This window comes from Tripterygium wilfordii, chromosome 7, assembly GCF_013401445.1.
Source record: "Tripterygium wilfordii isolate XIE 37 chromosome 7, ASM1340144v1, whole genome shotgun sequence".
Classification (NCBI taxonomy): domain Eukaryota; kingdom Viridiplantae; phylum Streptophyta; class Magnoliopsida; order Celastrales; family Celastraceae; genus Tripterygium; species Tripterygium wilfordii.
The window spans coordinates 2,217,932-2,484,708 of NC_052238.1; the positions used below are offsets into that span (position 1 = coordinate 2,217,932).

At 37.8% G+C, this 266,777-nt stretch overlaps 41 protein-coding genes, 4 long non-coding RNA genes, 1 other non-coding gene and 2 pseudogenes across 97 annotated transcripts in view; 25 read left to right on the forward strand and 23 right to left on the reverse strand.

The window, feature by feature from the left end:
- The window catches only part of LOC120001940 (aspartic proteinase 39-like), an 8,087-nt gene extending 509 nt beyond the window's left edge, over positions 1 to 7,578 (forward strand). The window contains exons 1-10 of one of the 2 annotated variants that reach the window (XM_038850468.1): positions 1,932 to 2,555; positions 2,921 to 3,050; positions 3,138 to 3,388; positions 3,489 to 3,716; positions 4,932 to 5,094; positions 5,236 to 5,309; positions 5,409 to 5,505; positions 6,069 to 6,135; positions 6,666 to 6,737; positions 7,142 to 7,578. In XM_038850468.1, the coding sequence (XP_038706396.1) occupies positions 2,317 to 2,555; positions 2,921 to 3,050; positions 3,138 to 3,388; positions 3,489 to 3,716; positions 4,932 to 5,094; positions 5,236 to 5,309; positions 5,409 to 5,505; positions 6,069 to 6,135; positions 6,666 to 6,737; positions 7,142 to 7,317 (1,497 nt within the window). In that variant the 5' untranslated portion in view covers positions 1,932 to 2,316 and the 3' untranslated portion in view covers positions 7,318 to 7,578. Of the gene's footprint in view, positions 1 to 1,931; positions 2,556 to 2,920; positions 3,051 to 3,137; positions 3,389 to 3,488; positions 3,717 to 4,931; positions 5,095 to 5,235; positions 5,310 to 5,408; positions 5,506 to 6,068; positions 6,136 to 6,665; positions 6,738 to 7,141 lie in introns of those variants that run through there. The other variant, XM_038850469.1, reaches the window with a different exon arrangement.
- Positions 7,579 to 8,461: 883 nt separating this feature from the next.
- LOC120002368 (SRSF protein kinase 3-like) lies at positions 8,462 to 11,937 on the forward strand. Of its 2 annotated transcripts, XM_038851102.1 has the most exons (5): positions 8,462 to 8,895; positions 9,363 to 10,343; positions 10,900 to 10,947; positions 11,105 to 11,440; positions 11,573 to 11,937. In XM_038851102.1, exons 1-5 carry the CDS (start codon positions 8,692 to 8,694, stop codon positions 11,585 to 11,587), a joined length of 1,584 nt encoding a protein of 527 aa, XP_038707030.1. In that variant the 5' UTR covers positions 8,462 to 8,691; the 3' UTR covers positions 11,588 to 11,937. The 2 variants fall into 2 exon arrangements, with proteins under 2 accessions (XP_038707030.1, XP_038707029.1); XM_038851101.1 differs by having other exon boundaries at positions 11,105 to 11,937.
- LOC120002366 (putative phospholipid:diacylglycerol acyltransferase 2) lies at positions 11,714 to 16,140 on the reverse strand. Its single transcript, XM_038851100.1, has 6 exons — positions 14,895 to 16,140; positions 14,497 to 14,719; positions 14,030 to 14,313; positions 13,405 to 13,741; positions 13,030 to 13,295; positions 11,714 to 12,808 (listed from the first exon to the last, which is right to left on the reverse strand). Exons 1-6 carry the CDS (start codon positions 15,341 to 15,343, stop codon positions 12,319 to 12,321), a joined length of 2,049 nt encoding a protein of 682 aa, XP_038707028.1. The 5' UTR covers positions 15,344 to 16,140; the 3' UTR covers positions 11,714 to 12,318.
- A 2,789-nt stretch (positions 16,141 to 18,929) lies between these two features.
- Positions 18,930 to 22,493, forward strand: LOC120002369 (UDP-D-apiose/UDP-D-xylose synthase 2-like). The gene is made up of 9 exons (XM_038851104.1): positions 18,930 to 19,324; positions 19,543 to 19,635; positions 19,814 to 19,921; positions 20,992 to 21,106; positions 21,186 to 21,319; positions 21,412 to 21,513; positions 21,601 to 21,693; positions 21,801 to 21,936; positions 22,044 to 22,493. Exons 1-9 carry the CDS (start codon positions 19,055 to 19,057, stop codon positions 22,154 to 22,156), a joined length of 1,164 nt encoding a protein of 387 aa, XP_038707032.1. The 5' UTR covers positions 18,930 to 19,054; the 3' UTR covers positions 22,157 to 22,493.
- Positions 22,494 to 23,100: 607 nt separating this feature from the next.
- Positions 23,101 to 27,537, forward strand: LOC120002367 (annotated as a pseudogene).
- A 579-nt stretch (positions 27,538 to 28,116) lies between these two features.
- LOC120002440 (AP-2 complex subunit alpha-1-like) lies at positions 28,117 to 40,419 on the forward strand. Its single transcript, XM_038851223.1, has 27 exons — positions 28,117 to 28,554; positions 30,848 to 30,979; positions 31,446 to 31,571; positions 32,199 to 32,261; positions 32,357 to 32,454; positions 32,552 to 32,759; positions 33,040 to 33,111; positions 33,189 to 33,281; positions 33,483 to 33,584; positions 33,705 to 33,802; positions 33,926 to 34,007; positions 34,142 to 34,230; positions 34,673 to 34,778; positions 34,874 to 34,939; positions 35,530 to 35,636; positions 35,731 to 35,835; positions 35,939 to 36,059; positions 36,207 to 36,392; positions 36,504 to 36,737; positions 37,465 to 37,545; positions 37,703 to 37,867; positions 37,954 to 38,040; positions 38,128 to 38,253; positions 38,984 to 39,064; positions 39,145 to 39,216; positions 39,597 to 39,676; positions 39,758 to 40,419. Exons 1-27 carry the CDS (start codon positions 28,423 to 28,425, stop codon positions 39,909 to 39,911), a joined length of 3,066 nt encoding a protein of 1,021 aa, XP_038707151.1. The 5' UTR covers positions 28,117 to 28,422; the 3' UTR covers positions 39,912 to 40,419.
- Positions 40,420 to 43,040: 2,621 nt separating this feature from the next.
- On the reverse strand, positions 43,041 to 46,171 carry LOC120001646. 2 transcript variants are annotated; one of them, XM_038850060.1, is made up of 3 exons: positions 45,979 to 46,171; positions 43,498 to 44,165; positions 43,041 to 43,352 (listed from the first exon to the last, which is right to left on the reverse strand). In XM_038850060.1, exon 2 carries the CDS (start codon positions 44,114 to 44,116, stop codon positions 43,544 to 43,546), a length of 573 nt encoding a protein of 190 aa, XP_038705988.1. In that variant the 5' UTR covers positions 44,117 to 44,165; positions 45,979 to 46,171; the 3' UTR covers positions 43,041 to 43,352; positions 43,498 to 43,543. The 2 variants fall into 2 exon arrangements, with proteins under 2 accessions (XP_038705988.1, XP_038705989.1); XM_038850061.1 differs by having other exon boundaries at positions 43,498 to 44,181.
- A 372-nt stretch (positions 46,172 to 46,543) lies between these two features.
- On the reverse strand, positions 46,544 to 55,517 carry LOC120001948 (DDT domain-containing protein PTM-like). Its single transcript, XM_038850478.1, has 10 exons — positions 55,392 to 55,517; positions 54,303 to 55,250; positions 53,039 to 53,722; positions 51,603 to 52,848; positions 50,641 to 50,929; positions 50,397 to 50,521; positions 49,785 to 50,251; positions 49,661 to 49,689; positions 48,077 to 48,556; positions 46,544 to 47,975 (listed from the first exon to the last, which is right to left on the reverse strand). The coding sequence occupies exons 2-10, from the start codon at positions 55,127 to 55,129 to the stop codon at positions 47,071 to 47,073; spliced, it is 5,052 nt and encodes a 1,683-aa protein (XP_038706406.1). The 5' UTR covers positions 55,130 to 55,250; positions 55,392 to 55,517; the 3' UTR covers positions 46,544 to 47,070.
- Positions 55,518 to 60,011: 4,494 nt separating this feature from the next.
- Positions 60,012 to 67,682, forward strand: LOC120002341 (DNA repair protein RAD5A). 2 transcript variants are annotated; one of them, XM_038851064.1, is made up of 20 exons: positions 60,016 to 60,824; positions 60,968 to 61,101; positions 61,260 to 61,395; positions 61,546 to 61,599; positions 61,695 to 61,841; positions 61,929 to 62,080; positions 62,159 to 62,243; positions 62,325 to 62,597; positions 62,748 to 62,894; positions 62,979 to 63,134; positions 63,715 to 63,782; positions 63,929 to 64,051; positions 64,127 to 64,226; positions 64,304 to 64,416; positions 64,895 to 65,173; positions 65,339 to 65,539; positions 65,960 to 66,053; positions 66,195 to 66,266; positions 66,671 to 66,769; positions 67,095 to 67,682. In XM_038851064.1, the coding sequence occupies exons 1-20, from the start codon at positions 60,273 to 60,275 to the stop codon at positions 67,215 to 67,217; spliced, it is 3,108 nt and encodes a 1,035-aa protein (XP_038706992.1). In that variant the 5' UTR covers positions 60,016 to 60,272; the 3' UTR covers positions 67,218 to 67,682. The 2 variants fall into 2 exon arrangements, with proteins under 2 accessions (XP_038706993.1, XP_038706992.1); XM_038851065.1 differs by lacking the exons at positions 65,960 to 66,053; positions 66,195 to 66,266; positions 66,671 to 66,769; positions 67,095 to 67,682 and having other exon boundaries at positions 60,012 to 60,824; positions 64,895 to 65,169; positions 65,339 to 65,480.
- Positions 67,683 to 68,341: 659 nt separating this feature from the next.
- LOC120002342 lies at positions 68,342 to 70,452 on the forward strand. Its single transcript, XR_005469159.1, has 2 exons — positions 68,342 to 69,933; positions 70,072 to 70,452. It is a non-coding gene; the product is annotated as an uncharacterized LOC120002342 (long non-coding RNA).
- A 1,121-nt stretch (positions 70,453 to 71,573) lies between these two features.
- Positions 71,574 to 73,833, forward strand: LOC120003118 (AT-hook motif nuclear-localized protein 11-like). Its single transcript, XM_038852035.1, has 5 exons — positions 71,574 to 72,015; positions 72,243 to 72,310; positions 72,425 to 72,553; positions 72,639 to 72,800; positions 73,068 to 73,833. The coding sequence occupies exons 1-5, from the start codon at positions 71,700 to 71,702 to the stop codon at positions 73,401 to 73,403; spliced, it is 1,011 nt and encodes a 336-aa protein (XP_038707963.1). The 5' UTR covers positions 71,574 to 71,699; the 3' UTR covers positions 73,404 to 73,833.
- A 1,731-nt stretch (positions 73,834 to 75,564) lies between these two features.
- Positions 75,565 to 79,442, reverse strand: LOC120002853 (annotated as a pseudogene).
- Positions 79,443 to 81,173: 1,731 nt separating this feature from the next.
- On the reverse strand, positions 81,174 to 84,657 carry LOC120002188 (histone deacetylase HDT1-like). The gene is made up of 10 exons (XM_038850820.1): positions 84,475 to 84,657; positions 83,775 to 83,845; positions 83,466 to 83,680; positions 82,937 to 82,953; positions 82,804 to 82,857; positions 82,563 to 82,723; positions 82,125 to 82,190; positions 81,936 to 82,023; positions 81,641 to 81,776; positions 81,174 to 81,553 (listed from the first exon to the last, which is right to left on the reverse strand). The coding sequence occupies exons 1-10, from the start codon at positions 84,497 to 84,499 to the stop codon at positions 81,493 to 81,495; spliced, it is 894 nt and encodes a 297-aa protein (XP_038706748.1). The 5' UTR covers positions 84,500 to 84,657; the 3' UTR covers positions 81,174 to 81,492.
- A 565-nt stretch (positions 84,658 to 85,222) lies between these two features.
- LOC120002189 (uncharacterized protein At4g22758) lies at positions 85,223 to 86,568 on the reverse strand. Its single transcript, XM_038850822.1, has 2 exons — positions 85,818 to 86,568; positions 85,223 to 85,712 (listed from the first exon to the last, which is right to left on the reverse strand). Exons 1-2 carry the CDS (start codon positions 86,224 to 86,226, stop codon positions 85,540 to 85,542), a joined length of 582 nt encoding a protein of 193 aa, XP_038706750.1. The 5' UTR covers positions 86,227 to 86,568; the 3' UTR covers positions 85,223 to 85,539.
- Positions 86,569 to 91,706: 5,138 nt separating this feature from the next.
- LOC120002421 (transcriptional activator DEMETER-like) lies at positions 91,707 to 102,571 on the forward strand. Of its 2 annotated transcripts, none has more exons than XM_038851199.1 (23): positions 91,707 to 92,110; positions 92,264 to 92,344; positions 93,461 to 93,525; positions 93,910 to 94,129; positions 94,303 to 94,509; positions 94,690 to 95,697; positions 95,866 to 96,240; positions 96,626 to 96,716; positions 96,819 to 97,854; positions 97,941 to 98,020; positions 98,135 to 98,219; positions 98,302 to 98,393; positions 98,468 to 98,536; positions 98,659 to 98,695; positions 99,990 to 100,072; positions 100,292 to 100,804; positions 101,134 to 101,170; positions 101,257 to 101,314; positions 101,578 to 101,711; positions 101,803 to 101,868; positions 101,973 to 102,087; positions 102,169 to 102,207; positions 102,308 to 102,571. In XM_038851199.1, exons 4-23 carry the CDS (start codon positions 93,925 to 93,927, stop codon positions 102,445 to 102,447), a joined length of 4,470 nt encoding a protein of 1,489 aa, XP_038707127.1. In that variant the 5' UTR covers positions 91,707 to 92,110; positions 92,264 to 92,344; positions 93,461 to 93,525; positions 93,910 to 93,924; the 3' UTR covers positions 102,448 to 102,571. The 2 variants fall into 2 exon arrangements, with proteins under 2 accessions (XP_038707127.1, XP_038707128.1); XM_038851200.1 differs by having other exon boundaries at positions 91,707 to 92,086.
- A 4,570-nt stretch (positions 102,572 to 107,141) lies between these two features.
- Positions 107,142 to 107,857, reverse strand: LOC120001928 (putative phytosulfokines 6). Its single transcript, XM_038850449.1, has 3 exons — positions 107,703 to 107,857; positions 107,548 to 107,624; positions 107,142 to 107,464 (listed from the first exon to the last, which is right to left on the reverse strand). Exons 1-3 carry the CDS (start codon positions 107,797 to 107,799, stop codon positions 107,354 to 107,356), a joined length of 285 nt encoding a protein of 94 aa, XP_038706377.1. The 5' UTR covers positions 107,800 to 107,857; the 3' UTR covers positions 107,142 to 107,353.
- Positions 107,858 to 110,346: 2,489 nt separating this feature from the next.
- TRNAL-AAG lies at positions 110,347 to 110,427 on the forward strand. The gene has a single exon. It is a non-coding gene; the product is annotated as a tRNA-Leu (tRNA).
- A 5,222-nt stretch (positions 110,428 to 115,649) lies between these two features.
- On the reverse strand, positions 115,650 to 117,266 carry LOC120002433 (arogenate dehydratase/prephenate dehydratase 6, chloroplastic-like). The gene has a single exon (XM_038851213.1). The coding sequence runs from the start codon at positions 117,141 to 117,143 to the stop codon at positions 115,842 to 115,844; it is 1,302 nt and encodes a 433-aa protein (XP_038707141.1). The 5' UTR covers positions 117,144 to 117,266; the 3' UTR covers positions 115,650 to 115,841.
- Positions 117,267 to 121,653: 4,387 nt separating this feature from the next.
- On the reverse strand, positions 121,654 to 128,176 carry LOC120001317 (nucleobase-ascorbate transporter 12-like). Of its 2 annotated transcripts, XM_038849576.1 has the most exons (10): positions 127,454 to 128,176; positions 126,950 to 127,047; positions 126,650 to 126,820; positions 125,361 to 125,461; positions 124,748 to 124,883; positions 124,450 to 124,500; positions 124,056 to 124,343; positions 123,007 to 123,241; positions 122,627 to 122,913; positions 121,655 to 122,178 (listed from the first exon to the last, which is right to left on the reverse strand). In XM_038849576.1, the coding sequence occupies exons 1-10, from the start codon at positions 127,947 to 127,949 to the stop codon at positions 121,957 to 121,959; spliced, it is 2,085 nt and encodes a 694-aa protein (XP_038705504.1). In that variant the 5' UTR covers positions 127,950 to 128,176; the 3' UTR covers positions 121,655 to 121,956. The 2 variants fall into 2 exon arrangements, with proteins under 2 accessions (XP_038705505.1, XP_038705504.1); XM_038849577.1 differs by lacking the exon at positions 126,650 to 126,820 and having other exon boundaries at positions 121,654 to 122,178.
- Positions 128,177 to 129,904: 1,728 nt separating this feature from the next.
- Positions 129,905 to 133,234, forward strand: LOC120002959 (probable ribosome biogenesis protein RLP24). Its single transcript, XM_038851828.1, has 5 exons — positions 129,905 to 130,061; positions 131,519 to 131,629; positions 132,369 to 132,482; positions 132,601 to 132,737; positions 132,846 to 133,234. Exons 2-5 carry the CDS (start codon positions 131,549 to 131,551, stop codon positions 133,018 to 133,020), a joined length of 507 nt encoding a protein of 168 aa, XP_038707756.1. The 5' UTR covers positions 129,905 to 130,061; positions 131,519 to 131,548; the 3' UTR covers positions 133,021 to 133,234.
- Positions 133,235 to 133,388: 154 nt separating this feature from the next.
- LOC120002957 lies at positions 133,389 to 141,835 on the forward strand. Of its 4 annotated transcripts, none has more exons than XM_038851826.1 (4): positions 133,389 to 133,945; positions 134,108 to 134,296; positions 139,507 to 140,709; positions 141,476 to 141,835. In XM_038851826.1, coding segments are annotated over exons 3-4 (894 nt in total). In that variant the 5' UTR covers positions 133,389 to 133,945; positions 134,108 to 134,296; positions 139,507 to 139,817; the 3' UTR covers positions 141,478 to 141,835. The 4 variants fall into 4 exon arrangements, with proteins under 4 accessions (XP_038707754.1, XP_038707753.1, XP_038707752.1 ...); XM_038851825.1 differs by lacking the exon at positions 141,476 to 141,835 and having other exon boundaries at positions 133,389 to 133,762; positions 133,842 to 133,986; positions 139,507 to 140,950; XM_038851824.1 differs by lacking the exon at positions 141,476 to 141,835 and having other exon boundaries at positions 133,389 to 133,762; positions 133,842 to 133,945; positions 139,507 to 140,950.
- Positions 141,836 to 144,182: 2,347 nt separating this feature from the next.
- On the reverse strand, positions 144,183 to 145,193 carry LOC120001257 (dehydration-responsive element-binding protein 1F-like). The gene has a single exon (XM_038849494.1). The coding sequence runs from the start codon at positions 145,114 to 145,116 to the stop codon at positions 144,514 to 144,516; it is 603 nt and encodes a 200-aa protein (XP_038705422.1). The 5' UTR covers positions 145,117 to 145,193; the 3' UTR covers positions 144,183 to 144,513.
- Positions 145,194 to 145,804: 611 nt separating this feature from the next.
- Positions 145,805 to 147,919, forward strand: LOC120001256 (flavanone 7-O-glucoside 2''-O-beta-L-rhamnosyltransferase-like). Its single transcript, XM_038849493.1, has 2 exons — positions 145,805 to 146,462; positions 146,539 to 147,919. The coding sequence occupies exons 1-2, from the start codon at positions 145,894 to 145,896 to the stop codon at positions 147,302 to 147,304; spliced, it is 1,335 nt and encodes a 444-aa protein (XP_038705421.1). The 5' UTR covers positions 145,805 to 145,893; the 3' UTR covers positions 147,305 to 147,919.
- Positions 147,920 to 148,596: 677 nt separating this feature from the next.
- Positions 148,597 to 149,808, reverse strand: LOC120001258. The gene is made up of 4 exons (XM_038849495.1): positions 149,458 to 149,808; positions 149,174 to 149,284; positions 148,996 to 149,076; positions 148,597 to 148,897 (listed from the first exon to the last, which is right to left on the reverse strand). The coding sequence occupies exons 1-4, from the start codon at positions 149,710 to 149,712 to the stop codon at positions 148,823 to 148,825; spliced, it is 522 nt and encodes a 173-aa protein (XP_038705423.1). The 5' UTR covers positions 149,713 to 149,808; the 3' UTR covers positions 148,597 to 148,822.
- A 1,292-nt stretch (positions 149,809 to 151,100) lies between these two features.
- Positions 151,101 to 156,097, forward strand: LOC120001255. Of its 2 annotated transcripts, XM_038849491.1 has the most exons (4): positions 151,101 to 151,890; positions 151,972 to 153,166; positions 154,430 to 154,719; positions 155,342 to 156,097. In XM_038849491.1, the coding sequence occupies exons 1-4, from the start codon at positions 151,260 to 151,262 to the stop codon at positions 155,734 to 155,736; spliced, it is 2,511 nt and encodes an 836-aa protein (XP_038705419.1). In that variant the 5' UTR covers positions 151,101 to 151,259; the 3' UTR covers positions 155,737 to 156,097. The 2 variants fall into 2 exon arrangements, with proteins under 2 accessions (XP_038705419.1, XP_038705418.1); XM_038849490.1 differs by having other exon boundaries at positions 151,101 to 153,166.
- Positions 156,098 to 157,455: 1,358 nt separating this feature from the next.
- On the reverse strand, positions 157,456 to 160,834 carry LOC120001233. 9 transcript variants are annotated; one of them, XR_005468820.1, is made up of 7 exons: positions 160,486 to 160,815; positions 160,141 to 160,234; positions 159,795 to 159,934; positions 159,420 to 159,506; positions 159,115 to 159,250; positions 158,730 to 158,840; positions 157,456 to 157,820 (listed from the first exon to the last, which is right to left on the reverse strand). It is a non-coding gene; the product is annotated as an uncharacterized LOC120001233 (long non-coding RNA). The 9 variants fall into 9 exon arrangements; XR_005468818.1 differs by having other exon boundaries at positions 159,795 to 159,831; positions 160,486 to 160,759; XR_005468817.1 differs by having other exon boundaries at positions 159,795 to 160,234; positions 160,486 to 160,834.
- A 1,717-nt stretch (positions 160,835 to 162,551) lies between these two features.
- Positions 162,552 to 165,930, reverse strand: LOC120001231. 9 transcript variants are annotated; one of them, XR_005468799.1, is made up of 7 exons: positions 165,582 to 165,911; positions 165,237 to 165,330; positions 164,891 to 165,030; positions 164,516 to 164,602; positions 164,211 to 164,346; positions 163,826 to 163,936; positions 162,552 to 162,916 (listed from the first exon to the last, which is right to left on the reverse strand). It is a non-coding gene; the product is annotated as an uncharacterized LOC120001231 (long non-coding RNA). The 9 variants fall into 9 exon arrangements; XR_005468797.1 differs by having other exon boundaries at positions 164,891 to 164,927; positions 165,582 to 165,855; XR_005468796.1 differs by having other exon boundaries at positions 164,891 to 165,330; positions 165,582 to 165,930.
- Positions 165,931 to 167,647: 1,717 nt separating this feature from the next.
- On the reverse strand, positions 167,648 to 172,840 carry LOC120001232. 12 transcript variants are annotated; one of them, XR_005468811.1, is made up of 7 exons: positions 172,825 to 172,840; positions 170,333 to 170,426; positions 169,987 to 170,023; positions 169,612 to 169,698; positions 169,307 to 169,442; positions 168,922 to 169,032; positions 167,648 to 168,012 (listed from the first exon to the last, which is right to left on the reverse strand). It is a non-coding gene; the product is annotated as an uncharacterized LOC120001232 (long non-coding RNA). The 12 variants fall into 12 exon arrangements; XR_005468810.1 differs by having other exon boundaries at positions 169,987 to 170,126; positions 172,825 to 172,838; XR_005468809.1 differs by lacking the exon at positions 172,825 to 172,840 and adding an exon at positions 170,678 to 171,007 and having other exon boundaries at positions 169,987 to 170,126.
- Positions 172,841 to 173,437: 597 nt separating this feature from the next.
- LOC120001502 (histone deacetylase 9) lies at positions 173,438 to 178,700 on the forward strand. Of its 3 annotated transcripts, XM_038849867.1 has the most exons (14): positions 173,438 to 173,679; positions 174,052 to 174,164; positions 174,306 to 174,423; positions 174,847 to 174,921; positions 174,994 to 175,213; positions 175,431 to 175,494; positions 175,630 to 175,722; positions 175,821 to 175,929; positions 176,069 to 176,118; positions 176,195 to 176,285; positions 177,052 to 177,122; positions 177,733 to 177,831; positions 178,057 to 178,123; positions 178,258 to 178,700. In XM_038849867.1, exons 1-14 carry the CDS (start codon positions 173,643 to 173,645, stop codon positions 178,341 to 178,343), a joined length of 1,293 nt encoding a protein of 430 aa, XP_038705795.1. In that variant the 5' UTR covers positions 173,438 to 173,642; the 3' UTR covers positions 178,344 to 178,700. The 3 variants fall into 3 exon arrangements, with proteins under 3 accessions (XP_038705795.1, XP_038705796.1, XP_038705797.1); XM_038849868.1 differs by lacking the exons at positions 173,438 to 173,679; positions 174,052 to 174,164 and having other exon boundaries at positions 174,370 to 174,423; positions 175,007 to 175,213; XM_038849869.1 differs by lacking the exons at positions 173,438 to 173,679; positions 174,052 to 174,164; positions 174,306 to 174,423; ... (2 more) ...; positions 175,431 to 175,494; positions 175,630 to 175,722 and having other exon boundaries at positions 175,829 to 175,942.
- A 415-nt stretch (positions 178,701 to 179,115) lies between these two features.
- On the forward strand, positions 179,116 to 182,784 carry LOC120001980 (alkaline/neutral invertase E, chloroplastic-like). Its single transcript, XM_038850513.1, has 7 exons — positions 179,116 to 179,314; positions 179,644 to 180,367; positions 180,621 to 180,786; positions 180,901 to 181,112; positions 181,361 to 181,854; positions 181,940 to 181,988; positions 182,077 to 182,784. Exons 2-7 carry the CDS (start codon positions 179,729 to 179,731, stop codon positions 182,392 to 182,394), a joined length of 1,878 nt encoding a protein of 625 aa, XP_038706441.1. The 5' UTR covers positions 179,116 to 179,314; positions 179,644 to 179,728; the 3' UTR covers positions 182,395 to 182,784.
- A 118-nt stretch (positions 182,785 to 182,902) lies between these two features.
- On the reverse strand, positions 182,903 to 184,949 carry LOC120001981 (putative low molecular weight protein-tyrosine-phosphatase slr0328). The gene is made up of 5 exons (XM_038850514.1): positions 184,426 to 184,949; positions 184,131 to 184,266; positions 183,941 to 184,008; positions 183,783 to 183,869; positions 182,903 to 183,345 (listed from the first exon to the last, which is right to left on the reverse strand). The coding sequence occupies exons 1-5, from the start codon at positions 184,879 to 184,881 to the stop codon at positions 183,265 to 183,267; spliced, it is 828 nt and encodes a 275-aa protein (XP_038706442.1). The 5' UTR covers positions 184,882 to 184,949; the 3' UTR covers positions 182,903 to 183,264.
- Positions 184,950 to 185,128: 179 nt separating this feature from the next.
- On the reverse strand, positions 185,129 to 189,580 carry LOC120001979 (serine/threonine-protein kinase D6PKL1-like). Of its 2 annotated transcripts, none has more exons than XM_038850512.1 (4): positions 189,255 to 189,580; positions 188,644 to 188,732; positions 186,796 to 188,353; positions 185,129 to 186,258 (listed from the first exon to the last, which is right to left on the reverse strand). In XM_038850512.1, the coding sequence occupies exons 3-4, from the start codon at positions 188,295 to 188,297 to the stop codon at positions 185,403 to 185,405; spliced, it is 2,358 nt and encodes a 785-aa protein (XP_038706440.1). In that variant the 5' UTR covers positions 188,298 to 188,353; positions 188,644 to 188,732; positions 189,255 to 189,580; the 3' UTR covers positions 185,129 to 185,402. The 2 variants fall into 2 exon arrangements, with proteins under 2 accessions (XP_038706440.1, XP_038706438.1); XM_038850510.1 differs by having other exon boundaries at positions 186,796 to 188,540.
- Positions 189,581 to 191,442: 1,862 nt separating this feature from the next.
- On the forward strand, positions 191,443 to 195,486 carry LOC120001618 (serine/threonine-protein kinase D6PKL1-like). The gene is made up of 2 exons (XM_038850010.1): positions 191,443 to 192,345; positions 194,256 to 195,486. Exons 1-2 carry the CDS (start codon positions 191,831 to 191,833, stop codon positions 195,049 to 195,051), a joined length of 1,311 nt encoding a protein of 436 aa, XP_038705938.1. The 5' UTR covers positions 191,443 to 191,830; the 3' UTR covers positions 195,052 to 195,486.
- A 543-nt stretch (positions 195,487 to 196,029) lies between these two features.
- Positions 196,030 to 204,224, forward strand: LOC120002781 (peptidyl-prolyl cis-trans isomerase CYP71). Of its 2 annotated transcripts, XM_038851597.1 has the most exons (14): positions 196,030 to 196,229; positions 197,090 to 197,175; positions 197,652 to 197,740; positions 198,098 to 198,337; positions 198,478 to 198,599; positions 198,801 to 198,876; positions 199,035 to 199,142; positions 199,223 to 199,399; positions 199,519 to 199,736; positions 200,405 to 200,537; positions 201,520 to 201,743; positions 202,492 to 202,645; positions 202,935 to 203,096; positions 203,908 to 204,224. In XM_038851597.1, the coding sequence occupies exons 1-13, from the start codon at positions 196,078 to 196,080 to the stop codon at positions 203,016 to 203,018; spliced, it is 1,863 nt and encodes a 620-aa protein (XP_038707525.1). In that variant the 5' UTR covers positions 196,030 to 196,077; the 3' UTR covers positions 203,019 to 203,096; positions 203,908 to 204,224. The 2 variants fall into 2 exon arrangements, with proteins under 2 accessions (XP_038707525.1, XP_038707526.1); XM_038851598.1 differs by lacking the exon at positions 196,030 to 196,229 and having other exon boundaries at positions 197,123 to 197,175; positions 198,090 to 198,337.
- Positions 204,225 to 204,889: 665 nt separating this feature from the next.
- Positions 204,890 to 206,481, reverse strand: LOC120002784 (60S acidic ribosomal protein P2-like). Its single transcript, XM_038851601.1, has 4 exons — positions 206,326 to 206,481; positions 206,141 to 206,230; positions 205,321 to 205,547; positions 204,890 to 205,173 (listed from the first exon to the last, which is right to left on the reverse strand). The coding sequence occupies exons 2-4, from the start codon at positions 206,226 to 206,228 to the stop codon at positions 205,147 to 205,149; spliced, it is 342 nt and encodes a 113-aa protein (XP_038707529.1). The 5' UTR covers positions 206,229 to 206,230; positions 206,326 to 206,481; the 3' UTR covers positions 204,890 to 205,146.
- Positions 206,482 to 207,104: 623 nt separating this feature from the next.
- Positions 207,105 to 210,856, reverse strand: LOC120002783. 2 transcript variants are annotated; one of them, XM_038851599.1, is made up of 7 exons: positions 210,697 to 210,856; positions 210,413 to 210,483; positions 209,967 to 210,116; positions 209,164 to 209,237; positions 208,906 to 209,024; positions 208,106 to 208,189; positions 207,105 to 207,536 (listed from the first exon to the last, which is right to left on the reverse strand). In XM_038851599.1, exons 2-7 carry the CDS (start codon positions 210,417 to 210,419, stop codon positions 207,443 to 207,445), a joined length of 528 nt encoding a protein of 175 aa, XP_038707527.1. In that variant the 5' UTR covers positions 210,420 to 210,483; positions 210,697 to 210,856; the 3' UTR covers positions 207,105 to 207,442. The 2 variants fall into 2 exon arrangements, with proteins under 2 accessions (XP_038707527.1, XP_038707528.1); XM_038851600.1 differs by having other exon boundaries at positions 210,413 to 210,557; positions 210,697 to 210,849.
- Positions 210,857 to 212,207: 1,351 nt separating this feature from the next.
- LOC120002442 lies at positions 212,208 to 213,741 on the forward strand. Its single transcript, XM_038851224.1, has 2 exons — positions 212,208 to 212,844; positions 212,966 to 213,741. Exons 1-2 carry the CDS (start codon positions 212,208 to 212,210, stop codon positions 213,739 to 213,741), a joined length of 1,413 nt encoding a protein of 470 aa, XP_038707152.1.
- A 271-nt stretch (positions 213,742 to 214,012) lies between these two features.
- LOC120002443 (subtilisin-like protease SBT4.15) lies at positions 214,013 to 217,163 on the reverse strand. Its single transcript, XM_038851225.1, has 11 exons — positions 217,047 to 217,163; positions 216,866 to 216,954; positions 216,675 to 216,772; positions 216,446 to 216,589; positions 216,245 to 216,350; positions 215,640 to 216,147; positions 215,461 to 215,567; positions 215,163 to 215,384; positions 214,957 to 215,065; positions 214,657 to 214,870; positions 214,013 to 214,563 (listed from the first exon to the last, which is right to left on the reverse strand). Exons 1-11 carry the CDS (start codon positions 217,161 to 217,163, stop codon positions 214,013 to 214,015), a joined length of 2,265 nt encoding a protein of 754 aa, XP_038707153.1.
- A 4,410-nt stretch (positions 217,164 to 221,573) lies between these two features.
- On the forward strand, positions 221,574 to 223,303 carry LOC120001624 (cytochrome P450 94C1-like). Its single transcript, XM_038850018.1, has one exon. It carries the CDS (start codon positions 221,675 to 221,677, stop codon positions 223,181 to 223,183), a length of 1,509 nt encoding a protein of 502 aa, XP_038705946.1. The 5' UTR covers positions 221,574 to 221,674; the 3' UTR covers positions 223,184 to 223,303.
- Positions 223,304 to 223,849: 546 nt separating this feature from the next.
- LOC120001520 (proteinaceous RNase P 2-like) lies at positions 223,850 to 227,746 on the forward strand. Of its 2 annotated transcripts, XM_038849893.1 has the most exons (7): positions 223,850 to 224,878; positions 225,389 to 225,490; positions 225,614 to 225,789; positions 226,114 to 226,234; positions 226,727 to 226,795; positions 227,049 to 227,364; positions 227,454 to 227,746. In XM_038849893.1, exons 1-7 carry the CDS (start codon positions 223,952 to 223,954, stop codon positions 227,462 to 227,464), a joined length of 1,722 nt encoding a protein of 573 aa, XP_038705821.1. In that variant the 5' UTR covers positions 223,850 to 223,951; the 3' UTR covers positions 227,465 to 227,746. The 2 variants fall into 2 exon arrangements, with proteins under 2 accessions (XP_038705821.1, XP_038705820.1); XM_038849892.1 differs by having other exon boundaries at positions 227,049 to 227,746.
- Positions 227,747 to 227,807: 61 nt separating this feature from the next.
- LOC120001521 (fatty acyl-CoA reductase 1-like) lies at positions 227,808 to 230,901 on the reverse strand. Its single transcript, XM_038849894.1, has 10 exons — positions 230,767 to 230,901; positions 230,301 to 230,404; positions 230,002 to 230,207; positions 229,792 to 229,892; positions 229,497 to 229,689; positions 229,223 to 229,384; positions 229,033 to 229,114; positions 228,671 to 228,943; positions 228,405 to 228,532; positions 227,808 to 227,984 (listed from the first exon to the last, which is right to left on the reverse strand). Exons 1-10 carry the CDS (start codon positions 230,843 to 230,845, stop codon positions 227,831 to 227,833), a joined length of 1,482 nt encoding a protein of 493 aa, XP_038705822.1. The 5' UTR covers positions 230,846 to 230,901; the 3' UTR covers positions 227,808 to 227,830.
- Positions 230,902 to 232,731: 1,830 nt separating this feature from the next.
- On the reverse strand, positions 232,732 to 235,454 carry LOC120001516 (fatty acyl-CoA reductase 3-like). The gene is made up of 9 exons (XM_038849890.1): positions 235,293 to 235,454; positions 235,046 to 235,149; positions 234,742 to 234,944; positions 234,538 to 234,638; positions 234,241 to 234,433; positions 233,767 to 234,010; positions 233,390 to 233,662; positions 233,150 to 233,277; positions 232,732 to 233,057 (listed from the first exon to the last, which is right to left on the reverse strand). The coding sequence occupies exons 1-9, from the start codon at positions 235,372 to 235,374 to the stop codon at positions 232,898 to 232,900; spliced, it is 1,488 nt and encodes a 495-aa protein (XP_038705818.1). The 5' UTR covers positions 235,375 to 235,454; the 3' UTR covers positions 232,732 to 232,897.
- Positions 235,455 to 238,763: 3,309 nt separating this feature from the next.
- On the reverse strand, positions 238,764 to 246,985 carry LOC120001514 (protein HIRA-like). Of its 5 annotated transcripts, none has more exons than XM_038849883.1 (11): positions 246,902 to 246,985; positions 246,517 to 246,719; positions 244,055 to 244,330; positions 243,561 to 243,812; positions 243,085 to 243,482; positions 241,941 to 242,937; positions 240,934 to 241,138; positions 240,531 to 240,771; positions 240,113 to 240,235; positions 239,792 to 239,909; positions 238,764 to 239,547 (listed from the first exon to the last, which is right to left on the reverse strand). In XM_038849883.1, the coding sequence occupies exons 2-11, from the start codon at positions 246,622 to 246,624 to the stop codon at positions 239,116 to 239,118; spliced, it is 3,150 nt and encodes a 1,049-aa protein (XP_038705811.1). In that variant the 5' UTR covers positions 246,625 to 246,719; positions 246,902 to 246,985; the 3' UTR covers positions 238,764 to 239,115. The 5 variants fall into 5 exon arrangements, with proteins under 5 accessions (XP_038705811.1, XP_038705813.1, XP_038705814.1 ...); XM_038849885.1 differs by having other exon boundaries at positions 246,797 to 246,982; XM_038849886.1 differs by having other exon boundaries at positions 246,517 to 246,715; positions 246,902 to 246,969.
- Positions 246,986 to 247,023: 38 nt separating this feature from the next.
- Positions 247,024 to 252,136, forward strand: LOC120001515 (pentatricopeptide repeat-containing protein At2g27610). Its single transcript, XM_038849889.1, has one exon. The coding sequence runs from the start codon at positions 247,792 to 247,794 to the stop codon at positions 250,402 to 250,404; it is 2,613 nt and encodes an 870-aa protein (XP_038705817.1). The 5' UTR covers positions 247,024 to 247,791; the 3' UTR covers positions 250,405 to 252,136.
- Positions 251,946 to 255,810, reverse strand: LOC120001517 (protein SUPPRESSOR OF K(+) TRANSPORT GROWTH DEFECT 1-like). 2 transcript variants are annotated; one of them, XR_005468887.1, is made up of 8 exons: positions 255,084 to 255,810; positions 254,223 to 254,328; positions 253,872 to 254,070; positions 253,328 to 253,396; positions 253,171 to 253,245; positions 252,951 to 253,068; positions 252,679 to 252,834; positions 251,946 to 252,308 (listed from the first exon to the last, which is right to left on the reverse strand). XR_005468887.1 is itself a non-coding variant. In XM_038849891.1 (8 exons), exons 1-8 carry the CDS (start codon positions 255,553 to 255,555, stop codon positions 252,183 to 252,185), a joined length of 1,302 nt encoding a protein of 433 aa, XP_038705819.1. In that variant the 5' UTR covers positions 255,556 to 255,807; the 3' UTR covers positions 251,946 to 252,182. The 2 variants fall into 2 exon arrangements, 1 of the variants encoding a protein (XP_038705819.1); XM_038849891.1 differs by having other exon boundaries at positions 252,951 to 253,049; positions 255,084 to 255,807.
- A 397-nt stretch (positions 255,811 to 256,207) lies between these two features.
- On the forward strand, positions 256,208 to 258,582 carry LOC120002816. The gene is made up of 4 exons (XM_038851653.1): positions 256,208 to 256,499; positions 257,851 to 257,969; positions 258,089 to 258,359; positions 258,460 to 258,582. The coding sequence occupies exons 1-3, from the start codon at positions 256,263 to 256,265 to the stop codon at positions 258,285 to 258,287; spliced, it is 555 nt and encodes a 184-aa protein (XP_038707581.1). The 5' UTR covers positions 256,208 to 256,262; the 3' UTR covers positions 258,288 to 258,359; positions 258,460 to 258,582.
- A 678-nt stretch (positions 258,583 to 259,260) lies between these two features.
- Positions 259,261 to 260,568, forward strand: LOC120001416 (zinc finger A20 and AN1 domain-containing stress-associated protein 3-like). The gene is made up of 2 exons (XM_038849736.1): positions 259,261 to 259,586; positions 259,742 to 260,568. Exon 2 carries the CDS (start codon positions 259,760 to 259,762, stop codon positions 260,243 to 260,245), a length of 486 nt encoding a protein of 161 aa, XP_038705664.1. The 5' UTR covers positions 259,261 to 259,586; positions 259,742 to 259,759; the 3' UTR covers positions 260,246 to 260,568.
- A 2,211-nt stretch (positions 260,569 to 262,779) lies between these two features.
- The window catches only part of LOC120001738 (beta-1,6-galactosyltransferase GALT29A), a 4,825-nt gene continuing 827 nt past the window's right edge, over positions 262,780 to 266,777 (forward strand). Inside the window, exons 1-4 of one of the 4 annotated variants that reach the window (XR_005469034.1) lie at positions 262,780 to 264,297; positions 264,645 to 264,759; positions 265,363 to 265,641; positions 265,749 to 266,777. The exon at positions 265,749 to 266,777 is cut by the window's right edge and continues 827 nt beyond it. Coding sequence is in view for 2 of the 4 variants with exons in the window: in XM_038850185.1 (XP_038706113.1) it covers positions 263,146 to 264,297; positions 264,645 to 264,677 (1,185 nt within the window). In the remaining 2 variants the exon portion in view is untranslated. The other 3 variants (XR_005469033.1, XM_038850185.1, XM_038850186.1) reach the window with 3 other exon arrangements.

Genomic DNA, 266,777 nt, shown 5'->3' on the forward strand with positions numbered 1-266,777 from the left:
TTCGCTGTTTATCTCCATTAAGTTTGTTATTTTGTGTTTGTTGCTCTTTTATTAGCGATTAAGTGAAGTGTTTGTCCATCAATATTCAATAGTAGAATACGTATGGAAAGTAGTAGAATAAGAGCTTCAGCTTTATCTTGTTGGGAATTGTATTTTCCAGTGTCATTTTCTATACACTGCTCCTTTATAGCAAACTCCTTAGCACGATTTCCCTAGAGATGGGCCAGAGAGCTCACAGCTCAGTTATGGTAGGGAGCCATGGCAAACTATTCCTTGAAAATCTGGGCTTTATCTATAGTCTTGAATGAATATTTGTCCAGCTCTGAGAAGGCCCGGAGTGAGTTTTTTGTTTTGGGCTTCCCTAGACAAATTTAAATCTGCAATTGAGGGAAGGAAAGCCATACAATGGAAGCAATGATAGTGCTCATAAGTGCTCCCTCATCCGTTAGAATGGACTATGGAGCTCAAACTAGACCTGGTCGGAGCTCATACGTATACTTTGTTCCAATTTAATACTCAACCGTCAATTGTAATCTTATTATTAGTTATCAGCCTTCAAAATTCAACCATCCAACTAAATAATGCCCTGAAACTAGAACCAGATGAAAGCGATTTGACGGTCTGAACACAACAACGGGGAATCTTGGTGGGAGAACCCATTGTCACTGTCAAGCATAGGGTCTAAATTCTTTAGAGAAGGTGTTTCTGGTTCTTCTTTTTCTTAAATGGTATTTTTTTCTATTATTTATATTTTAAAATTTTGTTTCGCAAGTCAACACTCAACTACGACCATATCTGGCCCAACTCATCTGAGTTATGGCTTCGTTGGATTTAAAATTTCGTAGTAAACAGGATTTATAGAGAGTGCCCTCAAAAGTAGTTTTCACCGTTTCTATTGTCTTTTTCTTTTTTACTTTTAAATTCCGGAATATCTTATCTCTTCCATTTAAACTTTGCCGTATCAAGGGCAGTACTTAACCACTTCTCTCATGTCGGCCTCTTTACCAAAACTTAATGTCCAAGAAACTGAGAAGCCGAATTACTAAAATATCCTCCACAAATTTCTTGGAACAATACCTCCACTCTCAAAAGCATACCGGGTTAGATTAGTCACCCAAAAAAAGCACCCAAAGCTTTTGTTTTTAAAAAAAGTGGGGAAAAAATGAAGGGGCGTGGATTCTATGTAGCTTTTGAAAACCGACCAACTCACCTAACATAAAGTAAAATATGTGAAATAATGGTGTATTGGGTTGCGTTAAAGTAAATCCATTGTTTAGATATGACTTTGGTGATGTCAATATAAAAACCTCATTTATAAATAGTTTAGGGGTAATAATAAAAATAAATAATTTAGGGAGATATCATCCATTTTCATAAAGTATGTATGATTGAATTGTTCCAATATGTCACATTTAATTTTTCAAACCTAAAACTTATGTGAATAACAAAAATGGTACTCTTAAGTCTTTGACTCGAGGAATGTATTTAAGAGAAAAATACTCTCAAGTACAAAAGTGAAACTATATATTTAACCTATGACTTTTGAATGGTCGTGGAGGGAAAATGAATTGCTGGAATGATTCGAGCAATTCCACATAATCTGTAACATTGAATTCATTCGGTGTGCTGTTGTTAAATTCAATGTATTGTTGTATTGGATGGTGGAGATGAAGTGAAATGATTTCCGCCACTAACTCTACTTCTTTTCTATTAATAAGGACTTTTGAGTTTTTTTCTTTGAATGGCCTGCTTTTGACTCTTGAATCTTGTTTCCGCCGTGAATTTTTTGTTGTTTGAATGACACAACCAAACTCTAAAGAAGCAGGCACGAACTGGTCTTTCATGGTGACTAAAATAAAACCATCTAGAAGCAATATTGTCTTAACTCTTGTAAGACCCGGAAAATCAAAGTTTTCTCTAGAAAATTTAGAAACAAACCGCGTATAACATACGCACCTGGTGCTGATGATGTCAACAGCAGTTTACCGAAAACGAGGATACATTAACAGACCGAGACGCTCATTTTCTCATCTTCCACGCATATTATTATTTATTATTAACAGAAATTTGTCTTTTGGCTTTTGGGATCATTCAACTTCTCTCTATAAAGTACAAACTATTTTGGTTTCTCTCGCTATAACGCTGACAACTCAATCTCTGTCCCTATTGATTTTCTATCCACCTTGAAAATACACTTTTGTAGCCGTTAACGTTCTTTCTAATTTGTTTGTGTGTTATTTTTTCCAGCATTTTGTGCTTGATTTGTTAGATATAGACAGCTTCGTCTGCATTAATTTATACGTAAATTAACCAAAAATGGCGGCGGGTTTTCCCGCGAAAATCGCTTTAGCCGCCTTGCTTTTTCCGGTGGTGGTGGTGGTGCTCTGCGATTTTCCGGCCACGTTGACTCTCGAGAGGGCTATCCCGTCGAACCACAAAGTAGAGCTGAGTCTACTCAGAGACCGGGATAGAGTTAGGCATGGAAGAATGTTGCAGTCCTCAGGTGGGGTAGTCGATTTTCAGGTCCTGGGTACCTTCGATCCGTTCTCCGTCGGGTAGTTTCGTCAATTCTCTTTGTTGCTTTTATTCGGATTGTGTTTCGCGGCTTTCGCTTTTCGTGTTGTTGTTGCTTGGGTTTCTCAGTTAGTAATAAGTTACGTTCCCTTTCTGTAAATTTCCTTATCATCGCCAATTACTCTGTTTGTGTGCTGCTTCATGCTTGTCTATCCTGTTTTCTCTGTATGTTTTTTTGTGTGAATTTATGGCGTCTCTCCCTTTTCCGAGAGGTGGTTGTTTTTGCTGGAATCCGTAGATGAATATCTTATGCATCTTTTGTTTTCCCCTCTTTTATTGAGTATTTTTCTTACTCTGATGATGCTAACTCTTGGTTCGATTTTTACTACCTTTTGTTTTCTTACAGACTTTATTATACAAAGGTGCAATTGGGTTCCCCTCCGAGGGAATATTATGTGCAGATTGATACTGGAAGTGATGTCTTGTGGGTCGGTTGCGCTTCCTGCAATGGCTGCCCTCAGAGCAGTGGACTCCAAGTAAATTCTAAGTTTTTCATATCCTATTGATTAGTTTCATCTCTCAATTGATTTTATTTTAAGACCGTAAGGCCTGGTTTCTCACAGATTCCGCTGAATCTCTTTGATCCTGGGAGCTCATCAACAGCTTCATTGATATCTTGTTCAGACCAGAGATGCAGTCTAGGAGTTCAGTCCTCCGATTCTATGTGTTCTGCTCAAACTAACCAGTGTGGTTACAGATTTCAGTATGGAGATGGCAGTAGTACATCAGGCTATTACGTATCAGATTTGCTACATTTTGATACAATTGTTGGGAATACTTTGACTACTAATTCTTCGGCTCAGATAGTGTTTGGGTGAGCCATCACGTTGTCTTACAAGCTTATGATCGTTGTTTTTCTTGTCTTGTTGGTTAGGGCTCTTATTAACTTCTCTGGATGCTGAATTATAATACAGGTGTAGCATCTTGCAAACTGCAGACTTGACAAAATCAGATAGAGCAGTTGACGGGATCTTTGGGTTTGGTCAACAGGAAATGTCTGTCATTTCACAACTATCTTCACAAGGACTAGCACCAAAAGTGTTCTCCCACTGCTTGAAAGGAGATGCTAATGGTGGAGGAATATTGGTTCTTGGCGAGATTCTGGAGCCTAATATTGTTTATACTCCACTTGTCCCATTGCAGTATGTCCATTTTATTAAAAAGAAACAATCACATCTAACTTACAGGTTAACAACTCCCGTGCACAAGGTTTCTGCAGTGGATAGGGACAAACATAATTTATAGATATTATGTGGGATAAGGTAGTACATCCAGCCTTTCTCTGACCTCGTCCACTGTTGGAGTCTTGAGCACATGAGTTGTTTTCCTTTTTATCACATCTAATTTATGCTTTGAATTGTTTTGTTTCATATGTTTCCAAAAGTGTGATAGTTGAACTCTTCTTTATGGTCAATCTTGCTACATGGTTTTGCACTTTCCATATGGAATCAAATGATGCTTGTATGTTGCAATTATTATTCCATGCTTGTTTGAATAACACAACACACTCTTTTATGTTTTGGTCCTTAGAGGTAGAATAACCTACTCTTGCTTGTAGCTGTTTTCTTTCTAATCATCAATGCTCCATGTAGAAGTTTTTATGCTTTATTTAATTGTTTACTTTTAGCCTTTTAGGGCCTTTATTATTGATTCAAAATTTCTTGCACCCTCTTCTATCCTGTTACATGAGTTCGTTTTGCCCTGGCTTCAGATTGTTATTATTTGATGAATTATGTGAATCCGTACTTAATTTAAAGGCATGGAGAATTAATGTTGGTGAAAGACAGAAGAGCGATGCCTTTACGCTATATTTTATCTATTTCCACTTATGTCGTAAAACATTTTTTCCATGGCTGCTTTGTGGCAATTTTTTCTCATGCAGAGATTCTATTGGCTGTATTGGCTTGAGTAACAGCAGATGTCATATTGATTTATATTGTACATGAGATCATATATCATGTTTAGTCTGAAATGATTAGGATTCTCTGTTTACTGTTTAGCGTATGGTTGTCACAATGTTTCCTTTTATCTGAGATGAGGTGCTTTGTCTATTAGAATTTAGAAATAGACTATTGCAATGTGGATCATTCTCATAAAATACTGCCTTCAACTAAATTCTTATAAATAACAATATTATCTGCAAGGTGGAAATTAATACTGTTTGCAATTAAATGCTTTGTCTAAAGAAAAGCTTTTGGCAATTATTATTCATGCCAACCAACTTCCCACACGCTTTACTGTTTGATTCTGATATGCTAGTTATGTATGGTTATAGTAATAAATGTTGATGGTTTCAGAAATGCGCCTCTAATATTCGGGAAGATTGAATAATATCCCTATCCATCCAAAAATTTCAGGCCTCACTACAATCTAAATCTTCAGAGCATTTCTGTCAATGGTCAAGTGTTATCAATAGATCCCTCAGTGTTTTCAACATCAAGCAACCAAGGAACCATAATTGATTCTGGGACTACTTTGGCATATCTTGTTGAGGCTGCCTATGATCCTCTTGTTAATGCTGTGAGTTTCATTGATGAATCGCTCAACTTTTTTTCCTTTACATTGCAATGCATTTCTGTTATACTATATTTGAAATTATATTATTATGGAGCATCGTAAAATCATATAACAAGATTTGAAGTATGTCCTCCTCTTATTCAGGTCACTGCAGCTGTTTCTCAGTCTGTACGCTCAGTTCTTTCCAAGGGAAACCAGTGTTATTTGACATCTTCCGGGTCCACTTTTTAGACATTTCATATGTGTTTCTTTTTCATTATTTGCTTAATCTTTTAGGCATATTTGTTGATCTAAAATTTTTGTCATCTTGTGCACAGGGTTACAGACGTATTTCCTCAAGTTAGTCTGAACTTTGCTGGAAGCGCATCTATGATATTGAGTCCTCAGGACTACCTTATACAGCAGAACTCAGTTGTGAGTTTTTAAGCTCTTCGCACATAATTGATACATAAGGTGTTGCATTTTGATTAGTAGAATTGCTGTTGAGTAAGAACAAGGCGGAATTGCCCCTTCAGTTGAAGCATTCCTTCAATTGGCTGCATGGATCTGACAATCTAGGTCCTGTTTTTCAAATCATGCAGCTTTTCATGCCTGGCCTGTATTTGGTATACCATTTGAAGTTGCAATGGGTTTTCAAGGTTTTTACATTGAATGCCGTAGGGCTGGTGAAAAATGTTTTGCTTCACTTTTTATGTGTATTACAATTCTGGAAGCTAACCTCTTCTCCCCTCTCTTAAAGAGATTCCATACACTTATGACTTCAGAACATTAGTTATTGGGTTCCTGCTGCTGCTCTTTTGATGTCTTTGATTTACCATTTCTTTCTAACCGCTGTAATGGTGTCTATCAGAAGATGGAAATACATGTGAATAAGCTGCAAAGTCCATTAGCATTCAGAAGATGATTCTGGGTGACATGAATCGGTTCCAAAAGGATACTCTGGATCTCTAACTTGGACTAGTGAATTTGTGTTGCAGGGTGCAGATGGATTGTGGTGCATTGGCTTTCAGAAATTTCAGGGTCAAGGGATGACAATTTTGGGAGGTATTTGCAAATGATGTTACTTTTTGATTCCTCATTTTGATGGTATAATATTTCATGAAATATATGACTTTCTTTTGAGACTCTGTAATCCAAATCCAAAGACAGTCATTGCTCCAGAAAATTTATAGGCATCTTAGTTACGATTTTCTTCTTCATATATTTAGACAATAGGAAACGTGTGCCTGAGGTCTGTTTTAATAGCTTGAACTCCTTGATATTATTGCGGTGTGCCTGTGCTAGAATGTACTTTAAGTTAGAACAGTAATCGTTTGCATTCTAGATGACGTGTTGTTTTTTTCTTCCTTTTGTATTTGTGCTTTTGGGAGTGGGAAATTGGTGGTTTGCAATGACTGCAATTGTATCTGAAAAATTATGGTCAATCATTTTCATTGTACTTCCTGATATTTAACACAGGTTTATATAACTGTATTTATTGTAACATGCTTTATGTATAATCGCGTTTCCCTGTTATTCAAGAAAAAACATTTCTCTATCGTGCTCAAAGAAATATCGTCTCTTCTTTCGTGCAGATCTTGTTCTGAAGGATAAGATTTTTGTATATGATCTAGCTAATCAGCGTATTGGATGGGCTAGCTACGATTGTAAGTATATCTCACCCTCTCAATGGTGCATTAGGAGACTGAATGAGAATAAAACTATCCAATTTCTCTAGAATTTCAATGTTCAAGTTGATTTACCTCTCGCTATAAATCTTAACCCGACCTTATATCTTTTGTTAGAGACACATCATGATTATTAATATGATAAAAAATTTATCCTTACTGAAGAAGTTAAAGAAAGGCAACTTCCACTTCCCTTAGAGAAATAAAGTTTTTATAACCCAAGTGATAGAACAGAGGTTTACAAAACTTCACAACATAAATAAATACTTGTTTAGACTTTGGAGTGGAAGAGAGTTGATTTATTTTCACCGTTGTCCAAATGCCTCAAGTTGCAAGAGTTTACTCTTAATTCAAGTTTCTGATACCTTAATTTATCTTATTAGGTTCATTGTCAGTGAATGTCTCTGCAACAGCTAGGACTGGCAAAAGCGAATATGTCAATGCAGGACAGCTGAATAATAACAGCTCGCCACATAATGTACCCAACAAACTAATTCCAACAACTATACTAGCTTTACTCTTGCATATATGTATACTTGGGAGTGTCCTGTTCTTGTAGCATAGGGTGGGAGAGACGAGAGACTTGGGACTTGTTTTTGATTTTCTGTATATTCCTTTGCCGGTTTATATTTATAGTAATCGGCAGGACTTATCATTATTTTGGATTTTGGTAGCAGCGAGTAGATGCTCGGTGTGCTCATTAGTCTTTATTCTATCAGTATTTTTTTTATATAGATAGAAATATGTTTCTCATTCAAACTTTGTTGGATATAGATATGTCTAATTTCTTGTTTTCCTTATTTTAGCAGAGCTTTGTATATTCATGGGGACTATTCGATCTTCTTTACATTATTTTGTAACTTGTACAGTACTACTCCTTTCTATTGATTCGAGACCTTCGCACCCATAACCCGTCAGCTTATAAAACTTGATCTTCGCACGCATCAGCTAATTGAACTTGATGACTTTGACATCCTGATCAAGCACCGCCCACCCCAATTTTCCATCTTCACCATCGGGCAGCCATGTTAGCAAGGTTTTGGGTAAGTTGAAGCCAATAGAGTGTAGTATCGTATCGTATCGTTGCCTTGCGATCAACTGTCTTAGCAAAAGAAGTTATTTGAGGTTTCAGTGGGTCTATGACATGTATTCAAATGGCCTGGTGGCTGGTAGAGAGTAAATTCATATTTAGTTGGGTTTGATGTGGCCACCCAAAATTGATCGAATCACGAAGGGCTGAAAAAACCAGCTCTCATGCGGCTGGCTGGTGTTTCGTTCTGCTCAAGCAGCTCAACTTTGCTGTGCCATGATATCCCAATATTTATAGGTTGGATTGGGAGAGGTCCGATACGCAATAGTTCTGTTTATATAGGGACGGAAATAGATCTGACGGTCACAAATAAACTCTCTCTCGCAATGCAAACACAGCAATGGAAAAAAGAGAGAAATTTGCCATATTTGTCAAGACATTTTTTTCTTAAAAAAAAAATGGGGCCATCGGCATTTCGAGCGCTAAGCTAGTTGGTGGATTGGGCGGGCTAATTGAATCCCTAGAGAACCATCAAGTGGCCTACGACACCGGCCCACCGCCAATGGCAATGTGGATCTTGGCCTCTTGGGCCGTCTTTTTTTGTCCGAATTCAGCTGTGGGACCCACTTTATCACCCAACCTTGTTTTGGGTGAAGGGATCCCTGGAATCCATTTTTTAAAATACAAAATCCCACGCCGCATAAACGTTCTGGATTTTCCAGGCAAATTGTCGTGATAAACCCTAATTTTGAATTTTCCTTCCCCTCTACAGTACAGTTGTCCTCACCTCCGCGCGATACCGTAAACCCTGTGCCCGGCTACCTAATTCACCCCCTTTGAGTATCTTGGCTTCGATTGAACAAACGTAATTCGATCAATACCAATCTTGAATTTAGTTCTTCAATGGCAGAGGAGGAGGACAAGCGCAGTCGTGGCGAATCGAGTGATTACACATCGGAGGATGAGGGAACAGAGGATTACAGGAGAGGAGGATACCATCCAGTGCGGATAGGGGAAACATTCAAGCATGGTTGTTATGTGGTTCAGAGCAAGCTCGGATGGGGTCATTTTTCCACTGTATGGGTCGCTTGGGACACCCAGAGATCGGTATGTTTTGGTTTCTGTTGTTGGTATTGATATTTTTCCTGATGGATGGGCAACTGCGGGAAAGGGGAGAGGAGGAACTGGGAATGATAGCGTTTAATTTTTTTTTCGTTCAACTTTTTTGTGTATGGCACATGAAAAGGAACTAGAAATATAGGAATTTCTGATTGGAGCGTGAGTGGGTGAGGGGATCTATTTGTGATTTGATATATTGTCTGATATGTCAACGACGTTGGAAAATTTTCGACTCAAGTGAACTCTTGTTTCATTGTCTAGTTTTTGTAAGTGGAGTAAGCATTATAAAAGAAGATTCCCATCTCTTTTATTGTTCAAATATTTTCAGGTTTACTCATAGGTAAATAAATACACATATCTGCCAGGTGGTTTGTCTTCCTGGTAAACTCGTTATGGAAGTCCCCAATGGTTTTCATTGAAAAGCTATCTAACTACAAATGAGATTCATTTTGCAGCTGTATGTGGCATTGAAAGTTCAAAAGAGTGCTTCGCATTACACTGAAGCTGCAATGGATGAGATAAAAATACTCAAGCAGATTGCAGAGGGAGATCCTGATAACAAAAAGTGTGTTGTGAAGCTTTTGGATCATTTCAAGCATTCAGGGCCAAATGGACTTCATATGTGTATGGTTTTTGAGTACTTGGGAGATAACCTTTTGACACTTATTAAGTATAGTGATTACCGAGGGGTTCCTTTACATATGGTCAAAGAGATTTGTTTTCATATACTAGTAGGTTTGGATTACTTGCATAGCCAGCTTTCAATTATTCACACTGACTTGAAGCCGGAAAATGTCTTGCTTTCGTCATTCATTGATCCAACCAGAGATCCTAGCAAAACGAATGGTCCTCCCATCCTTCCAACTAGTAATAACAAAATTGTGTCTGTGCATGGTGCGGTAAAAGATATTAAGAGTTCAAATGGGGGTCTGACCAAGAATCAAAAAAAGAAGATTCGAAAGAAGGCGAAGAAGGTTGCTCAAGGAGCAGGGAAAGATGACTCTGAAGAACATGAAGCTGGAGATCATACACCCAATGCAGAGGATTCTAATGGTCAAGTAAAGCCAAGTGGGAATTCTGCTGAGGAACCAGTAAATGGTTCCGTGATTAGAGATGTTTCAGCAAAGAGTGAGAGAGTCAAGGATGCATCTCAAGAGAATCATGGTCGCAGAAGAGGAAGCCCGTCCACAATGAAAAAGCTCTTAGCAGCAGTTGATTGCAATTGCAAATTGGTTGATTTTGGAAATGCTTGTTGGACTCACAAGCAGTTTACGAGTGATATCCAGACAAGGCAGTATCGGTGTCCAGAGGTTATTCTTGGATCTAAATATTCAACTCCAGCAGATCTCTGGTCCTTTGCTTGCCTATGCTTTGAGCTTGCCACTGGAGATGTTCTTTTCGATCCTCATAGTGGTGATAACTACGACAGGGATGAGGTATAGATGCCATAGCTATAATAGTTGTTGTTTTATAGTGATGGTCTGCATTTCATATGACATTGTTTGAAGCTGGTCAGTTATTTACTTATTTTGATTCTTTTGTGGGAAGTTTTCAAAGTATCTCTAAGGTCATTGTATACCGGTGAACTATTTTGAAATTTACAATCTACTCCCTGCTACAAAGAAAAAGACACACATCCTACCTAGGAGAAGACATACTCATTCACCAAAAAAATATCTGTTGGAAAACGTTGTCGAAGCTTCTTTTTGTTACAGCCTAGCTTTCTGTTTCGGAGTTCTTGGCTTTGTAAGATGTACTGGAGTGACTCTTTTCTTTCTTTCTTATGTGTTAACGAGCAAGCCGCCTATTTTTTTTAACTTGTTCTAAAAAGGGCAATGCTTGTGGTTTCCATAATTTGGAGTATTGGACAACAAATAATAGCACTGAACAACCTCTTATCTATTGTGGTTCAAGTTTAGGTGAATTTTTCTTTTCTCCCTCTTTTATTGTGTGTCTGAATCGATGTTTAACTTCCCAGTTTTATACTTGCAGGATCACTTAGCATTGATGATGGAGCTTCTTGGGACGATGCCACGCAAGGTACGACTTGGGTTTGCAATAATGAAGATATCTAATTTTTACCATATTGCAGAAACTGATTTTTTGTTAATCTTCACTCCTTGACGACCATCTACAATTCTATATTATACTCACTACTCGCTTTTAGTATTCAAGATCTAACTAATTTGGCCTTTAGATTGCACTACGTGGCCGCTTTTCTCGAGATTTCTTCAATAGAAATGGAGATTTAAGGCATATCCGCCGGTTACGCTCTTGGCCACTTAATAAGGTGTTGATTGAGAAGTACAGTTTCAGCGAGCAAGATGCTAATGACATGGCAGACTTCCTTGTCCCCATTCTTGATTTTTTGCCTGAGAAAAGGCCATCAGCAGCTGAATGCCTTAATCATCCATGGATCACTGGAAGACCCCGAATGCTTGAGCCTTCTATGGCAGCTAATCTTCCCCAGCCTTCAAGTGGGATTATATCTGAAACGGAGATACAACAGAAGGATGAGAAGGACACCATAGAGTTTGGTCTGGGAAATATGACAATTATTGAAGCTTCAAAGCCATCTAGAAAACCTCCTCCTATTGTAAATCCTCCAAATTAGATCTGATGAAAGTTTGAAGCCAGTGTTTTCGTCCCATATCCTTATTCACAGGTGTACTCTGGTTGAAACGGCGGAGAGAAGTTGGTCATCCACATTCATGTGAGAATTAAATCGTGCGGCAACTGGCATGTGTGTGACCTGAAAGGCATTTGCAGTCCGGAGGATATCATTGTTCTATCTGATAAACATGAATTTTTTATTTTTTTACACATGTATTACCTTTGCTTTTGTTTTTTTTGCACTGTTTCTGCCGCATCTAACTTTGTCTAGGTTATTTAGTCACGTTTGTCAGGTTACTGAGTACCCACTGGTTTTTGCAACAAATGCTAACTGCATCAAAACCCTAGGAAGATGATTATTGTTGGGCTCAACCTACTGTATTGGATTGGACTTTCAGCCGAAAAGTATTGGTTCTGCATATTGTTTAGCAAATGGGCCTTGGCCCACATCAATGAGCTCAAGCAGTGAAATTTTGCAAAAATGAGAAAATTGCCACTGCATTATAACTGTTATTACAACTAGAATACAGGAACTGAGAACTGCATATTAGAGAAAAATAAATTAATGGTAAAACATTTGACAATTTTCAGCAGTTTATTCGTCGGAGTCGATTCTTATTTTTGTACACTTCACACCCATATTAGCTTTTTGTTATTTTCCCAGGTTTTTCTGGTGGTTGTGACGATCAATATGGTTATCCAACAGGTCTCAAAATGCTGCATTTTCACTTACTGTTAGTCCTCACTCTGCCTTGCCATAATAACTCATAAGCCTCTATCATCCTAACCAAAAAGTTGTCAAAGCCGAAGATTTATTCTCTCAGACATTCTCAAGATATCCGAATGAATCCTATCACCCCCCATCTCAGCACCAGTAGCTCCAGCAGCAACTCTCAACACATCCTCTATCAAGCCAACATTTCCCATAATGTCAACATGTCCGCCACTCTCAAGTCCCCTTCCTTCAAGCAGGCTAGTCGGAGGCTTGTGCTTGTATTCTCTTACGTAAGTTGCAATGCCGGATGGATTGAACCGGGTTTTCCCCCTCCATCCTTTTGCACACATGAAACCAGCGCTGATAACAGGCACACTTTCATCACCATCAACAAAGTACACTCCACCCCTCAAGCAGCTTTCTTGATCATCTCCATCGGCTGAACTATCGATCTGGAATGGTACGTTTTTGCACTTATCGATATTGGGTGACGATTTGTAGACATATGATCTCTCTGTGGGTATTCCAACTCCATATAAGCTGTATATCTCCATATCAGGAGCATCAGGTAGCCTGAAAAATGAAATGAAGTCACTTTTGGGAACTTAATCTTGAGTCTGTTCTGGTAGTATTAGAGTTAGTTAGTTAGTTACCAAGACAATAGAAGGAAATATGTGAGATACTATTCTTTCTAACATGTTTTGTGTACTTAGTGAAGACTCCCTGATAAACTTGAAGGATGTGGTTGTGAAGCAAAATGTTTTTTAGTGGATAGAAATGGTCTACATACTTACTTGGTCTCTAGTGGATTGGACCAGTATTTGTAATGATTGTATTTAGGATCGTTAAGATCATCAGCTATGCCATGAGAGAATTGAACTGCTGCTCGCTGCATTGTTTTTGGTGCTACGAACTGTAGTAAATCAACCAAAGTTTTAGCTGTGTAAACCTTATTCTCAGCAACCTTTTTGATGCTTTCCCTGCTCACCTCATCGTATTCAGTCCAAACTTCTCCACACCGTGGATTGAGAGACTTAGAAGTACCTTTGTGCAAAAGTTCCTGAATATAAAGAACAAAACGAATCATCAGGTCAAAACTTCCTGTTCTACACTTGTCACATTGCAAGCTGTTAGCTGTTCCTTTATAGCAGTTATCAAGGAATTGGTACCTTTGAATTGAAGGCCGGAAGCTGTGTAGAAGGTAATTGCGATGCTTCCTTGCCAAAAGAGATTATCCTTCCATAATTGTCTTGAACTTTAAGCCCAAAGCCATTCTTTTTTATGTTGTTGGTATCATTGCCACTCGTGGAGGGCTGCTGGTGTCTAATCTTTGTCAAAGGGCAAGTGTTTCCTTCGTCTGGAGCCCAATCCTTGTCACCCCAGATAGTCTCTCCACCTTTAGGCATCAGTGACATGATTGAGTCCCACGTTCGAGACACTCGCAGGAAATGTACAAAGGTCTGAAGCCCAAGAAGCTCAGAATCCAAAAGAGCAGGAGCCATAGCTCTACATAGGCAATGAAAAATGTCAATTTTATAACATATTACAAGTTTTCCCCTGCTGCAATAAATACTGAATTCATGTTTTCCCCCCTTCAGTTTATATAGTGTGAACTTCTTTAGTTTACTCTTTCATTTGAGTGTATGGAAAAAAAAATTCTGTTCATTGATGGATAAAATAAAATACCAGAAAATCATTGAAATGAATTGTGAGATTGTTCAAATACACCCAACTTAATTTCCTTCACAAAATGTGACTAACACTACAATACTGGGGAAAGATTCCAATACTCACCTGACCAACGCGAGGTCCCCTCCCTCAGCGGAGAACATTTTACTAACAGCCTTTGGAACCCCAAGAAATGCCGGACCAATATTCATGATTGCTTTGATGTGCTTGGCACACCAGCCCAATCCACCACCACCTCCCATGGGAGAAGGTGTTTCAACCCATTTAAGGAAGTGGAGGAAATAGATAACCCCCATGGAATGGGGCAGCACCACCACTTTCTTATAGCCGTTGGATTCATACATAAACTCAATTTTACTCTTCAATCTACTAAGTGTTCGGTCGCGAGTCTGTTTGTACACAATTAGAAACATACTAGTTTTAGCTCAACTCAACTTTAATATATACTACTTGTGCTTCGTACTTCCAAGGTTTTACTTAGAAGCTGAATTTAACAAATACAGAAGAAAACGATCAGGCACTGTTTAAAAAAGATGTCTTGGGAGTGTAGGTTGATGAAATGGTGAATATACCTCTGTATTCTGGAAAGATAGTCTCCAATCATAGGCAGCCATATGCATATTCTTCCCCTCATAACCAATTTTGGCTAAATTCTCGATGAGAACAGCCCAAACAAAATATCCAGGAGCAAAGTAGTCGGCTGATACAAGCCCTGGAACTGGACGGACTCTAATGCCTGGGGGATCAAGGCCTGTCTCATTGTCCAAGGATAGATGCTCCAACAAACACAATGGCCTGAAAATTCCAACAAAATTCCGTCGTCACTCTTAATAAAAAAAATTAAGTAGGATCTCTTGCTTTATGTTCACAAAACATTAGCTGAACTTAATAGAACTTTTTACATTTAACACAATCAAAGCTCTTAGCCATTGAGAAAATTGAGCATGATTAAGTTTATATCATCTCAAACCTTCTGAAGATTTCAGTGAAGCTACCACCCCAAATCCGCTTGCGAAAGAGACCTTCAGCGCAAGGCTTGCCCTCCCATAGCTCTAGTCCACCTGTTACCATGCCAGGCACCATGACAACAGGGTGAAGAGCCGTAATGCCTTCTCGTCTAAGCCTTGCCCCGGGTGCTTCAGGGACCAGAAAGCCAGGCAATGTCGCTGGAAAACATTGGTACAGAAACAATAGAAGCCACCAAGTAGTGCAAATATAGCCAATGAACCGACAACAATAGTCTATGGACCTCCGCTCCTTGAGTTGTCTGTTAGTCTTTTTCTTAGGAATTTCTGCAGCTAACTTGGCTGCAGGAATAGCATTATCTTCTTCTTGCTTATTGATTCTGGGGAATTCATATGATTGAAATTTCACAGGATCTAAATAGCATAGCTTTCGAAACCGAAGAATTGAAGCCATCAAAGAATCTGGTATACTTAGAATAGGATTCTCCAAGAAGAACTCACGATGAAAAAAGCAGTCATTGAAAGACAAAGGGTAGTATGACCATTAATTGCAGAAGAGAACAACAATTCATCAACATAACATTCCTCTTAAAGAGCAGAAAAGTGAGGATCCGTGATGAGAATACAAGGGACCAATCTTCCAACAAGAACAGGGAACGATGAAATTGAGAAAAATATATATATTGGACCTATAGATATAGTGCAAATCAAGGTTATGGGCTGAAATGGGTAGCCGTTGTTGAAAGCTACACCAAGTGGTGACAGAGACGAGATATGGGTCGTCCCTGGTTGCAGCAAGAGACAAACACTAGGGGGAAGAAATTATGGCTTGTTATTGTAGTGAAAATGAAGGGTCATTTTGGAGCTTATAATAAACCCCGGCAAGAGATGAGAAATCAAGAGCGGAATACTAGAGTTTCCACAGCTTAACCAAAGTCACTTTATCCGCTGTCACCATTGCTCTCCATGGGTTTCTTAAATATGCTGTTTTTTTTGGGCTCGGCTTTATCTTTCACATGGCGGCCCCTTTTTGGTCTTTCTGATCGAAAAAGTGAGGTTCAGAGACTATCATGGAGTGAAACCTTTCTGGGTTTTGTCTGAAACGTCTGTGTAAACTGTTGAGAGAAAAAGCTGAGCGTGTTAAACATGGAGAGAGTGGGGAATCCAAAGGGGACATGCCCAATCATAGGAAAATCACACACTACGAAAAACACATATACCCAAAATGTCTAATTCCTACATGTACTCGCATCTTGGACCCTTGGTGGTTCATGATGGTGTACTATATGGAACACAAGGAACTTGGACCATCTACGATGATGATGGTAGCGTGAAACTCACTCATCTCCTTATCGAATAATTGATTGGTAAATTACATAGTAAACCCTATCTATACTTTCATAGACCAATTGAAACTTGGTTGAGATCCAATGTAGAAAGATAATGTAAGATGATATGATAATGCATGATGATATTTGCATATGCTGAACTAAGTAAGAGCCTATCTCGCTAAGTTCACCATCTCATCAAACTACCGTTGTTTACGTGCACAACGCACCAACACTAACAAGGAAGAGTAGGCACATTGTTCAAGGAGATGAGGTGTGGATTGGCATGATTATATTCTGTTTTTTTCAGGCTGATAGGATCAGTCTTACAAGGCAGCAGAGATTCTGCAGAACTTTGTTGGTAGAGCAAAAGAGGAATTGGGTTTTACTGTTTGGATATCTTTGCACAATTGCAGTACTACTTGTTACTGATTTACCTATACATGCCAAGGCAACGCAAAACAAGAAACAAGCGAGTGACTGCTTCCTCGTTATTTCAGCTTTCATTTCAGTGAAACTAAAAGGATGTGTCTGAGTTATTAAGAGCTGATGAAGCATAATTTAACGCATAAGGCGTCCCTTCTCGTGGTCCATTATTGTCTTCCATGTTTATCATGGATCTGACTGGTACAGCAGGTATATATAATTATAGAAAAAAAGCAGTGTCCTCCGAAGGCTTTCCTCGGCCCAACCCTAACGTATCAATTTGGTCCTAACTTCATTGCCTTTGAAATAGAAAATCAGGCCCAAATCAGATAAATCCATCAGATCAATTGATATGGACCTTTTTCCAAGTGAACAAAATCTAAAGTAGTAGTCTTAATTAGTTACTGTCCTGGCCCATTAAATCGAAGCCCGATGGGGGGTATGCATGCATGCAGATATGCTAGCTTGCTAGTTGCTAGAAAAAAACACTTCAGATATCGGGTCCAGCTCACATTCTTTGCGAATTTTGGGCCTAATTCTAAATCCAGCTGTTAGCAGCTCAAGCTAATAATTCATCACGCGCTTGAGATGTTCGTCATCTGCGCGTGCATGTGCGGGTGTCGGTGGTACTCTCAACTCTAAGTCTCAAGTGTGCTTACGCGCCCTGTACTCTGGCCCCACATAGCTTAAGTCCAGGAAATTAAGCACGATTAACACGATGGGTCTCATAATTTTTTTTAAAGAAATGGCTCATATATTTAAATGTAATTAAAACTTGGTTCTATATGTCTTATATTGAATGCACAAACCAAGCTTAATTATGTTTAATTAGGGTTTAATTGCCTACTTAGTTACTGATTCATAATAAAACCACACTAGACAGCTCTATTTTATCTCAAGTTCTCAACGCCATAATACCAATATATCCATGCAAACAAAATTCTATTAATTTTATTGAACCCTCCGTGCCAAAAAAAAGAAAGAAAGACAAAACACTATTGCGGAAAACGTACCGCAGTTGAAGTCTGGATCCCTTTGCTGGCAAGAAAGCAAAACACTCTGTGGGGAAAGCGCTTGTAAGGATTGCGTGGTGTCTTCTCCGTCGAATAATAAAACAAAATAACTAAACAAACAAGGGGACCCACGTGAGCATCAAAGATTGACAGCTCATTGGGAACAAACAAGCCACTCACATGACAGTTCAGAGCATCCACAATGGGATGATTTTGAAGTACTTGATATGATACTTTCTTGATAAGTTAAGTGCTAGATGTTCACAATGGATATAATGGAGTGTATTTTAAGTACTTGAAATGTTACTTTTTTGATAAGTATAGCGCTACATGCACACAATGGGTGAAAAATGACGCTTGAAAATTTAGTTGTGGAAAAATGATACTTGAGAGTTGGAGTATGTATATAGTTGATGAATAGTGAAGAGAGAGATGATAAAAAGGAAGAAAAAGGTGATGAAAAGGAAGAGAGAGATGATAAAAAGGAAGAAAGAGAAGATGAAAAGGAAGAGAGAGATATGAAAAGGAAGAAAGAGATGATAAAAAGGAAGAGAGAGAAAATAGAGAAAGTGAGTATGGAGTGTTGGAATGTATGAAGTGTTGATGAATAGTGTATATTGTGAGATTTAATCATCCAATTAAATTGTGCCACATAGGATAAAGGAGGAGAGAGAGAATAATTTTGAAGTGCTTGATATTTCAAGCATCACTGTGGATGCTCTCACTATTTAGACTCTCTTGGATTGCTGACGCTATTTGGCCGTCGCCAACTCGCCATCCATAGAGAACAACCAGATTTATTTTATTGGACATTATAGGCTTATAGCAATTGAATCCCTTAATTGTCCAATTTCCTAGCTAAATCAACCGACCTACCTTTACTTTTTTATGTATTGCAAAAAACTTACAAACATACATCATATATCACCCTTTTTTTTCGTAAAAATAGTTGCATTGTGATTTGTGATTAGCTCTATTCTCTATTAACATTTGATTTGATATGATTTGCGTTATATTGTGGTTGACGATCTACCATTAATTTTAAAATACATAGTAATAAAGATAATAATCGCTCTTAATAGCAATCAAAATAATAAATTTTCTTTTATGTCATAACATGATCTAATGCTTAACGGATCACATATAAACTAAAATTACAGGTGGATTCATAACCAGAGGTTAACCCTACGCGCGAGAGTATATTTAATCCACAATCTTCAATGAATGTGGGCCACTTTTTCCCTCGCACTAAATATATAACACCGCCTTCCCCTTCCCACCCAAAAAATCTGTGTCACTCTCTCTTTCCTCTACATCGACACGCATTAAACGAACTTTTGCTACGGATTTTGATTTTTCGTTTCAATTCCCAAAGAGAAAGCAACCGCGAGGGCAACAATGGCGACTGAGAGGTTCAATCTGGACGGGAGGCCGATAAAGCCGATGACGATATGCATGATCGGTGCCGGAGGGTTCATAGGGTCACACTTGTGCGAGAAGATTCTGTATGAGACGCCTCACAAGATCCTGGCTCTTGATGTCTATAACGACAAGATCAAGCACCTCCTCGAGTCGGAGTCCCTCCCTTGGGGTGATCGCATCCAATTCCATCGGATAAACATCAAGCACGACTCCCGCCTTGAAGGCCTCATCAAGATGTCAGATCTGGTATCGATTCCTCTATTTTTAAGTCTACTCTTTTTCTTTTCTTTTTTTTAATTTTATGTTTTTCATGCTGGAATTTCTAGATTATGCGATGCATTGCTCTTCTGTTATTGCGATTCTTGCAGTTTCTATTGCTATGTACATCTTCATCTACGTTGCCTTGTTATTTCTTTTATTGTTATTGACGAACTCTGGTCTATTATGGTGGATTTGTGGTGTAGACTATTAATCTGGCAGCGATCTGTACACCGGCTGATTACAATACCCGTCCGCTGGACACAATTTACAGCAATTTCATTGATGCGCTTCCAGTGGTATGTTTTCTTTGTTTTTGAATTAATTATTTTCTCGTTTGCCCTTTTTTTGTGTTGTTTATCGCTGCTTTCAAGAGCATTTGAAAAGGGTAATAGTTATGGTTGAAATCACGTGAGGTTGATGCCTGTTTTGATGTGGACGGACGTTGTTTTTTATATAATTTTACTTTTCGTTTAGGTCAAGTACTGTTCGGAGAACGGTAAGCGTCTGATTCACTTTTCTACTTGCGAAGTATATGGGAAAACCATTGGCAGCTTTCTCCCCAAAGATAGTCCACTGCGTGAGGTAAGCCATTGCTCTCTCTTTTCAATTTTATTTACTCGATTCTTTTTTATTTGCCTGCTGACATATACTTTATTAAAGGAGGATTTTAGATGACTGCTACCTTGATTGTCTGATATAATAAAATCCATTATCCATGTATGCCGTTGATATGTATATTTTGTTATTTTTTGTGCATTCATGAGGGTCCTATGGATCAGTGTTCTTCGGGTCTCAAATTCGTTACATGGTCCAACTGGTCTCCTTTATGTTTGGCTTGTTGTCATTTTGAATGTGAGTAACATCTTTGTCGTGTGTCAAACATAATGCTGTTATTGGTGTTGGTGCAGTTGTTTTTTGTTGACTGAGGATGTTTTAGGTTCAATAATCTATATAGGTGGGACTCATTCATAATGTTGTCATTCATGCTTTTGTTTGTGATGGAAATCAAACAAATTGAAAGAAAATCTGTAAGGAAGTATTAGCAATGTGCTTTTTTTTTTGGATACGTTCTTTGGACGTACAGATCGCTGCCATTTTAGGAAGTGTTCTTGTGGAGTCTCTTTTTCCTGCATTAGGTTGACATTGCGATCACAAAGTTGGCTCAGTTTGTAATCCTAAACTTTGTTAGTTTGTTTTGTATAGCATATATTTTTCAGAAATGAATGCTTTAGAGGTTCACTTGGCGAAATAGTTTTGAATATGAGAGGTGCTATTTTTTTGCAGTGTTTTGACGATTGTTGTAGTATCAAATGAGAATGATTGTTGCATGCCTAACTTTGGGCATTTAAACATATCCCTTGTCTCACATAAGACGAATGGCTGAAGCTTCTAAGTTTCCTTATGTTGGCCGGCTGGGATAGTAAGTGCAATAAGTGTCATCTTATACATGTATCTGATGTTAACCACGGCAAATGACGATGATTGCTCGTTGTCATTTTGTCCTGTTGCAATCTTGATTACCTTTGTCATCGTCAGATACTCTGAAGATCTAGATTTTCCTTGGAATTTGCCTTTTTTTTGTTTTTTGAGTTTTTTTTACTACATTCTCTATTGTTGGCAGTGATAGTGTTTGTGTGTGTTATGTTGTGTAGGATCCTGCTTACTATATCCTTAAAGAAAATGCTTCCCCCTGCATTTTTGGTTCCATTGAGAAACAGAGGTGGTCCTATGCATGTGCAAAGCAGTTGATTGAGAGGCTGGTTTATGGTCAGTAAAATTTTTCATTTATCTGACTAGTTTTGAGAATGCTTGGGTATTTGCTGACTTCCTTTTTTGCTCACTGTAGCTGAGGGTGCGGAGAATGGCCTCGAGTTCACTATTGTGAGACCATTCAACTGGATTGGCCCCAGGATGGATTTCATTCCTGGCATTGATGGTCCGAACGAGGGTGTTCCCAGGGTTCTAGCGTGCTTTAGTAATGTTAGTCTTTTATCTTTCTCATTGGAAGATACCGACCTGCAATTGCTTCCAAGTTTGGTTATAATTTGTTTCTTGGTTTTTTTTCATCTCAGAATCTCCTACGCCGAGAACCACTCAAGCTTGTGGATGGTGGCCAATCCCAGAGAACTTTTGTTTACATAAAAGATGCTATTGAGGCTGTGTTGTTGATGATTGTGCGTGCTCTCTCCCCCTTCTCTGTGCCATCTCTCATCACATTTTTGATTGGAAAGAAACAGCTAATATTTCTACTTGTTGTACAGGAAAATCCTGCCAGAGCTAATGGTCAGATATTTAATGTGGGCAACCCTCACAATGAAGTTACTGTTAGGCAGCTTGCTGAAATGATGACGGAGGTGGACATTGCTTTATTAACATATTTTTCTTCTGTTTCTGTCAATTGTTTTTAGGTCTTGGTATAGCATTTTTTTCGGTTTAGAAGTAAACACACTTTACCCCACAGGTTTATGCTAAGGTGAGTGGAGAATCTTCTCTGGAGGAACCAACTATTGATGTAAGCTCCAAAGAGTTTTATGGTGAGGGATATGATGATAGTGACAAGAGAATTCCGGACATGACCATTATCAATAGACAACTTGGTACAGTAGCTTCCCCGGCATTCATCTTTGTCAATTCATTTTTTTCACTATATTTATAAATGGTATTGATTTCATTTTGAAAATGGGTGATTCCTTATGTGTGTTAGGTTGGAATCCTAAGACATCACTGTGGGATTTACTTGAATCAACCCTCACCTACCAACACAGAACATATGCGGAGGCGGTTAAGAAGGCTGTTGCAAAACCAACATCGAGCTGAGAAAATACGATGTTTGGTGGCAGTAAAGGAAATGAAATTCTTTTATGAGGTATGAGCTGTTTGTGGGCAGCTGTTGTTATAATTTTTGAAGGAAATCTTAAATATAATCTTTGTTGTTGATTCCATATACGCTACTACATTTTTTTCCTGCTGGTGTCGCTGTCTGTAGTCAGTAGCTCAATGCAACCCAGTTAATTGTGGTTAAGACATCTGTGATGAAATGTTAGATTCCTTTAGGGTGAAACTATATCTTGTTTCTGTATTTTGTGGCTAGAGCCTGAGCTATGACACGTCGGGACTGTGATAAATGAAAGTTCAGGTTTTTTTGGGTTTGTTTGTTCTTCCGCTCTTATGCTTCTCCCCCGCCTGGGATATATTGTCTATCCCTCATGGTCTTGTTTTTGTTATTAATCCCAAATATGCAAGATTCTTTTCAAGTGTGGAATGATGAATTCCCGATCGTGGATGGGGTCTTGCTGGTGGTAGATGAGTGAAAAGCGTTTGTTTCCACAGACAACATATCCTAAATCTTGTTAATGCCAGAATAATAGCGGATGTGAATTGTTTGGTTCATGGATAATAATTTTTCTTAGAATGAATTTTAGGTTTGCGGTGTGTCTCTCTTCTTAACAAGTAGAGAGTAAATAATGCACGGAACTATTTTTTTTGATAAAATGATGCACTGAACTATTGATAAGGATTATTTGTAACTTAAGCTCAAAAGGCCGTGCAAATGAGCCATTGGTTGAGTGGCAATGACTTTGCATGTCCCTGACTGAGGTCATGGGTTTTAGTCTCACTTCCTCCGAATATTTATAAGGAGGTGTGTGGGCTTAGTCTGCCCCTGCGTGGGCTTGATAGTTTGCCCACCTGTACTTTCATAGGCTTGATCTGGTGGTGTGTCGTATATTGTATTTGTACTTGTCTTAAAAAAAAAAACAACAACAAAAATCTGGTGGTGTGTCGTATATTGTATTTGTACTTGTCTTAAAAAAAAAAACAACAAAAATCAGTTGAAGCTCAAAAGGCAGCAGTCTCCTAACTGGTTGCCATGGCTGAATGTTATTTGTTACATTTATTCTAATTTTTATGATTCAATTGAGCTCCAGTGTTTTACATAAGTGAGTCAATGGTGGACAATCGATTCCAAATCATTAAATTCTTCAAAATTAAATGAAGTTCTAGTGAAATCCACTTTATTTATAACAAAATGTCAAATCAAATATACTTTTGTGGCTAATGCAATACTGAATTGAACCAAATATTGCAGCCCCAATTGTTGAATAAATTTGCTTTCAGGTGTTGACTTTGTTATGGGCATGTGCTGCGTCTGACCCATGGGCCCGGTCTACCACTTTGTTTGCTTGATTCCTTTGAACTTGAAGCGGCCCATAGAATGCTGGGTCGCGGGCTTACCTCTTGAGTCCATAGTAAACGGCAACTACTTATTAATTATTCTTAACACTATCAAACAAAAATAAGACGTTCGAAATTCGAATATCATTTTCGGTAGTGACAAGAAACTTCTTGTCTTTAATTGATCGGTTTTAGTGATTAGGCGAATAACGCAAAATCGTAGGACGCAATGAGCACCAGGAATGGGCCACCATGGGTCTCACTGCCTCACGTCATAGTGCCGAAGACGAAGACCAACTATACTGCAGTTTCTTCGTTCCCGCGAATCAAAAGCGCAAGCGGTGATCATCATCATTGCGAAGACCAACTTTACTCGAGTTTCTTCGTTCCTCGCGAATTAAAAGGGCAAGCGGTGATCATCATCATTGCAGGCAAGATGTTCGACAAAAAGCCCAAGACAATACCCCCTTGGCCCCTTACCGTTTCTCTTCTATCACTACCCTTGTCCCTCTGCTCCCTTGGTTAGCCGGCCAGGCTTTCAAAAAGAGTTCAAAAAAATTTATTGAATCATTCACCCAATACTTCATGTTTTCTTCTATTTTTCACTGTAGTTTTTTTAACTTCGCCGGTTTTTTTGTCGCGATCCGTGCACTCTTTTCCCTCGCAGTGCTTTCGCTTCCGATATTCTTTCGCTTTTGGGTTTAATTGTTTATTATATTGTCCATTCTTTTTGCGTTGTTGTTTTGGCCCTGGAGTTCGGCTTTTGATGGACTCACACTTGGATTTCGTAGCTGTAAAGAGGCCCACTATCGTCCACACGGCAAAATTGTGCTCACTGGTTGTCTGGGACAAGACTCCGGTTTGAGCTCTGTTTTTGCCTCTGTGTTTTAAATTCTTCGTCGTAAAATAATTTTCAATTTTACTTTTTCTCAACATAGCCTAGAAGGTCTTTGCTTCTTTTGAAAGGTAGACTATCTGTACCCAATTGGGAGTTGGGTGTTTGTTAGACAGAAATCAGGTGCGTTGTTAGCTCAGTCATGGCGCCAGCAGGAAAGGTTTCTGGGTTCTACAGGGAGGGCAATGACTGGTATGGAATCTCCGAGAAACATATCTCCTAAGCATTCCTGTATTATTATTATTTTTGGGATGATGGGTATTGCTGAATAACAAGTGAAATTCACTTTTTATGGCCGCCAAAATATATTGGGTTTCTGTTGGCACCGTGTTATTTGAAAGAATTTTGACTCCATTTAAGCTTTTTGGGCGATGTCTTAATTGATTTCAAGAAAACTATTCTGTTGTTCTTATGATTTTCAATGAATACGGTAGGCTCTGCAATGCTGGGTTGCCAAGTGATTTGACTATCACGGTTGAAGGTGACAATTTCCATCTACACAAGGTATGCTGGTTTATTTTCATATGTAGGTTTGCCTATCCTTTACTTTTATTTGTATACATTTTTCACTCTTATGTGCTGCCTATATATTATTATCAAAAGCCTTATAATTTCCAACTTAATATCTCCCTCAAACTGTTGCCCGTGCTTTGATGTCAATCAATTTCTTAGAATAAAAATGTCCCTACATTTGTAGTGATATGAACAGATTTTGGTATTTGAATTTTTCTCTGTAGCAGCATGATTTTATTGTAAAAGCCCAAGTTTAGCCTGATGCTGTCCAAATCTCTTTGTACTTAGATTCTTGATGAGACTCTTCGAATTCTCAAGCTGTAGAGTGATGGTAAAAAAAAAGAGAGGAAAGTATTATTGTGCTGAGTTTACATAAATTTATTATGTTACGGAAAATATTATGGGTTCTTGTAGACTCTAAACTTGAATAATTTTAACGCCCCACTTGATTCTGCAGTTTCCACTTGTCTCAAAATGTGGGAAGATCGCACGAATACTGGAGGAATCCCAAAGTATCCATTTAAAGACTTCCACCACTGCTCTTGAAGAATTCCCTGGTGGCCCTGATACCTTCTTGATCGCTGTGAAATTTTGCTATGGCATCAGAGTGGAATTGACACCACAAAACATTGTGACGGTGTATTGTGCCTCGGACTACCTAGAGATGACAGATGAGTATGGAGAAGATAACTTACTCTCTAGAGCTGAGGGTTTTTTTCACAAGCATGTCCTTCGTAACTGGAAGGACTGTATATTGGCTCTTCAAAGTTCTGAAATGATCTTACTGAGAGCTGAAAAGCTCCATATAATAAGCAAATGTTTGAGTTCCCTTTCCATGATGGTTTGTACGGATCCTAGTTTATTTGGATGGCCTATGATGATGTATGGTAGCTTACAAAGCCCTGGTGGAAGCATCCTGTGGAATGGAATAAACACTGGGGCGAGAATTCATAGTGCAGAATCTGATTGGTGGTTTGAAGACATTTCATATCTCAGTGTAGGTATGTTTGAAAGACTTATCGAGAAAATGGAAGAAAGAGGTATAAGACCTGAAAATCTTTCTGGTGCAATAATGTACTATTCCAGAAAGTACCTACCTGGTCTAAGCCGATGGCAGAGTGTACCTAGTGGCAAAAACAGAACAGTTGCCAGTTTCAGCTTGACCCCTGCAGCCATTGATCAAAGGTTTTTGTTAGAAACCATAGTGAAACTTATCCCAGAAAAGAAAGGGAAGTCCTTCTGTCGTTTCCTACTGGGACTTCTTCGTGTTGCGTTGATATTGGGTGTTAGTCAAACATGCATCGATTCTTTAGAGAGGAGAATTGGAATGCAAGTGGATCTGGCAACCTTAGATAGTGTTCTCATTCCTAATTATTCGGACTCTGATACTTTATACAATACTGACTGCATCGACAGGATCATACATCACTTCACATCCTCAGGGTCAAGGATACAATCATCTTCACTATCTTCACCGAACTTAGAGATGTCATCATCATCTGAACCATTGAAAAAAGTTGCAAGATTGGTAGATAACTACATTGCAGAGGTTGCTTCCGATGTAAATTTGAAACCAGGGAAGATAAGATCACTTGCAGAGTCTCTTCCTGAATCATCAAGACAGTTGCATGATGGGCTATACAGAGCGCTGGATATATATTTCAAGGTAAGATTGACTGGACCAACTATTGAAGTGGACAAGTCTTTGTTGTTTTGGGATGTTTGTAATTGCTATTCTAATCATGTAGGCACATCCTTGGCTATCTGTGAATGAGAAGGAGGAACTTTGTAATGTCATTGACTACCAAAAACTCTCCATTGATGCATGTGCTCATGCTTCCCAAAATGAAAGGCTGCCTCTTAGAGTTGTTCTTCAAGTCCTGTTTTTTGAACAGATGCAGTTGAGAACTGCTTTAGCCGGCTGTCTCCATATCGTGGAAAATGACAGCGCCCCTACAGGTCCAGTGACCGTCCCTGGTGACATGGCTGGCTCAATTGTGCAGCGGGATGGGTGGGTGACTGTTGTGCGTGAGAATCAAGTGTTAAGGTTACCAGGAAGATTGGATGCAATCTTCTTTCACGATCCTCAGATGTACAAGCACGTGATATTGAAAGCACCGGACTCGCTCCAAGAGCATCAGTCGAGCAGGCACAACCCTCCTTGCACTCCAGGCATCGGAAAAGTTTCTCCTTGTTTTGAAATGTAACATGAAGAATCTTAAACCCTACTTTTTGTTACATAGAACAGAGCGTGGATACTTATTTGAAAAGGCAGTACAAAGGAAGGTGACAGTTTTGCATACAGAACTGGTTTGGCATTGACTCAAGAGGATAACAGTTTCTTTCCATCTTGAGTGAAAGAGTTCAAACTTAAAAAGTGATCCAATTGAAGATTTACAACTGAACTCATCCAGAATTGGACTTGCAGGAATTTATATCATGCAGTGGAGCTACCCTACAAGTATTTACACAATGTATTCATCAAAGAACGTTTAAGTATGGCTTTTGTTTTCTCCCCTTTTCCGGGCTATACATGTACAGACAGCTCTTTGAATTGATTGAAAATTTCAAGAGGGGAGATAACCTAAATATGATGTTGTAATTTCTCTTTGGTTGATATTTTCCTTCAGAATTCTGGGAACTGGGCACCGACATTATCAGTGGAACTGTGGAACAAACAAATGGACCATATGTGAGAATTCCACTTTTTGGTAAATTATATTTTATTTGAACAATAATCATATTTAGTGATATTTAGTCACACTTTGTTTCTTCCCTGCTTTTTTTATATGAAAATTTTGAAATATTTAGACTTTTTTTTGTATAGCTGGGTCTGGGTGAAGAAAAGGTATTAAAAAGTGCCCCACAGATTATACCATTTACAACAATAGGATTGAACTTTAATAAGCATCATGATTTGAATGTTCAAATCAACTAAAAGGCATATGGTGGTAGCCTGTGTCAACTGGGGGACCCAGATAAGCATATAAACATAGGTGTTTTTCCCCCCACGATTATTGCCCACGCACCAGGCCAGGAAAGACGACCTGGATCCACTGGTAATAACTAATAAATGGCCAAGCAAACAGCATCAAACAATATACTGACTCAATAAATAAATATATTTTTTTATTAAGAAAGAAAGGAAGATAAAGGAAGATAAAGATGACAAGTGAAGAGAAGTATTAGGTGGAAAAATGAGATTGAAATGATGATAATACAAATACAGTGGTAAATTAAAAGTCGTCTCCCTTCACTAACCGATCTTCTCCGACGGACTTTCAATCTTCCTTCTCTCTCTAGATCACGCTCGCTTTCTATTTTTTCTTTGTTTCTTAATTATTTCTCTCTGTTAATCAACAACTCCGCTTGAAGATCTATCTCTACTCACGCGTAGATCCAATTGGAGAAGAAGGATCTAGAGGAGCTTGAATCAATAGAAGAGATAAGGAATTTCCGTTGGCAGTGGCGGCGGAGGGTTCCTGCCGATCTGTGAGAGCAGATGGCGCTTTCAGGGATGAGAGGTCTCTCCGTTTTCATCAGCGACATTCGCAATTGCCAGAACAAGGAGCAGGAGCGCCTTCGCGTTGACAAGGAGCTCGGTAACGTCCGTACCCGCTTCAAGAACGAGAAGGTTAGGGATTCTACTTTTACTTCTTCCATTTTATTCATCCCATTCGCTCTTTATGTATGGCCTACGTACATTGTACGTTTGGATGCATGTTTAGTGCAAGTTTAACGTATTCTTTGTTTAAATTGTGGTGCTACTGTGAGAGAATTTATCGCTAGCTACTCAGTTTACTCCTTGAATGAGGTTTGAGAGGTCGAGTAAGTAGGTTTATGACCGGGATTTGGTAATTTGATAGTCCTTTCGTGAATGAATGTGGCAAATTAGCGTCGAATAGCAATATGGAATTTGTTTGTGATGAATATAGTGAGCAGTGATCAAAACATAGCTTAGGAGGTATTTTTAAGAAGTTTGCATGCCATCTATTGAAGTTTACACTTGCATTGTGCTGAATGTTGTAGTCTTCTGAAGATGAAACATGTCTTGAGGAGGGGTGATGCTGTGCAACATGTATTTTAGACGTGGCCATTTGATTGGGAGCTTTGGGGCTCTAGTTGGATTAAATTTGAATTGGGGGTTTCAAGCATCTGTAGATTAACCAGAACTTGGATCCTTTTCTGATTGGAAAAGAAGTTAAATGAAGCAGCTAGGGGATGAACAACTAGAACTTATTTTTGGCTTTATGTGTTATTTTTCTGTGCTAAGGTTAAATAGTCTTATGGCACGGGGAAAGGAGACACCATTATCATAGACCAGAGAAACCTCTTGCACAAGGTTCTTGCCACTGCAGGATATATGGGGACTTGGGCAACCTTATTTTAGTCAGTAAAGACCCAAGACCCTGATTTAGTAGTTTGAATCCATGAAACCAGGGTCATAGTGGAAAATCCACCACTGCTGACCAGATCAAGCCCCTTCAGAGACAGCAGTAAACGAAAAGCAGCTTTATTTGCCTTTCGTGTTTATGTTTTTTTTTTGGAATTATTTCTTATTTTGAAACCATTGGTGGCCACTGCATGATGCAAGGTTTGGATTAAAAGTAAGGTGACTTGATTGCTGAAATATTGTTGCTGACTGTGTGGCAACTTATTAAAGTGTGATGGCCAAGAATAACCATCTGAATTCGTTTTTCCATAACATATGATGAATATAAATATGCATTATTTAACATTGAGCATTGATTGCTCAAAATTTTGGTATGATATCCCATTATGTACTATTCAAAAAAAAATGATGCCCAGTTATTCGAACTTTTAGTTTGCCTTTTTTGTTTTTTCGCTTTCAATGTTGCTCTGCTGGGAATAATGTTCTATTTGAACTTGGTCATTTTCATTTGTAGTAGAAGAAAACTGTTGCTCAAGAAAAAAGAATGTTAGAGAAGAAACCGAACAAATGTGGTGCCACGTATTGGTACATTTGAAAATAAAATAGTCATATTCCTGATCAACTGCATTGGAGTTTTCGTTCTTTCCAAAAGGCATTTTGTTTCCTTATGCTATATTTGTTCAAAAGTTGCCAAAGAAATCAAGTCAAATTGGGCTAAGCATTGATTTCTTGCACATTGTTCCAGCTACCACTGAAGTGATGCCTGTTATAAATGAAATGACTTCCCTTAGCATACCGAACTATTTACGATTTAAAGTAAGATGTCCTAGGCTCCTAGCTTCACCTCATTTTGTCTACATGGGAAACAGTTATTCAGGAGGAAAAAGAATAATAGTAATCCATCAATTTTTAAATGTTTTTGAATCGATGGTTAGAAAATTCCATATATGATCTTCAAGGCCATCAATGTTAGTTCACTTCAAATATTGCTTTTTCAAACCTCTTTCCATGGAAAATCCTCTTTACGAACTCGCTCGACTTGATTTTGAAGTTACGAAGAAGAAAAGCTTTTACCTTAAATGCCCTTCCCCTCTATTCCGAGTTATCCTTAGTATATTTGCATGTATTACATAAGTTAAATCCAATCAGATCACCTAGACTTTGACATATAAAATGCCCTTCATTGGCCATGTTTTAGGACTTTCATCTTAGTGCGTCTTTTTGATACTCACTATGACTCTGTCAATTACCTTTAGTTACTCCAGAGGTTCTGATGAAGCCTCAAACCATCTTTGTCGTCCTTCCATGTATATTTCCTTTTGTAACGTGGAACTTGTATGAGTTTCCATATTATATTTTAGAATGCTTCGAATACAACTTTTGGAGTCTGGAGGGGAAGAAATGGCACTCTTTACTGTTGAAATTCCTGGGTATTATTGTCTCTCTGTGAATATTCACTCACCCGAAAACAAAATAATGTTAGCATCCTATTAAATTGAATGATTATTTATTGGAACATTTTTTCTTTTACCAGGGTTTGACTCCTTATGAAAAGAAGAAATATGTATGGAAAATGCTCTACATATATATGCTTGGTTATGACGTAGATTTTGGCCACATGGAAGCTGTTTCTTTGATATCCGCTCCCAAGTATCCAGAAAAGCAGGTAGAATCATTTTTGCTTTCCCATTTTTGAATGTCCTTTGAACTTCTAAAAAATTAAAGTGGTTTGTGGATGGAATTATGGCAGACTGTGCTTTTGATGATAAGTTGAGTCGTTGTAAGCAATGATTATATCACCAATTTTTTCTCTTCACAATAATGTGTTGCGAGCAAAACTACTGTTGCATGTACAAAACTGCAAAAACTATAAAATTAGAAGTGGTGGAACATTCAACATTACCCTTTGAGGTAGCCTAATACGTTTTTGGTTTCTCATAATCTTGAGCTTTGTCTTGACGATAGTAACCACAATGAGAAGAAAGATCGACAACTTATGCATTCCTTAAGAAGAAATATTTCTCATATTTAATGGAAATCCTAAAACATATTGATGCAATCTCATGTTCTCTATACTCTGATAACTTCACTCTAGTGCTTATTTAACTTCATTGAGCTGTAAATGCCTGCAGGTTGGGTACATAGTGACGTCAAGCTTGCTTAATGAGAACCATGATTTCTTGAGATTAGCAATAAATACTGTCCGCAATGATATTATTGGTCGGAATGAGACTTTTCAATGCCTTGCATTGACTATGGTATGGCTACAGGAGAGCTTGTAAAGATATTTAATTTGATTGATATGCTTTTATGCGTGAGCAAAATGAACTGTTTTGCATTCTTAAAACATAAAATAAATGAAATATGTATACTCTGTCCTCATTCGTTTGCCTGAGCAGAGATTAAGAACCTCAAGATTAGGTCAAGAAACTTATTTTTCTTTCATCTTCTTTTGCCTTTGGTTGCTTCACATAAATCATGATGACTGTGGATTTGAATATTCTTGAAAGTCGTTTAACTAGATAAGAATTAAGAAATACAGTTTCTTTTTGATATTTGGTCAGATTTAATGGGATGGGAGAACTCTGTGCCGATGCTTTTAAAATGAATGGCCCAGTGGTAGAGTTACAGGCGAACATGCTACTAACAATAGTTATAGGCAAACATGTGGCTCATTGGTAGAGTTACAGTGGTGCAACCTAGAGGTCACAAGGAAACAGTAAGGTCTTTGTACATCATGCATGTCCCCAACCCCGCCCACTACGGGGAACCTTGTGCAAGAGAGTTGTTTACCTTTTTTTACCTCTTGGTATATACCTTTTATAGCGCATTTTGCAATATCTCTGATCTTGTGTTGTGTACTGCCATATGGAATTCATCTTTAGGTTGGAAATATTGGCGGGAGGGAATTTGCTGAATCATTGGCTCCTGATGTTCAAAAGCTACTTGTAAGAGAACTTGGATTTATAAATTCCCCATTGGCATCTATAGGTTATTGCTTGTGTTGACTTTATTTTATTTTATTTTCTCTTTTATGTTTCAGATTTCGAGCAGCTGCAGACCTCTCGTGAGAAAAAAAGCTGCACTATGTCTACTGCGCCTGTTTAGGAAAAATCCTGATGTTGTGAATGTCGATGGCTGGTATAATTGGCTGATGAATTCCTCACAACATGCAGTTCCCCTAATTTTACTTTTTGATGGTTCTCATTTTATTTCTCTATTTTTCCTGATGGAAAAGGGCGGATCGGATGGCACAGCTTTTAGATGAACGTGATCTTGGTGTTTTGACATCTTCTATGAGCCTTCTGGTTGCTTTAGTCTCAAATAACCATGAAGCATATTGGAGTTGTCTTCCAAAGTGTGTTAAGATATTGGAGAGGCTTGCTAGGAACCAAGATGTTCCACAAGAATATACTTACTATGGCATCCCATCCCCCTGGCTCCAGGTTTGTATGTTCTCTTAATTGGTAAATTCGTAAATAACAGCTGCCAAATATACTTCCTATGTGGTTCATGAAAAACTTGTGCTCATTGTAGTTACTGATGTGAAATTTTTTGTTTATGATTATTTATTTCTGTTCTGGAGAATTCATTTTCCGTTGATTTTTGTTAAGGTTTTCTACTTGTTTGGTTGTTGACTAGTAACTACTAAATTTTTTTGAAACTACTTATATGTTGATCTATACTCGACATATTTCTGCTGATTTTTTTTTTTGGTGAATACAGGTTAAGACAATGAGGGCTCTTCAGTATTTTCCGACTATTGAAGACCCAAATACCAGAAAGTCACTATTTGAGGTTCTACTTTCTCACGATACAAACAGTCATTGTCATCAAATCCTTTGGTTCAATAAAAACTGAATTTATGGTTTCAGGTTTTACAACGGATATTGATGGGAACTGATGTTGTGAAAAATGTTAATAAGAACAATGCTTCTCATGCTGTTCTCTTTGAAGCCCTAGCTCTTGTAAGTTGCAACCTCAAAGAGCTTTCCAATGCTTTTATAGAATTATCTTCTAGAATCATTAGTTGTTATGATATTATTTGTTGTTGGCAAATTTGTTATATGCTTTCACCATTAATCGAATATGATACATATATATTCTAATTTTTAGGCACTTTAAGTGACTTGTCACTATTTTTATTGTATTGTAAACTATATTCCCAGGTGATGCATCTTGATGCTGAAAAAGAGATGATGTCTCAGTGCGTTGCCCTTCTTGGAAAATTTATTGCTGTGCGTGAACCAAATATCCGATATCTTGGCTTGGTAGGTTGTGGAGAGACTCTAAATAAACAGTTTATTTATCATCATAATCATTATTAAGTTTGCGAAATGGAGCAAATGATACTTGATTGAACGTTACATTACTCTGTTGCTTTGATGCAGGAGAATATGACTCGGATGCTGATGGTCACAGATGTCCAGGATATTATTAAAAGACATCAGGCTCAGATCATCACCTCATTAAAGGATCCAGACGTTAGGTAATGTATGACTGTTGCTAGTCATTTTATTATGTGTATCAGTACTCTTTTTATGTTTTGTGCTCCATCTATTTGTACTTGTGGAATTTACTTTTGCTACCTGAATATGATTTTGCAATCCAGTATCCGTAGGCGTGCTCTTGATTTGCTTTATGGTATGTGTGATGTTTCAAATGCTAAGGACATAGTTGAAGAATTATTGCAGGTATTAGATGTTTGACACTGTTTTCTCACTCTGTATATATATATATATTTTTTTTTCCATTGTTTCATCTCAGTAATTAAGAGGTTTCTGAGGTACACAATGATCACTCTAGCAACTTTTTGTTCAAATTTCAGTATCTGAACACTGCAGACTTTGCCATGCGCGAAGAATTGTCACTTAAGGCTGCTATTCTTGCAGAAAAGTTTGCCCCCGATCTCTCATGGTAAATTTTTCTTCTCTGTAACAAATGCAATCTTGGATCAAATTCTTGTGCTGCAAGATTTCTAGATTTACCTGGAAAAACTGTGAGACCGAAGGAGTGAGGATACAAGAGCGAGCATGGTTACTGACTAACAATAGATTCTTACATTTTAGGTGACTCTGTATAGACCTTAAGGTAATGTGTGACTTCTCCACGTGCTTCTTGCGTATTATGCATGCTTATTTTAGACTTCTACCAAGTTCATCTCTGGCCTCAGTATGACCATTTGCCTCATTTATTGCAACCTTCTTTATTCCTGGATTGCCTCTTGGAACTGTTAAACATGGGTGTTTGACTCTGAAACCATAAGCTATTGCAACAGTCGAAATGGCAAGTCTGTACGTTATTTCTTATTGCATGTAACATATACGCGTCTGATATTATTTTTTCTTAATATTGCTAGGTATGTGGACGTGATCCTTCAGTTAATTGACAAGGCAGGAGATTTTGTTAGTGATGACATATGGTTTCGGGTTGTACAATTTGTTACGAACAATGAAGACCTGCAGGTAAAGAAAAGTTTGTTGAAATGAGATACTTGTATTTCAGGCTCAAATGTTTATTAAAGTAGTCTTTTTAACTAAGGTTTGATGTATTTGGTCAGCCCTATGCTGCTGCAAAAGCCAGAGATTATCTTGACAAACCTGCTATTCATGAGACCATGGTTAAGGTATTGTCTGGTGACTCTGAATTTATGATAAAACTGCTTCATGGGTTGTATAACATGTTAAGATAATATCATATAGAATTGCATGAACTATTTTACTTCTCCCATTATCAAATTATGGTTGCCATGTACCGCTGTGAATGGGTACGTTCCACCTTGATGGAGATTCTGCAAACCCGAACCTTACAATGGAGCAAGGAAAGTTTGGCTGCAACATTCTCTTAGAAAGTCAAATTTTTGGTAGTTGTCCCTGAAACCTACATTGTGGTGCACCATCTTTCACGGTGGAGAGCTCAAACAGTTTTAATTAACATCAGTGCTTAAGTTTTTCAAAACTTTTATTAATTCACTAGAGATTATATAAATACATAAAAGCCAGACAGATTTTTGGTAGTTGTCACTGCAACCTACGTTGTGGTGAGCCATCTTTCATGGTGGAGAGCTCAAAGAGTTTTAGTTAATTAGCATTAGTGCTTAAGTTTTTCAAAACTATATTAGTTCACCAGAGATTATATAGTTACATGAAAGAATTAAAAGAAATTTTAAATGTGGGAATATTTAATTTCCTTTTGGTATTGGCCTACATGCAACAGGTAAGCGCTCATCTCCTGGGAGAATTTGGCCATCTTTTGGCCAGACGGCCTGGATGTAGTCCAAAGGAATTATTTAGCATCTTACATGAAAAGCTTCCTACTGTGTCGTAAGAGCAGCTAACCTCTGCTTTTCTTCTCGTCTTCTTATCTTTGTTTTCGATTCTGTGTTGCATATCTTAAATTACTTAAATGCATCCGCAGGACTTTTACCATACCTATTCTGCTTTCAACTTATGCCAAGATCTTAATGCATACTCAACCCCCAGACCCTGAACTGCAGAATCAGATTTGGGCAATATTTAACAAGTTTGTTTTTTCTTCAGACACTGCCTTTTTTTTTATATGGGTATTGTTGATTATTCACAGAATACTGCAAGTGTTTTTCTAACTCTGTTTTGCATCCTATTAGATACGAGAGTTGCATTGATGCTGAGATACAACAACGAGCTGTTGAGTATTTTGCCTTGAGTAGGAAGGGTGCAGCTTTAATGGATATACTGGCTGAAATGCCAAAATTCCCGGAGCGCCAGGTATGTTTATTCTTCTTTTCAATTCGTCTTTGAGAAGCAGTAACTTCTTCTGTACTTCCTTGAAATCAGTCGATTTGTTGATAATATCGATTGAGGGTTCGGTTGCAGAGTAGTTCCTAACTAAAAACTCTTTTCTTTTGAATTTAGTCTGCATTGATAAAAAGAGCAGAAGATACAGAAGTTGATACTGCAGACCAAAGTGCTATCAAATTGCGAGCACAGCAACAACAAATGTCAAATGCCTTGGTTGTAACTGACCAACGCCCAGTTAATGGAACGCCACCTGTCGGGCAGCTAAGTCTCGTTAAAGTTCCCAGCATGAGCAGCAATATGGTTAGTTCTTATTCTTTTGTGAAATCCAGATTTGAATATAGCATCAAGTTGTGGTTGAATTTTTTTATCCCATTGTATTGGGAGTTGATGTGTGTTTGAGTATTATGACAGGATAACAGTTCAGCAGACCAAGCATTGGCCCAGCCAAATGGTTTATTGAACAATGTGGATCAACCTCCTTCAGCGGATCTCCTTGGTGATCTTTTGGGACAACTAGCTATAGAAGGCCCTCCTGGGGCTGCTGTCCAATTTGACGATCATGCAGTGTCTGGATTGGAAGGTACTCCAAATGCAGTTGATGGAGCAGCCATTGTACCAGTTGGAGAGCAGACAAATTCTGTACAGGTTCCACATTATTTTTTCTGGAGCTTTTAGTTTTTTGTTCCCTTTGATGAATAATGTTTCATAGTGACCGTTGAAGAATCCTTTTTTTTTTTCCTTCCAGATTTTAGCAATTTTCTGTGTCATGTGTGGAAAAGAAATAGAGGAGATCGAAGATGATCATTGTTTCTGCATATGTTTTCTACAATCATCATTTTATAAACTACCTTATCACCAAATGTATTTTGAGAAATGCCGCATGTTGATTTTCTTTTTGCTATTTTAGACTTTGAAGCGAGTGAATTATTGGTTTTAAAAGCTGACTGGTGCTTTAATAGATTTGTTCAGCATTATTATGTGTCTTTTATACTAACATTTCTTTATTATCTAATTTATCTTTTATACTTGTATTTCTTATTTCTCAAAATTTGCTCCCTTTTTCATGGCTTTGATGTCATGCTTTTCCTTTTCTTTTCTTTTTTTCCATTGTTGGTATTTTACGTCTGAGTATATTCTCCAATTATTACTTATCCAATCCACAAATTTTGAAGTGAATAGGCTTTTTATGATTCCAGCATGTAACTGAATTTCATATTTCCCTGTCGATATGTGATATACTGCAACATCCTGCAAAATGCACCACTTTCCTATGTAGCAATGCATCCCTCTTCACTGACATCATCAGTGGATGTCTGGATGATAGTAACATGGTGTCTCTATTATTTACTGGTTTCTTTATTCACTCGTGCAGCCCATTGGCAATATCAATGAAAGATTCCAAGCTTTGTGCTTAAAGGATAGTGGGATTCTATACGAAGATCCTTTTATACAGGTTCATTATTTTCTATGTTCTTCCTTGAGTTGTCTATTCTGCTTAACTATCTTTAATGATGTTTCAAAGCAACACCTTGCTGTGGTGTTTTAGTTTGGCCTTGTATTTTCTAGCTTTCAGAAGGCTCTTTGTGATTCTTCTGTGAATGTCTTACCAGATTGGCATCAAAGCAGAGTGGCAAGCCCATCAGGGGCGTATTGTTCTTTTCTTGGGAAACAAGAATACTTCTCCACTTGTTTGTGTTCAGGCTCTAGTATTGCCTCCATCACATTTAAATATGGAGCTCTCTCTAGTACCTGAAACCATACCTCCACGGGCACAAGTGCGGATTACTTTTCACTCTTTTAATCAATTTGTGTTTGTTGATAATAATGGTGGATTATATTAATATTCCTTGTGGTTGTCTAGGTGCAATGCCCACTTGAAGTAGTGAATCTCCGGCCAAGCAGGGATGTTGCTGTTCTCGACTTCTCCTACAAGTTTGGTACCAACATGGTACTTAATCTTGTTATTGTTGTTGTTATTGTCCATGGGGTTCGATGTGATACTTAACATTTGTTGTTTTGTCTTCACCTTTGGTAGGTCAATGCCAAGCTCCGACTTCCTGCTATATTGAATAAATTTCTTCAGCCTATATCAGTGTTGGGTGAAGAGTTTTTCCTTCAGTGGAGATCACTTTCAGGACCACCTCTGAAGCTTCAAGAAGTTGTATGTATTTTCTTCTTTCTAAGTATGAATGAATTTTTTATTTAGTATAAAAATCACTTCCCTTCCAATGTTTTGTTTGTGTAATCTTTTCCTTAAAAAAACCATTTTTGATTTAATTTTGAGTACATGTTTATTGCTACTTGTATTATCCCATCCCATCCATTAAGATTTCAGTTAACAGCATTGTTTACTCCTCTAATTCCAACACTACCTATGGGTCACAGCTTCAAATCTTGGAAAGTCTTTCACAATATGTGGCCAAGGCTGCATGTATCTTGCCCTTCCCCTGGCCTCCATTGCAGGAACCTTGTGCACAGGAGTTGTTTTTTTTTTAGATGTCTGTTGAATTCATTTCCATGAGTAATATTTGCTCTCAATTGATTTAATTTTTGTTTCCATAAGTAATCTTTGCTGTCAATTGAGTTCATTTTTGTCGTACCTATACCAAGTTATTGTCGAGAAAACACTTTTAACTCCTCTTCTGAGCTACATAATGGCTTATTTTCTCACTGTTGTGGTAAAGCAGATATTTTGCTTGATGTTTGCAAGGGGTCAATTATCATTTCTTACCATTGTTGTAATACATTTAATTCATTGATCCCTCGAAGAAATGTGTAAATATGCCTCTGTTTAAATATCGAGCTCAAGAAATGTGTAAATATGCCTCTGTTTGAACATCGAGTTCTATATTGACCTGTCTATTTCCCATATTTTCTTTTTGATTATGCAGGTTAGAGGTGTAAGACCGATGCCTCTCTTAGAAATGACAAATTTATTTAATAGTTTGCGGTTGATGGTTTGTCCAGGGCTTGTAAGTTATTCTTCCTTTACGACTTTGCCTTCTGTCTGTTCATTATAGTAGAAATTTCACTGTTTGGTATTGTGTTTTAGGACCCAAATCCAAATAATCTGGTTGCAAGCACCACCTTTTACTCGGAGAGTACAAAAGCCATGCTTTGCTTGGTGAGAAATATAGTTCTGTTTCTTGCTGTTCGTCTGGATATGACAAATTCATATTGCCATAAAATTTAATATTCATACATCGTATAAATGCATAGTACATGAATTTGAACAACTGCTACTTGACTACAATGCCTGCTGCCCTTGTTGAAAGCCAGCTGTTTTATTTAGTACTACTGTTTTATCTGTACACAATTCATCTTTATTTTTTGATTTATGTCAAGGGACTGCATTTTTATATCGCTGCAAATGTTTCTTAAGATCCTTATGCAGATAGAGCACGTAAATTCAATAATGCCTTTGGCTCATGAAATTTGCTAATAAGTGTTTAATGCAGTTGAACTTGTATATGACAGCCTTTACTTTTGTTTGAATAAATTCAGATTAGGATTGAAACAGATCCAGCTGACAGAACGCAGTTGCGAATGACAGTTGCCTCTGGGGATCCCACATTAACATTTGAGTACGTGTCTCAATTCTCAGGCCATGTACTCCACTTTTAAGTTTTAAGACTTAATGGATTCTGGCGTCCATAAATATGCAGGTTGAAAGAATTCATTAAGGAACAATTAGTTAGCATTCCGACAGCAACCCGTGCACCTGCTCAGGTGCAACCAGCTCCTCCTCCAGTAGCGCAACCAACCAGTCCTGTGGTATCTTTGAATGATCCTGGAGCTTTGCTTGCTGGTCTGCTGTAAGGAAGTGCAATAGAATAATATTTGAGATTGGTTTGTACACTTGTAAACCTGATTTCTACAGCTGGCCCACTCATCTGCCGCGAGATGGACAAGGAATTCAAATTGACGATGCAGGGGCTGGCGGAACCAATCAACCAAAGGTGAGGTACTTGTGATCGGCTTAATTGTTCAAGTGGAATTCCTGCTGGGGTCGGTCAGGACTTTACATATTCTTTCAGCACAACTGCACTTGTGCTGTAATCTGTTTGTCTTTTGGGGTGAGGGGTTTTGTTTTTCACTTTCATTTTTCGCCTTCTCTTCTCAGTTTTACATGATTGGTTTTTGTAGTGCAATTTGATAGCCTGTATGATAAAGCATGGAGTAGAGCCAGTTGTAGAAGTGTTTTTTTTTTTTTTGGGTTCAAATAGGCATTATAGTTTCAGAGGAGTTGTAGAGGAAAATGGAGTAATTATTATAAACTCCAATTTCAATTTTTTAAATTTGCAGGTTTTCTGTTTTTCTTTTTTAAGCAATTCGCTGCCGCAGGTTTTCTTTATTACACACTATTGGCTTGTTTGGGAATGCTGTGAGGTGTTGTGAGGTATGGTGTAGTGCTGTGAGTTATAAAACTGTGGTGCTGTGAGGTGAGTTGGAACGTAAAAAGCTGTTTGGCTGAGGTATGGTGTAGTGCTGTGAGTTATAAAACTGTGGTGCTGTGAGGTGAGTTGGAACGTAAAAAACTGTTTGGCGCATCACTTTTAAAACTGCGGTGTGGTGCTGTGAGGTGCGTTTGGCGTATCTAAATTACGGTTATATTAGATGACTAATAATATTAATATAAAATAACTTAATGTTTATATTGTACATTAATCAAAAATAAAATAATTTATCTAATTTGATTACGTAGAACAATTCAACATACATTGTAAGCGTTTGGGAGTGTTGTGAGGTGTGGTGAGGTGCCGTGAGGTAAAAAGCTGTGGTGCTGTGAGGTGAGTTAAAACGCAAAAACTGTTTAGCGTGTCACAAAAAACTGTGGTGCTGTGAGGTGTGTTGCAATTGAACGCAGTGCAAACGCACTGTCAAACACCCACTATATTTTACGTGCCTACTATAGAGTATAGACCGGAAAATGGGCCAGGCCGCCCAAAAGACTTGGCCTGATTTTTTAGTAGCTTGGGCATGAATGTTTTGCTCAAAGGATGAGCCGGCCTCTGAAGTTCAGGGCCTTTAGGCACTTTTTTTTTTTCTGCTGAACTTGGATTTAGAATATTAAGCTTGAAACAGTGATAAACAGGTTGGAAGCACGTAAACCCAGCGCAATGTTAAAGTGTGGCCTCATAATATTAAGCTTATTCTCGTCCCAATTGACCATAGTACGGACCCTATAAAATGGGCCTGGCAGGCCAAGCCCGATACATTGATAATCACGTTTGAAGCCCGTGAACCCAGCCCAAGGTTGAAGTTTAGCCTCAAATTTTAATTCAGTGTATCAAGCTTCAGCCCGGTCCAATATGTTTTACAGAATTAGGCCATACATGGGCCGAGTGTGGGCCCAAATATTAGTTCCAGAGCTATCCGGCCCAATATCATAAATCAAAAAATTTAATCGGCCCAAGCTTCATTGGGCCCGGCCCCGATACGTTGATAATCAGGTTTGAAGCTAGCCTGAATTTTTTGAATTCAGTGTATCAAGCTTAAGCCCGGCCCAATATATTTCATAGAATTAGGCCATACTTGGGCCCAGTGTAGGCCCAAATATTCGGGCCAGAATGTCCGGCCCAATATCATGGATCAGAAAATTTAACCGACCCAAGCCTAGCCCAAGGCTAAAGTATTACGCTTGAGCCGACCCACTTGAACCAAATATTATTTGAGAGCTGATATTTACACACGATATTGAACTCAACACATACAATTACTTAATACATTTTTAATTGGTTTTCAATACACACACTGAGTTTCCTAAAAAACCCTCTCATACATATTAATTATATAATATTTAAAATCCTAAACTACCCTTTCCCCATCTATATATATCTCAACTTCATTCCTTTAATAATCATTAAAATATTTTTGACAGTTATTTCAAAATCAATTTTGTAGATTAAGTTTAGAAAGTGGAGAAATAGACACAAAATACTTGATATTATTGAATTATATTAAGGAGAAATAGACAAAAAAGACTTCATATTATTGGAAAAAATTCCAATAAAATCTTGCATACCTTTTTGCAATGAAACAACAAAGGGAATGTCAAATCACGATAACAATCACTTCCTAAATATACACCACACTCAAAAATAAAAAGATGATGGTTAAAATTTCCATATTAGAGAATAAATCTTATGTCCTCCGCCGTCAAACATGGAAGGGTTCGACAATATCTTATTAACACAATTAAAATAAAAAAATTATATACTTACTTTATTGGAGGGATTTTGTCCAATATCAGTCTCTTCATTGTTTTCAACGAGATTCTCTGTAGTGTTTTTTTTTTTCATAATTTTCAACAAGTGTCCTCTCTTTTTCAATGTAACTATGCAAAGACATTGAACTCTCTATCATAATAGTGTTTTTGTAATCCATGAATATCCAATATTGGGAGAAAGATGGAAGACTAAGAGAAGATAGGAGGCGAGAGGAGAACGATACTTCGTATAAAAATTTAACTAAAAGATTAGGGTTACCAAGTTAAATTTAATTGTATTGTATTAAGTAAAAAATATGGGTGCAAAAAAGTAGATAGGTTTTAAAGTAATTTCATTTAAGAAAAAATTGGTAAACTAAAATATTTTTAAAAAATGTGTGTGTATTGAGTCCATATTTGCGTACAAATATCGGCACCCATATTATTTTTATATATTCTTAGATTTGGGCAAGACGGGCCGAGTACAGTACCCAATTCTTTGAGGCTGGTCGGCCCATCTGGATACTGGTAAAAATAACTTAAACCCTGGCCCTGGCCCTGGCCCTGGCCCAGGCCCTGGCCCAACCCAAATCCAAGTTCAATCTTTCGGCCTGAACCTTGATTTGGTGTAACATGCTCGAGCTACTTGACCCAGTGTCGTTTTAAACATGCTCTGGCAGCGGTAGGCCCAATACAAGGTTTGATTAATACTTTGATATATGTGTGTGTACGTATATATATATACACAAATTTATTATTATTTTTTTTGATAAGCGGGCTCGAACTTGGGTTGTATTTTGCTCAACCCTCCAACGAGCCTGGACAAGGGTTCAAGAGGTCAAGCTCTTCAACGGCCAGATCCCCGTCGAACGATTAAAAGAAAAAAAAAATTCCAAATAGGAGCCTTTATCACAAGCCTTGAAACATAGTCTAAGTCTACTTGAAAAAAAAAATTTCCAAGTAGGAACCAAAAAATCCACAGGGCAACATCTACCTGACATGGTTTAAGTCTGCATCATTCTGCAACTTCGACATGGAGTAACCAAAAACACCTGCCAGTTAGCAACATAAATATTCAAATCAATACGAGGTTAGCAGCAGACAGATTCTAATGACTCAAGCATTGTATTTAAGAGAGCACATATTGAAAAAATAAATTAATTAATATTCAAAAAACTGAAATGAAATCATCAATACCTGAAGATTTAAAGAGAATCAAACAGAATTCCTTTGGGAAGTCTTACTAGATACTTGGAATGGACTTGGCTCGAATAAATTGTTTGAGAATTGCTTTCTCTTCATCGATATGCTTCTTTTCTTCAGGATCCTTTGGTTTAACCTTCCTCTTCTCCTCCAACATCCACTTGAAAAGTTCACGCTGCTGATCCTCGGGAATTGGCTCTCGCCTTGTGGGCATTTTGATAGCTAGCATAGTTTCCTCTGCAATTTTGGCAGTCATAGCAGCTGGATTTGAAGGAACATCTTTTGGAACTTCTTCCTCAACACTACTGGTATCTTTCTTCTTGGTTCTCATGAATAGGTAACCTCCAACAGCAATATTGACAGTCAAAAGAATGGGCCAAAGGAACTTATAACGGCGGGCAAAAGATTCCTTTGGCGGCTGAGGTGGTGGCGGAGGTGCAGACCCCATCTTGTATGATGCTGCTGCAGAAGATTGTGCAGCCGCTGCTGGTGTTGACAAAGATGCCGTAGATGGTGATGGTGAAGTGAAACCCTTACCTTGTTGTTGAACTTGGCATTGCTTCAGCTGCGCTTTCTTGGGTTTGTTGGTGTAAAGCTTTGGTCCTTCGCTCATTGTTTTACCGAGATTACTTTCCTCTAGCACGCGCACTCGTCACTCTCAACTATCATAATGAACCACTAGTAAGTTAAATTGACAAGATAATTAGTCTGTAAAATAATATTGACCGGTAAGATAAGAACTGGAAAGCGACATGACTAGCAATGGGAAACAACAAGCTTTAATAAATAATATAGAGGCACTTTGTAAAGACACTGGCACAACAATTTCAAATGAAATATTAAGTACCTAGAAATCTTAGTAATTTAATGTAACCAAACACATTTCACTTTAAATCATAAACAAGGTCAATGGTAATATTATTTACATATAATTTGCACAATACTTTGTCTACAAGACTACAACCTATTAGCCTGACGACCATGTCCACTTGTTATATCTCTAGTCCTATGAGCAGAAGCTTGACCAAAATAAGTTAACTATGGTTAAAAGGAGTGTATCTCAATCCAAAAACCATCTACTCTACTGAGCACTCACATCTGGAAACAGTACTTCAGCAGGAGAAAGCATTCCCTTACTAAGTCACCTGTAATTGGAGATAGTAAACTCAACCATATATTATCAGTCTCAGCTACTTACTGAGAAGTACTTTCAGCCGCTCATGCAATAAGAGAGAGTAAACCCATTGCTAACTTGACGATGGTGACAGTGATTAATTTCAAGTCATGAGTCTCAACAATGTCATAAATGTGTAGACCTATCCAAGAAGAAGCAATACCACCTAGTGACATCACAAAAGATATATGCATCTCTTTTTCTTGAATGACAAACAATTTTATTGAAGCATTAAGAAGGTGCAGCAGAAATTAGAAACAAGGCAAACTAATGGCATTAAAACCAATTATCTAATTTGTAGTCTCGAATGACTATCCGGGAGATGGCAGCATCAATGGAACTCTCTAGATGATCACAACATAAACAAACTTTTTCGGTAGTCTCAACCATTCTCTGATTCTTGTACAAAATATTTCCATTTGATTTAACAATATTGTTCCACAGACATTTCTCAAGAGTAAAGGAAGAGACCATTTGTTTCTCAAGACATATGGAAGAACACAACAGTATTCATTTCAAACAGGTAACAACTCCCATTGGGATTTAAGTAGGCCCTACAAAGGAAAGAGTCAAGACCAGTGGCCGTGAACCCACTCAAGAGCAAATCAATCAATTCAATACACTTTTTATAACATTAAACCATAACCTAACGTGAATATACCATTCATGTAATATGCAATAACCTTCAACTCATTTAACAAATTCCAATAACGATGATACACTACTATCTCTCAATAAAATCCTATGGGTTAGAGCAGGTTAGGATCTAATTAGAGGGGATAGAAGGGTTGAAAATAATGATTTAAAAGTACAACACTAATCAGAATTTGTGAAAGGCTTTGAGCAACCTTTCGCACAGGCTTCGCATGGTATGCAGTAAAACCCTTAGTCAATTGGCCGTTTCAACATCTTTCCAGCGGATTCAGGAGCTAAGCCAACTTCGTCAAACATTTTCCAACACTATAAACTCCCAAAACAACACACAAATCCAATTTCAATTATCCAAACCACTAAATACGAGATTCCACACCGCTAATAACCATCAATCACTCACACGATACAAATCATTACCAATAAAATCATTAAAAAGAAAAATCCGCAAGTTCTCTCAAACACGCTTCACATATTCATCTAAGTTGCCGGAGTATCGATATCAAGGTCCATTTTCAACAACGTAATGCGTGATTAAAGAGCGTTAATACTTTAACGGCATGAAAAGAAGCATCAGGAACTCGAAATAATTGCTCCAATCTGACATTTAGGGTTTTCCAGAGAAGGTTTTCGATATTTCATGCGTTTACCTGATTTTGATCCAGAACTGAGGCACCGGTGTCGTTTAGCTGGTGATCGTTCTAAAGGAATAGAACGAAGAGATGCGATTCACTCTCTCGCTTGAGCCAGACATGCACGAAGAAACTACGGAGAACAGGGAGTTTCAGGAGCGAAATATTACTTTTTTTCCCCTAACGGTGACTCGGGATGGAAATGTTTTGTTCCTTTTTCGTTCTCTCTCCTCCTAACTTAACAATGCCGTAACCTTTTTCTCTCCCAGCTTTGTCCTCCGCCAGAATAATCTCTTCCACATATACCCCTAAAAATTCACAAATTTTCCGGAATCACACAATTGCATCGGACCAAGCCCAAAATGGTGCGATGGAAGCATGGGCTGTAAGCTGTGAATGCTACTGGACCGAAGGCCCAATTCATTGGCCCATCTCTCGTTGATTTGAAACATGCGACTTGATTTATCAAATTTGCCAATATTTTGTTGCATTATGGTCAACATATACGCATATTCCCAACATACTTTTTACGGTAACAGTAGAATATAAAGGAAGTCATAATTCTTATTATAAGCCAAAAAGATGAACAAGAAAACAATGGAGAATATCAACTAAAGGCCCTTTTCAAAGAGAGTAAAACTGTAAAATCTTCAATTTTGCTCAAAAGAATTACGGTACATTTCGGATTTGTACAGTGACTCTAATCAGATAAAAACAACTGAATAAACCTGCTCACCTTCCAATAGCAATGAGAGAGTTTTAAGATCCTCAAGCAATTCGATGAATTCCCATAGCTGCTCGTGGCGCTATCCATACCTAACTGGTATTTAATCTTCTAGAACTACCATAACTAGTAACAATGAATGGAGAACCAGGAGAAACACATGAAGCAATTGCGCAATAGGACCAACCATAGAAAGTTACCGGCCTTCTTTAACTTCAGTGATGAACTCGCATCACACAATTTCCTACCTTCATGAGCAACCTCGCTAAACAGTGAACTTCATCACCGGTAAGCCATTCAACAGTAACAAATCCGCAAAGCCTCCAATGCAAACTCCATCCAAAATCGAAATAATCGGCAAGCCAAAACCTATAAGGTCTGGTTAGCTACTGCCACTCTCGGCAGTTGCCACACCTCCAGCCACCGTTCAAAGGTGACAACTCAGCCCAATGGTTGCATTGACTATGAATGGCTAAACCACAAATCTCGCAACAAAGATCAGGGGCTGGTTCTATCTGTGCACAACTGTGGCAACACATTGTAGTAGTAGTAGGTTGCAGAAAACCATTGGATGCTTCCATTTCATACTGTTCATAGACTCCATCCTGTGAAACTCCCCAACTTTGATATTCCCCATTTTCCAAGAGATTACCAGAAGCATCAAATTCATCCAAGTGGCCAGCATCATCGGGTGCGAGCAACTCCTCGAAAGTGAAGTAGGTCTGAGGCTCAAACTCCATATCCTCACACTTAACTTCATCCTTAACATGCACTACTGCACCTTCAAGGTTGTTACTAGAAACATCCCATTTTACAAAAGAAAATTCTTCATTTGCATCCATTAAGTGATTGCTATCAGGAACTATGGATGCTTCAGCATGAGTAGAATTATTCTCAGAGAAACCATCGATTTCTTTCTCATGCTTCACATGTCTTCTGACTGGTAGTTTCTGAGGACCCATCCCAGAATTGTGCTCTGTCATTTGCTCAACTCTTGAAAGAGAGAAGAAAAGAGGATCATACTCTTTCTTCCAATCCTCAGCTGCAGGAAACCTTGTTGTGGGTTTGCCTACTTTAAATGCAGAAGCAATGGCGGGATCGGAGTTCCCTGCTATGTTTTCTTCTTTTGGCACCCTACTGCATGGCTTAGAGCCCTCGGCCTTCTCAACATCTGATGCATCATCATATGGACATTTGGGTGACTTTATCCTACGACACTTGCAACACTTGAAGCCCATCACGTCAGAAAGTTTTGACTCCTCAAGTTCAACAGCTTTAGCATGGAACCAATCTGCATAATCACAAACACTTAATTACACAGGAGGGAAAGCCTAGGGAGGGGTTAATTCATTCAGAAAGAAAACAGCCGTACCAAAAATAAAGTAGACTTACTTGTACAAGTTTCACAGTGAATATACATTGCATCAGCGTTATACTGTTTTTTGCACAGATTACAAACAGGTTTCAATGTCTGCAAATCTGAACTGCCCCTTAAAAGAATGTTTTTATGCCTGAACTCAATGCCAGCATCTTCATTGTTCTTCTTTTTCCATATGACACCCCAAGAACATTTTTTGCTTTTTGCCGACAAACTAGAAACTGAATTTGCTTGCATCGTTTCAGAATCTCTCTCTTGAGTTATGGCAGATGCTAATGGTTGGTTGCAACTTTTAGGCTTTGCACTTTTGTTGACTGCTTCCACATTATGATGTTCTCGCCTTTGCAAGGACAATGGACTAGTTGGAGATCCACTACTATTATCTTTTTGAGCAGTAAGAAGGGGATGATAACACCGGTAGCAGGTGATCGAGAACTCCACTTCCTCATTCATATATACAGTTGAACTTTGAGTGCACTGCTCATGACAATAGCCTGACCAACAGTAAAACAAAATCAAAGAATAATTCGCACAAATGTAATACAATTCTAGAACTCTTCTAAACAAGATTCTTATCTTGTTAGAAGTGTTTGTTCATCTGAAAAACTAAGAGGAAAAGTTAGAAAGACTTCTTGAAGAATATACTAACAGAAAAATGACTGCCTTCCTGGTTTTTTCTAATGATTGGTACATATTTGATTTAAGAAAATCATATAATTTTCAAATGACGCCACTGAACATAAACAAATTATAATATCCACTTGCTTAAGTTCCAAGTCAAAATAATAGTAATAAAACCTAATTACCAAAGGGAACGGAAGGGAATGAAAGGTAGAATATTTTTCCCTCTCTCATGTTTAATATATAAAAAAAATGAGGGAAAGGATTTGTTATTTCTCTTGTTTGGATAGCCATCATAAAAGAAAGGAAATAAAATAAAATTGGTTTAATTTACTAATTTATCCTTATTTTTGTGTTAAAATATTATTACAAGGGTAAAATAGGCTTTTCACTTATAGTCTTATAGAGAACTTAACTCTCCCTTCCCTTACCTCCAAATGACTCCATTTTGGGGAGACGGTATTTTGGCAAAAATTTGATGAAATCTTCCCCTAAAAGATTAAAATGCATGAAGTAGCAAGCCTCATACCCACATATCTTATAAAGTGAGAGTGAAATGGGAATACAAGGAGTAAGTTCTAAGACTCTCAGAAGGAAGAGCCTACGTAAGCAAAGTATGGGAGGAATTTTTTTGGGTTGGGAGGGTGGGAACCCTACTTAAACTGGTGCTTGCTTTTAGTATAGATGATGATATTGAGAACAAATATTTACTCAGAAAGAAAACTAGCCATCATAATAAAAGGTAAACAACTCTCGTGCACTAGACTCCCATAGGGGGCGGAGTTAGGGACAAGCAGGATGTACGCATATTTTACCCCACGTAATATGGGGAGAGGTTGTTTTCAAGAATTGAACCTATGACCTCTAGGTTGCACCCTTACAGCTCTATCATTGACCCACATGTCCGCCTAGCCATCATATTTAAAGAAAAAAATTCTTTTAAATATTTTAAAAAAAAATCGTAGCCATTTGCATACCTTGGCAAGCACTGCACTTGACCGCATTCCTGTAGATCACATCATATCAGTGTTTAAGCTAAAAGGAAGTTGTCCAAACAAGTATGAAAGAAAATTGGCTGGATTAGTTTAAAAGATAAGTTACCTAAGTAAAACATCCAGCTGGCATGAGTTACAAGTACACTTGCCCAACTTGTCTCGCTTCAATGCAAGATAGTAAAATATGTCCCTGCGGGAATCGTTCAACTGTCTTCTCTGTACCTCTGACAGTTCACTAACAGGATTCTTAGCCAAAGGTAAGATAACCTTCTCAACACTTTCTTCATACTCTCTGATCAAATATAAGGGAATGCAAATCTCTGGGAACCAGTACTTCTTGTTTCCATCTCCTCTTTGCTCAATTTCAATGATGTTCTTCATTACACGCGAAGGAAGATGTTTCTGATTCCCAAAAAAAACTCCATAAGTAGTCTTGTTCTCCACGATCCGCTTGTCGCAAATAGTCGCATTTCTAAAAGCAGAGGCTTCCATCTCTGGACCTTTTACATCCTGAGGATTCTGTTCCAGGCGAACAAGATCACTCCATCTAACATGAAGGTCTAAGTATCTCACCTGATGCAAATTTCAATTGTTCTTTCAAACTCATATGAAAACAAGCATGATTTCGAAAATGCTTTCTAGACAAGTAACAGTATTTCATAGAGAAGGAAGCAAGAAAAAGGATATAACTGCAGCAACAAAATAGATAAGTGAAAACCTGAAAAGCAAGCTGCGATGTGTTAAATGTCTTCTCAACTGCAGCTCTCCAGACCAACCGTCTGCTTCTTTTAGGAATGTCTGAACCATTGGTGTATTGAATACCAGATATCTTTCTTAAACCACCTAATTAAGGACAAAATCACAAACTTATGGTCTCTTATAATATTATTGAATGCAACAGAACTTCATCCCAACATCTTTTCCTAGGAAAAGAGGCAACAGAGACTGAAAGCATACATTACCTTGCCGAGCTCCTTTCTTAACCATTGATGAAGGCAAAAGTGCTTTCTGAAACAAAGACTTTAATAGCTTCCCCCCTTCCCACCAAATGAAAACTTTGTCATGGCAATCACCCACCACAGCTTCCGAAATGCCAGATTGCCTTCTGTATCGCTTCCCACCAGGTCCACGTTTCTGCACTGTTCCCACAGTGCCAGCAGCACTTTGGTCCACAGAAGATTCAACCAAACAGTCATCCACATGTTTAACCCAATCTCCAGAAAATGAAATAACACGGATGTTCTCCTCAAGCTACAGATGAAGAACAAAAAATCACGTCAGCCTAAACAATGACACAGTGCACATAAGACGACACTAAATTACAAATACTACACTAAAAGTTATAATGACTTCCTAGAGGAAACAGAAACATCATTAAGCAATAAATATTGGAAAAGAACAGGTTCCAAATGCAATGAGGTGATCCAAGGTTCCCATCAAATTTGAAAATCATTATGTCATCCACTCAAAACTGAATATAATGAATTTTCAGATCAATCAACAAAGCATAAACATTAAGAATTTGTCTGATAGACTGATATTTGATCAGATGGTAAAACAGGCACATCGCAAGAGAAATAAGTACTGCAGAAAGGCATCAGGAAGATAAAAAATAAAAATTTAAAAAAGAAGAAGAAGAGGAAACCTAAGCATTCTATAAGACTGCAGGACAATATTGTTACCAAACTGTTGTCAATGCAGACAACATACTATCTGAGTATTTGGTTAAAACTTAAAACAAAAGGCCCAACAACCTGACCTAACAATTGACCACACCTTTCCTCATATTTGTTAACATGCAAAAAAGAGAAGGGGAAGCTTCATTAGTGATTATAAAAAGAAAAAAAATGGATATGAACCAACAAGAATCAGGAAACTTTAGTAGAGAGAGATGCAAAAAAAAAAAAGAGTAAAATGTACTTACTTGAACCAAAAGCATCTTCAATGCACTGCAAGTTGACGCTTCTCCCACTTGTTTACGCCATTGTTGTCTGTAGCTTGCACTCAGAAAGGGGCCAACTATAAGACCGTATAAACTCTCCTCCATGTACAAAATATACGCAGCAATGCTGGAAAGACTTCCATCTTGATTGTTTATAGGGAACGGACCATTAAGGAACTTCATGGCACCTTTAGTCGCGGTTGAGGCTGCAGAATTTAACAGGCATGCTCTCCTGCTATTCTGCGGAAGCTTGCATGCCTCACACCAACCACACCTCTCCCTCGGAAACTCCATAAGCTTCTTATCAGGAATTGGGCAGAAAAAACGAGAGGCTGATAAAGAAAATGCTTTAACTTGCAGTGAAATGTTAGCAGATGCAATTTTCCTTGCGTTGCCTAACTTTAAAGCCTCTAAAGATCTAGCTTCTTCTGATGAAATAATAGCTAGATTAGCTGCAGCAGATGCAGCAAAATCCCCTAGCATATATTGATTTGTGTAACTATGAGGTTTAAAAGGCAACTCTCGAAATGAACAACCTTCAGACGAATTCCTAGCATTCCTTCCAACACAGGAATTATCGCCTTCCTTGCCATGAGAGGAGATTTGCACAGGTACATACATACTATTTGCATGGACAAGGAAACTGGCACTGCTGCTAGCTGGGTTGCATATAGCAAGATCTACTGCACTTGATCTGCCAACCAAGCTTTGATACAGTTTACCTGATGGGTCAGCTGCCGGGCTAACTGAATTGGTCAACTTGGCAGACTCCGTCATTATCCGATCAGGAACTTTCACATTCTGAGGAGCGAAATCCAGAAATCTTATTGTTTCACCATTGGACACGGGACCACCCAATTCAGTTTGGTTCACTTTACCAACTGAGATTTCAAGGCAAGATAGAGCCACATGATCCCTATCACTTTCATCTAAACTAACTGAATTCTCAGCTTCAGCCTTGCCTGGAACTTTATGATTTGTAATGACCTGAGATTGAAATGGCACGACAGCTTCTCCATCGTCAACATTTGAATCTGTAATTGTTTCTACCTTTCTTAGTAAAGGGAAGGCATTTTCTGGGATACTCCAATACTGTAAAATTGCCTTGCATATCCCTGAATAAGACGATTCATGTTGAACGGATGAAAGAAGTGCTTGCACAACTCTTGGAATGTCATTTCTGTTATAGTATCTGCAAAATGGTTCTCCATTGACAGAATCCCCAAGTCTGCAGTTATCAACTACAATATATCAAGAATAAGCAGGACATGCTTATAAAAAATTTCAGACTATTATAGGAGCCACACGTTACGCATCAAAGAAAGAAAAATGAAAATAAAAGGTTAGCCTAAAAAAGAGAGCGAATAAAATCATAAGCAGAAGAGAGGAGACTGAAGCACAAGACAAGGTAAACGTACACAAGTAAGTAATCGCAGGTACCCAAGAAGACTCGCTCATATAAATCAATGCCAAAATCTTCTGCTCCTCTAAGTGATGTTCCCACTGTAATAGGTGGCTCAGTCTGATTAATTTTGCACTCAGGACAATACCACCTCCCTTCTCGTATAGACGATTTACCGACATTAATACATCTAAAATGGTACGCTGACGGGCAACCATCACAACAAAGCAACATACCATCCATGCCACAAAGCCGGCATTCATCACTATTCTTATCCACATCAACATCAGCAGCAACCACGTCAGTTTCAGAATCTTGGGAAACCAAGGATTTTGTATAACACAAAGTCTTCATCTCACTTCCTTTATCCTTGCAGGCTGAAGTTTTAGCATATCTTGGATGGACTCTTCTAGGTCCATTTTCACGAAATTTGGTTGCAACTGCATCAACATCTATTCCAACTTCTGTTTCTTCACGCATGTCAATTTCAGCTCTGAATTCTGCAGACTCTGAGACATCATCACACAGGATTTGCAGAATCACCAACTTCCTGCCCACTGGTAAGGAATAATATTCCCTTTTCAAGGCATCGTCATGAAACCCTTTCCACTCGGGACCTTTAGTGTAGCGCATCACTGTAAGATACTGGATCAAATAAACAGGCCAAGTGAATGCATCAAGTAAACTCCAATCAGCACTCCTGCATACAAGGGTATAGACAAATCTGAGCTTTTACCAGCACAAATTTAAAATAAAGGCAACTGATGGAATGCATGTTTCTATATACACAAACAGGCAAAGTGAATGCATCGAGTAAACTCCAATCGGCACTCCTGCATATCAGGGTATTGACAAATCTGAGCATTAACTCACGTTATCTATAACCATGTATCCGAACATGCGTCTCAGACTCTCAGTTTCTGTGCGCACTTCCATATCATTCATGCACAGACAGGTATGTGCATGTCCGTACAGATTTATGCCTGTCACTCTGTACATTCGAGCCAGGGGGTAAATGACACAGTGGTGCCCCAGACAGAATATAAACTAACTTTTGATCGAAGTAATTACCCCTCCGAACAACTCTTTTAGCCATAAAGGAAAAATAATGCTTCCACATCACAAACTGATCCGCCATAAATTTTTGTATAAATTTAGCAAAATGACAACTTATACATTACGTTGATGCAAAAAGTCCAGCATAAGATGAATGTTTCTGTCAACTAAACAATGCTACTTCCATACTCACGAAGACAAATATATGTACATAAAATATCTACCTCAAACATGTTGCCACAGAATCTGAGCCATCCAACGAGAGTGTTTCAAGATGGCACTTTAAAGCACGCATCAAAGCCAAATGAATGGCATCCAGCAAAGTGTTCCGAACATGGAAATTGAGAGCCCCAACAAAGTCAGCCAATCCAAAGGGAGACAGAAACAGGCAGATGCTAAAAGACCGCAAGAAACTGTATACTGAGAAAAGATATGAAACATAATCCTCTGGCACAGGTATGGTCCCAGAAGATGGAGGTAATAGTGGGGGTGGGATCCGAGGATCCCTAGTCTCATAACTCGAGTCCCTGAAAGCTACATCCTCAGCAGAAACAGAAGACGAATCAGCATCTGTCTCAACTTGCTCATCATCATTCTCAATCATTGATCCACCACTCGCCACACTCAGTGCCGATGCTTCAAACTGATCCAAATCCTTTTTCCACTCCACTGCCTTTTTCTCCAAATCATTCTTTCTCTTCACACTATTTTCCACCACTAGTTCGTCCAGTTTCTTCTTCCTAGCACTTAAATCACCATCGAAATCATTTTCAGTGAGAATGATCTCGCGCAATTCGCCACTGTCCAACTCCTCAGAATCTCCGTCCTCATAATCCACCCTATAATATCCGGTATCATAATGCGTAATTTTGCCTAAATAAATACCGTTACCCTTAAATTCTTTCAGCACATATCGGTCCACAAGCGGCACGCATCGCATCTCCACCACCCGTCTCTTGGTTTTGATACTCGATTTAGCATCTGTGGCGCCATCCTCAGCCTTCCGTTTCCTCGGTCGACCCCTCGGTCTCTTCTGTTGGGTAGGCTCCATAGTTCAGTCGATCACAGATCAAATCGAACCCTAGGAATATTCAATAGGCTCCATAAGAAACCCTAATCGCCAGATCAAAATGCTGATTTTTCGCTTGTGGTGAGAAATACTCGTTCAGATTCTATAAAGCAAATGGATAAAATAAAACCATCATAAGAAATCAATTATTTCCAACAAAAAATTGGCAAATATAGCTTTTACTCGAAAATAAAGGGCGATAACATTGTCAGGGAATGTAACCGATAGAGATTAGAGAGAGTACCTGATGAGGGTTTGATGACCGCCATTGATGAAGTGTGTCTCTGTGCGGAGAGATAACGGCCTCTCCCTACTCTTCGATCGAGTTCAATTTAATCACACTTGTTTGACTCGGTTTGGTTTCTTTCCGGTTTGCCTTTCTAACTCGACCGAGTTATACAAACGTTTCCGTAAATATTTTTAATCAAATTAAGTAGCTCGCGAAATTTTTTATTATTTTAAAATTTTCGCAAATGGAAATTTTTATTTTATTTGGGTGATTCAGTGCAGCCAGTTCCATGAAACAATTGTACAGTCCCCTTGTCTGCTCTTTACTTTGTAGAATGATCCATCTAGTGTCATGTATGGAATATATGACAAAGGTTGAGTATTTATATTGATCGATTATGTCATATATGTCCGAGTTGGACATCCAATTGTTTCAATTTGCATTATCAAGGTTTAACAGACAATCGATATTTTACGATCAAGGGTGTAACCTTATTTGTAGTAGTGGCCTTTATATATATCATATTAACAATAGAAATATGGTCGATTATCTTTTTCAAACAATATAATATTTAAACTCGATATTACTTACAAACAAATATTGTTAGAAGATTATAAAAAAATTTAATTTACCAATTGGTTTTGGATATTAAAGTTAGTTCTATTTTTTATATCAATCATTAATTCTTTATTTTTCTTTTTACAATGAGACCTACCATCATTACCTTTAGGTGTGCAATGAGTAAATCCATCGAACCTATGTATTCACAAACTATGCATATTAGACAAACTCATGAAAATTTTAAATGTGAACTCGTGTCTCCGAATAAGATTTTAAACTTTGATGAAAAAATATGACTAGTATGCTACTTACCGTCAAGCCTACACAATCATTGGCAACTATTATTTCTCTTATTTCATTGATATCTAATTAATAATTATAGGAGAGTTTATCACAATTCAATCCGTAGATCCAATGGTCCAAACCTGCTCTTATTGGGACCCGCAACCTTTGAACTATTGAATAAGTTTGGAAACAACATCAACAAAAAGTTCTCTCCATGTGGTTTTTCAAGTATTTATGGAATAACAAAATCAACGAATTCAACAGGCACCAAAAGATTATCAGGATTTAATACTTGCATGATGTCCAATTTATCCTCTATTAATTCTTATTTTATATCTTCTTGTACCAAAAAATATGATTCATTTGGATAAACATCAAAAATTGGCTCACCTTGTTCATCCACGAACTCCAAAAATGGCTTGGATAAACCCATCACTTATTGTTCCTCTTCATTAAAGATTGGCATTGATGGTGCATCCAATCCTTCCTCGATCTCCAAATAATTGTCACAGACGGGTAATCCTACATCCCACCGTCTTGGATAAGGATTTTTGATTTGTCTCATTTCTCTTGCACCATCGTCCCCAAAAAGGGTTAGCAAAGACTTCGTCAGATTCGGTCTCGTCTGCCTTCTGCAGATTCGGTGATGGGTTTGTTGGTGAAGATGCAACGCGGCTTCTAACCGTTGCACAAATAACTCCAACTTTCTTATAAATCGACCTTCCAACTGTACGAAGCGTTGAACTAAATATGCATCATCTTTTGCATACACCTTCTCCAAAGTTGCGTGATTTGCAACAACTTTTCTCCTTGGCGGCATGACTAGGAACGTGCAAAGCTTCGATATCAACTGATGCAGCGCGGAGTGGTGGAAGGAACACGTACTTGGACATGTTGATTCGACACAAGAATACCAGGAACAAGTCTACTTAAATCTATTGATTCGACACACGAATACCAGATTTAAGGCTTCAAAACTTTGTTTATTCTAGCAAATACCAAAGAATTGGAAAAGACTAGCCGTCTCTTAATTTTATTCAATCAAAAGTTATCCGTCCTCAATGAGAGTTACAACCTTAAATAGTAAACTAAACGAAACTCTGGTCAAACTAGGGATGGCAAAAAAAACCGATCCGAGCACTATCCACAGGGTAACCGGTCCGTTTAAAACCAGAAAACCGATCCTATAGGTTTTGGAAATGGTTTTGGTTTTTGTTTTCAAACCCGTCATGGTTTAGGGTCGGGTTTGGTTTTTGGTGCCGGGTTTAGGGTACCCGAACCGTTTAATAAAAAGATTTATTATAGTAATAATATTATAAATCATCTATAAATATATACTACTAGGATATTAAATTATAACATGATAAAGCATATTAAAACGTATATATTTATAGAAGCATACTAATAAAACTATAAATTAGACTAATTTGAATTATAAAACCATAATTAATATAAATCATACTCAATATTAATTTATATTAATATAATCTTCAAATAAAAAATTAAAAAATTAAAAGCTAAATGGTAAACGGGTACCCGATGATAAACGGTTATGGAACGGTTCCGGTTTTGGAAATTTAAATGGTTTTGGAACGGTTTTGGTATAGAGTATATTAAATGAAAACGGTTTTGGTATTTTATAAATGGAAGGGTACCCGACCCGTTGCCATCCCTAGGTCAAACCCTAAACAATTCTAACAAGAAACAAATACTTAAAAAGATACTATACTCCTAAAAAAATAATACTAATTGATTTACAAACAATTGATTTCCTAAAATACCAAAATAAAATATTTATCAGAAATATTTCTATCCGTATCATTGGGACCCGCAACCTTTGATATCCGTTGAACTTTGAAAGGCAAGATTGATGGTACGATAAAAAATTGCGTGCAGCTGTACACTAGTTTTTCCTTCCTTTTCTAGCACTCACACGAAACGCCTGAAATTTTTAAATCATTTAGTATTATTTCAATTATCGCGTGAAATTAAAAAAAAGAAAAAACATAACCCCTAATCCCAATTGACTCAGTGCAGCGACGATTCAACTCGGACTGATGCCGCGGTTCAAAGTCAGGGGGCATCACTTTTTTGTTTTATTCACCAGCTTCGTTGGGGATTAATAGTAAAATATGGGCAAAGTGGCGGGAAGTAGTGACACAATTTATAGTCTCGCAAATCCCGCCAAGATATTATAAGCTTATAAAATGGAGATAATTATTTAATTGGAGTATTGGACTCTTGTTCTTTTGTATAGGCTTAGATATCTTTAGCGATATGTGGGATGGTTATTCTATTTAATGTGTGCCTTTTAGAAATGTAAAATGCACAATTTTCAATTAGTTGACAATATTTTTTTAATTATAATCATCAATAAATTTACCATGTCGTCAAATATGAAAAGTCTCATATATGATGTTCAAACTACAATATAAATTTCAATTACAAATAATTTGTTTATAGAATATCAATATATCATACTCGATGTTGATTGAATATCTATATATATATATTCTTTATATTAACGTTGGACTTCATTTAGTTCATAAATAAATTACTTTTACAATGGGCATTCTACCAATGTAGTTCTATCTTCTTCTTTTTTCACAAATGTTCCTTTTAATTATGAATATTCTATAACAATTTTCTTATGAGCACGTCTCTTGATTTTTGTTGATAGATCATATATGCTCCATGTAATTGACTAATCAATATTGAATTAAGATCCAAGATCATGAGGATACGAAAGTCTGTGGTTATATCTTACTTTGGTTATTAAAATTTTGACTCATATCAACAATTTTGTTACTGCATGGAATTGAAAGTGTTAAAACTTTATCTAACATCGGATTGGCATAACTCAAATGAGTGACATATAAATAAAAGTTCAATTCCTTTAACACAATCAACACGTTTTATGGGTCTAAGAACCAATAGTGATGACCCAAGAAAAACAAAACTTTATATGCCCGTATGAGTTTTGAGTGGATTTTATAACAATATCGCATGTTTGGCCAAATGAAGAATTACAAAATAAAATATTTATTTTAAAGGTCAATACTCAATATACACTGAGAATTGGGGATGCCATATTACCTTTCATGTTATACGATAAAAAAAATATTGATTTCTTAGTATTTTATGCCTGGATAGCTTTAAACCAAAAAAGGTAAAAACGAGACCAAGATTCAAGAATAACAATAAAAAAAAGTGGCTGCTTGCTACATATTTATTCTTAAACATAATAAACGATCATTGGAGTAAAACGTACATGAGTCGGTTATGATATTACGCGCGTCATTTCAAAAATTAGTTTAACCAAAACTCATTTGAGTAATAAGAGCACTTCCAATGATATTATTTTTGCTGATTCAAAAAAAATGTATGAGATTTTGTATTTTGTTAATATGATTGTATTGGAAGATATGTTTTACTGATGTGACTGTATTGAGATTTTGTGTATTGGTATAGTTTTGTTGTGGACAACATGAAAACATGAGATTTTATTGGCGTTCATGTTGGATAAGAATGAATAATGTATAAGATTTTGTGTTTTGTTTATGTGACTATATTGGGAGACATGTGTTGCTAATTTGATTATATTGAGAGACGTGTTTGACGGAGGGACCCAAATTTCTGTTGGCGCATTAAATTTGCATAATTAGACGTGCTCTAAGCAGAGGCCGCGATTGAATTGGGCTGTTTGGCAGTTTGGGTCGGTAGTCGTTTCTGTTGAAAACGACGCCGGGAAAACCCTCGTATGAAAATACGGCGGGAAAGGTGACGCGTCGTTTGTATCTCATACGCGCTCCTTTCATTCCCTCGCTTCCTACAAAACAGGCCCGCCCTTTTCACATCACATTCATTTATTTTTAAATCGCTTTAACGCCCACCGCCGTGGATCGTCGTTCCCGGTGCTCACTACGGTCTTCTTCTCAAATCATACTCTCGACGAGGGTTTCACGGACGGATTCTCCTATGATTACCAACTAAAATCCGCCTAAATTTCAAAATTAGGATTAGGGTTAGGTTTTTGTCTGCAATAGCATAATGGGCAGTAAGGTTACGGACGAACTCCTCTCCACCGTCCGATCCGTCGTGGGTTCTGATTACTCTGACATGGACATCATCAGAGCACTACACATGGCAAAGGGCGACGCCACTGCCGCAATCAACATCATGTTCGACACCCCCAGTTTCAGGAAACCCAAGACAACGCGCAAACCCCCCGATATCTCCTCTCGTGATTCGAGTTCTGATAAACTAGTGGCTAAGAAAGATCACGAGAATTCTTTGAGTGATATCAAGGAAGTTGATTCACGTGAAACTGGTGCAGGAGATGTTGGTGGTGCTGTTGTTGAAGACGCGAGGGTTATTACTAATGATTCGATTGGGAGCCAGTGGTGGCTTGTGGGTACTGGTGAAGTGAGTGGGTTGTCAACGTGCAAAGGGAGGGCTCTCAAGGCTGGTGATGAATTCGCTTTCACTTTTCCGGCCAAGAGTGGTGCTAGTTCGCCGTCACCAGGGAAGGCTTTCGGAAGAGGGCGGCAAGTTGCAGGCTGTTCAGAGATTGTCAGGTTTTCTACAAAGGACAGTGGAGAGGTATTATACTTAGTACTTTTGGAACTAATAGATAGGGTTAGGGTTTAGGGCTACTGTTTACTTTGATTGGCTCTCGAAGCAAGAGAGGTTATGGAGTAATTTCAAGATGGAAATTCTATTTTTTGTGCCTGTTATGTTTGCAGATTGGTCGAATACCAAATGAATGGGCTCGGTGTCTTTTGCCACTTGTGAGGGATAAGAAAGTTAGAATACAAGGATTTTGTAAGTCTGCTCCAAATCTTTTAGGCATAATGGACCCAATTCACTTGTCGATAAGGTACAGTTGCTGTAAAGAATTACATTTTGCTTCACAAATTTTTACTGTAAATTTGTTGAACCAATTGATAATATAGACCACAGTCACCTTCTCCAACAACATTTATTTTTCCAATGGAGTACAATGGTGTTAAAACACAATTCTTTTGTTTATTTCAGTGTATACATCAATAGTTCTATGTTCCGCAAGCTTCATCGGACGACACTTAAGGCTACCAGCAATTCCACTGAGCAATCAGTAGTTCATCCTCTTCCAAACTTGTTTCGCTTGCTTGGTCTGACCCCCTTCAAGAAGGTATGTCGTTGCAAATTTTTTTTCTGGCTTTTGTCCATCAGAACTCATACATAGTTTGGTAATATGTCTTTTTTCTGTTCACATGAATTATAGTTACGAAATTGTCTTAGGACAGTGTAACGAGCTCTATTTTTTTGATGTCATGATTAGGCAGAACTCACTCCTGGTGATTTGTACCAGAAGAAGCGGCCTTTCAACTCAGAGGTTAGAAAAGATCTTTCATATTTCCTCACAACACTATCTCACTCTCTCTCTCTCTTCTCCCACAGTGCAATTTAATGTTATTTTAACTTGAACAGGGTGCACCTGGTCTGCCTGCATCACTGTTGCCTGCTAACAAATCGAAGAATCAGTCTCAAAGCGAAAACGATTTTGAACCTGAGGAGTCCATTTCAGATGCTGATCTCAACACTATTGTTGGTGTTGGAGACCACTCCCTATTAGAGGTACTGGAATCTTTTACAATGTTAGAACTTAGAAGAGCTGGCAAATGTATGTAGCAGGTGAAATTACTCTTAAGGCGGTTGTTTTAGGAAATGGATCCCCCTGGGACCCTTCAGTGTGAACTTCGCCCTTATCAGAAACAGGCGCTTCATTGGATGATCCAGCTGGAGAAGGGACAGTGCTTAGATGAGGCAGCAACAACCCTTCACCCTTGCTGGGAGGGTTATCACCTGGCAGATAAGTAAGTCTGGTGACCATTGAATGCTCCTCTATCTGCGTTTTCTGAGAATGGATATTCATGAAATCTTTCTCTTGGTAGGAGGGACCTTGTTGTCTATTTGAATGCATTTTCAGGCGAAGCCACAATAGAATTTCCAAGCACACTTCAAATGGCCAGAGGAGGAGTATGTCTTTAATTTGTCAACAATTGCGAATTTGTACTTATTGGTTTCTCTTACTGTGTGGCACCTGAATATGCATTGCAGATTCTGGCAGATGCAATGGGGCTTGGCAAGACCATTATGACTTTAGCCCTTCTTCTTGCTCATTCAGAAAGAGGCGGATCACTAGGTAGTCGATCAAATAGCCAATCTTCTGGTGAAGGTATTGAAGTTGATGATATTGAAAGTGAATTTCCGGACCCTTCAAGGAAGGCAACAAAGTTTTCAGGCTTTGATAAGATGATGAAGCAGAAGAACAAGCTCATAACTGGTGGAAATCTTATTGTGTGTCCTATGACTCTTCTTAACCAGTGGAAGGTATTTGTTTTGCCACTTCAATGCGTATCCTTTGCATGTTTACTTCTCCAATTTAATTGTATGGGTATCTGTGACCCACTCGCATTTAATTTTTTATTTGCTTTCTTTTTCTCGAGGAGATATACTCTTATCGTTTGACTTTATTGCTAGGCAGAGATTGAAACTCATGCCCAACCTGGAGCTCTCTCACTATATATTCACTATGGACAAAGTAGACTGAAGGATGCCAAAATTCTGGCTCAGAGTGATGTTGTGATTACAACTTATGGGGTTTTAGCTTCAGAATTTTCTGCAGAGGTAGTGTTAAAAGTTACCGTGTACCTGCTAGATTATTAGGTATTATTTCCTGTTGCATTTATAATACCACTTCTACTTCTCCAGAATTCTGAAGAAAACGGGGGACTTCTCTCAGTTCGGTGGTTTAGAGTGGTTCTTGATGAGGCACATACCATAAAATCCTCTAAAAGCCAAATTTCCATGGCTGCTACTGCACTAGTTGCTGATCGCCGTTGGTGTCTGACCGGCACTCCTATACAGGTCATGTTCAATAAAAAAATTTCAGCTAATCTTTTTGTCTGGCCAATCCTTCCCCCACCACAAAACCCCAACTTTGCTTTTGTGATGGTTACAGCTGCATTTTGGCCCTTTTTTGTTGACTATATGGAAAAGGTTGTACCGTGGCTAACTTATGTGGCTGCTTTCAAGAGGCATTTTTGCAGTGAGTCAGTGCATGGAATTGCTGCTTGCACATTAGGCTTGACCTTGGAACATGTTCTACGATTGGTAGACATTCCTTTATGTTATTGCAACAGCAATGTGCTTACTAAGACATATTAGTGGATTAGTCCATGTCTATCTGATGAAGTCCTTGGACTTGCTATTCCATGGGATGCAAAAATTCAACTGCATACCGCATGAATTCTAAATGTTATATGCAGGGTTTAGTCTCATGTGTAGTTTTACAGTAAGTGCAATCTAGAGATCTTATTTAATGTGCATAATAAAGTTTCCATTACGCCTTTTCTCTTTTCTTTTTTTTTTGTGGCATGATCTTATTACTTGTACTTTCTGTGTGTAGCTTTTCATACTTTCTGACATTTTGATTTTATTATCGCAGAACAACCTGGAGGATATTTACAGTCTTCTTCGATTTTTGAAGGTGGAACCTTGGGGGAATTGGGCCTGGTATGTTTACCTTCCATTTTCCTATAGAGCAAGTATAGTCTCATCTTTTGGGTTCCTAATATTGGTTTATGGGATGCGGAAGAATGATTACGCTTATTTGGTTTAGCACGATTTCATGTGTATAATATTCGATATACATGATTTAGGTGGAATAAACTTATCCAAAAGCCATTTGAGGAGGGGGATGAAAGAGGGCTGAAATTGGTTCAATCCATTTTGAAGCCTATTATGTTAAGGAGAACAAAATTTAGCACAGATCGCGAGGGCAGGTAAGCAGGGATAATGCACATCTTGTCTTGGCTTTATTTGTATATACTGCTTCTAAATGTGTGTTTTTGTTGCAGGCCAATTTTAGTTTTACCCCCTGCTCATAGTGAGGTGATTTACTGTGAACTCACAGATGCTGAAAAAGACTTCTATGAGGCCTTATTTAAGAGATCCAAGGTATACTTCAACTCAAATGTTTGTTTTAAGTCTCCTTCCTGTTTTCCTTTATAACGTATTCATGCAATTCCCTTCAGGTGAAGTTCGATCAATTTGTCGAGCAGGGAAGGGTGCTTCATAATTATGCTTCTATATTGGAGTTACTTTTACGTCTTCGGCAATGTTGTGATCATCCATTTCTAGTGATGAGGTATTTTGGGCTATGCTGGATCGTACTTCGTTTCTTCAAAGTTTTTTTGTTCCCATGGCGATAATTCGATGGGAATTGATGGTTTGTTGTTAGGAAATGCTAAATGTGCTCCGCTGGAACTTACTATGGTGTCTTCAGTTAACATTGAAACTCATTCATAAGGTGCACCCAGAAGGATTGGATGATAACCTTTAGATGCATGTAGATGTGATGATCTCATGGGAACTTTCTGCATGCAGAGTCTTCAATATTTTTCCCTCCAAAATTTATCTAGGAACTTGCTGAAAGCTCGAATGTCCCCTCCATTGTCCTTACATCTTTCGTGAAACTAATCTTGGTTTTATCATCTTATATTGATATATTGGCAATACTTGTTACAATCATTGCTTTGATAGCAAATGCAACTGTGGTATCTCCACATATTCTTTGAAATTCATTACAATTATGATTTTTGACTGGTCGTTTTGATATTGTCCAGCCGAGGTGATACACAAGAATATTCAGATCTGAATAAGCTAGCTAGACGATTCCTAAAAGGTGGTTGTAATTCACTTGAAGGGGAAGACAAAGAGGTGCCTTCCCGGGCTTATGTTCAAGAGGTCGTGGAGGAGTTGCGTAAAGGGGAGCAGGGAGAGTGTCCAATATGTCTCGAAGCATTTGAAGATGCTGTATTAACACCTTGTGCTCATCGGTTATGTCGAGAGTGTCTCTTGGCAAGCTGGCATAATTCTACGTCAGGTTTATGTCCTGTTTGTAGGTATCTTCAAGTGCTGTTTCAATTTTGGTTTCACGTCTTGTATTTTTTTACTCTTCCCTTAATTTGTTCATTTCAAGGTTTTAGAATTTTTGGCTGTCAATTTTCTTGTAATAAAATTCATTGCTTTTAAGATCTCAAATTATTTTCATTGCCACGTTTTCACAGGAAAGTTATCAGTAGGCAAGATCTTATTACTGCTCCAACTGAGAGTCGGTTCCAGATCGATATTGAGAAAAATTGGGTTGAGTCATCCAAAATAGTTGTTCTCTTGCGTGAACTTGAGAATCTTCGGTTATCAGGATCTAAGAGTATTATCTTCAGTCAGTGGACTGCGTTCCTGGATCTCCTACAAATTCCTCTCTCTCGGTAACATTTGCTTTCTGCATGTCTAGACTTGTTGGTTAACATTGACCCAATACAGGTCGTGTATTATTTACTTTCAAGAAGCTTCTGTCGTTGAGCCCATACATGCAAACACGTGGCTCAGTGTTTTAAGTTGCAGTGGTGCAACTTATAGGTCACGGGTTCAGACCCGGAAACAGTCTCTCAGCATATTATGCGGGGGGAGGGCTGCATTCATCTTGCATGTCCCCAACCCCGCCCATTGCGGGAGCTTTGTGCACGGGAGTTGTTTACCTTGATATTTGGTGGTCTTGTTTCATGTCTGCTCCTTTTTTATTTTGTTATGGAAAGGAAAATGTAAGCTAAGTTTCAAATGTTTCTTTAAAGCTCATTTCATTGGCATCTCCTTGGATTTAAAATTTGTTTGACCTTGTCTCCTTACAGGTTGAATATTCCATTTGTTCGTCTGGATGGGACTCTGAATCTGCAGCAGCGAGAGAAAGTAATAAAACTGTTTTCAGAGGATGACAATATCCTAGTGAGTGATCTCTGCCCTTTGTTTTCCTTTTCCATTCAATTTTTGTTCTGTCAGGGTACGAGGGGTTCAGTGTTGGCCGTGTTAGGAAACCATGATCTAATAAGCTGTTAAATCATCTGAATTCTACTCTTGTTTGAGCAGGTTTTGCTGATGTCACTAAAGGCTGGTGGTGTTGGAATTAATCTAACAGCAGCTTCCAATGCCTTTGTCTTGGTATGTGAAACATTAAGCTTGTGGTTTTTTGTATGGTGTTTGTCTATGTGCGAGATGACTAATTTTATGATATGCATATTTCATGATAGAAATAGATTCAAGTTGTTTTTCCCCTTTCTGTCGAGAATCTCGAGACTTTTGTCATGATTGTCTTAGATCATGTGTAAAATATGTTAGTACGACCATGCAGCAGCTGGACAAACTTAAGGTTGCATGTTCAATTGACCATGCTCTCTTTTTGTTGCCTTAGTAGATTGTTTTGTTTCATCTTTTCAGTAATGAGTCATGGTTATTGCAATTCACATTGATGTCCTCCATGCCCACATTTGCTATGCTATTGAGTTTGTTATTTTTTTCTTATTAATTATTTTTGACAAAGTTCGGTTCAATCTTTTCTTTTGTAGGATCCATGGTGGAATCCAGCTGTGGAAGAACAAGCTGTTATGCGAATTCATCGCATTGGACAAACTAAAAATGTGATGATCAAACGGTTCATTGTTAAGGTACAAATTTTGCTCTTTAAATATGACGTTGAAACTTATTATCATTTTAGGCTCTACGGTAACTTGGAATAAAAGGTTGGGGGCAGTTTCAAAGAATGAATGATCACCAATCACCACTTGATGAACAAGTCAAGATCATCTATGATTTGCTTAACATAATGTCCTATCCCTTGCCTTAAAATATTCATCAAGATAATAATGAGAAATATGGATCCAAAATTTTCATGCTTCATGTATTATTTGATACGGATCTTAGCATGTGGCCATTTTCTACATAAGTTTTGTGCGTTATCACTTTGTTTTGCTTCTGGTTGCCTGATGGTAGGGAACGGTTGAGGAAAGGATGGAAGCAGTGCAAGCCCGGAAGCAGAGGATGATTTCCGGTGCCTTAACTGATCAAGAAGTCCGAACTGCACGCATTGAGGAACTAAAGATGCTTTTTACATAACGAAATATCACTCTATTTTTGCAAGCTTTTTTATGTGAAGATTTTTAGAACCCCGGAAACCGGGACAATTCTTGTGCAATGACCCTAGAGGAAGATGGCAGCTCTCCCTACCAAGACTGCAAGGGCATATTTCAATTATGGTTTGTTGAGATGAGATGGCCAAATTTACCGCTTTGCTTGGTGATCGGGGGGATGGACTTGGCAAAGCGAGGGATGCTTATAGTAGGAAGTGAAGAATAATATGCTTGGTATACACCCTGACATCAGGATAGGTTCATTGGTGACCTGAGCTGAGCTACATATTGAAGAACCTATTGGCATGTAAAATTTTGTTAAAGCTAAATTTGAAGTGTATCCTTCTGTATTCTTAATCAACTTCGAAAGCCATTATTCTGAGTCTTCAACATAAATGTACTAAAAATTTCATTTCCTGGTGCTTAGAGACGTTATATTTTCTGGGTTTAACTGTTGTGGTTGATGAAAATTTTCAATGCATAATTAATTTCCAGTGGAATTTTTTTAAAGCGCGACTTTTATCTCAAGAAGATCAAAATAACAAAGGAGGCTTGAGCCCACAAAATTTGGGAATGCGGTCGCGGCCCATTAAGCAAAATTGTGGGCCTTTGAGCAGACTTTTTATTTTATTTTATTTTTTCCTTTTTTCGAGCAGGAAAAATATTGGCGGAGTGGCGGACGATGCTAGGTGAATGGTGATGGTCCTCTGATGTTCGTTACCTCTTCCACTCGAGACGAGTTGTAGCTGGTGGTCGGCAGGTAGCATAGAATGAGTTCGGAGGCCGATGCTTCTGTCCCTGGACGCCGCGTCCCCTTCTCCAAATGCTTCGACGATCTCTGGTTCTGCTATTGTACGCATCCCATTCCTCCTCTCCTCTCCTTCTACATTTTAGGGTTTCCTCCCTTTTTATCCTGCTTTTGAGAAGATTTTTTTGCTTGTGATCTGTGAAAATTGACTATACATCATCATTGGCGAGAGCTCCAGTGCATCAAATGCAGCGGTATTATTGACTCGGCGTATTTGATAACTGTTCAGAAAAATGGAATGCTCTCATCGACTGTTTGACTCTACATGCCAAACGCTCTACTGAAAATCAGGTCTTTCTCTCTCTTAACTTGTATAAATCACTTTTCAATATAATATCCCAAGTTTGAATTTTGTCAACATTATAGTTTAGCAATGCTTGTTGTCTGCTATGGGAATTTTGCAGAGTTTTATTGATGGGGAGAATTTGGCAAAGTTTGAACTGGTAATTTTTGTGAATTCTACAAATATGTTATTGTTCTTTGTTTGCTTCATGTGTTCTAATATCTTTGTTGAGAGTTGACACTTGAGTTAATTTCTCGAGAGTGAGCAATCCTGCTGCTTGTGACAGATAGAATTTGAATCATCCAATTTTTTCATTGAAAGTGAGCTGTAGTTCTGAAAGAGAATCTCCATTTTTGTCGGCGTGCCTCAATTTATTGCATAAGCCTCAAATTTAGCTGACAATCAAAGATTTTTATAAAACGATTTGATGGTTCGTTGATGGTCCACAATCTGAATAAAGTCACCGCTTGTCATACATTTCAGTGTTTGAAGATAAAGAAAATAAGGAATTTTCATTTGGTATAGTTTTTACTAGTTTGCTTTCATAAACAGTCATTATGTTTGGTAACTTGAAATTGGAAAATCTTGCAAACATGATATTTCACAATAGTCAATCAAACAAACAGTTGATATTTTGTCAATGCTCAGGAGTCGGGAACTGAGAATTATCAACCCTGGATTATTGTGTGATGAACAACCCCAATCAGTTATCTTATGATGTGTATAGTCATGGCATTTAGGCAACCATTAGCTGTGAGATTTTTTTTGGGTGGCATTGGTGACAGGGCAGGGAGTTAGAGTTATGTGAGACTGGAATAGATGAGCATTAATTGATTATGTGCTTGACTCTGCTTTAAGTTTCCTTTTCTCTTGATGATACAAGACAACCAAGAAACTTCGACTAGTTGCTAGTTGTCAATTTCACTTTACTAGAGTACACTATCATGTCTTCTCAAGCCCTTGTTCTTTGTTTTAAGATAATTGAGGGGCTATGTGAGAGTTTGTTTAGCGTGTGTACAAGTGTGCATATCATGTGATGATAAAACAGAAAGCAGCACCCAAGGGGTGCCACCACCCAGGTACAAAGCAAAAACTGTGCCATTGGTCTATGGGAGGGTGAGTATCAAAAGATTTAAGAAGGAATGAACATCTAGGAGGCCGCTTCTACGGAAAAAAATACATGAATTATTATGCCAGAAACACCAAAGCTGCTGCCAGCTGTTACAAATGCTATGAAATTCTTGCGTCAACACTCCAAACTCTCTGTTGTTCCTCTTTTTTTGCACTAATCCATCAGATTTCGAAGGGGATACTCTCTCTGCTACTATTAAATTGTTTTACAGATAGCTAATCAAATATCTTGACTGTTCTGTATATGATTTTTATCTATAGAAAATACCTACTTTGATAGAACACAACATAGGCTGTCCCGAATAGAAATTCAATAAAGGAGGAGATATGTATAGATAGCAAGTCATATCTGAACATGCGCCCTTCTTTCTTCGTGGGTAGTTGCAGAATATGAAATGGGAAGCCCGCTTCTTGACCATTCTCCAATTTGTGATGAATTATTCATCGGGATAGCTTATGAGTTGCGACTGAATTGCATAAGTATGATCGCAACACCTGAATTGCATCAGTATGTCACTGCATCAGTATGATTGCAATACCTGAGTCGAGATTTGTATTTAAATTATTTTACTTTTGCACACTTCCTTAAAACTAACTAGCCGGAATCTCTGAATGCAGGAAATATTAGAAGATCGCGAAAAAGAGAAGTGCCACATATGGACTCTCCGGACACCTGAAGAAGCATCCTCTCATTGGAGAAGTTTATATGGGCATCTAGATGATATGGAATGATGAGTACAACCAACATTTACTGTTTCCTTAAAAATGCAGATGGCTGTGCTTTACGCTGGTGTTTCTGATAAAAGAGAGTATTAAGATAAAAGTCCAGGTTGATCCCCACTGATCGGTGTATGGGATATGGACATAGAGGGAGGGGTTTTATTTTCTTTCTAATTTCAATGTACTTTTTTTCTCCGTTTCTTGAATTCTTCCAAATGTACTTCGCCTCATGTTCTGTGCTTATTAGAAATGAAAACACTCGTAGACAAATGGCAGAAAGTTACAGGCTCCAAGCTTGCTTTCCCTTTGCAAGGTTCTTTGAAAGTTCAGAGATCGAGCTGAAAATTGTGTACGTAAGTTCACAGAGCCCCCCCAACAGCCAAGATATGTCATAGCCTACAATGAAGATGGGTCGTGAATATTTATTTTTAAAAATTGAAATTATAAGCTAAGCAATAATCCATGATTAAATAATTAAATGAATGTCTTATAATCAGTTTAACCTTTTTTGTTTCGCAAATCACACGTGGTAGTCGCACGTGAGGGGAGTGTTACAGCGGATGCATATACGAGTACAGAGAAGAAATGTATGTCGTTATGTAATCCATGAAAAGAGATATACGAGAGATTGATCTTATCTTACAAAAATTGGAAATAATATTTTTCTATTTTTTAATTAATCACATTTGGCAATTAAAATCTTCCAAAATTAAAAAATTCTACTTTTGTCGATATGACCAGGTTCACAGTCAGCGAATGTACGTAGGCCATGACGCAAGCAAAGATATGTCCTAATATATATTGTCATGTAATGAAATTCAAAATAAAATTTTCAAATAAGTATAATCTAAAATTAAAATTTATACTACTTATTTTTTTAAAACGAGATAATTGCGTGTTTTTGAAATAAGGTGATTTGAGCAAATGTCAAAATAATCTCAAATAAAACAAAGAAATCCATTACATGCAATGAAAATATATTTGTGTAACTCTAATAAAATGGAGCGCATAATTTTTTAATTCAAAATTAATTTTAAAATGAGAGGAAAAAAGAACAACAATAGTATATTTTCCAGCCATTTAATTGATTATATTTGACAATAAATCTCCCAAATATTCGAAATTTTACTTTTATTGTAGAATTATATAATCGAAAAGAAATCAAGCACATATATATCATCTTAAATATAATTAATTCTCCTTCCCTCACAATGATGCATATATAACACAAAATGAAGTAATTATTTTATTTGTTTTTCAAATTACCAAGGGCATTATTGGTAGATTAAAAAAAAGCCAGATACAGAAACAGACGGCCAAAACTGGACTGCCAAATAGGAGGTTATTCCTGGTCGCGCCTTCTGCTTACTTGAAAACCCTACCACCTACCCGCTCTCACTCTCCACCTATATATTGCAATGTAATGTAAGTCTTCTATGAGCGCCAATAGAGAGTGATCAGCGCATATATTAGGCTTTATCTTTTTGTTGTTAAAGCATATATACGTCTAATTAGCCGTTAATATAATGGAAGAGAAAAATAGCACTGTTTCGGAGTCTCCGGCAATCGATGAGACTGCCTCTACGGAGAGCCAGTCAACGGCGCAGAAGGAGGTGCTTCCAACAGAAGACGCCGTGGTGCAGCCGGCTGTTGGCGAAGGCGTTGGCTCTGGAGGAGAAGGATATGGCCAAGTCAGTGATGGAATCGCTGTGAAAAGGAAACGAGGAAGGCCGAGAAAGTTTGAGATTTCAGGCCCCGTTTCTTATATTTCGGAGCCTCCTCCAAAACGGCCAAGAGGACGGCCCCGTGGTTCAGGGAGAATCCAGTTTTTGACTTCCCTTGGTGAGGTTTAATTCTTTTTTTTTTCTTTTGTTTTGTTGGTCACTTTGTCAAGATTCTATAATCTCATATCTGTCTGCCATATCCTCTCCCATTAACAACATTTTCTGTGCCTAAATAATATTATTGTATGACGGCTCATGAAAAACAAAGCCTAGGCGTCCGATCTACATCCACAGTGATGCTGTAAACCCAAACATTATTTATGTGATTTCTTTGTGCATGTAAAGGTGGATGTGGGATAGAAACTGCAGGAGGATGCTTTACACCTCATGTTTTGGAGCTAAAGGCAGGACAGGTGATCTTAGAATTATAAAAGTTGGATTTGTTCTCTTTGCATAAATATTATATATTTCTGTCTTTGAGGACACTTGACCAGGTGACCTGCTCCAAATTTAAAATTTATTGGCAGGACATCGTACCCGAAATATCATCTCTGGCCGTGTTTCCTCGAGCAGCTATTGTTCTCGCTGCTTCTGGAGCGCTATCCAGTGTCGTTTTAGCGCGTCATGGACAACCTGGTGGTTCCGTGAGATATGATGTACAGTCAATAATCCAGTACTCTGTTGAAAGCTCGATCACATTTTAAAGAGTTAGATTTATTTAGTCGGTGTTGCTTCTGGCAGGGCTATTTTGAAATCTTGTCGCTGAACGGGAAGTTTACTTTCAGCAAAGCGAATGGAAGGCCCCGCAGGGACGGCTACTTAAGTGTTGTGCTCGCACACCCTGATGGAGGCGTATTTGGTGGTGCTGTAACTGGATGCTTGATTTCTGCTAATCCAGTTCAGGTGAAACCTCGCTTCATTTATGGCTTTTTGTATCTTCTTACTGTAACGCTCTTGAAGGGCCATCATAGAATAACTTTAAGAGTTTCAAAAATGATAAAAAATCTCATCAGTTAAGTTGGTATCACAGTTATCACAGCTGTTAAGTTGGATACAAAGAAATGAATTTATGGGCTCCACAAATCTCGCACACTTGAAATCTTGTTCATACATCTCAATAGTTGTAAGAGTTTCTCATTCAGCTTATGGTGGTTTTACCAATTTTGACAGATTGTAGTTGGGACATTTAAGCAGTCCATCCGCAAGAAATATCGAAAGAGGAGGTTCGGAGGTGAAAATTCTGCTTTGAATTCTGTCGATGATGGTTTAGGATCAGCCATGGCAGCTATACCGATTGAAGTCGTACCGAGGATAGACAACAATGTTTCCATCATTCCAACACCGGCAATGCCCGATCCACAACCGATTCGCGAGGAAGAAGTTTCTATCGATCATGGGAATAACCAAACCGAGAGCCGTACATCTCTGCGAGTTCATAGCTGCGAGAACAACTTGGAATCCTCGCCGCCGCCGATGTCTCCAGAGAATGATATTGCTACTCCTTAGACTTTCAGGTCTAAAGATTAAAGTGACCATTGTTGCTGATCTAATTATTGATGCTGGGGATTGGTTACTTTATTCAACTTAGTGACCGTTGTGGCTTAAAGGGACAGGCGTCATTCATCTATGGACAAGGAAGAAGGAATAGTTCGTTCTTTTCTTTTCAGTTTCTCTCTCATCATTGCTACATCACTGTAATCTTTCTTATGAATACTCATCTCAAATCAATTCACGGCGCTTATTACCTTGTTACTAGTAATAACTAGTTTGCTAACAGTAAAATGGACCGTGTTCGTCTAGGCCTTGTTCGATTTTGGGCTTTTTGTTATCCAATAGTTTGGTTAGCCCAAACAATATCCAAATGCTTTACTAAATGACTGCCCAATAACCAAAAGAAAACCAATGGCCCAATATCCAAATGCAATCAAGAAGGGCTTCATGAAAGTTGGCTCATTGTTTGTACCATATTTTCTTTTGTAAGAAGCCTATCAGAACAAGCTGCTTCCAAAGTTTGTAGGAATCAATCAATCAATCATCATCAATTTATATATATAAAATGGAAGCCTCAAGGATGCCTCTGCTTGAATTGTGGAGAATAGCTAAAAGAGGGGTAAAATGCTTCCCCTTAATTATAGGAAAACCATCAATACTAATAATAAAGACCCATCAAAAATTAAATAAACATAATATTAAAGATGTTAATTACTGAAAAATCAATGTTATTTCAATCATAACCAATTAAATGTGCATAAATACTATTAGGAACAACAAAAAGTCATAAAAGATGTAAAATAATGAAAAGTAACGGCCAAGCACCAATTAAATGTGTATAAATACTAATAGGAATAATAAAAAGTGATTAAAAAAGGTAAAATAATGAAAAGTTATGGCTAAGGAATTGAACAATCATAATCATAATCATATAATTAAGATAAGTGTATTATAAAATACTGAAGTGTTTTAGAAGCTGTCACATTTGCTTCTGTATGGCTCAAACTCTTGCCACATGTAAAAAAATTAAATTAAATTAAATTAAATTGAAGTTGTATTAAGAAACGCTTTCAATCATCATGTCTTTTCCGTCTCATGTGATCAACCATATGTTACAATTCAATAATTTCATGTTATATATAGCAGTGCTATTATCTTGCTACTGAATGTACTCGCATTATAATTAAAATCTTTGTGAAGTGAATTGCACTTCAGACTTTATCACTTTTAAAAACCTTTTAAAATCTTTTAAAAGGTATTGTAGTTATTTGTTCATTTCACAATTATCTTCATTTTTTATAATTTAAGCTCTATTGTTTATCATGGTAACAAAGTATTGAAAAATTATCAAAAATATTTATTTTTCAAATTAATTATAGGTCGCGCGAAGCGCGAACATGTAACTAGTTTTTATAAACATCGCAAAGACCTTATTATATTAAGAGAAAATTAATGTTGAGTCCTTGGAAAGTCAACATCCTCCCTTCATTATATTAGAGTAAGTCAGATAACACTATTGTTGCTCCACTGGGACATTATAATTATGTCTTGTTCTTTTACACCCAAATATTTAACTAACAAAATTGTTGTGACGAACGACGACGACACTTCGGATAGAAAAAAACCAGATATTGAACATATTTTTAGTTTTAATCTAATTATCACTATTGTACGGACAAGGGACATTGCAGTAGAAGTCATTGCAGTTTGATGTACAATCTTGTTTGTCAAATTCAAAAAAAGACCCTACACAAGAAAATAAATATGACGTTTGTGATTAAAACGGCAATAACCCCCAATATTATTATGAATTTGTAATGACCAAAAGACTTAACAGTACAAATGATTGGGGCAAGACATGAAAAGCAATTGTATAGATGTTCCTCTCACTGCTTTATAAAAAAAACGAGATTGTTGGGAATGAGAGATGGTGATCTTGTTTTATCAGCTAAGAAAAGCTGTTTGGTTAACAACACTGATGATTAGTATTATATCCGCAATTAAACTAACCCTAAAGTCATGATTGGCAAAATTGGATATAGTGCACGCTAAGATTTGACTCTATATAGTTCAACTAACAATCTATACCCCAAAAAAAATATATATACATATAAGATAATTGGAATTTGAAAATATATCCTAAAAAGACAAGAAAACGTCAAAGGGTATAAGAGAATGATTAACTTAATTTTCTCAATTTGGTTCAACAGCTTATTCTCCTCAAAACAAATGCAATTACCTAACAAATGAAAATCCAAGAAAAATGAAGAGAAAAGTCTCACAATTTCAAAGCAATCTATGCAAATAAATTAACATCATCTCCCTATAATTCTACTGCTGTGCTGCTTCTACTTCTTTTCTGTCCTCGACTCTGTATAAGATTAGGGATAACAATTTTTCGTGGCTATGAATTTCTGCCATTCAGGGGAACTATTTCTGCTTGAATGCGCAGTAACAGTTACCGAAGATTTTGATCAAATGTTGCTTGCAGGAATCCCACAAAAATAATTTGATGTACAGGAAGAGAAAACACACTCAAAGCATCATAAATGGCACTCTAGTTAAATGATGGTGCCAACGTAGCCAAATCCGGTGATGGTGAAGGTAACGGTTTGGAGAAATAGGTATACAAAGTAGTTGTTCGTCCCATGAACATAATCGTAACATCCACAGACGAAAAGGAAAGCCGCGAATCCCAGCTCCAACGAATTGATTCTATTGACCACACCAAAACAATTCACATTACTAATAAAACAGTTCAAGAACATTATTATTTCCTAAAATTAACCAAAACATTAAGTCAGCATTATGATAAGCACGGAATGATGTTGAGTTAGGTCATAGGTGAGCAAGAACATCAATATATAACAGAATAACACAATTTTTTTTAAAGTAGGATTGATTGGTTGCCAAATACATTATTATTTTCACTAATCAGTACGCTTATATAGTCCAAAAAAAAAACGACAACTTGTTTTCTAAGGAGTAGGATTGATAGGTAACCAAGTGCATTGTTGTCCCGTAATTAATTTGCGGATTTGGTTTTAGGTCACTTGCACCACCATGTAGAAGGAAAATATTAAACTATCAATGGGAATCAATTTATGATGAAGAATTATTACCTCTCAATGAACTTGAACCGAAGTTTTTTGGCTGACTTCTGGTTGGTTTTGTTCTTGGCAGCATCTTTGTTCTTGAGTGCATCGCCTAGTTTTTCAGTGACAACCCATTCGTTAGCCCGTCCTGCTTCGAATAGACCAATGAAGGACGCCTTAGTCCGATGCAATGACATTACATTCTCAAAAAGGATCCAGTAAAACAACAAGTGAATGGACCTGCAAGTAGTTGCAGAAGATGAAGGTCTTACGGATGCAGTAAAATGGAAGCAAATGAAAGAAAATTGTGAAGCATATATGCCGATAATACCTTGGTGTTCCTACTGAATTGAGAATAGTTATAATGGAAGGAATGTAGACAGCTCCCCAAATAGGGACTTCAACTTCAGGAACTAAAATGGTCAATGGAAGTACAACACAGTAGAAGAAAAATGTAATCATATGAGCTATGATCTTCCGGACGAAGAAGAAGCTGTAGATCACATACACTTTCTTCCAAAACCTCACTTTCTGCAAAATTGACAAATTATACGTGAAAAATTATCTTCTAGATTAGAATCCTGAATTACAATTTCTTAATGGAGGTGAACTAACCTTGTTTCTAACAATCTCCATTGCCATTTTCCTAAACAGATTGGCAGGACCACAGGACCATCTGTGCTGCTGAAACCGAAAGGCGTTGAATGTACTAGGAAGCTCACTTTTCACCTACCATGAATCCATATATAAACAGTAGTTAACCCATATCCAATTATCCATTGCTGCAGCATAAAGCTTGAAAATAAACAATGTTAAACTCGAATCGAATACCTGGAGATCATCAAGGTACAGAAACTTCCAACCCCTTAGACTAGCTCGTACAGCAAGATCCATATCCTCCACGGTGGTACGATCCTTCCATCCACCAGCCTCATTGATTGCGGCAATTCTCCAAACACCAGCAGTGCCTTATTACATTATCGTATTAAAACATGTCAATTACTAACATGACAACAGATGTTCGATTGAAACATGAGCAATTGGAGGTAGGTTTGTTTTATTACCATTGAAACCAAAGAATGCATGAGTGGATGAACCAACTTCTTGCTCCACAGTGAAATGGTAATCCAGTGACATCTCTTGCATTCTTGTCAACAGACATTCGTTCGAGTTCACTGCATCATCATTACCATTCTCACAGTAATTAGCTTGTATTTCTAATTATTGGTATGACTAATGACTGCATAATTAATAAATAATCGAATATAAAAAAAAAATACAAAAGAAGACAAAAACAGAACGAAGTACCCACAGAGTTCCAACGGTCTTCACGTGACAGCACGAGAAGTTACGCTTAACCAATGTAACTGTTTTTATTTTTTAGTAATTTAAAATTCCAAAACTTAAAATAAAACACAAAAAAAAACCCGAGTCCTAGTGTGAAATGACTGACCTAACCCTAAAAAGTGGCGCCAATTATACCAGACAAAAGGGTGTAATAATTACGTTATTTCAGGACCCGTTACTTGCCAGTGAGATACTTCAAACTTGTACTAATTTTAATCAATACTCCTTGAATTGCAGATTACGACACAATACTCTACTATTGTAATCATACACAAAATTGGAATAATTAAGAATAGAATGCGAAACTAAAATCATATTTGTTTGATTGGAGTGATGGGAGTCGCTAGGGGTAGGAGGTACGGTATCTCACTCTCCCCTCTCCATTTCTCTCTACGTGGCCCCCACAACCACCCCCACCAGGTGTCAAAACCATCGGAGGCCAAGTAAGTGAAACCACGGCAGTCCACGGCCGTGATTTGTGGATTCGTGACGGACCCATCCCTGTACTCAGACTACAGATAGACCACCGACAGTTCTCATAATTTTTTTCAAGAAATTTAATGGGACTTGTAATTTATTTAGTAGAGAGAGTAAGATGAGTTGCTTACCAAATCTCCAACGAGCCTGAACAAGCGCAATTTCTGGGTTGTGAACCAAGAAAGGAATTGCACGCTTGAGAAAGCCAGGCTCAGGCTGGAAATCAGCATCAAAGATAGCCACATATTCGCACTGCTTAACATAACTTCTCTTTAGACCTTCTTTCAAAGCCCCTGCTTTGTAGCCCACTCTGTTTTCTCTGATTTGGAACGTTACGTTAATTCCCTTGCTTGCCCATCGCTGGCACTCCAGCTCCACCATTTGCTGCAAAATTATTAAATGCCCAAAACCCACATCACTCAATTCAATGATAAAATAATTGGAGAATTTCAAGGGTCAAAAACATATCAAGAAACAAAACAATGATTAAAAAGTAAAATGGAATGTGATTTGTTTTGGTTTCATTTGGGTACCCTGATAACAGGGTCCGTTGAATCATCGAGGACTTGGATCACCAGACGATCGGAAGGCCATGAGAGTCCGCATGCGGCTCCGATGGAGAGCTTGTAAACCTGTCACAAATACACATAAACCCAAAAAAAATCATCAGAACTTTCGCCATTATTGACTAACCGAAACAGATAGGGAGAGGGAGAGCATAGACCTCTCTTTCGTTGAACATTGGGATTTGGACAAGAACGACTGGAAAGTTGGAATTTCCGGACTAAAAATCTTCTTGGAGAGGCTCAAATTTGTAACGTTTGTCTGGTTTCTTCCAAAAGAGCTTAACAAGGATTATAACAACACCCATATAGAGCCTCTCCATGAACAGCATCAGCGACATAGCCAAACAAACATACACACAAACTTGCAACAAAGGAACTATCAATGGCTGCTTAATCAGCTCCCATATCAGCCCAATTTGTCCCGCAATGTCCTCTCTGTTGACCTGAAATGACTCTGGTATAAAGATTTTTGTTGAATCTTCGGCCATTTCTGCTTCTCTCTGTTTCTACACCAGAAGAAAACAGAGACTGGTACTAGAAGATGACAAGTGGGTTACACCGACTCGAAAAGGCAGAAAAACAATGAATGTAGATCTAGATTTTGAATTGTTACTAATTTGGCTTTAATAGCCAGTTATCACTCTATAATCCGCAAGAAAATTAGTGATTACATAAACACTAAGCAAAGAAAAAGCAATAAAAAGAAGGACAATGCTAGAGACCCCAAAATTTGATCACAAAAGTTCCCCAAATCTATGTGGCATTAAAATAGTATTTGATTAAAAATACACATGTAAGGTCCACTTCACATTCAACACTCCACATTAAATGGGGGTCTTTTAGGTGTCACTTTTAGGGTTTTCAAGCATTATCCTAAAAAGAATTTGAATATATAACGTATTTCTTTCCCTAAGAAGGGAATGAATACAAATGCTTTGTAGTTTGTACTTCACACCACTCTTCGTTTAAGTCCACTGTCAGTCAATACTCAATACTTCACTTGATTTCTGCAAAACGTGAAATAGAGGAATTTTGGGAGTTTTTTGTTTGGGTAAATGAGAGAGAGAGAAAGAAGAGTGGATCTTTTATAGCACTTTTTGGTCCCATTTGGATATTAAAATTGTTACTATTTTTATGTTTTTGGGCAGCACTAAAAGGGTCAACTGTACCAACCACAAATGTGAGTACCCTTTCATTGCAGCAGCGGCAGTAGAGTTCAGAGTAATGGAAACTTTTGGTAGAGGCATAATAGTCATTTCATAAGTAGTATATGTTGAATTAACAAAAGATCCTGCGTGTGGTGTGAAACTGATGAGATCCCACATTGTTAAAATAGGAGGACCAAACCTAGCTTATAAGCGCAGGGTCTTCTCAACCTACCAGCCAAGGTTTTCATGGGATTCAGCCCATGGGCCTTGGTTACAGCCGGCCCGTAAGGGCATCGGTTGGGCTTTGGTTGGCAAGGGGGGTTGGTCTGTGACTGTGGGCCGGTGTGGTTCTCATCAGAAACATCTGACTTGCAACCAATTGATGATTCAATCTTGGGACTTGGCCATTTAAGGCCAATTCCTTAATTTACTTAGTCTTGAATAGTTTAAGTTCAATATCTGCAACAGAAGGCCAAAAATCTTGGCACCCATTAATGTAGCAAATTCATATATTAGCACGAGAAGCTACAGTAGTAAGGAAGCGGTTTGATGGACACTATATCTTTCTGGGTATTAGAATATCATATACAGGACACCAGATTTGCTTTTGTAGTCAACATCACTAAGAAAAAAAAACCATCAGACAACGGCAAAAGTGAAACTGAGAAAGGCAGAGGAGGGTGAATATGAGAACAAACTCCTGCAATGAAAATTAGGTGCTACCGACACAATAGATGCGATAGGGATAAGAGTACTGCGGTAAAAAAAAAAAAAAGACCCAAAATTGTGAAACTCTTTTGTTTCACATAAAAAAAAATAAAGTCCAACAATTGGACATTTGAACTTGTTTTGAATCAGAAAGTTAAGGGAAACAACTTAATTAAATATCTCACATCAATAAGTTAAGGGAAGGAAAACAACGTATTTTGTAAGTAAAAAATCTCGCATCGGTATTGTCTATGGGTCTTGAGTCTCAACTACAACGTTGATTCATTTTCTTATCCTGGTTTTTTGATGTGCATTATAATAGTGTGGCACTTTAGAGATATGTGCAGAAGGCAAAAAAACTTCTAATAGCTCCAACGCAAGTATGCAACGCCCTACTCATTACTCACCAGGTCCAGGTCCAGGTCCATAAAAGTGCAAATTGACGATATGAATTCCACTACAGCACATTATATAAACAAACACCCCATATGATACCTCAATCAAACACAAAGACAAGGGAGACCAAGATCGGGCATAGCACAGAGTTTACGATCTTTTTGACATGAAACAGACAGTGACTTGAATCACAATACTAATCAAGTTTGCAGCACTGTAATCCATATACAGAAGTGGGCCACGATAGATACCACAAAACCTCCCACACTTCTAGTTAATACACACTCCCCTACCAAACCAAAAAACAAGCCTCACTGACTCATCAAAATTTAATCACGGGAAAAGAAATGATTAATAACCTCCAATTCTAGTTGGCTCCATGCTTGGCTTTTTTGTGAGACTGCAGACCCATTTCCTGTCCAAATGACCTGCACCAAAAAACCAGGTCAATCAAATCTGCCAAGTCAATTTTTTTTCATTGAAATTGCCACGAGCAGTAAATGCTGCAACATTACCTGTCACAGGAGTCGCATGAGAATTGACCACCTGATTTTGGTGTCTTTGCCTTAGGGTTGGCTCCATTTGCAGGTGTTTTGTCAGCTTTCTTTGAAGGGTGAGGAGTTGCAGTGTGCCCTCCTCCCTTCTTACCATCTGCAACAAAAAAATTAATACAAAGCTCAAGGACTGACCTCTTGTTTTCATATGTAACAATAATTTTTTTAAAAATATAATCATAGTATCATACAGCAATCTTATAGAAGAATCCACTCCAGTAGATCTTTCAAGGAAAAATATTCACATATAACATACCTGTCTTCTGAGGGGTAGAAAACTTTGCCTTCTTAGATGTTGGAGTTTTTAAAGCAGAATCATTAGCCCTCTTCTTAACTACCTCAACCTTTAGCATGAACAAAAAACATAATTGTTTGATTATGAACATAAGAATCATAAGAAACTAATTCGTGAAAACCATTACATAAGTAATAATTATGGTGATACCTTCTTAGGTGTTTCTTCTTCATCAGAATCAGAATCATTATCGTCCTCAGACATCATAAGATCGCTCTGGCCAATAAAAGAACACAGACATCAAAGTCAATTTTGTTTCCGAAGAAAGAAAAAACATGGAACAGCATCTAAAAGTCGATAAAGCAAGGGATATAACATTTACAAGAAAAGCCAAAACATATATCTTAAAACTGATAGACATAGTATCGCATTGTCAGGAAGTAATGAGTGCTTTCTGATGAACTATAACCACACTTGGTCCAACAATCCTCTTACAAGAAAATTAATAGTCATCCAGTTAAAGAGGAACAAAATTTATCCTAACATCACTAAATACATTCTTAAGAAATATTGAAGAGTGAGTATCAAAATAGTGAGGCTTGAAAGGAGTCTGCAACAATCTCCATTAAGTTAAAGAAAAGGAAATACCTCGCTTTCATCATCTTCATCAGAATCATCTTCAGAATCTTCATCAGAATCACCTTCCTCAGGTTTACTTGGCTCTATAACTTTAACCTGTTTTGTAGAAGATTCAGGCTTGGCTGCTTGGGACTTAGCTGCTGCCATATCACCCTTTGCCACAGATTTTCCTGAAAAAAGACTTTAGGCATCAAAAAAATCGATCATTGAACATAAAATACATCAGTTCTTATTCACAAAAATGAATTACCATTCTCAGTTTTGGCCAGCGGAATCTCTTCCTCTTCGTCAGAAAAGTCCGAATCTGTACAGGTTAAAGCAGTTGAGCAAACCACAAGGAACCAAATTTTAAATATAAACTCATTCAATGGAACAGAACTCACCAGGATAGTCATCACCCGTGGAATCAGAACACAATAATGTGGTCAAGGAAGCACAGAAAGGGATTAACCAGAGCATCATTCACATCAAAATTGGCAACTCCAAATTTTCCATACAAAAAGATTGCACAGCAAGTAACAGAAGACCATGTTTCTATAAAAGTGAATAAATATAAGAAAAAACTAAATAAATAAGAACACTAAATTACAGAACACTGAACAGTTCTTCCACCAAGGACAGAAAATGTCAAAGAAAAGACGACTTGTTCATACTTCTTATCGTAACATTCTTAGCCTCACAGCTCCGGTTAGCATTTCCCAAAAATTATTACCAACTGTCTAAGAAAGGATCTGTCCCTTAATTCTCATTCAGGAAATAAGAAGAGCTTTGGCTTCCAAGTTATTAAGACGACACTAATAAAGTGAATGCATTAAAAAGTGTTCAACTCCCCATCAAGCTCAGAGGAACATTCACAGCACAAAGAGTTATAAACACCAAACAGAACGCTAGAAGTACAAATATGAAGGATATTCATCAGGTATAGGAACTTGGTAACCACAGAAGTAGACGCTTCCACCTTTCCAGTTGTGAGAAAGTTCAAACTCTTTCTCAAAAACTAAATCAAATGATACTTGAGGGAACTTCTCAGAAGAAAGAGTTCCAATAACAAGCTTCTTATCACCACACTTAACAAACAAAGGCACATATTCCTTTCCTTTATCTTTCTTCGACTCACCAAGAGCTGCCTGGATAGCAAAATCATTTAATGGCGTAACCATTATAGTCAATATATAATGCATAAATAGCAAACAAACTGAAACCAACTCTAGTGTATCTAACCTGAGAAACATGTATCATAACCCCCTCTGTAGGTGTTACTTTCAGAGGCTGTCCGGCCTTGACTTCAACACCTGGTAGACAGTGAAGGGCAGAAAAAAAAATGACAAGAGTTCTAAAACTCACAAAATAAGACATGGAAAAGGAAATATGAAGTCCTATTGTGACTAACACAAAAATAACATATGGAAAAGCTTGAATCAGATGCATCTAAACATCCATTGAAAGAAAACAAAACAACTGCTTATGAAGAAACATTATTAAGATCTTGCAAGTGCAAAATATCAACAATACATATCAGATACAAATTATCACATACAAAGACGACCAAAAACTACTATAGCAGCTAATGACATCTGTGCATAGATAAATCAACTAGACTTGAAAGTTGAAAACAAAAAAAAACTCAGACACAATGTGTATAAATAAACAGCTATTTCATAACGAAAACCCGCTTGAAAAACCATTATATGTTCAGAAAAACATAAGTAGATAGATTTGACCATAACAACTAGAACGGTAAGATATTCAAAGCAAACATCCTCATCTCCCAATCAACCAAACAAGTACAAACACATCCTATCACTTGTGAGATACTAACCAAAATTCGCAACAAAAAGACAGCAACAAAGCACAAAGAACAAAGAAGGATTAACAAGAATAGATGGTCAAAACGAAAGAAACGTGGTATAAAGAAAGTTACCCCAAAACTCCATTGAATCAGCCATATAATCTAGGGTTTTGGGTATTCGGACGGACAAGGGTTTCTGATGGAGAGACTTGAAAATTTAAGAGGCAGATGAGAGCGGGTTTGAAGACAAATATATAAGGAGTTGCCGCCAGGTTTTTCCATTTGTGAACTAGGGTTTTGAAAACGCAAACGGGAGGGGCCCGAACAATCCGTTTAATCAGGCAACGAATATGGGCTCTCATGCTTGGACTTTGATGGAACTTTCTAGGCCCAGTAACCCAAACTAGTAGAACTTTGGTATCCATTATCCAATCCCTTTACGGCTTAAGCACGAGACTAATGGGCTGGAGTAGTGGGCCAGTGTTTTTGGCCTCATTTACCCGATGCATGTTGCCAACTAAATTCGTGTGATTTTTTTGGCCTTGTGTAGATATTTTGAAGCATTCATGCATGTTATACATACTAGGTTGATTGGCTCAGGAGTTGGGGACAGTGATCTGTGTCCTCACGTTTTTGACTCTTGATGGACTCGCGTGAGGTGAAAGGCTGAAAGCCATCGCTTCTGGGTTGTTCCTTCTTCGTTAGCCGCAATTGACGAATGTTATTGTCGCCCGTCCGCGAGGAGTCAAGTGACTTTAACCTGATCTTAATTATGATTAGTCAAAATCTGTCCATTGATGAACATGAAATAAAAACAGATAAAATTAGTAACTTTAAATTCACCAAAAAAAATTTACAGTGATAACATGGGAGGCCAAGGTATGACAATCAATGGAGATTTTTATTTCTCAAGTTTTCCAGGGGATCGATAATTGCTTACATACCATAGAACTATAGAAGCAAGTGCAGTAGACAACAACTGGTTTAAACTGTACAAATCAAAGGAGATGATTTGACGGTCAATGAAGAGAAGGAAAAACAATTCAACTCCGGCCAGTTTTGGTTGGCTAATGAGGATTCGTTCTTAATCTACCACGAAACTATTGCTGCTTGGAGCAATTCAAGAATACGACGACTAGTACTAACTTTTTACAAAGCAATTTGCTGAAGAAAATATTGATGCCAGCCAATTATAGCTCAGAAGCCCATGAACTTAAGCCACGGGAACCCACTTTTGGTTGCCTTCTCAGCTTCCTTCGAACAAGACGACGTCGTTGTCACTCCACCGTCCACGGTTTCTTCCTTTTTTTGGCAGCAGATGAAGAAGTTCCTGGATCCCAACTCCATGAGCTTCTCCTCTCTATCCAAACCTGGCCACCAAAAAACAGAGTACGTCAATCACTGCCATACATGTGTACCACTAAGGCTAAGCAAAAAAGATTGACGGTTATAATTTAATCAGAAATTCAACGTACTTTCTAAACTAAATTGCGAGTAGTGGAGACCGAAAGCGGAAGGGTCGGTGGAAGGAAGGATGGGGCGGCGACCCTCCTTTGAGTACTGCCGGAGTACAGCAGCCACCAGATCGCCAACGGTGGATTCCGGCGATATTAACACCTGTACAGGTCCAACGCTCCCCTGGATTGTCACGTTTAGTAGCAGCTTGGTCAATCGCAGAGGCTTCGCATCCGGCAAGAATCCGGAGACATTCTTACCGGATAATAAGTTCGGTAGTGTCTTTGGCCTCCGAATCTGAGACGACGTGGACATCGTGGTCCCCGGTATCCTCCCGTGAAACGACGACGACTTCTCAACCAATTTCCCCTTCAATCTGTTCTTCTCCGATTCCTGTCCTCTCCGGTTCGTACTCTTCGTTGTCGGCATAGTATATTACTAAAGAAATACAGGTATTGCGTCTGTACGCGAAATCCTCTAACCTACTTCTTGATGTTTGTGTGGATTTCCGATTACCTCAAACGCCGATATCGGAAGAATCGGGGGCGAGGGAAACCAAGAGCTGGAGAAGCGCTTGGGCTCTCAGGTTCCCAGCAACAGGCAGCTCTCATAACCAGAATGGTATAACGGTGAGCAACCGCAATAACCAGCGTCAAAGATTGTGCAAGAACAATGAATCAGGAGCAAAGGAGGCGGACGAGGAAATAAGGGAAGCCCTCGGATGTATTTAAATAGGGAAGGAGATCAACTTACGCCTGAAAAGTTACTCCGGCTACAAGTAGGTGTTTTACCGGTTACAGTCGGTTTGGGAGATAAGTTTGGGGTAAAATACTAAAATCCGCAAGGGAGTATATGTTGACTGGCTATTGCCCGTCGATCTTGACTTTGGGGAGCCTTGTTTTCGCCTTGGCTTAACGGCTTGTGCTAAAGTGCGCGGGGCGGTTGTGAGCAGAAGCTAACACGTGGAGTGATGATGTGGTGTGATTTCTCCTGATTTTGCGTGGTGGTGTGCAGGAATAGTGAGACGTCATGTAGAGTATTATTTGTTCGATTGGCGGCTGTGGGCCATTTGGCCTTGGGCTTAATGAGTCATTAAAGATTAAACATGTTTAGCGTGTGCGCAAGCCAGGTTTCTCGGAAGGTGGTCTGTGTATGAAGCCGAAGGATGAGCCGAATCCAGACAATTCATAGGAATCTAATCTTTGATTATTAGCCTCTTAATTTTTGTTACATGCACTGGTTAAGAATGAAATTGCTTAAGTAAATATTAATGACAAGGGTCAATAGTCTCATTGGTTCCTGGTCCACGTGTAATAGTGATTAGGGTGGGAGGAGAGCTTTGAAGGGTCGGGATTTCGCAATCCCAACAAAGCATTGTTGGAAGGTTCCACAATTCGTTTAGAATACTACAGTCTACAATTTTAATTCAATTGTTTATAATATTTGCCACATAATACCATAATTTTATTTTTAAAATTTATCAGACATTTTCTCCAACATTAATTGTGAATTGTAGAACCCCAAATCTTAAAACACGAGATAAAATTCAAGTTATGTGCGCATTTAGAGTACCGAATGCCAACACCTATACACCATAATATCATAAGTTAAATTATTAAATTATGTATAGATAATAAATGATTGAAATGCAATATATTGTGCCTCATAATGGTTCACCAAACGCATCCATTATATAAATTTTTACATCTTAATATCTGGTTTTTAGTATTGTAAAATGACAGTAATCGAATCGATGTTGCTGTCATTAGTGTTTGTATATTGATTATGAATGTTACATACGGATGAGAATATATGTTAGACTACGTATTAGAATTGGACTCTGTCACTGATATGAGATAGAAAATTCCAACCATACCTCGCATATAATGATCCTTATGACGTTTAATTAAGTTACCATTTTAATTCCTGTAGGAGGAACAGACGACACTCTTATCCTATATTTGTAAATAATAATAATAAAAAAGGTTTTATATATTCTTTGATATTTTTAATTTCAGCATTTTTTTTTTATATCCATAACGGAAGGGATAAGCATGCCCCGCTCATTCATGATTCATTCTCACAATTCCCATCACTTTATCTTATTTTTTGTCAAATTCTGAAACAGTTATTATTGTTACTTTATTACACGAACAGTACTATGATGGGTTTTTTTTTAATACAGAGAAAATAGATAGTGGAGATTCAAACTCGAGATATCTATAAGATACTATACACATAAGTGTCGTCCGAATTACTCGCGGTTCTCAGCACTATGATGTTTTAAGATCACCAATAAAATAAGGGGAAAAAAAAGAGAGTCTATGATGTCAGGAGGGCAATCAAATACATACATGTTATTTTGTCCCTATACATTCCGATGAATAAATGTTAAATTAGTTGATATTTTAGGTAAAGAGTCATATATATTTATAAAATAAAGTCATATGGACGCATATATATGACTTGTAGATCGAAGCTGATGTATGATCGCATGCTCAACAAAGTTACAAAACAAATGACGAGTCTAGTCATATTCGAGTGGAACGTTTCTTTCTTGACTAATATATATTAAGATTAACTAGGTTTATGAAAATCTCAAATAATTATTTAATTAAGCTATTAATTGACAATATATTCGTTATTTAATTCCCAACCTTAAATATTATAATTTATAACTCACGTCAACAACTTTAATTTGATTACACAAAATAATGTAATATAAACTCGGGAGATCTTGAGTTCGATTCTCAACGCAAGGTTTTGGTCAGGTTCCTCATTTATTATATGGGAAACTTCTGTATGTACAGATATGACGACCTGAGTTTTGGTAAAATATCGAAAACAATGAAGTGGTTATAGGTAATGGAGTCATCAAAGTGAGGCGTATATAATATCTACACAGGAATAAGATGCAAAACATGGTTTTTGGGTGTACATACCATCCGGTGAAGGTGCAATCTCCAAATAGAGACAAAAGACGGCTTGACTGGTAACTGGTTATGATTGAGGGGTTGGGTCTGCATATTCTATAACCAATCCAAAAACATGTGAATTAAAAGGTCAGGTCAGTATCAGTGGCCTAATAATTGTGGACTTAATAGTATGGCCTCGTCGTCGCACACGTCACTGGTTTGTTGCAGCGATCAAAGGACCAAGTGGACAATAATAATAGCAATGCTATGTCAACTTGGACACAGACTCTATTATTGTGTGGCTGCCGAAAGTTTCGTTAGAATATTCAAACAGTTTTGGGTCAAGCGTTAATGGTTGGTTTTGTCTGGTATTTTGGGTGGGTTCCGTGAGTTTACAGACAAAGGCGAATCCTAGACATAATATGAGGGTCGTCAGGGATAGGCACATCATTTCATGTCAAGTTTTGTAAATATTATAAATAATAATTGTCACGTATCTTATTGTTTCAACAATTTGGACATAATTTTTTACAACGAGGTTTAAATTGAAAATTCAAAGGGTCTTTTTATAATTTATTATATACAAAGGTCCAATTATAACTTTTTGAGGGGGTGAGTTGACGCCCTCGAGCTAGTGAGACTAAATTATTAATGGAGAAAGACAAATTAGCATATTAGTTTCGTGTCTAAATGCATTTTGATTACCATTGGGTTGCTTGATTGATTAGAAGAAGTGAGACTAATTATTAATTGGAGGGTTTGTTTGGTTGGTGACGGATCTTCAAATCATTGGAGGAAATCAAGACTGGGAAGCGATGACCTGCTTTCGTGGATACAATAGATATTGACTACCATAAATTATATCTAAAGCAATCGATTAATTGTTTATTCAATTGACTGGATTGCCCCAATGAGTAGTACCGGGCAGAATCGTGATTTGCTTGGGACTGGCTAAGCAGACCAATCAATACTAATACAAAGAGCATCTGTAAAATTGATCAATTACTAATGTACTATAAAAGGCCACACACAAACAATCAATCAAACTAAAGATAGCAATTTGCTTTAAGTGGGATGGGAAAAAAAATGCTGGTTTGAAATTTTGAATGGTAGGAAAGCAATGGCCATCATGAACCTAACCTTTTTTTTTTTTATATAACCGAGAATGACACTGCATAAATTTGTCATTACATATTTGATATGAGCGTAAACTCAGACTATCAAACCCGCACGCATAAAATTTCCCAATAAATTGGGCCTCAAACTAGTGCGTAAACACAAAGATATTGTCTTTTTGTCTTTACATATACCACACATGATGTATCATCCACTATCTAAGAGTCTAAGGTGGTATATTACTATATTTGCAGATATTTTTTCCCAAGATATTAATTACACGAAAATCGAAATCCCAATTATGGATGTTTATTGTCTTGTAAGATTATGATGAGAAAGGATAAATATATGGTCCCCCATCATATGATAACTCAACTAAGATCTCCATGGAAAAAGCAAGCCACTTGTGAGAGTCAGTATCATCCACAGCAGTTGTTGCCGCTGCCAGTAGTGAAAAGTTCTTGGTCAGATTAGACATTCAAGCGAAAATGAGATGCATTTATATATATGAAAATCATAGTCAGTGAACAATCACCAAGCTGTTCAAAGATGCCTCTTCTTTCGCCTGTTCTTTTGTTTGGACGCATTGCATTATAGATTGGCACAATTGAATAGTACAAAACTCGACTATGTCCATTCCATGCTATCTCCTTCGAGATCCCAACGTTGTCGTTCTAAAAAGATGGGGAGTTTGGCATATATACTGGTATTGAATTGCAAACTTTAATGTTGTCCAATGTCAATTTCACAAAATTAAGATTCGCTGTGAACATAAGGCGGCCTTATTCTTAGTGTGTGGAGTGGAGACGTAGACCAAGACTTCATATTCATGACCTTTGAATCAATGCCAACTTGCCAAAGCCTATGGGTCCAAGCTTTCAAGATGCATGTTCGTGTGTCCAGTCCATTATGGGCCCATGGCATGCCTACCAGAGATTTTAAGGCGAGTTAAAATCCAATAGACCATCTTTCAACTCGTTGAAAATGCACTTTACGGAGGACCAGGTTTTGGAGTGCTAGAGCTATAGAATGGGTGAAATACACTATTAAAAACACACGAGAATTTTATTAACACTTGAGTTTTGGAGTGTCTTTGAAATTGTTAATAGTTCATTTGCTGGACCCACATAAACCAATAAAATCTCGTCACGTGTACTCACAAGAGAGAGAAAAAGAGACAAAAGGGAGGGAAAATAATTGATAGTTGGTGTTTTGGAATGCTAGAAAATGTGCTACCATTTATATTAGTTTTTGACACTACTATGTAGACATATAAAGTACTACATTCTTTGTTACCATTACAGCTGGATAGCCATGAAAACGTTACTGGAAATACTTTCCTCCATGTGGAACTAAGAAGCACCTATTCGATCGACAAGACAGAATACAAAGGAAAACTTCTATAAAAAGATTAAAAAAATAAACCATGAAATTATGTTGCCGGAACTTGTATATAGCCTCTTTACTTGGGGGCTGAAATATAAGGAACACATGAAGTAGTCTGCATTTCCCTGCAGCTCATTTTGTGGTGCAGAACTGCATCTTGAAGCTTGAAAGCGGAGCCAACAATTTTTTACTTTCACAGATTATATACAACAATTTCTTAGTGGGCTGTTGTTTGTGGACATTGGGCCTCCTCTCAACAAGCTAGGGTTTTGATCCATCGTGGGGTGTGGTTTGGGCTGCGGCTGGCCTCCGGCCCTCCACAAGTTTAACATGGGCCTTTTGTTCTTATTTTGTAGGGTTATATCTTTTGATCGTGGCCGTTCATCTTCGAAAACAAAGGCGAAAGTGGGATCTTAGAATAACGGTCTAATAAATTAGAAAAATAAATTAATAATTGCTCATTTATGCCCCACCACTAACGGTCTCATTCGGGTCACTATTCTCAAACCCAGTTCCTTGGGCGTGGATCTTAGACTCGGTTCCTCTTCTGGTAATACATGATCCATGAGTCCCAAAACCCAACCGATCCCACCCAGTGTGTCCCACTCTTCCAAAACCTTGATTATCAAGAATCCCACGATCAATTGGAATTGGTGGAGAGAGAGAGCAGCAGCAGCAGCAGTAGCAGTAGAGCCGATCAGTGGTGGCTCAATCTTTCTTTTGCTGCTTTGATTTTCTGTGCAGTAGTAAACTACAGCTAGCAAAACCAGAAAAAAGAGTATTTATCGTTGCCGTGCTTGTTGATTATTCTCTCAGGAGGCGGCAGACGATACTCTTTGGAGCTTTGTGATTGCTGGTTTTCAGAATTCCTGGTACCAGTAGTTAGCGTTTAGACTGTGAGTTATGGATTGTTTCTTTGTTTATTTTTAAACTTTTCTTGTTGAATCCATAAAATCTAGTATATTAATTGTAAGTAGTTGTGTGGACAAATTTGTGTATTGAGTTTCGTGCGTTTGATCATAATTTACTGCACTTCATATTGTTCTCAGTTGCAATTGGTCTGAAGTTGCTGCTCAATTAATTGGGGGAGAAGCATTCCCGTTATTTCATTCTTTCTGGGGGAACTGCAGGTATTTTCCTTAATTTACTTATTTTGTGAGAATATTAGTTAATTTGAGAACAACATTCATGGATTTTTGCTTATCTAAAAACACATTCATGGATACTTCAATTTAAGCCTTAATTTGAGCATTTTCATTGTTTTTATGATCTCTACTCATACAATCTCGGAATTAGGGCTTGGCTACAGTGTCGTCAAACGACATTGATGTAGTTTTGATTGTATCTTCAGTAAATTGGTATTTATATCTTTATTTTTCAGTAAGTTGAGGATGTCATTTTTAGTAAATAGAATAGTAGCTGAAATAAGATCTAATTGGTGTATATAAGATCTGACGACATTGGCCTCGTTTGACCCACAATGGAACACATGCAAACCCCAACCAGGAAATTGGCTCTCAGTGATGCAGTGATAAGACAGCGTACATCTGTCTTTCCCTGATCCCTCCAGTGCCAAATCAAACCTTGCATATCGATGCAAGTTCAGGCCACCACTAGGGCGACTTTTGCTTCTTTTCAGGCCCGTGAACATTGTGCACGAGATTTGTTTACTTGCCTATTATCCAATTTGTTGGGATAAGGCTGCATATATCTGTGTCCTATTCAGACCCCAGCATCCAAAGTAAACCTCGTGAACAGTAGTTGTTTACCATTACCTTAACAAAAAGTATATAACCTTAGCAAGTTTATAACGATAAACTTTTTGTGTTACCTTAGGACATATCAATAACGTGCTGTAATATTTATTGACTCATAAGTATTTGATTTTAATCGTCCTAAACCCTATAGTTTTCCTTAAGAAATTTTTTAATCATGATGTTAGCACAATTTTACAGCTATTTATTGAATCAACCTGATTCCCTTATTGTGAAAATCTTATATATTCCTTTTATATATGCTTTTTGGTCAAAGTGACCTACACAACCCTAATTCTGATGGACGTATCTATTGAAAGCAATTGATATTTGTTGAAAAACAAATTCCTTGAGCTCTAATCAAACCCTCTTACTTCTTCATTGAATTTAGTATTCTTTTAGAGCAGAAACTCTTCTTCTACCTAATTTTAACATTTTCAAAACCCTGCGTATTGACTCTCTTTTGATTTATTTTTTTTTTCCTTTCCAAAGACGAGATCATGCATTCACTGGTGACAACAGATACCCATGATCACAGCAAATGAGGATTTAGTTAGGTATGTTACTTCACTTACTTGTCTGATATTTTTTGCTCTCTTCCTTCTTTTTGAGTATCATTCTATGAGATGTTGATTATCTTCAACTGCACTGTCACAATTTAAGCTCTGTTTTTCTGTTTCTGTTTCACATATCATGCTCAGTTTCTTGTCATGGTTTTTCATTTCTTTTCCGTTCAAATTTTCTGAAATCTGTTACTGAATTTATTGTTATGATTTTTCTGTTTTTTTTTTAAATATACTTTTTAGGAGTATGTGAGTTTATCTTCCAAGAAAACCTTTTTTTAGGAATTCGTTGTTAATCACTGCTTGTATGTACAGTGATACTAATTCAATGGCTTTATATTAATTTTTACTACAATTTTAACATTATATTTTCTCCAGAGGAGAGTGGATGCAATGGAGGACTCAGCAAAGCAGGATTCATGGGTTCCAGTGACCCCTGGAAAAACTTCTCTTGCTCCATTAGAACACGTCTATACTAAAAGGAAGATTAAAAGAAATACTAGTGAGAGTTTTCTTGCGAGGATTCTGCAAAAAGAAATCTGTAGCAAGACATCCACATCTTCCTTGGATGAAAAAGAAGGCTTGAATGGAAACAGAGGTTCGTGTGTTTCAAACTCTTTGTACTTGTGATTTGTTAACATTGTAAGGAGCTGGAAGAGAAGGTATCCACTCAGTTTTAGATGGCATTATCTAGCAGTTTCTTACTCATATAATGGATTATGACTAATGAAGTATTACATCTACTAAAATAATGTGTATATTTGATTGTAGATGAACAACCACAGCATGTAGAAATCCCATCTTGGGTTCCAGAGACCCCTGGAAAAACTTCTCCTGCTCCAGTAGAACACGTCTATATTAAAAGGCAGATTAAAAAAAGTAGTGGGAGTTTTCTTGCGAGGATTCTGACAAAAGAAATCTATAGCAAGACATCCACATCTTCCTTGGATGAAAAAGAAGGCTTGAATAGAAACAAAGGTTCGTGTGTTTCAAAGTTCAAACTCTTTGTACTTGTGTTTTGTTAACATTGTAAGGAGCTGGAAGAGAAGTTATCCACTCAGTTTTAGATGGCATTATCTAGTAGTTTCTTACTCATATAATGGATTATGACTAATGAAGTATTACATCTACTAAAATAATGTGTATATTTGATTGTAGATGATCAACCACAGCATGTCGAAATACCAATTGGTGGGCCCGCTTCGTCTTCACTGGATCGGGGTGTCAATAAACGTAAAAATGATGAGATAAATGTGTTTAAAAAGAAGAAGCGAAGGAAGGCACATAGGCCCAAAGTGGTTGTTGACAGACCCATAGTGGGTGCTAATGGCAAAGTTGTACGAATTCTACAACCTAAGACACCAAAACTTGCAACTCCCAAACGAGTTGGGAAGCGTTTTGGGAAGAAAGGGTCTGACATGACAGTAGACGCTAATTCCGCTGCAAAATCTGCAAAAGCCAGGCGGGTTTTGAAGTTTGATTTTGAAGATTGTCCAGCTGAGGTACAATTTATTGCAGTGGAAGCGGATACTCAACCAGTTCAGAACAATCTGTGGAAAAAATCCACTTTGGTACCAATGGACTGGAGATGTCATGGGCTCAGATCATCTAGGAATTATAACAGACATGCTTATAAGAGTATATTTGGAGCATATTCTAGCCTTAGTATTATCAGAAGACTTGGACTGAATTTTCCAAAAACATGCAAGAGACCAAGGATTCAGAGAAAGCAAAAAGTTTACAGCTCCGTGAACAATAAAATAAATAGTATCGAAATGATGCTATCTGGAAACACATCTATTGTTCAGATGGAAAGGCAGAGATCCAAAAACTTGGTAAGCCTTATTACAACTGCAGAATACAATCGATTGCCATCGGATTGCTTCAGTCTACCTACAAGCCGGAAATTGGCAGTAGTTTTGCCAGAAGTAGAAGCTGATGAGATAAAGAGAATTGATGATCTTGAAAGAATGATTGACAGAATGATGGAAGAACGTAGCCAGAATTTGCTTCAGTCTACTTACAAGGATGCAATGCATGATAGGATTATTTTGGAGAAATTCACTGGACTGCATGCCTCGTCTGTCAATTCAGAAGATACCTATCTTCGACATGAAAGAAGCCCATCCACACTGGATGTGACTGGGAGTACTTTCATTTGTCCTGGTATCTTTTCATAATCCTTTTTGTCCTTTCAACAGTGGTCCTCTTAATAATTCTTTTTTTCTTTTTGCTTCCAAAAAGAACAAAAAATGGAAAATCGTATCAGTTTAATCATTGTGTCAGTTGTATCTCAGTTTAATCTTGAGCAACTTTATTGCGCGATTGATGTAGGTCCCAAGGATGTCTTGCATAAGGAGGAATTTGATTCTTTCATGACGGAGAACCTCCATTATATTGTCCAGCAACTTGAGCGCTTGAATATTAATGATGGAGGCAACCAGCTTATGGTGCAAGAGAAAGATGTACATGGCCTTCAGAGTAAGCCTGGAACAGTCATTCCCTATAAGGAGCCTAAGAAACGAGAAAAGGTAAAAATATATCTTGATCTTAGTGAGATTGAGGAAAGCTGGAATCAGATCATGAAAATGGGGGACTGCAATAGTCAAGATAAAGCAAACGAGCAAACGGCAGAATGGTGGGAACAAGAAAGGAAGGTTTTTCATGGACGTATATTTGCATTTAGTAGCCGAATGCACAAAATCCTAGGTAAAGTCTACATGTATGTTTCCACAACAGTTTATGATGTTTTTATGTCCTGCCTATATATGTATGGGTATTTATTGGCACCTTTTTTTAATGTATATATGCAAATAGCATGCCTTTGGCAGTCCACAAAAAAACTGTTAGAAGCTGCATAAAGCACCCGTGCAAATTTATGATGAATAGACTTCCTAACCTAGCACGACTGCAAACCATATTGATGTACAGTGAAATATGTTTAAGAGACAAAGAAATATAATGCTAATGGTTAGATGTCCATTAATGTTACATAGGCATAGTCTACTCTTTATTTAACCTAGAAAAAATGGATGTGATAAGGGAAATGTGATTAGATGCAAATATTCTAATGGCATGTTTATGACCTTTGTAGGAGATAGACGTTTCAAACAATGGAAAGGTTCGGTTGTGGACTCAGTTATTGGAGTTTTTCTTACACAGAATGTATTTGATCATCTTTCAAGGTAATTCATACATTTGACTAAATTTATTGCCGCAGGGGAGTGCTATACTGCAACACTTGAAAGAAGTTTATTAACAAAAAATTTGATTTATATCCTTGGCAGCTCTGCCTACATGTCACTTGCTTCAAAATTTCCTGCTCAGACAAGGAGTAATCACGAAACATCTTACAAAGATTTGGAGATCAATGAGAGCCAAAAGTTGACACTTGGCGAGCTAGTATGTGATTCACAAGGCAACCGTTATTTTGTCAGTCAACCAGATGAGGATGAAGTAGGTACAAGTCAAGAACCAGAGACTGACACCGTGATACCTCTTATTGAGGAAGAAGGGGCAACTAATGAGAGGAAAGAAAATTGTCATGAACTACAGACTGAAACAGTGATCCCACTTGTTGAGGAAGAAGGGGCTACTGATGAGAGCATAAAGAATATTCAGTTATGGACAGAAGGTGAAAATCAAATGCCAAACTTGAAGATGATGAATGTCTTGCCAGGTACCCATGAATTTCTCTCTTCACATGATTGCAGTGACTCTTCTGAAAATATCCATTATCATTCTGATGTGGGCTTTACTGAGGACATGGAGAGGTCGCAAGCAAAGCATCTAGACTTTGAAAACAATGCAGGCGCAATGGAAAGTACCATCACAAATATGAAAAAACAGCCACCAAATGCTCAAGATGAAGAGATGGTTTTGTGCAACTCTTTAGTGACTCCTGAGAGCAGCTCACTAGAAGAAGTCGCAATTGGAAAGAATTTGCAGATATCTAGCTGTCCACAAGGAGGACCAATAAACTCCCCGTCCGAGAATATGCCAGCATATTCCATCACCAACCCAAAGAAGCCAAGACGCAGAGGAAGAAAGGTGAACTCCAACAAAGAGGGAATTTCTTCTGACTCAAAAGATGTTAAGACAAAAAAGGGTCCTTCAGGAAGGAGAAAAAAGCCGGGTAAAAAAAAACAAGCAGAACCTTTTGACTGGAATAGTTTGAGGACAACATATTCGACTGGCAGACAAAGAGGTAGAGATCAAATGGATTTTGTGGACTGGGAGGCAGTTAGGAGAGCAAAACACAGTGAGGTTGTAGAAGCTATCAAAGAACGCGGCCAACAGAGTATTATCGCTGGACGAATCCAGGTTGGGAAATAAATGAAAGAAATTGCAAATTGAAGTTATTTTCCACTCATGAAACAATTGTTCTGAATATCTCTTTTTGTTTTCAGGACTTCTTGAATCGAGTTGCTGAACTACACGGAAGTATTGACCTTGAATGGTTGCGGGATGTTCCACCTGATGAGTCAAAGTAAGTCTGATGTAAATTTGTAAACACTTCTTCTTGGAATAAAGAATCTAGAAATGACATACAAAATACATATTGTATTGATATCGAAAAATTTGACCCCAAATGTACTTGCAGGAGATACCTGTTGGAAGTACAAGGATTGGGGTTGAAAAGTGTAGAATGTGTACGACTTTTGACGCTTCAACATGTTGCATTTCCTGTAAGATACCAATGAATATGTTTACCACTTATCTGCTTATGAGGTTTGGACAAATTCAAAATCTATCTTTTTCCTCTGTAAGGTTGACACAAATGTTGCTAGGATCACTGTGCGTTTAGGATGGGTCCCTCTAAAACCACTGCCAGATGGAGTTCGTTTACATGAGCTGGAGGAGTAAGCAATTTGTACTATATCATAAAGAAAATTGCTGCTTTTGTCAACTAAGATCTAATGAATTTTGCCTGCAGTTACCCGAATCCGGACACTATTCAAAAGTACCTGTGGCCTCGACTGAGCACCCTTGATCATAAAACATTGTAATCCTAAAATGCCACCTCAAATTCGTTTGTCTTCAATATGCTACTTAATAGAGCAGTAAGATAGATTCGTTTCTGTTATACAACTTTTTTAGCTGAATTGTCATGCTTTCTGAATGCAGGTATGAACTACACTACCAGATGATCACCTTTGGCAAGGTATGGTTTAACAATCTCAGTGACTAGAGCACGAGAGCTCCGCTATTGTTTTAGGATTTTTTTAAATGATATCTGCCCCCATATGGCCATATCTATCTCATGTATGCGAATACTAAGTAAAAATCAGCGCTGAAACATAATGTAATAAAAGCTTAAAGGAGAAAGATGCTAACCTGGCTATTGAGGGACCTAATAATTTTTTTTGGTTATTCATGGTATTTTTTCCAATATGCCTGAAATGCATTTTTTCTTTCCATAAAGTTCATTTCCTGGACAGCTTGTCATTTCTCATTGCAGTATTTGAAAAAAAAGAAGATATTGAGCATATTGATGTCTCTCTGTGCCCACTACCCTGAGATAAATCTGCAGTTATTTGTTTCCTGTTCTTCATCGGTCATGTTGTGAAGCGAGATCAGATATAATATAGTTCTTTGTCTCTACCCAAGGTGACACACATAGCCTTTCTAAGGAGAGTTAGATAGAATATAGTTCATTTTTTATCTTGCATCTAAGACAACAAGTGTAGTGCTGGCCCTACCGTTAAATTGACCATGGTAATCTGCGCACTAACAATGAGCTGAAGAGATGGTAGGTTTGGCAGCATTAACATCAGCCATCTCAGCACTTCAAGTCATGGAAAGCAAAACCACATGCAACTAGAGCCAGCAATCGCTATATAAACCAATCTATCACCTAGCTACAAACCAGGAAGATACCTGATAATTGGGCCAGCAATAACATAGATTGTTTTCCATCATCATCTGACATACTTCCCCATTTCTATAGAACGTTAGAAACAGATTAATGAAACTAACCTGTGACTGAACTGCCAGACTAACCGACTTACCGTTCTGTCCACCAACAAAGAGGAACAAGGTCTCACCTTCAAAGCCACATAACCACATTTCATTGGCCACTACAAGTTGGAGACTACTTAGCAACCTAAACAAATTAGGTGGGAATCAGAGGCATATTGTGCGCTCCAATGCGATTTTGAAACAAAGAGATGGTGTGAATGAAATATTAAAGAACAAGAGTGTAAATAGATTCGTAGAATATATATAGAAGAAGAGACCTGGGGTATATAGCTAGGTTAGCATTCATTTTTTACTTATCCAAAATTACATGCACTTGCTTACATTTGTAACATTTATACTTTTGACTCCGTAACTCTTATGTAGTTGACATTCGCAATGGTTGCCTCATGCTTTGGCATTTAACAGGTCTTTGTGCAGACCAAAAATTTCGAATTGCAACGCTTGTAATGGTTGCCTCATGCTTGTGTGTTTTGTAGGTCTTCTGCACAAAGAAAAATCCAAACTGCAATGCTTGTCCACTGAGGGGGGAGTGCAAACACTTTGCCAGTGCATTTGCAAGGTTTGCATCATCTTGCTACTGAATTTCCTGAACTGTACAATAAAGGATGACTTCATATTTTAAACTTGCAAAATGTGCAGTACCATCAATAACATGTCCACATGCAAAGATAGAAGTAAATCTTTAAGAAATGCTTGTGTGCGTGCGCAGTTTTTGTCCCTTTATTTCATTGAACAGTGAATCTCTTGTATGCTAATTTTATTTTATTTGGAGATGCAGCTCTAGGCTTACCCTACCAGGGTCATCAGACAACAGGGTAGCAGCTGCAACAATGCCTGTAACAGTTGAAAACCCTTATATGGTTTTCAAGCCAGTGTCAGTGTCCCTTATAGAAGCTAATATATTATCAGGATCAGAACACCAACCCAATCTCTGTATACCAATTATTGAAGAGCCATTAGATTCAGATTCAGAACTTGGTGAATCATCTGAACCAGCAGAGCCATTAGATTTAGTATGTGATAAGTCACCTCGGCTGGCAGAAGTTTGTGCAAAATCATTAGAATCTGACATCGAAGATTTATTAAAGGACGATCAGAATGAAATGCCTCCCATCGAAATGGATATGGCAGTGTTCAAGATAAATGTACGAAATGTCGTGCTGCAGGATTGCAACATGATTCTTGAAGATGATGATGTGTCAAAAGCTTTAGTTGCTTTAACTCCAGAAGCAGCTTCTATTCCCACAAGCAAACTAAGGAATGCCAGTCGCTTAAGAACAGAGCATCGAGTGTAAGTTGAGAATGTTTCCATCTACTTGATTGTAGGAAAACTTTGTGAAGTTCCATATGCTTGCTTTAAAAAATCAGAAATTTATATTGATCATCCTACAGACATTACTTAAAAGAATGTGATGCATGTAATTTTTTTTTGATATAATTATGTAAAAGTACTATATTCTTTGAAATTGTTTGTACAGAGAATCATTTAAGAGGATTAGATGAATAACATTTATAGCACTGTGGAATGATCTGGCACATATTGTAATTGCTATTCCAAGAATATTGATTGCAAATGAAATCCTACATGCGGCATGCTAACAGTTTTCTCTTCTCTTGTAGCTATGAACTTCCAGATTCGCATCCTCTTCTAGAAGGAGTAAGTTAAGTTTACATTCTTCTATGCAAGAAGTTGTAATATGCTAACATATGCATTTGAAATTAATTTTATGACATCTGATGCAGCTAGCGAGACGCGTGCATGATGATCCAACTCACTATCTACTTGCTATCTGGACACCAGGTACAGTATAAATAGTTTTCTTTTTCCCCCTAAAAAGGCCAGTTTATTTGAGCCTGGTAAAGAAGATGTTATAAATGATGGATTAGAGTGTCATGAATGGAGCTATCTAAATCAAATTATCCATCTTAAACTGCAAAAGTGTGGCAGATTGGTTATCTAAATCAGATTATCCAAGTCTTAAACCGCAAAAGTGTAGGAGATTGGTTATATGATATCTGTTAGATGCTATTATTCATATTTAATCTTGTGGTGTTCACTTTCAGGTGAAACAGCAAATTCATTTGAACAACCGAAGAAAAGATGCACCCAAGAGTCAGGACTTTGCAATGACCAGACATGTTTTTCTTGTAACTGTATCCGGGAACAAAACTCCGATACCATCCGTGGAACAATTTTGGTAAATAAAATTCTAGAACTTGTCCCTATTGCCGACTTCAATTATATGCATTGCCTATTAAGAATCGACTCGTTGAACAATTCATGGACAGATACCTTGTCGTACGGCTATGCGAGCTAGCTTTCCACTCAATGGAACATACTTTCAAGTTAATGAGGTGAATTAGTCAAATAATCTGATTGCTGAATTATTGGTGTTTCCCATCTTGAAAACCATTGATATTTTTGTATCAAGTATTTGGGTTGCGATGCATGCATGCAGGTCTTTGCTGATCATGAAACTAGTAATAACCCGTTAACTGTTCCCCGGAGATTGATTTGGAATTTACCAATGCGGACAGTGTTCTTTGGAACCTCAACTTCATCAGTGACAAGAGGTAAGTACCGAACTCTTCTAAACTAGTAATGGATCATGGAAACGTTAGATAATTTCTCACAGAATATTTATTGCTCAACAGGTTTATCGACACCGGAAATTCAGTTAAGCTTTTGGAGAGGTATGAGAATTATATTTTTCTTAAAAAAAAAACCTTGGTCAAATTAAGATAAGTTCGTAGATAATTTCTGATATTTACAAAAAAAAATAAACGTTTGCAGGGTTTATCTGTGTAAGAGGATTTGAACGAGAAACCATGACGCCTAGACCTCTCTCAGTTAGATTTCATGTCTCAACTTCTGCATCTATGTCGTCAAAGGCGAAAAGAAATAGAAAGGAAAAGAAAATAGATGAGACATGATAAGCTTGCTCTCCGTTGGTTTTTGCTTCATTGTATCAACGACAAATATTTCGTTTATGCTCCGTAAATCAAGCTTTAGGAATTAGGAATCCGATTTTAGTTTTAAGAAGTTTTGTTTATCAAAGCTAAAATGAAATACATCAAGGGGGTCATAGGTCAAAGCCCACGTAATTCCAAACGTCTTTCTTTATTCACAAGACTTATGCGGCCCATTTTGATGAATTGTGGCCGAGCCCATTTGACCTTTCATTGTAGCCCGGCTTTTAACTATAATAGTATAATCCGCGATTTAAAACAATTAGTTTTTTTTCAAAGCTAGAAAATTTTTTATACGCTGCCGTAAACCCATCTTTGTCGCAAACATCTGCATTTGCCTTAATTCATTAGCATGACAACAATCACAGGCAGCGACACGTGTTCTTGTGATTGCGAATAATCCCTAAACACGTAAATTGCATTATTTACCTAGACCTTCGTTTGGTGGTGGAAGCCACGGCGGATCTCTGTGGGCCTGGCAAGCGCTTCCACGGTTCGAGGACTGAGTCCCTGAATCGGCTCGGGAGGACCTGGCTCCGCCCTCGTCTTGATCTCACCACCGGTGACTTGTCATCAATACCCGACCCTTCCCAGTCCACCACGCAATACTTGCTCCTCTTCAACCCTATTCTGCTGGCTGACTCTGTTTCATCTAGTACAGTTGAAGGTTGAATCAGTTTCTTTGCGTCAGACTCGTCTTCTCCATCTTGACCTGCAATCAACTGCGCCGCTTCGACCAGCATGGATAAACAATCTCTCTTTCTGCTCTCTTTCGCCCGAAACGGTGTCATTTTTCCCCCCTCAGCACCAGCACTACCGGGACATTCGAGTTCCTTTCCGTTATCCACTTTGACATCGTTTTCGTCCGTTACGTCTATCCCGTTGTTATCAATTTCGCAGATCTTCGCACTTCGCTGATCGGATATTATAGATTCTTCCACTTTGTACTCGGAGCTCTTCTCACCGGTCAGAACTTGAACGGAATCCTTGGCTTGCTCGTCGCTGATCTCCAAAGCTTTGTTCTCCACAACGCTACACTCAGTTGACTCAGATTCTTGACTATTCTCCGGCCAAGAACATAATCTCGCATTCAAATCAATTCCAAGCCCCGTACGCTCTTCAAATTCTTCATTTCGACAATTCACGACCGTTTCCGTTGAGGCCTCGAATAGCGTATGAGAGTTGATGAAGTGCAGAATCTTCAGCAAGCACATTTGAGCCTTGGAACATCCATGGCGGGTTTTACTAGGGCAGGAACCCGGTACCTGATCGAGATGGTGAAGTAATCGATGCTGTGTAGCCATTGGTGAAACAAAAAAAGGAATTTACATGTGTTCTTCTTCTTCGCTAACAATACTTTTGAGCTTTAACTGTACTGATCGCCGAATCTCCATGAAAATTGAAACAGAGCTCCTACGAAACAAAAAAAAGTAAGAAATGAACAGTCAATGAGAAGGACAAGTGAAGCAACTGATGCCCGATGGTGTACTCGATCTCATAAAGATAGAGTCTTCGTTCTGTTCTCTTAAAAAAATATTTGGAATTCCAATTGAATACTGATTGGGTGGTAAGTGACGTGGCATAGATGCTGCCATCTCGTACTATACGTGGTCAAGACCGATTGGATATTCGTAATGATTCTGACAAGCAAGATAACCGATGTGACCGAGATTTTTTTTCCCCTTCCTTGGGCACGAGTAGACCTAAACGATATCCTCTGCCTGTAGTTAAGTTTTCTGTTAATATATATATATAGATAAATTAAGTTTTTTTTATCATCAACAATATTATTGATGTATATTCAATTGAAAATTGTAATATTTTCCTAATAAATTTTGATAATGTGAATTAAAGTAAAAAATATATATTTATTAATTTTCGTATATGCTCTTGATGATTATATTTTACGTGGCTAGCTAAGTACAATCATGCTTAATTAACCTTGGTTAGTCCGCTATCCAGCCACAAACGTCAAATTTCAAATGCATTTTATTGGTTAATCGTATAACTAAATACTACTCCCGTTTACTAAAATATAACACAAGTTGACAAATCCAGATTGATTGCACAACTTGCCTAAGTAGAGTGACAGCAAATTTTTTGTACATGAAGGAGATAAATGTCTTTTTACCAGAGACCAAATTACCAAAACCATATAAGAAAAACTCACATCATGCAAAGATTTGAAGGCCAGACATGATGACTCGTGGCTTGCTCAAAAGTCTATTGAAACAGGCTTTGACCGGGAGTGGACCCACTGGATCACGGTAGGGTCTTGCTCAATGAACTCAGCACGTCAATGGACACAGTCCGTGCTTTGCCATGTAGGATTGGGCCGCTTGTGATCCCATTTTTTGGGCTATTGAACTTGCTGACAGGCCCATATTCTTTTTAGCCTTTTATTTCCTTTGGGCTTAATTAGCGACAGAAGAGTTGTATCGATCAAGGCCCATCTAAATATCTACATAAACCAATGCGCGGTTTGAATTTTGACGATGAATTGCGCGACCTGGCTTTAGCGCTTTGCTAAAACTGAACCATACTTGGCAGTTGGCAGAGATCACTGGCGATGCGACTTGCGAGAAGAAGATATGGTGGAAGCTGCTATAATCTACCGTCGCTCGTTATTCGAAGTACTTGATTGTTTTGCTGTTCACTAGTGTAACACTATAATGCAGTGAAGTTGCGTCGTAAATTCTATGGCATGCTCCCTGTTTGACATATTGCGCGCCTGAAACTAAATCGATGAGCAGTTGCAGATTGCAGTGTTTATGAACTTCTACAAATTTGCTCTGTGATTTCTTGATTTAAGCACTGTATGCGAATTTGTTTATTTCCACGTAATAGGTTACATATTTGAGTGTGTTATAACATATAGAAGAACTATATTTGTTGAGTCATTGTTATTTGTTAACAAGAAAATTATCGTTTGAATTGTTTCATTTTCTTAGTAGGAGTATCTTGTAATAAAGTTGCCAGGAATTCCTGTCCAATTGTAGTAGTTTAATTCTTTTTATTTGTTTTCTTAATTCCAGTAGGGTTAGATTACTTTCCTTGTTTCTAGTAGGTTAGTCTTGTTTTTCTGGTGAATTCCACAGCCTTTATGAGCTAAGGTTGCTTGGTTCTTCGTGCTTTACACCTTCCATTGTGTAACCTTAATAGTGTGCTCTTTTTTCTGCGTGTTCTATGGTTGTTAGCAGTCATATATTCCTGAGAAATTTATTTCCTGTATGCATCTGACAAATTATTACATCTGATAAATTGTGTTTCTAATTATGGTTCCTGACAGTTTGTGCCTTCTGTTTAGAGATTTGAATATGCGACATTTTTTTATCCTTAACATCATATGGTAAGATAATTTTCCATGCATTTATAGTTGTTTTGTCTTCTTCAAACTTTCAGGGATCTGTGAGATTCATTATCCATCACGGTCTCCGGATTTCAGCAAGCAAAAGGTTCGTTTCCCATAACGCCATTAGTATCGTCTTTCTGTTTGTAGTGTTGCTTCTGCCACATGCTACGATCAAATGAATGGTGGAAGGTGATAGATGTGTCTGGAATCATTGATGTACGATCGCAATTGAGATAAGTTTTATTTTCTTTAGCTTCTTTCTTGACAGTATTTTTGTGTCAATAGTTTGTTCTTATGAACTACAAGTGAGGGTAGTCTTTGAAGACGTTAAAACAATTACCTTCATTCGGATTTTGCATAACATGTAGAAGAGCTGAACCTATTTTCTGAATACTTAAATTATACTTCATATGTCCACTACTGAAGTTGAGGAATTGCATTGCATATTGCCAGTGCTTACTTTTTATAATTCACAAAAAGAATTGATGAACCTCTTGCATATGTGAGTGAAATGGCAAAATGAGTTTCTGGTTGTTTAATTTGCAATATCTTGGATCCTTATGGTAATTGTAGAATTCAAACCTATTCCTTCCTTTCCATAATTTTGCTTTTTTTACTTTTACGATAATTTGAATTAGCTTGTTTGATTATCTTCGGCTCAATATATCGAGGCCCACTTCCCAACTGTCAAATTAATTGGTCTGTGGGTACTGACATACGGGATAGGGTTATTTCAGTTTGGATATTTGCTCGATGGGTATCGGCATGCAGGGAAAAAAAAGACTTGAGGGGTCTATTCAGATCTTCCGTCTCTCCTGCAGGCAACATAGGCCTAATGGGATGTGACTAAGATAAGTTTTCTCGTATAACTTGTTTCTTTATATTTTCAATAAATGTTCTTCTGATTGAGGAAAGTGTTTGGAGATTATAGCTGTAAATTCCTTCCCCTAACATCTCACTTTAAGTATACATAAAGCAAATAAGATTAACCACTATTCTGACCCTCTTCTCATCCCCAGATGATGTGTTATGTCATTGATCACTTTCGCTTGAGCGGAGTACTTGCATATCATAATGCCTAATTGCTTGTGTTTTGTGTTTCCTTTTCACTTTCCCAATCTTCTTGATAATTGATTTTACTTATTTGATCAGTTTCTCAAGAGCTAGTGTTTAAGATTTTTTATTTAGCTCTATCACATCCCCTTGGAGTTGTTTTCCCTTTTTCTCTCTCAGCAAAAACAAGAATTTCAAAATCTTTCATCCACTTAAAAGGACTCATCTCTATGTTCCCAACAAGACAAGAAAATGATATGCTTGCTAATGTTCATAATTTCATTACCATACAGAAGAATAAACAGGTAGCAGTCATATCTGCAGTAGTGAGATTAGCAGTTGACATAATACCGTCCATCATAGTTGATACTAACTTACTAAGTCCCACCGTGTGATGGTGGATTTAGAAGAATGTCGACTAATATATTCCAATTATAAATAGTGAAATTAGTCTAAGTTGGAACGTCAGGGCTTGTGATGTTGGGTGTAGATGTAGTCCAGGTGAGCCTCTGCCATCATTCTTCTATTGGTGCATTCCTCATCTTCATTGTCACAGACATCCAACCGCATTAGCTGCTGTAAAGTTTTCAAAAACCAAAATAAATAAGTACAGCGTAGAACAGGGTAAAGATAGTTCAAAAGGTGTTTTGGAAGCTTACATGCATTGATTCACTGCTTTCCATTTGTGTGGAATCCGCAGTAATCGTTTGGCTGTGATTTATCACCTCCCCTTGTCCTGCAAAAATTCCATAGCCTCAGTTTTGAACAATAACATGAAACAATAAGAGGAGGAGATTCCAACGAACTGGTTTACCTTGTTTGGTAGCCATCAATCTGGCAGATATTTTTGTGTTTGAAACAAGGAATAGAAGGAATAGGAGGAGAACATTATATTGAAAGCTTTGCTTCATTATTAGAGAGAGAGAGAGAGAGAGAGAGAGAGATATTAAACTGTAGGAATTGTGATGTAGAAGGGGCGCATGATGGATATAAATAGATGAGAATGAGCAAAGCAGTCACTGTGGGTCACATGAAAGCTTTAATAATACAAGCTTGCAGTTAAAATTATGAAACTCTACGCGGGCCTTGCAAACCCCCTTCTGTGACAACACCATTATGGAGGTAAGAAAGAGGGAGGAGTGGACTCTGCTTTGATCATTGTCTTGCATAAAAGAGGTCCACGCATGACTCTAAAATTCAATGTGGTTGACAGTGTCAAAGAAGGTCAACGTTTTGGACATGCCAACAGCTGTTGCCCATCTTCATTCATAATACCCTAGGCACCTGGAAAGTCTAGTTAAATTATGTATGTGAGAAGTCATCATGCAAAAAAGTAGAGCATTTTTAAACCCACAAGACCCAATTGCCTCCCACATGTAAAACAACCAGAATGAGTGGCACCAGCACCTTTGATTCTGTGGCTTTATACCAAACACATACACTCTCTCTCTCTCTCACTTACATGCATGTGGATCTGATAAATAAATAAAATATGTGTGTGTGTGTGTGTGGATGATTAAGGAGAAGCTTGATGAGTGTTAAAATCGTGTCATTTGCAACCTCGGCAGTTTTAGGCTGTATAAACTAAAGCTACTGAAGCAGTTTCTCCACAATACAGAGGTTATGTGCAGTGCCACTCTAGAAATATAGATGTTTGGTGGTCTTTCTCTAGTAGATAATGGGTCATTTTAAAATGAGTCAAAGATTATGCTTCTCTTTTCAGAGAATGTGAAACTTGCAGGAAGAAGAGAAAAATTAATAATTTGTCAATTTTAGTTTGAATTCTTTGAAGGAGTATATGCCATTGCATATTCCAATCCTCCTGCTAATACACTTGATATGTTGAACGATTTGCTCTGCCGGACTCAAGACAGATTTGATTATAAAAATTTGTCTGATATCTTATGAGAAGCCTTTAAGACATGGTTTATATGCTTTATTTATGTCATTTATTGGTTGTGGCATTGGAAAATACAGTATTGAAGGTCTTCAATCTCTATATTGTTTTAGTTCAACTTGGAATATGTATGCGCACATATCAATTACTCCTTTTTGACCCCTTCTATGAGTGAAGGTTTGTGCAAGACGTGCTTTTGCTTATACTTGATATTCCCACAACTTTTCTTTTCTTTTTTCATCAAAATGGTAGAGGGTATATATTCTATATACATAGTGGATTATCATACGTGTTCAACAATGTCATTTGATGTTTGTAAATTGTACTAGCAAACCAATAAGATAGATTCCCCTTGTATGTAACTACTTTGAGCCATTTTTCTTTGCACGATCTTTCTGTATTGACCCAAATATCAAGGTGTTGTTTTGGCTCCCAGTCTGCTCACTTGAAACACTTTGATAATGCTGATTAATGTTAGTTTTAATTTAAACTGAATGTGTGAGAAGGGCAGAGCAGAAACGTGAATTGCATGTCTGTTATTAAGATGATGGGGAAACAGAGAAAACATTTTAAGTCCTCATTTCCCACTAGTTTTGGCTTTTTCTTTGCTTTATATACCTTTTTCAGGATTGCATAGTGCAACACGGAATATGTCTTCTAAGGTTGCCTTTGGCATTGGAGCTTTTAGAGAGACTGAGGCCTACTTTTTGCAAGATAAGATGCTTTGTGTCCGGCTTTTTATTGCCTATGTTTGGTTTAAAACATCAAAGGTATGTGGAGTTAAATAGTGCTCTGGGTATTCAGTTTGAAAATGATTACTCTAAAATACAACACCAAATTCTGTATTGTGATTATATTTAGCAGTATATATTGATTACATAGCTATATAGATATGGTCAATATTATCTTAAGGCCTTGTCTTCTGCTGTGACCTGTTATTTTCTTCTCTTTTCTTTTTATACTAAGCTGCCGTGACCCGTTAATTATTATTGAAGATCGTAGTGAAGCCAATCTCAGTATCTGCTGATGTTAGAATTCAACACAATTGTGCTGTCAAATACAATTAGACCTCCCAGTTTTATAGGTTCCTGTTGTTAATGCTAGATGTTTAGTGGTAATTAGTCTTGTCCAAGTCATTAATTTAATGGGCTGATTGATTTGTTTAGTGGATCATATTTGATTGGAAATGTTTTTTTTTTCTTTTTTCCCCTCTTAAAGGAGCAATCATCGCACTAGATAGATATTTCTGGGGAATTCGTCCTTTTACATGCCATGGTGGCATGGATGGAGTAGCAAAGAAAAGCATTTTCTTCAGTGACATTGAGGGGCCCGTGAAATGCCAGGAGACAATGGTGTCCGGTGGATATGAATCTTCGTACACTAATTGGACTGAGGTAGAAGTCGACATAATTAATGAAAAACCATGACAGTTCATGTCAATTCGCACTGTCCTGTTCCCACCATGTGAGAATATGATAGACGCCAAAAGCGATATGGAATAATTGGGTGCGATAGAGCAAAGCCACGTCAAAATTTATGAACGTAACAACTCAGCAAGCAAGTTGAGATGGCCGAGTTGGTCTAAGGCGCCAGATTAAGGTTCTGGTCCGAAAGGGCGTGGGTTCAAATCCCACTCTCAACACAACTTTTTTTAAAAAATATTTAAGCCCAGGCCCAATAATATCTATTCAGAGCCCATGCCCTTAAGGCCCAAATTTTATAGCAAGATATTCCTCAGTCCAAATAGATTTTTAAAGCCCAGGCCCAATAATAGCTGCTCAGAGCCCATGCCCTTAAGGCCCAAAATTAATAGCAAGATATTACTCAGCCCAAATAGTTTTACTTAAAAGCCCAATAATCACAGAACCTTAAAAGTAAACACCACCGCATGGTTATTTTCAATGTTTCATACCCGCCGCCATGCTTTCGTCACGTATTAAGAGACTATTCATGCTAGCCCATGGATTCCTCAACCAAGATTGGGCTCTATAATCATGCCAATTGCCAAACCACTCTTGGGCAGATAATTGGGCCTCTTAAACACTTCGGCCCTTGCGAAATTTGGGTCTGAACGTTGACAAGATTAATATCACCGTGGTCCATGGGGCCTATTTGGCCCATTAATGATCTCGCCATATTGCTCATTTACTTGATTGTCTCTTCGTCTTTCATATCGGCTATGGAAGTACGGATCTTCCTTTTGTCAAAATTGGGAACTGAACAATTATTCAATGCAGATAAATTGGGCCTCGTGACACTTGGGCCTTTTCAAAATTTGGATCTGAACAACGACAACGACAACAGAACAATATTCATGTCACATCATCCATGGGCCTAGTGGGCCCGTTAATGATTACGCCATGTTGAGTCGTTGACGATAGAGCTCCATTACCTCTTCGTCTTTCATATCAGTTGGGGGTCCTCAGGGAAGTGCCGACTGCCGAGTGGAGATCTCAAAATTTTCTGTTAAAACAGTGCCTAATTTAAATAGGAAGGCGCATGATGTGATAGAATTCAGGTTTTAATTTGAAGAATTTGAGAAATATAGAACAAAAAGATATGGGAAGTAAAAGAAGGAGGTGAGAATTTAAAATTTTGCTGACGCTTATAAATCATATTATTAACTTACACTAAATGGATATGTGATTTTTTATAAATCAAACAATTCCACGTGTAACGTTCCATGAGTTTGAGGTCTTTGCCTTGGAAAGGAGATGGAGCTGCCTGATTTTGTGTTCTGGGTGTCACGTGTTTGGTCAGCTGGGCTGGTCTGCCTGTATTGGGTCTTTCAAAAAAAAAGAAGAAGAAGAGAGGTGCATTATGTGTTGAGCAATGGCTTCATTCACAAATAAATAAATTTCCTCAAGTACTTAAGAATTTGAGGTCACTAACACTCCTCAACTAATCTTGATTTAGACCTCTAGTTATTATCACACACTGCCCCTGATGTCCTGAATGAGATCATCAATTGGATTTGACAACTAATTAGCCACCAACAAATGTCTTATGGATACATTTGTTCGACCGACATAGAGTCGAGACTTAGGTTAAGTTTGGGAGGAAAGTTCTCAATGACTGGATAGGAGGAGAGGATGCGCCGATAATAAGAAAAATTATAAATTTATATTGCAACCCTCTTCAACCGTACCATTCTCAATCACTTTGAATCTTCATCCGAAACTTAACCTTACACTAAATATATTGCATTACGTATTTCCAAATCATCAATTATAAAAGAAAATTAATGTGAACAGAAATGTAAATAGAAATGACATTTAACTAACGTGACTCCGATATTCCAATAACAATTAAATCTAAATGTGAAAAAGACTGAAAGCAGTATATACCATATGGTCGGTTGACTAGATCCGTTTCCAACAATAAATTAGTAATTAGGCATGGGCACAACTCCACCTAACGCCACATATCTCATCACGCACTCTCTTCCCTTACCAAACCCTCTTAACTCGATTTTTGTGAAGGGAGTGGAGTACCTTTCAACCACTAATTAGTAATTAGGCATCAGCATAACTCCACCTAACACCGCATGCCTCGTCACGCACCCTCTTTCCTTACCAACCCTCTTCTCCTCCCGACCCCCTCTATTTTTGTTTTATTAATTTCATTGATTTATAATCACTAATATGTTACTAATTAATTTCATGACATCATCGTTCTCTCACAAAAGTTTATATAAGCTTATCTTTTATACATTCGATACGGATCTACACTCAAATCATCATACCCGCATGTAACTGTTTCTCACTTGATGATAATATAAGTTTGGTCAAAACTCATGGCACAACACCCAAGATATATATTGCTCTCAATGATAATTGAATTTAGGATTTTTCGAGTTTACGTGATTTGATCTCATAAAACTTTATCATTCTAATGATTAGGGTTCGAATCCTCCCTCTTCATTAAAAAAAAAAAAAAAAAGATTTGGTTCGTTGGTTGGTGTAAAAGCGGGAAACGCTGAGTTGAAAGTTGAAACTCGTATTGTAATTCAATTTTCAACAGCAACTTTTGACAATTGATTTTTAAATAATTGGACATGGTTGGTACGGAAGCTCCATAGGTTACACGTCACATGTCCTTTTTATTATTATATTTTTATTTTGTAAATTTGTCTATTAATACCAAACAAAAACGTACACCACGTCCAAAATAACAGTCCACACAAGCAAAAACTCCTACAAATACAAAGTGACAAACACATGCTTGTTGTTTGTTGATGTTATAAATCGGATACTTCGTAAAAGCATCGCATAAATTACACTAAACAATTCAAAAATGTTTCGTCATTTTGGGTATGGTACCCATTCGATCGTGATCATAGATTTTTAGTCAGCTAGACATGGAAAACTCCTTCAAAATGAGAGCACAAATATCATCACTACAAATAGGTTGGCATGTAACCTCATGGGACAGAACGAGCATTAATCAAGACAAAAAATTCAGTCCTTCAAATGTGATTTTATCCTCCCTAGCTCCCTATTATAATTAAGAGCATCTCCAATAATGTGTTTCCCCTGTTTTAGCAAAGAAAAATCTATTACATCCATTATTTTAATATTTTCTAAAATAAAATAATAATTTTACGATAGAGATTGAGAGGAGAGAGAGAATACAATGTTGCTACACATTCTAGCAACATTCATTTTAAAAGCATCGTAGCAATGTGTGACACTTATTTATTGGATGTAATGACCTTTTTAGAATGAATATATGTTGTTGGGTTTTGATCATTATGAGAGAATATATTAATTTTTTTGATAGGATAGGCATACCCCAATTTGGGTACCCTTTGAGGTGATACCATAGTTTTTAAACCAAATTTGCGCATCGAACTGTCAATGCAGAAGGGTTTCAAAGTTCAATCGTTATGATGGGGGTTGAACCGCGAGTTTTTAATAAATATTTATCCTTTAATAGTTATACACTATATATCAAGTTAGATGAGCATGCATGTACAATTCAGCCTTAATTTTCTGTAAAAAATTACCAAATTCTATAGCAATAAGCAAATCAAATAAACAATTCATAAACCAATCACAAAATCCAAATTCATTAACAAAAATAAAATATTTTTGTGTCCATCGAAGGTAAATTACATATTTGGCCTCACAATTCATTAACAAAAATAAAATATTCTTTGTTTTTAAGTCATTTTACAATACATACGGGTTTTCTTTTAATCCACCTAGTCACGGGTCGTCGGGTTTTTTTGGTTAACCCGAGGTTTGTCACGGGTTAATGCACAAACGATATTTTTTCAACAAAAAACCACCAATACGATCGATTCATGGGTTTCACGGTCCGACCGACAGGTCGGTCCGAGTTTAAAAACTATGGGTGATACCCATTGGATTAAATGAAAAATGAAAAAAATGGTATCCAAAATGGATTTCCTCCCATTTTTTAGTTCACATTGGAGATGCTTTAATAATACATACATATATATACACAAACACATCAAATTAACAATGAGTGCCAAATGGTTTTCACATCCTTTTCATTATTATATTTTTATTTTGTAAATTTGTCTATTAATACCAAACAATAACGTGCACCACGTCCAAAATAACAGTCCCACACACACAAGCAAAAACTCCTACAAATACAAACTGACAAACACATGTTTGTTGTTTGTTGTTTGTTGATGTTATAAATTGGATACTTCCTAAGAGCATCGCATAAATTCAACTCAACAATTCAAAAATGTTTTGTCATTTCAGGTTTAAGGACTGTAAAATATTTTCTTTAAAAAAACCTTCTTAATTAGAAAACATTAGATCTTTATTTATAAATCACATGATGACTTACACTTAACCGATATAAATATAAATCTTAACAGTTCATTATCTTCGCTTAATACAGCTACAACATGTACAAAAATAACCGTCCACACTAGCAAAACTCCTACAAATAGAAACTGACAAACACAGTGTTGTTTATTTTCTCACAACTTATTATTACCACCCCATCTAAAATTAGTAAGCAATGGCCAAATATGACTAGTTTTATTTACTAGAATGGGAGAATATATAGCTATGTAATAAAGTGAATATAGTATCATATATATCCGTCAAGTCTTCCCACTAAAAAAACACTAGATAATTTGTCAAAAGTAAAAAACGAATATACCATATTAAAGTAAAAGTGTGGTACCCATTCGATCGTAATCATAGATTTTTAGTCAGCTAGACATGGAACAAATATCATCACTTCAAATAGGTTGGCATGTAACATCATGGGACAGGACGAGCATTAATCAAGACAAAAAATTCAGTCCTTCAAAATTTCAAATGTGATTTTATCCTCCCTCCCTCCCTATTATAATTAAGAGCATCTCCAATAATGTGTTTCCCCTATTTTAACAAAGAAAAATCTATTACATCCATTATTTTAATATTTTCTAAAATAAAATAATAATTATACGATAGAGAGAGGGGAGAGAGAATATAACGTTGCTACACATTTTAGTAACATTCATTTCAAAAGTATCGCAACAATGTGTGACACTCATTTATTAGTAACATTCATTTCAAAAGTATCGCAACAATGTGTGACACTCATTTATTAGGTGTGATGATCTTTTTAAAATGAATGTCGTTGGAATCTTTATCATTGTTGAGAGAATATATTAAATTTTTTTGATAGGACAGACATACCTCAATTTGGGTACCCTTTGAGGTGATGATACCCATTGGATTAAATGAAAAATGAAAAAATGGTATCCAAAATGGATTTCCTCCCATTTTTTAGTACACATTGGAGATGCTTTAATAATACATACATATGTATATATACACACAAACGCATCAAATTAACAATGAGTGCCAAATGGTTTTCACATCCTTGTACGTAAGAGCCACCCATATATTCAAGCATTCATTTTCCTGTTGTTGGTCTGTCCATTCATTGATGAATTAAAAATTACAAAAAAAAAATAAAAATAAAAAAGGGAATGCTTAAATCATATTCCCCTGCTGTTTGTGCAAACTGCAAACACTGATTTTTTTTGGCCTTTAATTCAATAAACGGTGAATACTAGTCATCCCTCGAAGGACACCATGGGGTCATGTCCATAGGATAACTCCCCAGCACCCTCAAGAAAGACGTGAACTCCTGCACCTCCGCCAACGCGTTCTGTGCCCTCACCTCCGCCATTGACGCCTCGAAATCAACATAAAACATGTACTCGAAGTGCTTCGCAGTACCGACATTGGCGTCGTCCACCAGCCTGATCGGGCGGTTCCGGTGCGGCCGAGACTCTATCTTCGTCAAGCTTATGTTCCGGAAAGCAAAAGCTGAGAGCACCTTGAAGAGCACGCTCGTGCCTTTGTCGTGCGCGAACACTATGCTTGTCTTGAATGGCCGATCTGTTCGGGGAATAATTGGCTCCCTGGCTAGCATCACGAACCGAGTCACGTTGCTGGAGTCATCGTGGATCCCATCTGCGAGAATCTGCATACCGTAGAGCTCGGCGGCGCGTGCGCTAGCGATTGCGGCGGTGTCTCTCAAATTGTTGGTGGCGATATACTCTGCGGCTCCGGCTGTGTCGTCTACAGCCTCCCGTGCAGCCTGGAGGCCGAGTTTGGTGAGTGTGTGCTCACATTGGGCGAGTGCTTGGGGGTGAGAAATGACTCGAGTGATGTACTCTTTCCGAACTCCAGGGAGAGCGAGGAGGCAGTGGTGGACAGGTAGTTGGACCTCGCCGACGATGTGCAGCCTGTGGCGGAGGAGTAGATCGTAGTTCCGATGAATAGAACCGCCGAGGGAATTTTCAACAGGCAGCACAGCACGGTCAGCAATCCAGAGCTCCACAGCCTGGAAAGCCACTTCAAATTGGTCGCACGGAATGGCCTCACAGTTCGGATAGGCCTTCCCTGCCGCCGCTTCAGAGTATGCACCGGGGACTCCCTGATACGCCACGCGAAGCTTAGATCCGTGCATAGGCGCCGGAGAGAGATCCGTAATTGATAACGGCTTCTGCGGCTGGGACGCCGGCGGTCCGCTGTGGCTAGTAGCAGCATCGATCGGTATAAGATTGAGGTTCTCCACCGATGTCTTGTGACCATTGACGGAAGCAACGTGGTCAGCTCCTCCGGCTCCGCCACTAGACTTGTCGGTGGGCTGCTCTAAGGAAACCACCTTGCTGGAAAGGATGGCGCAGGAGCTCTGCCAATCAGCTCGGTTATAACCGATTCCATTAGGGAACTGGACGGAGTCAGATCTAAAAACGCAATGAACGGCTAGCCGCACCGGTGAGCAGGCTCCGGTGAACTTGTGCGGGCTCGTCCTCACTAAGGAATTAAGATTGTTAGTATAAGGAGGAGAAATAGTCTGCATCTTGAAACTTTTTTGGTAATTTTTTGTGTGGTTCAGAACAAAAAAAAAAAAATGGAGCTAAATAGCTATGGAATCTCAAGCTTGGAGTTCTCTGAATTACTAGAGAAAGCCAAGCTGAGGAGTTTGAGGAAGTTAAAGGGGGTTTATATATGAAGAAATGGAGTAGAGGGATTGTTGAGGGAGTGGTACGTGTGTGGTTTGGTCAATCTCACACCTACCCCCGCTCACCATCCCTTACTGCCTTTTGCATAATTATTTTATTTCTATTAACACTTTCTTAATTTCTTTAATACAAATAGGCTCGTGTTTTTTTTATCAGTCCTTCCAAATTCCAATTTCCCATTAACTAGTCTGACAGAGCCCACGAGGCCCTGGACGGCAGAAAATGCACAATATTAAATAAATATATTATTGCTTATATGTGCATATATCCGGAATCATGAATATATGAATCTACTCTTTTTGGTTTTTTTGAAATACCTACAGGTCATATACACGACGTTAAGTTATTCATAATGGATGAAAAATTACCCGAATCTTAAACCCCTGGTGAGAATGAAATCCTGAACCAATCAATATATGCCAATGTCCCATCATCCGAGGTAATTAAGGTATATGCTTACCTGATTAACGTATATATTCGACGTAGTAGTATCGTATTCATCTTCAACGAATCATTGAATTGAGTCTTTCTTAAGTGAGTTTATTATCATTTCGATGTTTTAGAATTTAGATACCGGACTAAATAATGTTTATTTACAGGAGAAAAAAAACGTTTATTTCGTATATAAAATAATCCCATTCATTATATGTATACATGTATATGTATAGGTGTTAAAAGAGTCACATGGAAATCAGTGGGCCTTGCAACCCGCTGGGAGCACCTTTTTCTTGGGCCCTATTATCTTTTCCTCCACAATTTTGACACCTCAATGTCATCCATTTGTCAAGTGATACACTAAACTTGACACACACACACCCAGAAAAATAGAATAGGACCAATTGGTGATTTTGAAATTGTTATACTTGTCCATTCAACACGATTATTATACTTGTCCATTCAACACGATTATGTGATCCATTCCTAACAGTAATTTCATGGGAAATGTGGCGGTTGGTTCGTCATTTTATTTTATCTTTTCGAAATGCCTAGAATGTCCCTACCAATTAAGTTAGTGCGGCATAAATAATAAGCTTTAACTGCAGAACTTTTAAATTATTCTCTGAAATTAGTTCGTCTCGGACTTCCTGTGGACGTGAATCATACGTGAAGTGTATTTGTTTTTATATATACTTCAAGAAATAGACATTGAAATAATACCAAATATTATTTTATTATTTTATATATACATATATATGTATTCAGAAATTTTCCTATACGCACCACTTTTTAAGGGTGTGAATGAGTGAAATGACAAGTGAAACACACTGTTTTGGGTTTCACGTGTTTCAAATCAATTGTGAAAGCATAAGTGTGTATTTGAAGTGCGCATATGAGAATTCCTCTATTGAGGTTGTTGACAGGCCATGAAAGACCAAGTAATTTTTGTACAACTCGGGTAATGCATTCTATGGAGCTTTCTTTGACTTAACCAGAAGTTTCTCAAGTATGAACCTAAAAAAGATACCTCCCTTTTCTTCTTTTTCCCAGTTTGTAAACATCTACTTTGGGATTTAAGAGAACAAGGGTAATCTCTACTATACATGACTTGGACGTTCCTTTAATCTTTATTAAATCAAACGGTGTTGATGGAGGTAGGTAAGACAAAATTGGGGCAACTTTGGCTTCCCAACTACCACATCCACTTGCATATATAAAATATATTATGTTAATATGTTTTTCTTTCTTAATTTTTTTTTTTTAAAAATTTGTACTTTCGTATGAAGATAAGCATATCAATGTCTTACGTATTGTATTTGCATGTTTTAACTTTTAAGCATGCCACAAATTAACAACACGTGCATCAATTAGCATATCTTGTGCATGAAGAACGAAGAAGTTCGATTTCCACGGGTATATAAGTGCATGCATGATGGATGCATGTGTATATATACAAATATTAGGGCCAAAGTAAGTAATTAAAAGCTTATTTTAAGAGAAGCAAAGTCTCTTTGAATTTGTCTTTGACCATCTAAAAGAGGATAATGTAACTTGTCTTTTGTTTTTGGTAAGCAAACGCGTGACACATTGAAATGAAAATTATGTACCAATATTAGGGGCATTCCCGAGGTACGTGGCATTTGAAAGATGAGACATGGTGGATTTGTGTTTTCCGGTGGATAATATAACGTGTATATCAAGAAACAACAGAGATACGAGGTACTCTTAGCTTCGATCAATTTCAACTATTGGGGTTTCCCCCAAGTAATGTCAAAGAAGATCCAAGTACCATATCGGTTAGTCTTGTGTCTATTGATACCGATAGGGGTGTCCATTCGATTTTTGGTTCGGTTTTTAACCATAACTGCAATGTCCGAATCGATTCAGTTATGATATTTTAGAATCCATAACCGAACCATATATGTTATGCTCAGATAACCAAACCGAAATAATCATATTTTTTGGATCGGATCTGTTTTTGAAGAAATTGAAAAAGTATGAATAAATCTCAAATAGAGTGAGAAAATAGCTCATGATCGACTCAAACTCCATCTAACAAAGTTTAATAAAAATTCATGATAATGATAATAAATATATTATCTCATCACAATTAAAGAAAAATAACTTTACAAGACTGAGAGAAATAATATAATCAAGAAAAAAAAAAAGAAACATACATGAAGATGTCTCCCCATTTTCGCTTTAGCAATAATCAATTTTAATTTATATGAATTTTAAAATGACAAAGCCACCATAAGTTTCAATTAATCAATCTTAATTTAATTTGTGTAATGATTAGGTTTATATGGTATCTAAATTTATAATTTGTTATGAATATATAATCAGAGTTTTACAAATATACTTTGCCTCCTATAGTCTTGTATTCCAATATGTAACTTTTATATATATATATATATATATATATATATATATATATATATATATATATATATAATACATGATACATGATATATATAATATATATTAATATTATTTGGTTTTTTCGATTATAACCATAATCGTAATCGAAAAAATCATAGCCGTAAAAATATCCAAACATTTACTAAAATCATAACCATGTCCAAAATCATAATCGAAAAACCATATTCAAAAATCAAATAACCACGGTTACGGATCGGTTGTGGACACCCCTAGATACCGATGGGTATATATATTGGCAAAACCCACTTCCAAACATCAACTAAGCATTTTTCTAGGTTTAGTGAGTTGGACGTAGCTCATTTTATAGGATTGGGATGAACAAACCCGTGAGGATAATTCTATATATCCATGAGAATCAAAATCCCAAAGCGGACAATATAATTGATTGTTTGGGTGTGAATTTCCGATATGGTATCAGAGCAATTTGATCATATTGGACGTAACATGTACTCCACTTTATTGTTGTACGTGCTTCACATAGGGTTGTTGTCCAATGTATGCATCAAACCAGCATATGGTCATGCATGCAAAAACAAACCTAAATGTCAACAAGAGGACACTCTGGACCACAACGTGCAAAATGCGTGTAATATCCAGGCTTCGATCCAAGAGAGAGACAGAGGGAGAGATACTATTGTGTGTTCCGGATTTTTTTTAACTTCAATAATTAGCATTGCAGCACATGATATGAGAAGGGAAGGGGGAATGAAGTGGTGATTGAAAACGAAATAAAATGTGAAGTTTGGTTGAAGTGTAAATACGCAGTTGGCTCCAGACATATATGGAATCCACGCACAGGCTGGTGGTGCATTAATTCAAAGATAAATTCCATATGGGCGTCGCATGCTGCGGTTGTCCCTGGAATTCGTGTCTAGGGTTATAACCACATGTTCACAGTTATAGATGGGATGTGTCGTGTTCTGGACTTCTAATTTTATTTTCCTTTTTCCACGTTTCCTTTTATGGACTTTCTAGGTCCAGCCCATATACCAGGCCGGGCCAGATTCAAAGCCTAACGAGGTAACGATGCAAACCAGAGTCCAGCCCCTAAAACAAATTTTGGATTTAAATTTCAACCCTAGCACAAAAAATAGGGTAGCTTTAGTCACACCCCGGTTTTTTCTAAAGACACCCCAATCTAAGTTGACCATCCATTGTAAAAATCAGTTGACGGGGTGTCTTTAGAAAACATCGGGGTGTGACTAAAGCTACCCCAAAAAATAACGGTCTGAAGCCCACTCTAGACCAGACAGCTCAACCCATGATCGACTCTAACTTTAACTTCATTTAACAAAGCTTGATCCATGAAAATGATAATATAAATATACATCTCATCACAGCAAATCATCACGGTTAAACACATAAAGGAAGTCAAAAAAAAAAAAAAAACAAATATACAAAACTGAGCAAAAGAATATAATAAAAACAAAATGAAAACAAAATATACATGAGAATGTCTCCCGACGATTGCTTCAGCAGTAATCAATCAGACCGATTTCAAAGACAAAAAAAAAAAAACTGGATACAGTATTGTTTATAGTTCAAAGCTAAAATAGAAGCAGTGTTCTCTCTTGATTCTCAGATGTACAAGAATGATTCATGCCTACAAAACCTATACAGGCCCAAGAAACGCCCAGCGTAAGGGAAAAACCTCTGAGATATTTACCACACCAGATCAGGAGACTTGAATTTAGAATCACAAAGCAGTATGATCATCCCCTGGGAATGGCTATTAATAATGGCCAAAATGTGAACAAGGAGTCGAGCACCTCATAGCCCAACCCAGTTAACCCATCCAAAAAGTTTACCAACTCTGAAAGGCAACTCATAGTCTTTGGCAACAGCAGGCTCTCTCCTAGCAGCCTCATGTTCAGACCATATATACACCCCGCATTCTTGCCGGCTGCCAGGTACAGTGTTGTCCAATATGACAGCCACAAGGAATGCAATTATCATGTGTAACGAAAGTAACGTGTTCATGAAATAGTTAACCTGCGAAGAAACAATTTGCAAAAGTCTTTAATTGTTAGGGATACCCGGCATGGCAGCAGAAACCAAAGTCACCATCCACAAATTGTGGCCTTGGAGAATTATCAGAACCAAACTTGGGGATATGGAAGATCTTTCACTTTCAGAGTTTGGACAATAGATATCTTTTATGCAGGGACAAAAATGTTTATTATCTATAAACATTTTCTTCACCAACCATCTAACCATCCACAGATATCAAAGTCATTAAGAGATTTTCAACACAGTTGCATGTATATATTGCTAAGGACTGTTTCCAAAGTAAATGGGCTCCTGGGGCTTAAAGCAAGGACACAAAAGAAGCGAGATGCTAACCAAAGCAGTAATATTTATCCAATTGAAAAAAAACAAGAAAGTTCATTGACATCAGATGCATAATACTTGTAATTTGTAGAAAGGACAAGATACATACCCCTCCATTTTTGCTGCGGAAGGGCCCATGAGAAGCGACAATGTAAGGCACCAGATAACTTGGGACTGAAAATTTTGTATTTGAGGGCATGCCATATTGCTGAAAGTACGCTGGTACTGAGAAGGAGAAAAACAAAGATAGCCCAACAATAATGATGTTCCGAGAGCTTCCAGCCTCACTATAACGTAGATTAGATAAACCTAATGCTGCAAGCATTGCCCACATGAAGCACAGGAGCGCTGCAACCATAACTTCGGGAATTGAAGCAATAAATCCTCCAACTTTACCTGAATGTATAGAAGCAATGTGAATAACTGTAAAGAGAGAAAATAAAAGCAGGGAGCCAATGGAATATGAAAATTTAGCTTCTTCACACTTACCCACAAGGGATAAGACTATCAAAACACATGCACCTAACTCAACTGCTCTTCGACTTCCCATTTTTGTCACAGCAATAGTGTGGACATTCTCTGTTAAAGTCGTGGACCCAGTTCCTGTACCCCAAAGACCAGCCAATAAACTAGAAAGACCTTCAAGACCAATCCCTCGGCTAAGAACTCCTGGAGTTGGTGGTCTGGATGCCACCAGCAAGGATGATGCATGGTATGAGCCAACCTAAGAAGTTTAAAACAAAAACAAATTAGCAACATGGCAATTCATTTAACACTCCAATACATTATATAAGCAGCACATATTACACATCTACTTTTTTAAGTTGCTACTTAATCTAGAGAAGAGAAGGTTCTTTTTTTAATCCTTACGCCACATATAAAATACTCTTTTAGGGAACCACATATGATTGACCTCGTTTGACTGATACAAAAACTTAAAGGTAAATGAGTTAGCATACATAATTCATAAACTTCCCTGAGCTTTGCAAATCACGTAGAGGTAACTTGAAACTTTCAACTCTGATATAAATTCTTTGCTGAAATAATCCAATGGTCAACTAATCAAGCAAAATTCTGATTATGAAGAGATGAATATTGAGATGTCCCATATATGTAAATGTTCAGCGATGGAAGATGATCTTTGCCTATACACCAACCATATTTGTTATTCCTACCTTCAAACTCTTCAGCCACAATATTGATTGAAATTCATCTCACTAGTCAATGCCAAAAATAACTGAACATGGATTCTCATGCGACCTTCAGACTGACTAAGGAGGAATTATGCAGGATTCTCAATTTTTTCCATCCCCTTTTTTGCAGGCTTGAACCAAATCCTCAAGTACAAACTCTCAGTAGCCTATACAGAAATTTATTTCTCTACATCTAGATTTCGAAGATAGGATAGAAGTATAGAACTTTAGAGCTAATAATAATTCCATCAGAGACAAAGATCTCAAAGTAGAATCTCAAAAAGGAGAGTTAAAACTGTAACAAAAGAACTGTCAATCATAAAATGCTTTAGGCAAGAAACCAACAGAATCCACTGACGCAATAATGGACACCGCACACATGATCAGAGCAGTTTCCCAGTGGAAGACGGGAGTTCCCCATTGTAAAGGATAGGGAAACCTAAACCATGGGGCAGACTTCAATGAATGAGAAGTGTTGACTTGGCAGTACTTCATCCTAGAAATATGTTTTCTGCAGTGCTCAGATATTATATTTGATGCAGGTACATTAATGTCACAACCTTTGTAGCTATAGGCCCCTGTTTCTGTCAGAAGGAAAGCAGCTGCCCATGTAATTGCAAGACCCAATGGAACCTATAAATTGAAAGGGGCAGAAATGCATTCAGAAAAAGGTATGTGTGGTAAAATCATAAAATATAGCAAATCAAATAACATTTAAGACTTGTCAGAACAAACTTACCGCATATATTAGAAAGATGCGATGACCGAAGACAAGCATCTTGCGAAGGTACTGCAAAAAGCGTGAAAATCATGCTTTAGAAGCCATGCATGCAGGACAGTAAAAAAAAAAAGCCACGATATTGCAATTTTAGATATCAGCTTAAGAAAGGCTAATGCACGCAATCTTATCACATATACAACATTATCCAGTATTCGGACAAGCTCAAGCTGTCAAGCATATATGTATACACACATAAATGGTATATGAAAAATACAAAAGATCGCCATAATTATCAAGGTAGATCCACCAAACTCACGAGAGAGAAGATGACAACGAGTAGTATCTGCACCACACCAATCTCAAGACATTTACCAACCACCGGAAAACCATAACTGTAAAAAGAAAGACCAACTGCAGCAATAGTTGGAGCCACAACCACCGGATTAATCAGCCTGACAATGGAAGGCAAAGGAACTTTCATAAGAACTAAAAAAAAAAAGGGAAAGGGGGAGCTCAATTATGATTATGTCAATTTGGCATTCAAATCAAGAAGTTAAGTGACATATAACTAAGCATAAGGATTAAGTCAAATTAGCCATTAAAAACAAGAAGTTAACCAACTCATTTAACAACCTATGAATAAGGCAGCTTATCAAAGTAGCTCATAGGAATCAATAACGCAACTTACCTGAAGAACCAAAATAACATAACTAAAACATAAGTTACAGGTGTTACAAAGAGAGCCTAATTCATGATCCGACATCAGTATAGGCAGTATAGATACACACATGCTGACATGACACATATATCTCACTTAATTTATATCAGATGGTTCAGTCCCACATCCCCTAAATTGAAAAATGGCTTGAACCAGCGCTTGGACAAGTATTATATATGCAGCCTTTTGAAAAAAAATACAAAAATCATACCTTGAAATTAGAGACATCAGTCCACTATAACCGAGTATTGCTTGAAAAGCAGAAGCTATGATTATAGCCCCCTGGAGCTCTTTCATGATATGCCTGAAATTCTGTTACATTAAGCAATTTCTCAAACATCTTGTCGTAAATTTGACAAAACAAGGAATTTGAAAAAGTCAAAATTGTATAAGGATCGTTTGTAAACCAACCCAAAAAGGAAAAGGAAGAAGAAAACACAGAATAATTCTACTGACAAATGTATTACAGTTTCTTTAATATGGTCAAACAACCTTTTGATACAGAGGGTTGAGTGCAATATCTAGTTTTTCATACATTTTTGCTCTTTTATGGCTCTGAAGATTAATGGTTGAGAAGTAGAATCTTTGGAGAATATTTATCATAGCTAATTATGGATTGGATCAAAATTGAAGGATCATATAGAATGAATTTGAGAAAAAAAAGTTAAGAAGTAGTTGGAGGATTGTTTCCCGTGACTAATTAAACCACCAAGTAGCAAGAAAGCCTGTTAAAATTCAAATTTTCGTAATGACCGAAAGTAACCCGAGAGATACTTGTCAAAATTCTAACATTTCTGTACAAATATGTAACTAGTTTTACCAAGATGTAACATCTAACCATCCCCAACCAAAAAGAACTTTAAAGAAAAGTGTGATCCACTTGATAGTGCATTCTCACAACAAAAACAACCATGGACTAGACCTTGAAGCCTTGAACATGATACAACATTGTAACTTTCTGACGAATGGTGACAAGAGCTAAAAGACAAAATTAACTTTTACACTCATGCTAGTTTGGTATGTTTTGGATGGGAATGAAAATGACAAAGGGAATAGGGAAGGCCACTGTACTACAACATTTATTGCCATTTGAGTCACGAGAAAACAAAAGAAGTGGAGTCATATAACTCAAGTGTAACAGTATCAAGAACACTGATTCAAGGACTGCATCAAAAAGAGAAACTGCCATTCAAGTTTTTCTTCTTATCCATCTCACAGCAACACTTTTTTTTATGTACTTTCTCGCGTGAACCTCGGCATTTAGCTTCTTTTTCCAACTACATTAAATGTCTTTTATCAATCCCTCTCCTATAAATTGCTCCATCTAATTCAAATCTCTTTGTTTCTCTCTCTCCTACACAACTATAACTTTCAACTGCAAAACTTAAGACTCAGGTTTCCATTTTGTAGAATTCTTCACATTTCGAATCCAAGAGGCATAAGCCACATGTATCAATGTCCACTGAGGAAAAAAGAAAGGAAAATAAAGTAGAAGCATACATTTCCATTCAGTCCTTGAAACCTCGGGGAATTGATTATGGCCAATGCTGGAGCCAGGAAAACAAATGATGGCCCCTGTATCAAAGGCAACCTCGAGCCGAAGGACGTATGCAAAAGTGTGGTCACACCTGATATGAAGAGCACTGTGGATACAACATTTGAAGTATCCTCCTACACCAACTAAACCCCATTAGATCAGAGCTATTCAAACTATATTTAAAAATATATGCAAACAAGAGACCAAATAAATATATTGAAAAATCTTAAAATACCAAAAAATCACTACTACTTAGTACTTACATGAGTGCCGCCCATTGCAGGAACAATGACTAGCGGAGTGAGAATCAATGAACCCAAAATTGAAAGATAATGCTGGAACCCATAGAGACCAATCGGAACTGAAATGTTTTGGAAAGAATACCCGATAAACACACATTCTCATCATAAATCCAACTATAAATAGACCAGTAAAATTCAAAGCATCAAACGAAACAAGGCAACTCACGGCATCCAATTATCACCAATAATCCCATTAATGACGCAAACAATCAACAACCATTCAAATCAATTAATTATTAAAAACAAAAAATAACTCTCAGTATAACAAGCGATATCTAATGTACACCAATAAAAAAAAATACACTCTGCATATACACGAACATACTACTGCCGGAATCCGGGTATAATTAATTAAAGAATATATACTTTATTCTCATTATACTCAATAAAACCCAGTAACAGTACAAAGACTCGTTTTCCCTGCAACTCTAGCAGCAGCATTGAATCAAGCAAACCAAAACTCACCAAGACCAGGCGTGACTCTCAGTTCATACTTCATATGTGCGTGTCTCGCAACGAATCCATCATCTTCTACATCAACAACCTCCTCATTTCTCGCAGGCCTTCTCGGTACCGGCGCTGAGGCAGGAGCATGTTCCGCAACCGGTGCAGCTGCCTGACCGTTCACGCTCTTCCCCCCTCCATCGGAATCCTTTCTCTTCTTCACCGACTGCTCCTTGTCTGCCGCCGGAGGATTAGTCGGCGGTCGAGGAGCCGGTTCACCATTTGAAGTAGGCGGCGAAGGGCGGGGGCGTCCTGCCTCGAGATCGGGCTGTGCGTCGTTGTTTTTTGGCTTCGGAGGAAGAGAAATCTGGCCAGAATCACTAGCATTGGTCTCGCCGGAGAACTTTGGTCGGAAGCCGGTCCTCTTTGCCCAAGTGGATGGCGGCAATGGAGAGGATTCCGGCGCTGGCTGCCCTGGCCCCGGCTTCGGTCGCGTCTTAGGGTCCGAGTTCGACATTAATTAGTATTTAAAAAATCATGGACTATGATATAGATTAGAAGTTCATAGCTCGAATGTGAAAAGGTTGCAGATCTGAAGTACGGAGTTCGAGTTTTGAGGGTTTAAGAGATACACTGCTAGAGAGAGAGAGAGAGAGTAGCAGTAAGCTTGGAGTTCAAGGTCTGAGAGTGAGTGCGAAGCGGAGAGAGAAAGAGTGACGAAGAAGATACAGCTAACGATTATAGTGGAACTGTGGAATAGATAAATGATCGCGATGATGTAGTAAATTTGACTTTACAAAATAAGTAAAATACAAAAATCCGATAATTTTATTTATTTACATTGACAAAAAGCTAATTAGTTTTAATTTATACAAAAGTACATAGTTTTCCGTTGTAGAAAAAGGGTTAGAAAAGGAATAATTGAATTGACAATGACAACAGAAGAAATCTCAAAATTGAGATTTTGGAGGCAACCAGTGCTCTAAGTGCAACTCTAATGGATATTAGTTTCAAGTTCTTCATTTTACATCGGTATTTGTGCATCACCATATTGCAAAAAAAAAATTCAAGTAAATAAATACATTTAATCAGTCTACAACAAACAATACCGACCCGAAACTTTGAAAATAACCATGAACCATCCCGTCAAGCTCTTGTCGGCACCGATAAATTCAAATATGATGATGACCTTTCTTCTTGGAAACTGAAACGCAGCTACGCATCGTCATATTGAGAAATAACTGACAACATTAGGGGAGTGAGTGTGAGTGTGAGCGCCTACTGACCGAGAGAGTAACAAATCGAGAGAGTTCTAGGGATTCAGGTTTCTAGTTGTTTTCTCTCATAGTGAGAGAGATACTAAGAGATTGGGTCGGTCTAATATATTAATTTGTGGGTTTGTAAATACACTAGATTGTTATGCTTATGAGCTTTTGACCCAATTTATTTTAATAGTCCAACCGATATTTGTGTGTTTTAAGAACCATCAATCGACCCACATATGTATGGGTCAGGTGTCATTATTAGTCCGACTCCGTGAATCGGTTGACGGTTGATAGCTAGTTGGTCGGTAATGGATCGATTGGTCGATAATATCGACCCATGCTCAACCCTACTAAAAGTTGTGGAAGATGAGATGAATATATAATTTTAATATTATTATATGTATTGTTAGAAAATAGAATCCATGGCCTAACAAGAAAAGAAAAAAAAAAAAAAACTATGCGAGTGAAGTACCATCTAAACTATTGAAGGTGGTCGAGTTGGTTGGGATTATATTTTTAATTGGCGATTCAAATTGAACCCTCCACATTAACATCCTATGATTTATCAAATACTTTTGAAAGATTGTGATAATCCAAGTACGCCGGATTTATAAATGAAAAAACACACAAATGATTGCTCGACGGATCACTTTGACCCGAAAAATCGTAAATCCTATAATTTAATAGAGTGATCAGCAAAATTGGTGCTTAGACTTAGACTTTAGTAGTTTTAGTAGTAGTACACGACTTCTGAGTGACCCTCTGGGCCCGGGATTCACCTTATGGACGTGACATGCATACGGCGGACAAGTTTGATGATGTCCAGTCCCTGCACAGTCAAGCTGAATGGTGCAAGACAGCACCAACACATTACAAAGGCCCATGCAAGGAAAGCAGCCGTTAGATCGGCCAGCCTAATAAGCCTGTACAGTTTTGGATATAATCTTTTAACACACGTACCAACCAAAAATAGCCGTTTGAGATTGAAAATGATGTGCGTGGATAGCGACCCTACCTACCATCATATCTATCATTCTATTGCCTTGTTGGGCTTGATGTAGCATCTACCGAATGGGTTTTAGTATCTGGGTGTACCCGCTGGATTTGCTAGGTTGGGCTAATGGGCCCAATCAATTCAAACTTTTTCGCCTGATCAAGTTGGGCCCAATCACTTTCTCGTAGCGCGGTAGTACAAAACAAAACAACAGCACAACAGCCCTCAACTCTTCCCTTGTTTGGCGTCTATTAAACGCAAACCGCGACAAACATTCGCGGCATTCCTCTTTCCTGTAAACCTTTCTCGGCCGCAGCCGTCAGTTGCGGGCAAACCCGGAGTGATTGGAGCTCCCTCAGCCCTATAACAGGTACTTCTTTCTGTCCCTCTCTCTGTACTCTGTTCGGGGATTATTGTCGGTCGGTTGAATTTGCAAAAGATCCATGCATCCAATACTGGAATAGTGGAATGTAGATTTTATCTTATTTTCCACGGAGATTTATCAGTTATCTCTCTCTTTCTCGTGAAAAATCTTCAGTTGCTGATTGTTACTGCTTGTTTGATAGTGCTCTTACTATCTGATCGTTTTTGGCTTGAACGAAAGAATTTAGAGTGTGCGGATTTCATGGGTGGTTTGTTTGTGCCCTAACCCTAACGAACCGTTTTGAGAAGTATAGGGATTCTCTCTCTCTCTCTTTTTTGTAGATTGTAGATTTGGTTGTTTTATTGTATGTCTTTTTATAATTGCTTTGTGTTTTTGTATGATTTTTTCATAGCTAAATTAATGGACTTATGGGTGAACTGAAGAAGTAATTATGAAAGTTTCTAGTATGTTCTGGGTCTTGGACCCTTCGTATGTTCGTTTGTCCTTCTAGGAGTTTATTAACATGTCAGCCTGTCAGGTGATCGCTTAGAAGTTCTGGTGATTATTGTTGGATGGTGAGAATCATATTATCTAAAATAACTTTCAAGAGCTTGAACCTCACAGAAATTCCATGTCGTTGAGTATGTTAACCGTGAGTTGATAAAGCTTTGAAACCAGGTTATGTGGATTTTGTTTTGGAATTGAATTCATAATGTGAACCTTTTGTAGCTTATAGGTATTTGATTAATATACACTTGGTGGTAGATTCTTCGGTTATTTGTAATTCATTGTATTCAAGAATACATTTGGCGTTTCACACACCAAAAGAATATGGGTGGTGTTAGTTTTCCTGAACCGATGAGACCGAACCCCATTATTGAATGAATTTCCTGAGGCTATCCTAGTATAGGGAATTGTTTTAGCATGTGGAAGTGGATTTTGGCCCTGAGTCTAAGCAAAAAGCGAGGTAGTTGTTCTATCTAGAATTCATTACGTTTTTGGTGTGGTAGCATTACTTTAGGTATTTACGTTGTTCGTCTTTAGGATATATTCTCATCTTTTTCACTTCCACTTTTGTATTCAATTTATCCTCTTGAGCACTTTGTTTGGTTGATTGGTATTTGTTGTATAACTATTTTTTTCCAATTTTCATTTTTTTTTTGTTTTGTCTTGATAATCAATCAAACCATCAAAAGATGGGTTATTTATGAGAAGTTATGGTTGATATTCGTATAAGCCATGGTTTGCATTTGTTGTTTTTATTTTTTTTGTCTCTATGACATCTTGTGCTACTGACGAGACTCTTATAATCATCATACTTAGTGTTTGAGGGCGATGCATTTTCTTCTATCATCAATGAATATCAGTTTGTTTACATGTGTGTTTCATGGGGGTGGGTAGATATGTGTGCGTGTGTATATTTTATTTGCTTCTGTTTGATATCTTGATTCTCTATATCCCAGCAATTACAAGTTGTCTAATCCAAATACACAATGAGGTTGGAGAAATGTTGGTTCTGTTCTTCTACTGTATATCCCGGGCATGGCATTCAGTTTGTTCGTAATGATGCAAAGGTGAAAATTTTCTGCTCTCTTCTATATTCTGTTCTTTCCATCCCCTTTTCTTATTCAACTGCGTTACTGTATTCTATGACTGTATTTCTGATGGGATCAGTTTATTGTCAAAGCAAAATTGAAGTGCAATTTTACTTTATGCAGTCAATATTCCTCGAATTGCATCTAACTTAGATTTTGAAGATCTGTAATGGTGTACCTTAAACTCAATCAAGTTGTCTAAATTTATTTAGTCATCTTAAAGTCAGAATACATTGCAAGCTTCATTTTACATAGTGATGACGATGAAGGTTAAAGCATCCAATTTATCATACTTAATTGTGGTGACAGTTATAGGAATATGTTCATTTGGCATGTGATTTGAGTTAATCATTATGATTTGTTAACCATTGCCAATCGTTGGTTGGTGTTGGGTTAGGTATGTAGACCTTATGAAAGGGATTGATATTTGTCGAAATTGCTATCTTGAATCATTCTAGCAGAGGCTTTGTTTTTGAATCACCATTCAAACACCTTGCAACTTGCGTGGTGCTTGAGGAGAGGGTGGGTGTCAATTTAGGCATTCGGGGATTTACTTTTCGAGCCAAAATGGCACACACTTATCTTGTTTTGGAAAAAAATAGTGGCACACAGAATATCTGTCAAGCTTATATAACAATCCAGGGTCATGTCATATCAAATTGTCATCTTGAGCTGTTTTGGACTATTTTCCCCCTAAAGATTAACATTTTCTTTGCAGATTTTCCGGTTTTGTCGATCAAAATGCCACAAGAACTTCAAAATGAAGAGGAACCCTCGCAAAGTGAAATGGACCAAGGCTTATAGAAGATTGCATGGAAAAGACATGACACAAGTAAATGAACTGAGAAAATGTTTTGCCCATGATAAGTTTTTTGAATTATAGTTTCCGTTGCATAGGAAAAACTTAGCACTCAATCTTCTGTCTGCCTCTTTTTTAAATTTTTGCTAAGGATTCGACCTTTGAGTTCGAAAGAAAGCGAAATAGGCCCGAGAGATATGACAGGAATCTTGCGGAGAACACTCTGAAGGCAATCAAGAAGATAGATAAAGTCAGAACTGATAGGGAGATAAGACACCTGGAGAAGAGGTTCTTCATCTGAACTTATTTTGAAAAATGAGCATCAAAAAGTTCATTTTTTTTTGTGTTTTCCTGAACCGTTGAATTATATTGATGTTCTTTGAACATTTTTGGCAGGATGAAAGGCAAGAATATCAAGGAGCGGAGGGAGGCAGCGAAGGAATTGGAACAGGGTATCCATTTGGTCAAAGCTCCTCTGGCTCTCAAACAAGAGCCATCTCTCACACTACCGAAAATCTCAGTCAAGGTTCCACAACAGCAGGCCCAGGAAAATCAAGCAATGGAAGAATGAATTTGTCTTTGAGCACTGACATTGTTTTTTCGCTCATCTTCCCTCAGGTTTTTGTTTGTGTTATAACTTTTGGCCGAACATTTTTCTCTGTCAGTTTCTAAGTTTGTGTAAGTTCGGTAAGTATGACACTCACTGTTGTGTTTTCCTTTTTCTCCTCGTTCGAGGAATTATAACTATGTTATCAGTTTTGTGTTTGGTCTGCGAGATATTAAAAGTGGAAATGTTGTGCTTTCTTGTCGATTGCTTAAATTAGTTAAGGGCATACTGGGAAAATTGCTAGCCTCATGAAAATTGTTATCTAACGATCACGGGCCCAAAATTCCTTAAGGTAGTTTGGAAAGAATGAAAAAAGAAGGGCTCCTCTTGGGCTCAAAATTCTAAAAGGTCCATAAGAGTGCTAAAGACATGGGCCTGAAATCTAATGAACTAGCTGGTCCACAGAGAAACGCAAGAGAGTAGCTCATTGAGTCATTGGTGAGTCTGGCGAGGTTTTTTACAATGGGTTTAGAGATCAAGTTGTACATCACAAGAGTGCTGAGGCGCGAAAAGCAGGGAACATGGCAGCTTCCATGGCGGGAAGAGCAACACCTACGCTTCTGTGTGCAGCATGGAGAACACCATCGACGAATCCGGTAATAGCTAGAGCCACACCAACGAAAAGAATCTCCGTCTCCCTCCCGACGCCTTCTTTGTCTCCGAATCTAACGATTCGTCAGTCTCGAATCTCTGCTTCTCCTTCGAGGTGCTTCCTATTCCACTTTCTTTTTCCCTCTCAGATTCGTATTATCTTTGTGCAATCTAATGTTTGATTGGATGAGAAGGTTGGTGCTACGAGAATTAAGCATATTCTAGCCGGTTCATTCTGCGATTGCATCCGCTTGCCTTGTCTCTAAGCTTCCTACGAAATTCACCCCCTCGACTGAAGGTCCGCCTCTCGCTCTCCCTCGTCCCCCTCCCTCTAAATATGTATGTGTGTCTGTGTGTGATTCACTTGGTTTCTAATTTACTCGAGACCTTGAACTATATCTCTGTATTATTTAAAATTTTATTCGTGTATCTGTGACGTCAATTTGGTTATTTGATACAGGTAGATTTGCTAACTATGTCAGTCCCATCTAGTATTGACTGTTTGCAGAGATGGAGAGTTTTCTTCTCTTGTTCTTCTGAAATTCACCTGGCTTGCACTGTGATGCGGAGGAAAATTTAAGTCTCACTAATAATATCTTTGATTTAATTGAGGTTTTAAATTATGATGAAATGGAGCTGAGGATGCCAGGTATGTATAACTTCTGATATTAAATTATTAATAAAGTCCAGTTTGATGCGTTTTTTAAATGGAGTTCAGTTTAATGTATTAGTATGAAATGAAACATGTTTCTACTGCTTGTGTAGTTTCAGCCTTTCAGTATTAAAAATCACAATGCTCCTTTTTTGTTTTGTTGAACTGATTCTGAAATTTGTCCGTAAATATCTGCCACTCTTCTTTTGTGCTTGTGTTTAAGTATGACATATACCAGAATGAACTCAACTGCCCCTGATGTGGTGGGAGGGATATGTTATATCTGTACCTGAGAAGTAAGATTGGTCAATCATAGAAAAGTGGACTAAATAGGATGAATTTTGGACCCTTAAACTTAAGCTGCGACTGCAAAAAAATTCATAATGCTGCTATACAAATCCTCGAGCCTTTTGAATACTGCAATTATCAATTAGAACTAACGCCTTGTAGTTAAAGATTTTACTGAATTTGGGCTTTGGAAGTATCCTGTTGTTGTAGTTTAGTATCAGTTAAAACCTGGTGCTAGTGCTACCTTACACGAAATCTGCCTGGGAATTGGAGTGGGATACTCCCACATTCTGTTGTGATGAACTGATCATAGGAAGTTGTTCTTACTCGAATTGCACTTTTTTCTGGAGCTCATATATTCATAGTTACTTTGTTCCTTCTGTTAGTTCTGGGTCTAACAATGTAAGTTGTTCTTCATATTGACAAATAAACACGAATGTCATTCTGCAACCTGCTATTTCCAACATTTGTGTTGTTTGCTACAGATGTATGCCAGCCAGCTTTGCTGAATCTTTTTTCCCTCCTATGTTTAAATTATTGTCGGAAGTTGTAAGGGGGAGCAGGATTGGAAGAATAAGATCATGGGCCAGCAGATACGCAAATTAAATTCTTAAAGACCTGGGTTTGAATTTGATCACAACCCTGCCTTTTGATTTGGTTGCAAACTGCGATTTTACACTAAATATTAAGAGAGATAGAAGGGGTGGGGGTGAGATTTTGGGGTGAAAATGCAGTTTATGAATAATTATTGTTACTATGAGTATCTTTTGAGGCCTGAATTAGAAGTTAGAGGATTTAGGAATACTTTTACAGTGTAAACATGATATTACGGTTATTGCTAAAAGCCTAGAGTTCCTTAAGATGCTGAGAGATTGCCACTTTCAGTCATTATTAAAGACTGTTTATGAGCCTTAATACCTGGCACATTTGGGGTGTAGATTTTTGTCATGTTTAGTGTTGCAATTTTTATTGTAAGGTCAGCAGCAAGCCCAGGTAAATGGCTCCCGTAGTAGATGAGATCAAGGATAGACAAGATGTACGCAGAGCTTATCCCACAAAATATGTGGAGATACTGTTTTTAGGAATTGAACCTGTGACCAACAGTTTGGACCGCTATAACTCTACCACTTGACATGTAAGTAAATGGCTTGAGTTAAGGGGTGAAGATTTATTTGGAGATTTGAGATAACCGCTACTTAGTATACATATATATTCTAATGAAAGGAGGAAATTTTTTGGAAGGGAAGCTGGGTAAATAGGTTTATTCGGTTCTAAAATGATCTCCATTAGTGCAATGCATGATATTGTTGGCTTTCATTTGAAGGAGAAAAAAATGTTGATGAAGGAACTTCAATAGCGGAGGGTACTTGAAGTTAGAATTGCAGGCTTCACAACCTTAGTCGAAAAATTAGAGAAAACAGTTCTCATTCTGAATCCTTTTGATGGCAAGAGCAGGTGTTTTCCTTGTCAAGTCTTTATTGAAAGCATGCTTCTGTCAAAGTTCTTTCACTTTGCCTTGTGGACCAGGAAACTGATATAGTTGTGAGGCTGTAGCATTGTTTTAGTAAATGTGTCGTCACCAAAAGAAAATGTTTTGCAGTTTTTCATCTGCTCTCTGCCAGGATGTGAGCGTACTCCATGCGCTCCCTCGTTGAACATAATTTTTATTCTGTCCTTCCTTTCTTCCCTAGTAAGTGTGATTCATTGATTGGTTTAGACTTTTAGTGGCGTTTAATTAGCTGAACATTACCTGGTTAAGTTTGGATTTTATATTCAGACATACCTTGTGTAGATTAAACAGATAGTGATGCATGATATGATCAATAAGCTGGTTATAGATGACCTAAGCAACATATAAAAATAATGAATGGGAGTTTGAGTGTCGGTTTCATTGATTAATTTATGTGATTTTAGTTAGCAGGAAATTTGACTTTTAATAACTTCCAAGAAGCAACTGACCAGTGGTACTCGTCAGTTGCTGCATAATATACAATATCTCTCTACATGTCCATTAATTAATGAACATGTGGGATATGCAGTATCGTAGCTGTCATTTTTCTAAATGCCTTTAGCTTGGGAAGACTAAAGATGCACACTTGATTGGCAGAACAGATGTTAGTTTGCATATATGATTAATTGTTTACCATAAATTTATTTAAATGAGGCTGTTGGGTTATGAAGAAGACATGGAGAGTGATAGGAAGCTGGTGTGTTTGGGATCAAGGAAGCATTGCCGCAGACTATCGCATTATTTTAACAAACTTAATTGTTGTGATATTGAAGAAACAAATTGTGTACTAGTCAACCCCCGTTTTGTTTCTACTTGCACTGATGTAGCCTTTGCTTTAGGATCAATTTGTTGTTGAGCAGTTTTGTCAAGCACACAAAAAACTACCGGTTGGGTGTTATGCTAATAATTGTGATTTCTCAGTTGGGTCACATTTTTTCGGCAAATCATATTCTTGTCTCTCCTTGTTTATGAGTTCATTTTGTTTGAGCCCCCCTTTTCATTATAGCATTTGGTATGCACTTTTTTCCAATTTATATATTTTTGTGTTTACAGTGGTATCTGCAACCACTACCCCTTTGGATGTGTACCCAATAAATCCATCGGGTTGTGTACTAGCCCACAAACTATGCATGTAAGACAAACAATGCATGTAAGACAAACATATGAAAATTCGTGTGTGAGCTCATGTCTATCATATTTTCAGTTCATTTTCTAGATGTCGGTTTTCATTGAGCATTATATTGTTTGGCATTCCTATTAATATCCTAGCAAATGCTCGCCACATCTCATGATTAGATTGTTTTGTCGGCATCTTACATCCGAGGATGATAACTAGAAAACCTCCATAATTTTTTAGGCCAATGGATGAGATCCACTCAGATCAGCTGAAGTTTGACGTAACAGACAAGCACTTTGGTTTGTATTGATGTATTGATGTTCCATTCTTACAGTTCAACTGATCATTTTCATCCGACTCTTGTAGTCTCAGACATGACCTCTCATCAGTCCCGGCCCACTTGGCTATTTCTAGAATTCCCTCCATTGAGTTGAGAAACAAAAGTCCCTTGGCTTGTGAAGAGAATTTGCTGTGAACTACTTTCGACAAAAAAAAAATTGCTAAAATAGTCTTCTGAGTTGGTAAGAATTTCTCCTTATGAGGAGGTAAAGCCAAAAGAGAAGAATAACAAAGATTTTGGTAGGATTCCATCTTCGTTATGTTTGTCCCTCTGACGTTATCTGGTATTTTAGGTAGTTAGCAACTAACTTTTGAATATACACAGCAGTTCCCTTAACCTAAACGTTATGATGATAGAAAAAAGAGGAGAAAGTTTGGAATCCATCTTCCTAGGATGCTACCAAAGGAGGAAGAAAGTTGTACGTCTTAGACCAAAAAGAACTCGTATTCCGTTTAAACTACTTTTTTGAGGTGTGTTGGGCACTAAATGTATAAGGCATGGAGTTAAATTAATTATATCAAGCCTCTGGTGGAGGCGTCTTCAAGAATGAATTACAAACGCCATCATCAAATCCCAAAAGCCAGAAATTCAGTTCTACCATGTGAAATAATGTGCAATGTTTCAGGTGTTACGGATTTATGGACAGAAAAGAAAAAGATAAGAGATTCTTAATTCCTTTAAAATGTTCCTCGTACTGAAAAATGCACAAACCTAAAGCTTTTATTGAGTAGGCAGCCATTGCACCAAGTAAAAGGAACTCTTGTGCCAATGGAAGAGGTCATGCCAATTTATGCATACTATTTATTTTGGGCCATATTGGGGGAACCTCTGCCTTGGAACCAGACTCAAGTGTATGCCTCCTCTATTGTATTTTACACCAGAAAGAGTAATAATGGTGCTTTTGAATTGTTATATATTTTCGTTACAGATTCCTCCATGCCCAATCTATTCCTCACCCACCCATCTCTCATTATTTTCTTTAATACCCAACCCATCTCATTATTTACATATATATTATTATAGCTCTTTAAAATCTAATCATAACCCAACATCCATAATTCCATATGTTCTAAAGCTCAATCCTTGTCCTTATTTGATTTAATTCCTATCCACCCTTAAATGAAAATTGAAATGCCAACAAAATTTACTCTTATTTTAGTTTTTTAATTTTAGTGTTAGAACTTCTAGAGGAAAATAAGAGATGGAGAGGGAGTGGGCTATTGAGTATTGACCCAAAAGAAAAAAAAAACAATGCAGAGATTTCAATGTGGCTTCTTCACAACTGCAACCACATGGTGTTCCATCTTTATTTATTAAGCGATGGAACAACTAGGAAGTGCATTACTAATTAAATACTCCACTTAGTAAGTATGTTTTAAATACAGAGAGATTCAATAAAAAGGGACATGTGTATGAGTAAAGTTGCAGCTCAGATAATGACTTGCTTTTAATCATAGGTGTGTGTGTTGGGACTAGAGGTTGGTATTTCTACCGTTTGAATTTATTTTGTGGGGTCTAACATTCCCCTATCATAATCATCTTCACATTCCAAAACTTATCCCATCGCAATCCAATCCATAAAAGACTCTCTCTTAAGTCTTATCACATATTTCGCTTTCTTTGAATCTCTCAAAACACTCCTTTTTTATTAACTCTCATAATCCCCACTAACCATGCTTTCTTTGCTTAAAAGTCTTCCATTATTTTTTGTCTGAACTTTCACCTTAAATTTATTACAACAGCAAGCATATGATCATGTCACGTATTTTTTGCTCATATGCAGGCCAAGTCCAACAGCTTAATTATATTCCTTTTCTTTTTTTTTTTATTCCTTCTCTTTTGGTTTTTATTTATATCAGATGAACTGGCATGAGAGATTAAAATCCAGGAACATTGAAAGGTTTCCGCTTCTCTGCATAAATCTTCTCTCTTCTTTCCTTTTTGATCTGCAGGTTTTGAGGTGAGAGAATGTGAGACAGAGAGCCCATTCCATTTTATATATATGTAAATGGCTCTGTCAGGAAGCTGGATTTCTTTTCCTCAAGTGCTTTCCTTATAATGAATTTCAACTTTAGAAGATTGTTTAGGAGGAGAAACAGTACAGAAGCCCTCATTTTCTTTTCTTCTTATTAGGACAAAGAAATAAAGAGGAAGAACACCAGTTCCCCTGATCTCTCTCTCCCCCCCCACCCTCTCTCTCTCTCTCTCTTTCTTCCTAGGGAAAAAAAACCCATCTTTGAATTTGATGTCCTGAGATTGTACAATGAGGGGCATAGCTTCTTGTTTGAGTGAAAATGCCATAAATGTGTCTCATTCTTCTTGTTCTAGCTATCCCAACCATGCTTGTGTCTCTCCAAGCCTAACCCCATCTGTTCAAAATGCAGTCACTTGTATCTACAAAGTCATTCTCTCCAATCAAAAGCAACTCCTGATCCAAGTCACGTGGTGCAAGAACCAAACCACTCAAGGCCTCACCATAAACTTCAACAATAACACTTCAACATCTTTCAGGCTCAATACAAATTCAAGGCTATTCAGGAAGAAGAAAGGCAACAAAATGATCGAAGCCGATACTTCTTCGAAGATCGAAGTCTTCTGGGATCTCTCCAATGCTAAATATGACACGGGACCTGAACCTGTTGATGGGTTTTATGTACTCATCATGGTTGATTCAGACATAGGCCTTATTTTGGGTGATCTCGGTGAAGAAGCCACGACTAAGAAGTTCAAAACCAGCAATCCAGCACCCAAAGTGACTCTAATTTCAAGGCAGGAGCATTGTTCAGGCAACGCTTTATATGCAACCAAGGCTCAGTTCTGTGACACTGGAATTCCACATGACATTTTGATTAGATGTAGTGGAGAAAATGAGGACCTAAAGCACCCAGTTATGTCTGTTTGTATCGATAAAAAGACGGTGATTCGCGTTAAGAGGCTGCAGTGGAATTTCAGGGGAAACCAGACAATCTTTATTGATGGGTTGCTGGTTGATCTAATGTGGGATTTACATGACTGGTTCTTCAATCCTGTTTCAGGATCATTTGCTGTGTTCATGTTCAGGACAAGAAGTGGATCGGATAGCAGGCTTTGGTTGGAGGAGAAGTTGGTGCAGAGAGACCAAGAGAAAGCTGAATTCTCCTTGTTGATTTATGCCTGTAAGAGCCTTTAAAGAAACTGACTGGTTCATGTTGATTTTTCTTTTTCTTTTTTGTTAATCTCACTTCCTCCCCCTGATTTTAGTTTTTCTATTTTTTAGATTTTGATTTTTGGTTGCCTTTCTTCTTGAAAGGATATGATACTTGTGATTTTTTTTTGATCATATTGTGACAAGAAAATAACTTGAAATTCTATTTCACGGATTATTTTCTGACTTGCAGAATTAAGAGTTGAAGAAAATATCCCAATTTGGTTCTGACTAACTATTATCTTCTCCCCCTTTCTTTTTTTCCTTCTTGAATTGGGTTTCTTGCTAATTTTGTTGTAAGCTTCAAATCAATAAAAAGAGTTTTCAAAAGCAAAACATCCACCACATATGAGCTTTTGGGGATTTTGAAGCATATCAATGAAGATTTTGCTAAAAAGGCCAGCATGAGATGTTAAAAGATGAGTAGAGAGAGGGCCTTTATCCATAATTTGACAGAATAAAGTTGAGAATCTCCTTACTATGATCATCTCCCCTTTTGACCTTAAATTGTGAGGAAACCCAGCTATTTTTCACTGGCTATAAATTTGTCCTGATTCCTCTGTGTCATTACATACAGAATTTTGTACAATTTTATTCTCTTCACAAATCTGTCCTGAGTTGTTTGTCATACCAAATAAGCAAATCATAACCTTTTCTGCTCTTCCTCAGTCTCTTAAGCTCCAAATGGAACTCAAAAGAGCCTTATTTGGCTCATGGTTTCTCTTTAAACCATGCAGGATCAACTCCTCAAAGAAAGCATTGTAGATGAAGCTCTACATACATAAACCAAGCTTGTAATGTAAACAATGAGGATAGTTGGGACCATAGGACTTCATTGATATAGTCAAAGCTTGTGACTAAGGGTGCAGGAGAGCATATATATAATTCAAGACACAAGATCTTTGTGAACTTTTATGTGAAACTCACTGAGGCTTGCTTGATATTGGGACAATGGTTGGACCACCTCTCATGTCCTTTGGGATCGTCATTTCCATTATTTGCCCCACAAAGAGCCAAAACCTTTTGTATTTGACTGGCTAGAAGGGATCCAGTGTTCAAGTTTTGGACATCATGCACTATCATTCATCAGGTAAGAAATCACTTCTTACTTCACTTAAAATAGTGCATATTTATTGACTTTAGACAATGAGTTGGGTACATGTCTGTTCCAAATTGGGAAAATTTAGAAGTGGAAGAAAGTTTGGTTAGGTAAGATGTTAGGTCTAATTCATGGCAAAGTGTGTTAGGTTAGGATGCTAATCATGCACATTAAAATTTTGCAAATTGGGTGCTAATCATCTTTGTTGAGGAACCCTAAGACAATGCCAATCAATCAATGGCATGGTTTAAGTTTTCTGTGCCCCAGTGAGTTCAGATCCTGGATCCACCATTGATTGACGTTGATTCAAATTTTGAACTCACCAACTCGCGAGGTCACGAGCATCTATTAAATTATTGCAACAATATTGTTCTTGGCCACCAAAACTAGATGCCTAATTGATCTACTTTCTTACTTAATCCAGTGTCATTCATCGTCATTTGGACAGCTCGTTGGAGTTGGTATCAAACTGGTCAATAATTATTTTGTTGGTCCAATAATTATCATGTGCTGCTATTAACACAAATCATATAACTCAAAACACTTTCTCCATCATTGAAGCAAAGCTAACCAGCTCTAATTAATTTATAATTCACTCACTGGAAATACCTTATTATTTATTTATTCTTTTTCTCAAGCCATGATAACAGCAGTTCTTAGTACACCTCGTAATTAGCATTATAAGTTAATTTCTTTTTTACTGATCATAAGTCATAACTAGTTGATCGGATATAAAGTTTTGGGCCCCTACCAATTGAGACCTTGCAAACCCCCAATTCCACGTGTAACAAGTACCTACGTATCGAAGAAGGGCGAAAAGCCCACTATAGAGGCCTTACAAAAGAGCCCAATGATACATTAAGGGCGACCCATATCTATTAAAGGCCGAAAGCCCAGCACAGAGGTCTTAAAAGGTGAAACCCAATAATACATTAGGGGCCCTAGGGCAATACAGAAGTCTTAAAAGGAAAGCCCAATAATACATCAAGGGCCACTAGGCCCACTTAAGAGGTAGCCCGTAGCTGATTCAATTTTTTTTGGAGGTTTTTATCCATAAGGACAAAACTTAAAAGTTGTATTTCAACAAGAACAATCTAAAAGAAAACTTTAGAAAAAAGGACAAAACCTAACAATTTACCAAAATACCCTCCCTCTTTCTTCTTCTTCCATGCGCCACCATATCGGAAGTTGGTCGTCCGACCATTATTTTCGACAAACGAACTACCAAAATGAAGCTCTAGGTCAGCCCAATCAAAACCCAATCATCACCAACAGTAGAAAATCACTTGAGTTGCCAAAAAAGCTTCGTGAAATCACGGTCACCATTTGAAAAAGAGTTAAATCCGACCAATACTGTCAATGCCGGTGACCATCAACACCTTCAATTAACTCCACAGACCAATACGCATCACCTTTGAGGTTTTATTGCTTTTTTGAACTTTTTTTTTTCTATTTGAAATCGGATATGAATCTGTAGATATTATATCTGTTTTGGATTTGTTGTGATATGTTATCGGTTTTGGTCCTTTTGGAACTTCAAATAGATAACATTTTATTAAGGACAGATAACATTTTAACAAAACAAATAACATTATGACATATATCAAATTAATTGAAACAGATAACATATCACCTGCAGTCTGCATATCTCACATTAGAACCAAAAAACCACGAAAATCATCACAGAAACTGTTGAAAATAATGATGTGATGACAGATCGAAGGAAAACAACAAGATCTTGTGATGAGTATGAATAGATCTAGTTTGAACATAATAAAAATCTAGTTGAAAAATCAATAAAAAATGTCATAGAACTCTCGAATAAGTCACGAGGGGCTAAGAAGAAGCTTCCGGTAGCGAAGACAAAGCTTCAGGCGGAAGTCCAAGATGGATCATGTGCATGAGACATGTGCCATGTTTGAGGATGAAGATAATAGTATTTTAGACAATAAAACCATATATTTTGACTTTTTGTCATTCTTAGAATATTAATTCAAACTATATGAACTTTATGGAATAAGACTTTTAAGAATGTCCTTATTCAAACAAAACTTTCCAATGAGAGATTTATCCTTAATTTCCGCTCTTTTTTTTTCCACATTTGCGTATCAATTTGTGAGACGTAAACCATCCTAATTCCTAAACGTACACCATAGTTCTAGAGTTGTCACTTGCCAGCCGTAGTAAGACATCAACAGTCAATTACTTACCAATGGGTGAGGAGGAAATTGACAATTCTTTCCCGTACTTGACTTATAGCATGAACAAGTTTTTTGAGTCTTTGTGATACGGATATATCTCAACTTCAAGCACCAACTTATTTTTTGTCCTTTAGAACAATTGTTTTAGCTAGGAAGTGCCCACCATCATTAATATTTTTTTTTTCCTTTAAAACAATTGTTATGGCTATCCACCGCTTATACAGATACAATATATATAAAACCAATACGAAAAATTATAAGCATCTCAACAGTTGATATCTCAGTTATCCCAACAAAATAGTAGTTAGATGGAGTTTGTTCAACTATAAATTAATGTGATTACCCTCTGGTCTTTAGTGCAAACTTATTCCTTCTATACTCATATTCCATCCATGAATGACACCATGAACAAATCCCTAAAGCCGCATGCATGTAATTATGCTGTCCAGCCACGGAGATAGATAGTCTTATTACTTTAGTCCATCCACAAAGTGAAGTCCGTAGAGCAATCCACGCTATCCCAATCAAGCCCTCTTTGCATACCAAGCGGCGTAACCATCAAGCCCTCTGCCATGCTGTCCAGCAACCCTGGCATATTAAACAACTCCTCTTCATCCTTAAACAACGTAGGAGGCTCTAAAGAAGAGTTAGTAGAAGACATGGACATGGCAGGCCTAAAAGCCTCTGCAGCTTCAAGAGCTGCTTTTTGTATATCCCTAGGAGAAGAAGAGTCCGGTCGGGGAAGCAACCAAGCAGAATCATGAAAATTAAGCTGCGCAAGTTCACCTCTGAGTGCAAGCGCAGCAACATCATGAGCCCTGGCTGCCATTTCAGGGCAAGGGAATGTCCCAAGCCAAATTCTCGACTTCTTGTTCGGTTCACGCACTTCACACACCCATTTATCTCCATTTCTTCGCCTGACACCTCGGTATACCGGATGACGGGTTTCGTTGAACTTCTTCCTTCCTGCCCTGCGTTTCAGAGAGGTATTTGGTGGCGCCTGCAGCAATGCAGGAGCAGGATTGCCTGGAGAGAGTTGGCATGATGAGGACAATGATGAATCGTTTTCAAATTCCATTTTGTGAGAATTGAGAGTCGTTTCGAATTGAACCAACGGTAGGAAAATTGAAGCTCTGTGGGTTGTTAAGAGAGAAGAAAAAAGTAGAGTAGAGTTTATAGTACCGGTAGTTAGGGAGGCGGGGAGCTTCAAACCGCGAAGTGAACGGGATGATCGACACGGAAAAAGAAATAACACGTGTGCAACACTGGCGCAAGTCTGAGAAGGTGAAATGAATCTGTCTTTCAAGTTTTATCACGTGGTCAACCGTCAACATATATACAAGATAAAACAATTTTGTGGACCCATTCGTAAAAGTCTTGGTACAAAATGATATTACACGTACTCGTGAAACCATGAATCCATTGGATTCTGTTTGTTTAATTCAAAAATTGAGATAACTGACCCAACCAATTTGCTGAAATGTTTATCATTTTCAATTCGTAAATCTCGACCACTCCTCCCTCTCAAGCCCGAGAATGCCTTTGTCCAATCCAATTATGACCGAAAACAAATGCTTAACTAATACAAAGTAGCGTTTGATGGATTTCGAGGTTTGCAATCCAATGGTTTAAATAAAAAATATGTCACAGACTCAAATGATCACTCTATTTTTTTTTATTATTATTATTTTTTCATACACATTAGCATAGAAAAGGTCAAGGTCAAGGTCAAGAAAACTTTTCTTGCTTTGCTCAATCGGTGATTTCAAGTCTTAACACGGGAGGTGCTACTTATTCATGAGTTGTTTTATATTGGAGTTTGAAACTTCACAAACAAAAAACAGAACTCAAGATCATGGATCCAAAATTGCAGAAAACAAGTGTCCTAATGTTGCCATGGTTGGCTCATGGACACATATCACCTTTCTTTGAGCTAGCAAAGAAGCTCTCACAATACAACTTCCACATATATTTCTGTTCTACACCAATCAATCTTAAACCCCTCAGAGAAAATCCATTCCCCAACAAGAATAAGATACAACTCATAGATCTCCACCTTCCTTCTTCACTTCTCCCTCCTCACTATCACACCACCAAAGACCTCCCTCCGCATCTTATGTCCACTCTCAAGACTGCTTTTGATGAGTCAAAGCCTGTGTTTTGTGATGTATTGAAGACCCTTGAACCAGATATTTTAATCTATGATTTCTTGCAACCATGGGCACCAGCAGCAGCTATTGAGCTGAATATTAGAGCTGTTATGTTCTTACTTACTGGCGGGGCGACGACTTCTTTCCTGATGCATCACTGTATTAATCCAGGGGTGGAGTTCCCATTTCCGGAGTTTCGATTTCCGGAAGCTGAAGTCATGAAATTCATTAACTTCATGTTTGATACTGCAAATGGTATCACAAATGGAGACAGGTACTGTTACATTAGCATATGAAAGATAATATATTCATCTCGTTATCAGATTAAACGTTGGGTTGGCGTTTTACAGGTACTTTAAATGCTTAGAAAGATCAAACAACATGGTATTGGTGAAGACATCAAGAGAGATTGAAGCAAAGTATATAGACTATTGTTCTGTTTTGACCAAGAAAGAGATGGTTTCTGTAGGAGCTCTTGTTCAAGAACCTGAAGTCAAAGTCGATGATACGAGGACATTGAATTGGCTAAAGAAGAAGGAACCCAGTTCAGTTGTTTTTGTCTCCTTTGGAAGTGAATATTTTCTCTCCAAGAAAGAAATGAATGAGATAGCTCTGGGGCTAGAACTCAGCGAAGTTAGTTTCATATGGGTTGTCAGATTCCATGGTGAAGGTAGAGATTGCAGATCCATTGAAGAGGCCTTGCCAGATGGGTTTTTAAAGAGAATTGGAGAGAGAGGTTTGATAGTTGAAAACTGGGCACCGCAATTGAAAATATTAGAACATCCAAGCATCGGTGGATTCGTGAGTCATTGTGGTTGGAGTTCAACAATGGAGGGAATGATGTTTGGTGTACCAATCATAGCCATGCCTATGCAGCTAGACCAACCTTTGAATGCTAGATTGGTGGTCAAGTTTGGTGTGGGCATTGAGGTTCCAAGAGAGAGCGGAAGGATTTTCCAGAAGGAGGAGATGGCGAGGGTGATCAAACAAGTAGTCATGGAAGAAGAAGGGAAGGAAGTAAGGAAAAAAGCAAAGGAAGTTAGCCAGAAGATGAGAGAGATTGGGGATGCAGAGATGGACATGATTGTGGAGAAGCTGCTGCTGCTGCTTATTTAAGGAAATTTTGTGAAGGTTTTCGTCATATCATTGAAAAAAAAATCAAACGGCTTCCTCTATCTTATTAAGACTACAACCATATCCAAGCAGCCATGTTTGAATAGCAAGAAGCTCAGAGAGTAGCAACAAGCTTCTTCTTTTTTTCATAGGGAGCTTAGTTAAACGAAGGTAATATAGACGTATTGATGTCTTTATCTGCTTGGCTGCTACATGCTTTTCATAATCACATATTTCAAATGTCATAATCAAAGGTCTAGATTAGCTCAGTGTAATGTAATAAAGTAGTCAAATAGGCGAAAATGGCCGCCTTTGACAGGTTTATCGGTCATTTTTAAGCAGCAAATGACCTAGTCAAAGAAATTCTTGCATCTCATCTGGTTAGAGTCCAAGGAGAAAACTTAATATAGGATCTCTATAGGCTTAAATATCAAAATATTAAATCATTATACTGCCTTTTCCATGATGTGTAATGCCTACGCTGGTAGAGTGCGACAAGAAGAGCCTGTAAAGGTTGTTGACTATTTCTTTAACATGAAAGATGAAATCAAGTTCTGTAAATACTGTAGTAATCTATGATGTGTTAATTGTGATTCAGTACGTAACTTTCCTAGTATCTGCAATGGAATGAGCAGTCGAAATTCGTAAAATCGTCAAGTATTTCAAGAGTTCTTTTTCTTTTGCCTATTTTTTGTAAAGATAAAAGCAGGGTGATGCTTTATTCTTGCTGTCAGGATTAGACAAAATCAGTTCTTTAGCCGCAAGCTTGTTGTCTCACATCGAAAGATGTGGGACTTAAAGTCTTATTTATAAGGTTAAAAACACACTCTTAACACCATTGAAGGCCTTTTCCTAAGCTTGAGTGGGTTGGGTCTAGCCCACCTCCTTGGGCCTAAGGAAAAACAAAGCCGTGCGGACCCGATGTATCCATGGGAACCGGACAACCCAAAACGGACAATATTGTTTGTTGGGTCTGACATAACCCAGCCCACAAGTGCGGGGGAGTGTTGTCCCACATCGAAAGATGTTTAAAGCGGACAATATTGTTTGTTGGGTCTGACATAACCCAGCCTACAAGTGCGGGGAGTGTTGTCCCACATCGAAAGATGTGAGACTTAAGACGGACAATATTGTTGGTGTGTATAGGGATCGAAAGATGTGAGACTTAAAGCGGACAATATTGTTGGTGTGTATAGGGGTGTGGGCGGACAATATTGTTGGTGTGTATAGGGATCGAAAGATGTGAGACTAAAAGCGGACAATATTGTTGGTGTGTATAGGGGTGTGAATTTACAACAAAGCTTTCTCAAAAATCAACTACATAAAGAAAAATGTATAAATCATACATTTGAATACACACACAGAGGAATGAATTCCGACAATTTTCTTCTTTTCTTTGCTGAATCAACAAACTTTCCGAGAAACAAAAATAAATCACGTAATATACAAACCAAGTTCATCAATTACAACACATAGAATCAATGAAGGGTCAAATACTGTTGATCTGTTAATTAGCACATCTTAGGGTAGCATTTCGATATTCTTGCTTAGCTCCTCCAGCTTCTTCATCCTCAACTTCTCACTTTCGCTTACCAGCTGACGATCAATCCATGCAAATATAGAGAAAATGAAACTTGTCAACACTGTACTAACGTTTAACAGGACTATATTGGTACACAAGAACTGGTACTCACCTCCATCAATTTGGTAATAAGTTGAGATTTCTCCTTATTCTTCTCATTGTAAGCTTCAAGGAGTTCTTTGTATTCTTTCTCCTGTGCCCAAATAATCAAATTGATCTTCCATTTTTGGTACAATCTGGGTCAAAATTTTCCTTAAACATAAAGGAAAAGAGCAGAAAGAGTACTGTACCTTCTTCTGGCAGCATAGTCCTAGAGGCTTTAACTCCCGATTAAGTGTATCGATCCTCTTACGCACCATTGTCACATCCTTCCTCATTGGATCTATGAGAGCTTCAAGCTCCTAAATGATTGCATCATTTCAAAGAAACCACCCAAATGCAAATATCTCAATAGGTATAGAAAAAAGACAGTTTTTTTTTTTTTTTTTTTCCTTTTCTTATTGCAGAGGAATCAATTCAAATTTAATCAGAACATGGGATAAGGATCCATAACAATATATACAAATGAACTTACTTCTTGAATCTCGGCCAAGCGTTTAGTTTCTTCTTCGACACGGCCTAATCGAGCCTGAACCTTGTCCCTCATCTCTATCTTCTTCCTCTCAATCTCCTCTTCCTTGGATTTGAACATAGCCAATGCAGATCTTGATATCTCCTCATCCTTGTCATCCTGTATTGGGCTTCCATTGACGCTGATAAGGCCCGAGTTTTTCACTTTCTGCAACTGTGATTGCTGCTGCTGCTCCCATATCTGTTTCTGTGTTGCCATTGCTCTCCCTCCACGGAAACCCAAAACTCTCTCTTGTGATTATTTTTCTTTGGAACAATGATGACTCTCTTTCCTTTGTTGTTGGTGGTTAGTGGAAGGCCTACCTTTTAAGGTATGAAACTATCATTGCTTGCTTCACAACAAAATAAAGATCATATTTAGGCCAAAATGACTAAAACACCTATCACTTTTTAATCATGTAGTTAATTAAAGTGAATTATAATAAATAACTTAATTTAAAAAAAGAAGAAAAACTCAAATCTTCTTCCCACCTTTACCCTGTTACCCATACTGTTTGTTAATTCACAAATTCACTTGGTGAAGAATCTGGATATGGGGCCTCATCTTTTTTATTTGTTGGGTAGCTATTTTCTTAAGTTGGTATATAGACAAGAATCAACTAACTACCTACTGTTAATCTCAACCGTTCACCAATTTCGATATATATAAATATATGTATACAGTATGCTTTTATATACCCTGCTGCCTTACTGTGATACAGACATGTGGGTATGATTGAAAAAGTCATAAACTTGGTTGAAAGGTCTTAAAGAGTAATGGTAAGTATTCTTTTTCCAATAAATGGTGCTTGGGATATAAGTTTTGTTTGTGGAGTGGACAATTAGTGCTCAACTACACAAAAAAAGAAGAAGAAAAAAGAATGAGAATCTTAGAGGGCAAGACAGAGTAGGAAGGCTTGGCAATGGCAGGAACCTGCTGTCTTTATTACTTGTCATTACTCTTCCAGCTTGGACTTGTAACTAATTAGAATCTTCCCTTTTAATATATTTTGGTTTTCAATTCATTGTTTTAATCTGTACCTAACTGGCAGGCCAAGAACCCCTCCCTCTCTCTCTCTTGATTTCTCTTTGGAAACAAAGAAGAGGATATGTTTTTGCATGGCTAGTCGATCTTTGTTTTGAATTCTCTGTAAAGATAGACATGCAACTGCATGTTATGATTTCTGGGGGGTCATGACTTTTCCTGGTTATTTACCTTAATTTTGATAAATCTATTCATCGTACTGCAACTTTTTGTCGGGGCATGTTATTTATATATTGTTTCATTAATTTGGTGTATAATTGTGGGCCACATGTCGAATACATGTTAGGCCCACCTTGATTTTGTGTTCAACAAATTTAAGAGCCAGTTTTTATTCAAATTTGCAGACTCTGCTTTTGGTGGCTTTGGCAAACCTCAGGGCCCACAAACAAGAGCCCATCTTAATCAGCCCAACATATACGATTATTCTTTCAGGGCCTATAAACAAGAGTCCATCTTAACCAGCCCAACAGATAAGATTTTTTTAACTGGCAGGCCCAACCTATATAAAGCAAGGATTTCTATACCAAATGCCCCGAAACTTCCTCCTTAAGTTAGAAGTAAGAAGTAGTTCTTATCAACCGTACCCACGCACAATCCTTTTCAAGCAGACGCCACTCTCCATCTAATCTAGGGTTTTAGGTTTTTGAATCAATGGTTTCCCTCGCAATCTTCTTTGTCCCTTGAATCCGAAGCTTCTCCAGTTTTCACCTGAGCTCGTAAGAATGCGAGAACGAAGACGATACGGTGGTGATGTCAGAGTTCAGTATCCGTATCGTCCAAGCAATCGAGAGCGCAATTTTGAAAGAAGCGGACGCTTCAACTCCTCTAATTCTGTCCGTAAAGTGTCTGACCGGTTCGGCTCGACTAGTTGTAGAGAGGACTGCGGAACGAACGTCCGTTCTCTGTATTCCCTCCGGACTTCAGGGTTGTCTCAGAAAAAGCCAGACCGTTATGGGGGTCGTCGTTTAGTTGAAAAGACAGAGAGCAAGGAGCAGTTACAGAAACTCGCAGAGTTCAACCACTTATTGTCAAGCCGTGGATCGACTTCTATGAAGTTCGAGTGGGAAAATCTGTTGTCCATGGATACCACTAAGGTAGACGGTTACACTTCTAGTATCCGTCATAAAGACGATAACCTAGATAACGGGTTATCCGGTTTGGGTCCGGACTGGGAATATATTTCTCTACGAACAGGCAGGGGAACAACTCCGAATGTTGGGGATGGTGGTGGCGTCATTGATGAGAGCTTTTCCTCGCCGTTAAAGGGAAGCAATGTTGGAGCAGGCTTACATTTGGATACACCAGAACCTATGTCTGATTCAAGGGCTGTTGTCTCCGGTTCTGAAACAAAAGGTTGGAGTTCAATGGATGATTTTAGTAGTGGATTTTATGATGAACCTTTAACATGTACTGGGTATGCCAATCCTTTCACAGACTCTGAATTGCGAGAACAGGGGTTGGAATTGGCACGCTACAGGCAGTTGCACTGGAATTCAAATGCTGATATTGATATGCTCCAAGAGCAAAGAATTGAGAGGGAGAATAAGGCTACTCCACCCATTGCCACAACTCCTCAAGCAACAGCTGCCACGGGGTACGCATTAATCAGAGATAATAATGTGAGAGAAGGGATCCTCCTGGACCCTCATAGTTCCTTACCTGAACATTACCGCGAGGCCAGCAGACAATCATCTCATATGGAGCAAGACCAACAATATGAGGACTTGGATGGTAGGATATATACAGGAGGTCATGGCTATGGAGACAATGTAGCTTACGGGTCTTATGAAGATGGATTGATGAGGTTACAAGGGCTAGCGCATCGTGAAATTCAATATAAGACAAACATGGATGATAGGATTTGCATAGGAGATAATGGTTATGGAGGCGGTTCTTGTGAAGAGGGATTGATGAGGTTACAAGAGCCAGAGCATGGGGAAATTTTGTATAAGAATATAGTTAGCCCTCAACACATTATTGATTTGAAGCCTATTATGAGGCGTAAATCATCTCCTGATTGGAATGTAGCTTACGAGATCAGCGACTTAGTTGATGGAGATGAACACTGGGGCGATGGATCTTTTGAACAAGTACCAATATCAAACAACTCAGGAGTTAGTTGTTCCCATTTTGGGATTGAAGGAAGCACACATGATTATGAAATGGTGACTCGTGGAATCTATAACTCTGCAGAGTTATCACTATCTTCAGATTTGACAGGAGAAATGCTTGGGCATTGGCGCAAACATATCAAACTTTCAAAATACAAATGTAAAGATGCGCGTGGTGCATCCAAACAGACCTGTCAAACCTCCAGTAAAGATATAAAGAAGCGTTTGGGGCCTGCTGGAATTACTCACGAAACAAATCCTTGGCCTCTTCAGGAAAAACATAAGAATCATCTTGGAGGAGACCTAAAGACTTCACCTATTAAAGGTTTCAATGACTCCACAAAAGTTAAGGTGAAATTTGCAAAGACTGAGCCATCTGAAGAGTCCGAGGAGTTCAGGCAGCTGGTGAATGAATGTTTTTTAAAGTCTGTCAAAGTTTTGAATCAGGATTCCTCACAACGAGCAAAATTCATGGAGCGAAGGGGAACTGGTACTTTAAGATGCAGCATATGTGCCAGGTTTGTCATTTAGACGGCTGTATTTCGAACATGGAGCAACTTTTGTTTTCAAATACTTGCTGATTGAACTTAAATTCTACATTTTCTTCTGCCATAGAGTGAGGCCTTAGGATAAAAATCTCTCATTGATTTGTGGGTTTAGAAGGATAGGGCTCTGGACCTTGCTGCCTGCATTTGGTCTCTTAGGAATCTTCCTAAACCTGAGAATCCTGAAGTTCACTCCATCAAGATAGAGTTGGAGGTTGTAGATAACTCATGCAATGAGAGTGCTTCAGGAACTAAGTGACATTACACATTTAAGTAGTTGGTATTTCCCAAACTATAGTGTTCTTGCGACATGGTTTAGTATTGTTTCATGTTGTCGTGGTTACGGCTACTTTGGTTTAAAGAGGAGTGATGATTGAAATATCATAGTTATGTTCTTTTCAGATAAAGATTACTTACAAAACACAAGTGATTATAATTTTACTACTGAGAAGTGTAGAGGTGGGAAAGTAGTTACTCTCTCTTAACAAATGCTATTGTGGCTGTCGAAACAGCAGCCATATGATGTTGCTTTGGTCAGTAGCCCACATGGGCATAATGGTTAACAGTGTATTGAATGTGCCAAGGTTAGAGGAGATACCAAGCTTAAGGAAATTCATTTTCAATAAAAGATTCGATTAAGTTGTGAAGGTTCAGACCAATAATACCTTTTATTAATTGTCAATAGTGTATTGACAGTGTATTGAATGTGCCAAGGGCAGAGGAGATACCAAGCTTGAGGAAATTCATTTTTGATAAAGACTTGATTAAGTTGTGAAGGTTCAGACCAATAATACCTTTTATTAATTGTCAATAGGCTATAGTAACCCAGTGGAAAAAAGCCTTTATTTTCATTCGCTTGCTTTCTACTCTGGATGGGATAGAACAATTGGATGTGTTTTCTTTGGTGATAGTTTTTGTATAAGAAGTCTTTTATTAGGTACCGAAGAAGGTCCCCTTCTTTTTGAGCACGATGAGAAAGATGATTTACTATTATTTTTTTGAATTCCCAAAGTTTCTTTTGCCAACTACTAGGGAAATATTAAAAGCACATGAGTTAAAATTTGTGCATGTAGGGTATATTCTTGCTGTTTATTAATGTTTTGACATGGTGATCAAGTTGTCGCCTCGTTCATTCTCTCTATCAGTTTTAGCCTTTTAGGTTAGGTTGTGGTTTTAAAATGTAAATTGCTCTGTAGTTTCTTGATGACTTCTTGATCTATCCTCGTGTTTTATCAGTGATTCTAAAGAATTTGTGGACACATTAAGCTTGGCTACACATGCTTTCATGACTCGTAAGGTTGGCTCAAGAGCTGAGCACTTGGGTTTTCATAAAGCGCTTTGTTTGCTGATGGGATGGAAAAGTGCGGTGGTTCAGGAAGGTCCTTGGGTTCGGCAGGTGTTGTCTGATTCTGAAGCCATATTGCTGAAAGAAGATCTCATCATTTGGCCTCCAGTTGTTGTAATCCACAACAACTCCATAGCAAACAATAATCCAGATGAACACATCATTTTAAGTATTCTCAGAGGTGGGTTACCTTTTCATCTGATGCTCAATCCCACTTGCTTAAATATTTTCAAAATGTTTGTTTGCTGATGATTGTAATGGGATTCTCATCCTCTCTCCCTTCTATAGCTTCTTGCTTTTCTCTCTTTGATTTTCTGTTTTCAATTAATGTTCTTTTCCCTTCTTTTTTTTCCCAAAAAATTTGCTGATATTTTGTGATACAACTCTTTTACAGTTTGATATTTTGCACATTGTTCTTGTAACTTTTGCGTGGACATAATTCCATCTCCATTCCCCATCTAGGCCATTTTTTGTTGCCATTACAATATTCTTGATGTTTACGCCTTTTATCATGGTGATACAATAATTAATTATACCAAGTACATGGAAGAGGAAGCGGAAGCGTGTCAGGATTTCTTTGCATCCCGAGTGCACTTTACATTTAGAAGTTTTCACATTGAAGTCTTCTTCAAAATCTGACTTGTTCACTTCCAACCTTTATGAATTACTTGCTTTTGCTAGCCGGTTCCAAATGCTCGGGTTGACGCTTTGCTGGTTGTGTTGTCTGAATGGTTCTCATCTGAGTGATTAATTGTTTCTCAGGCACTTGTTTTCCTCACTCTTTATGACATTTTCTATTACAGGTATGGGATTTGGGAAGGGGATGACAAAGGTGTGTCGTGGGAGAGTTGCAAATCAGAGTATCATGGTGGTGTGTTTCCACGGTACATTTTCTGGGTTGCGAGAAGCAGAGATGGTTCACAAATTCTTTGCTGATAATAAGCGTGGAAGGGTTGAGTTCCAGCGTGGTGGTCATAGTTGCTGCAACACCAGCAGTAGTGGTCAAACTCCAAGTTTGAAAGCAAAGAAGGTTCAAAGTGTTTTATATGGCTACGTGGGAATCTCAACCGACCTGGATAAACTTGATTCTGAAACCAAGAAACGGTGTGTGGTAAGGAGCAAGAAGGATATACAGGCAATTGTGGACGCCTCTCTCAAAGCTGAATTACAGTACGATCCATGTTCCTCTAGGAATTGAAGCGGATCAGATTTTTGGATTTTGAAACTTGCGGAATCACAGGTGCAATGTCATTTGTTAGCAATGAATGAACATGGTATGCCGTATGCCCTCTCTTTTTTTGGAAATAGACGCGATGGGCCCGAAAGGCATGGGCTAGGAGGTTGAGTCAGTTCTGGGTTTTGTCAGTGTACGTTGGCTGGCTTGGGTTTTTGTTGGGCTGGCGTCTGTTAGGTAGTCGGCTGGTAAACAGCAGTAGTAACATATGGGGGGCATTGTTGGGCTTTTGAGAATGAGCCCAACTTTATTTACTGAGCTCATCAGTATTTTTTTTCCGTAATGTCTGAGTCTGTTGGTTTGAAGGACAATGTTAGAGGTTCTCAAAATTTGACTTTCAAAAGTCTCTTAAATCTATGTGGAATTAAAATAATCATTGATTAAAAATATATATGTAGGGTTTACTTCACTTCCAACACTTCACATTACATGAGGATTTTTTGAGGGTATTTTTGGAGGATATCAAGCATTATCCTTATTTAAAAGACACTAGTCGGATCCCGCGCAATGCGCGGATATATATATATATATATTATTTTACTTGTTAGATTTTTAGCTGTTATATTTTTTCAATTTATTTGCTCATGTTTTATTTGCAGTGATATGGAAAAAGTCATTATTTGAGTTTCAATTTGATTTTTAATAATTATTTATAAGACTTGAGGTGACGATTCTTATAACATTAAGGGGAATTTTATCATTGAGTTATAGTAACATACTACAATTTTAACCATATAATGAAATGATTCTTACCACTGTTTACTACCAATCTATAGTTAACCATATAATGGAATGGTTCTTACCATTGTTTACTACCAATTTATAGTTTGGTTTGACGCGTAATATTCATCGTCATTACCGACTCGCTTGTAATGAGCATTCAATGAATGCCAATTTCATTTCAAACACATTCGGTCAACATTACAAATATTACTCTCATATAAAGTGCCCAAATGAATAGATTGAAGGAAAGATCGAATGGTATGACAACACAGACATGCATTTGATATAGAAATGATGATGTTTATTATCCATTTTTTGTATTTTTCATTCATAAGAATAATTCAACCAAATTACCAGATCTTTGTAAAAAAGGAGCTTGCTCTGGAAGTAAAGCTCGGTCAACATCATCATCTCCTTTACTGGCATATGGCTCTCCATAAATCCTTTATAAATATTGCTCTCCAATATTCTCTAAAATCAACCTAAAACATTGTATATGGAAGAGTTAAACCCCTATCGCCTCTCCCAACAAAGTCCCCTATGAGGATTGAGAGAGTGTCTTATATGCCACTACCTAAAATAAGAATAAAGATAAACCCCTAATAAATAAAAGAAATTAGAAGATGAACTTGGAATCCAAGATGAAGCCTAAATCTAAGTCATAGGTAATGATCGTCATTTTCATTGATCTTTAGGTTTCAAAGAAATTTCACCTGGAAAGCCCACAAAATCGAGAATTTTAGTCTCAAATGAAACTGTAAAAAGCTTGGAAATGTATCGTATTAAATAAACAAAAGCAAAACATAATTTTTGATACATCCTAGCATCTCTGAAGTTGGACTTCTCAGTTCTAACACCTGATTCAATGCCAGTAAGCTTATTTTTTCTAATCCAAAAACATGTATAATTTGATTCCAAACATTAAAAACAACGCTACATAAAACAATTCAAGAAAAAGGATTACCATTCGCCTACCATACTCACCAATATTATAAATATTCCACCGAGAGGAAAGTGCATGTGACCAACCATTCGTATCAAAACATTTAAGAAATTGCAAATGGCAAACAATGGAGTGAATAAAAATGGTAACAATGTAGCATATAGAATGTAAAATCCCACAAACTTGCTTTCATTGTAGCTATTTTCTCAAGAATAGAGCCAAAACCAAAAGATTGCCACACCTCATGCACCTCTGTCCCACCTGAGATAATGAGAACTAAATTCAACCCATAACTTCAGCAAAACGTTAAAAGAGAGACATCCTGCATCCTAAGGTCAGAAATTAAGCAACAACTTCAGGCCTATCTTGAACAATCCAATGCCTGTAATGAAAGGATTGCAAAATATAAATAGCTCTTGGGTTTAAATGGTGTTGAGGACACAGAAATTAAGAATAAATTGAAAAAAAAAATCAAAAGCAATAGACTTTAAACATAAACAAACATGGCAAGCTCAAATTGCTTTACAATTATAAGCCCATGTTATAGAAAATCTCTTAGTTTACCAGTTTTTTTCCATCTTAACATTCACAATTATAAATTTTCTTTTGGTAGTTCAACAAAAATGGGATACAAACCTCTTAGGGTGGGTGCTCCTCGACATTTATTGTTATAGATACAGATAAGAGGAAACCTCGACTTGTGAATACATCGTAAATGTAACCTATAAAATGCAACCTACCTATTTTAAACATTTTTCAGCATTAGACAAAAGACAACTATACATTGCTCTATTGGATAAGCAAGAACCAAAATATTTTTCTGATAGGGATAGACTTATGCATAACCAATAGTGCAGAAAGGGTCAAGCTGTTAATGTTCAAGGGACTACGTAGGATTGCACAGAGAAAAAGAAGTGACCCGCCATTGTTGGCTTATTTCTAGAGGATATGCATCTGAAAGTAGGTTGGAAAATCAAACATATGAAGTTGTAGGAAACGTCCACACACCAGTGAAAATTATTGATCTTGCACCCTTATTTTACAAAACCATACCAAAATTCAAATTCATAAGATCTTAATATAACATATTCCTTGTAAATTTCCTATTCTAGGCACTCCAATAATGCAAGGCATAATACAGGGGTTATTTTTCTTTCAAAAAGAAACCAACTTTGCTCCCAGGAACCCAACTTTCAAGCTATATAAAATCCATCCATAAACATACTAATAGTTAGATCCCCTGTCGTCAAAGCAGCAAAAAAAAAGACCACATTTATGTTGGAGAAAGTACCTGTAAATGGTCAAATTCATGATGAAAGACACGTGCATGAAGGCCCGAAAAATTCACCGTAAATCTTGCCCCATTAATTTCATTTGCATCAATCTTAACCCTTTTTGGTCTCTGCAAGTAAAAAATGAGTTAAACTCTAGATTGGTGTAAAGATCACAAAAACCCAAATACAAAACTAAGATAATAAAAGAATTCATCTTCTAGTGCATTGGCTCTGTTCAATCATTAATTGGTTGTCAATAGTGGTTATAAATTATTGGGCACCACAGAACGATGAAGTTCAGAACAACCATTTAACTAACACTAATGAAGCCAATAAACATAAAATATTTCCCACCTTTTGAATGGTAAACTTTATTAGAAAGGGCGCCAAAGAGGCGCTTACCAATTATAAATCTTCTACTGGACACCAAGTCGATTACATCCAGAAGATACCCCCATTTATAACAACAGGGCCTATACCACTTCATATAGTAAAAGTCCCTCTATCACCAAACCTTCATTTTCCACTGCTGCAAAACCTAGACAGGAGTAGTATTAGCTCACTCGTTAACACAAATATAAGTCCACAAAGCAAGATAAAACTCATGTTGCACCATTAATTTATGAAGCAGGAGAACAATATAGTGTAAATGGAAAGTAATGAATGAGCCATCAGTAATTGGCTATTTGGGTAGATTGATTTTGTACCTGAATTTCAATTAGGATAATAGAGTATCAGAAGACTAAAACAGTGTTTCCAGTGCATGGAAGCTCCTCCATATCCTGATGAATCTTCTGGAACATTATAAAAGAGGAGCCAAAAAAAATTGAGTCAAAACCCATAAACAGGAAATGTTAAATCAGGAATAGATGAACATTGAGAGAGAAGGCACAAAGACCCTAAATTGTAACAAACCTCAAACAGTAATGTCATACACAGAATTTAAGCAAATAATTCATCTCAAATAGAGAAGTAAGCACTAATTCATCTGGTCAAACATCTTGTATTGTGACAACCAAAAAAACTTTCCATTAAAAGTACCTTGAGGATTAGATAAAGAAAATCATCAACCGATAGCTTACCTCTATTTGATCCATTACCCTGGCTTTTTGTGCCTCACTGTAACAAAGTTGCAAATATGAATATTAGATCAACTATGTCATCTTGAGGTATGTTGGAGCTAAAACTTTATTCCATGCGCTAATCATGGAAGATCCCCAACCTGGCAGGACTTAATAGCTTATAAGCAGGGAATTTGTCAAAAGCATATTTAGAATAAATATGCAAATAATTCATCTCAAATAGAGAAGTAAACACTAATTCATCGTTTTTTAAAAATCCCTAAACCCCAAATTCTCTTCGTTTGGTAAAAGAATTTTGAGATGATTAGCACAAAAAAAGATCCAGACAAAGTAGGAAGAGTTTTACCAGCTACAGGAATTGTCTCCATCCAGTCAAGGGAGCTGGGTTTGTTGGCCGTAAAAGACGAATGAGAATATGTATACTGCTCCAAAGATTGATGCTATAGAACGGAAAGTGATTGAAGTGAACGAAATCGCATAAGCTTATTCAAAATCACGCTACCGGAAGCCCAAAAAATCCAATTTAATAAAGGGATCACCAACAAAATTCTTCAATACAGAGTCGTACACTCGTCATCCAACAACTCAGATCTCATGACCAAAACCACAAAGGAAAGACATTGAAAAGAAGGGTTGGAGAATTAGAACCTTACAAATTCCCATGAGAGATGAGAGAAATTAGAGATCAAACCTTACAAATTCCCCTGAGCTTCCCTCAAACGTTGCACTGAGCTTCCCTCAAACATTGCAAATCAGCAACACGCAAAACACGAAACTGAGGAGCGACTTAGATTGAGAAATTACACCATGATCCCTATTTTTCGTAATACTTTATATTCTGGGTCTCCGTTTTTCGAAACAATTCGAGGAAGGAGAAGAGGAAGAAGCATGAACGACGTGAGCTTGCTTTTACATTTTTTTTCTTTTGCTTGTTTTTACGTTTTTCTTTTGCTTGTTTTTACTCTTTTTTTTAATAGACTCTGGTGATGTTTTTTTGAAAAAATTGTGAGTGGAGAGAAATATAGATAAGAAAGGGGAAGAGTCCACATAGGCAGAAACTGAGAGTTTTAGAAATACAGGTGTCAATGTCATTTGTTAGCAATGAATGAACATGGTATGCCGTATGCCCTCTCTTTTTTTGGAAATAGACGCGATGGGCCCGAAAGGCATGGGCTAGGAGGTTGAGTCAGTTCTGGGTTTTGTCAGTGTACGTTGGCTGGCTTGGGTTTTTGTTGGGCTGGCGTCTGTTAGGTAGTCGGCTGGTAAACAGCAGTAGTAACATATGGGGGGCATTGTTGGGCTTTTGAGAATGAGCCCAACTTTATTTACTGAGCTCATCAGTATTTTTTTTCCGTAATGTCTGAGTCTGTTGGTTTGAAGGACAATGTTAGAGGTTCTCAAAATTTGACTTTCAAAAGTCTCTTAAATCTATGTGGAATTAAAATAATCATTGATTAAAAATATATATGTAGGGTTTACTTCACTTCCAACACTTCACATTACATGAGGATTTTTTGAGGGTATTTTTGGAGGATATCAAGCATTATCCTTATTTAAAAGACACTAGTCGGATCCCGCGCAATGCGCGGATATATATATATATATATTATTTTACTTGTTAGATTTTTAGCTGTTATATTTTTTCAATTTATTTGCTCATGTTTTATTTGCAGTGATATGGAAAAAGTCATTATTTGAGTTTCAATTTGATTTTTAATAATTATTTATAAGACTTGAGGTGACGATTCTTATAACATTAAGGGGAATTTTATCATTGAGTTATAGTAACATACTACAATTTTAACCATATAATGAAATGATTCTTACCACTGTTTACTACCAATCTATAGTTAACCATATAATGGAATGGTTCTTACCATTGTTTACTACCAATTTATAGTTTGGTTTGACGCGTAATATTCATCGTCATTACCGACTCGCTTGTAATGAGCATTCAATGAATGCCAATTTCATTTCAAACACATTCGGTCAACATTACAAATATTACTCTCATATAAAGTGCCCAAATGAATAGATTGAAGGAAAGATCGAATGGTATGACAACACAGACATGCATTTGATATAGAAATGATGATGTTTATTATCCATTTTTTGTATTTTTCATTCATAAGAATAATTCAACCAAATTACCAGATCTTTGTAAAAAAGGAGCTTGCTCTGGAAGTAAAGCTCGGTCAACATCATCATCTCCTTTACTGGCATATGGCTCTCCATAAATCCTTTATAAATATTGCTCTCCAATATTCTCTAAAATCAACCTAAAACATTGTATATGGAAGAGTTAAACCCCTATCGCCTCTCCCAACAAAGTCCCCTATGAGGATTGAGAGAGTGTCTTATATGCCACTACCTAAAATAAGAATAAAGATAAACCCCTAATAAATAAAAGAAATTAGAAGATGAACTTGGAATCCAAGATGAAGCCTAAATCTAAGTCATAGGTAATGATCGTCATTTTCATTGATCTTTAGGTTTCAAAGAAATTTCACCTGGAAAGCCCACAAAATCGAGAATTTTAGTCTCAAATGAAACTGTAAAAAGCTTGGAAATGTATCGTATTAAATAAACAAAAGCAAAACATAATTTTTGATACATCCTAGCATCTCTGAAGTTGGACTTCTCAGTTCTAACACCTGATTCAATGCCAGTAAGCTTATTTTTTCTAATCCAAAAACATGTATAATTTGATTCCAAACATTAAAAACAACGCTACATAAAACAATTCAAGAAAAAGGATTACCATTCGCCTACCATACTCACCAATATTATAAATATTCCACCGAGAGGAAAGTGCATGTGACCAACCATTCGTATCAAAACATTTAAGAAATTGCAAATGGCAAACAATGGAGTGAATAAAAATGGTAACAATGTAGCATATAGAATGTAAAATCCCACAAACTTGCTTTCATTGTAGCTATTTTCTCAAGAATAGAGCCAAAACCAAAAGATTGCCACACCTCATGCACCTCTGTCCCACCTGAGATAATGAGAACTAAATTCAACCCATAACTTCAGCAAAACGTTAAAAGAGAGACATCCTGCATCCTAAGGTCAGAAATTAAGCAACAACTTCAGGCCTATCTTGAACAATCCAATGCCTGTAATGAAAGGATTGCAAAATATAAATAGCTCTTGGGTTTAAATGGTGTTGAGGACACAGAAATTAAGAATAAATTGAAAAAAAAAATCAAAAGCAATAGACTTTAAACATAAACAAACATGGCAAGCTCAAATTGCTTTACAATTATAAGCCCATGTTATAGAAAATCTCTTAGTTTACCAGTTTTTTTCCATCTTAACATTCACAATTATAAATTTTCTTTTGGTAGTTCAACAAAAATGGGATACAAACCTCTTAGGGTGGGTGCTCCTCGACATTTATTGTTATAGATACAGATAAGAGGAAACCTCGACTTGTGAATACATCGTAAATGTAACCTATAAAATGCAACCTACCTATTTTAAACATTTTTCAGCATTAGACAAAAGACAACTATACATTGCTCTATTGGATAAGCAAGAACCAAAATATTTTTCTGATAGGGATAGACTTATGCATAACCAATAGTGCAGAAAGGGTCAAGCTGTTAATGTTCAAGGGACTACGTAGGATTGCACAGAGAAAAAGAAGTGACCCGCCATTGTTGGCTTATTTCTAGAGGATATGCATCTGAAAGTAGGTTGGAAAATCAAACATATGAAGTTGTAGGAAACGTCCACACACCAGTGAAAATTATTGATCTTGCACCCTTATTTTACAAAACCATACCAAAATTCAAATTCATAAGATCTTAATATAACATATTCCTTGTAAATTTCCTATTCTAGGCACTCCAATAATGCAAGGCATAATACAGGGGTTATTTTTCTTTCAAAAAGAAACCAACTTTGCTCCCAGGAACCCAACTTTCAAGCTATATAAAATCCATCCATAAACATACTAATAGTTAGATCCCCTGTCGTCAAAGCAGCAAAAAAAAAGACCACATTTATGTTGGAGAAAGTACCTGTAAATGGTCAAATTCATGATGAAAGACACGTGCATGAAGGCCCGAAAAATTCACCGTAAATCTTGCCCCATTAATTTCATTTGCATCAATCTTAACCCTTTTTGGTCTCTGCAAGTAAAAAATGAGTTAAACTCTAGATTGGTGTAAAGATCACAAAAACCCAAATACAAAACTAAGATAATAAAAGAATTCATCTTCTAGTGCATTGGCTCTGTTCAATCATTAATTGGTTGTCAATAGTGGTTATAAATTATTGGGCACCACAGAACGATGAAGTTCAGAACAACCATTTAACTAACACTAATGAAGCCAATAAACATAAAATATTTCCCACCTTTTGAATGGTAAACTTTATTAGAAAGGGCGCCAAAGAGGCGCTTACCAATTATAAATCTTCTACTGGACACCAAGTCGATTACATCCAGAAGATACCCCCATTTATAACAACAGGGCCTATACCACTTCATATAGTAAAAGTCCCTCTATCACCAAACCTTCATTTTCCACTGCTGCAAAACCTAGACAGGAGTAGTATTAGCTCACTCGTTAACACAAATATAAGTCCACAAAGCAAGATAAAACTCATGTTGCACCATTAATTTATGAAGCAGGAGAACAATATAGTGTAAATGGAAAGTAATGAATGAGCCATCAGTAATTGGCTATTTGGGTAGATTGATTTTGTACCTGAATTTCAATTAGGATAATAGAGTATCAGAAGACTAAAACAGTGTTTCCAGTGCATGGAAGCTCCTCCATATCCTGATGAATCTTCTGGAACATTATAAAAGAGGAGCCAAAAAAAATTGAGTCAAAACCCATAAACAGGAAATGTTAAATCAGGAATAGATGAACATTGAGAGAGAAGGCACAAAGACCCTAAATTGTAACAAACCTCAAACAGTAATGTCATACACAGAATTTAAGCAAATAATTCATCTCAAATAGAGAAGTAAGCACTAATTCATCTGGTCAAACATCTTGTATTGTGACAACCAAAAAAACTTTCCATTAAAAGTACCTTGAGGATTAGATAAAGAAAATCATCAACCGATAGCTTACCTCTATTTGATCCATTACCCTGGCTTTTTGTGCCTCACTGTAACAAAGTTGCAAATATGAATATTAGATCAACTATGTCATCTTGAGGTATGTTGGAGCTAAAACTTTATTCCATGCGCTAATCATGGAAGATCCCCAACCTGGCAGGACTTAATAGCTTATAAGCAGGGAATTTGTCAAAAGCATATTTAGAATAAATATGCAAATAATTCATCTCAAATAGAGAAGTAAACACTAATTCATCGTTTTTTAAAAATCCCTAAACCCCAAATTCTCTTCGTTTGGTAAAAGAATTTTGAGATGATTAGCACAAAAAAAGATCCAGACAAAGTAGGAAGAGTTTTACCAGCTACAGGAATTGTCTCCATCCAGTCAAGGGAGCTGGGTTTGTTGGCCGTAAAAGACGAATGAGAATATGTATACTGCTCCAAAGATTGATGCTATAGAACGGAAAGTGATTGAAGTGAACGAAATCGCATAAGCTTATTCAAAATCACGCTACCGGAAGCCCAAAAAATCCAATTTAATAAAGGGATCACCAACAAAATTCTTCAATACAGAGTCGTACACTCGTCATCCAACAACTCAGATCTCATGACCAAAACCACAAAGGAAAGACATTGAAAAGAAGGGTTGGAGAATTAGAACCTTACAAATTCCCATGAGAGATGAGAGAAATTAGAGATCAAACCTTACAAATTCCCCTGAGCTTCCCTCAAACGTTGCACTGAGCTTCCCTCAAACATTGCAAATCAGCAACACGCAAAACACGAAACTGAGGAGCGACTTAGATTGAGAAATTACACCATGATCCCTATTTTTCGTAATACTTTATATTCTGGGTCTCCGTTTTTCGAAACAATTCGAGGAAGGAGAAGAGGAAGAAGCATGAACGACGTGAGCTTGCTTTTACATTTTTTTTCTTTTGCTTGTTTTTACGTTTTTCTTTTGCTTGTTTTTACTCTTTTTTTTAATAGACTCTGGTGATGTTTTTTTGAAAAAATTGTGAGTGGAGAGAAATATAGATAAGAAAGGGGAAGAGTCCACATAGGCAGAAACTGAGAGTTTTAGAAATACAGGTGTCAATGTCATTTGTTAGCAATGAATGAACATGGTATGCCGTATGCCCTCTCTTTTTTTGGAAATAGACGCGATGGGCCCGAAAGGCATGGGCTAGGAGGTTGAGTCAGTTCTGGGTTTTGTCAGTGTACGTTGGCTGGCTTGGGTTTTTGTTGGGCTGGCGTCTGTTAGGTAGTCGGCTGGTAAACAGCAGTAGTAACATATGGGGGGCATTGTTGGGCTTTTGAGAATGAGCCCAACTTTATTTACTGAGCTCATCAGTATTTTTTTTCCGTAATGTCTGAGTCTGTTGGTTTGAAGGACAATGTTAGAGGTTCTCAAAATTTGACTTTCAAAAGTCTCTTAAATCTATGTGGAATTAAAATAATCATTGATTAAAAATATATATGTAGGGTTTACTTCACTTCCAACACTTCACATTACATGAGGATTTTTTGAGGGTATTTTTGGAGGATATCAAGCATTATCCTTATTTAAAAGACACTAGTCGGATCCCGCGCAATGCGCGGATATATATATATATATATTATTTTACTTGTTAGATTTTTAGCTGTTATATTTTTTCAATTTATTTGCTCATGTTTTATTTGCAGTGATATGGAAAAAGTCATTATTTGAGTTTCAATTTGATTTTTAATAATTATTTATAAGACTTGAGGTGACGATTCTTATAACATTAAGGGGAATTTTATCATTGAGTTATAGTAACATACTACAATTTTAACCATATAATGAAATGATTCTTACCACTGTTTACTACCAATCTATAGTTAACCATATAATGGAATGGTTCTTACCATTGTTTACTACCAATTTATAGTTTGGTTTGACGCGTAATATTCATCGTCATTACCGACTCGCTTGTAATGAGCATTCAATGAATGCCAATTTCATTTCAAACACATTCGGTCAACATTACAAATATTACTCTCATATAAAGTGCCCAAATGAATAGATTGAAGGAAAGATCGAATGGTATGACAACACAGACATGCATTTGATATAGAAATGATGATGTTTATTATCCATTTTTTGTATTTTTCATTCATAAGAATAATTCAACCAAATTACCAGATCTTTGTAAAAAAGGAGCTTGCTCTGGAAGTAAAGCTCGGTCAACATCATCATCTCCTTTACTGGCATATGGCTCTCCATAAATCCTTTATAAATATTGCTCTCCAATATTCTCTAAAATCAACCTAAAACATTGTATATGGAAGAGTTAAACCCCTATCGCCTCTCCCAACAAAGTCCCCTATGAGGATTGAGAGAGTGTCTTATATGCCACTACCTAAAATAAGAATAAAGATAAACCCCTAATAAATAAAAGAAATTAGAAGATGAACTTGGAATCCAAGATGAAGCCTAAATCTAAGTCATAGGTAATGATCGTCATTTTCATTGATCTTTAGGTTTCAAAGAAATTTCACCTGGAAAGCCCACAAAATCGAGAATTTTAGTCTCAAATGAAACTGTAAAAAGCTTGGAAATGTATCGTATTAAATAAACAAAAGCAAAACATAATTTTTGATACATCCTAGCATCTCTGAAGTTGGACTTCTCAGTTCTAACACCTGATTCAATGCCAGTAAGCTTATTTTTTCTAATCCAAAAACATGTATAATTTGATTCCAAACATTAAAAACAACGCTACATAAAACAATTCAAGAAAAAGGATTACCATTCGCCTACCATACTCACCAATATTATAAATATTCCACCGAGAGGAAAGTGCATGTGACCAACCATTCGTATCAAAACATTTAAGAAATTGCAAATGGCAAACAATGGAGTGAATAAAAATGGTAACAATGTAGCATATAGAATGTAAAATCCCACAAACTTGCTTTCATTGTAGCTATTTTCTCAAGAATAGAGCCAAAACCAAAAGATTGCCACACCTCATGCACCTCTGTCCCACCTGAGATAATGAGAACTAAATTCAACCCATAACTTCAGCAAAACGTTAAAAGAGAGACATCCTGCATCCTAAGGTCAGAAATTAAGCAACAACTTCAGGCCTATCTTGAACAATCCAATGCCTGTAATGAAAGGATTGCAAAATATAAATAGCTCTTGGGTTTAAATGGTGTTGAGGACACAGAAATTAAGAATAAATTGAAAAAAAAAATCAAAAGCAATAGACTTTAAACATAAACAAACATGGCAAGCTCAAATTGCTTTACAATTATAAGCCCATGTTATAGAAAATCTCTTAGTTTACCAGTTTTTTTCCATCTTAACATTCACAATTATAAATTTTCTTTTGGTAGTTCAACAAAAATGGGATACAAACCTCTTAGGGTGGGTGCTCCTCGACATTTATTGTTATAGATACAGATAAGAGGAAACCTCGACTTGTGAATACATCGTAAATGTAACCTATAAAATGCAACCTACCTATTTTAAACATTTTTCAGCATTAGACAAAAGACAACTATACATTGCTCTATTGGATAAGCAAGAACCAAAATATTTTTCTGATAGGGATAGACTTATGCATAACCAATAGTGCAGAAAGGGTCAAGCTGTTAATGTTCAAGGGACTACGTAGGATTGCACAGAGAAAAAGAAGTGACCCGCCATTGTTGGCTTATTTCTAGAGGATATGCATCTGAAAGTAGGTTGGAAAATCAAACATATGAAGTTGTAGGAAACGTCCACACACCAGTGAAAATTATTGATCTTGCACCCTTATTTTACAAAACCATACCAAAATTCAAATTCATAAGATCTTAATATAACATATTCCTTGTAAATTTCCTATTCTAGGCACTCCAATAATGCAAGGCATAATACAGGGGTTATTTTTCTTTCAAAAAGAAACCAACTTTGCTCCCAGGAACCCAACTTTCAAGCTATATAAAATCCATCCATAAACATACTAATAGTTAGATCCCCTGTCGTCAAAGCAGCAAAAAAAAAGACCACATTTATGTTGGAGAAAGTACCTGTAAATGGTCAAATTCATGATGAAAGACACGTGCATGAAGGCCCGAAAAATTCACCGTAAATCTTGCCCCATTAATTTCATTTGCATCAATCTTAACCCTTTTTGGTCTCTGCAAGTAAAAAATGAGTTAAACTCTAGATTGGTGTAAAGATCACAAAAACCCAAATACAAAACTAAGATAATAAAAGAATTCATCTTCTAGTGCATTGGCTCTGTTCAATCATTAATTGGTTGTCAATAGTGGTTATAAATTATTGGGCACCACAGAACGATGAAGTTCAGAACAACCATTTAACTAACACTAATGAAGCCAATAAACATAAAATATTTCCCACCTTTTGAATGGTAAACTTTATTAGAAAGGGCGCCAAAGAGGCGCTTACCAATTATAAATCTTCTACTGGACACCAAGTCGATTACATCCAGAAGATACCCCCATTTATAACAACAGGGCCTATACCACTTCATATAGTAAAAGTCCCTCTATCACCAAACCTTCATTTTCCACTGCTGCAAAACCTAGACAGGAGTAGTATTAGCTCACTCGTTAACACAAATATAAGTCCACAAAGCAAGATAAAACTCATGTTGCACCATTAATTTATGAAGCAGGAGAACAATATAGTGTAAATGGAAAGTAATGAATGAGCCATCAGTAATTGGCTATTTGGGTAGATTGATTTTGTACCTGAATTTCAATTAGGATAATAGAGTATCAGAAGACTAAAACAGTGTTTCCAGTGCATGGAAGCTCCTCCATATCCTGATGAATCTTCTGGAACATTATAAAAGAGGAGCCAAAAAAAATTGAGTCAAAACCCATAAACAGGAAATGTTAAATCAGGAATAGATGAACATTGAGAGAGAAGGCACAAAGACCCTAAATTGTAACAAACCTCAAACAGTAATGTCATACACAGAATTTAAGCAAATAATTCATCTCAAATAGAGAAGTAAGCACTAATTCATCTGGTCAAACATCTTGTATTGTGACAACCAAAAAAACTTTCCATTAAAAGTACCTTGAGGATTAGATAAAGAAAATCATCAACCGATAGCTTACCTCTATTTGATCCATTACCCTGGCTTTTTGTGCCTCACTGTAACAAAGTTGCAAATATGAATATTAGATCAACTATGTCATCTTGAGGTATGTTGGAGCTAAAACTTTATTCCATGCGCTAATCATGGAAGATCCCCAACCTGGCAGGACTTAATAGCTTATAAGCAGGGAATTTGTCAAAAGCATATTTAGAATAAATATGCAAATAATTCATCTCAAATAGAGAAGTAAACACTAATTCATCGTTTTTTAAAAATCCCTAAACCCCAAATTCTCTTCGTTTGGTAAAAGAATTTTGAGATGATTAGCACAAAAAAAGATCCAGACAAAGTAGGAAGAGTTTTACCAGCTACAGGAATTGTCTCCATCCAGTCAAGGGAGCTGGGTTTGTTGGCCGTAAAAGACGAATGAGAATATGTATACTGCTCCAAAGATTGATGCTATAGAACGGAAAGTGATTGAAGTGAACGAAATCGCATAAGCTTATTCAAAATCACGCTACCGGAAGCCCAAAAAATCCAATTTAATAAAGGGATCACCAACAAAATTCTTCAATACAGAGTCGTACACTCGTCATCCAACAACTCAGATCTCATGACCAAAACCACAAAGGAAAGACATTGAAAAGAAGGGTTGGAGAATTAGAACCTTACAAATTCCCATGAGAGATGAGAGAAATTAGAGATCAAACCTTACAAATTCCCCTGAGCTTCCCTCAAACGTTGCACTGAGCTTCCCTCAAACATTGCAAATCAGCAACACGCAAAACACGAAACTGAGGAGCGACTTAGATTGAGAAATTACACCATGATCCCTATTTTTCGTAATACTTTATATTCTGGGTCTCCGTTTTTCGAAACAATTCGAGGAAGGAGAAGAGGAAGAAGCATGAACGACGTGAGCTTGCTTTTACATTTTTTTTCTTTTGCTTGTTTTTACGTTTTTCTTTTGCTTGTTTTTACTCTTTTTTTTAATAGACTCTGGTGATGTTTTTTTGAAAAAATTGTGAGTGGAGAGAAATATAGATAAGAAAGGGGAAGAGTCCACATAGGCAGAAACTGAGAGTTTTAGAAATACAGGTGTCAATGTCATTTGTTAGCAATGAATGAACATGGTATGCCGTATGCCCTCTCTTTTTTTGGAAATAGACGCGATGGGCCCGAAAGGCATGGGCTAGGAGGTTGAGTCAGTTCTGGGTTTTGTCAGTGTACGTTGGCTGGCTTGGGTTTTTGTTGGGCTGGCGTCTGTTAGGTAGTCGGCTGGTAAACAGCAGTAGTAACATATGGGGGGCATTGTTGGGCTTTTGAGAATGAGCCCAACTTTATTTACTGAGCTCATCAGTATTTTTTTTCCGTAATGTCTGAGTCTGTTGGTTTGAAGGACAATGTTAGAGGTTCTCAAAATTTGACTTTCAAAAGTCTCTTAAATCTATGTGGAATTAAAATAATCATTGATTAAAAATATATATGTAGGGTTTACTTCACTTCCAACACTTCACATTACATGAGGATTTTTTGAGGGTATTTTTGGAGGATATCAAGCATTATCCTTATTTAAAAGACACTAGTCGGATCCCGCGCAATGCGCGGATATATATATATATATATTATTTTACTTGTTAGATTTTTAGCTGTTATATTTTTTCAATTTATTTGCTCATGTTTTATTTGCAGTGATATGGAAAAAGTCATTATTTGAGTTTCAATTTGATTTTTAATAATTATTTATAAGACTTGAGGTGACGATTCTTATAACATTAAGGGGAATTTTATCATTGAGTTATAGTAACATACTACAATTTTAACCATATAATGAAATGATTCTTACCACTGTTTACTACCAATCTATAGTTAACCATATAATGGAATGGTTCTTACCATTGTTTACTACCAATTTATAGTTTGGTTTGACGCGTAATATTCATCGTCATTACCGACTCGCTTGTAATGAGCATTCAATGAATGCCAATTTCATTTCAAACACATTCGGTCAACATTACAAATATTACTCTCATATAAAGTGCCCAAATGAATAGATTGAAGGAAAGATCGAATGGTATGACAACACAGACATGCATTTGATATAGAAATGATGATGTTTATTATCCATTTTTTGTATTTTTCATTCATAAGAATAATTCAACCAAATTACCAGATCTTTGTAAAAAAGGAGCTTGCTCTGGAAGTAAAGCTCGGTCAACATCATCATCTCCTTTACTGGCATATGGCTCTCCATAAATCCTTTATAAATATTGCTCTCCAATATTCTCTAAAATCAACCTAAAACATTGTATATGGAAGAGTTAAACCCCTATCGCCTCTCCCAACAAAGTCCCCTATGAGGATTGAGAGAGTGTCTTATATGCCACTACCTAAAATAAGAATAAAGATAAACCCCTAATAAATAAAAGAAATTAGAAGATGAACTTGGAATCCAAGATGAAGCCTAAATCTAAGTCATAGGTAATGATCGTCATTTTCATTGATCTTTAGGTTTCAAAGAAATTTCACCTGGAAAGCCCACAAAATCGGAAAGTGTTGGCCGTAAAAGACGAATGAGAATATGTATACTGCTCCAAAGATTGATGCTATAGAACGGAAAGTGATTGAAGTGAACGAAATCGCATAAGCTTATTCAAAATCACGCTACCGGAAGCCCAAAAAATCCAATTTAATAAAGGGATCACCAACAAAATTCTTCAATACAGAGTCGTACACTCGTCATCCAACAACTCAGATCTCATGACCAAAACCACAAAGGAAAGACATTGAAAAGAAGGGTTGGAGAATTAGAACCTTACAAATTCCCATGAGAGATGAGAGAAATTAGAGATCAAACCTTACAAATTCCCCTGAGCTTCCCTCAAACGTTGCACTGAGCTTCCCTCAAACATTGCAAATCAGCAACACGCAAAACACGAAACTGAGGAGCGACTTAGATTGAGAAATTACACCATGATCCCTATTTTTCGTAATACTTTATATTCTGGGTCTCCGTTTTTCGAAACAATTCGAGGAAGGAGAAGAGGAAGAAGCATGAACGACGTGAGCTTGCTTTTACATTTTTTTTCTTTTGCTTGTTTTTACGTTTTTCTTTTGCTTGTTTTTACTCTTTTTTTTAATAGACTCTGGTGATGTTTTTTTGAAAAAATTGTGAGTGGAGAGAAATATAGATAAGAAAGGGGAAGAGTCCACATAGGCAGAAACTGAGAGTTTTAGAAATACAGGTGTCAAAAAATTATTAATAGTTGTTAGAGCATCTCCTTTATATATAAGTATAGATATAGATATAGATATAGATATAGATATAGATATAGATATAGATATAGATAGATTGCTAATTCAGCTGACCTGTTTAATTGTGGATTTAGATATATGGGCTGTGGAACGACGTCGTTTAATGTACTTTATGTTTGTTTATCCTCTGGTATATTATTTGGTCTACCCCCTCTCGTGCCCTTCTAATAATCAATTGGAAAAGACTCCTGTCAAAGCCAACAACGGGAAAAAGCGAAGTCTCTCTTCAATTCTCGAGCTCAAACAATGGCGCAACCTCTATAGTCATCATCTTCTCCGTCCATCGGTTCACCAACGTTGGCGCAATCTCTATAACCATTATCTCCTCCGACCATCGATTCACCAACTTTCCGCACTAGAATGCGCTCAAAAGATAGAATTTCCTATTTCTACGACGGTACGATTCTCCTTTTCTTATATCTCATAACTTCGCAATTCATTGTTTAATATGAATCGCGTTACGGTTGTAACTGGTTATTGTTCGTCATATATGAACTGTCGGATCAGTTGGTTCATGGTAACCTAAAACCCTAGGCTTATTGCTTTGCTTCAGATAATAAAAGCAATTATAATTTTGAATCGGATAATTGCCCTCGTTGAAATTAATCAAACGGATTGGAGATATTTCCTTCTTCTTCTTCTTTTCCTTTATTTCCTTTGCAACCAAAGAGGAGGATGGAGTAGGAGTTCCTCGAAGTCCCTTCTTTTATACTCGGAGGTTTTAGTAGTGTTCATATAATACTACTTACATAATGAATGGTTGTTGCAGGGGATGTTGGTAGCGTTTACTTTGGTCCAAACCATCCCATGAAACCACACCGGCTCTGTATGACCCACCATCTGGTCCTCTCATACGAGCTCCACAAGAAGATGGAAATTTATGTCAGTTACTAAAGATTCAAAGCATCTCAGAATTTTTAACTTTTCAAATTGAATTCTTATTTCTTCTGTCCATTGATTTGTACTTCTGTGAAACGTGGATATTGATGTTAATTTATTTTTTCAATTTTTTTTGTGATACAGCGGCCACACAAGGCATATCCAGTTGAGCTTGCCCAATTTCACTCAGCAGATTATGTTGAATTTTTACAGAGAATCACTCCAGATACTCTACATTTGTTCTCCAGTGATTTGGCTAGATGTATGCCTAGTTTTACATAGAATTTCATGCTATTTATCAGCTTTTGTTCATTAAGAATTTCTTCAAAAAAATCACCAGTCAAGTGGTCAAGCTTTGCCCCATTATGCATGAGGGTAGGGGTTTGAATCCCCATCCCCACTGAACAATATAAAGAAGAGAAGCAGATGTCTGTCTGGTGTTTTGAAAATTCAATTTGTTTTGTATTGTTATAATAGTAATTGCTCCTGGTTTTGTCATTTTTGTCTCAAATATTCTATGTTTTTTCTTTTAGTTTTATCCGAGTGTTGGATAGGAATTTACTTGATCTCCTGCATGCAAAATTTTCTGGAATATATGATATGCCGAGGAACAAGATTGTCTATGCATTTTTTGTTCTGTTTTCTTTAAGCATAAACTTTTCTGTCGCTGCTTTTCCCGCCGCAGATAATCTTGGAGAAGATTGTCCTGTCTTCGATAATTTATTTGAATTTTGCCAAATATATGCTGGTGGAACAATAGGTAAGTTAAAACATAATTTGTTAACAAACTCAGGGTCTATTTGCCCTTATTTTCTTACTCATTTGCTATCAGATGCCGCGCGCAGATTGAACAATCAGCAATGTGACATTGCTATTAATTGGGCTGGTGGATTACACCATGCCAAGAAGTGTGAAGCGTCAGGCTTCTGTTACATCAATGATCTGGTTTTAGGGATCTTGGAGCTTCTCAAGTATCATGCCCGTGTTTTGTATATTGACATAGATGTGCATCATGATGATGGAGTTGAAGAAGCTTTTTATTTCACAGACAGGTATTGAATATTCTTTACCAAGCTGAATCTCAACTAGAAATTTACCGGAATCTTTTTGAATTTTGTTTTGGTCAAACTAGGTGTTTAATAATTGGGCTTTATGGGCATTTGTTATGAAAATGATATATTGAGAATTTTGCTGATGGCTTTTGCATTATGTATTTTATCGTTTCTTGCTTTTGAACACTAATTAAATAGGTGAACTTGAACATGACAGGGTGATGACTGTCAGTTTTCACAAGTACGGAGATCTATTCTTTCCTGGAACTGGTGATGTTAAGGTGATATATTGATCAGCTCCAATTTTTGTGAAGCTTGGAAGTTGGAACTATTCTTTAACTTTTTCTTTTTTTTTTTGTCTTTATATTTATGGTTTTCGAAGCTCGAATTGTATATTGACATACTACCTATTGAAGGATGTAGGAGAACGGGAAGGAAAGTACTATGCCGTAAATGTACCCCTCAAGGATGGGATAGATGACACGAGCTTTACCCGGCTTTTCAAGACGGTAAGTTCCAGACAAACATCACCAATTTCATGATGGCCATGCTTGAGGCTTGATGGTGTGAGAGTATTAACCATTTTCTTGCAAATGTGGACTTTTAGATTATTTCCAAGGTTGTTGAAACATATCAACCGGGTGTGATAGTTCTCCAATGTGGGGCAGATTCACTTGCTGGGGACCGCTTGGGCTGCTTCAATCTCTCTATTGATGGTGCATATCCTTTGTAACAAAACATGCTTCTCTCTTCAATTGTCTGGATACAATTGATAATTTTGATGTTCTTAAGCTAGTTGATGATGGATTAGGTTTGTCAAATTTACATGGTGGCCGCTTGGAATCTTTATTGCAGGGCATGCTGAATGTGTCAAGTTTGTGAAAAAATTCAATCTGCCCTTACTGGTACGTCTTTTAGCTAATAAGATAGGACTAAACTTTTTTCTATATATATTAAGCATAAAAAGATGAGGTCCTGCAGGTTACTGGAGGTGGGGGGTATACAAAAGAGAATGTTGCTCGTTGTTGGACTGTTGAAACAGGAGTGCTTTTAGACACAGAACTTCCTAATGGTATGAAAAGGGTTTTTATTTTGTTTAAAGCAGTTGCAGTAGTATGTAGAGGAGATCTAGGGGAATCTCTTGTTTATGTGTGAAGGAACATAAATAGCATTTCTAATGCTTGTACTCTGGTTTTCTACTGCTATTAGTTATTGTGTGCATACTGGAATCCTAATTTTTAAATGGATTGGTGAGGTGGCTTTTTCGCTTATTATTGGTTTGTATTGCTATCACTGGGTAAATATTCCCCAATCGCAATGTGGATGACGTGTCTGAGTTAGAGAGCTTCTATTAAAGGTTATGTAGACAGTGGATTTATTAGGATAAAAAAGTGTAAATGAAAGCCATGGAATGCTTCTTTGTTTTATTTTTCAGGGTGACTGCTGCTTGTGAATTTTGTAACTCGCATCTTTATGAACTTTTATTGTACTGAATAATTCTTAAGCTTGTAGATATTATTGACTTGTAAAAGATGTAGGTGAGACAAAAGAAATGAGTTCGAATTCCTAAATGAACGGGAGTTTGCTCAGATTGCTTTTGCATTTATTCTTGCTCAATACCTACATACTGTATAATGCCACGGTTGGATACATTTAGCCACCGTATACATGCCGCCGGTTTCTCTAAAATTTCTAGAGATTAGCAAAAAAAAGTTTACTTAAGGATGCGTGCAAAATACTCTGCTTTGGCTTTGCTTTTTCTGTCTAATGTACTTACACTTTTCGAAGTCTGAAACCATCTTCTCATTTAAGAAGCAATCTTTCCAACTTTCTTGCAGAAATCCCAGAGAACGAGTATATCAAATATTTTGCCCCGCACCACTCTCTGAGGATTCCGAGCGGACACATAGTATGAACTTTCCTTTCCTTGTTTTTCAACTTTTTTTTTTCCCTTTCTTTCTATTTTCACTTCCTTGGTGGGGTTCCCTCTCCCATGACTCACCCTCCCTCCCTTTTTCCTATGTCAATCTGGTGCCCTACTGTCTTATATTATTTGAATGTAATTGGTTGCATATCGACTTCTTCCTCTGGGGGACAAACGATTGGGTTCCTTATTTGGATTTTCTTCCTCCGGTGGAGGAGGTTTTATTGAGGGAATGCTGGCTTGTTCTGCTACATCGTCTGGGAGTCTGGGGGGTTGGCGTCAGGGTATAGCTGTATCCCTTTTGAGGTATTTTGCCTCCAAGGAAGGGTCTGTTATTTGTGCACCGTTTGTTTTGGCCTCTTTTGCTTTTGGTTTTCCAGCAGTTAAAGGCTTCAATGGTTAGATTCAGAGATGATCGCATTGGCCAGTATGCTGATGTTCCTTTTCTTTTTAAAGCCAACGAGAAAAGTGGAATGTAATTGGCTGGATAGATGCTTATTTTAGGACAATTAAGAGGAAGTCCAAATAGACTTGCTTTTCGTAATGAAAAGCCACAACTTTCCTAATTCAGATTTGTTCTCTTTCACCTGAGCAGGAGAATTTAAATAGCAAGTCATATCTTAGCACAATTAAAATGCAAGTGTTGGAGAATCTTCGCTACATCCAACATGCTCCTAGTGTACAGATGCAAGAGGTTAGTGACATTATATTCCTTTCAAATTTGTCTATTTTATGATGTAAGCCCCATGAAGTAGTGGTAAGGAAGAGACAGATTTTTCTTGCAACTTTGGAAAGTGTCGTTTACATGGTAGCATATATGACGTTAGTGTGGCGATAAGAAGCCACTCTTGACCTATCATTTGGTAGGTTGCTGTTGAATCTCAGCAGGTGATATTGATGATTTGTGCAATTCATGCAGGTTCCGCCTGACTTTTATATCCCTGATTTTGATGAAGATGACCAGAACCCTGACGAACGCATGGATCGTAAGTGGAAAATCCGGCTCACATTTGAGCACATGGCTTGCTTGCTTGCATATATGCTTTTATGTGTATATTTTTTTTGCCCTGGATCTGCTCCTGTCTGATGCCTCTTTCTATTACTTTGCATTCCTTTTCAGAGCACACCCAGGACAAGCTTATCCAGCGTGATGATGAATATTACGAGGGAGATAATGATAATGATCATCAAATGGACACTTCATGAACTTAAAAGGTGAACAATTTTCAATCGGAGGGTCATGTTTTGACATGAACGGAAAGATGTAGGCTCCAGATTGTTTTCAATTTTGACCTAATTTTAAAAAAAAAAAGAAAAAGGAATCACTCTATAATTGATTATATATTGTTAAGACTTCTATTATTCAGTGTATAGGAGAGCGATTCTATTGACCAAGAACACCCCATTAGAGCCGATCATAATTTGCCTTTATCGTTATGCATTTCATTTTCTCAGAAAATGTTCATTGTAAGACGGGTTTTGTTATTTTTAATTATCGAATTATTCATGTAATTTCTTTATTCCTTACTCTCTCAATGTAATATAATATCATGTATATGTTTATTTAAGCCATTTTTATATAACCGTAATTAATTTGTAGTGTCAATATATTCTTCATTCAAATCATCATACAGGGCCTGATAAAAAAAATCATCATACAGGGTGAAACCGTAAAAATATATGAATCTTCATATAACCCCCAATTACAATAAATTTTAATTACATCTTTGTAAATTACATTAATCATGAGAAATTCTATTTGGTTATGAAGTAAAATTCCACTGATCAGAGAACACGAGTAGCTTAGATTACCTTATGTGTGTGTTGTATCTAATAGAGTCTGGAGTTCGAGTCTCTCATCATTATTTTCTCCTGTAATTAAAAAAAAAATCCACGGATGAGAATTGATATTTTAAATGAATGGGGCGTGAAACGTGGCACCATCTCTCTCAGCGACTTGGGCGACTCCGATTGCAAACTATCAGTCTCTACTCAATCTGTGTTTATCACTAGTCCCGATAAAAAGCCTAGTGGGGCACGAAACCGCCGGAAGAGCGTAGATTATCAAAGAAAACCGAACAAGTCGAGCGGCCAGTGACACTCTGTACTTAAAGCATCACCCTGGTCCGGTACGCTCAGAAACCAGAGTTATCAGAGAATGTTTTGTTGACCTCGCTGTAAGTTTTAGCTGCAGCGATCATCCTACTCAGCTTTTACTTCGTTTCCAGAATCAGATGATGAATAGAACAGAAAAGAACCTTGTTCGATTCATGTTTTCGTTTGTTTTCAGAAGTATTAAAAGCAAAGAATGACCGATTTCAGATCAAACGAATACTGTTTTTGCGGAAAGTTGTTTGGTGAAATATTTTATTATGTGGTGTACTATGTGCTCAGAGCTTCTACTGATCATGTGAAACTGAATGATTAGTCGTTGAAATTTGAATAATCACTGAATTTTGTAGACATGTGATAAGATTTGCTACTTTTGGCTGCTTCTTTGATGTAGGTTTTAGGCTGGCTTTAGAGGCATCCTCTCAGAGTCGGAGGTTTTATGTGGAAGAAATTATTGATTCCGGTCTGTTTGTAGTATTATGACTATGGCCACTTCACAAGCTGCTCTGCAAGTTCTGTCGGGGTCTTCTCCTGGTCATTCTCTGTTTGATCATTGTTTCAAGATTTTGAGCTCAGGACTTCCTGTTGAATCTGTAAATTATAGAAAGAAAAGAGGTTCAGGGTTTGCGCCGCTGCATTATAGGTTGGGAATGATTGGAAGATATCCATTTCATAGCATAAATGGCTTTTCCCGTGGAAAGGCAATAGTTAAGAGGTTGGTGCCCATGAGATGCAATTGCCAGTGGACTGAAAATATCCGCGACGAGACAGCAACCGAAGGAAGATCAGTGTCATTGCCTATAAATGGCCTGGATAATGACAAGGGAGATTTTGCATTGAATGGTAATCTAGATGCTGCCAATTCGATTTTAGGTACAGTGGAGAACAGTTGTTCAAAATCTGTTGAGGAAGAGGCATGGAATCTTTTGCGGGAGTCGATTGTTTATTATTGCAGTAATCCTATTGGGACAATTGCAGCTAATGATCCTACCAATTCTAGCACTCTGAACTATGACCATGTCTTTATTCGTGACTTCATACCATCGGGGATAGCATTCCTTTTGAAAGGAGAGTACGATATTGTTCGGAACTTCATTCTTTACACTCTTCAGCTACAGGTAGTTTAATCTCTGAGTTTCCGAATAATATTACAAACATATAGTTTCTTGATTTGGCTTGTTTATTCAGGAAAAATTCTTTTTGATTCCTTATATGACATTCCCGAACCCGACCTTTGATTTCATCCATGAACTCAAAAAATAGTTTATCCCATATAGGTTGATCTTGCTTATCAAATTACTTTGTTAGTTAGTTGCAATTTATCAATTTTTTGTTAATTGATGTTGTGATCGACTTTATTTGCATTGACAGAGCTGGGAGAAAACCATGGATTGTCACAGTCCTGGTCAAGGTCTAATGCCTGCCAGTTTCAAGGTGCGCACTGTTCCACTTGAAGGTGATGATTCTGCAACTGAAGATGTGTTAGATCCTGACTTTGGTGAAGCAGCAATTGGCCGTGTTGCTCCAGTTGATTCTGGTGAGGAAACTATTTCCAAATTTCTTCTTCTCAAAAGCTTGTCCTTCTGGTTCTAGATACTATTAAAGTTCTTATGTCAAAGAGTTGTTGTACACATTATGATCTTCCTGTCAGGATTATGGTGGATTATACTGTTACGAGCATATGGAAAATGCTCAGGAGATCTTTCAGTGCAAGAGAGAGTGGATGTACAAACTGGGATTAAAATGATTTTGCGGTTGTGCCTGACTGATGGCTTTGACATGTTTCCAACTTTATTGGTGACTGATGGTTCTTGCATGATAGACCGTCGAATGGGAATTCATGGGCATCCGCTTGAGATTCAGGTGAGTACCTCCTGTTTTTGATCTTTTCAATTTCACAATTTAAGTGAGGTAAGATTGGAAGAACATATAAGATTTGACCCCCATGCCAAGACTGAATAGCTTGATTTGGGTATCATGCTCCACATTTCTTGTCAAGATTTGTCTAGATTTGTTCTTTCTGATATCAAATCGCCTGCAGTTGTGGATTCTCCGTGTTACATGGAAGAGTCTGCAACAAAACTTTGTCATGATGTTGGTTTTCCTTTCAGGCACTTTTTTATTCAGCGTTGCTTTGTGCTCGTGAAATGTTTGCTCCTGAAGAGGGATCAGCTGACCTTCTTAGAGCTCTTAACAATCGCCTAGTGGCACTGTCATTCCACATCAGGGAATATTACTGGATCGATTTGAAAAAACTTAATGTAATATACCGTTACTCCACAGAAGAGTACTCCTATGATGCAGTTAATAAGTTCAATATTTATCCAGATCAGATTCCTCCCTGGTTGGTGGAATTTATGCCCAATAGAGGAGGCTATTTGATTGGAAACCTGCAGCCAGCCCACATGGACTTTCGTTTCTTTTCACTTGGAAACTTGTGGTCTATTGTTAGCAGTCTTGCAACACAAGATCAATCGCATGCCATTTTAGATCTTATTGAAGCAAAATGGGGAGTATTAGTGGCAGAAATGCCATTCAAAATATGTTACCCTGCTCTTGAAGGCCAGGAGTGGCGGATCATCACAGGAAGTGACCCCAAGAACACGTAATACTTCTACTTTTCTTGATTTTTGGTTTCTTATTCTTATTTCTGATTCCCTCCTCTCATATTCCTCTTTTATTTGTTGCAGTCCTTGGTCTTACCACAACGGAGGCTCGTGGCCAACTTTGCTTTGGCAGGTTAGTTCAGTATCATTGAAATTCGTAGGGGGTCTCTAGCGTTACTCTTTTATGAAATTAATGTAATCGTGGAACTTTTTTCATTCAGCTCACTGTGGCGTGCATAAAAATGAATAGACCAGAACTGGCTGAAAAGGCTGTTGAGCTGACTGAGAGACGCATTTCTCGTGATAAGTGGCCTGAATATTATGACACCAAGCGGGGAAGATTCATTGGAAAACAGGCTCGGCTATTCCAGACTTGGTCAATTGCAGGATATCTGGTGGCAAAGCTCCTTCTTGCCAACCCAGGTGCAGCAAAGACACTTGTCAATGAAGAGGATTCAGAACTTGTAAACGCCTTCTCCATGATCAGTGCCAATCCGAGGAGGAAACGTGGCCTTAAAAAACAGTCCTTCATAATATAAATTTCAATTACAGGGCAGAATGGAGGATCCTGATGTATGTAGCAAAGATCAATGAAAGGGGAGTGAGGGCTTTGTAAATGTTTTCTTGTATGATCCTATCAGCGCCTGCTTGTCCCCGACGCCCGACCACTGCAAGAGCCTTATACACAGGTGATGTTTACCCTTTTTATCAGATCAGAGCCAAGCCAAGGAAGGAGTGTGGTCATAAGAAACAGTTCTTGGTATCAATTTCATTTACAGAGCAGAGAGGATCCAGTTGAGTTAAGATCCATGGATAAGACCTTTTGTAAATTGAGTTAATAGCATCTATGTAATTTGGTTTTAGTTCTACATTCCCGAACAGTTTCAGTTGTTAGTCAAACATATGTTTTACTGGAGAACCTATCAACACAGATCACCATCGCATTGCAAGCAGTCTATGGTTCTTTAGTTTTGAAAATTCCTGGAAATGTCGGCAGCGAACAAGACAGAATTTTCCTACCATACAACCTACTAAGCAGAGATCACGCCCATGAACAAAACATAATTTGAAAAGAGGTATTGTGAATGTTGATCTGACATTGCAAAATCATAAACCATGAGTAAAAAACAAAGGACCTCGTGAGAGCGGCCGAGCAGGTGATTCCGTGATTGAGCAAACTACACACACCAGTGGCTTTCAATTTCAATACCTTTCCTCTTGCTTATTGTGTAGCCACTGGCATTTAGGCATGGCAAGAAGTTCATATTTAGGCATGAGATTTACCATGATTTCCTTCATGGATGCTTAGTTCCTTGGTAAGATACCTTATTGCATGGAAGTTTATAACATGTACACAGAGTCACAGAATGTTGGTCCATAGAGTCGATTGTGAAGGCTTTACACCAGAGTTAAGACTGTAGAATGCGATCGTTCTCTGCCAAGATGCTGTCCAACAATGATTCACAAGCATCTTCGAGTAAATCTAGAACCTGCCGTCACAAGAAATACAAGTAGCAGAGTATCAAGAAATACCAAATCTTATAGTTTCACAAGGTAACACTGCCAATCAATCAAGAAATTAGATACTTTTAAGACCATAACAGAAGTTTTTGTCATATGCACTCATTCTGTGAGGCCGATCAACTTCAATCATCATTTAAGTAGAAACATTCTTCATTGGTATCTCATTATGAGCCAATAAAATACATACAACTTGCTAACTTTTCCATAATAATAGCAAGCAATTCAAATGCTGCAGGCTGCAGCTGTATGACATGAGACATCATACACCATCTTCATCTTCCATGGTTAATCGACTCTATAGTATAAGAAACCAAACTAAATAGCTATATAAAACAACGAAGAGAAAGTATGCAGATTCATCCCATATGTCAAACACACACGACAAGTTGAGCTCATTTATTACCTTCTCAAAACCTTGTGGACCTCCATAATATGGATCCGGTACTTCACTTTCATCATGTTTCTTACAGTATGAGCACATTAACTTGACCTGTAAGGTGAAATTAAACATTAGACCCGTCTAGATTATCCAGATTCAACCATGATGGGTCTTTTACTAACCTTCTTATATGCATCAGCAGGTAATCCGTCCCTTTCTTTCCACCTATTGAAGGCCTCCATTATATCCTCTGCACACAAAATCCAACAATGAACACATACAATATGTGAGCATCATCTATCTATGCATACAGGAGCTTGACTCTAACAATCTAACATCCAATTCTATGGCCTAAATGACAATAAATATAACCTCTGTTTTGCTTGTCCATTGCCAAAATGATATCGAAATCTCTGAAATCAGATGGACGTATTGGCCTTGAAATTGACGTTATCTCCATCCCACGCTTCTTGGAGGCCGCCCTCATTCTTGGGTCTGCCGGATTACCCTTTTACAACAACAAAAAAGATGCAAGCACCAAACATAAATATGAATCAATTTATAGCTTCTGTACCCCATTCATTTGCAGATGAAATTGGAGAAGGGGAAATCCTTCAAATCACATAGAGTATATGTAAGTAGGGTAGCTGTATTCGTAAATAAATACCTCGTGATAATTAATGGTGCCGGCAGAATCAATGTTGAACTTAGAATCAAGGTCTCTCTTCTTTACAATGCCTCTAAAGACACCCTCCGCAGCTGGGCTCCTACAGATATTGCCTAGGCACACAAAGAGAACAGAGAAGGGTTTGATTTCCGTGGCTGAGTCAGTTAATGGAGTTGAAGACGACATTGATGCCTTGATCAAAGACCCAGAAGGAGAGGAGAGAACGAAATTGGGGTTTCTGAGAGATGGGTATTGGGTTTTGGGGATAAATCGTAGAAGACTAAAAAATGGGGAACTCAGAGAGAGAACGAGATTTGGGTGGCATAACGGTAAATTCAAACGAGCTGCCACTTTGGAACAAACACTGTTGAAGGATATCCTCGAGACCACAGTTGGTGTGGAAACCTCGTTTATGCTAAAACCAAATGGAGAACAGGTAGTATGAATCAGAACCATCCCGATAAAGAAAAACAAAAATGGGTGGGATTGGGGAGAGGAATTGCTAGTACATGATAGAATTAGAATGTAATTGGTCATGGAGGGTTGTGTACATTACATTGAAGTTACAATTGCTCGTGGTTTCTGTTTTGAGCCTGGGCTGGGCTTGGTGAGCCCAGCCCATCTAAAAACACTTCACTGCCCTGTAGGCTGTAAGAGAGCTAGCAAACGAATAACATCTACCTGAGGCATTAAGACTTCCGGGAGATGAAGAACTTGGACGCATAAAAAAAGAGTCCAAACCACTAAACCAGGCCGCTGATAGTAGCATAGCATAATATTCAGACGAGAAAATCCCACTCCATGAGCAGTGGATACTACCGTATCACTCTATATTCTATATCCTTAACAAGTGAAGCCTATTTGCTGAATTACATTTACACTATATTCTATTATTATATCAGTTACAAGAAGGATGAGGAATCTCTTTTCCAATAAGAAATCATGCATCTTCGGTCGTCATAATTCACAAATATGGGCTAAAACATCTCAAACTCTATATGTTCCCTACCATTGGATTCCTTATGATGGTTGCTCTCTGTATTATGAGGGTCTGCTGTTGGCACACCAGTCGCAGCATCACAAAATTTGGGCAGCTCTGGTGGTATCGTGCAGCGAATCAAAGCCCAGTTGATGCCTTCAAAGAAGGGGTGCTGTTTGATTTCTGTAGCCCCTTTCACAGAACCTAATCGACTCTCTGGTTCTTTTATCAACAACCCTCTGATCAAATCTCTTGCATGAAAACTAACTATAGGACCATTCGGAAATTTGAGGCTTTGGGACACCACATTGGCCAGGGTTTCTTCATTCCCAGGACCCTTGAAGGGGGTCTTACCATATAACAGCTCAAATAGCAAAATTCCAAACGTCCACCAATCAACAGAGCTCCCGTGACCCTCAGCTTTGATTATCTCTGGAGCTAGGTATTCATGGGTTCCGACAAAGGAGTTTGACCGGGCACTTGTTGGCTCCACCACAAGCTGTGGCAATGGGCTAACTTGAGCAGCTGGGTCAGATTTGATCTTCCGAGATTTTACAGCGACTGATAGAAGCCTAGGAGTGAAACAAGGAACTTGCCAAGATGGCTGGAGACAAAAAGGGTGAATACAGCTACCTTCACTGCAAGGACTGGACCTATTTTTTGAGGAATCCGCACTTGGTGAAGATGACTTAAGGAGCACAGGACTAACAGTACATCTGAGAGAAAGGTCAAAGTCTGTGAGCATTATATGCCCATCTTCTCGGACCAGAATATTTTCAGGTTTTAAGTCTCGATAGACAACCCCAAGCATGTGCAAGTATTCCAACGCAAGGAGGACTTCTGCAATGTAAAACCTACAAATATGACAACATGACATTAGTTTCCAGAAGATCAAGGGACCAGAGTAAACATTAGGAGTGAATCAACTTGTGCATCAACCTAATGGTATGAAACTTGTCTCCTTCAGATTTAGGGTTTAACAGCACTCTTAGCCAGATCAACTTGTGTATCAACCTAATGGTATGAAACTTGTCTCCTTCAGGGTTAGGGTTTAACAACACTTTTAGCCACATAACTCATTTCTTGAATAAATGCAAACAAGACAATTTCTCTTATAGAGGAAATATATTTGTAGAGAAACACAAATGTATTTATGTATCTATCTCTCCATATATATGTTGCATGTAACAACTTGGTTGAGAAAAACACCCATAGCACATAGTTTATGCACAGACACACATGATCACACGCAGCTCATAACTAGATTATGCATAGAACATAGTACAGCATATACGAAGTCAGGAACCGGTTGTTAGTGAAAAACATATATAATGAAGCTAAGAGATAGAGGTAAAAATCATCAGAAGTGAAGCTATAGGAGAGACATTCACCTGGCTGCATATTCGGAGAAACACCGACTGGGTTGCTTCTGCCTCAGCACATGTAGATCTCCCCCAGGACAATGTTCCATAACCAAGCACGACAATTTATCCGACACCAAATAGCCATATAATGTAGGGAGAAAAGGATGATCCAGCATCTGCATAATCTCCCTCTCAGTTTGGGCCCTAGACACCTTCTTCCTGCTCGCCAAAAATTCATTGTCCATCACTTTTAATGCAAACAGGCAGTTTGTGTCAACAAGCTCAGCAAGATAAACAGTCCCAATATCACCGCAGCCAAGCTTCTTCAGTAGCTTGAAGTGTCTCAAACCCAAGCTTCCGTGCTGCTTCTGAACATGGTGAACGGCTTCCCATCTCAAGTCTTTTGACATGTGAGGTCTATAGCCACAACGACTAGATCCACTTAGATAGCTATCCTCACTAAGAGTTGTGCTACTACTATACTCACCAATACTACTTTTTGAGCTTTGGGAGAACTCCCCCTTTTCTCTTGATCTAGATCTCTCGTCAGTTATTGTCACTACGGTTCTATTATCACATTTCAAACTAGTACCAGGTTTGCTTGAGCTTGCATCAGGAATACTTGAATTGACTTCAATGCTATGATTTGAATTTCTACAAACTGGAGATGCTTTTTGATTTTCTTTATTCCCATTCTTTGGACTATAGTCGCGTGTCCAACTGCTCAACTTACTTGCACTAGGACCTAGATCATCTTTTTCGTTGCATATATTCAAACTGCTGGAAGCAGAAGTTGAATCTTGCTTTACTTTTTTCTTCATGAAGCTCTTGTTTCTGAAGATAGGCTTGATAAAACATGGACTATTGCAACCAGAATTGCTTACTCTACTACCAGGGCTGGACTTGGTAAATAAAAATGCAGAATGGAACTTGTCCTTCTGCCCCTTCTCTGGCATGGGAGTTTCTACAGTGACTTTACTCAAGTCTGAGGTCCTTTCGTCAACTTTCTCACTAATATTAGCAGTAGAAGAATCTGCAGATGTCAGCATGTCTTTCCCCATTTCTGTTATCTCAGCATCCGAGCCACAGGGGGAATGAAGAATCTGATCCTGTTTAGGTAATTTAGTCATCATGGATGTTTGTGTCGTCACTTCAACCAAAGGAGCAGAAGGATGAGAACTTAGATTCGATAACTCTGCTTTAGGCACTTCCAGAGGTCCAAACCTCTTCTCAGAAGAATCAGATGTTATTCTCTCGGGTACTAAAGAGATTTCTACTAAATTTGCTTTCCCCTGAGTCAGGTGGGAGACAGATCCATTGTCCTCAACCACCACTGCTCTGTAGAACCTTTTGATTGTTCCTGATTCAGGAATCCCTGATGCACCAGCCGGCCTCAATAATCGCTTCGTTGCAGCCAACTCTGATGCCTGAGAGATGCATAATCCTCTCAGTGCCTGCTTCAAACTCACAGGTTCTGAAACTCCAATTCCCGAAGCCTGAGATGAACCGACTCTCATGGGTCTTTTCATTAAACTCTTCCTTAAAGCATCTCCACCACCAGCATGGGACAGGCTGCAAGCTCCAGCTGAAGTTTTCACATCAATTGCACCAAAGAGACGGTTAATGTCATCCTCTATATACGTCTTTTTTCCACTTTTTGGCATAAATTTCATTTTGGCCTTTCCACCTCTTCTGGCTTCAAAATCTAGTTCTTCAGTTGATTCAACAATTTCACTAGTGCTAGGTGACGCATCCATGTTTGTAGGACTTAACTAAATATCCATGAACAAGTACATTGACATATGAATTATACTAATCCATTTCCGAAGAAACATTTTGAAGATGAAGCAGTGCAGAGATCAGATAGAATCACACCTTTTCTTTCAGGTTCAGTTCAATCATAATGATTGCGAGATGCAAATAGCCTAGTAATATCCATCTACTAACAATCAAGCTGTCAAATCCTACAATGAAAAGCAAGTCAGATAATAGAAGCCATATCAGTTGATAGTAAACAGTATTTAGAGATAATGGTCATTTATACATAGAATTTAGAGAGGCGTGCGAACAATTTTCAATGCTGGCATAAATTATCTGAACCATTGTTAATTTAAGCCAGAATTTTGAAATTGTTGGGATTTCATAAAGACAAAAATTCAGATTAATTAATTTTAGTTTCATTGAAATCAATCACCGTGATCACAAACTTTCAGTTGGATTACATCTGAATTCATATTCAAACAACGAAAAAAAAACAAATTAAGACTTCGTGAGATCAAAAACACAAAACAAGCGCACAAAAAAAAGTGAAGAAAATAGTATAATCACAGTAACCAACGAAAAAAACAAGACACTAACTAAACAAAGAAAAATAAAATCACGAAACCTAAGTACCACCTCTGTTCGCGACTACCACGGTACCGTACAATCTAAGAAAAAATTATAACAGATGAGAAACATATAGATACGGAAAACAGAGAACGAACCAGAGGAAGGCCAGAATCGTCGAAAAGAACCGAATCAGACACCGTTGGCAGCCTCAAAGACGACTAATAAAAGAGAGAACCGCAGTTGCAGATATAGAAATCTAGGGCTACAGAAACAGAGACCGAAAGCGAATAGGGAGGAGATATTAGGGCACGAGAAGGACGTTGGAGAGTGAATGAGGAAAAAAGGAAAGTTAGGAAATGCAAATCACGAGAAGCGTCACTTGCTCGCACTCAGTCACGGTTTCTCTCTCTGCTACTGTTTCTTTCTCCGAGATGGCGCAAAGAAATAAGACGGAGCTTTGAGTTTTTTCTTTTCTTTTTGTTTTTTCAAATTGCGTTGTATTTGTATGGCCAGGGAGTCGCATACTGGCATCCTCTGCACAGCGGGCATACTAGTCTCGTGCTTGCCTCTCTTTTTTTAAAAATAAAATAATCAATTACGTGATGGAAAAATAATAATAATAATAATAATAATTTTCCCTTCAATTGGATTTCGGCAATATGCCGACCACTTTTGTTTCGGGTTTTGGGTAAGGAAAATATTTTTACGGGTTAAGAAAATAACACAAATTGGGTCATTAAATATTTCGAATTTCACCCATTACACCATTTCCGTGCAATTTCAATCAATTTCATATCGATAATTGCCAAACCGGTGTGTAGAATACAAAACGCGACATCGAATAAAAAATAAAATAAAGCATGTGAATGAAATCAATTAAACAAAGAAGAGTGAGGAGAACTATTATAGTGCATGAACCAACCATAATTTCTGACGATACCAACAAGAGGAGGAACTATGATTGATTATTTGCAATAATATACCAAATCAGCAATACAATTAATTAACCATATACCAAGTCATCAATACAATTTAAAAAAAGATTGAACTTTCCAGCAGAACTCCGCTCATAGTGGATGATCACTTTCTTTTACTTGATTGTTACTTTAACTACCATCATCATATAGATTAGGGTGAAAAAACAGGGCCCTCTTTGACCGATTATGAGTTTTGAATTGATGCGCGCAAAATACCCTTTTTCATCTTTTGAAATGGCTGTTTAATTTTAACTTTGATACTCATTATTAACACATAAGATCCAACACCAACAAGTATAATAATCACAACCATAACTTGTGCCTTTTTTTTGTCAATGTAGATGTGTGTTTTTTTTTCGTTCAAAGGTATCATAAGGGATGGTAGGAATATTCGTAGATTATATGGTACTATAATCGCTCTCTTGAACTAAAGAGGTTTTGGGTTCGAATGGGATAGTAGAATAATTTTTAAAAATATAAAGAACAGTGAAGTGAGGGGTAGGAATGCCCGTAGAGGTACCCAAAAGCGAACAATACCATAATCAACGCACTTGAAACATGTCTCGAGAGGAGGGTAAGAATGCATGTAAAAGTATTAGATAGTGGATAATACCATAGTCAACACATTGAAACATGTCTTAATCATAAAAGCTTGTGTGGCATAGCTCAAGCCGTGTAATTAATTAGACAATTATTTATTATTGTTTCACTTTATACAAACATGTATCTATCAACAATCTTGCAACCAAACACGCCTGCATGGCTTTTATGTAGAGGACAATACTAGGTGAATTGGAGTCGAGACAATTAGTTTGTTAACTATCGTCTATCTACGACAATGCCAATTCCATGTATACAGGACAACAACTAAACTCTTAACAGAAATTGTACACACTTTGTTGGTTGTAGTAGTAATCTAATTAACTTTATGGAATTATGATTAGGAAGATTTAGATATGATATGTTCCTTGATTAGCTAATGACTTGTATGAGGAAGGAAAGATACCAGCAGACGCAAAGTTCACATCCTCCTGATTGTGAGTTCTGAAAATTGGAAAACCAAATCAATAATTTAAGCCCACGTAATGAACCAAATATTTGATTTGTTGCCATTCTGTTATATTCATTTTGAAGCGCCAAAAATCATTTATCCCTTTCATTTATTTCTACCCAAAATTTGGAAAGCACGAATGATTGTCGGAATCAATCATACCAACACTAATATACTGAATCCCATAAAAAATCCGTATTAAACATGTTTAGGCGAGAATAGTAGTAATAGAATGAGTGGTATCAATTGAAGTTCTCGTGTTGCACCCCTCTCGAAAACCGACATAAATATTGAATTGGGAATATAATGGTGTACTTTATTTCAGGGATGATCTTGCTTGTTTGTTTGTTATTGTCAAACAAGACAAAAGTTTCTATTATTTAGGGTTGGGAAAGAAATTCATTGATTTTCCCCAATTGTACATGGAATAAAGAAATCGTATGCAATTAATGATCATAAAAAAAAGGTTTCCATAATTTGATGTCGTAATCCCCATTATTAGGATTCTCTCCGAAGATAAGGCCCACCACCATTTCACCCAAAAATCACTCAGTCGGCAAATCCAATGTGTTAACAAATGGCCGGCCCAAAGTCTTGGCCCAATAAAACGCTAAACCCCACTTCAAAAGCTAAAAAGTACCCGTGCACTCACTGTCTCGGTCCTCTCTCCAAAAAGACACGGCGTTAACCCTGTGTCTCTGAAATGGAGTCGTCGTTGCCAGACGACCTCGCCGACGATATGCAGAGCCTGAGCTTTACCTCCACTGCGACCACTGCGACCACAATCCACCGTAGCACGAGTTCCGGTTCCTCATCAACCACTCTCACGCCGGCCACGTCCACTCACGGCTCCTTCTCATCCAAGGTCCGATCCAACATCTCCCTCGCCGACCTCCGCTTCTCCCTTAGGCTTGGTGCCGGCGACATTGGCTCCGTCTATCTCGCAGAGCATAAGAATCCCGCTGATGCCGGTAACTGCGCTCTCTTCGCCGCCAAGGTCATGGACAAGAAGGAGCTGATCTCGAGAAGTAAGGAAGGCAGGGCCAGGACGGAGAGGGAAATACTCGAATTGTTGGACCATCCTTTCTTGCCTACACTCTATGCAAGTATAGACTCGCCCCGTTGGCTCTGCCTATTGACGGAGTTTTGTCCCGGCGGTGACCTCCATGTCATCCGCCAACGCCAGCCCAATAAACGGTTCGACGAAACCGCCGTCAGGTGCACGCTTCATCGCTTGCACGCATTTGATTTCCTTTAAATTTGTTCTTTTTGGTAGAATTATTATCATATTAATAAATTTACGTGATCGTGAGCGGTTTAGTTGAGAGTGACGGATCGGGTCAGTGCGCGTCATACCCGCTAGTTCACTGTCGTCTGTGAGTATGATTTAATTGGCATTTGTGGTCGTGTCACGATTTAGAGAACAAGAAGCGATCCGGAGCGCTGAAGTCAATGGATATGTTTGACCTTTTTTATTCTTCACCTATTAGGGTTCGACGCGTGTAGCTTTGGAAGTTTCACTGTGCTTGTTAAGTATAGAGCCATGTGCCAATTGGACGCTCTTGAAGCCAATAGGGTCTCTACTACAACACTATTACGCTAATGCCACTCTTCTACTACATGTGCCAGTGTGGTTTGTTGTCAGCTAGTGGTTTTATGCATGGTTTGGGGGGGCCAACTACTCAGCAGCAACGGTAGCGCTCCCGCATCCCATAATTTAGCAGTTGAAGGTGTCATGTCCGTGCCAGCTTATTAGGCCTGTGGTTACTGTTTACAAGTACTGTTGCATACTGTGACCAAGTTAGGTTTCTATAGCTGGTCATGACTCATCTGTTTGTCTTGATTAGGAAGGACTAAGATCTAGAATTGTAAATTCAACGCGGCTTAAGATATTGTCTAAAGCGCATAGGCTTGTTATGAGAGGGCCAAAAGACAATACTCCACACTCAAGAGTCCGATGCTGTTTGAAATCTATTCATTTCCCTTTATTGAGAGGACAAATGCGACGCTTGATTTTGCTTTTGTGTTATCCAAAATATATATCCCGGGCATCAAAGTTCCAATTAATTTGTGTTCCGTTATCTTTGGCCCGGGATTTCTGGGTTGATCATTCATATTAGACCTCCCAACAGAAGCGGCTGGTCACTGGTGGTCCCAATTTTTTCCTATTTGCTTCCTGGTCTCTTGTTTAGTGTTTCTAGCAACAAATTTCTACGTATTTTGTCTACCTTTTCTTTTTAAGACATGTACAGACCCTACACTCCTCATTGTTTTTTTCTTATGGTTTTCTATAATTTTCTACTTGTTTCGGCCTCTATAGAAAGTAGACATAGCCAGGGAAGTTATGCCAATAATGAGGTAGACAGAAAATCCATGAGCTCTTTGTGAATGTGAATGAATAATCATATTGGCTTGGATGATTCAATAATGATCTACCTTCTCAGCTCATATGATTTTAAATTTCTTTTTATAAGCTAACCTTGTTCCCAAATTATGGTGCCGACCATATATGCTGTCGATCCTCGTCTCTGCTCTAACTTATGAGTACTCCACTCTGTTGTAGAAACATTTAGTTTATAGTGATGAAGTAAAAAGGAAAGTTAAGTAGACGATTATGGTGATTTCTTTACTAAACTTCGGTTTTTGGCGCATGTTGGGTGGAAGTTTCTTTTCCTTTTTTCTTTTGATTATAGATTGCATCAGAATAAATAGTTTGGCGTAGAGATTACAAGGAAGTTTGTTTAGAACATATTTAGGTCATTTCTGGTATGCATATTGTAACAGATAGAATCAAAATAATTTAATGCCTTGATTTGACAATATCGTGCATGTAAACCGCAATTTCTGGTTTCTAAAAGAATAAATATCTAGAACTATCGCCATTAGTTGGTCCACGTGCTTCCTGGGTCATGTAATCGAGTGCTTAGGGACTGTTGCACCCTCTTGATTATTCTATTAGGCGATGGTCCCCTGTTTGAAGCTGCACTAATCTTATTTTAATCTCATGTGGGTTTACTTTATTAGTCTATTTGCGAATCAGCTTAGCATAAGATTGCTTTTTTTCTTTTGTAATTACTAAGTCAATTAGTTCATTCTTAATGGGATGCTTTGATTCCGTGTTATTCCAGGTTCTATGCTTCAGAAGTGGTAGTCGCTTTAGAGTATCTTCACATGATGGGAATTGTATACCGCGATTTAAAGCCTGAAAATGTGCTCGTTAGATCAGATGGCCACATCATGCTCACAGATTTTGACCTTTCATTAAAATGTGATGATTCTACATCAACGCCGCAGATTGTTTCTGATCCAAACACCCCTGTTTTAGCCCCACAAACCGAGTACCAGGTAGAGCATCGTCCATTCACCTCATCTTCTTGCATCATTCCCAGCTGTATAGTCCCTGCCGTTTCATGTTTCAACCCAAAACGCAAACGCAAAAAGAAGATAGGCAGTCGTGCTGGGCCCGAGTTTGTGGCTGAGCCGATTGATGTCAGGTCCATGTCATTTGTAGGTACCCACGAGTACTTGGCACCGGAGATTGTGTCCGGTGAAGGCCATGGGAGTCCAGTGGATTGGTGGACACTCGGGATATTTATGTTTGAACTATTTTATGGGGTGACACCCTTCAAAGGTGTGGACCATGAACTAACCCTAGCTAATATAGTTGCTCGAGCCCTCGAGTTCCCCAAGGAACCTGTCTTCCCAAATACGGCCAAGGATCTGATCTCTCAACTATTAGCCAAGGACCCATGTAGACGAATGGGGTCCACAATGGGTGCATCAGCAATCAAGCACCATTCTTTTTTCCAAGGGGTCAATTGGGCATTGTTGAGATGTACACCTCCACCGTATATTCCCCCGCCGTTTAGTAGAGAAGTTGTATCAGATGAAAGTTGTCCTGAAACTCCAGTGGATTATTTCTAGTAAGTTGAAATGAAATGCTAATAAGTAATAAGAATGCGAAGGCTTTGTCATTGTTTCTAGCTCATTGTTACTTTCCGGTTGGCCGAGATGAGTGGATCTCAAAGAACAAATTGTTAAAGAATCCAGGATTTTATTGTCCATTGTCAGTGCTGATGTTGGGAACATCGGATACTGACAAGATGAAAATTAAGCGACGAAATTGGCCTGAAGCCAAAGCCAAAAGGAGCCGCGTGATAGGCTGGCCAGCGATGGCAAAAGGGACCGAAGCATGGGGCAGGCCTTGAAGGAATTGCTGCTTGCTCATGGGGGTTTGTTTTTTCTGGTTTTACTTGTGAAGAGCCCGTCATGTCCTCGCATGTGAATTGTTTGGTGCAAAGGAAAGATGTAGGGGCAGGTGTAGGCCCCAGATAATGACTAAGCCTTTTTAGACGTTTATGTCTTGGAGTTGTTCGTCCTCGCTTAGCTGTTAGGAGCCCAGCCCAAACCTACCAAGCCCACGTTACATTTACCAGCCCAACTTAACATTTGACCAGTTGAATGGAAGGCTAATCCAACCCGACGTATGGCCCAATTAAAATAAAAACAATGAAAAAAGACTGTACTTATATTCGATTCCTATCAGTTAAAAACATAATTTTGTTTAGATTAATCCATTTCCAAAAAAATTATCAACTCAAATTCAATTGCAAACCCTCAAAAACAATAATTTAACATATCATTTCTCAGGAGAAACATTTGATTTTATAAATTTTATAAGATTTTAAAGGGAGTTAAGAGAGTGTTTTCCATTTAATTTTTAAATATTTTCTGGTATTTTTGTTAACTATTTAACAATAATAATAAAAAAACAAAATTTGAAAATGGGCCGACTGACTCGGGCCCTGGTAGCAGCTTATAAAGCACGCACAGCACCAAAGCCCATTCCATCTTTCCCTAAACAGTGCCCTCCCGCGCCTCTTGCTCCCGGGCATATTAAATCCAAGTATTTCAGTCTTCGCCTGCTACAGGAAGCCTAGAGACCAAACAATGGAGGAAGAGAAGAACGGCACGACCAACGCTGTAGTGACAGAGAGCGAGGAAGAGCCTGTTGTTGGGCCAGGGCCAGCGAAGAGAGCTCGCCCTAAGCGTCCTCTCCAGTTCGAGCAAGCATATCTCGACGCCCTCCCCTCCGCTAACATGTACGCATTGCTTTTGCGGTTTTTTGTGTCTCTCGTTTGTTTAATTGTTTCTAAGGTTTATATACTGTGCTATCGTTTTGGACTTTTCCGATTCAGTGAGTGTTTATTTCAATATAATGTGAACTTTGGAAGTTTACGGTTTCTATCCGTTAAAGTGTTTCTAGGGTTTAGGATGCGATCGTTTTGGACTTTCTAATGTGGAGTAGATGGTTCAATTCTGGCTATTGTTTAACTGCGAATCTGGATTTGGCAATCTGATTCCCACCATCCCCAGTAGATTTTATTTAAACTAATTGATCTTAGCTTGGCTTATTTTAGTTATTTACCCCTCTATCTCCAATTCACACGTTTAGACTGCAAACCCTAAGTTTCAAAAGGGGCTTGGAGTGACGAAAACTACTTGAAAATCTTATGTCATTTTCTTCCCCAATCAACGAATTTCAGACCAATAATCTCAGGTATGTCTGAGGCACTTTTTAAAATTTGAAGTGGGGTAGATATTGTCCAACTTTGCATTTATCTGTGCCTTTTTACGTTTCATCTAGATGCAGATTTGTAGCTAGGTAGTTGCGTCCTTCGGAATTTCCTTGTCTGCTTCCGCAATTTCCAGTTGCTCCCTTTGAAAATACAAATTGGCTTAACTTTTGATGTTTTTGGCTAGGTGCCTAGGTGCAAGTAGAAGTCCAATAATGGGATAAGCGGTTTAAAATATTTTAAACAATTTGTGATTACTATCACTCTTTACAAGAGCTTATAAATCACTTTTTCGTTTGCTGGAAAAAATGTTAATAGATGCTTGAGAAGCTTTTACGAGGTTTTCTTTTATAATTTTTTTTCTAACCTTGATTTTCATTTGACAGGTATGAGAAAAGTTATATGCACCGGGATGTGGTTACGCATGTGGCCGTATCAGCAGCTGAATTTTTCATAACTGGAAGCATTGATGGTATAAGTAAAATAGTGTTTCCTTTTTCATTTGAATTGTCACTTGTTTTTCATATTTTCATATGAATGCTTGTTCTGCAATGCAAGAACGCAATACCTCTTTTTAGATACTTCAGATCTAACTCATATACTTGAGGTTTGGAATGTTTCGTGGCATGAATGACTCAGGAATAGATTGTTATTACTGGTAGAAGTTGGAAATGTAAAGATTGATAAATAGTGACAAGCCTTTATTTGCCTTCTCTGAGGATGAAAATTTACAAAAGTAATGTTACACCTAGGTTGTTAGCAAAGCAGATAGACTTGGTCATGTTGATGATATTTTGTTAGACTGTTTCTCAACTGCAATCAGGGTCAAGGATTAGTGTGGGCAACAATCTTTTGTTGTTGTTGATGATTGGATTTGTTATCAGTTTGTTGATGACTTAGTTTTGTTTGTTTTCTTTTTAACTTTTTTTTTTAATTGTACTGAATCAGGGCATTTGAAATTTTGGAAGAAAAAAGCTATTGGCATTGAGTTTGCAAAGCATTTCAGATCCCACCTTGGTCCCATAGAAGGTCTAGCGGTGAGTTCTTTTCCTTTGACTTCAGAGATCTCAACTGGAAACAGATTTGATAGCTGACACTTGCATTAATCAACTTTTTTGTCCCTTGAGTTTTGATGGTGCTTAACCTTTATCTGTGAATTATTTATGTTTTTTGCATTGACCCTTGTGTTTCAGCTTACAGGTCTAGGTACCATTCCACTTGTTAGATTGTCTGGAATGAGTGCTTTCAATGATTCACTAATATTTGCTATTGAAACATCATGTTTATAAACATATGCTGTTTCCTTATTCTTCTTCTTCATTTTCTTTTCGTCATATTTATTGTTGTTGGTGGCTTGGTGCAATTCTCAACTATGGCCTTGATCAGGAATGCAGGTTAGCGCAGATGGTCTTCTTTGTTGTACTATTTCAAGCGATCGTTCAGTGAAGGTGTATGATGTTGTTAATTATGATATGATGGTTATGATTCGCTTATCGTATGTTGCTGGTAGCGTTGAATGGGTCTACAAACAAGGGGATGTCAAGGCTAATGTAGTTGTTAGTGATCGGAACTCCTCATATGTGCATATATATGATGTACGAGCTGGTTCAAATGAGCCCATCATCTCAAGAGAGGTTTTTAGTTGCCTTGAAATTTGCTGTTCCTTATAATTAACTTTTTTTCCTTCTTACTGTCTTCATCATTTGCCGGGTAAAAAGTTCTTATAAGTTTCTTTTCCTTCGGATCTCTATATTCGTTGACTTTTACTCTCCAGATACACTTGGGGCCTATAAAAGTTATGAGGTACAATCCTGTATTTGACGCTGTTATATCAAGTGATGCAAAGGGAATAATAGAATATTGGAGCCCTACTGATCTTCAGTTCCCTGCAAGCGAGTATGTAGTGCGTGTTAGAATTTGCATTCTGTTTTTCCCTTTATAGCTATATTTTTTCTCTTTTATCTTCATTCAACGCATAGTGGCGGACATGTTATTATATCTTGTTCTTCTGGCAACCTTTATTATTAGATTTAAAGAGTTTTTTTAGGTTTTCTTATTGCCATGAACACCTAACAGTTCATTTTATTGTGCATGCAGGGTGAATTTTAAGTTGAAAAGTGATACTGATCTATTTGAAATTGTGAAGTGCAAAACCACCGTTTCTACAATTGAGGTATGATATTTATTTGTCAAGAACTTTGAATTGCCAATGATTTGATGACTTTTTTGTTCGATACCTCTGTGTGCAGTTGCTGTAATTGCTGAGTCTGTAGGAGTTCTTTTTTGTACGAATAGAAATTTAGTGATAAATATAATTGCATTGCTCTTTAGGTAAGCCCGGATGGTAAGCAATTTTCCATTACATCACCCGATCGTAGAATACGCATATTTTGGTTCAGAACAGGGAAACTAAGACGCGTTTATGATGAATCACTTGAGGTAATGACAAATTTTGCTGTAGTCATGTAAAATATGTATTTGTGCTCTATTACAATGATTGAATACCTTTTGTTGATTAGGTGGCTCAAGACCTTCAGAGAAGTGATGTCCCCATGTACCGGTTAGAAGCTATTGATTTTGGACGAAGGATGGCGGTTGAGAAGGAAATTGAAAAAACAGAAATTGCACCATCACCAAATGCTGTTTTTGATGAAAGCTCTAACTTTCTCATATATGCAACTTTACTTGGTATAAAAGTAAGACATTACCTTCTTGTAATTGGACTATTGAAATTTTTCTTAAATATCCTAATTTTTTGTATATGTTTTTTTTTTGCTATGATTTCTTATTGTTTCATTGCTCTTTGAGTTGACAGATAGTAAATATGCATACCAACAAAGTTGCTCGAATTCTAGGAAAGGTGGAGAGCAATGACAGGTTCCTGAAAGTTGCCTTGTATCAGGGCGATCGAAGTAGTAAAAAAGCGAGAAAAATTCCTGCAGCTGCAGCAAATGTCAATGAAAGCAAGGAGCCTTTGACAGATCCTACTATTTTATGCTGTGCTTTCAAGAAACACCGGATCTATTTATTCAGGTACCATTGCTTCTGCAGCTTTGCCAACGGTCATCTTCATCATTGAAGCATTAAACCTAAGTATCTAGGTTCAGTAATGCGATATACAATGAAATCATGAGTTTCGTAGTCTCTAACTCTCTATCATATTTGATGCTTATCAAAAAAGAAATTGTTATATTTTGGTTTTTGCCTATCAAGGAGGGAGAAAAAGATGTCGAGCACTCTTGGCATATGTGCCCCAAAACTCTGACTAATTGTTTTATTTATGATTCCAAATAGCATTGATGAATAGTTGGGGAGAAGAGCATGAACGCACACCTGTTTTCTTATCGTTTTTAATAAGTAATGTAGTTATATTATTATATTTGGAGGGAAGAATTGAAACTTGTTCCCCTTGTACAAGTGATTAGAAGTACACTACTTTTAGACAGAGCTCCTCGACATGATTTAAGTTACTAAAAACCCTTTCTTTGAATGGACAAAAGCTTTTATTAGAGGGCATCAAGGGGGTGCCACCGTGCCACCCACGATAGTACAAGGAGAAATTAACAATAATGCCTTTATTTTTAGATCACAAGAATTGTAGATTGGCCCCTGTACAAATATAGGGTTGAAAAAGTAGAAAACTCAAATTTCCCGTTCTGCATAATTTGATTACATTATTATGAGTTTTATGCTGTACATAGCCAGAGGGAACCCGAGGAGCCTGAAGATGCAACTAAGGGAAGAGATGTGTTCAATGAGAAGCCTCCACCGGATGAACTTTTGGCTGTATCAGATATCGGGAAGGCTGTCACAACATCTCTACCTGACACTGTGGTGTGCTTTCTTTCTTATATGTTGATTGCTTATAGCTAGGTCTAGATCTTGTTGATATCATTAACAATTCACTTTTGAGGTTGAATTTAGTGACCTTAATGCAGACTCTTGCTTTGAATTACCTAATCTCTTCTTGATTTCTCATTGGATGTGTTGACTGATAGAGATTCATTATGTTATGGCTGTTTGATGGAGGAATTGAATTGGCTGTTTGATTGGTGGAAATTTTTGTGTTCAAAGAGAGCAAGCTCTTCTTTTTTTTAAAAAAATATTTTTTGAGTGTGTGAACAAAAATTATGATCCAAGGCATCACCATTGATGCAAAGCTGAGGAGAGAGTTTCTATAACATTGTTAAGGTTGCTACTTGCTTATTAATTTACCTCAACAAAAACGGAGGTTCAACCAAATTTCCTTAACAACTCAATTTGGAGTCTCAACCCATGGAGTTACTTCTATTCCTTTCCTTCCAAAGGTTGCATGTCTTCGAAACGCGGCAAGGAGCTTTTGTTTTCCTGTTGAGTCAGTTGCAAAATTATTTTGTAGGAATGCTTATCTTGAAAAAAGGCGTGCTAGACATTTTTACACCTATAAATGTTTCCCTCTAACCGTTCTTTGCTTATGTCAAGTGAAAGCTTTTCTAGTTTTTGCATTTATGTATCACATTTTCTTTATTTTATAGCCTTTTTGGCTCTGTAAGGTAATAGAATTTCATTCATCTCATGAAATTTTCCATGGGTCATTAATCTAATTGTCATTCCAATAGGTAGGTTAGTCTTAGTCATTAATATTGTTTGAAAGCATGCTAGACATCACAAGATTAATGTGTTATGCTACACATCTTTTGTTGCTCCCGAGCTATTGCTGCTATTCAGGCTCTTTTGTTGTACCTGGTTTTCGTATTTTCCATGGCATGCATTAAACTTCACTGTTTTCCCCCATTTCTATGTTCCTTTTTCATATACACTCTTCATATTGTATCAGATCCTGCATACAACAATGGGTGACATTCACATGAAACTGTACCCTGAGGAGTGTCCAAAAACTGTGGAGAACTTTACAACACACTGCCGGAATGGGTATTATGATAATCTCATTTTTCATCGTGTCATCAAAGGTTTCATGATACAGACAGGAGATCCTCTGGGAGATGGCACTGGTGGACAGTCTATTTGGGGAAGGGAGTTTGAGGATGAGTTCCACAAAAGGTAAGGATTTTGAAACGATTAGAGCATCAAGCAGCCATACTTTTTTTTTTTTGGGTGGGGGGGGGGGGGACGGTGAAAATATTGTTGTTTTGTTATCAATCAGGGGATTTAACCTGTGATTTGTCGGTTTTTTGATATCGTTATGTTTACTGTTTGACATTGAAGGAGTGCCTCATTATCGAACATTCTTATCCTTCTCTTCTGCTTGTTTCCTCTTTTATGCATCTAAACATAATAAATGACACAACAGTTATTGTAGGGTGGTTTTGAAATTGTTTTGGATTTATGTTTAAGTTGGGTTGCACGATGTGCAAAATAAGAAAGAAAGACGGTAGAGCTTCCTCCTTTTTGCTTGAGGATTATATTTGTTTTAGCACAAAACACTACATAACTAAATTAATAACACCCATCTACAAAGCATTAAATCAATTACATCATAAGGTATACTTTCCTTCACATAACAATTTTAGGTGTATTGTCACTGAGGACTATGGTATTGTTCCCCGTTAGCTCCACACAAAAACTTTCATACTTCAATTCCTTCACTGTACTGGCAGCCAATGATAGCAAATGCTGTTCTCTATGTTGCCATAGTAGGAATATTAGTGGAGATTCTTGCATCTCCTTTCGAGTATTATACATGCCAAAATTGGCATTTTCATGTATATTTTGTTTTGTTCTCACGTATTGCTATTAACTACGTTTATTCAGTGAGCATAAGTAACATAACCTATATCTGTCTATGCAGTTTACGACATGACAGGCCCTTCACGGTATCCATGGCTAATGCTGGCCCAAATACAAATGGCTCACAGTTCTTTATCACCACAGTGGCTACTCCATGGCTGGACAATAAACACACAGTTTTTGGAAGAGTTTCCAAGGGAATGGATGTTGTCCAGGTATACATTTGCATTATGCATTTCACGACATTACCTGCACTGGCTGAAATAATATCTCAGGATGCAAGTCATATCCTCCCATCGAAAAATTGACGGTTACCTTGTTCTCTGAATTTTTGGGTTAAAAGAATTTCTGTCTCAAGAGGCCTACTGGTAGGACACACACTGTAAAGCTGTTTCCTATTTGACGGCACTCCTTCATTACCCATCTCGTGCTTGCATAGTTTTGTTTTCGTCTTTCATAGCCATAGACTAGCAGGCATTTGAAACTAATCTATGTTGTTGACAGGCTTTAGAGAAGGTAAAAACTGACAAGACAGACAAGCCATATCAAGATGTGAAAATATTAAATGTGACTGTCCCCAAGTCATAGGAGAAGCTCCTCACTGGTTATCCATCAACGTATGATAGCAGCGGTTGCGACGATTATTGCTTCAAAAAACTATGCCTGGTAAAAACCTTCATTTTTGACTCAATGACCTGCAGTTATGGTTGAGGCTTCCTTTTTTTATTCCTTTGTTTTCTCTTCCTTTTTTTTTCTTCTGTCTATCCCTCTCTATCCCCCAGTCTCCTTTTTTGCTTAATTACATAGCTCATGTTGATCAATAAGAGCCAAATAGAAGAGATATCCTCCCAGAAATATTGGATGAAGGTGCAAAAGAAACATTGTAGGGCGCTGTCAAGACATGCAATGTTGAATAAGATCAAGAGTTATTCTCTAGGAAAAATTTTACTGCTCTTGATAGTGCCTGAACTTGGTGCCCACTGGGAGCACTTTACACCTTATTTCTAGGGCTGAAAAATTATCTCTTGCTTCCTGGCAATGGGTTTCCATTATTAGCAGCTTCTCACAATTTCTGTTTCTTTTTAATGTGTGCAATATCTCTGGATAATTCTACGAAGGAAACTTTGAGTACTTTGGTTGTGAAATCTTATGTTTAGTATGTGGGAAAATGGAATATGGAATGCATAACTGAGGCATACTAACTCCTTTTGAGGCCAATGGAAACATATGGTTTCTGGCAGGGGTCAAGCAAATTAATTGATGGGGAACGTAAGGTTGTAAATCTCAAGTGATGCGATTTATGTTTAAACATTTGGAGTCTTGAATGCTACCTATTATCTAGACCTGGAAAATTTTCTTCCTATCTTCAAACATTTTGTGAAGTGCATTGTTCTTTAACTTCTACTCAACCACTTGTAATTAATTATAGAATGGCTTTTTCAAACTTGGCTTACTGTAAACTATGTTGCTTTGCCAGGTATCTTTCGCTTGATTATGGTTGGGAAAACAGAGGAAGTACAAAATGATAGTTTTTAATCTGATTTCACTTCTTATCTTCTGAAAATTTTGGGTCTCATTGTTGTATTGGTATTTGGTAGCTTGTGTGTAAAACATTAGTCTTCTATTAACTTCATCTTTGATTGGTTTTGTTTTATGTTCCTGCCCAGTGCTACATGCTGTCAAGTTTTTGAACCCAAGTCTTTTGCATGTGTTAATTACCACCCTGAGATTAGAGCACTAACCTGTTGATTTTAATACCTGAGATAACGCCGCTGTTGCAGCTGCGAATTTTGCTGCCTGGTGACGGCATACGAGGTTCTCATGTTCTTTGAAGTTTGTTTTTTCTTATTGTTGTTTCATTACTAGCCCGAGTTCGTCTCATGACCACTGAGAATTTCAGGTCTCTATGTTTCGCGACCACAAGTCGTCAAGTACCAGCGTTGAAAATAAACAACCCGTACGATACACCAAACATTCCTAGCTGAATTTGAAAGTCTGGATGGCTGATACATTTCTTACAAGTTTCAATTGACAGAACGGCGTACGTTGTAGCAAGATTTGACAAAGGAACTGAGATTGCATTATCAAAATGCTTTATACACCCGAAAGCAAATTGTGTTCAACATTTATTTTAATCCACATCAAGCCCATGTATTCATTATTGATACTAAAGTTCAAACATTTTATCCATTCCACAGATTTCAACAAACGAAGAACCGACTCCTCGGACCCCATTGCAATTGTACTATTCTTACCATACTAAATTTAGGAATAAATAAAACCATATTCGTACCTAAACCAAACACGATGCCAACATTATGGTGAATAAACCCTATCTTCATTGGTTCATACAACTGACACATTTACCAGAAAGGTTGAAAAAAACATGCATACACAAAACAATTGTTGCACAATATTTGCTAAAAAAGCTCAACAAAGTAATTAAATTCACAATGAGATCGATCAAATCAGAACGCAAACTAAAATTAACGATCATATAAGAGTTTTTGACATAATTTGTCCACCAAAAGTCAAAAACCTCAATATCAAGGCATCCAACTACATAATACGATTAAAAATCATATAAAACTTGACATAATTTGTCCACCAAAAGTTAAAAAAAAAAAAAAAAACCAATATCTAGGTATCCAACTACATAATCCTTAATCGTAGAGCGAACCAAAAACGAACAAGATATGAACCAGCAATCATCCTCTTAATCAAAAAGGCTGAAACCCATATCCTGTAGAAGCAGCACAAAGAAAGCACATGTCAGGAAGAATTATAAAAAATATATTTGCAAGAATAAACATATCTATTGGTACAAAATAACAGGCTGCAAATTAAGAGAGTGAAAAATCCTTTAGATTCACACAAAAAGTATGCTTACATCATCAGACTCTTCAACCTTCTCTTCTTTCTTAGGCGCTTCTTCAGCAGGAGCAGCAGCCGCAGCACCACCTCCAGAAGCAGGAGCTGCTGCAACAGCAACACCACCGCCACCAGAAGGTACGGAAGCTAACTTTTCCCTACCAGAAGCAATTAGTTCTGTTGGATCTTTTCCCTTGACTTGATCCAACAACAACTTAATCATGTCCTCATCAGCCTCGGCTCCAACTATTAGTAAGCAAATCCAACACCTCAATCAGATCACAAGTGATCCTAACAATAAACAATATACTACGAAAAAGTAATATGACCTTAAATAATTTGATTCAAGACATGTCATGACTTCATGCCCATAATGCGCAACAATCTCCGAAAGAATTCAGTAAGAAAACCAAATAGATTCTAATAATTTTCAAAATAATTCCTATAAAAGAACAATCAAGAAAAATATTAGATAGAAAAACTTAAGAAGCAACAGTACTCAAATCTGTTATCCATCACAGAGCATCCAATGGCAAATATAGAGTTAACCACGTCTTTTCAGAAAGTAATCACAAATCAATACTGAATTTAATGTAAATCCAATATATATAGGTGCAACAAATATATGAACACACAAAAAAAAACTTCGCAATTTCACGTCTGCAAACCCAGTAAAAGTATGAAGCCCTAAGCAGCATATCAAATCGAAATTTAATATTCTCGCAAAAAAGGAACTACATGAGCGACTTGCAAAGGGAATCAACCACCATAGATACCAATTAGCTTCACCATCCACGTCAATTCGATACTTCCGATTAGAAAATTATAGAAAAAAGTACCTGATCCAAGAATAGTCTTCAAATCATCGGCTGTTGGATTGGGGTTGCCACCCAATAGAGCGAGCAAATATGCGGCTATCACCTTCATATCTGCTTAAACAATAAAATTACCCAAGTCAATAACAATACAGACATCTATCACACCACTGGTCAAGAAAGGGAAAGGGAGAGAAGAAGATACGTACTCAGTAGTGGAGCGACGAAAAAGAAAAACAGAGGAGGCTGCTTTCGAAAGTGGTCGCAAGGTTGCTAGGGTTTTTAAGGAGAAAGAGGGCCGCGGGTTTTGCGATGGAAGGCTATATAGGTAGGCGCACTGCGGTAGGGTTTGTGCTTATTCAGACGGGCCTAACATGTAGCCCTACTCCTATGAACCATTGGTTTTTAAGAATAAACTGGGCCGACCGAATGGTCCACTGGGCCATTTCCCATTAAAGATTTTCGAAAAACAAATTTTATCTATACACCACGTAAACAATATCTTTACATGATTTCATTTATGTCTTTTCTTAATTATTTCAAATATGTGCATTGTTCTACCGTTGTTTTCACCTTTTTTCTTTTGTTCATTTTATTTTTCCTTTTCTATTCATCCACCACTGTTTACTTCATCACTTTTTTTTTTTTTGTGCCAAATAGTTCAAGTCATTTGGAAGTTGATAGTAAGAAAGGAGAATCTATTTGGTTTCACCAGTTATTTAAGGAGCTGTATTGGCGTCTTGTCCAAACGTAGTTTCAGATGCATATGCACAATTCATTAAGTATTACAAAAACAGTGCCTCTAGGAGTACCTCTTCTTCGAGGACGTTATGATTCCAGTGTGGCTAGCTAGAGCATGCAGCTTCTTGGAGCTGAATGTAGGTTTGTGATGCAACTGATGAATAGGAGTTTGAAAAATAGATTATATGATTATTTTGAGTGGTGGTTGCTTAATCCTATTGGAATAGATCAATGCATTTGGTTAGTCTTGGGTAGAAAGTGGAAACTTCTGGTATACCTGATCACTAACAGATGTGAGTTTACAAGAGTAGACGAAAAAGAAAACCGAGACTTAATCCTAGCTAGAGGAGGTTAATCTACGTTGCATGGATCTTTGAATTGCAAATGCATATGAAATGACAATCCATACCTTTCCTAGAAATATATCATGATTTGGTAATATCTTTAGAGAACAGGAAGCTGGAAGCCTGGAAAGCTAGACGCAGTGAACTCTCCAACAATAACAAGCCTACTAGGTGTTGTGTAGTGTTTTTCTCCTCTAGGAGGTGAAAGGATAATCACTATATAAGATTCAATACCAGCCAGTCACCAAAGAAACCATCTTTTCGTAGTTGCCTTTGGAACAGAATCATCCTTTTTTCGATTATCTATTCCTTGCCTCAAAGACTCCAACCTATTCCTGCAGGAAAATAAAATTTTTGGTTATGAAATCATAATAAACCTGCAAGACAAGATGAAGACGCAGCACACTTGCACAATGAGATTCTTCTGATTGCTGGAAGAGGTTTACCAAACATTAAACTCTTTAATGCTTCATGCATTGATTAAATATTTAACTACCATCAGAGCCTTTTTGGGATCTGTATTTACTGACAAATCTCAACAACTAGCTAGGTGGGATTCAGCGTAATTTGTTCAGTGAATTTCATTCATAAGATGCCAAACAAGCTTACAGGGCTCCTGTTTCAAGGTTTGAGGTGTGCAACCTTACTCTGCACTACAATAGATTGTCGCTATGGTTTGAAATTTGAACTCATGAAACCAGATAGCAAAGAAAAAACCTTACAACAGTGTCATTACTCAACACTGGATCGAAGTCATGTATGCATCTAGGTGGTCTAAGACAAATCACTGCTACCGGGCAATCAAATTATTAACATATCTCATATTCTACGAATAACAACAAAACCATCTGAATTCTTTCCACAATGATTTCTCCACAGAAAAAAAAGTATATATAATTATTACCTCGTATCGGTAAGCCGACCATGTAAACTCCATCTTTGACGAAATCCTTCAACACCTTTAATTCCACTAGCAAGAATCATGTGCCTGCAAACAGAGGAATAGCATAAAAGAGTGACCTCAGAAGATGGGAAAATGATCATACATCATAGAACATGAAAAGGAACAATTAGCATGAAAAGTACTACAAATACTATATGCAACTTTGGACAAAGTGAAAATAAACATACTAAAAGGAGGAAAAAAAAACTTACACAAGAACAGATTCCTTAAAATCCCAGTGCACATATTGAAGAAGCTATATTGGTTTATTATTATGGGCCAGTAAGAAACTTCCACCCAAAACATCGTGACTCCTGGAAGTTTTTTTATTTCAGATTTACAATGCAAGGAAAACCTCAAATATGATAAGAGGAGAAGAAAAGGAAGCAGTAACAGTGCATAATTGAACTCGCCGTTATGTTGACCTAAAAGCTCATCAAGATGCGAATGGACACCAAACCTTGGTGCTCATACCTAGTGAATGATTTAGAGATCGGATTATATTGAAAGACGGGTTTCTATTGAGGCACACATCAAGAAGCCTGAGACCATCTTTCAGCAATCAAATTTCACCAAAAGTTCTTTTGGGGAAGCCACCCAATTAAAGAAAGGGAAAGATTATTACTCTAGCCATAGGAAAGTACAAACAGTCTGCAGAACATGGTTTGCAATAATTGTCCCATCGGCTTCTCTGAGAGAGAACCTTTCATTGGCCAATAGTACCAATTACCAACAACATTGCCCATCAATTCAGAAATTACCTTTCCAGAGATGTAACTTCAGATTCAAGCTGGGAAGCTCTTTCCTTGGCTTCATCTAAAGGCATTGACAAACCCAATTTGCGCTCGCTATCTTGAAGTCGATGCCTTAGTATCTCATCCTGTGACAAACATGAATTAGTAATGAAAATCCCTAACTCATATAATTACATCTCGTTCCTGCAGTCATACACTAGCACTTCGGGTTGGAGCTTGGTCAAAGAGAGGGATGGCAAAAGTAAACCATAACAAATATCTCACCCTCTTTTCTGCACATTCTCGATATAAAGCGATGTCTTCTTGACAGAATGGTTCAATGTTGTTGACTTGCAAGCCTACAAAATTGAGCAAGAACAGTTTTTCTATAGATACTAAAAAAACATTTATTTTAAAGTATTGTGTGATATAAATTAAAGTTTTAAGCCTGCCAAATTGAAGCCATACATGAAAGAGGATGAAGTAGACTGTGTGAACCATTCAAGAGGATATCAAGCCGAGTTGCCAGGTAGGTTTTTTCCCACCTTTCTCCTTATTCCTTGCTTCTCTTGTTTTCTCTCTCCCAATTCTTCTTCTATCTTTGGCTTATTTTTTTACTCAATTTCATTCATCTGTTCAGTTTTCATTTTGTTCAGAGTCATAACCGTCTATGCTAGAAGATTCCAAGAATTGAAATTTAATGTCTTCCAGAGGAAATGAAAATTTTAAGCACCCACAATAGTGGCCATAAAAGCCAAAGGATCATTCACTGTGTAAACTCAAGTAAACAAGATACTGGGAGCCAGTGGCTAGTGGCAACAACCATCTAATCATCAAAATTCTTTTCGACAACTCAAGATGCAACTCTTGGACCCGGTATACCAGTTTGCACAAGTTTCTAGTCAATTCAAACGTAGCTCATTTATACCTAGCTGGCAAGGATGTCAATTTACCCAAACGTTAGTTACATTTACAACATTTCAAAGTCATTGCTTGTCCACTAGTTGGTGTAATAACTGTCAAATACTATATGCAACTTTGGGCAAAGTGAAAATAGACATAACTAAAAGGAGAAAAAAAAAACTTACACAAGAACAGATTCCTTAAAATCCCAGTGCACAAATCAACACCTTCAAGCACATGCGAGGCAATTTCTGGTGGGATGAGGGGACTAGGTGGCCCCTTCATTAAATCCTCTCCATCCAGTATGATTTCTTCAATAGGTTTCTCCGAATCAACTGAAGCCCACACAATACAAGAAAGCTTGCGAGTAAAAAATGAATTATGAATTAATAGCACCAGAAAACAAAATCTGTGAAAGCCAGTCCAAAAGAAATCCACGAATTACGAATCAAAAAAGCATGTCATTGTTCAAAATCCAAAGGAAATGAGGCAAGGCATTTGCGATCCAATTGATGTAGGTATTAGCTAGAACAGGATCGGAAATTTCGCTCCCAAAGGCATCAGTCCACTAATTTCATATCAAAATGAGAGGTATTAAGAGAGAGAAAGCGTGGAAAGAAGGTTTACGTACCATCCATGATTGCTTCTTAGCTTCCTTTAAGAAGCCAAACACCCAGTAGTCAATCAACTCGTCCAACACACCTGAACCACAAAAGTGGATGAGCGGGAAACGAGGAAGTGTACGACAAGAATAAGCTTGAAGATCGTTCACGAGACTGTATCAGATATGCATTTCAGAGACTGTATCAGAGTTGTCCATCTGTAATACAACTCTGATACAAGCATACACACTGCAAACAACTAAATTACCTAGTCGGGAGAGAAGTGAGAAGAGTGAAGACCCGAAAATCATACCTAGTTGAATGCTTCACGGCGCTGGGAGAGAAGAGGAAGGCCGAAGTGGGAGGGAGAGAAGGAAGAGAGAAGGGGCGGGAGTCACGACAGCCCGAGAGAAGGCGGGAGAGAAGGATGATCTTCAATCTTCCCGAAAGACGATCTTCGCGGCGGTGGGTTGAATCTGAGGTTAAAATTTGGTGTGTATCAAAGCCCTATAACCAAAAGAGGTTAAAATTGGCCCATATATAACAAAACCCACTAAAATTGGCCCACAAACGCTAAACCCACAACTAATAGTGAACTCTATTTCAACATATCTCCGCATAATCTACAACCATTAACGAACATGGCAGCTATTTTGGGGCCAAAGATCTCTTGAACTCTCAAATCTAGGTTTTGATTCAAAGAATTCGGAAACTCTAAACAAGTAGTGCGATTCCATCAGCTCTGTAATCAAATTATGACGAATTAGACCGACCGCATATGTGCGTATTTGGATTTTTCTATAAACGATCACACTAAAGGCTCTTCCAAACGAAGCTTCAACGCAGACATATTTGTCAACATAGAAACAGAGAGCTAGCAATAAGTTACTTGCAAAAGAGCAGGAAGAAGAGCTCCGTCCTCCTCTGTTCAAGAGAGAAGAATCACATGAAACCGATCAAAGATTGATCATGCCTATCGCAGACAATTCAATGCCCAGGGTTTGAGCAAATTACTCTGAAAACGCGGCAAGGGTTGAAAAATAGAAACTAGAAAGGGTTGGGTGGGGGTGGGTTGTTTTTTGGGGGCAAACATTACCCTTAATTTTAGGGAAAACTTCGGGAATGCCCTTAATATTTCCATCAAAAACAAAGCCCACTTTGGGTAGGAAAGGCAACTGAACAATTGAACCCATGATTTCACGGGTCGAAGATGGGCTCAGGCCCAAATCTAAATAGGTGAGGCCCAATTTGAGCAGTTTCCCTTCGTCATCATCTCTTTTATATGATTTCTCTTTTTTTTGTATTTTATTAGTTTGACTAAAAAATTAATACTCGCTTATAATATTGTTCGACTAAAGTCTAATAGCAATGGGGTGGCAAGCTATCCATAGCTGTAAAGGAAAATGGCTACAGTGATGGTGAAGTTTTTTCCCTTCAATTAATAGAAAGCTAGCTCAGATAAAAACTTAAGCTTTAAACGCGGCACCAAAATGCATTTTAGAAGAGAGAACATTTGTATTGAAGGGATCGAACCTAATCCATTGCCATTTGTGTTCATTGCTAAGGAGTACATGCTGGTTCATCCCTTCCCAATTAGTTAAATGAAAAAGAAAAGAAAATAATTTGTTGGAGTATTAGTCAAGACTTAAAGGTTTGAGCCTTCCGAGGCCATGTGAGAGCATCAAATGAAAACGTAGGAAAAGAAAAGTTGCATGGAGCATGTGCCAGGTTTGAAGCCACATCAACTATAAAAGGGACGAGTAGTTACCTCATTAGACACCAAGTCACTAACAATTCTTTCTACCTCACCACCTACCATATAAAATGGCTAAGACAAAGTTACTCTTCGTGGTCTGCTTGCTGATTCTCTGCCTAGTAATTCAGTCACAGGCAGACTCGGAGGGGGGAGGAAAGGGAGGTGGAGATAATGCAGGAAAGGGAGATGGAAATCAAGGACAAGATGGAAATCATCAAGGACAAGATGGAAATAATCAAGGAGGAGATGGAAATCATCAAGGAGGAAATGGAAATCAAGGAGGGGATGGAAAGGGAAATGGAAATCAAGGAGGAGATGGAGGTTCCCCGACCATAATATACAGTAGTCCTCCTCCTCCTGCTCCCACCACCTCCACTCCTCCCTCTTCCCATAACACTCCTCCTCCTGCTCCTACCACTTCCACTCCTCCTCCTGCGCCCACCACTTCCACTCCTCCTCCGGCTCCCACCACCTCCACTCCTCCTCCTGCTCCAACCACCTCCACTCCTCCTTCCCACAATACTCCTCCTCCTGCCACTCCAGCGCCACACCCGCCTTCAACTTTGCCACCACCGAGTTCTTCACCAAAGAAAGCTAAGTGCAAGAACTGGAATTATCCTCATTGCTATGGAACGGTACATACCTGTCCCAGTGCCTGCCCTGGTGGATGCGATGTTGATTGTGTCACTTGTAGCCCTGTTTGCAGTAAGTTTCTCCTTTCTCAATTCATTAGTTATGTGTAAGAAATCAATGCAAAATTTTGTTTCTTGCGTACTCTATGAAAAATCTGATATTGATAAGATGGTGGTTTTGATCATATGAGCAGATTGCAATAGGCCAGGCGCACTGTGCCAAGACCCGCGATTCGTTGGTGCAGATGGACTCACCTTCTACTTCCATGGCAAGAAAGATAGTGACTTCTGCATAGTTTCTGATTCCAACTTACACATCAATGCCCACTTCATTGGCCGCAGGAACCCCAACCTAAAGAGGGACTTCACTTGGGTCCAGTCTCTAGGAATCCTCTTTGACAACCACAGACTCTTCATTGGCGCCAACAAAACCTCAACTTGGGATGACTCTGTGGACCGCCTTGAACTGCAATTTGATGGAGACAGCATAATCCTTCCTGACCGCGCCGGCAGCCAGTGGAAGTCTAAAATGTCAAGACTTACCATAACAAGGACTCGAAACACCAATGCTGTTGATATCGAAGTGAAAAACAATTTCAAGATTAAAGCATCAGTGGTACCTATTACTGAGAAAGATTCAATGATTCACAATTATGGCATTACTCAAGAGGATTGCTTTGCTCATCTTGACATGAGCTTCAAGTTCTATTCATTGAGCGGAGATGTGAATGGTGTTCTTGGACAGACTTATGCAAGCAACTATGTGAGCAAGATTAAAGTGGGAGTGTTGATGCCTGTTATGGGTGGCCAAAAGGAGTTTTCGTCTTCAAGCCTATTCAGTACTGATTGTGCTGTTGCTCACTATACAGGACAGGATTTGGGAGCTAACAGTTATGATAATATAGAGTATGCCAACCTTGATTGTGCTAGTTCTGCATTGGGTGGCCGCGGCGTGGTCTGCAAGCGCTAAATATGAGTAACAGAAAAGAATAAATGATATGATTTACAAAATCCAACGGGGCCAGTTAATTAAGCGAAGGCTATGGCCAGTCTTGATTGTGAAACTATTTGTGGCTGATCACCATTTGTTGAATAAAGTTTGACCTTTTTTTTCTAATGCTTTTCCTCAATTGTGATGAATAGCAACAGACTTCATATCTAACATTGAAATTGAAAGGGAAAGAAATGATGATCATGAACAATATGTACATATATGCCTTATTTAGGAGTTGGCCTGGACATCAGTAATATAATTCTTTGGCATGAATGATAATAGGGCTCTTGACCCTGTGACTTGAAGAATCACTCCTCCATTCCAGTGAAGCTGATAAAACAGTAACATTAATTTTCAATGCCGGACCTTTGATCTCAACCTTGAAGCTTTTCTTCTCATACATCCGATCAAATTTCAACGTGTCCGGAGTGACAGTGATCTTGAGCTCCATAGGTGCCTTCACTGTAGCCTTGTACATGAAGTTTCCAGGCTCCACATTAGTAACTGTCCGATGAAAAATGGCAGAAATGCTAGAATTGGGATTTTCAAGCTGCAAATACATCGATGGGTAGTTCAACGCATCATTCCCACCGATTGAAGGAATTCTTGAACAATTTATATGTTCATCTGTGATAAGGCGAAGGACTGTGCCAGAGTAGCCTTCATTGCAAAGGAAGCGAATGTAGTTCATTTTCGACGCATCATAGACTAATCCTGGATGCAATGCCCTTACTGGATCAATTTGCCCTGCACCGTAGGCCAGCTCTGCCAATTCTTCTCCAACTTTCATCTCAGTCGCTGCATCAAGAACAAAAATTGTATAAGTTGGAGGAACAATTACATCTTCATGAGAAAAAAGAACTAAAAAGAGGATATGAAAGCTGGACTAACCAGTTGTCATGAGAGCAGATTTAATCGCAGCAGGAGACCAATCGGGATGAAATGACTTGATATAGGCAGCAGTAGCAGCGGCATGAGGGCAAGCCATTGAAGTTCCAGACATTATATTGTACACATCGTACCGATTGTCATCTTCACTCCCAGTGACAGATGCAAGTTTAGTATAAGCAGCCAGTATGTCGATCCCAGGAGCCACAAGATCCGGCTAACAACATTAATCATAAAGTTGTCAATGTTAAGGTCAAAATAAGATACTAGAAGTCATATCGGCAGTGTATGCATATAGGTTACCTTCGCGATTGTGCTGGAGACGGGGTTAGGTCCTCTAGATGAGAAGGAAGCCACAAATGGAGCGGCGACAGTCACTTTCCTTGATTTGGATATGATAGCTCGAGGATTCCTACGATTTAGACCACGCAGAGAAACCAGGTAAACAAGTACAAATCAGTGTAATTTAATTTGTCATCTGCATAAACAATTCAATGAGGTGATCTTACTTAGTAAAGTTGATATATTTGTCAATCATTTCAGCTTCTAAAGGATCGACAATCGTTGCAGGGATCAAAAAGCTAGATCCAGTGTCTAGGTTCCCTTGTTTGACAAGAATTACCCCAACTCCACCCAACTTCTTGATTACATAATCTTGATCATATCCTCTGTGACAGAACACTATCTTCCCCTTCACCTTCTTTTCATCCAGAGTCCCAGAATCACAGCTCCTGCAAACAAAATCTTCGACGAATATGTCAAAAGCCACGACGATATAATAGTAGGAAACGCCATGTTCTTACTTACATGGGAGAAAAGAAATCATCCTTGATTCTACTGTTGTTGGCTGCTTTTGCTCCACTTATCAGAGGGTACATTCTCCTTTTCAATCTGAATGTATTCAGAGAAACACCCTGAAATGTTCGGCATTGTAAGTAGTTCTTATTTTGAGTTCACAGAATTCTATTATACGGAAGGAGACTTACAGAAGTTCTCATGCCATCTCCAAATCGAGCCGAACTCCTGAACTGTCTATCTAAGCCACTAGCACCAACAGTCAGAATCCAAGGAGCCACATTCTCCACTGAAGACATCCTCGGCCCTTCATTACCCGCGGAGCAACTAGTCAAGATACCATTCTTCATAGCGTGAAATGTACCAATGGCTAAAGCATCACTGAAGTAATCATTGGATGGGCCACCTATTGAAACCGACAACAAATCCACACCATCTGCAATTGCATCATCGAATGCTGCCAATATATCCAAGTCGCTGCAGCCTCGCTCATGACAAACCTTGTACATTGCTACACGTGCACCAGGAACACCTCCTCGAGCAGTTCCTTGCCCCAATCCATACAGGCTCGCCCCCTGGACCGGCACACCAGCTATGGTTGAGGAAGTATGCGTGCCATGGCCTTCATCGTCCGCTGGTGATAGGTTGTCGACAGCATTCTTGCGGTCTACATTGTATGACCGTGCACCAATTACTTTGCTGAATAATTGAATTGATACACAACAGAAATTTAGATGGAATTAAATCGTATAATAACATGAAAATCAGTGTAGATATAGAGGGACTAGAAATTCACTTGTTGCAGCCACTGAAATTTCCTCCTGATTGGCATATGCCTTTCCATTTCGATGGAGGAGGTCCGAATCCTTTGTCATCAAAACTTGGAGCATCCACATAAATTCCTGCAAAACAAGTAGAGAGCTTTCTGGATTACAATTAATTCATTCTGTAATAATAATTGGAAATATGAAGTTTCAAGATGAAATTTTTTGACAACCTGTATCTAACAAGCCGACGATAACATCAGTCTCTATTTGAGAATTTCTCTTAACAGAGAGAGGCATTTTCAGAAAATCCCATGACCGTGTCGTTTGAAGCTTCCTTAGTGTGCTTGGAAACACTGAAACCACGTTCTCATTCTCTGCAAAATATGCAAACGAAATTTCGACCAACTATAAGTAACAAAAAAATGTTTTATATGCAAATCTGCTTGCATTCACATGCACCTCGTAGTCTCTCTGCTTCATGTGGCATTAGATGTGCAGCAAATGCATCAAAACTCTTTCCATAGCTGTGAATTCTGGATTTTCTGGCTATATCCTCACTAGAGTTATAAGTAGAAAGATAGTATTAATAAATTTACAACTTCCCATGTGATAGTATTTGAACTAGATCTATCAGACCAAAGTCCACTTACTCTCCAATAGCAGCTGAAAGCAAATCATGGTGACGATCAACAGCAGAGATTGTTGTTTCTACTGAATCTCCCATGTACACTATATATGCCTGGTGTTCATATGCAAGTACAAGTAATCAGAACCCTGTGAATGCATCAATTACCAACTATAGCTAGTTAGAAGAAGTCAGTAGGGCTTCACCTTTCTTTCTTGTTCATGACTAGACCCACTAGCCAATGACCCACAAAGCTGAACTACCATGGCTAAAACAAAGACGTTGAACAAGGGAAGTTGCAGCTTCTTCACTATTCTCTCCATAGCTTCCAATGGGTTTGTTGTCATATGCTTTTGGAGCGAAATAGGGTCTATATAAAGTGTAAACATTGAACTCTTATCAGTTGAGATTTTCGTGGTAAAATAAGTTTTATCTTTGATTTCTTCTTGGTATTGTGGTTAAGATACTAGCGACTTCAAAGAGATTTCACATTGCGGCTCTCTTACTAGCCTGTATTGTAATATAGTTGTGTGGATTTAGTGGGCCGGTTTTTTTTAACCAGTATGGCCCTCTAGGACCATGATGACAACGCAAAGCCCATAGACAAGTATTAAAAGTCCAAAGTTCAAGGGCCCAAATTTAATTGGGCCACGAGCCTATCACCTTGTAAACGTTTCTCGCGTAGTCAACTTTGAAGTTTGAACAAGTAAGGCATCATCTTGGTAAACTTTGACTTTTCCGTTCTAACGAAATTACAAGGAAATTAAAGCTTCGTCTAATGCCTACGGCCACGGTCAAGAGGCAAATATCGGAATAATTAAAAAGTATTTCAGACTTGCTGTCCGGATCATAAATTGATCAAGTCTTGTTTTGATGGAGATGTAGCGTAGAAAAAATAATCAAAAGGTGCATAACTCGAAATTCCACCGAGAAAAAAAAAATGATAATGAAGACTCATGCAAGTTGTAGGTGCCTGCAACAACAATCTTACGAATTTCAATATTTTTTTTATAGTAACCAATTCAAAAATATTGAGTTTGGCACACACGATTTCACTTATATCATGTATACATATCTCGATATTAAGGATAGAGGGACAAAAAAAATGCTATAATAATTAACATTGCCTAGCACTTTTGAAGCTGTAATGTCAAATACTAGGTGTAATCCGTTTGAAACAGAATCACGGCTTGTCCAATTCAATGTACAGAAATAAAAGAGGAAACAAAAAGTCAAAAACACATGCAAAACATGCCTAAGAACATGCATGTCGATGGATGTTGTCAAAAGAGGGAGGGTCGGTTTGCAAAAGAAAAAAGAAAAAGAAAATCAGCCAGCACAAGATGGCCGACGGACAAAAGTTACATAAAAGCTAGCTAGAACACAACCCTAGTTATTTTCGCTCTCTCCAACGTAGTCAAAGTAACTTATCCAAACAAGATCCTATAAATTATCTATAAGTTAATGCGCAGAGATTGTATATGAACGCTGATCTAGAAGCTATTGAAGACTTCTCTAAATACATAATGGCCGGGATGGATTTTTGAAATATTATTTTTTACTTATACTAAGATGCACTACTTTGCATGCTAACTAAGATACGCACAATGGTCAGTATTGTATATAAGGGGAGAAAACTAATTAATAAATCGAAAATGATAAAGGTATTAGCAGTCGGTATTCGAGTTATTCCAACTGCTGAGTTTGATAAACAGAATTCAAGTGAATTCGTGAGCTCCATGTGTCTCACATGATGCACATGAAATTCTCTGCATATAACTCATAAATTGGGATAACTAAAATATATACTCTCTGATATATATCAGTATCGTAACAGTTAATAAATCTAGCTAGCTAGATGAGCTGTGCGCGGCTCTATACATCAACCAATACATACAGCTTAATTAATTAGCATAATAAGTGGAGGAAAATGAAGTAGTAAACAAATAACTGCACGGCTCTCTAAAGTCTAAAATAATGGGTAAGACTTCCTCTAGATCTTTTTTATTGTTTTCTTCGTTTTTGATGAAAAAAAATATTAATTAACTAAAGCCTAACAATATTGTCTATTGTAATCCTCATTTCCCACCGAAATGATGCGCAAAACTACAAAGTTCGCTAGTGGGCAATTCACGTTAGGTTATCTAGATTTGAACATTAATAGTATTTCATCATGTGGTATGTAAAATGTAAGTTGACGTGGTTATGTATCCAAACTTAGAGTTATATATCTTATAATGATTTCCTTTCAGGGAAAAAAAATGACAATAGTCCAATTGATTACCTTTTCGAATTTAGGGCATAAAGAATCTCGATTGAGGTCGGGAATTCAGTTGTAAACTCACGTACACCAACTATTTAGAACACATACACCAACTATTTCTAAATAGTTTATATTGAGTCTTGCCCAAACTAACATGTCGGAAAGGTTTGCGCATGTCTAATTCCGCCTAAATTTATATATAGTGGGCTATCCAAAAGATATGTTCGTTGAATTGTTATCGGTAAAAAATGTGTTTATTCTACCAAGGAATAATAAAAATGACAATTCAAAGTGCGGACTGCGAGATATATATATATATATATATAGACACACGTACGTGTGTGTGCATGTGTATTACTGAGTTACAGTTCTATGTGAAAACTGTGTCCGTACGTCTGTCTGGTCCATATATGCCTTTGATATACAGTCGTCGCTTTTGTACTCCTCAATGAATTCAAGCAGTAAGAAACCTGGTTCTTTGGCTAACTAAAATCTCTTTATCTGTACTTGTTAATCAGTATGCTATATTTCCTCAATTAAAACGTGGGAAACATGCAAAATATAATAAGTACAAATATTATTACTGTCAAAATTTACATTAAGTCGGCCCAACACCACACCAAATTTTCTATGCGGGTGCATATGTGTTTCTGCCAAATGTTATTACACATATAGCAACACAAAAACATGCAAGTTTGTGTCATTTGCGCAGTCTGGCAGTGGTCAATTCTTTCCAACCCATGATTGGTACACACACACTATCTCTCTTATGGTCTGGTAGTCTACTAGGCCCACTAAATTAAACAAGTTGGTACTATTGGCTGTTAATAACCATACGATTGTGTTCTTTAATTGGCTTTTAAAATTCATTAAACGTGCATTTTATTATATAACACGAGCTCTTTCGTGAATAATTGATTGTTGCTCTAGTTCTCTTAAATCCCACCTCTTTCACTACAAATCAAGATTATTCACTTTGGATTATCCGGTTTCTGTGAATATATCGAGTTCCCAAGGCTTTGTTCTTCCTAATCCATCTCACATAATAGTATTTAGGCCAAGAAAAATGTATTGGTTGTGTGAAAAGGTGTGGGTCTCTACTTATAAACCACAACACTCCCAACAAGTGGACAGGTAGAAGCCCGTTCAACACGACTTTCGATATCATGTCATAAATCTCACCCCTCATTACAAATCAATATCATCAACTTTGGATTATATGGTTTCAAGTATACATTATACTCGCACGACTCTATTTTCCTTAAATCGTCTCACTTAATAGTGCTTAGACCAAAGAAAATGCATTGGTTGTATAAGAAGGCGTGGATATCTACTTATGAACCGTGTCACTTGAACTTACCCAAGTGATGTGGGACTACATAATAAATTACTCATTATCTACGTTGGGACTACATAATAAATGATTCCTTATCTACGTTTCTTCATTTTCTGAGCAAGGACAACGTCCTAAACACATAATGCACGTGAAATTATTAACATACGCTGCAAATCCGTCTATTCTTGTATAATACTGACAAAGCTTGACCTAGCTGCCTACATAGTTATGTTTTTTGCACACATGAATGTATGTGTGTGTGTTTAAATCATGCAGAACTTATCCGTCGTAGGGTTTTCGTCCATGTCGCTCTCCACGTCAGTCTATCTATAGATTTACGGCCGACATGCCAAACCCATTCATCCTACAACAGTTGATCTGTTCAGTGGAAGTAGTGCCACCTCTACAATTGTGCGTGCTTATTTTACATGCAAACACCAACTCAGAGACACGTGTTATTCTATATATATGTATGTCTGTAAGCAGCTGGTTCATGCATTACATTGCGGCAACTAAAGGTTCCCCTATTGACTTTGAACTTATATGGGATGGCATGCTAATGAATAAATTAATATTAGCTGACTACCCATATCTCCACGGCGGTGCCAAGTAGTTTTTTTAAAAATTAAGAAAAAAAAATTTGTTGACAAATGAAGGCACTATTGACAAATTTTATTTTAGTAAATAAAATTTTTTTCTAGAAAAGCCGACATGAACCGGCGGATAAAACACAAAGTTGACAATTGTCACGCAGCTAAGCAATCAAAGGTAAATGCACGTGGTTGAATGAAAGTGACGTGGCAGGGTCAAGAGGAATTTCCTCACGCATTATTCATGCTCAATCATACACCCACACCACCTCCTAAAAACAACACCTAAATATGGTAAAGATACCAACAATTAGTATGAACAACACGTAAATAGGTATTCATAACACGTAAATGATAAAGATGAAGATGCCAGCAGTTGATATTTCAATTATCTTAATAATTGAATTGGACATACACGAATAAAATGAATTCCTAAAACTCCACATGTTGCACATAATACAAATAAATTGAATATCAATTGCGGGTATCCATATCATTACTAAAAACACTATATAAAGCACCGCTCCATTCCCTCAAAACATTATGTCAATCACCTCACCTCCATTTGAATATTACTCCTCGCTTCCTACTCCTCTTACAATACACATATTTGTTTTGTTCTCTCTCTAAAACTCTCTTTCTATAATGGCTTTCGAAGCTTTCTCGTTGGAGCTCATGTCAATGGCGTTTGGGTTCTGTTTCTTCACCTTCACAATCTTCTTTTCTCTGTTTTCTTTATCAATCCTTGTATTAAGGATGAAGCCTTGGTGCAACTGCGACGTTTGTCAAACTTATCTTACTTCCAGTTGGACCAAAGATTTCGACAATCTTTGTGACTGGTACACTCATCTTCTCCGCAACTCTCCTTCTGGAACCATCCACGTTCACGTTCTTAAAAACACAATCACCGCAAACCCAGATAACGTCGAGCACATTCTCAAGACTAAGTTCGATAACTATCCGAAAGGGAAGCAGTTCTCTTCGATCTTGGGTGATCTGCTTGGCAAAGGTATTTTCAACGTTGACGGTCAAACTTGGAGGTTCCAAAGAAAGCTGGCGAGTGCTGAACTTGGTAGTGTTTCGATACGGTTGTTTGCATTTGAGCTTGTTAAAGCTGAAACTAATTCGAGGTTAATTCCTCTATTGTCTTCGATTGCAAAAGATCAAGAAAGAGTTTTGGATTTACAAGATGTTTTTAGAAGATTCTCATTCGACAACATATGTAAATTCTCTTTCGGGTTAGATCCTGGTTGTCTGAATTTATCGTTACCGATTTCAGACTTTTCTGTCGCATTTGATGAGGCAACGAAATTGTCTGCACAAAGAGCACTTGCATCCTCACCGTTGATTTGGAAGATCAAGAGATTTTTCAATATAGGATCGGAAAAGAAGCTCAGAGAAGCCATTGATATGGTCAACGAGCTTGCTGAGGAGATGATAAGTCAACGGCGCAAGACTGGTTTCGCTAACCACAAAGATCTTTTATCACGATTCATGGGGTCCGTAGATGATGACAAGTATCTTCGAGACATTGTGGTTAGCTTTCTATTGGCGGGTCGAGACACGGTTGCTTCCGGGTTAACTAGCTTAATGTGGTTGATATCGCAAAACCCAAAAGTAGAGGATGCGATCCGGGCAGAGTCAGACCGAGTCATGGGAACTAGTCAAGATCTTGTAAGCTTTGAACAGATGCGGGACATGCATTATTTAAATGCTGCTGTATATGAGAGCTTAAGATTATTCCCCCCTGTGCAATTTGACTCAAAATTCTCCCTAGAAGATGACGTATTACCTGACGGCACCTTTGTCAAAGGTGGCACTAGGGTTACATACCACCCATATGCCATGGGTCGGATCGAACGGGTTTGGGGGTCGGATTGTGTTGAATTCAAGCCGGAGAGGTGGTTGACTAATGGTGTTTTTGTACCCGAAAACCCATTCAAGTATACCGTGTTCCAAGCAGGACCTAGGATTTGTATGGGGAAGGATTTGGCATTGGCGGAGATGAAATGTGTAGCACTTGCAGTTATCCGGAAGTTCAATATTCGGGCAGTAGATCCAGATTACGTGCCCCATTTTTCCCCGGGTCTTACAGCCTCTTTAAGAGGTGGTTTGCCTGTTGTGATTAAAGAAAGGGAAGTTGTATGTTTGTGAGTTTTTTTTTCTCTTTTTTTTGGTTAATTGTGTAGCGGTTGAATACTGCACATATAATATACGAGTTAAAAATTGAATATTTTTTAAAAAATGAATGCATTAAAGTTTAAAGAAATGGAATATGACTATGTAATTGTTGTGGGACCGACCTTTCGTCAAACTATTTATCTTCTTACACGTGGACAATCGGGGAGTTGGGTAGCCGCTAAATGGTGCACTATTTGCATCGTTTCTACTCTCAATCCAGTTCAACCATGCTGGGCTAGCCTGTTTAGAAGCATGGATTCACCACTTTTTAGGTGGCAAAGGGCCTGTTCGGCTGGACCAATGTTTTTGTGGGCTCGAATTTATCAAAATTTTCCACGGCTCCAACTTAGTCCAAAAACCGAGCTCCACGTATTGGGCTTTTTAGGCCTAGATCAAAATAGTACGGCCTCACATTCCGTCCAAGTCCAATTGGCCGTGTACTGTGTAGTGTGTACAAGCAATTGTTGTCACTTGTCAGTAGCGGACCTAGCGGTAGCGGTTTCATTTATCCTTCTCATATTTCTTCTTGGTTTGGCCCAAACCTAATAAGAAACCCTAAACCGTACGCTAGCCCAGCCCAAATCTCGATCGCTTCCTTAATCCTTCCCTGTTAAACTAGCACTGAAAGGATTCAAGGAACCCTCGCAGCAACAGACAGACAGGCTATCCCTCGCCGGATGCTTTCGAATCCAATTGATTTCTTCGGTTTTTTCCTCTAAATTCTTCCTCAAATTCCCATTAATGGCAACCGCAACTCACTCAAGCCCCTCAAAACAGAACAAGAAGAAGCCTCGCCAAAACCCAGAGTCTCAATTCCACTTCAATCTCAATTCATGCTCCAAATCCAAAGACCTTCGTGGCGCTATCGCCCTGTATGAAACTGCAGTTTCACAAAACACTCGTGTCAGTCATCACCACTTGAACACTCTCCTCTACCTCTGCTCACAAGCTGTTACCGACCCATCAACCAAAGATCTAGCAATTGAACACGGGTTTCGAATTTTCAATCACATGGAATCATTTTGTATTAAGCCCAATGAGGCATCCATCACGGCCGTCTCTAGGCTCGCTGCTGCAAAAGGAGACGGTGATTATGCTTTTGAATTGGTTAAAAGGATGGGGAAGTACGGAATCACACCCCGGCTGCGCACGTATGATCCAGCATTGATGTCTTTTACAGGGAGTTTGCAGGCGGACAAGGCCTACGAGGTAGAGAAGCATATGATTGGAGTAGGGGTGATTGCAGAGGAGCCAGAAATTGCTGCATTGTTGAAGGTCAGTGCAGAAACGGGAAGAGGGGAAAGAGTTTATGGGTACTTGCAGAAATTGAGGAAAACAGTGAGATGTGTGACTGAGGATACCGCAAATATTATTGAGGATTGGTTTCGTTGTGAAAAGGCTAGTGAGGTTGGGTCACTTCATTACAATGTGGGTTTGGTGAAGGATGCGGTTTCAAGAAATGGGGGAGGATGGCATGGACTTGGGTGGTTAGGAAGAGGAAAGTGGCATGTTAGGAGAGGGGATGTGGATTCGAGTGGCCGGTGTTGCTCTTGTGGTGATCAGTTGGTTTGTGCTGATATTGAAGACACAGAGACACGGAGATTTGCACAATCAGTGGCTGGATTGGCCATGGAAAGGGAAGTCAAGGCTAGTTTCAGTGAATTTCAGGTGCATGAAATGTAATATATTTGATAAATTCATAATGCTTCTTTCTATTGAAGTGTATTGACTATTAACTCAATTACTTAGTCATCTTAAACTTAGCTTTGGAAATAGTGGCGATCATTCCACGTCACTTGAACTTTAAATTGTTGCTGATTTTCAAAATATTGATTGGAGGGAAATAGGGAATCATAGTTAATGGAGTATAACATGCATAGGAAAACATGGTTTTTAATCTAATGTTCAGGTTGGTACTTTGGTCTTAATTTGAATATAATGTTTGGTTGGAAATAAGGATTTAGCATTCATAGTTTAGTTTATGGATGTATCTCATTTGGCTCATTACAATTCTAATCCAGAATGCCAAACGGGCCAATATTTTATGGATTCTGGTTTGTCTCTTTGGCTGAAAGCATTTCCTGCATTGCTATTTTTGTGTGTATGTGTGTAGGGACTTCTTTTTATGTATATATTCTTTTGTACACATCAAAATTCCTGTTATGGCTTGTATTATAGGATTGGCTGGAAAAACATGCTGATTATGAAGCCATAGTGGATGGAGCAAATGTTGGGCTCTACCAACAAAATTTTGCTGATGGTGGGTTCAGCGTTTCTCAGGTTGTATGCCTTAGTTTTGTGATTTGTTTTATTTTCTATTGTAATCTAGCTCTTTTGTAGCTAAGTATTTTTGGCTTACATAGCTCATCGCAGTTTTTTTTTCTTGAAATTGCTATAGTGCAGCTTGATGCTGTTGTGAGAGATTTATATAATAGGAACGAAAAGAGATGGCCACTTGTTATCTTGCATAGTAAACGTCTTCGGGCACTTCTTGAAAATCCTACCCACAGCAAGCTGGTTGAGGAGTGGATGGGAAATGGTGTTCTTTATGCTACACCACCAGGTTCTAATGACGATTGGTACAACTTCTCAGCTCCTTCCTTTTTGTATGGATAATTCTTCATTTCACCCCTTTTCTTTTAGGGGTTATATGATTATATCTTTATTCTTGTCATTATTTCACCATCTTTGTTTGTGCTTCTTTTGGCCAGTTGCACTTCTGAATATAATGGTTTGGGGTTTAATCCCATCCACGTTTTTTATGGTCATTTCTTATTTTCCATTTTGTTACTTTTTTGCAAATTAATGTTTGAAGCATTTCGTCCTACTTTCCCTAAATAGTACATTTTCTTATGGGAACATTAAAATTATTCATTTGTATTGATGAAATCTCCTTCATTCAGGTATTGGATATATGCTGCTGTTAAACTTGGGTGTTTACTTGTGACTAACGATGAAATGCGAGACCACATTTTTGAAATTGTGGGTAGCAGGTTCATCCTCAGGTGGAAAGAAAGGCATCAAGTAAGTTCTATCTAGTTAGCTTGTCAAATATTGTTGATTTTATATCTTATGAGTTGATTATGTGAGCAATTTACATGGAAACATTAGAGGGTGCACCTTGTTTTCACATACGAGTGTGTATGTGGGTGATGTATGCATGCGTGCAATATGCCCTTGTCAATAAGCATACTTGTTGAACCATGTTTCTTTTAGAGCTCTTTGTCAAAGGCTTGCGACGATTGACGATCTGTTGGCATGTTTACTGCACAAATCTTGACCTGTTAATTTTGGTTTACACTTAAAGCAAACACTGCAGTACATGATTATAATCGTCCAGATTTCGAGGTCAATAAGCTAATTTTTTCTTTTCCCTTTTATGTATTTATCATTAATTGGTTACATGCCGAGCAAGGACTATATCTGTTTTCTGCTGATTTATTGTTGAATATGATTTTAATGGTTCACCCTGGTCTCACATGGGAGTTTTATTGTTGTTTCTCTTATAATTTCCAGGTTCGGTATACTTTTCTTAAAGGTAACTTGAGACTTCAGATGCCGCCCCCATATTCCTTAGTCATCCAGGTATCATTTTTCTACTCCATGTTTCATTTTGTGGCCCATTTTTCCTATATTCATTATACACATGTTGATTTGTCTAGTTATACATTATTGACTATGCAATAGGTCGTACACTCATACCTGATTAATTGCTTAAATCGATCGAATTTCACAGTAAATGTGCTAGTTGATAATCACATAAAAATGGTTTTCTATGTTATGCATCTGTGAAGTAGATTTCATCTGCCTTTTCATATGATGTCGAACTTGGTTTCAGGAATCAGGAAATGGATCATGGCATGTGCCTATAGCAGGCACCAGTTCTGAGGAGTCTGTGAAGACTTGGCTCTGCATTACCAGGCCCGGTGCTTCTGATGCTCTCTCCCTCAATGAACCTCAAGTGGATAATGAAATTCAAGGAAGTGGCCATGCATCTTTTGAGAAGGAATTGTTGAAATCATGTGATCCGGCCACTGTTACAATTCACAATAGCAAAAATGAAAGCCAAGATATCTCTCATAGATCTATCACTGAATGTGCAGCTACGACTGGAAAAAGAAAAAAGAGGTCTCCATCTCCATCGCCTTCACAAGGTCATCTTTTGTCAAACTAATTAATTCATTTTTTTCAGGACCACCACCCACCTTTAACTATTGATTGCTTGTTATGGAAGCACCTGTAGGGTTGATATGATCTCCACCATGTGAGATGGTTTCTATATACTCTCTTCAGAAACATGTTGCGAGGAATTTAGCCTCATGACACTATGCTAGAGCGTGCATCAGCAACCTGTCGGAAACCGATGGCTTTCAGATTTAAGATACGTATCCCTCTGTTCTTGTTGTTTCATTATCGTGGGAAGTTGTATGTTTGTTTAATGAACAAAAATCATTCAATAACTTTATTTGATCAAACAAATTAAAACAGTGTGCTGACAAATTACAGTTGATATCCATATATAGTACCAATCTTCTTGCAGTGCAGATAATATCATATATGGCTTGCTTCTTTTATTGTGGAATTAATTCACACATACACACGTATATATGTATGCGTGTATCACTTGACAACATATTTCAAAAGGCCAGGAATGTGAATTTGAATCATGTAGTCTCCCCAGTTGAAGCTAGTAGGATCACAGTTATACGGATCCACCTCCCTGCTGCCTTCTCTTCCTCCCATTCTCAATTTCTCAGTATTTGTGTCGTCAAAGCTGCACCAGACACCAGTTTAAATATAGTTATGGTAGTTGTATAACCTTGTATAGTAATAATGTCAAAATTTAAACACCAAATTAAAGTGTGTTTTTTTTTTGAAAAACTCAACATGTCCTTCAGATAGTTGAGTGGGTGTAAACCTCGTGTGTCAGAACACTATCTGAGTGGGTGTATACCTCGTGTGTCAGAACAATCTATGCTATGCGGGCGGTAGGTAAGATTGGGTCGAAACTCATGTGGATAGGGGTTTGGAAATAGGACTTACCCACAGAATCAGGATTTCATAAAGAAATGTCCTAATTGGTTGGTTCGAACTCTCTAACTCGGGCAACATAGTCCTAAGTCCGGAGAGATAACAAACTAGGTTTTCGTCAGGTGATTAAATTAACTAATTAATTAATTAGCTACATACGTACATGCCCTTAAAGAGTACATAAGGCCTATAAATTTCCACCAAACGCATCAACAGCGAGAATTTCCTGTTCGCTGTTCTGTAAGTATCACTATACCGCTGTCCAGATAACACATTCACCAAATGAAGCCCCTTCAAACAAGAAATTGAACACACAACTTGTGTTAGTTATATATAAACCCCTATATATATATAACCCTAAACCCTATATAATATATATATGAAATAATTTTCAAAATAGAGACAAAAGAAAAGAAAAATAACACTAACCTTTAAGGGTAGTGCATAACGAGCTGTCATGTATATGCGGAACTTAGCCATGCTGTTCAATAACTTGCCCTTACTGACTTTAATCGGCTTCCCATTTTTGTTAATCAAAGGATTTGTGTGGAAGCAACATTTGGTGAATTTGAGAATGTTAGATAATGTAAGAGGATTTCTCAAGGAAGAACCTACATGATACACAATTTGTATGGATTGTGTTTGATTTGCATGAGCCACCATTGCTATGAGTATTGTGTTTACGACCATATCTGCCGGAATCTGTATCATTTTATTCAACAACAAAAAAAAAAAAAACAGAGTTTAATTAACTAACTAAGCATGAACATGCGGAATAATTAATCACTAACCATATCAAGGACTGTATTTGAGCCACCAAGAAAACATTTTAGTTTTCCCTTGCCGTAATTTATAACTACGGTGTCCATGGTTCTGTAACAAACAATAACAACATATATGTATATGCAATTGTTATAAACATTATCAAAATTAAGGTAAATATTGGTGGAGTATATTATATATCTAATCAAAAAGGATTACCTTAAACCTTCAATCCAGCCAGGGAAAGGTTCTTTGTAAGTACTTGATATACCTGGTGGGCGTATGATGATCAAAGACATATTCTCTCTACACTCACCAAGAACCATCTCTCCCATTGCTTTAGTGAAAGAATAGGTGTTTGGCCATCCATGAATCTTTGCCCTAAATAATAATTAATTAGGTAAATTTATTTCACATATATTAATTAAGACTAAATATATATTTAAAGTTCGCAACTATCTAGCTTGGGAAAAAAAAAAGAAAAAAAGAAAACCTTTTCATGCCGAGATCTTTTAGGGTGGACGTAATTGTTTTCTCTGTAGCATTCTGTGCATTGAGTTGTTTCAAATTTTCCTCCACAATTTTCTTCTCGGCATAAACGTTCAACTTTGTTGTTCCTTTGAGAGTTTCACCCATATAAAATGATTTCTCTGATAAAAGTCCCTCTCTTTCGCCACATACATAAGCTGTATGAATTAATTAATTAATTAACAGCCAAACTTTCATTAAAACAAATTAATTAATTAATCAATATGAAGGACGCCTATTCCCTTAAACTAATCAATTACCCGTCGATACATGAAGAAGCATATTGACTTTGACACATCTTGTAGCGAAGTTTATGACATTGAAAGGTCCAAAAGTGTTGGTGCCCAACGCGACGTCGTACCTTCCATCCATGTATGATTAAGGAAAAAATATTGTTAATTAGCCATCCTATATAATCTATTAATGATTCAATAAAGCATTTTCGACGACAAAATAATATTAGTAATTACCTTTCATCAAACCTTGTAGTTGCAGCAGAATTGATAATGAAGTCGATTTCTCTCCACATTTCTTCTCTCAAATTTGAATCTTCTATTCCCAAATTATTGGAAGAAACATCACCAACAACGGGAATAACCTTGCTGTTTATAAATGAGTCGAAATTCTCAGTACCCCATCGTTCCCTTACAACTCTGAACAAATCTTTACTGAATACCTAATTAATTATTTTAATTAAGTTAAAAACATATTATTGAGAGATTAACTAGAGTACATAATTTGGAATTAATTAAAGACTAACATGTAGTACCTCGTCACGCAAGCGTTGAGAGGCTGCGATGGCGTTTTCAGCCCTTAACACAAGATACAACTTCTTCACATTCGGTTGACTCCTCATTACCTTCTCCACCAAAACTGCACAAATTAACGTTAATTACATTTATAAAGGTAAAAATGTTAATTCTATGTTCGTAATCCTGTCAATTTGCATGCACACAACAAAACCCTAATTTGCGAGCTAGTGCATATGACATATATAGTTATGATGATTAAGGAGTTAGTCACTTGAGATTATATTATTGATTACTTTTTTGAGAGCTAATCCAGCTCTACACTTTAAATCCTAAACTCTAAACCGTAAACTTTACAATTAATTGTACATATGATCATAAGGACTTAATTAGTTATGACTGGGTCACTTATGTGTATATGTATGTATATATGTAGATTGGATGGGGTGCAATGGGCGATTAAAAAGATATATTTGGTGCATATACCTTTGGCAAGAAATCCAGTGGCGCCAGTGATCAGAATGGTCTTGTTCTCAAGCAACTCTGCTACTCTTCCTGATTCCATAATATGTACGTGACAAAGACAAAGAGGCTGATCAATTAGGTGTGCTATAAATGGGAGATCTATGGTGTAAGGGTATGCATATCCATTTTATAGAGCCAAGATGATAAAGTTGCATGAACAATTCTATACAAACAGAAATTAATATTAATGACGGTTAGCGCCTAATTTACCCAAAAAAAAGAAGAAAAAAGACAGCTATCGATCGCCTACCTTGAGGCCGGCAAGGATATCTATCCTACCTTAAAAGTAGAAACAAATTTGGCCCCTACCACCTCTTCTATTAATTAATTCCGAATGGGGTTCATGTGAAATAAATATACAAACAGAGGACTTTTATATATGGAGTTGTATGTATATATGTATATTTTGGACAATGATTCCTCCGAATCAAATAACCATATAGAATATAACCATGATCATCTCTCGCATTGCCTTTGTAAATACATACGTGTTTGACCACCCAAAATTCGTTGCCCTGTAATTTTTTATTTTCATTACCTGTGGAGACATGGACAAGTACTTTTAATATTATTTTCATTCATATTATCACCTTTCCTCAAATCTTGTAGTTGCAGCAGAATTGATAATGAAGTCGATTTCTCTCTAAATTTCTTCCCTCAAATTTGAACAATTTATTCCCAAATCATTGGAAGAAACATCACCGGCGACTACAATCACCTATTCGTTTATAAATGTGTTGAATTTCTCAGTACCCCATCGTTCCCTTACAACTCTGAACTATTGTTTGCCGAACACCTAATTAACTATTTTAATTAAGTAAAAAAAATATTATTGAGAGATTAATTGAAGTACACAACACATTTTAAACTCACATGATAAAAATGAATGGAGAAAACGATACACATGTGGTGGATTCATGTTGATGTTCTCATAAATTCATGTAGTCAACCCTAAACTTTTAAGATAAAGACATTTGATAAATGTTGATTTAATGACAAAACAAGATCACATTTGGCTGACTCCTCATTATCTTCTCCACCAAAACTGAACCATTAACGTTACATTTATAAAGGAACAATGCTAATTCTACGTAAGTCTGTCAATTTGCATGCACACAACGAAGGCCGTTCACGAGTGCATATAAAATAGTTATGATAAAATTAATGTCGCTGTGTTGGATCCTCTCCAGCCATAGAATTGTGGGTGTTTAGGGGCAGCTTGGACCAGCTTACAAGTCTATATCAGCTTATAAGTCTATGCAAGTGGGTCGCATGCCACATGAGCCGTATAAACAGTTGATGTTATGTTAATTACGTATGTATATGTTAGTTAATGTGTGGTGTTGTGGTTATATGTTATGTTGTTGGTACTTGGTAGGTTTTTTTTTTTTGGAAAGACTTATAGGTCATGCACACGTTAAGTCACGCCTGAGGGGCAGGAAGACCATCACAGCGGATGGAAACTACCAAAATCTCAACCCCTGATGAGAATAGAATCCTGAATCTCAAGATCCTGGACATACAATCTGATCAACCAGGCTACCTCCTATTCTCGGTACTTGCTAGTTTATTTCAATTAGTGGGAACAAATTCATGCTTACAGATGGGAATTGGGCCAGACCATTTTGGCCCAGGAATGACTGTTTCTTTTTTAGCCCATGAATAAGATTTTGGGACAGTCTAATGGCAATGAGATTGTCTCTTTTATTGAGCTTTTCAAGGGGCCCAACGATCATGGGCTCTATTGTTCGTTCCGTGATAAGTAGTAACCCAATTAAAAATGTTAATTGAGATTTTTTAAATATCACAATGATAATTACACGAGCGGCGGATTCCTCATTACAAAAAATTAAAAAAAAAAATGAATTATTTAAAAAAAATGGACGTGCACAAACAAATCAATCAATAATAGTATAATCAAATCACTTTGAACAAATTAACTTCTTCAACATGCATTGCAGGCAGAGAGATTAATGCTTCTGCCGGGAATAAATGAGAAACTAAATTTCTGTCCTTATTAATTAACACATTTGAGAAATTAACCAAAACAAAACACAATCTGTAAAATAAACCCGCATGTAGCTAGTAGTCATCATTTAAAGACATGTTTGACAACTCCAGGAATGTGAGTATTCATGAAGTAATCTTCCCAATCAATGCAGTTTGGATCAAAGTAAAACGTTTCTGTCTCCACACCAACACCATTCTCTCTACCTCCCAATCTCAACTTCTCAGTGTTCACGTCTTCAAATCTGCACAAAAACACAAATAAAAAAGGTTTGTAAAATCATTTACTTTATCTAAATTTTTTAAAAATATATAATTTACTGCATTAATTACTTACACCCCGTGGAAGAACAAATAGGGTTTGTAGAGTTCAACCAAACGAATCACATATGTGATCTTCCTGTTGAGATCACTGTAAACACCCTGAAAGAAGCGACAGAAGGCCGTATTTGCCACTTCTAGTCCCTAAAAAACACCCAAAATCAATATCAATTAAACACCATTTCTCCTGAAAGCTCGACTTTTATATATCCATGCATGTATATATATATGTACGTAGTTTGAAGTGCAAAATAACCTTTAGCAATAGCAGGTAGCGGATGTCCATGTATCTGCGGAAGCTACTCATATCGCTTAGTACTTTAAGCTTGCCAACCTTGATTGGCTTTCCATCCTTACCAATCCATGGTTTCTTGGTGAAATAGCGAAGACCGTAGTCTTGAATATTAGAGTATCTCAGAGGATTCCTTGCGGAGGATCCCACTTGGTATACAACTTCATGGTCACAAGCTCGATTTGCATGAGCCACCATTGCCACTATTATGGAATTAACCACCATGTCTGCTGGTATCTGTACAATCAATCAATCCTCAAAATTAATTATCACTTTTGCATGCTTAATTAGGAGATAGGAAGCCAAGATGGGTTTGTAAAAACAAGATTGAATGAACTCACCGCGTCAACAATTGATGTTACATCACCAACGAAGCATGGTAATCTTCCTTTAGCATAACCAATAGCTAAACTATCAATGGTTCTGACACCTTCAGCCCAGCCAGGGAACGGTTCCTTGTAAGTACTGGTTATAATGGTCGGTCGTAGAATGACTACTGATAGATTCTCCTTTTGGTGCCCCACTATCATCTCTCCCATTGCCTTTGTAAACACATATGTGTTGGGCCATCCATAATTCCTTGCCCTGTCAATTTTTCAAAGCAAACATAAGACTAAGTGGTACACTTTTTTTGACCAAGAGAATTCTCAGCTCAATGTGTCACCGGATAATTGGGCTAGCTCTAAATTCGATCCGCCAACTTAATCAACTCCACGAAGTTGCTTTCAACTTTGGAGGCGCATATCATATACAATTTAGGTTAATTAGCAAGTCAAAGACAAATTATTGTCAGATTTACAGTTGGACGAACAAACCTTTGGATGCCTAAATCTTTCATGGCTTGCGTAATTTCGTCTTCTTTGGCTCCCTCAGCTTGGAGTTGGGTCAGTGTCTCCTCAATCACTCTCTTCTCTTCATTAATATCTAATCCGGAGACACCATTGAGTGTTTCTCCCATTTTGTATGCCTTCTCTTGTATGAGTCCTGCCCTTTCTCCACACACATATGCTGATCAAACACACACAACACCCATTTTAATAATTAGCCATAAAAACTAAACAAAAATAAAATTAGATATATATATATATATATATACCAACCATATATATTACCTGTGGAGACATGGACAAGTACTTTTACTTTGACACACTTCTTTGCGAAGTTCAAAACATGCCTGGCTCCCAGAGTGTTAATGCCAAGTGCAACATCATACCTAGCATGAAATTTTCAGCATATAGTTAATTATTTGTCAGATTAAATGGAACTAACAATAACTAATAATTATAATGATATATCATTTATATTATATATATGACCTTTCATCAAAGTTGGTTGTTGCTGCTAGGTTAACGATAACATCCAAATCATTCAACATTTCTTGTCTTAAATCAGAATCTTCCACACTCAAATCCTCATAACATATATCTCCACGTACAAGAGTAACTTTTTCTGCAATAAGGGTATTCAAATTTGCTCCACATTTTTCCTTTAGAACTTTAAACAAGTCCTTCCCAATAACCTGTAAGAGAAACCCACAAAATCATAAAATAATCACAACCCCTCCTGCTATAATTAATTAAATACAGTCTTTATTTGCACTATTTACGTCTGTACGTTTACCTCATTATGGAAGCGCAGTGAGGCAGACTTAGCGTCTGGAGCTCTTAATAGAAGATAAAGCTTCTTCACATTTGGTTGAACCCTCAATATCTTCTCCACAAAAACTGTCCCCACAATAAGAACAAAAATGTCGTTAACATCAACATATATACCAATATATAAATACATATATATATGTATGTATGTATGTAACCAATGACAACATGCACACAACAAACACAGAGATAAATATGGGATGGCATAGTACTTTTTGCTAGAAAGCCAGCTGCACCAGTGACCAAAATAGTATTGTTTTCAAGGAACTGTAAAATACTTCCAATATTCTCCATCGGAAGTTAATGAAAGTGAGAGAGATGGAGAGAGGGAGGGAGAGAGAGAGAGACTCTCGAAATTAAAGCACAAAACAAAATGTTTTTGGAGACTCAATGACGGTTCAAGCAAAATGAAAGGCCATTTCATATAGGCATTGTGAGAGGAGATCGAGGACACAATAATAATAAACAGGTGGAGTACACGCAAGTCTTCATGAGGTTGCTTAAATGATATTGTAGATTGTATCATAAATATGAATACTGAAACTTCTACTTGTTAATTGATTGCAGTTTTTTTTTTTTAATTTAATTATATATATAATGATATTACATACATTTATGTTTTGAAGTATGTACAGATTTGAACACATGATCACTAGCTCACTTTCCTTGCATATATGTGGGTGAGGTGTGGTCACCTACACGATTGATTTGATTAAGCTAGGACACTTAATAATTACATGACAAAATAAGAAAGACCAAGGCTGTTCAATGTTCTTACGTACGTACTGTCGTATGTTGGCTATAATCTATAGATAGGTTTCTGGCTTAACCTAACCCCAGCACATATTTATTATACCGTACGTGTCACAGTTTCCTTCTCAATCCAGATATTTATTTATTTATTTTCATATATATATATATATATATATATATAGACGGACATGCTTAAGAGTTACATGTTTTCGTCTCCGTCGACTAATTCAATTGGGTTTTGCTCCAAAACAATGCTATCTGTTTGTTTCTGTTTGACTTTTCAATTGGTGTAAGAAAGCAAAAATAATCTATTTTTCATTTGGACTGTTCACCTACCTTACTTTGTATCGGTGGACTAGTCTCTAAATATCTTTTTTTTTGGTCGACTATGAATATCTTGTACTTTGGTACACTATTTATATATTAATATGGATTAAGGTATATTAATTGTGAGATACCAACGAAAGGTGTCTCAGTTAACAATCGACTGAGTTAGACATATGTGCGTCGAATATTCGATTTGAATGGAAAACATATTTCTCAACGGTATTTTAAAAAAAAAAATTGTGGGATAATTTCACCTATCAACCAATATATAGTATGCATCAATCGTACTATCAAATTTTCAGTTGTATGCAATTAGACTAGTGATGGTGATGGTGATGGTGATGGTGATGGATCAATATCTCTACTCGCATGCATGCATGTGTGCACATGACAGATGGATCGATGAGGCCATCTCTTTCATATAATCTTATATAGACTCAGCAGTGAAAGTTTCTCTTACCATGTACTAATTAAGATATATTTCTATCAATCGCTACTCATAAAAGCTAGTGACGTTACAAAATCAACAAATTAACTTAATTCATGACAGAAGCATCAATTAAACATTAATTTCAGGAGGATAGATATGTGATCTTAAACGACAATAGATAGCTATTATAGGATCATTTAATAGTGTTAGGTTAGCTATCATTATTAATTAGGTTATGGTGGGATGGTTGCCAACAAGAGTTTATCTATATGGCCAAAAATATGAATAATCGAATCCTCACCTTCTCTCTTATTTCTTTGTTTCTTGATGGAAAGGTTTTCATTAACATATAATAAAAGATGACAAAGATTGATTAAGATTTAACGATCTTCCCAGGGTCAATACTCAAATGACACAAGTTTCTGATTAAAATGGGTTAAACTTAATTTGAATATAATACAATATATATATATATATAATTACCACACAAATTGTTTACCAACTTTTTTTTTTTTGAAAAGGTTGTTGTAGAAGTTGGTGTATTCATTTGAACAAATGAAGAAAAACCCTCTTTAAGGGTTTCAAGTTTATTGGTCATGAATTAACAAATGTTGGAAGAAATCTAAAGTTCATAGTAAACTCAATAGTTGAATACCCAAAACTTGCTATTATGAGCAAAATCAACTAATATATTTTGGTCTGTCGTATAGTATGATAGTTTATTTTGGCAAGACAAGGCAACTAGCGATATTATGCAAATACTCTACACGTATTCTTTTCGTATTAATGAATGGGACTGGAACCAAGATTTTTCATTTTTTGCCCATCATTTATCATCCCAACAATTGTGACATCCATTGTCATTGGCTGAGTGTGATTTTCAATCGAGCCCTTATTATGATGTCACCAGTTCACACCTGATTGCCACGCATTACTGAAATAATTTTGAGATGATAAATATTGGGATGTATAACACTTCTGTTTTTACTTTTCATACAGGTTTGAAAAGTCAAAACTCTATTTAAAAAAAAGAAAGATACTATTTAAGTCATTTTGGTCATGTTTGGGAGTGTTGTCAACTGTTGTGAGTTATAAAACTGTGATGCTGTGAGGTGAGGTGAGTTGGAATGCAAAAGCTGTTTGGTGCATCACTTTTAAAACTGTGGTGCGGTGTTGTGAGGTGCGTTTGACATATCTAAATTACGGTTATATTAGATGCCTAATAATATTAATATAAAATCACTTAATGTTTACATTGTATATTAATCTAAATTAAAATAATAGACCTAATTTGATTACGTATGACAATTCAACATATATTGTAAGTGTTTGGGAGGTGCTGTGAGGTGTTGTAAGGTAAAAAGTTGTAGTGATGTGAGGTGAGTTGGAACGCAAAAGCTGTTTGGCGTGTTATAAAAAGCTGTGGTGTTGTGATATGCGGTACACTTGAATACGGTTGAAACACATTACCAAACATATACTTTATTTTTTGATTTTTTTTAGTGGCAACATGCCCGCTTTGGCAATGTAGCGTATGATTACCAAAGAGGCCTAATTCGTAATTAGCGTATCGAAGTCGGTTTCTCACGACACGTGCGAGTTATAATAAATTAAAAAGGAACACTCTGACATCAAAAGGTTATCCCAAAGCGGCCCAACCACCATAACTGGGCCTTAGAATTTGGCCCAATTTCAATTTCTCAGAAGAAAGGGAAGTATCGGGCTAGTTAGGCTATTGGACCCATCGAGCCCAATACAGCCCATCGTTTGAGAGAGAGCGTCAAAAACATACCCATTGTTCAGGCCAGACTTTTGAAGACGCAAGTCATGCAGCGTACGAATCCAGCCGCAGAAGGCCCAAGCTACGCATCCGGTCCAAGATAGGCAGACAGCCCATTATTCGGGCCTACCAGAGAGAGTCGAGATTTAGACATATCTAGCCCAAAAGGCCCATCATTGTTCGGGCCAGACTTTTGAAGACGCAAGTCATGGCGCGTAGCAAGCGTCCCACGTATCGAGCACAAAACAGCCCATTATGCGGGCTAGATTTTTCTAAAAAATGCAACCCAGCTTGCCGTGAGTTACCAAACCGGCCCATGGTTCCCTGTGTGTTCAGGTCAGGCCGCCACAATATGGTGCTGCAGCCTGCAGCGGAGGATAAGCAGCAGATACCTGATTATAAAACAGAGCACCAAATATTCCTACTCTGATTATAAAACAGAGTAACAAACATTACGCAAGGATGTACAAGAGATGAGATGATTTATCCACCCAATTGATTACAGAAGGCCATGATCATGAAGAAATTAAAAAATCCTATACTTGACTCAAAATCTTCTCTGTTACATCCCCAGATGCTGCTTCAAAGAAAAGGTGAAGTGAGCCTTGTCACAGCCAGCATACGCCTTTACGGGGTAGCATGGCAAAATCAACCTTAAAATTATAATATGTACCTTCCATGTACTTGGGTACCGCAATTGTATTTGTATCCCAAACAAGCTCTTAAGGGTGAGCAACTGTACAAGTCAGGGTCCTCCAGTATCTGTAGTTGCTGGGACAAGATCAGCCTTCGATTTCACTGACGACTCCATGAGTACATCATTATCAGTGGACGTTGGAGTAAAATTAGTAAGATCAGGAGCGCAGGTGGCAGAGTCTTTGTGGGCTGTAGCTGTTGGGGCAGAGTTCAATTGATCAGCAACAGGTAATCCAGATTTCTTTGGTTCTGCTGCCCGTGGGGAGTGATCTACTTGATTCACTGCAGGTGCAGTGTCACTTGGATCTGTCACTGCTTGCAATGGAGCCGGTGGGGAAGGATTCTTTTGGTCCACATTAGTTTCAGAACCATCATATTCGGACAGGATATCTATAAACTCGTTGAGCAAACGCTGGACTTTCCGATTTGATGCCATTGCTGGAAGAATATATTCTCTTAGAAGCTCGTGTTTTCTAATTCCCTGCAGAGATTCATCCTAGTGAATTACACAAGTTTATTTGCTACACAGTAAAAGCAAAACCAAAAGCATATGCCTAGGAGGAAGGCGCCTGATTAATCAAATGAAATCAGACAAAAACATTCACAATGAGATCTGAAAAGCAACTACAATTCTAAACACTCTTGATGCAAAGAAAAACATTGGCTGCAATATATGGAACCTTTGAAGCATTTTAAAAAAGGGAAAAAAGAAAGAAAAGACTTACAAGCAAACAAGGATCCCAAGCCAAATTTTTCGAATCTAACGATGAGGCTTCAGCCATCCCAGTTGGAGGTCCAAGAAAACTCTCACATACTTCTCTTAGACGAGACTCATCAGCTTCTCTGCAACCATTGTACCGTTTATAAGTACTATTGGGAGAAAAACAAACACTCTCCTGCAGAGGGAGATGGTTATGCAGTATTTCTATACATTGTTGTATTGACAACCAAAGATATCTGACCATCATGGTCTGGTCCTCAAGACCCAAAGAAAAAACGATGTTACTATCATTTATACATGCACAAATACGAGGAGAAAAACATACCTCACAAGGAAGCGTATATATGATAAAAGGCACTGGCGATATTCATTAGGAGACTCCAAAGCCAGAGCGGAAGCCAATTGAGCCTCCAAATGAGCATGTGTCTGCACGCCATCATCAGTCGCCCTTAAACAAAACATGAGCACATGTCAAACAGTAGGAACAAAAATACAACAAAACTTCATGGCTTCAGCCTCCATTTCAAGGAGACAATATATATATATATATATATATATCATGGATGCTATAAAACTAAAGCATAGCCCAAAACATTTTTGCAAAGAAAAAAGTAGAGAGCATGGTGTTAGACAGGAGTGACTACTGAGAGAATCCATGTAGTCAATTCCAACTAATTCGACTTAATGGAGTCCAGTAGCTGACCCCAAAACATTTTTGCAAATAAAACTAGAGAACAGCATACCTGCTCCAACCAGGCTTTCTGGCTAAATATTTCCTAACATCAACCTGCAGTGCAGCCAGCTCACCACTTTGACTGGAGTCAAAATTCAAGGAGCTAGAAAAATTTGCTGCAGGGAAGCAGTCATCTGCAACCCTCAGCCAACACATGAGGTTCAGATCAAAAAGGAAAGCATGGCGTGTGGCCAGAACAACAAGAGGAGCGCCAGATTTTGATAACTTCGCAGCAATAACTTTGATAGTGCCTGAGAGATAATGGAAATCACAACTTCCAATTTAAAGACTCAATTTTCCAATACGAATACACAGTTCAAAACAAGAAAGAATTTATGGGCTTGGAGACTAATAAAATAAAACAATAGTCCAATAACTGAGATGCTAGTTCAAATTGCACAAGTTAGCCGCACCTTTGCTAGACGAGTTTGGGTCTAGAGTAATTAAAGGTGCCAACGAGTCATGAAGAAGACATTTCCCATTCAATAGATCCCAAAGATAGAGGGATCCCTTCCTTGTAACCACTAATAACTTCCATGACTCATCACAGTCAATTAAGGTAGCTGCAGAACCCAACATCATGCTTGGCAAGGCACGTCTCCCACACTTGGTGTAAACCTACATAAAACATGAAAATGAAATACATTAATAATTTTTCTATTCAACTTACGCATTCTAGGTATAAATACAACCACAATTTTGGGCATTATAGCAATGTATAAAAGAAAGTTCTTTTCAACTCATTAAGAAAATAATATTCTTGGCTTGTCTCGAAGAAGAAATGCTTAAGGCGGAGGAAGGGGTGCAAGCAAGACGTAGTCCATTAAAACCAACATGAGTTGGAATATTGTAGAAGTCTGCTTTGTCATAAGAAGAGATACATAACAGATTCTTAGATAGTTCAATTGTTCAAATACTAGTTATAATACTCAAAAATCTTAAAGAGAATCCTAATCCCTCACGTACTCCACCACTTTCTTCATCATGGCAACCCTATGTGCATATTTCTTCCCAGTCAGCTACCTATGCAGAAACCTTTTATGTTTTCTAAACTCTCAACCCAGTAATCCAAAACCATGACCATTGTCATCAACTGCCAAACAGTCCTTCCTTATCACGAAGACCTCATTTTTGATCCATGAATTAAATTGCCCAGCACAATGAGCTCAATAAAGCAAAACTGACTGTTCTCCAGCAGCCACAAACTTCATATTCTTCATTGAAATCAAATATTCCTTGAGGTTCGAAAAATAAAAGAAAAGGAGGAAGTCATTGACCATACTTTAACTATACAAACAGAAACACAGCAATGAACATGAGGTGAATTGGCAAGGTATAAGGTATCTCATTGAATCAAAACAAAAGGAACAATGAAAGAAAAGGAGGAGAAAGACAGCATAGCTAAGTAATGTCAACTAACCTGCAAACATCCATCATCGCACCCAACAGCCCAAAAATTTACATTTCCAGCTAACACAGTGACTTTCCCTGATATCCTGTCATACCAAAGGGTTTGATCCCCTCGGATACAAGAAATCTCTGTCTCTTTCATCATGCTCATATTTCCCACGCCAAAAATGTCACTTACAGTATGCTCCCTAGGACGAGCTTCCAAACTAATCGGGATTGTATCAACCCCTTCTTTCTTATCAAATACTCTTATTGAAAGTGTTGAACCAGCAGCCTTTACACTTCCAGCCAGCTCTACATTGATGCTTCCATCTCTGCCAGAAACTGATACCTTCTCAATTGTAAGGCTCTCAGTGATGGTAGCTTTAGCAGTGATCCCAGAACGCTCCTTCCAATCAGAACTCTTGGAAGCCATTCCCCTGACAGAACCTTCTCTCATGCCATCACCAAGAACCATTCTATTGTCTTCCTTCCCCTGATCAGAGGTTGCACAAGGGTTATTAAGTGCTACAGATTGAGCACCAACATCAATATTTTCTGGCCGAACAGGCACTCCTACTGCTTCTGGAATGATCCTCTTTCTGCCATCAGGACGCCGGTATTCCCGTTGCTTCACAGGACTAGAAATTCTGGTAGAAGGTGCTGATTTATTTAATCCATCGCCAGAAGCTCCTCCCACATCCTTCTTCACATTATCAACTTTGGGATCAGAAGCTTTTGTTGTAACACCCAAAACAACAGAAGATTTTGCCTGTATCTGGGTATGTTGACCGTCTGAAACTTTTCTTTTGCTAGTGCTTTGCTTAACTGAAGCTGCTTCAAGCAATAACTGTGCAGGACTCTCGGCTAAGTTTGCCTGTCGACCTCTTATATCGCCATAACGACTTCTCTTTAGCTCATCAAGTTCAGCATCACTTAGCCTGTGACCAAGTTCTTTCAGCTCAAAATGAAAAGTAGCCACCGTCCCATCCAAAGAACATGCAAACAATGAATACCCATCTGGACTCCTGTTTTTGCAGAAAAGGAAAATGAACTTAGGAAACTAAGAAGCCGGGAGATAAGGATAAGAGGCGTTATCCAGACTCCAAGCAAATATAGAAATTAATACCAACAAACTTGCATACTTCCTTTAATGTAGTAATGATAATTTATACCAGGATAAGTCCACAACACTTTGAGTAAAGAAATGCTTGGCCACAAATAAAGGACGCGGACTTCCAGTCGTCCATACAGTTATCGTGCGATCCTGACTTCCAATAGCAATAACATTGTATGGCTGTGATTCTTTCCCTCCAAGCTTGGAAGACCCATTAGCCCACCCAACAGGAGCAACTTTTACTTCTGGAGCAATAGCAAAATTTCTTCTAAACATTGAATGATTGAACTTCACCACAATGACTGGGGCGTTATGCCCTAAGAAGTCAAAAGTGGCTGCCCATTCCCCTCTCTCCAGAACAGGGGCAGAGTGCCTTGGCTTCTGAAAGCCATGGGTGGTAGTTATAAAATGGCCACATGGGGACCATCCAAGCCGCCTAAAAAACGTGGATCCAAGCTGAAAAGCACAATATTCCATCAAAAAGGAGAAGCCAAATGCAAATAACCATGAGTTCACAAAAGAAGAATCACATACTGATTTTGCCCAGTGTCCATCCGTCCTGTGAACAAGACTCCAGTCACTTGTTCGCCATATAATGACAGTCTTATCGTCAGATTGACTCGCTAAAAAGGACCCAATGGGATCCCAAGTAACTCCTTTAACCAGGCTAGAGTGACCCCTCAGAACTGCAGTGCAGATGCCATTGCTCATATTCCAGATGTGTACAGAATTATCCAAACTCCCACTAGCTAATATTGCATCATCTGGAGACCAATTAAGATCCACCTACTTTAAGCATCGAAAACCAGATGTCCAGTTAGATCAACCATGAAAGTATAAAAATTGACATATAAATTAATCCGGCTTTAAAACGAAAAAATTATATCTTTCATATTTTTATCTTGAAGAACTCACACCTTCCAGAATTTGCAAATGCAGATAGACACTTATGGAATCACCTTCAGAAAATAAGCAACTTCGAAATGCAAATTCAAAAAAGAATTTTTTATTGGGTGGGGAATCATTACCACATCTGCGGTGTGGCCTCTTAGAGTCATTGAAACTTTCCAATTTTCAATATCTGGGGCCTCTCCACTGCCAAACTCTGTAGTTCCTGAACCAGGCTTCCTCTCATGAATTAAAATAGCCTGATCATCAGATCCGGATGCAACATATCTACCATGCTTAGCCCATCTAACACAGTTGACAGATCCAAAGTGATCACGAAGGGTTGCAAGAAGCCTTTGTGATGAATCACCATTTTCTAGCCCCTTGTCAACAGATTTCATATTCCATATTCGAACCTGCAATAAAATCAAGGAGGTATAATATATTCGCCTGCCAGTGAGTGAGCCAACAACAAGATAAGTTTTTGAGTGGAAAATTCATCATTATGGTATCAGATACACTATCCAGTATCAGCCTAATGCTGGGTGTAGAACCCATCAGGCTTGAGTGTGTAGGGCCATTTGACATAGTAATACCCTTGACCTCTTCCTAAAATCTTGAGCTTTTGAATAGGATGGTTCTCCAACAGTTGTGTCATGTTGAGGAGGACGTCTAGTCGAACTATATCTCTATTAACTTGCACATATACTGCCAAATTAGTTAAAATATTTAAATGAACATTTCTTATTAAATATATTTCTATGAAGAATAATAACTTCGATCAAAACATGCCTATAGGAATGTTTCTATCAGGTTCTCTTGATACCGAAATGGGTAGTTTTGCCATAAGGAAGCCCCCATTAAGGAAAAACACTTATTGTGCTTTGTGAAGAGAGAAAAAGAGAAATGGTCCGATTATTTTATATTCAATGATGCCAATCAAAAGGCTCCAAATTAGTGTGTGCATTGAATCAATAGGATTTGTCATTTCTCTTTTGAATGGAAAATAATTTTATTCATAAGGCACCAAGGTTACAAGAAGGTAATACATATAGCCTCAAGAAGATGAAGTCTATCTTTCTTCCTATAAACAGAAAATTCTCTCTGTCTCTCTACTGCATTAATACCACCATCTCATGCCTCTTTGTCTCTCTTTTCTCTTCCTATTTTTCTCAACCACTCAATGCCTCCTTATCTCTCTATTCTCTCTCCCTATTTTCTAAAACTCTACTTCAACAACTCTCCGTCTCTCCAAAATCAACAAGTTTCTTTCTGAACACTCCATAGCAAAGCATCATTGGTTTTGAGTCCACTCACATTCAGATCATTGTGCGGTGCAAGGTTCTATCATTATAAACTGTACTCTTTTATTTTAGAAATATCTTTAGGCTAGTTTAGGAAGGCTATTGTTGATTTAATTCATCACAACATTGCCAGTATTTGGCATTTTGGAATTTGGATTTTGTTAGAATTCTTCCCCATCTCGTAAATAGGGTTGCAAACTAAAGTGCCTTCTTTAAAACCAGTTTGAAGGCAAGGCATGGTTCAAAATCTCTCCATAAGCCCCAAGTTAACCTAATCCGCCTCTAAACAAAACTCTGTAGAAATAACTGAATGACCACAATATAAGGCCATACTTATACAGTCTACGTACAAATGGAATACTGGATATCCCCATATAATCTGCATGCGTGAAACTGTCACATGTTTGCTTGTGAGTTGAATTACTCATAAAATTTAGCAGCTGGAACATATTATAAGCGGCCTTTTTGTTCAGCAAAGACATTAGAATATGATAGCGAATCTCCAGGATCGACAACAATAACTAAGTATAAAAGTTTTACTAAAGCTATTAAAACAACAAACAAAATAGCATTCAAAAATCAAAACCAAGGAAAAAAATACTGTTGGTCGCCCATGTTGCAACTTGAAACTATAGGGGCTGTTACTACAACCTTTTTCCTTCCCCAGCCAACATAGCAAAACTTCTAGTCAGAGCTACCCACAGTTTTCTGTGGCATCAACGGTCCCAAATATCACCAAGTATTTAAGTCATTCATCATCTGGTCCAAATCACATATCAGCTGCCTCAAGAAAGATGCCACAGACTAGATAATTGATGAACAGCATCAAATATAATTGCTGAATTTCAAAACATAAGACAATACATAAAGTTGTTCTAACGAGATTAAAAGGTTTACAAGATCAATCAAAATTTATGCCAATAAGCTGGCGTATAGATGCATGAGGCTACACATGACAACTGTATGAAACGACCTTCAAGTCTTAAATCATCAACAAATGAAATTCCCTCAAAGGGTAAAAACCTCTAAGGGTTCACGTTTGAGTTCCATTATGGTCTGACCAGAGGAGGAGGATACAGTTTTGAAAGGAAATTAGCTCTTTAACTTAATCAAATAAATTTATGACGCGGATATGCTTCTGAGTTTAACTGCAAAGAAACCTATCAAAAGCACATCTAATGCCCGATACTAGAGCAGCTCTGAGTACCATTCCTCCCCACAGCGAAATAAAGCATAGGTATAAAAGAAAAAAAAAAGCCAATTATGTGTTCCTGCACAATGGAGTTAAAAGGTAGTACCTTATGGTCACCTCCGCCAGTAGCAAACCTAACCCCACCAGGCTGAATGTCGATGGAGAAAATCTGCATTCCTTCATGCCGAATCCAACTGGGTTTCTCTGCAATCATATTTGCTTCACTTGCTTCTCCAGCCCAACACCAGTCCCTTCACTTCACTATGTTTCTTTAAAACCCACTAAAAAGCAGTTAAATTTGATAGCTTTCTGCACAAAAAAGCCCCTCGATCGATCAATGAGAACTAAACGATTTTAAATAAACAAAAAAGAGAAAGGAAACCCACTAGTTTTCTTGAGACATCCCCAAAAGGCTCTTCAAATTTGATCTAAAATCCCTTTATATACACGTAACAGTAAGAACCAACAAACAACGAAGAACTAAAACCCACCAAAAAACACGCTTTTGAAGTAGATTCCTCTACAAACTCACAGGATACGCAATTTAGAGTCTTTTGAGCAAGTAAAAGGAATCGAAGGGTGAACTGGCAAAAAGATGATCGAAAATAACGCTTCTACAGCTTTCTACCGAAAACCCAAACCCAATTGAAGAAAGTATCTGACAATTCTGGGTTTAGAGCACGCGACGGGGCCTAATTGAAGAATGAGCAAAAAACCCTAGTTGGAGTTGGAGAGAAATTGAGGGAATAACTTCCCTTCTTTAACGGTCAAAACCTCCCTGGATATGACTGCAGACATAAGGGAAATCGAAAGTAAAAAGAAAAATAGTGTTTTTTTCCTTCTTAAATATAGACACATATAAGTAGAAAAAGGAAATAGGGTTGGATTTGAAAGGGACACAGAGACCGAATAAGCCGTTTTGGAATCTCCAGAATTGTAAATTATGAATGGGTTTTTGCCCTTTTGTTGAATGAGTTTGCTTGCAGAATCATGTTCTGTTTTAAAAGTGGAACCTAACTTGGCCATATTTTCCAATCCTTCCCCAAACCAAAGCCAATAGAAACCCGAGCATCAATTTTTTAATTGCATCCAAAAATTTCTCTGTGAATACGTCTGAAATGCAAATGCAATATGTTTTGAATAAAAAAATAAAATTTGCCAAACCCACCTTTTACGTTAAACTCAAACCAACTCAAATTGTCTTCAAGCTGTCAGTGGTTTTCTGACCAAAAACGCCAACACTTATGCATCACGCAGCAGTTCTCTCATCATTCTCACAACAGCTTCTTCTGTCTTTCCGTGATTATTCTTTCTGGGATTGAAAGAAACTCTCTTGAGAAGTTTATACTTTTTGCACGTTGTCACACACTGAAACCAGAGCATGACTCTATACCTCTCTTTCAGAGCTATAAAAAAATCCCAACCACCGCATATACTCAAAAGCCCATTGGTTTGTCTTCCATACCGCACTTGTTCACCTCTCTCTCAATGCACTGGAGTTTTCCGAATCGCCACTCAGTCTGCACATGACCTGTTCGACAGAAGTTCTCAAGAAAACATCTCCCAATATAATCAATTGCTTTTTGACCTCTCTCGTGATTCCCGCAATAACGAAGCTATTAACCTCTTTTTGACCATTCGACAATTGGGTTTGGCAGTTGAACAGTCGACCATTTCTTGTATTTTGAAGGTCTGTGGCTACTTGTTTGATAAGTGCACTGTTGGTAGACAAGTGCATTGCTATTGTATAAAATGTGGCCTTATTAAGGATGTTAGTGTTGGCACTGCTCTTGTTAACATGTATATGAAGAAGGAGAGTGTTGAGGATGGGAGGAGATTTTTTGATGAAATGGGGGAGAGGAATGTTGTGACATGGACTTCATTACTTGCAGGTTATGTACAGAATGGAATGAGTGGCATGGTATTAGAATTGTTCGATATAATGCAAATGGAGGGTATTAAGCCTAATCCCTTCACATTTGCCGCCATTCTTGGAGCTTTAGCAGACAAAGGGATGGTTGAAAGGGGTGTTCGAGTTCATGCCATGGTAGTAAAGAACGGGTTTGATGCAACTAGGTTCGTTTGCAATTCTTTAATTAATATGTATTTGAAGTCGGGAATGGTTAGAGATGCTAGAGCTGTTTTTGATGGAATGTTGGATAGAGATGCTGTTACATGGAATGGTGTCATTACTGGTTATGCAATGAATGGGCTTGATTTGGAAGCTTTGGATATGTTTTACTGCATGAGACTTGCTGGCATAAAGCTTACACTGATGACTTTTGCCCCTGTTATTAAAATATGCGCTAACATTAAAGAAATGGGCTTTGCAAGGCAACTTCATTGTCAGGTGTTACAGATTGGTTTTGAATTTGATCGCAATATTAGAACGGCACTCATGGTAGCCTACTCTAAGTGCAGTGAAATAGATGATGCTTTTAAACTGTTTTCCATGATGTATGAAATTCGAAATGTGGTGTCATGGACTGCCATGATAAGTGGATACTTGCGGAATGGTGGCGCTGAAAAAGCAGCTCTTTTGTTTTGTCAAATGAGCAGAGAAGGAATCCAGCCTAATGATTTTACTTATTCTACCATCCTTGCAGCTCAACCCACCATTTCTCCATTCCAAATACATGTGCAGGTCATCAAAAGTAATTACGAGAAGTCTCCCACAGTTGGAACTGCTCTTTTAGATGCTTATGTCAAATTAGGGAACATTGATGAAGCTGCGAAAGTTTTTGAACATATTGGTGAGAAGGACATTGTTGCATGGTCGGCAATGGTTTCTGGATTTGCTCAAATAGGAGACATCGAGAGTGCTGTTAAGATGTTCATCCAGTTAATGAGGGAAAAGGTCAAACCTAATGAGTTTACATTCTCTAGTGTCATAAATGCCTCTTCTGCACTAACAGCAACTGTAGAACAAGGAAAACTGTTTCATGCATGCTCTATAAAATTACGTCTAAATAATGCTTTATGTGTCAGTAGTGCTCTTGTCACCATGTACGCAAAGAGGGGGAATATCGAGAGTGCCAATGAAGTTTTTCAGAGGCAAGGGGACAGAGACCTAGTTTCCTGGAATTCAATGATTTTTGGTTATGCACAACACGGTCAAGGGAAGATGGCCCTTAAGGTATTCAAGGACATGCAAAGACAGAACTTAGAAATGGATGCTGTAACTTTCATTGGCGTCATATCTGCCTGCACTCACGCTGGACTAGTGGATGAAGGGCAAATGTACTTCAACATGATGGTGAAGGATCAGCAGATTGAGCCAACAATGGAGATTTATTCTTGCATGGTTGATCTATATAGCAGGGCTGGAATGCTTGAAAAGGCCATGGACGTCATAAATGGGATGCCATTTCCTGCTGGTCCAACTGTGTGGCTAAGTCTTTTGGCTGCCTGCCGTGTTCATCGCAATTTAGAGCTGGGTAAACTTGCAGCAGAAAAACTGCTATCATATCAGCCGCAAGACTCAGCTGCATATGTTCTTCTATCCAATCTTTACGCTGCAACAGGAGATTGGCAAGGGAGGGCCAAAGTGAGGAAATTGATGGAACTGAGAAAAGTGAAAAAAGTAGCTGGGTACAGCTGGATTGATGTTAAAAACAAGACCCACTCCTTTTTGGCGGGTGATTTCTCGCATCCTCAATCAGATCAAATTTATTCAAAACTTGAAGAGTTAACTAGCAGATTGAAAGATGCAGGTCATCAACCTGATACAAACTATGTCCTTCAGGACGTTGAAGAGGAACACAAGGAGACTATTCTTTCTCATCACAGCGAGAGACTGGCAATTGCTTTTGGATTGATTGCTACACCTCCAGGGACTCCACTTCAGATTGTTAAGAATCTCAGGGTCTGTGGAGACTGTCATAGTGTTATCAAGCTAATATCGATGATTGAAGGGAGGTATATTGTTGTCAGGGATTCAAATCGATTCCATCACTTTAAGGAAGGGTTATGCTCTTGTGGAGACTACTGGTAACCTTATGGTTAGTGACAGGTATCAGATGAAAGTTCATTGTATCCTGGTGGTCAACAAGACCATCTTAAGGCAAAAAAATCCACATTATGTCAAGGCTATTCTATTTATAATGTGGAAACAGATGCTGAGAATGACGCAATGATTATGTTCTTGAGTATGGCAGTTTTCATGAGAAAGGCATAGCAAAAAAGTGGAAGATTGAATTGATTGGGGGAGATTCTTGTAGCAACATATTCTATTGATGACATATTTGATTGTAGAATGAGATTATGCTATATGGGTAGGATTACTGGAAAAAAAAAATGAGTTTCATGATCCATTACAAGATTCAATGACACCAGCAATAGCGATGGATGATGAGCCCATTGGCAAGTTTTTGTATTGATGAGAAGAGTTTATCCCTCTAAACTCTCATGAATGTGTGTGGTCTGGATCCTGTTCATCTTACTCTCGAACACTGAAAGCACTGGATCACTTTCTGCGGGATGGATATAATTAAAAAGAGAAAGGAAAATGTAAGTTAGAGTTGGTTTCTTCACTAACTTATCTAAGGCTGATGATAAGATCCTTGTCTGAACTTTGAAAAATCGGGGCAGCTGGTGATTTTTATTTTTTTTTTTAACTTTTTCTGATAATCTCTCTTGATTTACATATAAGCATTGTTCCATAGGTTTTTAACTATCAGTATATTTCACTTAGTATCAAAAGTTAGCTAGGAAAGTCATACCTGCAAGTTGCTGAGCTTGGTCTGGTGTAAGCCTGGCTGAGAAGCCTCTAAAGCTCTTACTGTAATGGTGAACTGCCGGTCTGTTGTGCCTCCTTGCAACAAAAAACGAATAGAAGTTTTAGTAGTATCTTAACTAGCTATTAATGCTAAGAGAATTGATTTCCATTTTGAAGTCGTCATTCCAAACTAAAGTATTATCTTCCCTTCCAGTGATTGATGCTAGCAACTCATGGTTTGGTTTTATCACAGATTCTGAATTTGGATGAGAGTCCTCCCCCATGTAAACATAGAGCTGCAAGATTGAAAATCACCTTATATTGGAACTTGGTAATATTCCACAAAAGATTATGCTTATTCAAATGTGGCAGTTCTATATACCTATTTGGGTGCTTCGTTGTGTTATATTTGTTGATGTATTGCTCAGATTTCTGAAAGTTGCTTTGATAGGATAACCAACAGAATGTGTGATATGGTATCTATTAATTATAATGGTTAAAATGACCATCAACCCCGAGTGTGATAACAAATTAGGAGTTTTTGACATTGAAGTCCTGATCCATCAGTCTTTGGGTGATCCCAAAACAAGGCAAATACTTCATTGTACAAAAGGTGTTTTAACGGCCAAGTCCAGTTGCAAAATTGCAATTCAGAGTCGCAGACTCAGTATACTACCCGTTCCACATCCAAAATCAGCTTCCCCAACCAGGGGGGAGATCATACACATCCAGAAGCACCACAATGTTCCTGAGACACTTGAAAACCATGATTAGTCAAGCAAGAACCCCAGACAATATAAGCAACTGAGTACCATGTATGCATCAGGACATTTAAATTCTTCTTTACACAATTTCAAACAAGCAATACAATGAGTGTTGGGAATAGAAATTCCTTCTGAATACAGAAAAGGAGAAGTCAAGTCACCTTCCCCATTTGAACAAGTTGAATAAAAAGGATGCAATTCATTGAATCCAGCTGGGGCCAATAAAATACAACTCATGGTTGTTGCACTCACAACAAGTATAGACGGTCGCCTTATCATCAAACAAAATGTTCAACCTTCCTCTCCAAATTCCTTTGTGAATCTCTCATGGACCTCCAGGTCGGTTTTGCTCACTGTTGGTCTCTGCCTCGCAAGAACCTTGTCAAAGTCTGTAAATGAAATTGGCGGTGGAAGGATCTGCACTAACATTAAAAGGATGATTTTAAATGCCATAAAGACGAGAATATCTAATGAAACCAAAAAAAAAACACAGAGCATACTGTACTCAACTATTCTTCTTCTGCAAAACATGACGAAAGTAATCGTAAACTCATCACAATGTCTCCGTCATAAGCTGATTACATTTTCAGCATTGTGTAATCGTAAACTGATTGCTAGCACAGGTATAAAACCCCTAAAGGCAAGACAACTAACAGTGACTTCACTCATATCCTAGCAATCCAGCATTGTGTAATCGTAAACTCATTCCTGGCACAGGTATACAACCCCCCCTTAAAAGCAAGACAACTAACAGTGACTTCACACATATCCTAGCAGTCAGCCCTACCTTCGATGCAAGTCCTTTTGCTGCAAGCTCCTGCATGGAGATTTGAACAGCCCCTTCTCGCTTTGGCCCGCAAGGCATCCACATATCATTAGGAGTCTTAAAGAAAAACATGGCATCTTGAGTTTTACGGACTGGTTCAAAGAGAACATCCTTCACCTGTAAAAGAGAAAATCAAAGCTAAAGCCATGGTAGGCCATGGACACTTCATCTCACCACTAACTAACCAGAGAAAAGACGAAGTAAAAGAAGTATCACTAGGGCCTCGTACTTACGCAAACAGAAATATCAGAACCCGAAAAGCCCTCTGTTCGACAAGCTAAGTTTTCAAAATCGCTTTCAATCAAGTTGTGAGGAGTGTCTCCTAGATGCACCTATACAAATTTGCGAACACTCAATAAGAACAGCAAAAACCCATGTCAACTATATAGAAATATCTATATTTACAATTTGGTTTTCTTTCATAAAAAAAATCAAAGGAGTGACTTTGAGTACCTTGAACATATGCTGCCGAGCCTTCAAATCTGGGAGAGGTATATAAATACGCTTGTCGAAACGTCGCCGGATAGCCTGAAGTCACTATTGATCAGCAATAGTACATAGAATTACAGTGAAGTCAAATCACAAAATCATTGATTGTATTGCCCATCACCTGATCAAGAGCATATGGAGTATTCGTTGCAGCAAGAACAAGAACTTTCTGATCATTGTGCCCTACACCCTGAAACATAAGATGATGTGTCATTTTCTCCTACACCTTCAAACGTAAAAAGAACATAGCCAATAAAGATATAACATGAGCAAAATGCCAAGAATGGTAACAATAACTTTGACAACAAAAACCATAATGCTAAGAAAACATTTTCTAAACTATGCATTGATTTGGAAGTTGGAACCCATTTCGGCTTACTATGCCTGGGACCCTACTATGGTTCAAGTCTTGAGTACGCTAAGATTGGACCAAGAGCTCCAAAAATTATAAGGTCCCTACAAATGTTCTTGAACACAATATCTAATCTGAGGATGCAAAATATAAACAAGTACAAGAGTACAGACTTAGAAGCAACAGAAAATAATTTATAGATTTAAGACTTAATTAAGCCCATATATAAATTTGCGAGAATATCGGCAATTTTCAGAATCATAGTCAAGATAAAAAGTCCCCTCAGGCTTGCCAATATTAAGTGAACAAATACCTGCATCTGCACAAGAAGTTCTGTTTTAATGCGTCTAGATGCTTCACTTTCATTGCCTTCTCCGCGTTGGCCACACAAGGAATCTATTTCATCAACGAATATGATTGAAGGAGCACTTTCACGGGCCATCTCAAAAAGGTTAGAAACTAGCTTCTCACTCTCCCCCATCCATTTTGAAACCAAATCCGAAGAAGAAATACTGGGAAAGTTGGAAAAAACTTTAAAATTGGATGCTAGGATGTATAGAATCTCTCACCAAAGATGTATGAAAGCTTACTAGCCAGGAGAAAATCAGGATTTTAGTTTTGTTGAGGCATAAAATGACAAGGTGGCACAATGATGAATACCCACCTAAAGAAAGTAGAATCCGCTTCGGTTGCAACAGCCTTGGCTAAATATGACTTCCCAGTTCCAGGAGGTCCATACAACAGAAAAGCCCTCCATGGCTGTCTCTTCCCTAAAAGAAAGCCACAAATATAACAAATCAAGCTTGCATGTTATATGATGAATTTAACATAAACAGAAAAGTTTAATTCAGTAATATAAACAGTGTGGTTATGGAAGTCGGTCGAGTGTTGCTCCACCTTAGAAAAATCTGTAAGTAAATACACCAATAAATAAAGCCAAAAAAAAAATCATTAAATGAACTGTGAATCTCCTTATGCGCGTATTAGCTTTCTTTCCAAGTAAATAGTATGTCACAGAGAGGTTAAGGGCATGATAGTCTTCAGGGTCAAAGTCCAATTTAAACCCTGCTAAAATCTAAATCCAGCCCAGGATTATAGCCTCTCAAAAATGAACGCATGTCTAAATTACCATTGATATATCACACAACCCCTTGGCAATGCAATAAATTAGAAACTCAAAACCAAAACCTTTACTTGCAGTGATGGATTTTCAGCTTCTCTTTTAACAACAATAAAGATTAGACATAGTTAGTTGAAGTTAATTTCCAGTATAACATTGTACCATATCATATGCTTCAACCACTCAAAAATTGCACTTTCAACCATCACCTCTCTGCGACAGACCCAAAGAACCAGTATGTTGAACGCAAGATATTAACATCACTCCTCATTAAAAATTGTGAAAAATACAATCTAACGCAACCAAGTCTCGTCTTGTCTACCACAACAAAATTTTCAACTACCCAAGCCATAAACCTAAGACACCTAGGAAAAGTTCACACACATGAAATCCATGAAAACTCACCCGTGAAGAATTGTGGAAACTTGACAGGCAAGATCACGGCCTCCTGCAAGGCCTGTTTAGCGCTCTCAAGTCCAGCTACGTCATTCCACTTAACGTCGGGCTTCTCCCTGATAATCGCTGAGTTCAGCCCTGCCCTCAGCTTGGTTTGCTCGGGGTCCTCCCCGTCTCCTCCATCGCCATTCTTGGGTTTAGTCTTGGGCCGGGTAGCTACAGCTGCGTCTCCATTAGATGCAGGACCCGGGCCACCATCGTCGAGTACGACGCGGATCTCCTCAGCCCGACGAAGATACTCGGTAAATTTCTGGGTGATAGCCTCCTTGATCTTAGGGTTCTTCTCGTACTTGAGATGTGTCTTAAAGTATTCGAGGGCGTTCATGTAGAGAGGGAAGGCCTTGCTATAATTCCCATCATTGTCTTCTCGAACCGCCTGCTTCACGTACTCGATCGCCTGTTCCTTGAAATTGCTGTACATCTCTGCTAGGTCGTCGTATGTTTTGGTCAACAAAGAGATCGCATGAGGAAATCGCGTTATCTAGATAACAATAATATTAGAAAACCTAGAACTGGAACTCAGATTGATTAATCATTACGTGGTTCATAAGAAACCCTAATCCTAATTTCGTCGAGAAACTGCAGATTAAAGGAAAGAAAAGTTGAGGGTAGCAGGAAAGGAAAGGAGTTGAGAGACGAGCGTAAAGGAAGTCTGCTTAAGGAAGGCTGTGTTTGTTTGTAAATAAATTCAGGGAAATAAATAATTTTGGAATTAAAAACTTTTAGAAAATAAAATATATATTCGAAGGACGAGGGAAAAATAATAAAATCAAGAGAAATATTGTATAACAGTTACTTCTTTTAGAAAATACAATATATAAAAAAATATACATTCGAAAGACGAGGGAAAATAATAAAATCAAGAGAAATATTATATAACAGTTATTTCTTGTTTTTTATTAGGGGGAAGAGGATGGGGAGGCAAGAACTCAATACCTCTATGAATTAATTTAAATTTTTGACAAAAAATAAGAATAATAGATAAATTAAAAATTCTCAAAAAATTTATTTTAATTTCTTGTATTTTTTCAATTAATAATGTGGGTTATTTTTTAATTGCAGCCGTTGCTTGAGCGAAATAGGAAGGAGAATTTGTTTGTTGGCGGCGGAGCAAGCAGACGGGGAAAAATGGGAAAGAAGGAGAAGAAACATAGGCACCGACAACAGAGAGGCTCTCGCCGAGGAGGAGCCGCCATTTGCTTCGACGCAGAAGAAGACGACACTTATCCATCCAACCCACTGCTCTCTTCTCCGACTGATGAAGAAGGAGAAGCCTCCGGAGAACTAGAAGTTGATGATGATTCTGAAGAAGGGGAGATGAGCGATATTCCCTCCAAGTTCCTTCTCTACCAGCAATCCGTACAGGTGAGCACTTCCCCTATATCTGTCACTCTCTTTGATTGTATCAAATGATAGTTGCATTGAGTATATTCCTTTACGGCTTGTTTGTTGCAAGTTATTCAATCAAAAGAGGGAAATAAATTTGGGGCTGATGGGTATTCCAGGATATCCCTCTTTCATGGAAATGTCTTGCTCCCCATCGAGGCCAAACTGATCGCATTTGATCCACAGAAACTGATGGGAGACATCAAATTGTAAGAGAGTAAAGGGGGTTTGCAAAATGATGGCCTGGAATCCACCGTGCAAGTTACCTCTGCTGCATCTGTTGTCAACTAGTGCATGAATAACATTCCACTGCCTGCAAGAGACATCGTGTGTGCTTTTTAACTATAGCTGTTGTTGTCTCCACAAGCGAGCAGAATTAGTTTTGTATTTTAAGCATGCTCTTGATGCCTTGTCTAAGAAGGGTGGTATTTTCCTGATGGATTTATATGGTAGCACATCATCAGAGAGGAAACTACGACTTCAAAGGAGATTTGCCAATTTTACAGTATGATCTTTCTGCAATGATGTGTTGTGACAATTTGTGCTGCAGGTTAGAGATTGTTTGATAGTATTGGCTTAGTTACTTACTTTCAGGATTCATTTAAATTTATGTGACCTCAAAGTCGATGAATCAATGCATAGCTCAACAGGAAACAGTCTCTACACATGCCCAACATTGATACACTGTTGGGAAGAAATCTTTTTTCTGGCAATGTAGATAGGGAATATACTCAATGAAGGATAAACACTAGTCATGTTCTCTTCAGTTTGTTTAAATAGCCACAGTTTTATTTGTATCTTCCAATATGTCCATTTATCAAATATAATTTGTTGCTTCGAAGAATTTTTTTCTCACATGAAAGTACATTCATCTGAAAGTTAATTATGTTATACCTTTACCTGAGTTATGTTCTTTTCATATCGTCCTGTAGTTAGTCCATCAACCCAAGAGCTGTTATGTCCATATTTTCCTTTCCGATAGTTTCCTTCTTTAATTTCATATTGCTTGCTCTGTTTAGCTCTCGACCACTTCTGCCCAAAATTTGGGAATGTAGCTCAGTTAGCATAGTCAAGCTATAATACTAATCTGAAAAGATAAATTGAGAACTAATCTCCCTTCGGCATGATGTCATTAATAGGAGGAGCGCCCTTGCACGAGGCTCCATTGGAGCATTATCATTTTATGTTTAAGTTAAACGGGTTGCTAACCATTTTATGCTTAAATCCAAGCCCTTATTAAGCTATAGAGCTAACAAATTTAAATGGTGTTACAATTATAGCTTCCATGTGCACGAATTTCTGAAATTATTTGAATTTTCAATGTGTGCAGTATGTTTGGGAGCAAGCTGAATTTGAGATCATTGAGCATAAAACAAGAATTAGTCTCCACTTTCATCTACAGAAACTGCAGAAAAAACTTCACCATGCATTTTCATATAGCTGGAGGCTGTAAGTGTTCTCAATTTTCTTCAATTGATGCAGGGTACACAGAATTTATGTTGTGGTCATCAATATGTCCTCCTTTTCGTGCAATTCTTAAAACTGGAATATGTGTAACTCATGCTTAGATGGTCATTGCCTGAGATCAAAGACTGCTTGGAGGAAGTTGGATTTCAGTCTGTACACTTTTGGCTTCGCCAAATGCTAGACACCGAGAAAATGACGAGTACAGAAGGATTTGGGGTCGGTAAGGACGTGAAGTACGAAGAGGTGAAAAGTTTTCCAGAAGAGGATGCATGGAATGCCTTATGTTGTTGGTGTTGCTAACTGTTTGTAGTATTCTGCAATCTCTGACTGGATGCTGCACTGATTACTACGACGAACAGAGCAACAACAATGGTAAGCTTGATTAAGTGAAAGTGGGCTATTTACTGCATTTAGTTTTGCAGCTTCCCTTGTCATTTGGATATTAATCAAATCCTGTCGTATGGTTTTGCAGCTTAATATCTTTCATGACCCCAACCCCATAAAGGTATTGCAATCCTGTTGTCATGCACAAGACACTCGCTCTGAGCTGGGTAGACAAAATGTATTGTTTTTGGTATCACATAATATTGTTTTGGGAATTGAACTTGTAACCTCTACTTGTGTCTATTTTTTTAAAAAAAATCAAAGTTGTTAAATCTATAGAAAGTTGTGTACTCCTTAAAAAGACTCTTCCCATCTTTTCTTTTCTTTTTTTATAATTTGTGTGTAGCTTCTCACTGATACATTATATTATTTTGAAATTTGTCATATCAGCAAAAGAAATAAAAAAAAATGTTTATGAAAATATGATCATTGACAGGTATGAATGACAAAACGAATACATTAATTCTTAAAATAATCGACTCTAAATTTTTGGGATAAAGACTTGGATGATAAAGATCAAGTGTTGTTGCGACTCTGAGTAGTGAACATTTGCATGTTAAACACGTTTTTAAGTTTTCTTTTAAAAACATTTAAAGTACAATTAATTAAGACCACAGTTAATTAACGCTACATCATTGAGAAGCAGCCTTCAACAGTTTTTGACGGCCATGAGGACTTGGGCCTCGAGAGTCAAAGATCGCAAACGAAAACGGGCCCACATATGATGATAAGGGCCCAGTCGATGTCGAACATCAAATCTTCTGCACCGTAGATTCACCGTGTTGTTTGAACAACTCCCACAAGTTGCTAGAAATTGTCCAAATTGGCTTCACCATTTTAAAAATATCATAAATGAAACGTAGCTTAAACGGCTTCAATAAGATTTTGATGGCTGCTGCAATGAATGAGAGAGAAAGAAAGAGATCGTCTTGTGAAACCGTTTATTTAACGCGTAAATAGAAGACAGAGAGAAAAACAGCGTTTGTTTGGTGGGAAAGAAAAGGAAAGGAAAAGGAGGGAGAAGGTGTGTGGAATCTTCAACCAGGGCCAGGGGTTCAGGAATTCTAGAGCCTTTAGGTGCTTTTTTAATCTGTTTTTCTGTGTTCCCTTCCATCCATATCCAATTCATTATCCTCTGGTTTTCGGATTCCCTTCTACAACCAAATACGATCCTTCCAATTCCTTTATCTTTTCACAAATCGTCAACGATTACAGGTAATTTTCTTTTTATGTTATAAGGAATTTGATTATAATTTTGATGGATTGCGTCAGATCATGAGCTAGGAGCCCTTGTAAGACTATTTGTTTATGGATCTGATGGTTCTCCTTTTAATTTCTGTTGTCTTATGGCGATTTTTGAAATTGTACAGTCAAGGATTTGATTCATTATGGCGGAAGAGCACCGACAACAGGCACCGAAACTATGCGCCAACAACTGCGGCTTCTTTGGTAGCCCAGCGACGGAAAACCTCTGCTCTAAATGCCGTCGCGATCTCCAGCTAAAGGAGCAACAATCTTCCAACGTCAAGCTCGCCCTTAATCACACCTTTGTCTCCGCTTCAACCTCATCATCCGCCTCGTCTTCTTCACCAGCCTTTGATCTGCCGCAAGTTCCTGTGAACCAGACGGTCTCGGTGGCGGTGAAGGAGAATGAGGCAGCTGCAGTTTCGTCGACGAAGCAGGCGAACCGATGCACAACGTGCCGGCGGCGGGTAGGACTGACGGGGTTCAAGTGCAGGTGCGAGATGGTCTTCTGTGGGACCCACAGGTACCCGGAGCAGCATGCCTGCGGGTTTGACTTCAAGGGAATGGGACGGGAACAGATTGCACAAGCGAATCCCCTGATCAAGGCCGAGAAGCTTGAAAAGATATGATAAATTGGTAATGTGTACTTGATCTGAAATTAAAGAGAGTTTGTGTTTCTTTTCTGCATTGGGGATTAAGCCGCGTTTCAAGTGAAGTCAATTCAACCGGAAGGGCCGCCCGCCGATTGTGCGTCGGGTAGTGCAGCCTCCAGGTGGTTGGGTGTATTGTTATTAATGTAAGGAATTACTCCATGTGGTTTCTTCATCTGCAATTATGTAGTTTCTTCATCTGCTTTCGATTACCAAACTCTATTGATAAAAAAATATAAATTAAAAGAATGACATTTATCCACCATTGCTTAATGCAAAACAAAGCGAAAAGATCCGATTTCTTTCTTGTTCTGAAGCCTTTGAATATCTCCTGCATTCCCATGCCTTTCATTGGAAGTTATCAATTGATGGAAGGTCTTAATTGTGATAAATCACCAAACTCTTATAAATGGACAAGAAACCAGACATGATCTAGTCAACTGCGACTACTCACAGAGTCACAGTACTCACCATCCAACACAAAAATCGTCGTCCGCATAACGTATGGGCTGAATTCTTATATGCTGATTGCTGAACCTGAACGGCACCACCACTGTACTATTGCATAAGAAAAAACGTTGTTTTTTGTTTTGGTATCCATAAATCCGATTAGCATCGTCGCCGAAATATTATCACCAATTCACCGTATTGATCATATAAAATTTAGCATTTTTATTTTTATCTGTATATTTCGTTGCCAAGTGGTTCTAGAGGCACATTCATCTATGTTGCCGAAATCATAAATCACTGTTCTTGTTCTTTCCAAAGCTGCACCAGCTATTGGGGGTGTAACGATTTTTTTTTTTCAATTTCTAGGCATGAATTTAATTGATCAATCCGTAGATTATCGATGATTATTTCGATAGATTCTAAATAATTTTTTTTTTAAATAACTGATCAATCAATTTATTTGAGGATTAGTTCAATTTCTATGTTATTTTTAACACCCCTACCAACAATGCATGCCCGATTCACTTTTATTTGGCTTGTTTGGGTTTAGTAAAATCGGTTTATGCGAAGCATCGCCATCATAGTGATCAATCAGTTGAGATTTGATCACATGATTATGAGGCAGAGTATCATTAGGGTTTAATGATATAAGAGAGACTCAACTCTCTAACTAACAACAACAGAGTTTCTTGAGCTATGGGCCTCAGGGGGTCGGTTGTTGGACCGGGCCTCCTAAGCCCAATATGAACTCAATTTGGGTAACAAATCCGTTTGGGCCTCTGGCCTAAAATGGACAAACTAAAGGAGAGCGGTCTTTCACTTCTTCTTGTACCACATTATGCGTGTGTTTGGGAGGGCTTTAAGCCCAGCTTAAGAGCTCAGCTTACAGCTACCGATTGTATCTCAATCAAACAGGTCAATTAAACTAGATTAACTGCCCTCAAAATGGCTTAGTTACCGCTTAAAAAAAAGATCTCAACCCGAGCTTATGTTGAGCGGTTTATACCTTGTATTATCCTTTGTTTGGTAACCAGTTCCTTTTCTCTCTCTCTTCACGCGTTCAACAATTTCATCGACCGGAGCTCTCTATCCATCACGGAGTCCATCTCTTCGTCAAGGTGTGTTGATCTTGGTTTCTCTTTGTTCGATTTAGGTTTCACGCTTTGATTTTGTTCGATTTTCTTTGATTTACTTTGATTTCCCTTTTGCTGATAACAAGTGTGATTTTCTTCTCTTCTTCACTCAGTTTACCAGTAATCTAACTCTTCACTCAGTCTACAGTTGTATCCTATCGCTAGGATACATACTGTATCCTACCGGTAGGATACAACTGTAAAATTTTACAGTTGATCAAATACAAAATTTCTATTATTATATAACAACCTAGATAGGAGTGAAAAGATGGAGGGAATTTGAGGTTGGTAGTTGATAGTATATGTATTTTGTAGCGCTTGAGATGACAACCATTGTGAGTGTATAGTGTGCTTCACACTTGAAAACACAAATGTTACACAAATTTCGAGGTATTTGGAGTGCGGATCATGTTGCACCACTATGGATGCTCTTAGAGTGGTATTAAATTTATGTTGTAGTATTTTATTAATATTGTAGTACTTAATTTAAATGTAGACATGTAGGTTTATTTGCATAGAAAAAATTGTCAATTTATTCTTATGTGGTGTTCTAAAAATGACAACTCATTTATTTGGCAAATAACCAAACAATGCACAATTAGTATAGCTTATACGCTTTCAACAGTTTTTGATTTCACCAAACATCTCACAGATTTAAGCTTAGCTTATTTTTCATAGCTTAACAGCTAGGGTTGAAAATTAACACAATCACAAGTAGAGCATATATAATTTAATCACATAAATTTAGCTGCTCCATTAACGAATTAACTACCATCGACGCCAAAATCACAAATCATTCCTTTGGTCAACAACAACATTAATTTCTACTCAATCAAAAAGGCCCGGTGGACCCCAACTGAAGTTCCACATGGTAACAACTTTCCGTGCGAAGCAGCGTAAACAGTATCCCCTTCATATCACACAGAAGCAACCGCACAACGTCCCTGCACCAACAAATCATCATACATTAAAGGCCTACTTGAGCTTCCTCATCAGTCACCAGAACTTATAGATTCGAGGGCTTCGTCTCAGATCTTATTAGGGTTTCCTTTCGAAGGCAACTCTCTCTACTCTCTTCTTCCCAACCCCAATAATGAAATCTTCACTCGTTCATCGAATCTCGCACCCCAATTTCATTCTCGCTTGTAATTCCTCTTATTTCATATTCTTGTAGCCAAAACTTGTTGGCGCTGGAGAGACCCCAAGTATGTGTTTAAGATCCGTAAAACCCATGTGTTTTTTTGGCCGTTCGTAGCGGAGTCTATTACCCGGTCTTCCATTGACTTTGCTTTGCCAATGAAGCGGTCCGTCCGTCCTCTGTTCAGCATTCTGTTGCTCATCGTGTTTGCGGCAACCTTGACTTGTCGGGTCGCAATCCGTTTTGGGTTTTCACAGATTGAGCTCGAAAACAAGGTATTGTTACGGGCTCCAGCTCCGTCGGTGTTCAACTCTACCCTGCTGAAGATGGCGGCCATTGATATGGGGGAGGCGCATTCGAAACAAGAGATAGAGCAGTTACTGGAAGGGAACTTCGCTAGCCGAGGGAGATACAGGACGTTCTCCTCGTGGAGGAAGTTCAATAAGCACGATATTAGAGCAAGCTCGTCGAGGGGAATCCCGTTAATGCTCAGGTCCACGGAATTCTACCGCCAATGGCTTGAATTTAGGAGGGTATTACATGATTGGGCGCGAAACAAGAGGTATCAAGCTGAGATAATGATGGAACTGGTGAGACAAGTGAAGCTTCCCATTGACAGGCACAATGGGTTAGTGGGTTCGGACTCCAAGTATGCCTCCTGTGCGGTTGTGGGGAATAGTGGGATCTTGTTGGAGAAGGAGTATGGGAGTTTGATCGATAGCCACGAAGTGGTGATTCGATTGAACAATGCGAGAACTGAGAAATTCGGGAGGAATGTGGGAGCCAAAACCAACATTTCCTTTGTAAATAGCAACATATTGCATCTCTGCGCGAGAAGGGAAGGATGCTTCTGCCACCCATATGGTGTGAATGTGCCCATAGTAATGTACATTTGTCAACCTGTGCACCTCTTGGACTATACAGTGTGCAATTCATCACACAAAGCACCTCTACTCATTACTGATGCAAGAATCGATGTGTTGTGCTCGCGAATTGTTAAGTATTACTCCTTGAAACGGTTTGTGGAGGAGGAAGGGAAGCCACTGGAGAAATGGGGCTCAGCCCATGATGGTTCTATGTTTCATTACTCCTCTGGAATGCAGGCTGTGATGCTAGCTTTGGGAGTTTGTGAGAAAGTTAGCATATATGGCTTTGGGAAATTAGCTTCAACAAAGCATCATTATCATACTAATCAAAAGGCTGAGCTTCGATTACATGATTATGAAGCAGAATATGCCTTCTATCATGATTTGGTGAACAATCCGCAGGCAATACCCTTCATTTCAGACAAGTTCAAGATTCCTCCTGTGGTAATTTATCAATGATTTTGACTGACTCAGGATGTTCTGTTCTTTTGTGGAATTACTTGATTTGTTTGTGTTGGGAAGTTGCTTCATTGTTGCAATTAATGTAGTCCCTAAGGGAAAATTTAAGTAAACACATTACCAAAGAAAAAGAAAAATCCATGTTATGACCGTCAAACAAAGTTGCGGTGAAACTAATTGTAAGATTGGATTCTAGGAATGCCACGTATTATATTTTCACTTGCTTTTCGTGATTATATTGAATTCATTATCAGTTTGTTTTGAAGTTTGAACTAACTTCTTGAGTAATTGCCTTAAATGATTTCGCATACCCTTTGCGATGCTTATTGAAGGGATTTTTGACATTTGCACATGGGGAAAGTTGAGTCAACAGAAGGTGCACTAAGGAATTGTGAAGTTAAAGGAATCAGTGTGATGGGCCTTCAACCTTCTATTTTCTAGGTGAAGGTAACAATGATGATTTAAATGCGTACAAACTGGAACCTGTGGACTTGATCTATAAGATTTGTTATCATATCGCATTACATTCTGCATGTTATTCTAATGGCTATTTACATGTGGAGATTTGGAATGCGATTTGCCCAAGTGTGCCTGTTTTATAGAATTCCTAAGAATAAACCTCTTCATTACCAATACACATTCCCAAGACCATTTCCCAATTCTTATGTTTTTGTGTAACCGTCATCCCAAGTGATATCTGCTGAATTGTAGATTTCCCAATTCCCTACCCCGAAGGCCTTATGCCTCATATATTGTGCTGGACTTGGGCAGTCTTCTGTCTGATGGTTCAACTGCTATCATCAAATGATGATTTCTAAATTGCTGAATCAAAAAGGGCCACTGGATATGAGCAAGTACTTCTCTTTACCTAGCCAAGCAAAAATATAAAATTATCAAGAAAATGAAAGAAATCACATTTTCCACTTTATATCAGGTTGATGTTTTTGGGACTCCAAAATTTTGTTCAACTGAGTGTATAATTCATTCCCTGATTTTATCACAATATTTGAATGTTTTATGCATTCTGCTCCTGCCTGATCTGTCAAGTAGGACATGTATATCAGCCAGGGGAAGAAATTTTGCAGGGAACTTGTGAGTGGAACCGTTGAAGCTCCTAGCTTATTTTTTATATGAGCTGGATCTTCCTTGGAGATACTCAAGGAAGGGACTCCCAGGAAGGACCCAACACATCAGCAACAGAGTGTTATACTAACTACTGGCTATACAAATCAAAGACTCGAAGGTTTTTTGTTTTAAACGTATTCCCTGTTCAAAGACTGACCTTCAACTTCCTGCTGCCACTTGATAACGTGGTCATGCAGATCACTTGTAAGTCCAAGTTTATCATAATAACTCATATGCACCTGCTTTGGGTTGGCAGTGTAGCTGTGATTTTGATGAAAGATTTTTGCTTATTAACTTCTTGTTCTTTTCAGGAAAAGAGTTGGAAGACCCACGTCTTCCAACAAACCCAGCCTTGCTCTTCCGTGGAATGAAAATCTCTTTTGCTCCTCAAGAGAAGTTATATATCTTTAGACTGCCAGGAGGACTATGGCCCTTGCACGAGTAGGCGATTCGACTCTGGAAACTTAACTGGGAGAACGAAATCCAAGGATTTACCCTGCTCAGCTATATCTGCATGCTCGCCAACAAGTAATTATCATTTATCATTATACCACTTCAATTGCCATAACTTTTGGAATCATATGCTTTCCTTTTCTTTTAAATGCTATACATGTTTTCTTCCATGCATTCCCTCACAAACTTCAAGCGTGCACATTCATTCAAACTGAATCCTAGTGACTGCGCGGAAAAGACCACATTTCATGCTTTTTTGAGAGAGAGACTTTGGAATTGGTGTGTTGGTTTGCTTTTCTTCTTTCTTTTTTGGGTCTTATCTTAATTTTATTATTTTTCTTACTCAAGAAGACCTGATTTAGGCATTAATACTCTCAGATATAATTAGGAGTATTTTGTAAACTGAGAGAGGTCTTATTTCACTACTGCCAAGAAGTACCTTGTGCTTTCCTGCACCCGTCAGTAGGTTGTTCACATTGTAATACTTGTAAATTTATCAAACAGACGTATTCTTGTATCGAAGTCGTCCGTCGTTGTGCCCTGCCTAATCAAGCAGGTGAGGAACCTTTGTTATATTTCCATTCCCCTTCACCCCGATTTTCTTCTCCTTGTTTCAGACTGCAATTAATTTCCAAGCGCGGCTCATGTTATGGATAAGTTATTTTGGCTCATCTAGGAAACAGCCTCTATCATCATCGCTTGCCATGAAATGGAAGAAACCACATAGCTGGCTTGAATCCTTTATTTAGGTGTAACTTCGTATTTTTGAACGTGAAACACAGCATCAACGTACAATGGTAGTCCCAATGAAGCCGTCTATATGCAGTTGCTTCAACACTGTTGCTCACTGCCATTGCCGTCTCCTTGACCTGTCTGGTTGTAATCCG

What these genes read in the sequence shown, in the direction of transcription:
- LOC120002442 (XM_038851224.1), top strand. Translation starts at nt 212,208, where the DNA reads ATGGCTAAGACAAAGTTACTCTTCGTGGTCTGCTTGCTGATTCTCTGC. An exon ending in CACTTGTAGCCCTGTTTGCA is followed by an intron (nt 212,845 to 212,965) that starts GTAAGTTTCTCC and finishes TCATATGAGCAG; the next exon opens with ATTGCAATAGGCCAGGCGCA.
- LOC120001502 (XM_038849867.1), top strand. Translation starts at nt 173,643, where the DNA reads ATGCGCTCAAAAGATAGAATTTCCTATTTCTACGACG. An exon ending in GCTTTTTATTTCACAGACAG is followed by an intron (nt 175,214 to 175,430) that starts GTATTGAATATT and finishes TGAACATGACAG; the next exon opens with GGTGATGACTGTCAGTTTTC. An exon ending in CTGGAACTGGTGATGTTAAG is followed by an intron (nt 175,495 to 175,629) that starts GTGATATATTGA and finishes TACCTATTGAAG; the next exon opens with GATGTAGGAGAACGGGAAGG.
- LOC120002957 (XM_038851825.1), top strand. Translation starts at nt 139,818, where the DNA reads ATGAGGGGCATAGCTTCTTGTTTGAGTGAAAATGCCATAAATGTGTCT.
- LOC120001517 (XM_038849891.1), bottom strand. Translation starts at nt 255,555, where the DNA reads ATGTACAGCAATTTCAAGGAACAGGCGATCGAGTACGTGAAGCAGGCG. An exon ending in AACTTCTTGTGCAGATGCAG is followed by an intron (nt 253,397 to 253,871) that starts GTATTTGTTCAC and finishes CTTATGTTTCAG; the next exon opens with GGTGTAGGGCACAATGATCA. An exon ending in CTCCATATGCTCTTGATCAG is followed by an intron (nt 253,246 to 253,327) that starts GTGATGGGCAAT and finishes TAGTGACTTCAG; the next exon opens with GCTATCCGGCGACGTTTCGA.
- LOC120001416 (XM_038849736.1), top strand. Translation starts at nt 259,760, where the DNA reads ATGGCGGAAGAGCACCGACAACAGGCACCGAAACTATGCGCCAACAAC.
- LOC120001258 (XM_038849495.1), bottom strand. Translation starts at nt 149,712, where the DNA reads ATGGCAACACAGAAACAGATATGGGAGCAGCAGCAGCAATCACAGTTG. An exon ending in GCTTGGCCGAGATTCAAGAA is followed by an intron (nt 149,285 to 149,457) that starts GTAAGTTCATTT and finishes GCAATCATTTAG; the next exon opens with GAGCTTGAAGCTCTCATAGA. An exon ending in TTATTACCAAATTGATGGAG is followed by an intron (nt 148,898 to 148,995) that starts GTGAGTACCAGT and finishes ATTGATCGTCAG; the next exon opens with CTGGTAAGCGAAAGTGAGAA.
- LOC120002368 (XM_038851101.1), top strand. Translation starts at nt 8,692, where the DNA reads ATGGCAGAGGAGGAGGACAAGCGCAGTCGTGGCGAATCGAGTGATTAC. An exon ending in CTTGGGACACCCAGAGATCG is followed by an intron (nt 8,896 to 9,362) that starts GTATGTTTTGGT and finishes TTCATTTTGCAG; the next exon opens with CTGTATGTGGCATTGAAAGT. An exon ending in ATAACTACGACAGGGATGAG is followed by an intron (nt 10,344 to 10,899) that starts GTATAGATGCCA and finishes TTATACTTGCAG; the next exon opens with GATCACTTAGCATTGATGAT.
- LOC120002784 (XM_038851601.1), bottom strand. Translation starts at nt 206,228, where the DNA reads ATGAAGGTGATAGCCGCATATTTGCTCGCTCTATTGGGTGGCAACCCC. An exon ending in GAAGACTATTCTTGGATCAG is followed by an intron (nt 205,548 to 206,140) that starts GTACTTTTTTCT and finishes GCTTACTAATAG; the next exon opens with TTGGAGCCGAGGCTGATGAG. An exon ending in AGGTTGAAGAGTCTGATGAT is followed by an intron (nt 205,174 to 205,320) that starts GTAAGCATACTT and finishes CTGCTTCTACAG; the next exon opens with GATATGGGTTTCAGCCTTTT.
- LOC120001255 (XM_038849490.1), top strand. Translation starts at nt 151,260, where the DNA reads ATGCGAGAACGAAGACGATACGGTGGTGATGTCAGAGTTCAGTATCCG. An exon ending in AGATGCAGCATATGTGCCAG is followed by an intron (nt 153,167 to 154,429) that starts GTTTGTCATTTA and finishes GTGTTTTATCAG; the next exon opens with TGATTCTAAAGAATTTGTGG. An exon ending in CATTTTAAGTATTCTCAGAG is followed by an intron (nt 154,720 to 155,341) that starts GTGGGTTACCTT and finishes TTTCTATTACAG; the next exon opens with GTATGGGATTTGGGAAGGGG.
- LOC120002440 (XM_038851223.1), top strand. Translation starts at nt 28,423, where the DNA reads ATGGCGCTTTCAGGGATGAGAGGTCTCTCCGTTTTCATCAGCGACATT. An exon ending in TGATGGTTTGTCCAGGGCTT is followed by an intron (nt 39,065 to 39,144) that starts GTAAGTTATTCT and finishes ATTGTGTTTTAG; the next exon opens with GACCCAAATCCAAATAATCT. An exon ending in CAAAAGCCATGCTTTGCTTG is followed by an intron (nt 39,217 to 39,596) that starts GTGAGAAATATA and finishes GAATAAATTCAG; the next exon opens with ATTAGGATTGAAACAGATCC.
- LOC120002421 (XM_038851199.1), top strand. Translation starts at nt 93,925, where the DNA reads ATGGAGGACTCAGCAAAGCAGGATTCATGGGTTCCAGTGACCCCTGGA. An exon ending in ACCCTTGATCATAAAACATT is followed by an intron (nt 98,537 to 98,658) that starts GTAATCCTAAAA and finishes TTCTGAATGCAG; the next exon opens with GTATGAACTACACTACCAGA. An exon ending in AGATGATCACCTTTGGCAAG is followed by an intron (nt 98,696 to 99,989) that starts GTATGGTTTAAC and finishes TGTGTTTTGTAG; the next exon opens with GTCTTCTGCACAAAGAAAAA.
- LOC120002781 (XM_038851597.1), top strand. Translation starts at nt 196,078, where the DNA reads ATGGAGGAAGAGAAGAACGGCACGACCAACGCTGTAGTGACAGAGAGC. An exon ending in CATAACTGGAAGCATTGATG is followed by an intron (nt 197,176 to 197,651) that starts GTATAAGTAAAA and finishes GTACTGAATCAG; the next exon opens with GGCATTTGAAATTTTGGAAG. An exon ending in AGCCCATCATCTCAAGAGAG is followed by an intron (nt 198,338 to 198,477) that starts GTTTTTAGTTGC and finishes TTTACTCTCCAG; the next exon opens with ATACACTTGGGGCCTATAAA.
- LOC120002341 (XM_038851064.1), top strand. Translation starts at nt 60,273, where the DNA reads ATGGGCAGTAAGGTTACGGACGAACTCCTCTCCACCGTCCGATCCGTC. An exon ending in CTACAAAGGACAGTGGAGAG is followed by an intron (nt 60,825 to 60,967) that starts GTATTATACTTA and finishes TTATGTTTGCAG; the next exon opens with ATTGGTCGAATACCAAATGA. An exon ending in TTCAAATGGCCAGAGGAGGA is followed by an intron (nt 62,244 to 62,324) that starts GTATGTCTTTAA and finishes TATGCATTGCAG; the next exon opens with ATTCTGGCAGATGCAATGGG.
- LOC120001979 (XM_038850510.1), bottom strand. Translation starts at nt 188,670, where the DNA reads ATGATTGAACTGAACCTGAAAGAAAAG. An exon ending in AACTGAACCTGAAAGAAAAG is followed by an intron (nt 188,541 to 188,643) that starts GTGTGATTCTAT and finishes ATGGATATTTAG; the next exon opens with TTAAGTCCTACAAACATGGA. An exon ending in TTCTCCGAATATGCAGCCAG is followed by an intron (nt 186,259 to 186,795) that starts GTGAATGTCTCT and finishes TCATATTTGTAG; the next exon opens with GTTTTACATTGCAGAAGTCC.
- LOC120001646 (XM_038850060.1), bottom strand. Translation starts at nt 44,116, where the DNA reads ATGAGCGAAGGACCAAAGCTTTACACCAACAAACCCAAGAAAGCGCAG.
- LOC120001981 (XM_038850514.1), bottom strand. Translation starts at nt 184,881, where the DNA reads ATGGTTCTGATTCATACTACCTGTTCTCCATTTGGTTTTAGCATAAAC. An exon ending in AATGGACAAGCAAAACAGAG is followed by an intron (nt 184,009 to 184,130) that starts GTTATATTTATT and finishes TTTTGTGTGCAG; the next exon opens with AGGATATAATGGAGGCCTTC. An exon ending in GTCCACAAGGTTTTGAGAAG is followed by an intron (nt 183,346 to 183,782) that starts GTAATAAATGAG and finishes TTGTGACGGCAG; the next exon opens with GTTCTAGATTTACTCGAAGA.
- LOC120002366 (XM_038851100.1), bottom strand. Translation starts at nt 15,343, where the DNA reads ATGGCTTCAATTCTTCGGTTTCGAAAGCTATGCTATTTAGATCCTGTG. An exon ending in TTCACTGAAATCTTCAGAAG is followed by an intron (nt 14,720 to 14,894) that starts GTTTGAGATGAT and finishes TGGAATTTTCAG; the next exon opens with GCCATTGTGTTTGTTGGAGC. An exon ending in TCCAATCCACTAGAGACCAA is followed by an intron (nt 12,809 to 13,029) that starts GTAAGTATGTAG and finishes TTCATTTTTCAG; the next exon opens with GCTACCTGATGCTCCTGATA.
- LOC120002816 (XM_038851653.1), top strand. Translation starts at nt 256,263, where the DNA reads ATGGGAAAGAAGGAGAAGAAACATAGGCACCGACAACAGAGAGGCTCT. An exon ending in TCTACCAGCAATCCGTACAG is followed by an intron (nt 256,500 to 257,850) that starts GTGAGCACTTCC and finishes CAATGTGTGCAG; the next exon opens with TATGTTTGGGAGCAAGCTGA. An exon ending in TTTTCATATAGCTGGAGGCT is followed by an intron (nt 257,970 to 258,088) that starts GTAAGTGTTCTC and finishes ACTCATGCTTAG; the next exon opens with ATGGTCATTGCCTGAGATCA.
- LOC120001256 (XM_038849493.1), top strand. Translation starts at nt 145,894, where the DNA reads ATGGATCCAAAATTGCAGAAAACAAGTGTCCTAATGTTGCCATGGTTG. An exon ending in GGTATCACAAATGGAGACAG is followed by an intron (nt 146,463 to 146,538) that starts GTACTGTTACAT and finishes GGCGTTTTACAG; the next exon opens with GTACTTTAAATGCTTAGAAA.
- LOC120002443 (XM_038851225.1), bottom strand. Translation starts at nt 217,163, where the DNA reads ATGGAGAGAATAGTGAAGAAGCTGCAACTTCCCTTGTTCAACGTCTTT. An exon ending in TGAAGCAGAGAGACTACGAG is followed by an intron (nt 216,590 to 216,674) that starts GTGCATGTGAAT and finishes CATATTTTGCAG; the next exon opens with AGAATGAGAACGTGGTTTCA. An exon ending in GAGATGGCATGAGAACTTCT is followed by an intron (nt 215,568 to 215,639) that starts GTAAGTCTCCTT and finishes CGAACATTTCAG; the next exon opens with GGTGTTTCTCTGAATACATT.
- LOC120001257 (XM_038849494.1), bottom strand. Translation starts at nt 145,116, where the DNA reads ATGGAATTTGAAAACGATTCATCATTGTCCTCATCATGCCAACTCTCT.
- LOC120001948 (XM_038850478.1), bottom strand. Translation starts at nt 55,129, where the DNA reads ATGGAGCCTACCCAACAGAAGAGACCGAGGGGTCGACCGAGGAAACGG. An exon ending in CATCGCAGCTTGCTTTTCAG is followed by an intron (nt 50,252 to 50,396) that starts GTTTTCACTTAT and finishes AATTTGCATCAG; the next exon opens with GTGAGATACTTAGACCTTCA. An exon ending in CAGCTGGATGTTTTACTTAG is followed by an intron (nt 49,690 to 49,784) that starts GTAACTTATCTT and finishes TGTGATCTACAG; the next exon opens with GAATGCGGTCAAGTGCAGTG.
- LOC120001618 (XM_038850010.1), top strand. Translation starts at nt 191,831, where the DNA reads ATGGAGTCGTCGTTGCCAGACGACCTCGCCGACGATATGCAGAGCCTG. An exon ending in TTCGACGAAACCGCCGTCAG is followed by an intron (nt 192,346 to 194,255) that starts GTGCACGCTTCA and finishes GTGTTATTCCAG; the next exon opens with GTTCTATGCTTCAGAAGTGG.
- LOC120001516 (XM_038849890.1), bottom strand. Translation starts at nt 235,374, where the DNA reads ATGGAGAATATTGGAAGTATTTTACAGTTCCTTGAAAACAATACTATT. An exon ending in CACTGCGCTTCCATAATGAG is followed by an intron (nt 234,945 to 235,045) that starts GTAAACGTACAG and finishes TTTCTCTTACAG; the next exon opens with GTTATTGGGAAGGACTTGTT. An exon ending in ACAACCAACTTTGATGAAAG is followed by an intron (nt 234,639 to 234,741) that starts GTCATATATATA and finishes ATTTCATGCTAG; the next exon opens with GTATGATGTTGCACTTGGCA.
- LOC120001521 (XM_038849894.1), bottom strand. Translation starts at nt 230,845, where the DNA reads ATGGAATCAGGAAGAGTAGCAGAGTTGCTTGAGAACAAGACCATTCTG. An exon ending in CAAATACAGTCCTTGATATG is followed by an intron (nt 228,944 to 229,032) that starts GTTAGTGATTAA and finishes AAAATGATACAG; the next exon opens with ATTCCGGCAGATATGGTCGT. An exon ending in GTTATGCACTACCCTTAAAG is followed by an intron (nt 228,533 to 228,670) that starts GTTAGTGTTATT and finishes TCTTGTTTGAAG; the next exon opens with GGGCTTCATTTGGTGAATGT.
- LOC120001520 (XM_038849892.1), top strand. Translation starts at nt 223,952, where the DNA reads ATGGCAACCGCAACTCACTCAAGCCCCTCAAAACAGAACAAGAAGAAG. An exon ending in GTGGGTTCAGCGTTTCTCAG is followed by an intron (nt 225,491 to 225,613) that starts GTTGTATGCCTT and finishes GCTATAGTGCAG; the next exon opens with CTTGATGCTGTTGTGAGAGA. An exon ending in GGTGGAAAGAAAGGCATCAA is followed by an intron (nt 226,235 to 226,726) that starts GTAAGTTCTATC and finishes TATAATTTCCAG; the next exon opens with GTTCGGTATACTTTTCTTAA.
- LOC120001980 (XM_038850513.1), top strand. Translation starts at nt 179,729, where the DNA reads ATGACTATGGCCACTTCACAAGCTGCTCTGCAAGTTCTGTCGGGGTCT. An exon ending in TTTACACTCTTCAGCTACAG is followed by an intron (nt 180,368 to 180,620) that starts GTAGTTTAATCT and finishes TTGCATTGACAG; the next exon opens with AGCTGGGAGAAAACCATGGA. An exon ending in GGCATCCGCTTGAGATTCAG is followed by an intron (nt 181,113 to 181,360) that starts GTGAGTACCTCC and finishes TTTTCCTTTCAG; the next exon opens with GCACTTTTTTATTCAGCGTT.
- LOC120001624 (XM_038850018.1), top strand. Translation starts at nt 221,675, where the DNA reads ATGGCTTTCGAAGCTTTCTCGTTGGAGCTCATGTCAATGGCGTTTGGG.
- LOC120001928 (XM_038850449.1), bottom strand. Translation starts at nt 107,799, where the DNA reads ATGAAGCAAAGCTTTCAATATAATGTTCTCCTCCTATTCCTTCTATTC. An exon ending in ATTGATGGCTACCAAACAAG is followed by an intron (nt 107,625 to 107,702) that starts GTAAACCAGTTC and finishes GAATTTTTGCAG; the next exon opens with GACAAGGGGAGGTGATAAAT. An exon ending in AAAGCAGTGAATCAATGCAT is followed by an intron (nt 107,465 to 107,547) that starts GTAAGCTTCCAA and finishes AAAACTTTACAG; the next exon opens with CAGCTAATGCGGTTGGATGT.
- LOC120002188 (XM_038850820.1), bottom strand. Translation starts at nt 84,499, where the DNA reads ATGGCTGATTCAATGGAGTTTTGGG. An exon ending in TTATGATACATGTTTCTCAG is followed by an intron (nt 83,681 to 83,774) that starts GTTAGATACACT and finishes TTTGCTATCCAG; the next exon opens with GCAGCTCTTGGTGAGTCGAA. An exon ending in ATGAAGATGATGAAAGCGAG is followed by an intron (nt 82,191 to 82,562) that starts GTATTTCCTTTT and finishes TTTATTGGCCAG; the next exon opens with AGCGATCTTATGATGTCTGA.
- LOC120001515 (XM_038849889.1), top strand. Translation starts at nt 247,792, where the DNA reads ATGACTCTATACCTCTCTTTCAGAGCTATAAAAAAATCCCAACCACCG.
- LOC120002959 (XM_038851828.1), top strand. Translation starts at nt 131,549, where the DNA reads ATGAGGTTGGAGAAATGTTGGTTCTGTTCTTCTACTGTATATCCCGGG. An exon ending in TTGTTCGTAATGATGCAAAG is followed by an intron (nt 131,630 to 132,368) that starts GTGAAAATTTTC and finishes TTTTCTTTGCAG; the next exon opens with ATTTTCCGGTTTTGTCGATC. An exon ending in ATGGAAAAGACATGACACAA is followed by an intron (nt 132,483 to 132,600) that starts GTAAATGAACTG and finishes ATTTTTGCTAAG; the next exon opens with GATTCGACCTTTGAGTTCGA.
- LOC120003118 (XM_038852035.1), top strand. Translation starts at nt 71,700, where the DNA reads ATGGAAGAGAAAAATAGCACTGTTTCGGAGTCTCCGGCAATCGATGAG. An exon ending in CCAGTTTTTGACTTCCCTTG is followed by an intron (nt 72,016 to 72,242) that starts GTGAGGTTTAAT and finishes GTGCATGTAAAG; the next exon opens with GTGGATGTGGGATAGAAACT. An exon ending in TGGAGCTAAAGGCAGGACAG is followed by an intron (nt 72,311 to 72,424) that starts GTGATCTTAGAA and finishes ATTTATTGGCAG; the next exon opens with GACATCGTACCCGAAATATC.
- LOC120002369 (XM_038851104.1), top strand. Translation starts at nt 19,055, where the DNA reads ATGGCGACTGAGAGGTTCAATCTGGACGGGAGGCCGATAAAGCCGATG. An exon ending in TTGCTGAAATGATGACGGAG is followed by an intron (nt 21,694 to 21,800) that starts GTGGACATTGCT and finishes TTTACCCCACAG; the next exon opens with GTTTATGCTAAGGTGAGTGG. An exon ending in CATTATCAATAGACAACTTG is followed by an intron (nt 21,937 to 22,043) that starts GTACAGTAGCTT and finishes TATGTGTGTTAG; the next exon opens with GTTGGAATCCTAAGACATCA.
- LOC120002189 (XM_038850822.1), bottom strand. Translation starts at nt 86,226, where the DNA reads ATGCCGACAACGAAGAGTACGAACCGGAGAGGACAGGAATCGGAGAAG. An exon ending in CTCGCAATTTAGTTTAGAAA is followed by an intron (nt 85,713 to 85,817) that starts GTACGTTGAATT and finishes TTTGGTGGCCAG; the next exon opens with GTTTGGATAGAGAGGAGAAG.
- LOC120001317 (XM_038849576.1), bottom strand. Translation starts at nt 127,949, where the DNA reads ATGTCGAACTCGGACCCTAAGACGCGACCGAAGCCGGGGCCAGGGCAG. An exon ending in TTCAAGGACTGAATGGAAAT is followed by an intron (nt 125,462 to 126,649) that starts GTATGCTTCTAC and finishes TTAATGTAACAG; the next exon opens with AATTTCAGGCATATCATGAA. An exon ending in GCATCTTTCTAATATATGCG is followed by an intron (nt 124,344 to 124,449) that starts GTAAGTTTGTTC and finishes TTCAATTTATAG; the next exon opens with GTTCCATTGGGTCTTGCAAT.
- LOC120002783 (XM_038851599.1), bottom strand. An exon ending in GAAGTTACATCTCTGGAAAG is followed by an intron (nt 208,190 to 208,905) that starts GTAATTTCTGAA and finishes CTCTGTTTGCAG; the next exon opens with GCACATGATTCTTGCTAGTG. An exon ending in GGTCGGCTTACCGATACGAG is followed by an intron (nt 207,537 to 208,105) that starts GTAATAATTATA and finishes ATTTTCCTGCAG; the next exon opens with GAATAGGTTGGAGTCTTTGA.
- LOC120002433 (XM_038851213.1), bottom strand. Translation starts at nt 117,143, where the DNA reads ATGCAGACTATTTCTCCTCCTTATACTAACAATCTTAATTCCTTAGTG.
- LOC120001514 (XM_038849883.1), bottom strand. Translation starts at nt 246,624, where the DNA reads ATGATTGCAGAGAAACCCAGTTGGATTCGGCATGAAGGAATGCAGATT. An exon ending in CTGGCGGAGGTGACCATAAG is followed by an intron (nt 244,331 to 246,516) that starts GTACTACCTTTT and finishes ATTTTATTGCAG; the next exon opens with GTTCGAATATGGAATATGAA. An exon ending in ATGGACACTGGGCAAAATCA is followed by an intron (nt 243,483 to 243,560) that starts GTATGTGATTCT and finishes TGTGCTTTTCAG; the next exon opens with CTTGGATCCACGTTTTTTAG.